General features: G+C 32.7%; 4 protein-coding genes, 1 long non-coding RNA gene and 1 other non-coding gene across 10 annotated transcripts; 4 read left to right on the forward strand and 2 right to left on the reverse strand.

Annotated features, from left to right (window-relative positions):
- Positions 1 to 3,198: 3,198 nt before the first annotated feature.
- On the forward strand, positions 3,199 to 39,674 carry LOC148282990 (nose resistant to fluoxetine protein 6-like). 2 transcript variants are annotated; one of them, XM_088224170.1, is made up of 14 exons: positions 3,199 to 3,485; positions 18,947 to 19,233; positions 22,760 to 22,995; positions 23,909 to 24,102; positions 25,214 to 25,314; positions 27,524 to 27,653; positions 32,259 to 32,414; positions 32,494 to 32,616; positions 33,870 to 34,115; positions 34,266 to 34,361; positions 35,262 to 35,391; positions 36,274 to 36,448; positions 38,068 to 38,210; positions 39,461 to 39,674. In XM_088224170.1, the coding sequence occupies exons 2-14, from the start codon at positions 19,023 to 19,025 to the stop codon at positions 39,635 to 39,637; spliced, it is 2,118 nt and encodes a 705-aa protein (XP_088080296.1). In that variant the 5' UTR covers positions 3,199 to 3,485; positions 18,947 to 19,022; the 3' UTR covers positions 39,638 to 39,674. The 2 variants fall into 2 exon arrangements, with proteins under 2 accessions (XP_088080296.1, XP_088080297.1); XM_088224171.1 differs by having other exon boundaries at positions 27,527 to 27,653.
- Positions 28,259 to 29,968, forward strand: Pa1 (PTIP binding protein Pa1). Its single transcript, XM_088224175.1, has one exon. It carries the CDS (start codon positions 28,395 to 28,397, stop codon positions 28,824 to 28,826), a length of 432 nt encoding a protein of 143 aa, XP_088080301.1. The 5' UTR covers positions 28,259 to 28,394; the 3' UTR covers positions 28,827 to 29,968.
- Positions 39,675 to 41,149: 1,475 nt separating the features above from the next.
- Positions 41,150 to 48,781, reverse strand: LOC148282992 (pseudouridylate synthase TRUB2, mitochondrial). Of its 2 annotated transcripts, none has more exons than XM_088224172.1 (5): positions 48,467 to 48,781; positions 46,707 to 46,898; positions 44,237 to 44,453; positions 42,452 to 42,588; positions 41,150 to 41,418 (listed from the first exon to the last, which is right to left on the reverse strand). In XM_088224172.1, the coding sequence occupies exons 1-5, from the start codon at positions 48,588 to 48,590 to the stop codon at positions 41,171 to 41,173; spliced, it is 918 nt and encodes a 305-aa protein (XP_088080298.1). In that variant the 5' UTR covers positions 48,591 to 48,781; the 3' UTR covers positions 41,150 to 41,170. The 2 variants fall into 2 exon arrangements, with proteins under 2 accessions (XP_088080298.1, XP_088080300.1); XM_088224174.1 differs by having other exon boundaries at positions 41,150 to 41,876; positions 48,467 to 48,735.
- A 1,467-nt stretch (positions 48,782 to 50,248) lies between these two features.
- On the forward strand, positions 50,249 to 205,905 carry LOC148282993 (uncharacterized). 3 transcript variants are annotated; one of them, XM_088224177.1, is made up of 12 exons: positions 50,249 to 50,677; positions 80,577 to 80,757; positions 174,105 to 174,235; positions 174,528 to 174,708; positions 177,010 to 177,236; positions 178,385 to 178,570; positions 180,052 to 180,146; positions 183,290 to 183,408; positions 187,916 to 188,815; positions 201,829 to 201,979; positions 203,289 to 203,400; positions 204,743 to 205,905. In XM_088224177.1, exons 2-12 carry the CDS (start codon positions 80,609 to 80,611, stop codon positions 204,871 to 204,873), a joined length of 2,382 nt encoding a protein of 793 aa, XP_088080303.1. In that variant the 5' UTR covers positions 50,249 to 50,677; positions 80,577 to 80,608; the 3' UTR covers positions 204,874 to 205,905. The 3 variants fall into 3 exon arrangements, with proteins under 3 accessions (XP_088080303.1, XP_088080304.1, XP_088080305.1); XM_088224178.1 differs by having other exon boundaries at positions 187,919 to 188,815; XM_088224179.1 differs by lacking the exon at positions 187,916 to 188,815.
- On the forward strand, positions 172,160 to 172,376 carry LOC148282994 (small nucleolar RNA U3). Its single transcript, XR_015821967.1, has one exon. It is a non-coding gene; the product is annotated as a small nucleolar RNA U3 (small nucleolar RNA).
- Positions 205,906 to 207,994: 2,089 nt separating the features above from the next.
- Positions 207,995 to 220,307, reverse strand: LOC148282995 (uncharacterized). Its single transcript, XR_015821954.1, has 2 exons — positions 220,214 to 220,307; positions 207,995 to 208,138 (listed from the first exon to the last, which is right to left on the reverse strand). It is a non-coding gene; the product is annotated as an uncharacterized LOC148282995 (long non-coding RNA).
- Between the last annotated feature and the right edge of the window lie 31,888 nt (positions 220,308 to 252,195).

Raw genomic sequence — 252,195 nt, forward strand, 5'->3', positions numbered from 1 at the left:
TCTCTATCTTTGGTCACAAATCTCACTTCCTTTACTATTCTACATTCATACATACATACATCTTCTTATGCACGCGCGCCGATTATTCCAACTTTTAACATATCCATCTTCCAGGGGCGAACCGTGTATAGAAGCGATTATGCGTAGCTTACCATTATATTTGACTAACCATAATAATGTTTTATTGTAACTTTATATACAGAAAAACAAATAAATAATTAACATTTATTTTTAATCATTTCCACAGTTTGAAATAAATATAAATTTTAATAAATCGCGAAACTAATACGCGAAATAAATCAAGAAACTAGTCGATTATTCCAGCTTATTTTTTCATACAAATAAGTATACTATATTTTGAATGTATTAACCCCAGTGCGGGTTTTTTCTCCTAGATTGAACTTGCAGGTAATTTGTGTAAAATTATCTGAAGATTTCAAACGGAAAACAGTATTTCAAACAAAGTTTCTTAAGGACTATTTTTCTTTGAGATGGTACTCTTGACATAAGACCATAATTACTTTCATGCGTCATATTGCAGGACATACAGCGCTCCACGCGGCCGTTTTTAGCACTATTAATTACTAGAACAATGCGGCCAATATCACAGAGAACCACAGAAAAATATCAGTTTATAGTATATATTACTTACATTATATTATGTACCTCCTATGTAGGTACAAATATATGATTTTTTTTTTATTGCTTACCTGTAAATAAAATCACCATTCGCCACTGCCATCTTCATTTATTTATTAGATTTAATTTATTTTTTTTAAATACCCATTAAAAATGTACATTTATTTATCATTATTATTCTTAATTTTTTAAATTTTTTTTTTAATTTTTTTAAAATTTATATTTACTAATTATTCTTATTTATTTATTTTAGTTTTTACAGCGTGTAAAAAAACATTTTTTATGTCTATCCAATGTCCGGCCAATGCAAATGCAATGTTTTTGCGTGAATTCAAAATTACAAATTTAAAAATATTTTTTATGCTACTAATAAGTAGCAAAAAATATTTTTTTAACAGGACAGTATTTTTAAGACCTTTTTTACTTTCAAAATGAAAAAAAAAGTTATATTTTTGAACTGTATTCTTCGTTTGCCTGGATACGGACATGAATTCTAACTTTTCTCGCTCTCCTGATAAATAGTTATATTTCCGTCAACAGTGCTGATTATATTTGTTTTTCCCCCATGCAAATGTGTACTAGAAATACATTTATCTACAATGTTCGTTTCATTGTCTTTATTATGTAATAATAACTCATTAAATACAATGTACTCAGTGTATACGTATTTAGTATGTGACTATCGGGGTTGTCACAAACGTTTACATTTTTAATTCATATTTTTAGTAAAAAAAAAATATTCGCGTTCTTATGATTTAGCAAATGTTTCCGACAATATTTTGAGTTCGTCCAAATTTTAGAAGACAAGGACTAAATTCAACTCTCTGGGGAGCTGTAAACATTAACATATTACAACAGAGATAAAGAACAATATTTTGAGTTTGTCCAAATTTTTGTAGACAAGGACTGGATTCAACTCCCTGGGGAGCTGTTTATATTAACATATTACAACAGAGATGAAGAACATTGAAGAGAAGGTAATTTAGATGTCCAAGCATCTACGGGGCTTATGACCTGTCAATGGCTGGTTTAAGTGGCCACTTTACACACTGTGTAACATTCACCATTCTGCCTATATTTTAACATCTATATTCCTTCAATTCTTTCATCTGTTAGTATAGAAATTGAAAAAATAATATTTTCAGGCGTTGCCTAGTATGTAGGTGAAATAATTCAATTAGTTGAATCTCACCTGCATAAATAAAGGTTTCAGCTTTTTAACTTCACAAACATCAACAGATGAAAGAATTGAAGGAATATAGATGTTCAAATATAGGCAGAATGGTGAATGTTAAACAGTGTGTAATGTGGCCACTTAAACCAGCCATTGACAGGTCATAAGCCCTGTAGATGCCTGGACTTCTATATTACCTTCTCTTAAATGTTCTTCATCTCTGTTGTAATATGTTAAGAGTTAAGAAAATTCAGTTTCCCAAATGAGTGGCTGGATGTAAAAAATAATGTTGCTAGATTCTGCCCTATTAACATTTAAGAGTATCTAGGCGTAAGAAAGTTACCACTACAAAAAAATAATTAGTTATTTTATTTTTTCCGTCTGTGTTACTATCTTCCGGAGTGTACGTATCGAAACGTTAAAGGGGCCGGCTTCGTAATCGCTCTGTAAAATAAGACAGACTATCGTTTAGCATACCGTCTCGATAAATGTCAAAAGTTATGTAAAAATCATGTTTAAGCGAACATTTTTTGCTTGAATTGTTTATAATCGCTTTGAAGTGAGTACTTTTTATCGCAGAAACTTTTTTTAAAATAATAAATGAGAACTATTTTTAACGTTAATGACGTAAGGAAAGCGGACTAAATAGTTGCGGTAATTCATTGGTTTGTTTCGATCATATGATGTCGATATGACAAGTGGGTATAAATATACCGAGGTAGATACAGATAGTACAGAAGTTAAGTATACCGTCTCGATATACAGGGTGTTCTTTAAACCCTGTCACATCCGAAACCAAGATGATCAGTATGGGCAAAAAGACATATTAGCAAATTCAAAAAATATTTAAAACGAACAGTTTGATTAAAAATAAAATATTTAAAAAAAGGAATGGTTGCGTACTTCTGCAGAGGAGAAGCGAGGGGTGCGCCGCCGCGCGGTTGACGGTATATCAGACTCCCCCTCCTTCCTCATCTTTTCACCCCTGCGGAAGTAAGCAAACGCTTGTTTTTTTTTTATATTTTATTTTTGTAAATTTTATTCGTTCTAAAATTATTAAGTTTAATGTGCCAATATGTCTTCTTGCTCATACTGATCATCGTGGTTTCGGATGTGACATGGTTTAAAGAACACCCTGTATACAGATGATGAGCGTTCATAATTAAGGCCCTGGGATGTAATACATATATTATGATTGATATATTTTTTTTTTAATATGTAGATATTAATCGATTTTTAATGCGTAGTCCACACAAAAGGAGAGACTTATATTCCATTTCAATTCATATTTATATATTTTTATCTAATCTAATAATTAGTCGACTCTATTCTGAATCGCAGCCCTATCATTAGGTTTGATTGACCCCGAATGCTTTAAAATCATTCAGTTGTGAGTGGTCTTCATTCTAATCGACAGCGTGACGATACAGCACGCGATAAACACGTGTAGTATTCACAAAATTTACGATAAATCACATTAAAATTTACAGAACTATAAGACGTTTGTAACTCGTGAAATTATACTAATAAAAATCAAAAAATCAAATTACTAATACTGTTTGATTAACAAAACAAGTTTACTTACCTACGATTACAAAATATGTTGATGTAGGTAGTCCAGTACGGCAATGTAAACAAGAAATATTCTCAAGTGCGGACAAGTGTAAATATTGTAAGTATTTTTTTACTCATTAAGATTAGTTTTCTGTGTTTATTATTTTCGAAATATGTATTCAAAACTTGATACGCACTCGTACATTAAATGCCTACGTTTGTTTAAAATTATGAAATGTACGAACGGGGACAATTTCTAGTTAAATTTATGTAAAACAAAAATAAATATAAAAATACTTTGTTTTTAACCACTTATTTATTTATTTATTATTTCACGTTTTACATAAAACTTTTTAAAAAATGAATACCTCACTGGGCACAACCCATGTCGAGGCATTTATTTACATGATTTAATATATTATACTTATAGTGTCTAAAAAATATACATATAAAACATTACATATTCACATTTGAATCCACGCAGATATTTACACGAAAAGCAAAAGTAATTATACATAACAAATTTACTGCTTTGGTGGGGTGACAATCTCGAGACAGTTCTCGGGACCCAAATCAAGTAGCCATTTTTTTACAAATAGTTTAAATTGCTTAAGATTTTTATCTGCTTTTATGGCAAATGGTATATTGTTATATATTTTTGGTCCAAGGTATATTTAACTCCTTTGACCATTATTTCAACAATGTTTTGAATATGTCCAAATGTTTGCAGACTGGCTGGAGAGTTAGATGTCTAGACTTCCATATTCCCTTCTCAAAAATGTTTTTCCACTCTGTTGCAACTAATTTACATTATTATTTAACGAATTGGGGATAGATTACATTTTAGAAACGGAAATATGGAAACAGGGACAGGATTCAACTCCCTGGGGAGCTGTTTATATTAACATATTACAACAGAGATGAAGAACATTTAAGAGAAGGTAATATAGAAGTATAGGCATCTACAGGGCTTATGACCTGCCAATGGCTGGTTTAAGTGGCCACTTTACACACTGTGTAACATTCACCATTCTGCCTATATTTGAACATCTATATTCCTTTAATTCTTTCATTTGTTAATGTTTGTGAAGTTAAAGAACTGAAACCTTTATTTATGCGGGTGAGATTCATCTAATTGAATTATTTCACCTACATACTAGGCAACGCCTGAAAATATTATTTTTTCAATTTCTATACTTCTTCATGGACCAGGTAATTTATCAACATGTTGACATCAACTGGTCCATGAAGAATAAATAATGATCAATTTTTTTTTTTGTTGAAAGATCATGTTTTTAACAAGATAATATTTATTTTGGTTTCACTGCATTTTAGTCTAATAAAATATAATGACACAAAATACTTCGCAGTTTTTTATTATAGTATATATACTGAAGTTGGTTGATTTGCCATTACAATTTATTACTAGATATGTAAAATTATTGTTTTTATTTCTAATCATATGTATAAAGTATTTAGTTTGTCTTTAATTTCTTAAGGGCAGTGTATATTATAATGTACCAATTACTTATATATTAATTGCTTCTCTAATCAAAAACCCCACCGCACGCCCCTGGTACAAAGTATTCCCTTGATTCGTAAATATTAGCTAGAACTTTCATTAAATCTCAGCTTACTCAATATTGGATGGGATCCAAAAATAGACGACACGCAAGTTATGTTATATTTATATTCCTCTTCAGTCCTTGGGAGTTCTTAATAACATGTGATGTTTCCTTACGAATACAATGTAAGTAAATACTTTATTTGATTTTATCATAGCCAAACTAAAATAACAAATATTGATAACAAAACCATAAGTTAGAGTTCAAAGAAAATCTCAACCAATTGTACGAATAATCGGCCCACAGCTCAGCGGGTCAACCGAGAATATAACGTTTATTTAAATCAATAATATTTATTTATTTATTTTGTAAGGTAAACAAACAGCAAATTGTACAAGTATCGCACCCCCAGAAGTACACTGTCGTATGTCTAAATTTTGTTGTTTGGCGTTATGAATACAGCTTAACCACATTTGTATTCTCTTAATTAGGATAACACTCACGTAACACAACACTTTAGTCCTTAAAATATAGCTTGATTAGAATGACATTTGTCTCTTTAAACATTTTGGTAACACAATATAATAATGTTTGCATAAAAATATAATTTTAAAAAAATATATCAATAAAATAAAAGGTTAAAAAAATTAAATACAAGTAATCAAGTCTTTTTAACATATTACAACAGAGATAAAGAACATTAAGGAGAAGGTAATATAGAAGTCTAGGCATCTACAGGGCTTATGACCTGTCAATGGCTGGTTTAAGTGGCCACTTTACACACATGTGTAACATTCACCATTCTGCCTTTATTTAAACATCTATATTCCTTCAATTCTTTCATCTGTTGATGTTTTCCGTGATACCGAAATATATAAAAAATAACAAACAAACACTTTTCTTGAAACTGTTTTAAATTGTTTGGTTTCCCCATTTTTTTTTTCACTAAACTTAGAATTTAAGAAAAAGATTTTTAAAACCAATTTTACTTTATTTTTATTTATATCACTATTCTTTATTTCGTCCTGCAGTCTCTTTACTATGCGAGGGAGTATATACGCCCTGGTCCTCTCTCCATTCTCCTTACGCATTTAAAGCTCTTCTTTCCATGTAATTTCCTTTCACTTTTCAGCGCGTTTCATGCTTATGTGATATTGGCGTTTTGTAAAAATCCATGAAGTCCTCTGTTACCAGGCGATAGTATATCATATTCGGTACCGTCAAAACTTTACACATCGGGAAAAGATTTTCGTAGTCATTTTTACAAGTAATCATGTTGGTTTTACTTGCTAACGTTTTAAGGAATCTAATTTGTAATTTTTGTATCCTATTTGTTTACGTTGTAAATGTTAGCCCGTAACAACTCACTCCATGTGATATGATTGACTCAACCAGCGCATGGTATAAACATGGGTTTATATTGACACACGAAAAATCATTCGTATCTGGCGTGTTAATTATTTTTTTTAATACAATGCTTGACACATAAATCAACATGAATATATAAAATCAGCTTTAAAACAAAAAAAAACTAAAATACTCCTAATTATTAACGACGTTCTTACAAGGTTACATCATTTTGCAAAAACGTTAGAGATGGACAAATTGATCAATGTAAATTGATCGAATAAAAAATAATTAATTTTGATGTTGTTCATGAAAAAAGTATAAATGTCTTGTTTTTTGGTGAATAATTGTGTTAAACACACTATAATAGGCTTGTTTTTGCGTTTTTTATATCAATTTTCGGAAACAGAGTTTTATGATTACATGAAATAACTGATAAAATCGATTTTATCTGTGATCAGTAATTTCTTATCACTAATGAAATTAGTTTGACAGCTGTCATTCTAATCAAGCTATATTTTAAGGACTTTACGATGTTTTTGAACGAGATTTACCACAAACTTTAGTATTCTTTGAAATCGATTAATAAAAATATCGAGAAGATTTCTACGGTCAAATGAGTAAATCGTTACCACAAAAAATAATGGACATTAAAATATCAATATATGTACATTAAGTTACGAGCATTAATAAATTTTTAAAAGTTTGTTTTTGCTCTTCTGCAAAATGGCCGATTAACATACCACGGTGTATTTCTAGGGGTGCAATATATTGATATTTCGACCGTGTTCAGGTCGAAGACATTATTCTCAAAAAAGCGATCACATTATCCAAATGTGTTTTAAACCAATTGCATAAGTCTTGTACATATTCTGGAAAAATAAAATCAACTAGTAGGCAACGGTCGGCTATCGCCGACTTTTCGAGAATTAGGCCCTTCGGGCAACTGTAATCAGCCCTCCGGATCTCGTTTTATCGGCACTACGGGCTTCAGTTTTCGGCTCTTCGCGCCTCGGTTAATTAGGATCTCGGTCACTTAGAAGTACCATCCTTTTGGGTTTCACTTTTATGTTTTTCAGATTAATCTAAGGTGATCAATAATAATTTCCAATTCAAAATAATGCTATAAAAACAACACAAAATTCACAGAAATATTTAATATCTACGTAAGAATATTGGCTAGGAAGCTATTAAAATTATAAAGAAAAGAACAATTAATTAAAAAAGATAACTGTCAGCTGTGGCCGACTGTTACATGCCAGTTCATCCGGCCCTTCGGGCCTCGTTTAGTCGGCCTTAATGAATCTGTCCTCTTGGTCTTATTAAATCGGCCCTACGGGCGCCAGTTATATTAATACGACTTCATATTAAATGTCTACCCAAAAAGTTAGTTCGGTTAGTAAGCGATTAAAATTTAATAGTGAAGAATCTGTCATTTAAAATAACAGTTGTCACCAACTGTTGCATGCTTTTGAATTCAGCTCTCCAATGCGTATTTACTCATGGCCTTAACCCTTTATAGGACCGTTATTTTTGATGATCTTCGTCTCACATACCTAATAAAATATTTTATTTTTAAAGATAAAAAAAATTGCATTTGAAAAAGCTGAGAGGAAGACTGATCTACTCGTGGTTTTTTTTTTTTTTAATAGCAGTAAATTTTAATACAAATATAAAGAGAATTATTATTGTTTACGAATATAAAATTTTGACTGACGAAATTGACCTGGATTTAGTGTTGATACAACGATAATAAGGCTTTTATTACTGTGCGCAAATATAGGGGACAGACGCAATAAATGAATTATAGAGTATTAATATTATAGATATAGGTGAGATAATTAGTATTCTGTTCAAATAGTAACATTTAACTGACGAAAACGACCCTGATTTAGCGTCAATACCACGATAATAAGGCTGAAATTCCTGCGCGCGGGTATAAGCGACAGACGCAATCAATCAATTCTAGAGTATTAATATTATAAATTGACGTTTGCAGTTCAAATCATTTACCTGGCGGCCTCCGTGGTGTAGTGGTCAAGACGCTTGACTCACAGACGGAAGGTTCCGGGTTCGATTCCCGGTGAGAACACAAAAATTAAATGTGATTTTTCTCAAGCCTGGGTATTCTGTGATGTAATTCACCGCTGTAATTGGGCCTCCTGGCCTGTTGTGGTGCAAAAATAAAATAAAATAAAAAAATAAAAAATAAATAAATACCTAAAGTGTATATAAGACCTATGCAATGAGGAATTTCAGTGTCTTTTTTATTTTTTTTTATTTGTTAATAGACTGTGAAACTAGGCCATTCACTTTTTTATGTATTGTTTTATCAGCGATTTGATTTTTTTAAATTTGTATTTCTGAAATAACTCCGTGTGACGTCAGAAGTTCTTCTCTGTCAGTTCTTCCTATTGGTTTGTTTACGGTAAGAAAATTACATATCCTTCACAGCTCTCATATCATTGGTTGGTTCATATGAACCACTGACGTTGCATCTTTCAAGTAGTGCGTTTTAGTTAAAATATTTTTTATTATTTTTTTCATAAATTTTAAAGAAACTTTGCCTTACAAATTAATGCTCTAATTTTTACCGCGCGCAAGAAAACCTTTTTTGTATCCAATTTCCCGTAGAGCTGAAGTTCCTCAAAGTAGTGTGTTTTTATTAAAATATTTTTCGCGTCACAATCACAAAAAACTATCGACGTGCTTAAAAACATGCTAAGCATTTGAGCAATCACAATGAACAAAAATGAACGCGTGTGTCGGTTTGTTTTTTGTTTTCCTCGTAAATAAATACAGTTCATTCGTGAAAAATCGGCGTTTACTATAAAAAATAATACAATATATTGCATTTGCAAAAAAATACGGAGTATCTAATACAAAAATGTTAAAATTAAATTACAATTACTATAGCGATTGCTTTTCTTGACATTTCGCTTGCCAACCGCCAGCTAAATTCAATAAATAGCACGACAAATAATAAATACATAAATAAAAATAGCAGTATTTGAATGTTTTCCATATTTACACCGGTGAAATTCAAAGATGTGATTGCGCAGCAGGATTATACGTCGCGAAACGTAAATATTTTGACATTTAATATTAGGTGTTTAATAATAACGAACATTCCATTGTGATCGCGAATACGATAAACAACCATGACGATAAATTATTATCACGTCGCTTATTAGCACGTCGATAGTTATTTATAATTGAGCTACCGGTAATATCTACATGCTTCACTTAGGAGTAAATGTGGAAAAGAAGAAGAAGACTTACGAATTAATTTTATTATTCTTAATGATTTATCTCTCGATAAATCGGAGCAATAATGTTATCAAATCGTTATCTATATTATGTTTCATTTTTATTAATCCCATATTTATTTTTAAGGTAGGTACTGGCAACTTTCAGATAACCACATTCACAAAACACTTGACGAATATTGCCTCATTATTATAATATTATATTATACCATTTTAGATATTTATCAATTCATACGAAGCATACAAACATTATTTAGGACATTCAACTCTCAATACATTGTTAAATTCATACATATGTTTATTTTTGATACAACACATTATTAGCAACATTCGTTTATAACTGGGCCCATTTCAACACACCCTGAACCCTTAGAAATATGGCATTTAACTCATTTTGACCCATTAGTTTCTTTGTAGACGTCGCTCAGTACGCAACTCCTGATTCGAATTTAACTATGCCGTGTTGTGTCCTTTTAAAGCGTAGAAATACTGCTGGATCTTAAAGAAACAGGATCCAATCACATTTCATATGTAATTATCAAATGAATGTGTTTGTCACTAATGCATTACATAAAAATTGAATTATTTTTCCTTCTGTCAGATTGTCGAAGAAACAAAATGGAAATTTCGTTAGTATTGCCAGGGTATAATTTTTTTACCCTACTTTGCTCATTTAATAAAAGAAGTAATAAAAATTTAACCTCGGATTAAACAACGCCGTGGTGGACATTTGGCCGACATTATCTTTAAAACATAAAATATTATTTGACATGATATAAAAATATCCGTTTTACGTAAAATAAAATTTGTTTTATATTTTAAGTTCAAAGTTCATTCATTCAATTACTCTTATTAAATGGCCCTTTACTTATCTACTCTGTTGTGTCAATCAATGTTTCCGAGTGCACAATAAAATGTTAGAAAAATTAACAAATTGTTTTTTTTTACCTTACATTTGTGTTATGGTTATATTCTTCGCGATCTGGCAATATTACTCGGTGACTTCAAGTATGCGCGCGTCGAAAGTGTGTCTAAGTGGGGGAATTATTGGACGCAGTCCGATGCATTCAAATATGATTCTACGCTCCTTCTGGACTATTCTAAATTCTATGTTTGAACTTTATTTCTTACAAAATATTTTTTACATTTTTTTTCATACATTTTCCAGAAACTTTGCATGTTGGTCAGCTCAATGCCCTTCATGTATTGTACACTGATAGCAGAGGGAATTAGAATTTAGTGGACTGTATGGAAAGTGTTACTCACTTTTAAAGATCTTCCAATTGTTTCTTATATGGAGCACTTTACTATTTCTGAAGCACGGATACCGGTTTCGTGTAGATGTCGATGAACTATATAATTTAGCCTGTTTAAACAACACTAACTTCACTTTGTAGGAAATGTGCTGACGCAGTATATGATAAAGATTTATCAGAGATACAACTTTTCACATGTGACTTGCTCACAGGACGGTAGAAGAAAAAGAATTTGAAATAGGAAGAATTCGGGAAGAAACGGGTTATTTACAGTCTTATATGAGTTGCCAGTATAGAAAATGTAAATTCAGTACTTAACAATGGCTCTAAAAAAATCACTTTAAATAGCAACAAAACATAAGCTCTGTTATTTTCTAGAATCGTCCTTTCTTTTCAAAATATACTTTTTTAAATAAATGGCACACTAATATTTAATAAATTCAATAATTGCGTAATACTACATAATTATCCACGCGACAGTACCTACGTAAATGTTGATAATTATCATTGTATACAACATAATAAATTACAAGTTATGGCGACATTTTATCTTTATTCTACTACAAATTAATTTAACCCACATTATAATTAGTGTTAATATAAAATGTCTATATTATATCGTTACTGATTGCACTTGAGGGAGAAACACTCGAGGGAGGAAATGAGGGAAAGAAAAAGATAGCCAGATAATAGAGTAAAAGAAAGAAAGGGAGATAAAGATAATGAGGAAGTCGGAGAAAGAGAGAAAGAGCAAGAAATAGAAAGTGAAAAAGAGAAAGATCGAAACAGAATAAAGAAGAAAAAGGGGAGAGAGGTGAGGTAAGAGATAAGGAAAAAGAGAGAATGAATGTAGCCAGAACAAATAAAAGAAAGGAAACAGAGGGAGAGAAAGAGAGATTTGTAACCCTGCCTTGCCCCGAGATTTCGAACGTAAGACTGGCAATAGCAGCAATAGAAAAAATATCTAACGACAGGGCTAGGTTAAACATTGACCAGTAATTCAGTATCCATACAGCTTGTAAGGATATTCGCGAGACCGTTGGCCAACTAGCCGTTCGCCTTGAACGAGAGATCGGAGAAAGAAAGCGCTTAGGCGAGATACTCAGCACCCTATCTGAAACCAAAATGTTTGGTGAAAATTCAGGAAAATCCTATGCATCGACACTGAAAACAGTGAGAGGAGTAGTCAGAGACATCGCTCCGAAGAATCCAACTGTGTTTGTTTATCCCGATAAAGCGGAAGGAACGACTGCCGAGACTACCAAAAAGACAATTCAAGAGGTCTCAAAAGATTCTTATCCAGACACACTTATGTATGGAAGCGAAACATGGAACTGGCAGAGGAAGGAAGGATGAAAGCCGAGTGAACGCGGTCGAAATGCGATCTTTTAGACTTTAGTAAAGATACCTCAGAAATTTCTTCTGAACCATCTCCAGCATAAAAGAATACTTCAATTCGTGGGGTGCCCAGATCAGAGATCCACTCTCAAGTCTGCTTCGCACCAATGAGTTATAAAGAAGCCTAAGAAGATAAGCTGGCTTTAGCCTTCAGGGGGAGATATTGTTTCCCCATAAAAAAGAGTCTGCAACGAAAGTGTCCCAATATGTTAGTCAAATAAGATGATTATTCAACAGGATGCATCAGTCCATTCTTGTGCTACGCGAGGGAAAAAGATGACAATAGCTGGCAGTGTTTTCTTACATTTTCTATTCAGTTCGGCATAAACTGCCCATTAGTGAGGCCCACAGATGCGCCAATACCTACCTTCTCATCTTTTTCCCTAAGAGAGTCAGTGATTTATTTAAATGAAGATGAAATCACTCAGACAAATGTGTGGGAAATCAATGTATGACAGGGTTAAGAATGATGAAATCAGGCGAGAGTGTAAATCTGAGTCAGGTATAATTATATTTAGGTATATCAATTGATAAGATTGAAAAAAGGTCTCGCAGATGGTTTGGTCATGTAGAACAAATGGATGACGAAAGAATGGCAAAACAAGTATATTTGGCAAAAATGAACGGTTATGTGAGACGAGGACGACCAAGGAAGACGTGGCATGATCAGATGAATCAATATCTTAAGTCAAGTCATGTCAAAAGCAGGCAGAACCGAAGGACATGTATGACAAGATATATAAATGTGGAAGAAACTAGAAATGTTTGCCAGGATAGACGTGTGTGGCGGTCCATTCTCTCTGCCTACCCTTACGGGGAAATTGCGTGATGATAGAAGTAGTAAATATTATATTAGTGTTAAAGGACACGTAGGGGTCTCTGGCCAATAAAACATTTAGTGAAAAAGACTCCCTAATATTTCAAATAAACAAATACGCGATAGTCAAAACAAACTGTACTATATATTATTTTATGCAAAAAATAAACAAAATGTTTGGGTCAAGTGTCAGACAATTATACAATAAATTGAAATAATAAATAATTTTAATATTTGATAACAACATTAAGGACATAATATTATGAATTAAAAATATATTATATGCAAAAATCAGCGATGCCATTAGCTTTATGAATACCGTAAGAAATATTACAATTATGCTTAAATTGTTTAGAACTAGGAAATTTATTTATTTAATATTATTTTTTTATTAATAACTTACATGTAAATATAAGTTATTACATCATTATTTATTTTCGTTTATTCATCGCAACATAAGGCAAAATATTTTTGAGAAGATATTTGGAATTCTATGGAATTCCAGCTATGGCTGGTATTTCAAATGCTCTCGCGGCCATATTATCTCGCGTATTTACATACACGAGAAAAACTGTTTTCTCGTGGCGCGAGAGTTGTTCAGTGCCTCAATCACAAATAACTATCGACGTGCTCAGAAACATGCTAAGCATTTGAGCGATCGCAATGAACAATATTGAACATGCTTAAGCTATCAGTCATAAGTTATGACTTATGAGTCAACGCGTGTGTAATATCTAAGCCAACGCTCGTGTCGGTTTGTTTTCTCGTAAATAAATACAGTTCATTCGCAAAAAATCGGCGTTTACGATATAAAATAATACAATTTATTGCATTTGCAAAACAGTAAGGAGTATCCAATACAAAAAAGTGAAAAATAAATTACAATTACTATGGCGACTGCTTTTTTTGACATTTGCCTTGCCAACCGCCGGGTAAATGCAATAAATAGCATTATAAATAATAAATAAATAAATAAAAATAGCAGTTTTGGAATATTTTCAAGTAAAATTCAAATATGGGATTGCGTATCAGGATTATGCGTCGCGAAACGTAAATATTTTGACATTGAATAATAGGTGTTCACAGATGTTTCGTCGTGATCGTGAATACGATAAACAACCACGGTGAGAAATTCTTATCACGTCGCTTATTAGCACGTCGATAGTTATTTGTAACTGAGCTGCAGAATAGCACCCCAGGCAGTTCCATGGCTATTTTTTTTTTGTAAAACAATTCTGTTCTACACGGATTTTTCCCTAACCGAATAAAAATGTATTTTTTATTTAATGAACAAGCGTAGAGTTGTAAAAACAAAGATGAAAGTCGTCTAAATGTCAAATGTGTGTCAAAACTACGTCCGAAGGTGCACAAGCAACAAGCACAGATGTCGACATCCGTACAATATGAGAGGCTGAGATAAGCATTATCGACAAAATCATGAAAGGAGTTTTGCGTTGGTTTAAATATGTAGAGTGAATAGACAACAAAAGACCGGCTAAAAAGATTTACGATGCTAACGTTGATGGATGCAGAAATCGAGGAAGGCCGAGAAAGACATTGCACAATCAATTTTTAAAAATACAAGATGGACATGGTTGGACAAGATGGTCAAAAGTCGGAATAATCGGCGCGTCTAAAGTCGGAATAATGAGATTTTATGTTTTTTATTTTATTTTATTCAGAAAACATACAGTCATACATAATAAGTATAAAAACCCGAGGATTCTAAAAATTAAAGACTTGTTAGTTTTCTTTAATGATTTAAATGATACAAAAATTAAATGTGGCAAAAACTAAATAAATAAAAAACCCAAGCGAGAAAAAACGTAATTACAAATAACATTTAAATATTCTTACTGTAAAATAATTTTTATCATTTGTTTTTAACATTAATTTGTTAACACCATTTTATTATACGTATGTATACAGGGTGTTCTTTAAACCCTGTCACATCCGAAACCACGATGATCAGTATGGGCAAGAAGACATATTAGCATATTTGAAAAAATATTAAGAGTGAACAAAATAAAAAAAAAATATAAAAAAAACAAATGGTTGCTTACTTCTGCGGGGGAGAAGCAAGGGGGGTTTTAACGGTGTATCAGACTCTCCCTGCCCCCCTCCTCGTTTCTCCCCTGCAGAAGTAAGCAAGCATTTGTTTTTTTAATATTTTATTTTTGTAAATTTTATTTGTTATAAAAATTAATTTTAATGTGCCAATATGGCTGCTTGCTCATACTGATCATCGTGGTTTAGGATGTGACAGGGTTTAAAGAACACCCTGTATGTATATATATTTATATTTTTTTTGTGTTTAAATTCTTTATAAGTTATTTACCATTTGCTTTTTAATTCAATCACTTTTCTTATATCCATTTTTTTTTTCTCTTTTACTATGTAAAGTTTCACTTTTTATTTTGCATGGCAGTATGCTTTTTATTGTCTCTACATGTATACAAAAAGCGTTGTTTATTTTTTAAAGTATCACTTACTATGTTTGTACTTGCCTGTATATTTTTTGTGAACGCCCCTTGGGCGTATTATAAAATTAAATAAAAAAACATTTGGGTTTTCTATGGAGGTTATTATTGGTAACAAATGAAAATACTGAATGCACAATCCGAGCCATCCATGCACACATATATGAACGCATACATATACACATATGCATACGCACATCTACATGCATCTACATAATATTAAACATACACAAACATATACATTACATGCGGCACATATACATAGCATAAACCACTCAAGCTGCACATTCAGCAACTATCCCAAATAATTAACTCCATGAAGAAATTTTCTATACAAATGCAACGTGCAGTTAAAAATATCTACATTAATACTGAATCCATTATAATTTTTACAGCTACGTCTAATAAATTAATTTGACGTTTAATTCTTTCTACAGTTGATGTTGAGATGTATGAATGTAGAGGAAGAGAGATTTGTATTCAAAGATTTGTATGCAAAGAGTGCCATGGCGCTCGATCCTCTCTGCCTACCGTCACGGGGAAACAGCGTCATGCTTTGTTTGTCTGTTTTATTAGAAATGAATGAATAAATAATACTCAATGGGAATTACTCAATGGGAAAAAGGAAAAAAGAGGAAAGAGGAAAGAGGAAAGAGGAAAGAGGAAAGAGGAAAGAGGAAAGAGGAAAGAGGAAAGAGGAAAGAGGAAAGAGGAAAGAGGAAAGAGGAAAGAGGAAAGAGGAAAGAGGAAAGAGGAAAGAGGAAAGAGGAAAGAGGAAAGAGGAAAGAGGAAAGAGGAAAGAGGAAAGAGGAAAGAGGAAAGAGGAAAGAGGAAAGAGGAAAGAGGAAAGAGGAAAGAGGAAAGAGGAAAGAGGAAAGAGGAAAGAGGAAAGAGGAAAGAGGAAAGAGGAAAGAGGAAAGAGGAAAGAGGAAAGAGGAAAGAAGAAAGAGGAAAGGAGGAAAGGTTAAAGAAGAGAACGGAGATGTTTCTTCAGACGTGATTTAAACATAGATACTGTAGTAACCTCTTTGATGGTGGATGGGAGATGATTCCACAGTCGAGCCGCATGGACACTATGAGTTTTAAAATAAAAAGGAATTGTTGATGGGTATTAAGTGAGTGCTTTGAGAATAAGAACGAATAGGTAAACCATGAACTGATAAGCGCTGAATTTTTTTGCGCAGGTATATAGGCGCGTTAGGACTATGAAGTACATTGATCAAAAGTGAGAGGGAGTGATAGTAGATAAAATATACCTTATGCACGTATTCTGAAGTCGTTCAAGTTTATCGAGTTGCTCATTTGATGTGGGCGAGATTCATCCGGCTGAATTATTTCACATTTAAAATTTGTCAATTATTATATTTTAAAGTTCCTTTTCCTTTTCTCTACCTTATCTTCTCGTCATCAATATTCTTTCACTGCAGTGCTCTTCTTTTCTTTTATTGTATCATTTTTTATCGAAATTATTTATTTATTCATATCAAGATACATAGTACAAAAAAAAAACTTATCCCTAACTCTACGAGGCCAAGAGCCCCGTGTTGAGTTAGGCTATAACAAAATAGAAAGTGAAAGCATGCATTAAAGAATACTGCAAATAAAAAATATTTCGTAAACATGAACTTGAATTTATATCTGGACAACACGCTTAATAGTACCATACACGGTTTTTCAGGGCCTGACCGTAAAACTCCAGAGAAACGTTCCTCAAACAGTCCCTCCACAAGCCCCTACCCCTCTCCTACCCAGCCGCTTCCCTTGGCGGGTCTGATGCGTATCGCTTCGTTGGTCAAATACATTTTTATCTCATTTTTTTTGTAGGGGAAGGGTAAGGGTTTGCGGAAGGGATGCTAGTTCGAGAAATTAAAGATTTACTCCATTTTGAGATTATTATTTATTTTTTTTAAATGACTTATTGGAAAAATTTCATAAGGATTTTTTTAAAAGCCTACTGTTAGGAATGTTCCTCTGAAGTTTTGCGGTCTGGCCTTGGAAAACCGTGTATATAAATTTACGCAATGCCTCGCAACTATGGAATATGTTCTACTACTATGTTCATATTTGTGAAAAACTTTAACTGTATTTATTTATTTATTCATATTTTTTGCTCACAAACTATAATTAATAATAAAAATAATGTAACCTCTCTGGGGTTTCCCGTGCCGAGGACACTTAACAATATACTTTTTTTAATTAGATTTGAGAATAAACAAAGAAGACTAACTTAAAACAACGAAGATAATTAACAAGTATTCAGACAGTTTTAAAAACAATGTATTTATGTACATTTATATTAAAATAACAAAAACCTAACAGCAGCAGTTGATTCAATATTGGTATGGGCGAATGAGACAATAATAATAATAATAATAATTATGGATAACTTATATAGCGCCATTTTCGTAATATTAAACCTCAAGGGCGCTTTACAAAGTGATTATATAAAGATATAAATTTAATTTTAACTTTTTAATTTAAGAAAAATAATGTACTTTTTCATATTACTTTTCCACCACATGCTAAGAATTTATTCAAATGATTTATTTAATCCATTTTACTTCTACCTAGCTCCACTATCCATTTTTTATAGGCTTTTTAAACATTTTTTCGTTACTGATTGTTTTAATACATAGTGAAAGTAGGTTATAAATTTTAATTGAATAATACTCAAAACTAATTGTATTCCTTTTTATGCTTATTTATTTACATAATTTCTACTGTTTTCCTAATAAATATATTTTCTTGAGGTCTATCGAAGAACATTATTATTACATTTTTACATTTAATGCACTAACTTTATGGTTATTCATTGTAATAAAATAAATAGCTTTGTCTTCAAAGGTGTCAAAAATTACAATAATCTCCCCAATGAACTAAAAACGATTAAAACTAATATATCAAAAAATAAATTCAAAGTAAATCTAAAGAAATTTTTTGAACCAGTGTAAAAACGGCATTAAATTTTTATTAGTATGAATGTATTATTATTTTCTGTTTTTCTTTATATATCCAATGTTTTTGTTTTTTTTCTCGTATATTCAAAAATATAAAAACTCTAATAAATAAACAACTATAACAGTGTGAGTCACTCTCCAAGCACAAGAGCTAGTCTCTTTTTTTGGAGAGCTACAGTAACAACATTTACTAGATGTATTAAAGTAGATTTGTATCGAATAAAAAAAAACATGTACCATTTATGAAATTTATTAATAAAAATAAAATAAAATTTACTTGCTACAGACATATTAGCTCCATATGTTTAGATTTTATATTTAGTAAACACCGTTAAAATAAAATGCGATAAGATTCATTAGTTCATTGTACTTTGATAAAGAAGCTTGTGTAGCTTTGAAACCGGTCGGTAGAAAAAAAGTGGTTAATAACAAAGTATTTATTTCATAACATTATTAAGATTTATTTATCAATAATTTTCTATTATTACAGGCACTATGCTGTCAAAATGGTGAAGGTTTACGGCGAATCATAAATCTAATAAGTAAAAAATTGAGCCCGCTTTAAAATGAAAGCGTTCTGTAAAAACGTAAAATGCGTAACAGCGGCAGTATTGGTGTTTTTATTACAAATGTGTTTTTGTGATAAACTAGAAACAAATTCTGTTTACTATGGATTAGCAAATATAGCTTCAAGAAAACAAGAACCAAGTTTGTGTGCGAAGGAGTTATCTTCTATAAAGAGAGGAATCGATGACCGCGATAGATGGGCTCTTAAACGTAAGTTTTCTTTATATAATATATATTTTTATTTTTTTACTGATTTAATTTTTAAGATCCTCATGACTTTTTAACTTGTTTTAACTATTTATTTTTTTTTTAAAAATTTATTACATCTTTTACTTTGTTTTTTAATATTTTGTTTTTTTTTTTCTCTTTCTACTCGGTATTTTGCTATGTTTTTTTTTTCATTCTTTAAATATGCTTTTTGCTATACAACATACATTCATTTTTTTATAATGACTTAAAATATTTTTCCTTCTATGTATTCTGTTTTTATTTCGCATTTTACCGAGTTTTAAAATATTTTTATAGACATATTTATATATTTTCATGGTTTTTACTATGTTTTCACTGCATTTATTACTTTGTTTTTATCTTTTTTTTGCTACGTTTTTTTACTACATTTTTACTATGTTTTTACTACATTTTTATTATGTTTTTACTACATTTTTACTATGTTTTTACTACATTTTTACTATGTTTTTACTACATTTTTTTACCATGTTTTTACTCCATTTGTTACTTTGTTTTTCACTTTGTCCTGTATCTTTATAACTGTTTCTATAAATTGATTTCGGTTTTTATATTTTTTTGACTGCCTTAGAACGGGGTAAATAACCCTAGTTAGACAGTCAAAGCAACTTTACATAAATTATAATTTTGTGTAGGTATGTAATATAATGATAATAAATAAATAAATAAATATGTATAATTCTTCTGTACGTGTGATGTCACTGAACTTTTCCTAAACGGCTTAACTGATTTACGTGTGGTTTTCAGTGAAATGTAGATCTTTGCACTGCGCGTGTTCGTAAATATTAAAATTTTCAATCGAATCTATAAAAAAATGTTAGAAGCATAAATCTTTTTTTCATCGACATATCAGGGTTACATTCGACGAGAATGCATATACAAAATAAATGGAAGGATGTTTTTTTTGTTAAAAAAATAAATTGTTTTTTAATGTTTACAAACAACATTCGCTTTTTATAGATCCCAATCCGATTATTTATGTACATTCTTTATAATTTCTTCTCATTCATTTATTTTTACTGGTTTTTTGGTAATACTAAAATCATATTAACTGACATTCAATACATTTCTGAAATCGCATCCATGAATTAAGTGCTCCCCTGTTGGTGAGAAGAGTGGAGTTCGACATTTGCAAAAATAATTCCATATTAGAAAATTAATCATTTTTAGTTTTGGAATTCAATAATAAACAAGAGCCTAGGAACCGCTTATCAATGAAAAGTATTTTTCCAAGGTAATAAATAGCAGGCAAGCCAACTCTCTGGCAGGACAACGTCTGTCGGGCCGCTAGTATAATATATAATGTTCAGTACTTCTCAATAAGTCTTTCATCATTTCCCATTCCACACCCAGTGGTGCATAGGGCACTGCATCGGTACTCCAATTGAGGACCGTTTTCACAAAGCAAAATATCTACAAAAAGTAAATTTCTCAGAAGATTTTTTTATGATAAAAAAATAATTACTTGAATTTTAACAAAAATAAAAATACTGGTTTATAGGAATTCTACATTCTAGCTCATGTACTAGAAATCAAGAAATAAAGCTCTAAAGTATTTTTTACGAAATAGGCATAAATAATTATTACGACTTAAGCAAACTTCATTAAAAAACCCTTTAAATCATTTTTAAAATATGTTTTTTTCATTTGAATTTTATAAATAAAGGCGTTCTCTGAACTTCTGTACACTAAACACAACTCGATTTCGTTAAAAATGGTATGTTGGACGAAAACGAAGTAAAGCGACGTCGTGTTAGAAATATAACATATCAGTTTACCTTGACGTGAAATAATTTTTAACGGATTTTTCGTTAAATTTTATATGCCTACATACTCGTATACCTATGTGAAGGTATGTTATTTTTGAAATACAGGTAAAAGTCGTATTGCGCTGGTTCGATTTACGCCGATTTACAATTCCAACGGGATTACACGGTTCGGCTGACACCAGACGACAGTAGGCGTCGCGATTCTAATAGCAGAGACACTTTTACACTTTGTTTTATTCTATTACCGTGTACGCGAGCAGCCTATTGTGTGTGTGAAATTGTTGCCGAGTTAGCTTTCGTTTAGTTTTTAAGAAAAATAAAAAGTATGATTTTTATTTTTATTTTGATATTATTAAAATAATATTCAAATACTTGTATGATGCTATGATTCTTCAAGAAAGGAAGCAACAATCAAAGCAAATGAAATTGGAGGCTTTTTTTTAAAAAAAATTAAGAATTTAATTTAGCACCGACGAACTGGTGAGTTAGTATTTATTATTAAAAAAAACATTATTTATATCAGCAGATTATTATTTATTTTGTAAAAGAATTTAAACTGTATTTATTTAATACATTTACAATTTATTTTGAATATATAAATAGGATATCTATTAAATAAACATGTTAGATTGTTCTTAGAATTTTGACACGGAACCTAACCTAACCTCACAATATCATCCATTATATTATATTTGTGTTCATTTTACGCCGGTGTCTCTCGGAACGGAACCTCTGCATAAAACAACGTTTACCTGTATTTTTATATTACACAATGAAATGATATTCCAATCGTATTCGACTCGCTGCAACTTCGCACATATAACGTTTTGTTAAAATTTTCTTTACCAATCGATGGGTCTCATATAGAAAAATCGATTTCTGTCAAAAAACACATTTGTTTTTGTTTGTGGCTTCTGAAAACGGTCCTCAATTGCAGTATTTTTGGAACATGTTTGTTATATTTATGGCAAGGGTACGCCGTTGAATTTTATTTAACGTGGAAAATCATCAAAATATCGACATTATTCGTTTTTGTTCATTAACAAAATATTTAAAACACAAGAACTACAAATATCTAACTCAACATTATTTTGGTACGTGTATTTGTACACAAATCTGGATTTCTCCCAAGGGGGAGTAGGTATATATTTTTATTGTGAATGGTTTCTCGTTTAGTAAGATATATACAAAATTCTACCTCATCTCTGTAGGGATATAAATAAAAATATCTAACTCCATGAGATCAGGCTTGCCTTTCTTTTCTGGTAACACTAATTTTCAATATGGTCACGATCCGTGTTATTTTAAAAACATGATTTTGATTGTTAATCGCAGAATAATATACTTATTGTCAGTACGTCAGTAGTCGCGTCGTCACAAGATAGATAGTTTTGTCAACAACTGTGAAACTGCCTGTTATCTGTCATGGCGCCGAAAACATCTACGTAATGCGCATGCTTACGCGTAATTTTTAATTCCAGAAACTGCCCCGTGTAAATCAGCAAATAAAACGGTCCAAGATTTGACATAAGAAAGAACACAACTCGTTGTATTTTATTTTTTTTGATTTTCAAGATTTTAAACCCATTTTCTCCCATCAAAACTCATCCGAGAGAAGCCGAACTATAACAAATTTCAACGGGCCTTTCGTTTAATTCATAATACATTAAACTATCAACAATGACAACAACGTGCATATTTGATTTGTGTTTTTTTTTTAGTAATGGACGCCTCGGGATCTCCCAGCACTGGGCTCTACTGGGGAAATACTTATTGGTTGGGATCCCGAAAACAATGTCTAGCAGCCACTTCTACGAAAAGAGTGCCTGTTAGCCGAACTTTCGGTCCATATACAGACGAAACTCCTGACAGTATACCGCCATTTGACGTACATTACTACGCGGCTTACTTTACTCACAATTCAACACTACAAGTATTTGTACATTGGGATAATGAGGTAAAAACTAAACAATATTTATAGTACGTCCAAATCTTTGATTTAATCAACCATTTGACACGTTATTCTCCTACCGTCCTACCACACACCATTCCATATAATGGCAAAATATCGAATAGCACACAATAAAACGAAACAAATGATAACAGATTTCCCTACCTACTACAAATTAATTCCCATTTTCTTAGAGTTATTTACAGCTTGTTAAAAACGACCCAAAATATTTTAGTATTTGTGGATGTTCGCCTTCTGCCAGCCCCACGTTGTCCCTCAATCTTGCCCATTAGTAGAAGTCGGAGGATTGCATACTTGTCTCCACGTAGGATGTGGTTCAATAATAAAAGGAAACCTATTATTTTAACATTTCCCTATTGGATTAACTATTCCGAGGACCTCTACATTGCTGACCAAATATCTCCACGGTATTTGAAGCATTTTTCTGGGAAACCAGATTCCAAATGCATCCAACCGGTTCTTAGTGTGTGGTATTTTCAGTCTTCAGGTTTCTGAAACCAAACATAGCACTTCACCATTCTCTGCCTAAGTTTTAAACTCAAGATATCCTTGCAGAATATTTTTCTCATTTTGTTAAATGTGACCATTTCGATCCTGCATTTCACCTCCACATCTGAGTCTACGGACTTTGTAACAATTAATAATACTGCCCAGGTATTTAAATTGGCCCACCATCTCCAACAGTTCATTTCCTAGTAATGTTAGAGTAGTCTGCCCTGCCGAATTCTATCCATTTTGTCTTTTGGTGTGCATGTTCCCAATTCCTCTTCTGTATCATTTATCTTTATAAGAAGTTCTTGTAGATCAGCAATGTTGATAGTGTCACCGGGAAAATTTGCATTTATTCAATATTTTACATATTTTAAAACTGTCGACTCAAATCTTATGTTTTTTTCAGATACTAATAACCTTAGGGCTGTGTTTGCCAACTTCTTGCAATGAATTTGAAGTATTCGATATGTTAGATGAGTACTTTGATTCGGGAGTTCTCCGGCATCAACACTTGTACAACATGACACTTAAAATGGGAGCAGTCAAAAAGACAGAAGATGACTTTTCGTGGATGAAAACAAAAATTTTCAAGACTTTTGCGTAAGTATTTTATGATTACTTTGTGGAATCTTCCCCATCACCTTTCTTCTTTTTTGTCCTTCAACCCATCAGCGCTTATGTGTTATCCCCGATCACTGGACGGCGCAATTTTTATCGGGTCATGGTAAATTTAATAAAAAAATATTTGTTTTTAATATGATAATTCCCCTTCGTGCTGCTGCAGATATCTTAATCAATTTTCTGAATACATCCTGTGACCTTGTCCCTTTTCCCCTCTCTATGAAAACCGAATGGAGCTTCTCGTTACTATCCATGGCCCTGTTATAGGCCCCGTCGGATATACAGATCTGGAGCTTACAAAAAGATTTTCGAGGCTTTTAAAAAGTTTTGTAATCATTTCGGCGAATTGATCATGTCCAATCAATTTAATCCCAGTCAGTGAAGAATTCGCTTCCCTCTTTTCTCGATCCAATGAAGTACAGTGCATATTACGTACTTCTGGATTACCTTCTTTCAGCACAACAAACTAAGGCTACCAGATTACAGGAGCTCCTTCGGGCAGCTTTTCTCGTTCGGCAACGAGCAATTTTTCCGTGTATGCGGACACCGTCAAAGAGACTTAAGTTCTCAGATACGTTGTGGACGAGGGTGGAGTCACCATTTTAATAAAATTAATGTAAAAAAAAGAGCATCAATTATTTTTTTACCGACCTCCATAACCCTTTCGTACGCTCGAAGTGATTTTACATTATTTGTCTGTATACAAATCATTCAATTTAATATAATTTTTATATACATAGATTCGATCGGAGGAAATAAACGCATAACTTACGTACCTACATAGGTAATGTAAATAAAAACAATACAGATCAAACATTTATTTATTTAAAATGGAAATGTATAAAAAAAGTGAAAACGAAGAGAGACCAATAGAAAGGTGAATGCATATTATATAATAATATTATGTAGATTTTTTTTTAAATATAAGTTATGTATTCTATAATTTTCTACTTATTACAAAGTACGAATCTACATGCAATATTTTAATAGTGTAATGTTTATTCAAAACGTGCTTTAAAGTATATATATGTTCTTATAATATTCTCATGAGAATCAGACGAGTGTGTAATAAATACAATTTTATCTTTAGCGTCTTTCTCGTGACAGTTTTGGGGTTGACAACCATTGGGACAATTTACGATTTGAACACCAAATCTGATGAAAGCACTCCACAACGTGCGAACGACAATGGTAAGTAATATTTTTAACAAAATACCAGTACATACGTCGCCAAAAAATAGTTCAATCAGCCACTCAACAGAATGGCTATGCTGCACATTAAATGCCGGCATTTAACTGAATGGCTAAGCCGTTCGTTGACTGAATGAAGATAACTCATCGTTCAACGTGTTGGCTGGTTGAAAGTTAGCCCTTTTCCTAACCTAACCTAACTTCACATGGCTAAATAGTTTTTAAAATGAAACAATTATTACTGTTTTATTGTCACCGTGTTTGAAGTCATATGTCTCTCTATTATTGTGACGAGGGAACCCTTTCAATACTCATTCACCATTCATTTGATTGCCTCCTCTTTCACGGTAACAGTTGCTCGATTGTGCAAATGTGCAATACTCGACCCTCTAACGTCAGAGACGCCCGAAAATCGGTCAATAAAGATTGTCCACATGCAAATCACAATTGAAATGTAACTATTTGAATATATATATAACAGGTTTTCAGGTAGACGTTTTATATACGGATTATTCAAAGGCTTTCGATAAAATAAGTCATTCGGTCTTACTTCGCAAGCTTTGGAACATTGGTATACGGGGGAATCTGTATCGTTGGATATGTTCCTACATTAGTAACCGCAGTCAATCGGTCTCACTCAAGGGATTTAATTCATCATTTAAACCAATCCCATCAGGTGTCCCTCAAGGTTCGCATCTTGGACCCTTATTTTTTATTATTTATATCAATGATATAAGTTTATGCATTCAAAACTCAAATTTTTTGCTATACGCTGATGACAATAAAGTATTTAAAATTGTGTCTTCAATAAATGATTGCGAAGTTCTTCAAGCTGACTTAGATAGAATCTGTTGCTATTGCAAGGACAATCAGTTATTATTGAATTCTGATAAATGTCTTGTCATGTCATTTACTCGAAAGAAAAAAAGTATACTATTTGACTACAAACTATCTGGGAAAATTGTCAATCGTTCAATGAAAGCGAGAGATTTGGGTGTACTGATGGATGATAAGCTTTTATTTAGAGATCACATAAATATAATAGTAGATAAGGCGTACAGACTTCTAGGGTTTATCTTACGAATCTCCAAGCCATTCTCATCACCAAATACATTAAAACTTCTTTACTATACTTATGTGCGAAGTCAACTCGAATTCGCTTCATTAGTATGGTCCCCTCAATATAATGTATATATTAATCAAATTGAAAACATTCAAAAGAAATTTATAAGGAGCCTGGAATATCGTTTTGGTAACATTGAAAATGATTACAGCGCATCTTTGATCAATTTTAATATAGAATCACTACAAAAAAGGCGCCTTAGATATGATTTAATTTTTCTTTTCAAAATTCTCAATAACATAGTTGATTCGCCGTATCTTTTACAAAATATTGGCTTCCGTTGTCCTCTTCGCTATACTAGATTAAATTCCCTTTTTTATGTACCAACTTGTAAAAACAATTATACCTCGAATTCATTCATTAGACGCACCTGTAGAAATTATAACGGACTCAGTATTGATGTAGACATTTTTAACTGCACGTTGCATTTGTACAGAAAATTTCTTCATGGGGTCGATTATTTGGGATAGTTGCTGAATGTACATCTTGAGTGGTTTATGCTATGCATATGTGCCGCATGTAATGTATATGTTTGTGTATGTTTTATATGTGCGTTCATGTGTGTGCGTGGATGGCTTGGAGTGTACATTCGGTATTTTTATTTATTTTAATTTATTACCTCCATGGAAAACGCAAATGTCAACAATTATCTTTTTTTCACTTAAAATTCTTATTTATTTTTTATTTTTTGTCACATTTAATGTTTATATCTTTTTAATTTATGAAAACTTAATTGGTCTTTTTATGTTAAAAAATTGTTGTTTTTAATACTGATTTTGTATGACTGTATGTTTTCTAAATAAAATAAAATAAAAAAAATAAAAAAAATAAAAAAAATAAAAAAAAATATGAATATTTTTTTCTCTCCTTCCCCCTTTTGCCTTAATTAATTTTTATTTTATTACTTAGAAATCTACCACGTAATGTTACGTTCATAGAATTAATACCTCTTTTCTCCTATTGAACAGTTTAGGTAGAGTAGTAAGAAATTGCGTGAGAGCAATAAATCCGCCTTTAAATCTATATAATAATTAAATGCATAGAAAGTGTATATCCAATTATTTATTTCATGTCATTTTTTTATAGTAGTTCCCAAGAAACAGAAGAAGTCATTATTTACAAGAGTAATTATATGCTTCAGTATTCCAGCTAATTCCAAAAACCTTTTTGATACGACTCTAAAAGAAGACGGCATGCCCTCAATTTTCGGAATAAGGTAAATAATTTACCAACAATATATTTTATTTTACGAAAATCGTTAAACATATTTCAATTTCCCCCTATTGTAAAAAATAAATATTTATTGGTTTTTTAATTCATGTCTAATATCTGATTATTATTGAAAAAGCAATCATGCTCTTCGGATTTGATTTCGCCATTATTTTTTTAGCATGCAAGAATTACATGGGAAAATGCATTAAACCAGTATATTGAATAAATTATATAAACAACTTGAATATCTGGTTCAACCAACTATTATAAACATACAAAGTTAATTGATAGTATTTTTTCAAATAAGCTCGTAAATACGGTTCCTGTAAACTGCCGTTAAAAAAACTCCTAAAACACTTACATGAATTGCGTAATACTAGCAGAAACTAATTTAATCATTACCTACTGTACTTCTTTTTTCATGGTCTCTTTGGCAAATATACAGCGTAATTATTACCTATTTTGATAGCGAATAGGTAGAAGTACATATATTGGGTACCTACTGATTATTTTTTTAAATGTCAAGGTTCTCAGGCTGCCACAGTAAGCAAATTCGTTTATCTAGTCTGTATTCTGGTAGTGGTAGCACTGATTAGCTATTTTGCTTTATATTTTATCTATGGGCACCGAATGTCATTTATGTGTTTGTGACAGTTCGTGTTAATCTGTCAAAATTAAAATCTCGCTACCGCTCTATTCGTCTGAATTCAATTTTGAAAAACTTTACAAATTCAACGTACTAACGATGACTACAGTTGACATGAATAGTGACGATTGGTCGGTGGCGTGTTCGGACGACGAACTCAGTAAATCGGGAATTCTCGAAGGCGACATTTGGGCGCCGGACCCGGCAGAGTTGGAAAACTTGTACAATTCAATCGAGAAAACCGGGACGCTGCAGTTAGAATGGACGTGTCCGGGCAGAAGGCTTCCTTCTCCAGTGATTCACAGTGATGATAACATCCAAGAAGCGCAGTCTTCTGTCACCACGCCTGAAAAATCCAACTTCGACTTCAAAGACGAGATGGGGTCCGTGAGGTTGCGCGTTCGCAAGGAAGGAGAAGACACGCTCCGAGGGTCGGCGAAAAAGAAGACTTCTTCATTCGACGGAATAGTTTCGAATATTATGAGACACAAGAGAATACAACAAATGGAACGTGATGCCGACACTCAATAATATTATTTTTTATCAACACAAGTGATTATTAACCAGTCAGGACGTTTACATTACAACGCGTGGTTTTTCTCACATGAATTTTGTGGTTTTCGTATTTTAAGAACTTTCTTCTTTCCTTTAGTCAATTCGCAGTGAGATCATAATTAATAATTAAAATTAGGCATGCATCTGATAACGAAATACTCGCGATATTTTTATGTTTCCGATATACCAATATACATTTAGAATTTCGCACTTCAGAAAACCCATCCGAAGCGCAGTGATTTAATTATTAGTTAGTCTGGAGTGCCGATATCCGACATAAACCTTTAATATAATTTGCCAAAAACACAGTAAAAAAGGCAATGAAAGCGGTAGAGTTAAATTTAATTTCATTTGCGGTATATAGAATTGAAATTTTTAAAGAGTACGTTTATATTGACAAAAACAAGTTTTTAAGTGTGAGGGAAACCGCTAGGAAAACTCGCGATCTTTAACCTGTCCGGGAGTGAGTTTCTGCCGACAAAACTGTATCTGGGGAGTGAGTTTTTTTTTTCATGTTTTTTTTTTACTTTTTATAATTTTATATCATTGTCAATGCTATAAGCAACATATTTTCTTGAATAAAAATAATAAATTATACCAGTAAATATGATTTATATCAAAATTATCGATGTTTTATTTCATGGGTTGTCAACCATCGGTTTTACAAGCCCAAATAATATTTCTGAAAATAATCGGACGTACATGTACGCCCATACTCCATTGATGAAAATTTTGTTTGGACGACCATGTACGGCCATACTCCCGGACAGGTTAAAATGGTTTCTGGGTATGTGAAGGAAGTGATTTCAGTCTGTAGCGCTGTGTGAAGCAGGCAGGATTTTTTATTTATCTATTTCACTGTCAATTTTAATTTACTTCTGAAAGTTAAATTTAAAAATTACCGTTTACGCTTTCTTTCTATTTATCTTTGTAGTCAATTTGATTTGCTATAATAAAGCAACTTCGTTTGCATCTTGTTTACAGTTTACAACTTATTTTAAATTTAGTATTGGTAGCGTGCTGATACTTTTATAAATACTATGATACGAATACCAAATAATTGTGTAAAAATGATGTATATAAATTAAAATAAGCCAAATATATGTTTACACCTCAAACAGGGCTATTTTTTCCAAGTCGTCATTAACCCTCCCTCCCCGGTGATGTGTGTGTAGCTAGTACACATTGCGTCTAATAACTATAATATCTTTATAAATATAATAAATATTATGTTTAGATTTTCAGTATTCCTCCATGACACATTTACGTATAGACTGAAATAATTTGTTATTAAATAATAAGTACTTATTTGGCACAAAAAAGCATTATATCGGAAATCGGGGATAAATTACAAATATCATCAAAAGTATACTCACAGTATACCAATAACACCTGACGTTACACGTCCACTACATGTCCAGTCACGTAGTCCAGTACTATATACTTAGTAACTCTCGGGAAGTTGGTGCGGGTGCACGTTTTGCCCAAGTCGTTAGCGATACCCAATGGTTTTTTCATGCTTTCAGCAGTTAGATTTGAAATATTATCATCATTGAATTAAATTATGGTTAATTAAAGCCATTCTCTATAAATATTAAATTTTTCCCTTTTTAAATCTTTTATTTTTTAATGTGTAGTGACTACACAGCACCGTAACTAAAATGTTAACCTATCAACACCCAGCGGCATAATATAGGTTCTTGAAAGTAACATGATCAGACTTACTCTTTGGGTGTCTAGGGACGATGAAAAATATAAATTTGATTTAAACTCGTACAAAATAAATGTACATTAGAGGGCCTATTGCCAAAAGCAATATTTTCCAACCAACCAAAAACAGACTGGTCTATTTCAGTGACAGATTGTGCGAATCGGACCTGGAACTGTAAGCGTGGAAGGAAAATGCAAACCACTATATTAAGTTGTGGACTTATCTTCACTCAATTTTATTTTTCAGGATTTTTATCTAGTAGTTTGAATAGTCAAAAATACTAGTCTAGGATTCTGGTTTTAAAAATCACACAGAGCTTTTTTTTTTAAATCACCTGAATATCATTTAACACAGAATAATCAACACATTCTTTCTTATTTTCTTGCATCATCAATATTCGCTTCATAATAACCATAAAATTTGGATTGAGCAAATTTATTCTAAAAACATAATACAAAAAGTAGACAGTCAAAACATGATAATCAACTATTAGATATTCTGGAGAATAAAAAAAAATAATTCACTGTATACAACAGATATTTTATCCAGTATGCGACCATTTTGATTTTCTATGATAGTAATATTGTTAAATGTAACTAGAATACACACAGCTTACAATAAAATCAATGCCACATGAAAATGTTACATGCAATTTCCCATTGCACTGAACTTCCTTGTTTATGTTTTTTTTTCGTTTTTACTAGCAATGTTTGATTATATTTATTGCCGAATGGCATATCTAGGCTTGCATTCTGAATGCTCTTCCGAGAGTAGAGAATACTACGCTTGCATGTAATTTCCATACAAATTACGCACTAAAAATGCGTTCTTTATACCTGGGAGATCATTCAGAATTCCACCCCTGAATGACTTAGGCGGTGATGTTACATACGCGGTGATGGATTTTCTATTGACAATATTTACATACTAATTAGTATACATAAGTTAACAGACTCAAAAGGAATAAGGTAAACAAGTAATTTTGTAAAGCAATGAAACAAAATTGCAATTAAATACATATTGATATTAAAATCCTTAAAAAGGGAAGGTTTAAAAGCGATTTTTGCAATACTTATATCTTAAAGAAAATAACAATTATCCATTCTTGCATCTGTCATTATTTCTAGCAGGGATGCTGGATTACAACACCCTTGAATCTCGTCGTCAAATTTTTCCTCTGAAACATTTCTATAAGCTGATTTTTGAAAGTATGTATAATCCAAATATACTGATAGAGATCAGTTTGTATGTTCCGAATAATTATACTAGAGCGAGATCTCATGCACGGTTTTACGCACCCAGAAACCCTACGAATGCAAGTCATAATTTACCCACTGATAGGACAATTTGCTTGCTGAATACGGCTTCTGCGGATAATATGGACCTATTATTTTGTACATATTGGCAATTTAGCAGCTATCTGCTTTCTATTCATTAACTTCTGCCTTATATTTACAGTCTGCATTATCCAATGGGTTAAACAACCCGTAAAGTAATGCAGACTACAATTGGCAAATAAATAAAATATTTTTAAAGAGCATAATGAAATGAAAGTTACTATTAATGCTTCAAAAAACTATCATTTTACCTGCTAGATTCAAATTACGTAGAGAGTAATAAGTTAATAGCAGGTAATATGGAAAATAAAAAGCAATGAGAAAGAATTTCGTTTTTTAAAATAATATATTTATTTTCAGAACATTAACAATTTGCTGGATCGTATTGAATCACGGAGTACTGTACGTTGCTGACTTTTTCTACAATAGAACATCAGCTTATTATGTATCAGACCTTATGATTCTACAGGCGTTTAGCAACTCTTCATTTTCTGTTGATACATTCTTTTGCATAAGGTATTAAATATAATTTGTTTGCCGAATTATGATTTTAATATCTAAAGACAAAAATTTAATCTACATTGTTTATTTTCAGTGGATTTTTACTTGCATACGGATTTATGGACCTGGAAAGAAAAAAGAAAAATGCAGGAAAAATAGAAAGTCTAGAGAAAAAAATGACACTTATTGTTTATGGAACCATACACAGATTTTTAAGGTTTCTATTTTATTTTCAACAACCAAATTTTTGCACTGCTATGGAAAAATGAATAATGAATATACATATTGTAATACTAATTAACGGTACACGCCAAAAAACTGGCATTTTACAGGAGAGCCCAAAAGAAAATAAAAAACTTATTTATAGCATTTGGGGTTCTTACAAACAAACAAACCATCGCACTGTTTTTCCGTAAGGGTAAGAAGAGAGGATGGAATGCCACATAGTTATATCTTTGGATACAGATCTCGCTTTCTCTACATTCATACTTCTCATTATTTTGACTTTTGACGTGCCGATTATTTCGACTTTTGGCATGTCCATCTTCAAGTATTTGTTGAATTTGATCATGCCATGTCTTTCTCGCTCTTCATCTATTTCTGCATCCATCAACATTTGCATTGTAAATATTTTTAGCCGTTCTTTCGATGTCCTTTCACTCTGCGTCCAAACCAACGCTGGGCTCCTTTCTTAAATTTGTCGATAATGCTTATCTCAGCGGCTGGACACAACTTTTGTTAAGACCAAAAACATATTTTACATTAAATGAAAACCTATTTCATAAGATATAAAAAGCCTGATAAAAATTATGTAAGGCTGAGTCTCAGCTTCTTCTTTTTATCAGGCTTTTTATATCTTATGAAATAGGTTTTCATTTAATGTAAAATATGTTTTTGGCCTTAACAAAAGTTGTGTCCATTTTATTCCAAACTTAACAATGAGCACCAAAAGTTTAAAAAAAATGGTTATAGTTGCACGTTAATTTAAAGGAAATTCTGTGCTCTACGAGATGTTTGATTCAATTACAAGCCTTCAAAATGGAATGTCAAGTAAACAAAGTGAGGATTTTCAACACCTCCTTCTGTTTGCATTCAGTTGAGGGAATAAAGCTGTCAACCCTCCTCATGATATTTGCGCAGAGTACTGTGAAGATGCCATGAGTTATTTGTTGTAAAATAATGAAGGAGAATACATTGCTGACTACTTTTTTTTGTTTGTCCTTTGGTTCTCTACATTTAGAAAAAACAGCCACAATTTATGTTAACACCGAATACAATCATTTAAAAAAACTAACAAAAATGTCTACTTTTTACTAAAAAAAGTCTTTCCTCGAACAGGCAAAAACAAGCTGACTGTGGAATTCTCGCATTTTTTACTGATTTTTGTCAGCTAATTGTATTCTTTATTCTGCCCACAAATGAAGTTTGTATGTAATAATTAAATGAATAAATGAACTTTCCTATTTTTAGGTTGGTTCCTTCGTACATGACAGCTCTCGGGTTTGCCTACATCGCAACGGCTGCTCGGAACAATCAAACTGCATTTTGGACGGTGGAGAGAAATGATATAAACTGCGAAAAATACTGGTGGAGGAATCTACTGTTTATTAATAACCTCTACCCTAAAGCCGAAATGTGCATGACATGGAGTTGGTATCTAAGCAGTGATATGCAAAACTGCATATTAGGAATGCTGCTGCTGGTGTTGGCAACATCGTAAGTGTATTTCAAGTAAAAATGTATTAAATACCATTGCATTGGTAGGTACTCCAATGGCAGTGTATCTTAGTCAATTTTGTTACATGAAAGGTAATAACTTTACATTAAATAATAATATAAATTAAATAAGAATAAATTATGTTTCAGATATTTAAAGCAGACAATTTATGCTGTAGTGGGAATATTCGTTGCGGCCAATGCATATACGGCATATGCATCATATTCCATTGGTTTTGTGCCATTGTAAGTAAAAACATTTTAAAATTATAAATAGGGTGCCCCAAAAACCATGGTTAATCCTGAACCTGGTGAAAAACGTGGTCATGACCTATCATAATAATAAAACACGGCTTTTGAAAGTAGTATGGTTTTCAAAATAAGAGCTTTTGTTTAATTTTTGAAAACCTCTAAATTATGCCAGTTTCCATTGCCATTTTTTCTCTCAATTTTCTTATCGGCCGTTCAATGGCATTTTTTTTTGGTAAACAGTTTTAATGATCTACATTTTCAAAACAGTAAAAAAAAACATGTGAGGGCATTTGAAATACAAATCAGGGAAAAGGCGCCTCAAAAGATCTATACCCTATAATAAGGAAGTTCAGTGGGTTTTTTTATTGTTTTGTTTGTAAATAGACTATCGAACTAAGCCAAAATTAAAAAAAGGATATTTTTATGTGTTGTATTATCATTGTCATCATTTTTTAAATTGCTCTGCATCACAATTTGTTATCAGTGAGTTGTGTTGCCATTTAAAAGCAGAACAGAATACACTAAACGTTGAAAAAAATGTCTACTCTGATACTGGACGTGACGACTCAAAGTAGTTTATTTTTATTGATTTTCATGTTTTTGAGAAATTCCACCGTACAATTAAATGCACTAATTTTGTAAGAAATCATTTTTCATATCAAATTTGCCGTAACACTGAACTTCCTCATTGGGAATGATTGATTTTATACAATTTCTATGATTCAACACCAAAATACCAAGATAAAAGTTTTAAAATATTACTTTCTCTGTGGACAAGGGGGCGCTTCAAAAAGTCTTTTTTTTTTGACTAATGAAGCCGATTGAATTTTTATCCAAATGCTGGTAATTCAAATAAGTTATTTCTGCTTTTTAATCGGTGAATTTTGTTTGCAGCATTGATAATATCTGGTCATATTACGATGTAGTGTACTCAAGACCGTGGACAAGAATCGGTCCTAACTTTATTGGGTTGGCAGCCGGCTGTATTTTCTCTCACTACAAGAGAAGGCTTCCACTTAGCAAAGTAAGGGGATTTATATGTTGTGTACATTATTAGAGGTTCACAAAATTTAACTGGTTACTTATGAAATTAAGATTAAATTTAACTTTTCCGGAATCTCATTTATTTATTTAATATTTCACCAGAATACGTCATACTATGGTTGAATTAATAATATATTCCTCACTGGGAAAACCATGCCGAAAAATACATTTTACAAGTTAAGTTTAGTTTGATTTATAGTAAACTTCCACTAAGAGTTTTTATTAACAAAATTGGATGTTCTATTCTTATTCTTAGAGGTAGAGGTCAGTGCTGAGCAAGCTCCTGACACCACTGCAACCTGTGAAGATATATCGTGATGAATCCCAGTGAATAGTTCTTGTCCTCCAAGCCCAAGTCTAAAAAGAGCCTGACTTCTGTGTGGAAAGCGAGAGTTTTCATTATGTTAAATCTCCCCCTCCAAGCCAGATCTGCAAAGTATCAGGCTATTAGGTAGGGGGCGAGCTCTTTAACATCCTCAGGTTTTAACAGATGAGGCTCCTTTTATGATGTAAAGCATCACATTCACATAGAATGTGTATAGGTGTTTCCTCATCTGCACTGCAGAACCTACATCTAGAAGTTTCGGAAAGGTTCATTCTAGCAAGGTGTTTGTTCAATCTGCATTTTTGTAAAAGGCAGATTTCATGCATATGTTAATAAAATAAAATAAATTTTTAAGAATATAATGTATTGTATTAAACAGAAAATGCTAAGTTGCTGTCTTCGGTCGACGCTCTAGATTTCTAGTTAAATAATTTGGCGCGTGTGTGTCATCAATCTATTTGTACGATTAGTATTAATCCCGGAAAATAAAATCAACGAAGCATGCTGCTTTTTTTTATGTGGTTGTTTAATTTTCAGGGCAAAATAGCGCTGTGTTGGTTGATAGGACTGGGTTCGGGTTCCGCAATGATGTTTGGATTTGCAGATAAAGATATGAGCTTATTTGCCAGCACTTTGTATATGGGATTCAGCAGGTCCATTTGGGCCCTCAGTGTATCCTGGCTCATGTTGGCTTGTCTTACTGGGAATGGAGGTAAATACACTAAAATAATACCATAATTACTCTTTGCTATTTTTCGATAATCTTAAAAATATTGTATAATTTATTTTCTGTCTTCTATTTATTTTCCTCTTTTGAACAACAGTTCAAAAAACATTTTGATCTCTTAAACATTAATATTTTAATTTATCGTTGCTACCTCTTTATCGGAGCAAGAAGATGATTATATTAAGAGGGAGATTTAGTTTTACAGTTTTTCAAGGTTGAAAGGTATTATTTATCTAACAGTAACTGAAGACCTCGTTCTAAAAACATCAAATGTCCTAAAATATCCAAAATGTTATTATTGGATTTTATTATTCTGTCTATGCGTCAATATTTTCCAAATATTTCAAAAAAAATCATAAGTACCTCAAATTCACTGTTAAAAATGTGATGTTTTTGTGAAAACAGCTATTGTCCACATCAATTTGTGTAAATGAACAAAAAATATCCTTTAATTAGCATTTCTACCACTATGTAGCGCCATTATAACTCATTGTTTGACAGTTCAAAGGATATTATTTTATATAGTCATTAATTAATTAGTGTATTAGTTCATCAATGTATAAACATAGTAGGTTTTTAGCAGTGTTTACTGAATATTTGTACAAATCCAAATATGAAGATTTCAACTACTACCCATATATAAGTTTTTGAAAAACCACTATTTTTATTTAAACTATTCATACTAATTTTAGTTTAGTTTGCACTAAAAACCGCAAAGGTCCAAACATTGTCTAAAAACAGCAAATGTCACACTAACATTTTATTTCATATTTAAATTACATACTATATTTATAAAATTTTCAATTTCTATACAGTGCGTCAATGTTCCCACTTATATCTTGGACCCAAATCCTTCAACAGTCTGCCAAAAACTGTTCGCGACACATCAACATATTCAAAATTCAAAGTGAAAATAAAAATTATGTTAATGGACAGAAATGGAATCCACCTGAAAACTATAGTCAGCCTATAATTTTGATAATCAAAGCTAAGCTACCTACACTTAGTTGATATTTGTAACAATGTGTTTGTATTTTAATTAAATTATTTTCTGTATTTGTATGTAAAAAATCTAAAACAATTAGTTAAAATAAAATTGTTAAATGTATTCCTCGGCACGAGGTTTCCTAGTGAGGAATACATTGTAAATTCAATTTTGTAATATATTTTTGTGAAGTATTAAATAAATAAATTCATAACAACAGAGAATAGACGTTTTATCTTTTTTTCCTTTTTATTTATTTAAAACTTCAAACTTAAAGTAAATCCAATTTCCCATACCACTGAACTTTCTTTTTACATGTAGCCACTCCACTGGCCTGTAAATATTTTCTGGGTCTGTATTACAATGGAAGTCGTGTAAAAATTTTAATATTTACATAAAATTGTTTTTGAAACATGTTTTTTTAATTGCAGGTTACCGACGAAGATACTTCAAATATTCAGATAAATAATCAATAACAATATTATTTTAGTTTTGATAGTAATTTATTTTTAAATAAGTAAAATGTAAAAATGATAATATTAAAAGAATTTCAATTCTTTTATACCCAGACAGGCATATTCATCAGCTTCCTTTATTTATTTAAGCATTTCTTTTGCAGGGTTTGTAAACTCGTTTTTGTCTCTCAAAATGTGGATTCCTTTGGGCAGAGTATCGTACTGCGTATACCTAATCAACCCGATGGTAATCAGAACATTTTCCAGTTACACTGACAGTACTTGGGAAGTCGGTGTAGCTACTGCAGTAAGTAATCGAGAAAATCAAAACCCTATAATTTGGATAAGTAAAAAAATCACTGAATAGATAATCTTGAATTATCTGTGGAAAAAATCAACCAAAATTTGACATATTACATTGAGAAATGATTTAATTTCTCTTCTGAGTAACATTGTGTAAGTTCTACAATCAGCTGCACAATATTGTACCATGTTTATAACAGTAATAAACCAAATAATCATTGGTACATATTGTCATGTTGAAAAGCTAAAACAACCAACAGTGGTCGTTACATGAGGCGGTCAGCGCAGAAGAGACGTAACCCACAAACATGTGGAACTGAGATAGTCGTATTCAAATTTCAGCCATGTACATAGCCCAGCGTTCATATTGGTAATGGTAGCAGTGCCATTTAAATGGATGGGAAAAAGTGGGTACAATCACTTCTGGTTTATAAAACACATGGTTATAGACCCTTTCCGATATTTAAGTCAATTCATACCTATTTCTGGGGTAGGTTACTTTAGCACAAACAGCCTTACGTATACATCAACATCAAGGAGAGATAATCAGAGAAAAAATAATCATAGAGAATGGGACGGGAATATCACAGAATAAAAAATAAATTAAAATCATCATTCTAAATATGTATGACAACGTATCTAATTATTGTAGGCAACTGAAATGAGAGTGGTGATTACCCTTACACTTCTGTTAACTGTACTCCATAATTCTCTCAATGCTTATCGAAGCATACTTTACCTCTTAATTCCCATCCATAATTCTTCCTTCTTTACAAACTCTCCATGGGGCTCGACTGTGGAATCATCTCCCATCCACTATCGAAGCAGTGGCAGTTTTGGTATTAAATTTCTAGTGAGGCTACAATATATTTTATACTCCAATACTGCTAAACTTTAATAATATAAATAAACTAATATTGATTACCTATAGTAGGTAATTAATATTGATTATTAAAGTGATTGTCTCACCCGCAAACCCGCCACTGTACCAACAATGTTTCTACAGCAACCTCATTAAAGTAACTTATGAAGAAACATTTACTATCTCTTCCTTAAACACTCCTCTCTTCCTCTCATTTAATTTCCTCTTTCCTATCGAAAACTACTTACTCCTAGAATAAAATGATTTATGTACACATATTAGCAGCCCCTATGTAGTAATTACTAAGATTCTTACCTCACGCTCAGAGGGTTCTGGGTCCAAAAAGACAAACAAATATGTTTAGTTACCATTAACGTATTGTTTTATTTCAGATTGTCAACGGCCTGGGCTTTGTGATGCTAAGTTTCCTTATTGGTTTCGTCTTCACATTGTTATTTGAATCCCCCTTTTTCCGGCTGATTAAGCTGGTTATGGGAGACGCTGACCTTAAGCCAAAAGCGGACCAAGGACTGAATGTTAACAAAACTGAGATTAAAAAAGAATTGTGATAAACTATGTTGCCAAATTAAAATATTTCTTATTATCTATCTGCATTTTATTTTGATTTGTGAGTAGGAAGGAGTGATTACTACCATCAAGCCATTTCCCCGTAGGCGAAGGCAGAGAGAATGGACCGCCACACACGTCTATCCTGGCATACATTCCTAGCTTCTTCCACATTCGTACATCTTGTCATACGTGCCCTTCGGTTCTGTCTGCTTTTGACATGACCAGACATAAGATTTTGGTGTATCTGATCATGCCACGTCTTCCTTGGTCGTCCTCGTCTCACGTTACCGTTCATTTTCGCCATATATACTTGTTTTACCATTCTTTCGTCGTCCATTTGTTCTACGTGACCAAACCATCTCAGAGACCCTTTCTTAATCCTATCAATTAAACTTGACTCAGATTTACACTCTCGCCTGATTTCATAATTCGTAACCCTGTCATACATTGATTTCCCACACATTCGTCTGAGTGATTTCATCTCCATTTAAATAAATCACTAACTCTCTTAGGGAAAAAGATGAGAAGGTAGGTATTGGCGCATCTGTGAGCCTCACTAATAGGCAGTTTATGCCGAACTGAATAGAAAATGTAAGAAAACACTGCCAGCTATTGGCATCTTTTTCCCTCGGTAGCACAAGAATGGACTGATGCATCCTGTTGAATAATCATCTTATTTGACTAACATATTGGGACACTTTCGTTGCAGACTCTTTTTTATGGGGAAACAATATCTCCCCCTGAAGGCTATAGCCAGCTTATCTTCTTAGGCTTCTTTATAACTCATTGGTGCGAAGTAGACTTGAGAGTGGATCTCTGAGCTGGGCGCCCCACGAATTGAAGTACTCTCTTATGCTGGAGATGGTTCAGAAGAAATTTCTGAGGTATCTTTACTTAAGGGAGTGCGGATACTATCCGTGGTTGTACCCGTCTGACTTCATACTGGGAATGCTTGGCTACAATAGTTTGGAGAAAAGAAGAAATGCATACTTGCTTATGTATTTTTTCCGATTAATCCGTGGTATTACGATCAACATAGGTGTAATGGAGAGTATTTTTCTTTATGATCCTAATGACTACCTTAGACATAGGCAGCTAAAGCTGTTTTATCTTCCTGCTTACAAAACCAACATCTTCCTGCTTACAGCCAGTAAGAAGAGCAACGTCTTTACTCAACCGTATTTCTTCGAATATCGACATTTTTCATATTAGTGAAAAAATGTTCAGAAAGGAGAGCGTCCTTTTTCTATAATTGCTGGGTATTTTTATTTTCCATCTTTGTATATTTAAATTTTAGTATTCATTTTTTCGTGTTATGTATGCATTAAAATATTTTTGTAATGAACGTAAACAAAATAAATATATTGAAATTAAATTATCATTACCAACGTTTTTGGACTGACAGCAATAGCCGATATTCCCTAAATGAGAGACACGATTTTAACAAGCATAACCGCAAACAAGTTAACTTAACATAACATAATTAAATTAATCTAATAATAATACGCATGTCTTTAATATGTATTTATTTATCACACTGCTAATGCGGCACGTGGTTTTAATAATGTTTCATTTTCTTGAATTATGTTTTTACACCTCTGGATTGCGGGGATAATGTTATGGAGGTCCCAATGTTTCTTCAGCAAAGCATGTTCTAGTGTGAATTTTCCTTGTCGGATGCATTGGGCTGTGGTACAGTGCGCCACAGACTTCAGTTGCATTCCAATATCGTGGATTATCGTGTGAAGGTATTTTTCATATTCATTTATTGATTGGATTTCTGAAAGACATTTTAAAAATATGATAAAATAATACCTTGCAGCTTGCCGGAAACGATGTTTTCAGTTAATGTTTTGATGCAAATTTCTGTCATTCTTCTAAATTACTTTTGATGCAAATTTCAATTATATTTTACAAAAATGAAGCTAATTTTATCTAACATTAATACATTCAGATGGTAGCGAGTGTTTAAAGAAAAAGAAAAATTGATATTTTGTCCCATCTGTGTCGTGTTACTAAAAATAATGTGAATTTTCAACGTATCTGTTCATAGAATTAAGAATAGTCCAGAAACCGCATACAAGCATCAAACAGAAGGCGACTAAACTACTCGTAAGTGAGCAGTTTTACGTTTGGACCCATTAGTTTCATTGTAGACGTTGCTCAGTACGCAACTCCTGATTTGAAGTCAATTATGGCGTGTTGTGTCCTTTTAAAGTGTAAAAATACTGCTAGGATCTTAAAGAAACAGGATGGGATCACATTTCGTGTGTAATTAGCAAATAAATGTGTAAGTAGCAAATACATTACTTAAAAATTGAATTATTTTTCCATCTGTCAGATTGTAGAAGAAACAAAATGGAAATTTCGTTAATGTTGCCAGGGTAGTAAATTTTTTTACCCTACTTTGCTCATCTAATGAGAGAACTAATGAAAATTGCGCCTCTGATTAAACAACTCTGTGGTGGACATTTGACCGACATTATTCAAAAAAAATTAAATATTATTTAACATGATATAAAAATATCCATTTTATGTAAAAATGAAATTTGTTTTATATTTTAAGTTCAAAGTTCATTAATTCAATTACTCTTATTAAATGACCCTTTACTTATCTACTCTGTAGTGTCAATCAATATTTCCGCATGCACAATAAAATTTTAGAGAAATTAACAGATTGCTTTTTTTTTACCTTACATTTGTATTATGATTATATTTTTTCCCATCGCGCAACATAACGCGGCGACATCACGAATGCACGCGGCGAAATTTCATAGCTAAAGACAAAATATTCATTAAAGTAATGGTTTTACCTATTACAAAATTAGGAGACTCAAAATGAACGCATTTCATTCCATATATCACGGGGATCTTGTTGTCGGCTGGTCTAATCAGGCCAGAGGAAAGTAACTCATATGCCGCTTGCGATGAAATATCAAGTCCTGATAACCTGCAAACATTTTCCTTTTATATTTTCTGTTCATGTTAACCTTCTTAAATAAATAAATACAGGCATGGGTCATTCCTAGTTGTGTCACTGTAAACTGTGTCTCTGTACTCAATTAATGTATGTTTAATGTTATTAAAAAAGAAAAAATATATGTACAAATTCTTCTTTTGCTGCTCCTACCGGAGGTTGGTAAACATCATTCTGAATTTATCAAGTTTCTGGGCCAGTCTAATCAGCGCTGCTGCATCCGGCACACCGAACCACGGTCTAAGATTTCTGAGCCATGATGCTCTTTTCCGCCCCGTACCCCGCCTGCCCTCTATCTTTCCTTCCGTAATAAGTTGGAAAAGCCAATACTACTCATTGCGAAATATGTGACCAAAGTATGCGGCTTTTCTTCTTTTGACAGTGGTCAGTAACTCCCTCTCTCTTTTCAAAATGCTTAAAATATTTTTTGTCATTTACTCCTACTACTAATACTACCATCATGCCATTTCTCCGTAGGCGTAGGCAGAGAGAATGGACCGCCACACACGTCTATCCTGGCATACATTCCAAGCTTCTTCCACATTCATACATCTTGCCATGCATGCCCTTCGGTTCTGTCTGCTTTTGACATGACCAGTCTTAAGATTTTGATTTATCTGATCCTGCCACGTCTTCCTTCGTCTTCCTCATGTCACGTTACCGTTTATTTTCACCATATATACATGTTTTACCATTCTTTCGTCGCCCATTTGTTCTACGTGACCAAACCATCTCAGAGACCCTTTCTTGATCTTATCAATTATACTTGACTCAGATTTACACTCTCGCCTGATTTCATCATTCGTAAAACTGTCATACATTGATTTCCCTCACATTCGTCTAAGAATCGCATTTCAACCGCGTTCACTCGGCTTTCATCCTTCCTCTGCCAGTTCCATGTTTCACTTCCATAGATAAGTGTTGGGACTAAAACTCTGTTGTGCACTGCCAGCTTAGCTTCAGAGATGAAGAATATTTAAGAGAAGGTAATATAAAAGTCTATGCATCTACAGGGCTTATGACCTGTCAATGGCTGGTTTAAGTGGCCACTTTACACACTGTGTAACATTCACCATTCTGCCTATATTTGAACATCTATATTCCTTCAATTCTTTCATCTGTTGATGTTTCAACTCAACTGTTCAAACTCAAAATATTGTTGATAAATCCACCTGGTCCATGAAGAAGTATAGAAATTGAAAAAATAACATTTTCAGGCGTTGCCTAGTATGTAGGTGAAATAATTCAATTAGATGAATCTCACCCGCATAAATAAAGGTTTCAGCTCTTTAACTTCACAAACATCAACAGATGAAAGAATTGAAGGAATATAGATGTTCAAATATACTAGACTTCTATATTACCTTTTCTTAAATGTTCTTCATCTCTGTTGTAATATGTTAATATAAACAGCTCCCCAGGGAGTCGAATCCAGTCCTTGTCTAAAAAAATTTGGACAAACTCAAAATATTGTTAACATGCAGTGTTGTTTAATTTGTTTTCAAATTCTTAGGTTATTTACCATTATAAGGACACCTACCTCCACTCAAGTTGGGTCAAATAGATTGCTAGTACAACAAAACATCATTAAAAAACAAATATAAGAGAGTCTTGTACTTACTCAAGCATTTTCTTTTGGTGCATTGTCTGCATGTGGGCCACCACTCTGTCTATTTTATCTCTGGTGATATGCCTATGACTTGCCTTTTCTACAATTTTACCATTAGCAAAATATGTGTCTGTCGCCTCTCCAAACTGCCCGTGGACTTTGTAAGCCCGGGTAGGTTTTGCAGTGTTGAGTTTAAATGCTGTTTTGGTGCCCTTGTTAATTCCAACAACTAAAATATGTTTTACATACTACATAAATTGATTTTTTTTACCGTCTTGGTTCCACAAGCGATACACCTCCCGCACGGTATAGTGTAACCATAGAATTAAGAATAGTCTAGAAACCGCATACGCGCATCAAACAGAAGGCGACTAAACTACTCTTAAAGGAGTAGTTTTACATTTTGACCCATTAGTTTCTTTGTAGACGTCGCTCAGTACACAACTCCCGATTTGAATTCAACTATGTCGTGTTGTGTCATTTTAAAGTGTAGAAATACTGCTGGGATCAAAAAGAAACAGGATGGGATTACATTTCATGTGTAAGTAGCAAATGCATTACTTTAAAATTGAATTATTCTGCCATCTGTCAGATTGCCAAAGAAAACAAAATGGACATTTTGTTAGTGTTGCCAGGGTTTTTTAATTTTTTACTACTTTGCTCATCATATATTATTTAACATGACATAAAAATATCCGTGTAACGTAAAATATATTTTTTAAATTTTTTAAGTTCAAAGTTCACTAATTCAAATATTCTTATTAAATGACCCTTTATTTATCTACTTTGTTGTGTCAATCAATGTTTCCTCGTGTGCAATAAAATTCTAGAGAAATTAAGAAATTTCTTTTTTTTTCAATGTAATTATCTTACATTTGTGTTATGATTATATTTTTCGCGATCTGGCAACATTACGCGGCGACTTCGCGCATGCGCGCGGCGAAAGTGGGACAAAGTGGGGGGATTTTTGGACACAGTCCGATGTATTCAAATATGATTCTACGCTCCTTCTGGACTATTCTTAATTCTACGAGTGTAACATAAAGATTTGCAAGTAAATATACAGAATAAGTTTTACCGCCAATTTATCACGCTGACTAAAATGGATTGAGAGACCATTCCACTTTTGATTCCGCACAATATCCTCTAACAAAACTTATCCCTATTGACAGTATTTTTCTCTCGCAAAAGCATTAAAAAATCTGTTGAATTTGCGTGGTATTTAAATGGTTTAACACAAGGTCACTAGATGAAAAATTTTAAAACTTGATAAGTATGTAGCATTTTCAAAATGCGGATTCATAATTAAGACTTATGATTTAATTTCCGTATCATTAAAGTTTAAAAAATTGACATTACCGGTTATGTAACAAAAATGTGGATGCTTTTGGTTTTGCATATTAACACTTTGTATCCCGGAGCCGTGTAAACACGTGATTATATAACCACGCGTTGTGTCCCGGTCCCATGGTTTCACGTGGTTTACCAGCAGTCTAAAAAAGTTCATTTTATTGACATCTAGTGACTTTTATTAGTACTTTTTCGCTGCTGGTAAACCCCGTAATAACACGCGACCGGGACACAACGCGTGGTTATTTTAACCATGTGTTTACACAGCTCTGGGATACAAAGCACAAAAAAGCGTGAGACTTAATAAATTGTTTCAAATTAATATGAGAAGTTTTAATTGATTTAACTCAGCATGTTCATAATTATGACACTTTTAAGAAACCCTTCACAAAGCAAGAAATTTCACAAAAATGGGCCGGGCACAGGGTAAATTCTATGTGTATTCGGCCGGTGCTCAAAGCGTTAAGAAACAGGACAACTAAATTAGCTTATTACAATGCTTAGTTTGTATTAAAAATTCTACAAAATACGATGACCGAGTCAAATTCATGCTCCATTTTTTTGAAATATCAAAATAAATATTCAGGTAACTTGCAAGAACGGCTCTGGACAAATTTTAAAACAAAAATATTTTCATTATTTTCTCAAAAGTAGAAAAAGTCTCCAAAACAAATTTCATAACTCTATGATGTAAGTTTTTCTCGGTTTACAGATAAATTAATTGTTTATTTTCCTCTTCTCATTTTTTAAAAATGAAATTAAACAGATTTTGGAGTTCATATTATTTAACTAAATATTTCAATTTTAAGGCCATTTCCAAAAAATCATAGTGTTAGAGCGGGGTTCAAACCTCGGGCCTTTGATCCGTGAGTCCACAACACTACCGCGGAACCCCACGATCCGGTTCAATTAAGAAATATTGTTACTCTTTTATTTATATTATTTTCCGTGTTATGAATGGAAACTTGATTAGTTTTCTGTATTTCAACATTTTTGTTTTATTGTGTTTATTTATGACTCTTCTTCATCTTATGCCCTATCCCGACATTGACAACCACTTCTAAAAAGGCCTCTCTGTCTTGCGCTGCCCGGAACAACTTCTCCACTGTAGCCAACTATTAAAAAAATTTACCTAGAACTCCACTTGTGTTGTAGTCGAGATATGACGCGAAATTAGCTCTGAAGTCGTCGTCTTGAAATCGAGGGCCAGTGACCAAAGGATGGTCCGTTAGATCTGGGACGAGATTGACTTTCATGGGAGCATTAGTGGGGCCGGTTATCTCGACCATTTTGCGAGGTGGACGATTATCCATTGCATTGAGATCTGAGAAATTTTTATTAATTAAATATTAATTTATCATCATTCCCCTTTTCAATCTTAGTCATATTTCAATCACCTTTTTTATTATTATTATGGATAAACTATTTAGCACCATTTTTGTTATAAAATACCTCAAGGGCGCTTTACAAAGTGATTATATTTTATTTATTAGGGATATCAACAGTAATACATGTAAAAAAAATATAACAAATAAAATATACAGAGAATAAAACCAATGACAGATATCTAGAGAAATACATTAAATACTCGTACAATACATGCTAGTGTGTTTGTGTTAGTGTAAGTGTGTGAGAGGGTGGGTGAGTGGGTGTTATAATGGAATGAGGGTGGACATGTGTGTAAATATTATTGCACAAGTGTCAAAAATTTATGAAATATTAAGAATTAGAGATAAAATAAGATTTTATCATGGAAACTAAGTATAAGACAAAAAAGTTTGTTTCAAAACACAAATTTTAAATGTTAATTTGTGACAATCAAACGAATCAATGGGAGGAAAGCTCAAGATATAAAGATATAATTTTAATTTTGACTTTTTAATTTAAGAAAAACAATGGTCTTCGTCACCACATGCTAAGGAATTTTCATTTAATTTTTTTTTTTTTATTTTATTTTTTTTTTTATTTGCACAACAGGCCAGGAGACCCAATCACAGTTGTGAATTACATCACAGATCATCCAGGATTGAGAAAAATCACATATTTTTTTGCGTTCTCACCGGGAATCGAACCAGGAACCTTCCGTCTGTGAGTCAAGCGTCTTGACCACTACACCACGGAGGCCGCCAAATGATTTAGAGAACAAATGGGTTTTAAGTTTCTTCAGAAACATCACTTCGCTCTTACAGTTTCGGACCTCTGCTGGGAGAGCATTTCATACCGTAGGACCTGCGACCGCAAATGCGCGTTTGCCGAATTTAGTGCGCTGTTTGCGTAGAGGTATAATAACTTTTCCTTTCAACGTAGATGTAGCTGATCTAAGCGTAAGACGTCTGTCAGCTAGTTCATCTGAAATGCAGAGTTCCCTTAGATGTTCTGGAGCAGAGTTGTGCAGTGGCTTATACGTCAACAAGGTTTGTATTCGACCCTCTGTGGAAAACGTAGCCAGTGTAATTCCCGAAGTAGTGAAGTGATATGACTGGCTTAGAGATTCCAAAAATAAGTCTCACTGCGGCATTCAATACAGACTGTAGGCGAGTCATTTTATTCATTGACAGACCTGCGTAGATACCATTACAGTAATCGACTCTAAACACTACAAACGCATTTATTAACATATTTATTACATGAAGGTAAGGATCAGCCCTAAGCTTCGGGTGACAGTCCAGGAGTGAAATATTGCAGTTTAAACAACTTTTAAAATTAGGGGTAACTTTAATACGTGGGTAATCCAACACATGACAGTAAAAAATGTATTGTCTTTGAATTTCCTAGAGTTTTAACCATCCATGTCATATATTAGAGTTGAAATCACTCGATCATGATTATGATTTTTTCCGCACAAAACTGTATTAAGAAAGTAATTAATAAACATATTTTAGTTGAACATACCATGACATAATTTCGATTTGATTGTAGACAAAACTTTACGGACGGATAAACCGACGGGCTTATAAACACAAACCATACCATTTAATGCTTTGAATGCATGTATAGGATTGCGTATTACATCCATTTTAATGTATGATGTAGAAATTTAAAGGTTTATCAATAAAAATAATTTAATATTTCATATATTATTCAAACCAAAACTATTTTTGAGGTTACATGTTATGTTTATAATAATGAAATGTGACATTTGGAGAATTCGGCCACGTTCTGAAAGTTGAAACGGTTGACGGACGCACACATAATTCAAGGAAAAGTATTTTCAGCATTCCTTATTTATTGAATGTTCTACTTTCAACATTTCTAAATGAATTGTATCCATCTACCTAAAAAACTTTGTGTTTATTTAACAAAACCCATTAGTTAAAACTATACCTGCGATTATTATTTATTATTCGATACATTTTTTATTAAATCGAAACCAAAAGATAAAGGTTTTATAAGATCAAATAAATGTAATAGGTACTCATTATTCAAAAATCATTCCTTTTTTTTATTTTAGTCAGTTTGTTAAGTGTAAAATCAAATTTGGAAAGTTTGTATTTTTGTTACATATATTTAAATTTGATTTTGATAATAAATTTGGAATTTCTTGATTCCGTTTGTTTTGGTACTATTTTTTTTATTATATTTAATTACATTTTTATTTAGGATACTCAACAGTTTTAATATGAAAATTTAAAAAATAGTACATGTATCCGGTTAAAGTTTTTCACAAATATAATGAAGAACATGTTACATAGTAAAGAGAAAAAAGTACATATTATAAAAGACAAGAGAAAAAAAGATCAAGAATGTTAAGGGATAAAGTATATTATTATATTTTATTCCTGATAAATTATTATATGGCTAAACATCAGACTAATACCTACTTCCAATGTAAAAATGTATACTTGAAACGCACCCCTTTTTATTAGTCATAGAAAAAATTTTAAGAGGTTGCGTTTCAAAAGTTTTTATGCTCAATTACTATGAAATTCGGCCGCTCGTGCTCCCAAGGAAGACGACAGTAACTCAATTTATTTATTTTTTTTGCTTGAAAATTCAGTGTTTATTTAAAAATATTATTCTCAGATAATATTTAGACATAAAAAATATTTTGCCCTTTCTAATTTTGACTCATTAGTAGATTTTAATGGATGGTTAAATCGTTCAGCAAATTTAATGTTTCATAATTCCATTACTTTATTATACACTCTTGAAAAAATATCATTAAATTCCAAGACACTGTCATTATTTATGAAATATTTTATGTAAATCTGTGAAACAATTGCCAATTTATTACAATTTCGTTTGTTAAGTACATTGTTCATAATAAAAAATGAAATTAATATTTTCTATCTTGTGTCAATGCATGAAAAAGTTATAAAACATGTGTTAAATTGACGTGTATTTTATGCAAATACTTGATTTACTGACAACAATTATGAAAAAGTAACAGAAAATATTAATGTTTAACATTTTAGAAAAAAATAAATTTTGATATTAGCTCTGTTGAAGCTTTATAAACAAAATAAAAATTTGTAATGTACAAAAGTAGGTAAATTTTATTTGCCAAAACTGATTTCGATATTGATTGGAAACAAAAATGATCGCAGTTCAATTCAGTCAATAAAGAAAAATCACGAAAACAATCATAGTCAGTCAAAATACAATATTTTTATTCTATCATTTTGTTTTCTAGTTCGAAATAATGTCATTATGTGATCGTTCTTGTTTTTGAACGCAGTCCATCGTTCAAAACGTCAACGCGCTTGCGTCGATACAGTTGATAGTTGATGCAGTCGGAACAAGTTTCGGTCACGTATTCGATCTCATTAATTTATTTTATCTCATTTATTTATTTTTACGGTATTCGTTATGTCATTTAAATCTAGTGAAAGTGTATTACGTTGTGCTATGTTCCAAAATTCTAAAAGTGATGCCAGCGTAACGGGTTACCGGCAGAATCCCTGGTTTTTGAGCCGATTGTGATCACAAAACGAGTTTATAAGTGGCTAAATTTTGTGTGTTTCAAAGTGTGGTAATTGTGAATTAATTCAATTTTCCGCTGGATGGTTTTGTTATTCTATGCCAGTTGATTAACCTTAGTTTTGTGTGCGTTTCGAGTGTTTGTTTTTAGAGTGAGTTGGATTTACAGGATTCGTGAAAACTGTAAGTTGCTCTTATTTACTAAGTCTGTTTACACAACTTGGCAAAATCACTTCGTGTCGTATTGTTATGCAGCGTTTGCGAAGTATTTTATAATTTATCACGAGTTTTCTGAAGGAGTCGAGTATTTGATAATGTCAGTTTCAAGGTGTTCATTACAATCAGCTGCCAAAAACGGAATAGATATAATTTGTGTTTCATAACAAGCAATAAAGTTTTTCTCGTTTTAAATTATGTATTTCCTCATTAACTTGCATCCACATATTGAATTGTTAGTTTAAAATGAGCTAATAATAGTTACAGTTCATTATTATTTTAATCTGTCACTATTATTTAAAGATGTTCGCCATCGTCCACAATTCAATTGCATTGTTTTCATTCTCTCACGTAGGTACATAAATAGTTTTTTTTATTTGCTTAAAGGCATTCTGATAAGCATTGTATTTATTTCATCATTATCTGAAATGTACGATTCACAATAAATGTACTTAATTAATTAGACCTTGATGTTTAAATGTTTACAATAGTTTTAGGAGCTGTCAGTTCTTACCCATTACATTTTTGATCCCGCGGCACAGGTGCCTTTTACAATACAACATATAATAGTATGAAGGGTTAATTTATATAAAAATATAAATCTTTAATAAAAAAAAATATATAAACCATCTTTTAAACTTTTAACACGATAGATAGGTTTTTGTTAAATGTGTTATATGAGACTCAAAGCCGTTCAAAGAGGTTCCAAAGCAATTCAAAGCTGTTCGTTTTTGTTAGTAAAAAAAAAAACATATTTATGTGGAAAACAGTTAAATTGGTTCAATCTTGATTAAATGCTTATCTTCCTCATCGCTACTCGATACAACTTTACGTAATTTTTTTTCCTGATTGAATAGAAATAAACATTGTAAACATATTACATTTTTCATACAGAAAACTTGAGCATTTGCAGAATATTAAAACATGGACCCAGGGTCCGTATGCTAATGAGAAGTTTATATTAAATTATCTACAAAGTAAAATTAAGTTTTCTGTACGAAAAATAGAATATGTTCACATTTTTTTTCTACGCGTGTTCAATTAAGACAAAATACTTTGAATTTTCATACTTTCGTGCATAAATATCGTTTGTAGTCGCGGCCCAGGGGCCCGATTACAATGGGAAGTTAACATTTATCTTCAATTTGTTATACACAGTAATATAGTTTTCTGTATGAAAAGCAGAATATGCAAACAATTTTTTCTTTTAAACATGTTCAATTATAGGTAACCCACGAAGATACTTTAAATGTCCATGCAAATTTACTCATTTTCGTACAAAAATATCCATTTTTCTTTATAGACAGTCGAAGATAACTCTATTTACTTATACAGGGTGTGCATTAAACCCTGTCACATCCGAAACCACGATGATCAGTATGAGTAAGAAGACATATGGCACATCAAAATATTTTTTTAGAACAAATGAAATTTAAAAAAATAAAATTTAAAAAAAAGCAAATGGTTGCTTACTTCTGCAGCGGAGAAGGGGGTGGGGGGAGTCTGATACTGCGCCGCGCTCCCCTCACTTCTCCCTGCAAAAGGAAGCAACCATTTTTTTTTAAAATATATATTTTAAAAAAAATTCTTTGTTCTAAATATAGTTTTAAATATGCTAATATGTCTTCTTGCCCATACTGATCATCGTGGTTTTGGGATGTGACAGGGTTTAAAGAACACCCTGTATTAAATAAATAGCTAAATTTGTCATTGAAAAACGCCTATGATAAGCAAGTACTTGTTTGCGACATCCTCCATATGCAGAATGCGCATTGGGCTCTGCTGCAATGGTTCTCATCCGTTCAGAATCCACGTCCGGGCCATTTGCGAATGTCAGCTTGATAAGGAAGATTCAAACCATGGTTTTTTTGGATGCCCCATAAATGATTGTTATCCTTATTTCCTATCCCATTCCCTACTCATATTCTAACTCTCCCGTCCCCACCCAATAAACATGCATTTAAAATCCTATATAAATATCTAGCCCTTGAACCTGTAGCAATTGCACAGAAATCTTTAATCCGAGTCATCTTAAAAAAAACATTTCGCTATCCAAGTGACTTGCTCTTCAAAGAATTCAGAGTACTGAATATTATTCAACAGTATATATTGAGAACGGTAGTGGTTACACACATAAAGAGAGACATTTACCCAAGCGTCAACCACAACCATAATACAAGATACTCTAATAGGGATCTGATACTAAGTGAAGGGGTCAACACTGTTCTGGCATCGAGACAACACTATAACGTAGGCAAAAAGGTCCATAACCTTTTGCCAGAATCGTGGAAAGACGGGAGTGTTGTCAAGTTACGGAAGGTGTTGACCTCGCTCTTTCATGACATTGGTCGTAGGGAGTCAGAAAAGTTGATGCATGCCACGGATTGGAGAACCTTACTGGATGTCAAAAATAAAATATCAAAAATAAAGAATAATTTAAAAAATATATATTTATAGATGACAACCATGAAGTTTCGCATAAATAAATTGTCTTTGTTTTTATGAATGTATGTATGTGTATGCGCATGGGTGTATGTGCGTGTGTGTGTATGTACATGTGTATATATGTGTATATTTATATATACATGTGTGTATATATGTGTATGTCTGTATGTATATGAATCAAAATGTGTATCCGAATAAGTTTATATTTTGTTTGTCTGTGCTCTATATTAATTTGTTAAGTATTATAATATATTAAAATGTAATTGCCTAGCTTGGAACGGGGTATGTACCCTTGTTAGCTGGGCAAAGTGAATATGGAATTGTATTTTGATAAAGAGTGTGAATAAATAAATAAATAAATAAATAAAGTTATAAATGGTGTTAAGCTGTAAATATGTTTTATTATTACATGTATACAGGATGTTCTTTAAACCCTGTCACATCCGAAACCGCGATGATCAGTACGACCAAGAAGACATATTGGCACATTAAAATAAATTTTTAGAACGAATAAAATTTACAAAAATAAAATATTTAAAAAAAACAAATGGTTGCTTACTTCTGCAAGGGAAAAGCGGGGAGAGGGAAGGGGTGAGTTTTATAAACCGTCAACCACATGGCCACGCCCCCCTTGCTTCTTCCCTGCAGAAGTAAGCAACCAATTGTTTTTTTAAATATTTTATTTAAAAAAAATTCTGCCTTCGAAATATTGTTTTAAATATGCTAATATGTCTTCTTGCCCATACTGATCATCGTCGTTTCGGATGTGACAGGGTTTAAAGAACACCCTGGGTATTATATTAAATACTAACTTATTAACTTGTATATATTATATTACTAACCCATGTGTAATTACGTAAAATAACAATAAACTCGACACTGGCCAGAACACCCGATTTAAGAGGTGAAAAGGCCATAAAAAACGAGAAGAAGAAGAAGAATAAGCGAGTTTTGAATATCTACCTACTTATTATTATTAATAATATTATGGATAACTTACAGAGCACCATTTTCGTAATATCCTCAAGGGCGCTTTATAAAGTGATTCTATAAATAAATACATTTAATTTTAACTCTTTAAATTCGTAATTTAAGTCAATCATCATCATTTCACTATCCGCACCCGTAGTGGTGCATAGGACACCGCATTGGTATTTCAACTGCAACGTACATTAATCATTTTTGTTTGTAGTGTAAAAGCACATTTAAAATAAAAGTTTCACGTCAACCATGTCGGTAATGGAAACGAGTCCATTCGTGGCGGACAAACGCGCTGACCATTTAACCACTAGGCTGACTTATCTGCGCTCGATTTCCGTTTTTAAGATTTTTATCTGAAGGTAACCATTGGGTCAAAAATGTTCTCCGAGGTTCTGCTTCTATTTTTACACACACTGTGTTCAAACGCAACTGTATTCTTTATCCGTCCGGACATCTCCCATGTGAATCATCTCCCATCCACCATCAAAGATGTCACTACATTTCTGAAGATACATCTCCTTTCTCTTCCTTAATCTCTCCTCTTTTCTTTTTTCCTCTTTTTCCTCTTTTTTCCTTTTTCGCGTGGAGTAATAGTTTTGATTTAAGGTAATTTATAAACAAATGCGCTTATTTATATTTTTAAATATCTTTAGCTTTTTAATCTTTATTTTCTATTGAATATGTTCTGTAACTTGAATTATAAAATAAAACTTTTATTTTATTGGTCAGTTGGAAGAAATTGCCACTTGGCAATAAGCCCGCCAATGTACAAATAACATTATGTACAAAAAGTTTAATAAATAAATAAGACATAGAGTCATAGAATTAGGAATAGTCCAGAAGGAGCGTAGAATCATATTTGAATACATCGGACTGTGTCCAATAATTCCCCCACTTAGACACACTTTCGCCGCGCGCATACTTGAAGTCACCGAGTAATATTGCCAGATCGCGAAGAATATAACCATAACACAAATGTAAGGTAAAAAAAAACATTTTGTTGATTTTTCTAAAATTTTATTGTGCAATCGGAAACATTGATTGACACAACAGAGTAGATAAGTAAAGGGTCATTTAATAAGAGTAATTGAATTAATCAACTTAAAACTTAAAATTAAAAAAAAAAAACATTTTACATAAAACGAATATTTTTATATCATCTTAAATAATATTTTATGTTTTAAAGATAATGTCGGCCAAATGTACACAACGGTGTTGTTTAATCTGAGGTTCAATTTTCATTATTTCTCTTATTATATGAGCAAAGTAGGGTAAACATTTTTACTACCCTGACAACACTAACGAAATTTCCATTTTGTTTCTTCGACAATCTGACAGATGGAAAAATAATTTAATTTTTAAGTAATACATTTGTGACAAACACATTCATTTGATAATTACACATGAAATGTGATTGCATCCTGTTTTTTTAAGATCCTAGCAGTATTTCTACACTTTAAAAGGACACAACACGGCATGGTTAAATTCGAATCAGGAGTTGCGTACTGAGCGACGTCTACAAAGAAACAAATGGGTCAAACGTAAACCTACTCATTTATGAGTAGTTAAGTCGCCTTCTGTTTGATGTGCGTATGCAGTTTCTGGACTATTCTTAATTCTATGCATAGAGTATAATATAATCGAAGTTATTGTGTTATGTTACCTTGCTATAAAATAGCAATATCTAATTATACTTGTATGTCGTTCTAGAAAATGCAATCCCGAACGAAATAATGCATCTTTCTCACCATGAAATTGTCACTTAATAGAAAATTGCAATTTAAACTAGATCATAAACTAAATTGTAAATTGAATTCAGAGTCAATAAAAGAGTAAAGCTTGTATTACATGGGTCAAAATGGTATAAGATCTTGCGCAAGCATTTTATATGCTGTTTTTAACGGGGCAGTTTCAGAAATGAACAAATTTTCTGTAAAATTAAATATTCATATAGATCAGTGATGGCGAACCTTTTTGATAAGTGGGTCAAATTTTGTTCATTGTTTTTTCATACTAGCCCGTAGGTCACTAATCACTAAGTCAGTGGCGAAACTTGAAAATGTGAGTTGGTTACTTTTTTGGTTCTCACTTTTAAAATCCTGCATTTTTGCATGTGAAGAGCAAAAAATAAAGGCCGACTTAAAAAAAATTGGTAAATATGAAAAGCTGCAGTGATACAATAGAAAATCTATTCTATCTAAATATAAAAATATTTTTTTACATATTCGACATTAGATCACTTAATTTTTTTTATTGTTTTTTCATGTATGTTCTCTCTTTTATGGTATAAAAAATAAGTTTATAAAAATTAACGCGTGGGTCATTCAAAAAGCCTGCGTGGGTCAGTGTCTGACCCGCGGGTCATTGGTTGGCCATCATTTATATTTATAGATGATCAAGACGAAATCCGGTCACGGGTGTATGCGTTCATGAATGTGTGCACGGAGATGGCTCGGAGTGTGCGTACGATATTTTTATTTATACCAATAAATAACCTTCATGTAGCTTAATCACAAATAACTATCGACGTGTTATTAAGCGACGTGATAACAATTTCTCACCACAGTTGTTTATCGTATTCGCGATCACAATGCAACATCCGTGAACACCTAATAATTAATGTCAAAATATTTACGTTTCGCGACGTATAATCCTGCTGCGCAATCATATATTTGAATTTCACCGGTGTAAATATGGAAAATTGCAAAACTGCTATTTTTGTTTATTTATTTTTTATCATGCTATTTATTGCATTTAGCCGGTGGTTGGCAAGCCAAATGTCAAGAAAAGCAGTCGTCATAGTAATTGTAATTTAATTTTCACTTTTTTGCATTAGATACTTTCAGACCAGCCCTTTCGAAAGCGATTAGGGCTGGTCTGAAGTTCACGAAAAAGTCAATAAGATATTGTTTTAAATTGAATATAACATCTAGAAATATCTTCTTTTTTTAAAAAAAGATAATACAATCCTATAAAAAAAGGTTTCAACTTAAGTATTTCAATAAAAAAAAAAATTAAAGTGTTACCGAAGGCATAATTTTAAGTAGAAATAAAGGAAAATGTCACAAAAATGTATGTGATTTAAAATGCTTGTATTTTTTTTCAAAAACAAAAAATTAAATTTTGGCCGCGGCCACTTTTATGGTAAACTTATTATCGTCAAATTATTACAACAAATTTTTGTTCAATACTTAGTCTTTATTGAGATCCCAGATACCTAAGTTTAGTCTAAATTTGAAATGGCGTAATCTGCCGGTCTAAAAGTATTTTAGTTGCATAAAACTTTTAAGTATATTTTTCAACAGAAATACCTTTAAAAAATATTGTTTGTATCTTTTTTTTTTTTTTTTTTCATTATTGCGCGATAAAAAAAAAACATTCGTTTTAAAATGGCAAAATCGTATGATTTCCTAATTTTGCTTACGTTTTACCAGACTACAACAGCCTTAAGCATGTTCATTATTGTTCGTTGTGATCGCTCAAATGCTTAGCTTGTTTTAAGCACGTCGATAGTTTTTTGTGATTGAGCTACTGGAAATCACAAATGTTAACGATTATTCTTCTCTCACTCAAGTTTTTTTTTTGTCAAATTTATTTTTTACATCTTTGAGATAATTTATGAAAACTTAATTGGTCTTTTTATGTTAGAAAATCGCCGTTTTTAATACTTAATATGTATGACTGTATGTTTTCTGAATGAAATATTAAATTTTTACTAATATTGATAAGAACCTAAGTATGTGGATCTTATAGAAGTTGCGTGCTTGGTACCATTTGCATGGTGTTCTCCGGCACGCTTTTTTCTAAATACGTCACGCGTGTGATCATTGCTCATTCGATCTCATTAAAATAGTTAAATGCCAAGTGAAATATTTACGTCCGATTTCACTGTCACCGTCACCACTCGTGGTAACTTTCATTGGCTTTGTGGTCGAGTGGGTGCAAACCTGTTTTTGATGCGAGCGCCGTGGGTTCAACTACCGGCTGGGATTTAATCTGCGAGACACAGACATGACGGATTTCTCACCATAACCAAACTAAAGAACTCCACGAGAAACGGCTGTTTTTTTAAATTAATTGTTTATGTGTAATTTTTATTATTATACCGGCCTCGTGGTGTGGTGGTCAGCGCGTTTGCCTGCCATGCAATAGGTATAAGGTTCGATTACCTACGTCGTGGATATAAAATATTTGTTGAAAGGGGTATTTCGCTCGATTGTGGAATAATCTACCCACTAATGTTAGAGACGCCCCTTCATTATTTACATTTAAGTCAAGATTGAAATGTCACTATCTAAATATTTAAATTGTTCCTTTATCCTTCTTCTTTCCTTCCCATCTCCTCTCCTCTCTTCATAGTATAGTGTTATTTTTTTATATATATATTTATTTTTGTTAATCTTTGCTTTTAATTTTTGTATAAAATTGTAAGATTCAATATGTCCATGTATTTATAATTTTCTCAAACTGAACGGTTTGGGTAGGTAGGAAGAAATTGCCTTAAGGCAATATGCCCGCCCTTATATGTATATTTATTGTATGTGTATATAAAGTGTCAAATAATAATAATAATATTTTCACACTATAGTCCTTAAAATGTAACATGATCAGAATGACAGTTGTCAGAAAAAGTGACGACATAACTTTGTAGTAACGTCAAAGGTGTTATTTATATTGACACACGAAAAATCATTTGTATCTGGCGTGTTTTTTTTTTTTTTAATACAATGATTGAAACATAAATCAACATTAATATATAAAAACAGCTTTAAAACTAAAATAAACCTAATTATTAACGACGTTCTTACAAGGTTACATCATTTTGCAAAAACGTTAGAGATGGGACAAATTGATAGCATAAAAAAAAAAATAATTCGATGTTGTTCATGAAAAAAGCATAAATGTCTCATTTTTTGGTGAATAATTGTGTTAAACACACTATAATAGGCTTGTTTTTGCGTTTTTATATCAATTTTCGGAAACAGAGTTTCATGTTTGCATGAAAAAACTGATAAAATCGATTTGATCGGTGATCAGTAATTTCCCATCACTAGTGACGTTAGTTAGACAGCTGTCATTCTAATCAAGCTATATTTTAAGGACTATAGCTTAGTTAATTTCAGTCTTAGGTCTCCTCTATACCACTATTAGTTATATATATAGATTTCGTTTTTTAATGAGTAAATCGCTTGTGGCGCTAAAACCACATTCCACCAAATAAGATGAGAGAAAGGGTTATAATAATTTTCTGGCATGCAAAGTAATATTAGGATATTTTGTTTTAGTTTCTTCACAAATCCGTGCCATTATTCCCACTCCTTCACAGTTACTGTGTTTTTAGATAATTATTGAAATCGTAACGAGTTTCTTTCTATTTTAAATACAATTTGACGTATATTACAATTTTGTACATCTCAGGCATTTTTTTGTATGACCGATGAGTATTCCCCTTTATATGTGGAATGCCGACGTGTCTCATCTCTGAAGCGCGGTGCCCCACCTCTGAGGCGTTATGCCCCACCGGTGGGGCGTACGCCGCCCCGCCTTGGGAAACACTGGTCTAGGTCATCTGCATAGGCTTATATCTGGGTGGTCTTTCCTGTTGTTTCTACTCCTGCGTCTCTTATGGATTTTTCAAGAGCAATATTGAACAACAGGCATGCCAGTGAGTCACCTTGCCTCAGACCAGTGGTTCTTAACCGGTGCTCCGCGAGCTTGTTGCGAGTTTTCCGCGAAATTATGAAAACCATAATTTAATTACAATATTTGAGTTTGTCCAAATGTTTGTAGACAAAATACTGGATTTCACCCCCACGGGAGTCGTTAAGATTAACAAATTACAATAGGGATGGAGAATACCTTAAAGAAGGGAATATGGAAGTCTAGGCATTTACATGGCTTATGACCTGTCAATGGCTGATTTAAGTGGCCACTTTACACACTGTGTAATATTCACCATTTTGCCTGTGTTTGAACATCCATATTTTTTCAATTCTTCCATTTATTGATTTTAGTGAAGTTAACGAGCTGAAACCTTTATTGTTATGAAGAGATTCATTTGACTGAATTATTTCACATACTAGGCAACGCCTGAAAACAATTTTCCAATTTTTAAACTTCTTCTTGGACCAATTGGTGTAATTACAATATTTGATTTTGTCCAAATGTTAGTAGACAAAAGACTGCAATTTTGACCACATAACCGAGTATCGCACGCAACTACACTGGCTCAGTATCAGGCATAGACGAAACATTCACATTCTATCACTTCTTCACAATATTTTAAATAATCCCACTTCGCCTGTTTATCTGAGAGAGCTCATCCAACCTCTTTCACAAAACGGACTATCTCTTCGTTCTAGTAACGAGAGAACCCTTTTAATTCCCTGTCTTGCCTCCTCTTTTACAGTAGTAGCCTCTCGATTGTGGAATAATCTACCCACTAATGTTAGAGACACCCCTTCTTTATTAACATTTAAGTCGAGATTGAAATGTCACTATCTAAATATTTAAATTGTTCCTTTATCCTTCTTCTTTCCTTCCCACCCCCTCTCCTCTCTTCATAGTAAAGTGTTATTTTTTTTTTATACATATATTTATTTTTGTTAATCTTTGCTTTTAATTTTTTGTATAAAATTGTAAGATTCAATATGTCCATGTATTTATAATTTTCTCAAACTGAACGGTTTGGGTAGGTAGGAAGAAATTGCCTTAAGGCAATATGCCCGCCCTTATATGTATATTTATTGTATATGTATATAAAGTGTCAATAAATAAAAATAAAATAGTATAGTGTTATTTTTTTAAATGTATTTTTATTTTGTTAATCTTTATTTTGAATTTTTGCATAAAATCCATGTATTTATAATTTTCTCTAACCGAACGGTTTGGGTAGGTAGGAAGAAATTGCCTTAAGGCAATATATTTATATATATAGTTGGATAATTTATGTAGCGCCATTTTTGTGAAAATCACCTTAAGGGCGCTGTACAATTAATAAATATCCCAGTACGTCTTGCAGCTAAAGAGCGCAAGGACGGTTGGGATTCTAGTTCCTCGTTTTCAATTAAGATCAGTCAAAAATTATAACAGATAGGAGCTAGATTACAGGACGTCTTGCAGCTACTGAGCGCATTGACAGTTAGAAATTTAGCCCCCATTTACACATTTTAAAAATTGACAAATAAATTTAGTGTATTAATGATATTTAAAAAATAAAAAATATGAATAGTAAAAAGGAGTAAGATTACAACACGTCTTGCAGCTACTAAGCGCATATACGATTGGAATTCTAGACCCCATTTACAAAATTTAGGTATTTCAAAGTTGATATATGAAAGCTAGATAACCAATCATCGTGCAGCTACAAAGCGCATGAACGAGTGGAATTCCAGCAAAGTTAAAACAATATCAATAAATTTATAAAGAATAGAGCATAGTAGTAAATTGGTCTAGTGTTCATGCCAAGAAGTAAGCAATAAAAAACCAAATAAATCAATCACTGTTTCAACTCCATGGTTAACAAAGGGAGATAGATTTCCGAAGAGAAGCTTTTGTTGACAATATAATAATAATTATGGATAACTTATATAGCGCCATTTTCGTAATAAAATACCTCAAGGGCGCCCTTATATTCATTGTGTGTTTTGTAATATAAATAATATAGATGTATATAAATACCTTGTTTTTAAAACTGTCGGAATATTTGTTAATTATGTTTGTTTTTTAAGTGAGTCTTCTTTGTTTATTCTCAAATGTAATAAAAAAAACTAAATTGTTAAGTGTCCTCGGCACGGGAAACCCCAGTGAGGTCACATTATTTTTATTATTAATTTATAGTTTGTAAGCGAAAAATATGAATAAATAAAATATAATATACCCGCCCTTATATGTATATATATTGTATATGTATGTAAAGTGTCAAATAAATAAATATGTATGAATGTGAAGTAAAAAATGGCCTTTGCCATCCTGTCCGAGTCACGTTTTCATGTGCCGTTTCTTTGTTCCCGAGCCCGATCCGCATTGGCAGCACTTTTTATGGTTATGTGTTATGGCGGATTGTAAGGCGATGCTTACGAGAGCATATTTCACATTTCATACCCGCGATCGAGTGCCGATGTCCGGAAATAGCTCCCTTCGCTGCCCACCGGAGTCAGTACTTAGAGAATGGAAAATATAGACTCTGTGTAGTTTAATGCGAAACTTTATTTTTAAATGTTTTCTCGAACGTCGAAATAACATTGAATCCGTGGGTAAATACCTGTAGTCCTTAAAATATAGCTTGATTAAAATTACAGCTGTCAAACTAATGTCACTGGTGATGGGAAATTAATGATCACCGATTAAATCGATTTTATCAGTTTTTTCATGCAAACATGAAACTCTGATATATAAACGCAAAAACAAGCCTAGTATAGTGTATTTAAGACAATTATTCACCAACAAATAAGACATTTATACCCTTTTTAATGAACAACATCAAATGAATTATTTTTTTATTTGATCAATTTGTCCTATCTCTAACATTTTTGCAAAATGATGTAACCTTGTAAGAACGTCGTCAATAATTACGTTTATTTTAGTTTTAAAGTTGATTTTATATATTTTTGTTGATTTATATGTCAAGAATTGTAAAAAAAAAAAATTAACGTACCAAATACGAATGATTTTTCGTGTGTCAACTCCTTTGACGTTACTACAAAGTTACGTCGTCACTTTTTCTGACAAATGTCATTCTAATCAAGCTATATTTTAAGGACTATAGTGTTGTGTTACGTGAGTGTTATCCTTATTAAGAGAAAAAAATGTGGTTAAGCTGCAATCATAACTCGTATTTAGAAATACCTAATACCGAGTACCTTGTATTTGGAAATACGAAAGTTAAACATTGTTGTGGTCTCACCGGGAATTGAATTTGAGTTTCCGGGGTTCAAAACGCTTGATTTTTCTTTTTTATTTCAGTATGTTTCGTTTTACTCTAAAGACTATACACAGTTTTAAGGGCCAGACCGCGAAACTTCAGAGGAACATTCCTCATCGTAAGCTTTGAAAAAAATCTTTTTTTTTTTTTTTTGAAAGTCATAAAAAAATGTTATCTCAAAATGTAGAAAATCCTTAATTTCTCGGACAAGCAGTTCCTATACTGAAAAAGTCTGTCGAGGTCTTCTTGCATTTTTGCACAGTCAGTGTGAGATTTAATGCAGGCGTAAATTTTCATGTCGTCAGCAAAAGAGATGAATTTAAAATATTTAAAACATTTGTTTGTGTCATAAGTATATGCATTAAAGAGTAGAGGGCCTAGGTGAGAACCCTGTGGTACACCAGAAGGTATTGTTACAAAGTGTAAATTATAGCCTTCAATAGTTACACTTTGTAACCTTTTTTCTTATCAGCTCGACTATGGACAATATAGCAATCCTTTGGCCGCGAATTTTGTTACTGGGTCAGATATGTTATTAACTATGAGTTTAGATAACATTCCTATCGCGATATGACAAGGCTCTCCACGTAATATTTCATACATATTACTTTTCGCCGCCAAATTAATCTCTTCGTTTTTGCACCTTATCAGACAATGGCTGTTAAGTTTACTATATAAAAAGTACTTAATAGAACGAACAAAGGTAATAACCTTTATATATTTATAATTTTTTAATACATAAAAATTTAAATCAAAAGTGGAATAACACATTTTTACTTTACTTTTTACTTTGTAATACAATGACGCAAACATGTTATCTATAATTTTTATCTAAATTGTAAAATTATCTTTTTTTTAAATATTTTGATAGATATTTGAGTAAAAATACCTTGGGATTTACTTTCAATATGAATCCCCAAATAACAAAAAAAATTGCTGCGGCAATTCTGGCAAAGAAAGCGTCTATCACGTAGTTAACACATTTTTGCAATTTTTTTTAATGTTATCCGCATATTGATCTTGATTCGCAACAATACGTTAAGCATCTTACATTGTTTTTAGTCCAGTTGCATGGTTTTTGGTAAACACATTAAGGTATTACATGGAATTTGTAAGTTAAAACTCATTAAAATATTTTTTTCAAAATAAGGATATCACTTACGAAGTAGACTCGGGAATGATTTGGGGGCCACATGAACTGAAGTCCTCTCTATAGATAGAGAAAATCCAAAATAAGTTTCTGAGATATCTCTACGTGAGAGAGAGCGGGTATCATCCTTGGCTCTGCCCGACCGGGTTTCTCCGGGGTATGCTTGACTACAACAGTTTAGCGACTAGAAGAAATGTGTATTTGACTTCACATTTTTATCGATTGTTGCGCGGTATGGTCAATAATCCTGAGATCATGAGGAGCATTGGTTTGTATGTTATTTTTAATTTTGTATACCATCATAAGATTCAACATGTCCATGTATTTGTAATTTTCTCAAACTGAACGATTTGGGTAGGTAGGAAGAAATTGCGTTAAGGCAATTTGCCCGCCCTTATATGTATATATTATATTGTATATGTATATAAAGTGTTAAATAAATTAAAATGTTCCTGATAATTACCTAAGACAGCGTCAGCATATATTGTTTCATATTCTGATATACAGGATCAACCTGCCGATGGTTATGCCTGTTGGAAGGGCTACATCTATGCTGAACAACATCGCTCTGGATGTTGATCTGTTCCAAGTATCCGAAGGGGTTTTCCGGGGCAGGATTCTCCTACTACTTTGACAAAAGTCTCTTTAATGTATTTTTTTTTCTTGTTTTAATATGTACGCCTTAAATTTTAGTTTGTTATGTACATGTTATTTTTTAAATAAATGAAATAAATTGAACACTTTTGGATCATGGTTCTGACACTGATTTAGGGGCATGATATCTTTTTGCGGAACACCGTCCATGAAAAAAGAAAACTTGTTCTCAAATAAATAAACTCTGGAATATTAAATTTGTTCGCAGGCCCGAGAATTCTAGGCAAGGCGGAGCGAAGGTCATAATTATTAGTTCTATGGTTTTCAGTATAAAAGAGTTATTTCATTTATTGTTGGGATATTTAACCCTCCCGGGCCTAAAGGGGATCTAAGGTTCGCCAGGTAGCATATTTTTTCAAAAAAGTTTTTTCTTATTCATCATACTTATTGATTTCATTTTTCCATAATCCAATATGCTAAGGACAAATCACAATAATGTTAGAAATGTATCAAAATAATACAAATGTTTTTCTGTCGAATTCTTTCAATATTAATTTACGTTTGTCTTCGCTTTCCTGCCATGCGAACAACAAACATTACCGTTTTTTTTAATATTTTATTTATTTATTTATTCAAAATTAAATTCGTTTACATATTCATGAACTTATTTAGGCTTTTTAGGCTGTGTCCGTGTTAAGCCATAATAATTAACAAGAAAAAATACATCGAAAAATTAATCAAATTATAATAACACGTGATACACTAGAATAACAAAAAAGAAAAATATAGCATAAATACTAAAATTCCAGATAAGAAACTTAAAAAAATAATAATATTCTAATATAAATTATACAAAATATACCAAAAAAAATTGACTAAATAAAAAGATTCATCGCTTTGCAGTTTAATAATCTTTAATACATTGGTCAGTTAGCACGTGTACTTTTCAACTTTTTTTTTTCAATTTTGACACATGTTTACATAACAAGATCCATTTATATATACCTTAGCCCGTTAGGTGATATTACGGAACTAGCGTACCTAAAGAGATGATAATAATAATGATAGTATCTTCGAAATTCATAAATCCGAGGGGGGGGATAATGGCCACGGATTTCCCAATATCAGTAGGAATCGCCCCGGATTATTCGAATTGTCAAATAAAAAATTTAATCAATTCGTTATTTCGTTCCGTTTATTTATTCAATTACTAACTCATTATTTGAATGAATTACCGCATTCGTACTTTCATTTGAATTATTTTAGTAATCGAATGCATTCGATTATTTTCATTCGAATGCTTTCGATTATTTTCATTCGAATGCTTTCGATTATTTTCATTCGAATTAAACATCTCTAATACCTACAATGAGTCTGGAAAGGTGCCAGGAAAGATAAACCAATTCACAAGATGGGCAAGACGAGCAATGGGAGTGATGACATGTTGAGTTTTTTTCGTATTTGTTTTTCTCTTAATTTTCCTTTCAACAAAAATAGCGTTCTTCAATCACAGTTTGTGATGAGTTAGTAGATTTGCTACAGATGTCGTCTGAGATCGAATTCTTGTTTATTGAGTCCTATTTCCGTATCTTCATCAAAAGAATCCAAAATATTAATGTTTGAACCCGCTATAGAGCCGCCCACACGGACAAAAACCATTCTAGGATTATCAATCACAAAGTTAGCTATAGTTCACAGCGACACTATGGGCCGTAGACAAACTGCCCGCCATATCAGAATGCCTACGCTCACATAGTGACCGCAGTGTAAAAGATATGTTACCATAGACATTCTTATCTGGCAACTACTTTACTCAGGTCGAAAATACGGTCGTTAACCAAAAATTTGTTACGCTATGCAATCGAACAAAATGGCATCTCTATAGCTGTAGCGAGTTTTTACTCTGGATTAAGTCTGTAGTCTGGTAAAACGAACGCAAAATTAGGAAATCATACGATTTTGCCATTTAAAAATGAATGTTTTTTTTTTTAATCGCGCAATAATAAGAAAACATAAATTAGATACAAACAATATTTTTTAAAGGTATTTCTGTTAAAAAATATACTTAAAAGTTTTATGTAACTAAAATATAATTACTTTTAGACCGGCAGATTACGCCATTTCAAATTTAGACTTAACTTAGGTATCTAGGGGCTCAATAAAGTATTGAACATGAAAGTGGCCGAAACCATTTTTTTTTTTTTTTTAAAGAAATACAAGCATTTTAAATCACATAGATTTTTGTGACATTTTCCTTTATTTCTACTTAAAATTATGCCTTCGGTAATATTTAAAAAAAATTAAAAAATATTGAAATACTTTAGTTGAAACCTTTTTTTATAGAATTGTATTCTCTTTCTTTTTTGGTTGTAATATTCAAATTAAAACAATATCTTCGTTCAAGCGTTCGTTTTACCAGACTACAGCCTTAACGCAAAACATTTGAAATTCTCTCCCTTTGTCACTAGAAACATTTGAAATTTTCTCACTTTGTCACTAGAAACAATAATCTTTTGCATGTCAAATCTTCCGAATCTAAGTACAGCTTAATTCCCCAACGTCAAGAATGTGTAGACTAGTAAACTCTTCCAGTGACTTCTGCAGGGCCTCGATTATGATGGGAAGATAAAATTTATCTTCAATTTTATTTACAAAGTAAAATTAAGTTTTCTGTGTGAAAAATATATTATGTTTACAATTTTTTTTCCAAACAATTACCGACGAAGACGCTTTGAATTTTCATACAAATATACACACTTTCGTACATAAATGACACACGTTTTGTATATCCAAATTATGTTTCCAATAATCATGTGTTCATTGTACTATACGACATTTCTTAGGCATCCAGATGTTTACTAACTGAGATGAATATGTTTTCATCATCGCTATGGCAGCATCATCTGCATGGCAGCATCATCTGCATGGCATGTGATGTTAATGACCTTATCTCCCTTAGTAGATTCACTACTTTTTTTTATTCTTAAAAGCGTTTTTTTTATATATATTTATTCTGTTTGTGTAAAAAAAGGTTTTAAGCGTATATGTTGTTGTGCTATATTTAGTTATAAAGGTGCTTAACCCCTTGTTTCTCTGTTGTTCTCAATGTGTGTTATTTTCTAAATGTTAATATTATTTATGTCCCGAATTGAGTTGTTGTAACTCCTGGGAATGTAATTCAACGTATTATGTTTGTTAAATACGTTGTGTTATATGATTTTGGAAAAAATTAAAAAATAGAATAAAATATCAAAATTAGTTTATACAGTCTCCGATGAAGATAGCCGTTCATAATCGCGGCCCTGTCTGCGTTTCGCATATCTCTTGTTAATGTCAAGAAGAGTGAGGGGATGCCTTGGCTAAACTGAGGTACTGTAAGACTTAAGGGGCATTTTACCATCTCCTTGTAAAACCTGATTAGCTTATATTTCTTGCTTAAAAAAATCGTCGCCAAAGTTAACTAAAGATATTTAATCTGTTTAAATCACATTTAAAAATGGCGTCGCTCGCGTTGTCGTTATGATAGCTCTGCTCTAATTTTTATTGCCTTGAAAACTGTTGATAATCGAAATAATTATGCGAGAATCCAAGATTTTATGTTAAATTATGTTGGTATCCTATCGACAAAATACAATGAAATTCGATTAGAGCTTGTATAAGGTAACGTTATCTCCACACGATTTCGTAACTTAGCCGAGTTGTGTTTCGTGTTTTGGCAGTAAAGTTAATAACGGTCAGTAATCAGCTTATAACATTCATTCCTGATAAAATTTGTTCCTTTCTTACCCGTACTGACATATTTAACTAAAGTAAACGAAACTTATGTTTGAGAAATTATGATTATTAATATATATGATATGAGAAAACTGGAAAAGCTAAAGAGAAAACACTAAAACAGAAAAATAATAACTACGAGGGTTGTGTAAAAAATAAGGTTCTCAATTTTTTCTCAGGTTTAAGGCATTTTTTATTTGAACTGAAAAATACATCATTGGAAAGCTTAATTTCTTAACTATTTTTCAACATAATCACCAGATTTTTCAACGATTTTTTGTTGATGACTTATCCACTTTCGGAATCCAGCTTCAAAGAAGTCCGCCGCCAGTCCGTGGAGGAATTCGGTGTCATAATATTCGGCGCTTAACAACTGTCAAATTGACATATGAGTGTTGCTCTACGTAAAAAAATGACAAAATCAAAATCATTAGCTAATTTGAACTTACATGTTGTTAATCAGGATTTACAAGGAGATAATAAAATAATTTCGTTCTTATTCTCAAGGCACTCTCTTAAGACCCATCCACAATTCCTCTTTCTTCTCTAACTCAAATAGTGTCCATGCGGCTCGACTGTGGAATCATCTCCCATTAACCATCAAAGATGTTACCACATTATCTCTGTTTAAATCACGTCTGAAGAAACATCTCCTTTCTCTTCCTCAATCTGTCCTCCTCTCCTCTTTTTTCCTTTTTCCCATTGAGTAATGGTTTTGATTTGAGGTAATTTATTGCGTTTATTTCTATTTTTATATATCTTTAGCTTTTCAATCTTTTTTCTATTATGTTCTGTAACTTGAATTATAAAAATAAAACTTTTGTTTTATTTAATGGTTGGAAGAAATTGCCATTTGGCAATAAGCCCGCCAATGAACAAATAACATTATGTACAAAAAGTTAAATAAATAAATAAAAATAAAATATCCCCTTATTTTCTAGATGTACCTTTGTTCTAATTTACTGTCCTTATTTCTGTCTTTAGCAAAAAATCTTTTTTGTTAAAATAGCACGTATGTAAACTGTGCAAATCGGCTTAGGCCGTCAGTAAATAAATTATTCCGTATATTTTATTTATTGTAAATTTAAAACTCCGGCGTTGCCGATCCATTTTCGATATGGAACATATTGAACGTCACCAACTTGCGTTCCACGCTTCTCATTTTTAATTGGATTCGGTAGGTATCGATTTTCAGTCCATAAAACCGTTGGAGAGGCAACTACTGCCGTAAACCCATTACACAAATAAACTCAACCGTAGAAAATTGTGTTTACCTATTAAATTTACATACTGTTTATCGATACACGTGTTCACGTGGATTGAGCAAGCAAGAAAATAAATAAATCATCAAATAAAATTAAAAAATTATGTTTTTTTTTTCTTTTATAAGACGATTCTACTCACTTCGATTAAGTATGAAAAAGCGGTAATAGATTTATCGATTTAGTTTTATACGAGTTTACCATTTAAGATTCGGTAGAATGTTTTTTCTTTTAAATTTCGAGTTATCTTCATCGTTTATTATTATTATTACTATTATTGATAAATTATTTAGCGTCATCGGCGTCACTAACAAACTTGATTTTTTTTGTTATCATATTATTTTTTTTATATTACAACAGAGATGGATAATATTTCAGAGAAGGGTACACGGAAATATAAGAGACCAGGTCTCTTATATTTCGCTCACCCTCTCGAGCAATATGTCATTTACAGTAGTGTATTCATCATAATAGGGGTTTTTTTTGACAGAAAGTTTACTTGGGGCTAGTTGACCTAATTATTTAATATGGTTTAAGAATATGGGGACTAAGTATTAAATATTATACGGATAGAGTCTTGAACTTACATGTACAAATTTTAAAAATTATCGTACCTGTAAAAATAAAGAATGAGGCAAAAGACAACCATAAAATATTATTTGATTTTGTTAACGTTTTGCCAATTAACAAACAGTATAAGATAGTGACAGATCATTTCCTCGATTGCAGTTTTAAATCCAAAATAACCCACCAGATCGTGACCCAACAAGTATCGGCACAGCAGCTGACGGTGCCACGATAGAAGAACTACTATAGAGATAGAACAATGGGGAGTGTAGTACCAAAACTGTTTAATTTAATACCTCTGGAAAATCGCGAGGAAAAAACCTAAATTCATTAAAAAAAATAGTCAAAAACTTGTTAAAAACAGCAAGTGAAAATTGAGTGAGCACATAAATATATTTTATTATTCAATTATTATTAAACTATGTACTTACTTATATATATTTTTTTTAATGTAATGAAACCCGCAGACAAGCTTCGGCTTTGCGGGAGCAAAAATACAATTATGTATGTTACTTATTTGTTAAAATGTAATAAAACTTTAAAAGAAAATTTAAAAAAATGATTTGCACTTACTTTCATTAAAAAATAAATTGTTTTGTATGCACTAACTATTTAGTTTATTTAAGTTAAACTAAAGTGTTTGACAAATATAAACAAATGCTAAATAATTAGAATATTTTTGATTTCCATTTCATTACATAAAAAAATAATGGAAGAACAGTAATTTATGTGGGGACATACGCTTGTTTTTTAGATAAAAACACTACTCTGTATATCTATTACATTTCTTTATTTATTTATTTATATTTTGGAAAAAACAACAGTTTTTACATACTATATTGTATACAGAAATAAATTTTACACAGTGATGTTAGCTATTGATTAAGTACATTATCGGCATCAAAATAAAAGCAATTTAACAATTGAGAAATGTTAGGCACTTAGAAGTTGCAAATAAAATAAAATTACATATATGTGTATATACAGTAATAAAAATAAAGTAAAGAGAAATAAGATAAATTTAAATTCAAAGTTAAGAAAAGGAAAAAGTTGTATAAAAATAATGTAAAAGGTACAAAATATAATAATGAACATACGAGTACATACATAATTACTGACATCGTATAACTAAATGGGTATACTGTCTATAAGGAATCTTCTATATTGCATATAGGAGAGATGAAAAATGTCTGCATGACCGGAGAAAACAGTATTTTAAAAATGACATGCTCTAAAGAAAAAGTAGTTTTTCCTTGAGTTAGTCCTAGGTACTGGCAAATTAAATGTAGTATGGAGTCTTGTTCTGTTGGGTACAAGATATTCTAAAGAACTTGTAAGTAATCTTCCCATTGATGTGTTTTTTTTTTATTTGCTACAAAGATATGAAACATATATTTAGAAATGAAAAATAGTACTGGGATAATGATCCGAATATAATCGTATTATGAAAATGGCGTTATGGGTCGAGAGAACACCCAGAGGCTAGATTTATGGGATGTGGTAGGCGAGGAAGGAAATGAAATCAGAAATAGCTGAATGACGGACAGCTGCCTTCCTGTCTAAAACCATAACACTCACTCCTCACTAGCAACTGGCCACACTGAAACTTTTATATTTCCATTCAAACTTTACGCCATTTCCTTTAAACGTTCACTCTAGTAATTCGAAAGTTTATTTTTTTGCATCCATGAAAAACTTTTTTGTTTTACTTTCCGGTATAATATTTTAATCCTTTTTGTTTACAATTTTGTATTTACTATTTTACTTCGGCCAGTTACGAGAACGCGTCACAAATAATGTTACTTATAGAGTAAGGGGTATATTTTTATTAATATTGTATCTTTATATGAATAAATAAATTAAAATCAAAATTTAAATACAAAAAAATATTTAAGAAACGAACAAAAGAAAGAGAATTTGTTTTTTGTTGAGACCTTTTACCAAGGTATAGTTATATCGGTTAAAAACAGTCACAAATTACAATTAACATTTTTTATTTATTCATACAAATACACGTATGTATAAAATTAAAAAAATAATAACGTATCCCTAACTCTATGAGGCCAAGAGCCATGTGTTGAGTTGGGATACAACATAATTGAAAGTGGAACCATGTTCATTATTAAATAATAGCAAATATTAAAATTTATTACATAAACATATATTTCAATAAACATCTGTAGCTCAATCACAAATAACTATCGTTGTGCTAATAAGCGACGTGATAACAATTTCTCACCATGGTTGTTTATCGTATTCGCAATCACAATGCAACATCCGAGAACACCTTATAGTTAATGTCAAAATATTTATGTTTCGCGACGCATAATCCTGCTGCGCAATCACATATTTGAATTTCACCGGTGTAAATATGGAAAATATTCCAAAACTGCTATTTCATGAATTTATTTATTATTTATCATGCTATTTGCTGCATTAAGCCTTTGTAGTAATTTAATTTCCACTTTTTTGTATTAGATGCTCCTTACTACTTTGCAAATTCGCCAGTGAACTGTATTTATTTACGAGAAAAACAAAAAACAAACCGACACGAGCGTTGACTTAGAGATTACACACGCGTTGACTTATGACTGCGATATCTTAAGCATGTTCTTTATTGTTCATTGTGATCGCTTAAACGCTTAGCATGTTTTTAAGCACGTCAATAGTTATTTGTGATTGAGCTACTGGACAGCACGATTAATAGTATATAAATCATATATATACATAGTGTTCTTTAAACCCTGTCACATCCGAAACCACGATAATCAGGTTGGGCAAGAAGACATTAAAAAATATTTAGAACGAACATTTTTTTTTTAAAAGAAAATATTTAAAACAACAAATGGTTGCGTACTTCTGCAGGGGAGAATCGAGGGGGGCACCGTCGCGCGGTTGACGGTATATCAGACTCCCCCCTCCCCCCCTCTTCGTTTCTTCCCTGCAGAAGTAAGCAACCATTTGCTTTTTTAAATATTTTACTTTTGTAAATTTTATTCGTTCTAAAAATTTATTTTAATGTGCCATCATGTCTTCTTGCTCATACTGATCATCGTGGTTTCGGATGTGACAGGGTTTGAAGAACACCCTGTATAAATATATGATACTTATATTTATATGGTTTGTCGGCGAATATCCTTTACATGAAAACATATGATTACACTGTTTGTATAATAAAAATAACGGCTAACTTAACTATAAGGAGCGAGATTTTCTTTTAAATATATATTTTTTTTAATTCTCAAAACCATTTTTTTTATGAATTTGACCTAAACACCCTTGCATAGTTACGAAATCAAGAGCACTTGACTTATGACCCTCACACGGCAGTCTCGGCGCCAATCAAACAACCGAATCTCAGTTCCCAGACATTCAGTCTCATTCGTTTGAACCGCCCACTGTTTCAGCTTTATTTTTACTAAAATTGAAATAATTTGTTTATTGTCTTTGTCCGGGCGGATAGCTCTGTGTGTGAAATAGAACAGAATCCTCGACTCGGTGGCTGTTCTCAAGTTAAAAAAAACCAGAAAGAGAAATCTTGCCGTCAAAAGTACATATATAGGAAATTCACAAATTATAACTCGTCGAGTTTCGGGAACAAATTGTAGTCCTTAAAATATAGCTTGATTAAAATGACAGCTGCCAAACTAATGTCGATAGTGATGGAAATTACTGATCACCGATCATGTCCCGATCAAATCGATTTTGTCCGTTTTTTCATGCAAACATAAAAATCGTTTTTCAAACAACAAAAAAAAATATTCTGAAAATGTTTTCTCGAACATCGAAATAACATTGACTCCGTGTGTAAATACCTATGGTCCTTAAAATATAGCTTGATTAAAATGACAGCTGTCAAACAAATGTCACTAGTGATGGGAAATTAACGATCACCGATCAAATCGATTTTATCAGTTTATTCGTGCAAACATGAAACTCTGTTTCCGAAAATCGATATAAAAACGAATGAGGAAATCAGGCGAGAGTGTAAATCTGAGTCAAGTATAATTGATAAGATTAAGAAAGGGTTTCTGAGATGGTTTGGTCACGTAGAACGAATGGACGACGAAAGAATGGTAAAACAAGTATATATGGCAAAAATGAACGGCAACGTGAGACGAGGACGACCAAGGAAGACGTGGCATGATCAGATAAACCAAAATCTTAAGTCTGGTCATGTCAAAAGCAGACAGAACCGAAGGGCATGTATGACAAAATGTATGAATGTGGAAGAGGCTAGGATTGTATGCCAGGATAGACGTGTGTGGCGGTCCATTCTCTCTGCCTACCCCTACGGGGAAATGGCGTGACGGTAGTAGTAGTAGATATAGAATCGCAAAAACAAGCCCATTATAGTGTGTTTAAGACAATTATTCACCAAAAAATAAGACATTCATACTTTTTTCATGAACAACATTAAATGAATATTTTTTTTATTCGATCAACTTACATTGATCAATTTGTCCCATCTATAACGTTTTTGCAAAATGGTGTAACCTTGTAAGAACGTCGTTAATAATTAGGTTTATTTTAGTTTTTTTTTTTAGTTTTAAACCTGATTTTATATTTTTATGTTGATTTGTATGTCAATCATTGTATTAAAAAATAAATTAGCATGCTAGATACGAATGATTTTTTGTGTCTTAATATAAATCACTCCTTAGACGTTACCACAAAGTTATGTCGTCATTTTTGCTGATAACTGTCATTTTAATCAAGCTATATTGTAAGGACTATAGGAACTAACATTTTACTAGTTGTGAGATATTGCACTTTTAAAGTTAACAGCTCATCCCAAATCAACAATTCAAATAAAACAGCGAGTTGAATATTATAAAACATTATTTTTTGTATTTATAAAATATTACATGTTCTTATTTACTTTCCAAGCAAATATCAGGCGCCACATTCAATTCATTTTTTTTTCAATTCAATTAATTTATTTTAAATATAACATATACATTACAAAAATACATTCAATACGTACATATTATAAAAAAGAAAAAAAATACACGAAAGAGACTCATGTCAAAGTAGTATAAGAATCCTGCTCCGGAAAACCCCTTCGGATACATGGAACAGATCCAGAGCGATGTTGTTCAGCATAGCGGTAGCGCTTCCAACAGGCATAACCATAGGCAGGTTGGTCCTGAATATCAGAATATGAAACAATCTATGCTGACGATGTCTTAGGTAATTATCAGGAACATAAAAACCAATGCTCATCATAATTTCAGAATTATCGATCATACCGCGCAACAATAGATAAAAATGTGTAGTCAAATACACATTCCTTCTAGTCTATAAACTGTTGTAGCCAAGCATATCCTGGAGAAACTCGGTCGGGTAGAGCCAAGGATAATACCCGCACTCTCTCATGTAGAGATATCTCAAAAACTTCTTTTGGATTTTCTCTATCATAAGAGAGTACTTCAGTTCATGTGGCCCCCAAATCATCGAGCCACTCTTGAGTCTACTTCGCACCAAGGAGTTGTAAGGAGTTCTCAGTACGCGGGTATTTTCGACTGACTAGGGCCCAAAACAGCAAAATTCTGAGATTTGAGAATAGGTGTCTCAGAAGAATATTGGATATCCGGTGGTTTGACTTTGTGAGGAATGAAGTAATAAGAGAACGGACCCAGCAAACTCCGGTGACAACTGTCACTAAGCGGAGGCGATACGGTTGTCTTGGCCATGTGCTGCGGATGCCTCCTGAAAGCCTTAACCACGCATGCCTACTTTACAAGGCATCAGGTTCTCGACGTCCTGGACGTCCACTGCTGGCTGTTCGTCGGCAGTTCATGTCAGAACTACGGGACGCGAACCTGACTGGGGAAGACGCACAGCAGCTGGCAGCCGAGATGCTTGGAGGATCTTTGTGGACACCATATGCTCGGACGTGGAATAATGAAATATTTCAAAATAGATTAAAAACCCTTAAAAAAGGGAAATATGAAAGTCTTTGGCTGTTTTATACAGAATTTGATTTTTCTTATGCCAGACATTTCTCCCTCCTTTTCGAGTATTCCTTCTATGTCCTATCTAATCGAGTTGCTAAACCCGACTTCAATCAATGCTGTTATCAAAGTACATCCATGTCACAAACTCAGTCAATAAAGTTAAGAACGATATCGCCCCCCCCCCCCCCCCCCCGCTCCCCCGACAGAACTTTGTACCGAATGTTTTATTTCTAAATTATTTACACGAGGGAGTATAAATATTGTATCAGATTGTCTAGATCAGGGTTTTCCAATATATGTTCCGCGAAATACCAGTGTTCCACGGAGCCTGAATAATAGGTGTTCTACAAAAAAATATAATAATCATATACACGGGTTTTCAGGGCCAGACCGCGAAACTTTAGAAGATCTTTTCTCATGGTAAGCTTTTAAAAAAAATCGTTTTTTTTTTTCCAAAGTCATTTAAAAAAAAAAAATCCGTAGATAAACGTATCGAAAGGTTCTAGACCCGTCGTTATAAACCGATGTACTTACATCAAAACTTAAAGGGGGGGGATCGGTAGTGTATCTTTGTAGTTGGTCGGGAGACTTTTATCTTCAACTATATTGAAGCTATGTCATTTCAGTGCGTAGATATGTGTACCGAGACGTACGCTTCTCCTTGTTTCATATCGATGTACCTACCCAAGACATGAAGGTGGGGGGTCGGTAGTGTATCTTCGTAATAGCCAGAGAGAATTTATATTCGACCATACCGTCATGGTTAAGGTATGACGTCCTTATCTTCGCATCATAATCGAGGCCCAGGTCCCCGATTGCAATGGGAAGTTAAAATTTATCTTCAATTTTATCTACAAACATATTACAACAGAGATGAAGAACATTTAAGAAAAGTTTATATAGAAGTCTAGGCATCTACAGGGCTTATGCCCTGTCAATGGCTGGTTTAAGTGGCCACTTTACACACTGTGTAACATTCACCATTCTGCCTATATTTGAACATCTATATTCCTTCAATTCTTTCATCTGTTGATGTTTGTAAAGTTAAAGAGCTGAAACCTTGTTGATAAATTACCTGGTCCATGAAGAAGTATAGAAATTGAAAAAAAAAAAAGAAGTATAGAAATTGAAAAAATAATATTTCCAGGCGTTGCCTAGTATGTAGGTGAAATAATTCAATTGGATGAATCTCATCCGCATAAATAAAGGTTTCAGCTCTTTAACTTCACAAACATCAACAGATGAAAGAATTGAAGGAATGTAAATGTTCAAATATAGGCAGAATGGTGAATGTTACACAGTGTGTAAAGTGGCCACTTAAACCAGCCATTGACAGGTAATAAGCCCTGTAGATGCCTAGACTTCTATATAACCTTCTCTTAAATGTTCTTCATCTCTGTTGTAATATGTTAATATAAACAGCTGCCCAGGGAGTAAAATCCAGTTCTTGTCTACAAAAATTTGGACAAACTCAAAATATTGTTTATCTACAAAGTGAAATTATGTTTTCTGTATATTTCTGTATATATATATATATTTTTTTTTCTTTTAAACATGTTCAATTATAGGTTACCGATGAAGATACTTCAAATGTTTATGCAAATATACTCATTTTTGTACACAAATATTGTTTTTTTTTTATAGATAGTCGAAGATAACTCTCTTTACTTCCCTTTGTAATCGAAGCGCAGGTGTGATTTGTAAATATCTTTTTATATATTTTTTTTATAAATTACAAATTCTTTACGAATTTGCTGAGAAAAATGTATAATGCAAGATACATTTTGTAAGCAGTTCGTTTGCTCCGACCCGCACCAAGATGGAAGATTATTTTATCGTCGAGATACGGGGCTTCCAACAAATTAAGTTTCGCTCGAAAAATTCCATCACATAAGTTTTTTTTATTTATTGTGATATGTTTTGGCGTTGATCGAATCTACGTTCCTTTTGGAAAGTTTTCAAAGGAAACATACCCAGTCTAAATATCAATACCTAGATTGAGTTTCCTGCTGAGATTTCTTAGTGGAACTGAATTTTACTAATAATAATAAAACTGCTAAAGGTATTCCGTTTTGTTCACTTCTTTTGTATGAAAAATTGATAGTTTTTATAAAATTTCAATCCGTTTTTATTGTAAAACCTTAAATAATGCTTAATTTCATAAAATTATTATTGCATTATACTTAAATTTATTCCCAGAATAGGGAAATATCACGTTTTTTTTAAATCATTAAAATTAATAAGGGTCTAAGGAGTACTGTTGAATAAAAAAAAAAATCTACTTATTAGGAGCATAAAAAATATTTTTCATTTTTAATTCCCACGAAAAAGTCCACTGCATTGGCTACGACCCTAATACCTCACGATTCGTGTAAAATTGTAACTTTGTTTGTGACCTTTAACTTTATTTCAACAGAGAGGGAAAACATTTTTGAGAAAGGAATATGGAAATCTAGGCATTTACAGGGCTTATGACCTGTCATTGGCTGGTTTAAGTGGCCACTTTACACACTGTGTAAAAATCACCATTCTGCCCATGTTTGAACATCCACATTTCCTCAACTCTTCTATCTGTTGACTTTTGTGAAGTAAAAGAGCTGAAACCTCTATCAGCCAATGACTGGTCATAAGCCCTGTAAATGCCTAGATTTCCATATTCCCTTCTCAAAATTGTTTTCCCTCTCTGTTGAAATAAATTTAAATATGAATAACTCCCTAGGGAGAAAATCCAGCCAGTCTGCAAGCATTTGGACGTGCTCGAATATTGTTGTTTGTGACCGTTAAAATTTAAATAGAGAAATTGTCATAAATCTTGTCGTCACAATTATCAAGGTTAACATATTGACGCGTTTTTGGAGGGACATATTTTTTAACAATATATTTTTTAATGTTATGTATGAAATCACTTTATATTAAGTAAAACTTCATAAAATAATACTTTTCCTTTTTCATTTCAATAGTAATTAAATTCATAAAATTACTATTACACTATTCCCAGTATTATAATATCATAATTACCAAACCCTCGTTTTCATTTCCATAATACAACAATAATTAGTGGTACTTTTGGGCCAGACCGCGAAACTTCCGAGGAACATTCTTCATGGTAATGTTTTTTTAAAAATCCTAATTTTTTTTTTCATAAACTCTTTTTTTTTACGAAAAAAAAAACATAATTATGATTTGAAAATGGAGACAATCTTTAGGGCCTAATTTATTAGATTTCCCTATACTAAGTATATACCAAGGAATAATTATATCCGCTGTAACTAATTATACCCGGTATAAGAAAAAAGTTACTTATAAAAATATTTTCGACCTAATAACTATACTACTAAGCTTATTCTATCGTTCAATTTTTGATCATACCATATTTCTACGTACATTTATGAACAAACTGTGTATGCGCATGTGCAGTAACTAATACTAATACATTATTAGTTTTAGTATTAACAAAACAAAACGAACTAAACAAATGGCAAGCGTAACTAACGAAATCCAAGTCAATCAAAAACGATAATTATATTTATTTATTAATGTTTTATTTAATTTTTGTGGTTAAGATTTGAAGTTTCTTTTAAAAGAACAAACTGTAAATAAATTATATTTTCTGGGCGTCATGGACTTATAAAAGAAAATATTCAATGCAAATAATTGAAGAAAGACAGTTCATAGATATTACATCATACACAAATTGACATTAGCCGAATGAAAAAATATTACATAACGAAATGAAATATACCATTGATAAATATTTTATGTATAAATACTACAAAATATAACAAAGACCATTTTCAAAAATTTTACGTTTATTTTAAATTTGTCTCCCATATAATTTTTCAAGTAGTCATGTAAATAATAGTAGTGTTGAAGTTGTCTGTGTTTTAGATACGATGCATTTTATGTTCTGATGCGGCGCCCTATGCTCTACCAAAGGTGATATTCCAAACGCTCTCTTGCGTTTTACATACAAAAGACGCGAGATAAAAGTATTTTCTACGGCCGCGAGAGCGGCTCAGAATAGCACCGCAGGGTACGTATTCTGATGGGAAGTTAAAATGTATCTTCGATTTTATCAAAAAGTAAAATTAAGTTTTCTGTATAAAAAATATAATGTGTTTTTTTTATTTTTTTTTCTAAACATGTTCAGAAAAAAAAATGTTGCAGCAGTTTTATACACCATTTGACGTTCAATTTTGTTTGTCCCAAGGTTAGCCAAGGGGTCCCGATGCGCGCGCCGACATGGCCTTCATGATGATGAAGAAGAAGCGGTACAAGTTCAGCGTGGAGTGCTGCGTGGAAGAACTGACTGAGGTGCCGTTCGTTGCCGCCGTGCTGTTCGCCAAGGTTCGCCTGCTCGAGGGAGGCAACTTTCAGGAGCACAGCTCGAGGTAGGATTTGCCGTTACATAAATAAGTTATATCCACATCTACCTATTAAGGGGAGGCAGTAGACCAGCGACCCCGCGTAAATTAGGTATTTTGTATCAACAATACCTCAAGCGACGCGACGTCCGTCCGGCTCCAATGTTTATCTAAAAAATACTATTTTTGCGTTCGACAGAAAATATATTTTCACTCGGTACACTCCATACAAATTTATATGAAAATCACGCACGGCTTAATCGTAATCGTAAAGTAAATAATGTTTGAGCAAATGACGGAACAAATGCACATATTTTTTTGTTATTTTATAATGTTTTTCTTCTTTAGTATCAAAGAACAATTTTGAAGTAAACATCCTTTTTTCTTCTTCTTTTTTTTCTTTTATCAGGAAACATACAGAACGGTAACATATTTTTTCTATTTTACGCAGTTAGACTTAACTCTAATGGACCAGTGAAGTTTCCATATTGCATTATAATTATATCTAAGGTTATCAATGAACTATTTTTTTAAGTACAAAAAGAGAAGGAAAAAAAAACATAAATGGAAGTAGTTTGAACATTAAAATCAAAGTAAAGAAGTTATTTAAAAGTTTGTAGTTAGTATTTACAAATGGAAATAAAATTAAAAATGAAGAATTTTTTCTGTAAAAGTAATTAAAAGGTAAGAATTTTAAAAAAAGAATGAAAAACATGCTCAGATGAAAAAAAACATTTTTTTAAAAAAGACCCTTGTAAGACTTTTCATTGTGCCTACGGTTAAGGCATTTTGTTTACGTTTTTGCCAATATTTATGTAAATATATGATTATCTGTGTTCACGTATTACATATACGAGTAGATAATGTAATAGCTTGTTTTAGTAAACTTTACTTCTTTTTCCTACCGCTCATAATTTTTGTAAATATTGTAATACTTTTTGTGTCCAGGCGAATGAAGAAAACAGTTCTGTGTGTGAAATACCCAGCAGCGCCGCGATTATGAACGCTATCTCCATCGGTACATATCGAGACTGTATAAATTAACATCGATATTTATGTACGAAAACGTGTATATTTGTAAGAAAATTTTTAGTATTTTCGTCGGTAACATGCAATTAAAAATGTTTAGAAAAAAAAATTGTAAACATGTTATATTTTTCATTCAGAAAACTTTATTTTACTTTGTAGATAAAATTGAAGATAAATTGTAACTTCCTATCGGAATACAGGCCCTGAACTTCGGACGAGTGTTTTCAACTCGATTGCTGCTCTCAAGTAAAAGTCCTGAATAAGGCCATAAGTCCGCCTCGTTGTGTTGTGATTGACGAGTTCTTCTTAAGGTCCTGGGTTTATCATTGTGTTTTTAACTCTTAGAATACGTGTGTAACTAAACAATTTTGGTAAAATCACTAAAATGTTTTTCCCAACGCTGGCTGATGCAGCAAACTTCCGTCATCATCACCAAAGTACTTTCGAAACGACCCAAATTTTTACCGGACACGGAGTTATGACAAGTTATCTACATAGGTTTAAATTAAGGGTGATGACTATTGTCCATGCGATGATATTTCTTCACAGAGTATCGCACATCTGTTATTTCAGTGCCCATTTTTCAGTTTACAACGCCATAATCTTGAAGCAGAATGCAGGAAAGATGGAATATCCTTAACAGATATCCACACAGTAGTTAAAAGTAGTTATCACGCGCCATTGTTCTTGGACTTTGCAACAATGGTGATTGGACTCATAAAGGTAATAAACCAAAATCAGTGATCGAACATCCCATTTCCAAGACAAACAAAAACGATATTTTCTTTACTTAATTATTTCAACACCTGATCGTTCATTCTGCCCTTGACATACCGAGACTGTGCGTTGAAACTGCCTCAAGACATTTTTGGTCAAGTGCAAATACATACTTGGGAAAACGTGAAATAATAATGAATCTTTTTAAAAGCATTATACAGAGTGTTCATTAAACCCTGTCACATCCGAAACCACGATGATCAGTATGAGAAAGAAGACATATTGGCACATTAAAATAATTTTTTGGAACGAATAAATTTAAAAAAATAAAATATCAAAAAAAGCAAATGGTTGCTTACTTCAGCAGGGAAAAAACTAGGGGGGGGAGTTTGATACGCCGACAACCGCGCGGCCGCGCTCCCCTCACTTTTCCCCTGAATCGGGTTGTGGTCCCGTGGCTAGTGTCTCGGACTCACGGATCACAGGTCTGTGGTTCGAATCCCACTCTACCCCAACTTGATTCCCATTTTCTAATAGTGAGTTATTTACAACCCGTTGAAAATGGCCCTCAAAATTAAATATTTGCGTAAATCATACGAACGAAAATATTTTTTTTTTTCGTTAAAAAAAAAAGTAAGCAACCATTTGTTTTTTAAAATATTTTATTTTTAAAAATTATCTTTGTTCTAAATATTTTTTTTAAATACGCTAATATGTCTTCTTGTCCACACTGATCAACGTGGTTTCGGATGTGACAGGGTTTAAATAACATCCTGTATGTGGCGTAAATATAGGGGAAGCGGGGGCTGAACCGGGTAATTAAAGTAATCGTCATCATTAACATTTCCAGGTACCAGGGCTGCTATTCTGAACAACTCTCGTGGCATGAGAAAACAGTTTTTCTCGTGTATTTTGTAAGTAAATACACGAGATAATACGGCCACAAGAGCGCTTGGAATGCAGCCCTTAAATACCTTAACTAAAATGCTATAAATACCACCTTTAAGAAAATTAAGTTAGTATTTACAAAACTGTTTCATAATATTTCGAGATTTCTCCGAAATTCATACATTTTTTCATAAAATGCTGTTGCGAGAGGATGCTATATGACATCGCACCCGTCTCGTTGCTTTACTTTGACTCTACTTTTTTTTTATAACACCGATCAAAAGTCACGCAATCGGCTAGCGGGGTGGTTGCGTGGAGAGTTGGGGGATGGGGGGGATGCATGTAAAATCTAACGCGCGAAATCCGGATTTTTGTGGTTTTTATATATGAAAAAAAATTGTCTCACTAAGATAAATATGTGATTCTGATTATATTTTTTTTTCTATATGAAACACATAATTAGTCTTGTTTAAGGTTTAAGGATTGACGTATCATTTTGTATGTACGAGTATATTAGAAATGATATTTTTTTATTTATTTACGATTTTTAAAAACCCGTTAGGGTTACATTAGAAATTTTATATTGTCTAGTCATTTTATGTCTCGTCTAGTCTAGTTAGTTCAGTCATCATGTGCTTTTTCAGATTGATTTTAAATTTGTCTCCAGTAAAAGTTTTCAAGTAGTAAGGTAAGTCGTTGTAGTGTTTTAAGTCCATTATGTAGTATTTTTGACTGTCCTGTGTTTGTCTTTGCTTTTTCAATATGATAGTGTTGTTGTTGTCTGGTGTTATATTTGTGTTTGTCAGCATTTTTTACTAATATTATGTCGTCGTCTTGTCTGTTTTCCAGTGTTATTTTGTGCACAATTGTTAAGGTCTCAATTTTAGTCAAGTAGTTTATGTCAAACTGGTGTGTTTTTTTGTACAGTTCAGTCGTACAGGTCAGGTAGGGTAGGTTGTATTATTATTTTTTTTATTTTTTTTATTATTCTTTATGTATTGTTTATTACTATGACTGTGATGGTTTTAGAAATAAAATTTAAAAAATTGCTAATACCACACGGTAACATGTATGTATAGGCATTGGTGATAAAATCGTGACGCCTTAAAAAAGACTAGTGATCGACCGAAGTTTCCTTTTCGGCCAGTAAAACGATTTACGGTCGCGGTTTCGGTTTAGATGTGCCGGAGTACGTTCGGCTGTATTCGGGTGCATCTATGGCTCGTGACTCTAAGACTCTTAAGATTTTACGTATAATACTAATATTATATTTTTATAATTACATATAGATAAAAAATTAAATTTCTCATAGCGCACATTGAAAAACTGTTACATATAAGTTGTATGTATAACAAAACAATTAACCAAAAAGCGCTAAAAATAAACAAATTTACTCATTAAATTTGTGCCTTTTATTTCATCGTGTATTTTATTTAACACTTGAGGGTATTGGAAGCAAAGATAGCAACCTCCAAAAAAATATTTTTTTTTTGGTTATGTCATTCTGTAGTTTGTCAACTTTATTTTTAAAAAAATGATGAGTTGAGTTGCAAATGTAGTTTAAAATCATACTTCTGGTGGTTTAAAAATAGTGCTTGGAAGCAAACATAGCAATATCCATCAGCCATTTTATTCGACCAAAGACGACAGGCTTGAGATTTAAATTTTGAAAATGGCCGTGCCATACAAATATTAAGAAAGTTTTTTGAATTCGTGTTTCTATTAACGCTAATTTATAAGTATCTTAAAGTTTAAGTTCAGTGAAAATAACATTTCTAACATGAAGACTCTCTTTGGCATTAATGTAGCAATTTTTGTTATTTTTCTCGAAAACACCAGAACGGGAGTTTGCTTCCAGTGCCCTAACTTATTTTAATTAACTCGTAAGGTTGAACCATAAAATCGCCCAATTTTGGGCATTAACAGTGACTTTCAACCTATTTAAAAAGTTTTTGCTATGGTTTCGACCGAAACTTGAACAGAAGCCGAAATTCGATTTCGTTTTCGGTTGAAAATCTTGTTTTGGTCGGTCACTAAAAATAACAATTTTAGTTTTTTAACGCCTTTGGCCTTGTCAAATAACGCTTTTTTTAAAACGCATAAATTCCTTTTTCTCTCAAAAAAGATAAATCGTTTTTCCAGACAAGGCTGCGCATTATAATATCACGCCAAATAAATCAATACACAGGGCAGTTCTACCCTCCCACACATAATTACACCTATTGCACCCTTCCATATTTGAAAATTGACTACCTACCAACTCAGCAAACACGTAACTCCGTACACGGAAAGGGGTTGCGGGCCTTTGGTTTGTCGGCACGAAATGAAGAATCATTTCCTATGTATTGGTAATATGAAATAATTGGCTGGGGTGGATCCTTTAAATCAATCATTAAAGAGGATATGCGCCGAATTTATTTTTGTTTTACTGTCACTCTCTCAGATGTCTCCCCGAACACTAGGCAACTGCACGTTGGACTGATTATGCTCAACTAAAAACGAAATCGAGGTCTTGTATATCCGTGTTCCGTACCCTAACTGAACAGATTTAGTTTAATTATTTTTTTAAGAAAGAGTATCAGATATAAATTTTCTGTGTCGAAACGTTTTGTTCTTTTTAAAAATAGTTATCACGTTTGAAGGATACCGTACGTCCGAAGACAGCAAATATAACTAGGCGCTTTTAAAGATAATTATTTAGATATAATTATAGATAAAGTTATCAACAAAACTTCTTGGTTTAGCTTTACTTTTAGTTAATTTTGACCAAAGAGCGCTTTCGCCTAAGAAGGCATCTTCAGGATTGGCTATTAAAGATTTTTGGATGTACGTATTTTTGTTTTGCAAATTTTTAATTCTGCAAATTTCCACCTAAAAAGAAGGCGTTCCTCTATTATTTATTTATTTTCATTTCATTTATTTTATTCAGATATTTAGAACATTACAGAAAAAAGACCCAATTCATTTTAAATACAATAATAGATCACAAATTACAGTAGATAGTTATGTTATTAAAATAATATAACAAAATGTAAAAAGAAAAATTAAAAGTTAGAAAGTGCTTTCCTAAGGGAAGGCCCACTGTCGTGAAATATGTCGACATCCGAGGCGATGCGATTAAGTAGCAAGATTGCTCTACCAACCGGCATAACCGTTGGCAGGTTGGTTCAGCATCGCGGTAGGTAAAACAATCGATGCTGTCTTTGTCGAAGATAGTTATCAGGTACAAACAGACCTACATCCATCAGAATTTCTGAGTTATGTTGTATGCGACCACCGATCACCTGGAAAAAGTGAACACCCAAATGAACGTCCCTCCTCCTCCATTATTACTGATAGCCTAGCATCCCCAGTAAAAAGTCAGTTGGGAAGAGCCAAGAATTATATCCACACTCTTTTAGGTACAGATAGCGCAGAAATTTTTTCTGCACTCTCTCCATCATCAAAGAGTATCGAGCCTCATGTGGCGACCAAATAATGGAACTAAACTCCAAACGACTTCTTACCAAGGAATTATACAATGTCCTCATAATCTGAGTGTTAGAAAAGATCTTGGCATTTCTTAGAACAAATCCAAGCATTTTAAGGGAGTCATTACATCGATTAACCATATGAAGATTAAAAGATAACTGAGCATCAAACAACACCCCGAGATCTCTGGACGTTGAAGCCCTTTCAAGCCTCACTCCGTCCATGAGATAACGATAGTATATTGTTTTGGAAGCTCTTGTGTATGCCATTACAAAACATTTGGAAACATTGAAGAATAATTTGTTTTGTTTGCTCCATTGAATTATATTTTGAATGTCACACTGAAGTTTAATACAATCTGAAGAAGTCAGTATTTCACAAAAAAAATTTAACGGGTGGCGTATCATTACTCTAAGCACATACAATGGATACAGAAGAATTTTTTTTTTTTTAGTTCAGTACAAATGTATTATGTATATTTTCCAATTTTTGTTGCATCTATCTATGTAGGTAAACCCGTACCAATATAGATGCAAGTTGTTTGTGTATGGTTTGGTATCAGTAGGGTATCGCACCCCCAGGCAACACGGCAATAAGCGACAGCGAGGCGATCCACGATCACTCACTCAAATATGTTTATATTCGTCCGAATGACAGCGGACACAGGCTTTTAAATGAAAAGTTCACGGCTGTATTTAAAAAAAGTCTAATCTACATCAATATTCATCAAAATCCCTCAATTGTTACTGAATTTCTATCATGCCTCAACAGTGGTTATATTTACCGAATCCTTACTGTCTGCGTATAAATTTAAATGAGTAAATAAATAAAATCAATCATCTGAATGCTAAATCCTCATTCCCAGAAACGGCTCTCAAGATGGCCGTAAAAATAGTAACGACTCCATTCCGGCGCCGACGTCACGGATTTGAGCCTTGGGCACATGACGCAATAGGTCGAGAGTCCCGTATTCCCGGCTACGTCATCGGCCCAGTCCTATGGATAAAAATCGATGTCATTTAGGTGAAAAGGTTCAAGTCACTATTAGCCTATTGTGCAGGGGAGCCATTTAAAGTTTTTCACTGATTGGAAAACCATTCAACAAGGAGGCAAAATACAATTTATTACATGCTAGAAAATTCGGCCCTACAAGTCTCAATCAACCGCCTCTTTGGGCCTCGCCTCAAAAAAAAATAATTTATTCTTCAACATATGCTAATGATCGGACTGCAGTTCGAGCAGAGATTGTATATTTTTGTTTATTTATTTATTATATGTACGGCCTAAGCCAATTACAACATTTATATAAAGAAACGTATTTATTTATTTTATTTTTCAAAACCATATAAAAATAAAAATTATCTCCTAATAAATTAAGTCCTACTGAACCGCGTAAAATGTAGTTCGTCAGCAGGTGTTTATAGTAAAGTTCTAATATAAATCTTATCTCTTAAATTTTATAACATATAAAAAGTCTTATTACTATGGAAAAAAAAGAAAAATGTGTATTCCCATGTGCATCGAAAATATGTTACACGTAGAAAAGTAAAAAAAAAAACAAAATAAAAAAGAAAAACACATTAAAAAATTCAACATAAAAAACCACGTTCTAAATGCCAGATTTTCAGCATACGTTTTTCTCTTGAGCCTGATAAGTGTTTTCTTTTGTTTTATTTATGCACAAGAAACCGAACAAAAAGAACATTTAACTATATAGGGAGGGTCCGATGTCTTGCAGGGTACCCGCTGGCACAGCGCGGGTTTAAATTGTGTAACTCGGTTATAAGCTTAGACTATACCCTGTCTGCGTAAACTATAAGTGCGAAAGCACTACAATCAATGATATGAATCATAACACGTTTAAACATGTGAGTCAAGGTCCTGTAAAAAAAAAATATATAGCAAAGACAAACAAGGGAAATAAAATAATGGTTTACAGTATGTTCATGAACACGATCAACATATGAGATTTCGAGCTAACCCATGCCAATCCATCTTCATCCCACACTGTGTTATTGGCGAAGACATCTACGGAAAGCCGGGAGATCTATCCCAGAGAATTCCTGGTTGTGTGACGAATTGACTAATCTACGCATTCGGGACATTGGGGCATAAAAGCAAAAATTGCTCTTAGAAGATTTTATAAATAGCAGGTTTTGACTTCTGGTGACACGGTGGGGAACATGAAAAGAAATTGATAGCAACAGAGATGGGACATCACTTATAGCATTAAGTATTTTGAAAATGCATATAAGGTACATCACCGTTCTACGTTTCTCCAATGAAGACAGATTTTTTTATTCGTTATTTTTGAAACCCCGTTAGGGTTACTTAGCATAATCGGCATAAATGAGGAATTATTTTTTTCGTACATTTTCAAGAAACTTTGCCTTACAAAGTAATGCTCTAACATTTACCGCGCGCAAGAAATCATCTTTTGTATCCAATATTCCGAAGGGCTGAAGTTCCTCATTGCCTTTAACATATAAATTGAGCAGCTTTTATATATACATATATATATATATATATAACATATATGTATATGTAATAAAATAATAGTAGTCAATTAAATCCACATAAATAACTAATAATACTTATAGATGTACATAAATAAGCAAAAAATATTTCAATGTATAAATATAATTCTTAGATTTATATTGAGAGTAAAAAAATGTAATCAAACTCGATTTATAACTAAGTCCAGAACCAAATATATCAATCCTATTATCATACTGATTACCATATTTGTGGGGCCTGGGGATAGGCGAGTGCGTGTGATGGTTGGTTCTAGAACTTGCAGAATAAAAAAGAGCTGAATGGGCAATTATCATGTTTTTTGTTTATTATCTAATAAATTAATCTAAAAAATCACAAGCCGATCGGTACTATTCTAAAAAGGGAGATATATAAAGGATTAAATTCTAGTAATTTGAATGGTGCCAAAAACAAACAATTCATGACGTCATCAAGTATGACGTCTTCGGATGCTTTGTGACGTCATCGTTTTTTTTTTCATTAATGTCTATGGATTTTATAGAGTATTGTAGATAGCTTCCTTTTTCCATGTGTCGATTTTTTACATTTACGACGTTCTGTCACTTATCAAACGCTACGAGTTGTGATTTATAATTTTCATGATAAATTGAAAATTTAATTTATCTTTATTAAAATAAATTAAAATTTAATTTATCTTTATTAAAATAAATTAAAATTTAGATGAGGTTTAAACAAATAAAAGATATTCGAGATGTTAGATGTAATCCGTTTTCACTTTCATCTGTCAGTGCCTGGAGTGTGGAGTGGGTAAGGGGGGGGCTTGATATAATATGCATAGACAAGTCTCCTTATATTTCTATATGTGGCTTGTGGCATTATCAACATTAAAATGAATGCATTACTCGTGAACTTCTGTGATTAAATTTATTACCAACTTTCGAAACGATCGTTTTCGAAAGACCTTATTTTCAAAACGAAAATAATGAATTAAAATTTTATTTATAAGGGTTTATATAAACACTAGGAGAATCTTTAAAATATCTTTTATTTGTAGAGTAGGTTAAATCCGATATTCCTCCCCAGTGATAATACCCTATTATAGGTTATGTCTTGTCTAGTTAGTGCGTGCGTCATCACGTGCTTCTTAATGTTGGTTTCAAATTTGTATCCAGTACAATTTTTCAAGTAGTCCGGTAAGTCATTGCATTGTTTAAGTCCAGTCTACAGTATTTTTGCTGTCCTGTACATCATGAGGATATGGTGTACTGATCGATGCGTTTGCCTGCCATTAACCGGTTAAGTGCCATAAGCTCAAAGCTCCGTGCTCGGAAGGCCGGCCATACTAAAATACCGCGTCAAGACGTGTGCCTTTGTACGCGATTTACGCGTCGAGGTCAAGTATTCCGAACGATTTTAAATTACGTATATTCGGAGACATCTGTTAGAAACTTAATGAAATACTAGGAAACGAGGAATTAATAATTAATTATAGACACGACAGTGGTTCAAATGAAAGCTACGTTTGATGTTTAACTCGCGTCAATAATGCAGATTGACACTGAATTTTGGGAATCCCCTTTAGTATTGCGTATTATGTTTTTGCCAAACTTTGTTTGTTGTTATATCTGATGCTTTTATTTTATTAGTTCGCCTTGGTTTTATTGTAGAAGATTTTAAACCAAAGGTAGTTGATACAATTTCAGTAAAGCGATTTTCGCAGTACCGTAAAACGGGGTTAAATTGCATCACATTTTAATAACTTTTCAGCTAAAATGATTTTTTTCATCGAGGAGATGAGTAGTGTTTTTGACAATAAATGTCATGGTTATATAATATATTTCCTTTACTTTTTTGTGGTTATAAGTATATTTTGTAGTTTCATATACAAGCTATAATTTTTTGAAAAATGATGCAAAGTAAGCCCTAGGGCGGGGTGACATTGCATCACTTTTTGTTTCCTTCAGTACCTTAATAGATTCCACATGGACATGGAAAGTAACCCCAAAAAACAGTTTCAGGCATCTTCCGAATCTAGCATTATTTTCAAAAAAACATTTTAAAATACAAATTTCAGGTGTTCTGATTAATAACTTTATTTAAATTTACCTACACGCATATCACAAAGAAAATAAAATAAAAATCACCCTTAAAATATTTAGATGCTTTCACATAATTAACATATATAATAGGCGTCTCACGCTTAGATCAGCTACGTCTATGGCGAGAGGAAAAGTTATTATACCTCTACGCAAACAGCGCACTAAATTTGGTGAACGCGCATTTGCGGTCGCAGGCCCTATGGCATGGAATGCTCTCCCAGCAGAGGTGCGAGGCTGTGAAAGTGAAGTGATGTTTCGGAAAAAACTTAAAACCCACTTGTTCTCTAAATCATTTGAATAAATCCGTAGCACGTGACAACAAAATATTTTAATTAAATTACAAATTTAAAAGCTTAAATTAAATTAACTTAACAATATAATCACCATGTAAAGCGCCCTTGAGGTATTTTATTACGAAAATAGCGCTATATAAGTTATCCATAATAATAATAAAAAAATACATAATGATCAAACTAAAATACACAAAAAAAAACACTCAATAAAAAACACTTAGCTCTGGGATCGTAAAAAATCCACGCTTTGATACCCTCTGAGGAGGATTTATGCCTCCAATAATATCAACCCATTCATAAAATAGTTCATCTTTGATATTTGGCCACTTCCATGCTTTCAATGACTTGGTCATTGCGCTGATTGTTGCTCCATCGTCATTAAAGCCCTCAATCACGCCAGGGTAAAGCTCATTTTCATACATAAATACTACAAATGAGCCGATTTGCCGATTAATTGGCTTGAAGTTATTCTTTTGGGATAACTGTTCATTGTTTTCCTTATCAGATTCTTCCTCGATCAGGATTAGAGCACGATATGTTTCGCAATCATCATCTGAAGAGTCTTGTAAAATCATTTCACCTGCTATTTCTTCATCACTTGTGCCAGTTTCTTTGCCTTGCATTCGCTGACGAATAAAGACTGTTGTGGTTTCCGGTGCATGAAATAATTCTTCATGGGCAATACTTTTTCCTGCTGCAACATTAATTTTCTTTCGCCTGATGGTTTTGTTCGCACCTACAGATTCTTCTCTAGTTGCTTTAAGAACATTTAAAAATGCTGAATTAACAGCATTTTCACAGACGTTCCTTTGAGAGATACGATCAAGGAGTGGCTGAACTCTTCAGTACTCGTGAATACTGGTTTTTCCCCGGCTTGTTTGTATGTTTTGTTTTCAATTTATTAGCAATGGTTCTGTAAGGAATTGCATACTTGACATAAGCGTTTCTCCATGATAGATCTCCATTTTTTATTGAATTTAAGCATGCCTGAAGCTGTTCCGGTGAGTAATCTGCATATTGCCTACTTCCAACTTTTCTTTTATATACTCTGCCCATAACTAAAAACATTTTTTTAAATAAATAACTCAAATATGTAAAGTTTACCTTGAAAAAATAAGAAATGGGGTAACTTTGCATCTGATGCAATCTAACCCCCAATTCGTTGAAAATGAGATGACTTCAAAAAATAAATCAGTAAAAATATTTTTTGGTAAATTTAGTAAGAAATACTGGTATTATCAAATACATGACCAAATTCAACATACGAAACCACTTTACATACCTTAGAATGATATACACTGTTGAAGATGTGATAAGAATTACCTATAGAAATTATTCATAAAAACTGCACAACCTACCCAAACCGCTGATCACTCAGTACTAAAGTACAATATTGAATGGAAAATAACCTTAGGTAAGAGTGAAAAGTGACATCCATTTAATATTTGAAGAAACAATGAGTTATAGTTAGTAGCAATGACAACAGGTGTCTCTAAAAACTTTTTCTTTTTTGATGCAATGTTACCCTTGATGGTGCAATTTAACCCCGTTTTACGGTAGTACAAATTTAAGTAGAAAAATTTAATTAAAATTAACAATATTAATGTATGTATGTATGTATGTATTATCATGACGTGTGGATTTTTGCGATCTATAAAATCGGCCTAGTAAATATAGACTAAACAACTTTATAATATTTTTATATACCTATACGCTTTTGCCGAAAGGTGTTGATCTGGATCTGTAATCAAAATTTCTGTTTGTTTATAATCTTCGCGGCGAAGTGTTTAGTCTCAGTTTCTTCGGTGCGTCATTTGGAAGACTTTTTACTCCACATACCTAGTTTATTTTCTGTGTTTTTTGTATCGTGGCGTAAGGACGTAAATAATAATATGTTGACGCTCGTTATGTTTGTGAAATATAGGATAATATAGGATTACAATTGTTTAAAAACAGCTTATGGAAAATCTTTGAATAAAACTCCCGTTGATCTCATTATTTATTTATTTCTTTTATTAATATAAACGGCAAATCTGCCTTTTACAAACATTAATAATATTAACATATTTGGCTTATTTTCATTCATTTTATTCATGTTTAAAAAAATATATTAACATATTTTTTTTTAAACATGAATTTCCTTATACCCAAGGTTTATAAAAAAAAATTAACTAAAAATTATACAAGATTTATATTTTTTTAAATAACCCAAAAATTATACAGCATATTCAGTAGAAAGTTTAAATAATTAAACATTCCACAGCAAAAATAAGTCATTATAATAAGTACTTACCCTTAAATTTGTTGCAACAGAGAGGTAAAACATTTTTGAGAAGGGAATATGCTGCAACAAATGTTGCAACAAATTTAAATATGAACATCTCCCTGGGGAGAAAATCAAGCCAGTCTGCAAGCATTTGGACATACCCAAATCGTTGTTGACTTAACTACCTGGTAAAATATATCTTCCAGCTTTTCGTAGATCTCTTCGCGACTAAACTGTGTGGGATGAAGTTGGATTGGCATGGTTTAGCTCAAAGTTTTTGGTCTTTCGTTTTTTTTAATATACAATTATTGTATTCAATTATTATTTTGCCCTTGTTTGTCTTTGCTAAATAGTTTTATGTTCTTTTTGTTCAGTTTCTTGCATTTATGTTTCTTCATGTAACTGTTGTAATTGGCTTGGGCCGTATATATATAATAAATAGATAAATAAATAAATAAATGAAGAAGTATACGAAATTGGAAAATTGTTTTCAGGCGTTGCCTAGTAGGTAAATTGGTTCAGCCGGATGTATCTCACCCATATGATAAAGGATTCAGCTCTTTTACTTCACAAAAGTCAACAGATGGAAGAGTTGAGGAAATGTTGATGTTCAAACATAGGCAGTTTCAAACAGGCAAAAAAGGGATATATTACTCTCAAAAAGCCCTTCAATTTGTTCTCCTTTTTGATTATTTTTCTAATACAATTTTGTAAAAGTTTATTTGTACAGTTAATAAATAAATGATTACTGTATACTAATATTCTTATTAGAATTTAGGTACTGAATTCGCTTCTTTTGAACCCTTTATTTCGGCTAGAATTTTATTTTGTGTATCATATTTTTTTACCAGTTTATTTTTCCATTTTCTGTTGTATTCGGCTCGAAGGACGTCACGTTGGGTCGTGACGTCACGCAGAAGCGTTCCTTTATGCTCGGATGGATGGCGTGAGCGTCTAATATTCCTCGCAGCTTGTACCACCGACTGACTACCAACTGTAAGTAGGTTGATTAGATGCATTTGGTTCTAGCCAACCCACAAATCCTTCATGACTCACAAAATTCTAGTATTATTTGCCATTTTTTTTAATTAAAAAAATTGAATAACGGTTACAGTTTGGTCGATCGAAATGGCTCAGTTCATAAGTGACTTTGTCGCCCCGTGTGTGAATTATTTCTTCAAAGTCTCGTCTAAAAGAATCGCGGATTAATTAACACCGAATCGGGTATTTTCACAACAATAATATTTATTATTATGGATAACTTATATAGCGCCATTTTCGTAATATAATACCTCAAGGGCGCTTTACAAAGTGATTATATAAAGATATAAATTTAATTTTGACTTTTTAATTTAAGAAAAATAATGTACTTCTTCATATACTTTTCCACCACATGCTAAGAATTTATTCAAATGATTTAGAGAACAAGTGGGTTTTAAGTTTCTTCCGAAACATCACTTCACTCTCACAGTTTCGGATTTCTGCTGGGAGAGCATTCCATGCCGCAGGGCCTGCGACCGCAAATGCACGTTCGCCGAATTTAGAGCGCTGTTTGCGTAGAGGTATAATAACTTTTCCTTTCGACGTAGATGTAGCTGATCTAAGCGTAAGACGTCTGTCAGCTAGTTCATCTGGAATGCAGAGTTCCCTTAGATATTCTGGAGCAGAGTTGTGCAGTGACTTATACATAAGCCAAAAGAGTTTGTATTCCACCCCCCGTGGAAAACGTAGCCAGTGCAATTCCCGAAGTAGTGGAGTGATATGACTCAATTTAGAGATTCCAAAAATAAGTCTAGCTGCGGCTGCGTTTGCATTTTTGTTCTGCGTTCAAGTAACCCCTGAAGGTTCAAGTAGCCCCGATCTACGGTAAGCATTTACAGGGCTTACGTACTGTCATTGGCTGGTTTAAGATGTTGCGTTGCTGACGAGCGATATAGAGCTATAATAGAAGCTCAGCGGATTATTCCTTTAAAAATAAAAATGTAACATATTGTTTACATCGAATTTAACACTGGTATTTTTTGTTCGTCGTCATACTACGAGTTTTTGCGTATGACTGAAATATAAATTTAGATATTACTTAATCCCAGCTTTTCTTAAGAATTTCCATTAATAACAATTTATATTATGACATTTTTACGTCTCGTAATGTGACGTTTTCGGGGATGGCGATCGTTGCCAAGAAAATGAAATACTCAATGCGTCAGACATTTGTTTTAGTCGTGAAGTTGTAAAGGTCATTGCAGCATTTTTATATCAGCAATTTTTTTATTAATGTATATTTTTATTTTACAAATTTTACATCGGTACAACAGTGGCAAAATAGGCAAATTAAATGAATAAAATGCTGCGAGACATAACATAGATTTATATATACAGGTGTTCTTTAAACCCTGTCACATCCGAAACCACGATGATCAGTATGGGCAAGAAGACATATTAGCATATTTAAAAAAATAAAATTTTAAAAAATAAAATATTAAACAAAACAAATGGTTGCTTACTTCTGCAGAGAAGAAGCGAGGGGAGCGCGGATGCGCATTTTTGGCGTATCAGACTTCCTCCCCCCCCCTTCCTTGTTTCTCCTTTGCAGAAGTCAGAAACCATTTGCTTTTTCTGATATTATATTTTTTTTAATTTTATTCGTTCTAAAAATTTATTTTCACGTTCCAATATGTCTTCTTGCTCATACTGATCATCGTGGTTTCGGATGTCACAGGGTTTAATGAACACGCTGTATATACAGGTGTCTGCAGGGGAGAAACGAGGAGGGGGGAGAGGGGAGTCTGATACACCGTCAACCGCACGGCCGCGCCCCCCTCGCATCTCCCCTGCAGAAGTAAGCAACCATTTGCTTTTTCAAATATTTTATTTTTTTAAATTTTCTTCGTTCTAAATATTTTTTTAATGTGCTAATATGTCTTCTTGCCCTTACTTATATTGTGGTTTCGGATGTGACAGGGTTTAAAGAACACCCTGTATAGTACTGTTAAGGTCATTCTAATCGAAAATATGAAAATCATTATTCATAGATGGCGCTTTTATATTTTTTATCGAAAAATTCCATTTTTACGTTTCTTTTCAATGGAAATTTTACAATACTTGGTTTGCGGAAACTTTACAGTATATTGATAGTAACAAATACCATAAATAATTTAAGTCCTTTTCGCAAAATGGTGTACAAAACAAAAAAAAACTTATTTTACAGTTGTGTTCCAAATAATCCTTATTAGTAATAATTATTTGTTCATTATACAATACATCATTGAACCGTTTAATAAAAAATCGCCTATTTGGGAATATTATGAGATTTGTAGAGATGATAATAAACTGGCTGTGTGTTTGCTGTGTAACAATACGACCTCGCGAGGTTTTATTTATGAGGAAAAGCGCAATCATTTGCTACTCACAAATGCTGAAACAAATGTTTTCATTCATCACAACTTACCACTGATAGATTCCAGGGGCGAACCGTGTATAGAAGCGATTATGCGCAGCTTACTATTATATTTGACTGACAATAATAATGTTTTACTGTAACTTTATTTACAGTAAACAATTTGGAAAAAAAAATTGTTGGTGTTATCGAGTGCAGTAAGGTCGGTTCTGTGTTCTGATAAAAACATCCAGGCGGCTTTCATACAAACTACTGTAATAATCAGCTTCTGAAAATAGTGTTAGTCAGAAAAACAAAATTTCTTAATTTACAGAAAAACCCCACAGCATCAGAAAAATCTTACGGTATAGATTATAGATGCTGATGGGAAGATCAACGCCTCCAGAAATCTAGTTCTCTTAAATAAATGAAAGTTGACAAATACGTAGATATTTTCATTTTATAAATTCATTAATTAAAAAATAACTTCAATCAAAAAATAACTTCAATTAAAAAACACGTTTTAATACAGAATGTTACCTAATACATGCAAAGTTAAAATTAGGTATCATTTAATACTACGTCTGGCTGTTATCTCCAAAATGTATATTTTAGATTGTGTGGTCAGCCAGACTTTGAAAATCACAAAAATTCCTTAAACAAACAATTAAATTAATTTAAAAGTTATTGCGTCGTATTACTTAAGTGATTCTTTACAATTTAGTACCCTATATATGACATGTTAAATTCATAATGACACAGCATGGCCGCGATTATGAACGGGTATTTTCATCGGTATATACTGAGACGGTATTAACGAATATCGATATATATGTACGAAAGTGTGCATATTTTTATGAAAATTCAAAGTTTCTTCGTCGGTTACCGGTAATCGAACATGTTCAGAAACAAAAATTGTAAACAAATTCTATTTTTCATATAGAAATCTTCATTTTACTTTATAGATAAAATTGAAGATAATTTTTATCTTACCATCATAATCGAGGCCCATAAAGGTATCACAGTTTTACTAGGGCTGGCGGTTTTCTGCAAAATGCACTTCTTAGGTTGTGTGGTCAGCCAGACTTTGAACATCATTAAAACTAGTCAAATATGTCATTAAATTCTTTGCTGTACTATAAAAAAATAATGTATGCATTTTTTATCATTTGTCAAAGTAAAGCAATTTCCACTCTTACTTTCCTTCAATCATCCTTTACCACTCCTTATCAATTTCCTTTCCACTATCTCCTTGTTTTGTCCATATTTATCTTATTTTAAAATATAGTATATTTATTATTTTTATAGTTTAAACTTTAAGCCGTCGTCGCTTTATTACAGTATTATTTAGTGAATACATATAATTGGATGGCAGGCCCTACTATGTATACATTTTATATAGTTTTAAAAAAAAATATTAATTTAACCTGTACATCTGTTTGTATTCGAAATAAATAAAATAAAATAAAGAACATTCCGACTGTAGTGCAGATTTAATTATTCCCTCTTTTCACAAAAGTGCTATTATCTTAGTTTTACTTTTCTGTAGCTGGCTGCTTTCTGCATAACTACGTTCAATTTATCCTCGGACTTTTTTGTTTATCTGCGCTTTTTAACTACACGCTTGTCTTTTTTTTCTGGAAACACATTTTTTTTAGTAAGGTTCACTATCCGTGTTATTTATAAAACCCGATGTCGATCGTTTATCGCTAAATTGATACTTATCAGGAGCCGCCTCGTCACAAGATATCTCGTTTTGTCAACTGTGAAACTGTCCGCTATGTATCATGGAGCCGAAAGTGAAATAGTTACGTAAAAATGACAATAAAAATTAATTCACTGTGGTGCAGTGACAATGAAACGATATATTTTTATCTAAATTAATGTAAAGACTGTTGGTATTTTCAAGTCAATTATGAGAAGCTCCCAGCAATCGTATTTTATTATTAGAAAAAAACGACATACTTTTCATTACGAACATGTTTTTTTTCCGGCATTAGATGTTTTCAATTGATTGTTTTATGCTGTTTCCTTTTTGCAATCACTTGTAAAAATATACTATTTGCTAATGCTATTCTGTCATGGTTCGTGATCATTATAAAACGTATTTATTTTATTATAATTCAATATTAGAAATATGGCGTGTACTTAACTAATTCTGCCGGAAGAATGATTGTATTATGATAATAATTATAATATTCTTACATTGTCATTTGAATAAACGTGCCATATTCCTCTTTCTACAGCAGGGACCCGATTACTATGGGAAATTAACAGATTTTTATAAAGAAAAGTCGATATTTGTGTATGAAAACGAGTAAATTTGCATGAACATTTAAAGTGTCTTCATCGGTAACCTATAATTTAACATGTTTCAAAGAAAAAAATGTATGAATATTCTGCTTTTCATACATAAAACTTAATTTTACTTTGTAGGTAAGATTAAAGATAAATGTTAACTTCCCATTGTAATCGGGGCCCCGGTGAACATTATGACTCCAATTTATAATTTTGCTTTCTTTTTACAATGTTTTACGCCGTAAACTTGAAGAAGATATTATGACTTTTGGTTTGCTATTTCTTTTGGAAAAAAATCTAAAGATTGTTGTCCGACAAATTGCACAGAAATCTTTAATCCGAGTAATCAAAAAAAAAAAACATTTCGTTATCCAAGTGACTTGCTCTTCAAAGAATTCAGAGTACTGAATATTATTTAACAGTATATATTGAGAACGGTAGTGGTTACACACATAAATTTACCCAAGACATTTACCCAAGCGTAAACCACAACCATAATACAAGATATTCTAATAGGGATCTGATACCAAGTGAAGGGGTCAACACTGTTCTGGCATCGAGACAACACTAGTACGTATGCAAAAAGGTTTATAACCTTTTGCCAGTATCGTGGAAAGACGGGAGCGTTGTCAAGTTGCGGAAGGTATTGACCTCGCTCTTTCATGACATTGGTCCTAAGGAGTAAGAAAAGTTCATGCATGCCACGGATTGAAGATTTTTACTGGATGTCGAAGATAAAAAATGAAACTATAGAATAATTTAAAATATATATATACAGATGGCAACCATGAAGTTTCTCATTATAAATAAATTGTCTGTGTTTTCATGATTTAGTTAAGAAAAATGGTGTATAAAAAATACTTTTCACATAGTCGATTATTTACAATGCGCTGCCCTGGTTCTTGTATGTTCAATAGACCATTTAAAAAAAAAATGAATTACGAATGCCAATATGTTCATTATTTTATTACGCGTCTATGTAGTTAAGGCTATAGTCGGGAAAAACGAACGCAAAATTGGGAAATCATACGATTTTTCCATTTTAAAACGAATGTTTTTTTTAATCGGGCAATAATAAAAAAACAAAAAACTTAAATTAGAAATAAAAAATATGTTTTACAGGTATTTCTGTTAAAAAATATACTTAAAAAATGTATGTAACTAAAATATAATTACTTAAAACGGCAGATTACGCCATTTCAAATTTAGACTAAACTAAGGTCAAAAAAATCCAAGCATTTTAAATCATACACATTTTTGTGACATTTACATTTTTTTTCGAAAACAAAAAATTTTAATTTGGCCGCGGCCACTTTTATGTTAAATGTATTTATCTTCAAATCATTACAACAAATTTTTGTTCAATACTTAGTCTTTATTGAGATCCTAGATACCTAAGTTTAGTCTAAATTTGAAATGGCGTAATCTGCCGGTCTAAAAATAATTATATTTTAGTTACAAAAAACTTTTAAGCAAATTTTTTACAGAAATACCTTTAAAACATATTGTTTTTATCTAATTTATGTGTTTTTGTTTTTTTTATCATTGCCCGATTAAAATAAAAAATTCATTTTAAAGTAGCAAAATCGTATGATTTTCTAATTTTGCGTTCGTTTTTCTCGACTACGGCCTTAAAGAATTGTTACTTTTTCCGTTAGAAAATAGTATTTTCAGCATTTTTTGAGTGCCAATCTCCACTCGCTGATTTTACTTATTTGACTTTAAAAACAAATAAAATGTCTCTTGTACAAATTGCAAAATGGTCTATTGAACATACAAGAACTAAGGCAGCGAATGGTTCTAATCGGACCCATCTCCGGTAGGGATAAGTTAATGACTTACGGTGTTTCTAAAAATTGCGATGAATTTATTTACCAGGTAAATGCAAGTTGTCCCTCGTGTCAATTTAAACATTTTTTTAAATTATTTTTATTAATTGCGTCCCGAGGTCTTGCTGCGTATTTGTAATTCGACTACGGAATGCGGGTGTCAGGCATCGAGCACTGTAGCAACATAAGTATGCGCCAGCTCGTGGAATCCGCAACAAGTCCACTAGCTTGCGTCTGTCTGTGTGCTGAGGTCACGCTCAAATAAGAGTTGACTCACCATTTTGGAGTTTATTTTTTGCATTGTACTAACTCGCCTAGTGTGCGTATTTGTGTTGAATTGTAGCGATACTGGCTCATCTAGTTATCTCATCTGGCTCACGTCACCTAGCCGCCGAATAGCTTTGCTTTTCACTGACGCAAGTATGACGCTTTCATAATAAGAAAAAAGTGTCTCTGGGCGTCCTATGTTTTTCTGAAGCCCAATCACAAATAACTATTGACGTGCTTAAAAACATGCTGAGCATTTGAGCGATCAGAATGAACAACAATGAATATCCAACAATGTTTGAGTATGTCCAAATGCTTGCATACTAGCTGGATTTCCTCCCTAGGGAATTATTCATATTTAAATTTATTTAAACAGAGAGGGAAAACATTTTTGAGAAGGGAATATGGAAATCTAGGCATTTACAGGGCTTATGACCCACGTGGTGAAGGTTTCAGCTCTTTTATTTATTTTATTTTATTTGCGAAATCAACAGTTCTGCATACATATTTATAGTAAATAAATATATATAGTGTATAAACTCAGAACTAATAACAGATTTCCACAAAGTATACAACAGTTAGTAAAGAAAATATTATACTTATAAAAATGCTATTTTCATGTACTCGTAAATATTTTTCAGTAATCAAAGAATACTACTTGAATTTTACTTCATCAAAGTCAACAGATGGAAGAGTTGAGAAAATGTGGATGTTCAAACATGGGCAGAACAGTGAATGTTATACAGAGTGTAAAGTGGCCACTTAAACCAGCCAATGACAGGTCATAAGCCCTGTAAATGCCTAGATTTCCATATTCGCTTCTCAAAAATATTTTCCCTCTCCGTTGAAATAAATTTAAACAATGAATATGCTTAAGTTATCGCAGTTATGTCAACGCGTGCGTAATCTCTAAGTCAACGCTCGTGTCGATTTGTTTTTTATTTTCCTCGTAAATAAATACAGTTCACTGGCGAATAATCTGCGTTCGCTATAAAAAATCATACAATATATTGCATTTGCAAAATAGTAGTAGTATCTAATACAAAAAGTTAACATTAAATAACAATTACTATGACTGCTTTTCTTGACATTTGGCTTGCCAACCGCCGGCTCAATGCAATTAATAGCATTGTAAATAATAAAAAAAAAAAAAAAAAGCAGTTTTGGAATATTTTCGACTTACTTTCACTCGATTTCCTTATTCATTATTTTCACCTGAGAGCAGCCATCTAGCCAAAGACACTCGTCCAAGGGTTTGGGCCCGTATTCTAATGGGAAGTCAAAATTGCACGTAGTTATGCAGAAAGCAGGCAGCCATAGAAAAGTGAAACTGAGATAACAGCACCTTTGTGAAAATAATGAACACTCAAATCATCACAACAGTTGGAGTGTTTTTGACTTTGACAAATGATAAACAATGAATACGTACGCTTTTTTGAATAACAAATAAGAATCTAATGATGCATTTGACCAGTTTTAATGTTTTTCAAAAACCGTAAGATTTTTCCAGTGCTGTGGGTGTTTTCTGCAAATCGAGAAATTCGATTTTCTTGATCGAAACTATTTTCAGAAAGCGATTATTGTAACGATTATATTTCATCCTGCCCCGTTTAAGCAGCGCGTTATTAAGCACGGGTCTAAATAATATTTTTTTGTAAGTTAAAATTCAAGCATGGCAATACCACGTCAGACCGTGCATTTCGAAAAGCAAAAGCCGCCCGTGACAAGCGAAATAAACGTGTAGCTTAACAAAATCTAAGATGTAGTTTTCTTATAATGTGGGAGCATAGCCTTACGGCATGTAAGTACTATGTATTTGAATTTGTAATCGTATTGTCGTTTCAATTTGCCAGAACACGGAATCTTATGATGTATTTTTGTCCATAATTTTTGGCTTCCTAAATACCCCATTTTATTTTTTTATATATTTAAAATATATGGTATATTACTATCTTTATTATAGATTATCATTACATCCGTCTAAATCTTGACAATTCACGTCAATTTTTACATATAAAATCTGAATTATTTAACGCGATGCCGAATCGATGACAATAAGATCGGTCGAAGTTTTATTTAGAGGAATGACGCGGACAGCTGGCTTACGCCGACAACGCCGGCAATCTTGGCCGGATCTACCTTTAAAAACTGGAACCTTTCACATAATACTCCGGCTATTTGAAACAGAAAAAAACTTTGAATGTCTACAAAGAAGATTTTAAAGAATTTAACGTGGATGATTGGTGTCAAGAATCAAATATTGATAAATTTTTATTTTTTTAAAATTTAATTTTAATTTGGTATTCTAGATTTTATATTTAATTTGGTCTTCTAGATTTTATATTAAGCTAGGTAAACGCACAAAGCTTTTTAATTTTTGCTTGTAAGAATAAAATTGTAATTTCGAGAAAATGCCTTTGTTATTTTGCAATTACCTGGTCTACCTTTTAATTAGCAATACACAGTGATTATTGAGGCTCCGAGATTGTTTAAATTTTGAATCCTTTTTTTTTTCTTGATTCTTCACACATCTTGTGGGAAGGTCGGACATAATTATTGTCCGCATTTTGGAGAGATTCTCATCTTTACTGGTTGAGCAACACTGGTAAATAGCGTATATTTTGTGATGGATGTGATCTGCATTTATTTGTTCGGCTCACTTTTTGCATTGTCTCACAACGATGCACAGAGCGTAGCTGTCCAATAAATAAAGGCATAAAGGCCAATAAAGGCACATTTTTTTTGTATGAAAGCGGTCTGGTGGTTTTCAGCAGAACATAGCATTAACCTTACTGCACCCGATAACACCAATATCTCTTTTTTTTTTTAAATTGTGGACCGGCGCTGCTTTCTGCATAACTACGTTCAATTTATCTTCAATTTTATCTGCAAAGTAAAATTAAGTTTTTTGTACGAAAAATATAATATTTTTACTTTTTTTTTCTGAACTTGTTCAATTACAGGTTACCGACGAAGATACTTTAAATTTTCATACAAACATACACATTTTCGTACATGAATATCGATGTTACTTTATACCGTCTCGATATGTACCGGTGAAGATAGCGCTTAAAATCGCGGCCCCGAAGACGGAAAAAATATGAATATTGTTACAGAAAAATAGCACTACATAAATTATCCAAAGTTATAATTATAACAATGAAACATCTTTGTAAACCATGTGTTTTATCTGAAATTGATTAATTATACTGTAAGCCAAATATATTATACTTGATTTTCCTTTGAAATAAGTAATAATATTACTCGATCATGTATTCTGAGAATTTACTCCTTCTTTTGTATAAACATAAATTCCTAAGGTCTTATTTCTAAGAATAATAAATTAATAATTTATCAAAATGTAATTGAATCATGCAGTATTAATTACATCATCTCTTCAACTTTATAATTGAATATTTGCTCATCAATCAGAGCTCATTAATAAAATTAAATTACTTTGAAGCGTTGAATTTTATTAATTTGTTATTCACTGGCGCTTAAAAAAATAGTAATATTTTTTTTACATTTTAAGAACTGATTTTGTGGTTATTCATTATAATAAAATAAATAAAAACAATTTTTTTTTAACCGCTTATTTTTTTCATTTTTCTTCCGTTCGGTTTCAAAGCTATGCAAGCTTATTTATCAAGCAGCTTTTCTTTACCTTTATCAAACAACTTAAATATTTTAATAAAAGGAGACATAAGGCGCTTAAATAAATAAAAAATCTGAATTCGCAAACCGTCTGATAGAAAGTAATTATTAATGTCAATAAATACACTGGATTAAAAGTTCTCCATGTTGAAAATAAAATAAAAAAATTAAATTTTAAAAAAGCGATTCATAATAAGAAAAAAATAATTAATAACTCCATTTTCCATCCCTGTTGTAATTTGTTAATCTCAACGACTCCCGAGGGGGTGAAATCCAGTATTTTGTCTACAAACATTTGGACAAACTCAAATATTGTAATAAAACCAACTGGACCAAGAAGAAGTTTAAAAAATTGGAAAATTGTTTTCAGGTGTCGCCTAGTATGTGAAATAATTCAGTCAAATGAATCTCTTCACAACAATAAAGGTTTCAGCTCTTTAACTTCACTAAAATCAACAAATTGAAGGATTGAAGAAATATGGATGTTCAAACATAGGCAAAATGGTGAATGTTACACAGTGTGCTAAGTGGCCACTTAAACCAGCCATTGACTGGTTAAAAGCCCTGTAAATGCCTAGACTTCCATATTCCCTTCTTTAAGATATTCTCCATCCCTTTTGTGATTTGTTATAACCAAATAAACTTTATTTTATTCAGCCCACTCCTGTATAGTTTTAAAGATCGTATCCATCTCACACGAAGACAACACTTGATTTTATTAGCTCCATATGTGATATTACGTAAACATTAATAAAATAAAATAGGATAGAATTCATTAGTCGAGTATACCTTGATAAAGAAGCTTGTATAGCTTTGAAACCGGTCGTCGTTTTTATTTATTTTATTAGTAATATTTTATTAATTTATCCTGCAGAATAAGATGATATTCACATGTAATTATCGCTTTTATAAACATGTTCTCTAATAGGGTACAAAATCGTATAACATGGGTTATTAAATTACATTATTTTTATTTTTAATACAAATAAGAAGTACAGAGTATTTAATAAATTCACTTGAATTTGATTAGTAATTAAAACTATGAATTTCATATCGCTACAATGAGGAAGTTTAGTGGTTTTTAAATATTTTTATTATTTGACTATTCCACCAAAGTCAAAGTATATATTTATTTTTTTTATAAATTTTTTTTTACGTATTATCAGCGCTATGATTTTTTAATTTTTGTGTTTTTTTTATTACTCCGCGTGAGATGTTTCAAGTTATCTTCCGCTTGTTGAAATAAATAAAAATAAGACACAAAATGCTTAACGCTCTCAAAGTGGAACGAAAGGTCGGTTGATGCCTGTCAATAGTCCGGCTTCTCCTGAATGAGTTTTCTGTGGTTTCCTCTTCTTAAAGCAAATGCGGAAAAGTTCCTTAGCACAGCCGATTATCCCACCAGATCCTCACACCTATAGTCAGAGAAATTAGAAGGAACATACCTGTTGCAGTTAATATAAGCCTTGTATGTAATAAGCAAGGCAAAAAATAAGCAACTCTTATATCTTCCGCTTCTTCTTAATCAGTTTTGACGATTGGTCCGGTCCATTGACTTACCGTAAACCGGAAATCTTTCACAACTCTCTTATCATTGGTTGATTCGTACGAACGAGTGGCATCGTTTAAAGTAGTTCGTTTTTATTATAATATTTTTTATTATTGTTTTCATACGTTTACAAGAAACTGCCGTACAATTTAATGGTTTTCGTGTGGTCCCAGCTCCCAACAATCCCAAACAATTTATCAAAAAAAAAACAAAATCATAAACACACGCTTATGGTAAATATCTATAACGTGTAAAAAAAGACTGCTCTAGTGCTATAATCTAGGACGAAAATACGGGAGTACGTTTGTATGAAGAAAAGTCAGACCGCGTTTCCTCTTAATGGTTTTGACAATATGCTAATTGGATGCCCAAAAGACCCTGTCTGTTGCTAATTTCGACCCGAAGTAATATGTTATTGTATCTATGTGTATAATATTAAGGTGTCTATTAATTGGTGTTCCGCAGACCATTTGTAAGTTATTTAAAGCCCTAGGCAAATCATTTTTAATAATTAATTTGAAACGCATTAACAGTTTAGTTCAACAACATTATTTTTGGTACTTGTATTTTGTACATACACAAATCTGGATTTCTCCCAAGGGGGAGTAGGTATATATTTTTTATTAATATCCCTACAGAGATGAGGTAGAATTTTTTCAAATTCAGGATTATGGATATTCGAGCGTTTACAGGGCTTATGACCTGTCATTGGCTGAGTTAAGTGGCCACTTTACGTATTACAACATTCCCCATTCCGCTTATTAGCGAATATCGACACAGGTAACATTTTTATTAATACTAATACTTAACTTCAATATCAATACATAGATGGCGCTCCAACACGCTTGTGAATGGTTTCTCATTTAATAACATATATACAAAAATCAAAAAAATGTTACCTGTGTCGATATTCGCTAATAAGCGGAATGGGGAATGTTGTAATACGTAAAGTGGCCACTTAACCCAGCCAATGACAGGTCATAAGCCCTGTAAACGCTCGAATATCCATAATCCTGAATTTGAAAAAATTCTACCTCATCTCTGTAGGGATATTAATAAAAAAAAAAAGTTTAGTTCAATGTCACATAGTTATATATTTATTTCAATATAAATAATGTTAATATAATGTTAAAATAAACTTAACCGGGTTTCGGTCCCGTGGTAGTATTGTAGACCCAGGGGCTAAAGGTCCGAGGTTCAGATCCCACTCTACCACAACTCGATTTCCATTTTTCCAGCCCAAGTTATTTACGACTTTTAGTAAATGGTCTGAAAATTTTATTGTTTGAGTAAACAATGATACTGTTATTTTCTACCATAATCGTAACCTGAAAGAACTCGAAAATATAATGGAGACAGATTTCAATAGTCTAGCAGACTGGATGAGATTAAATAAATTGAGTTTGAATGTTAAAAAAACATGTTACATGATTTTTGGGAACAAACATGACTTAAATATAAATATTTCTCTGGGAACTGGCTATATTGAAAAGACCAATGTAACTAAATACTCGGGACTATTTATTGACTCCAAACTTTCATGGAGCTACCGATTTGAGCATGTAAAATCAAAAATAGCACCCGTAACTGGCGTATTGTATAGACTTCGAGGGTTTCTTCCTCATTCCGTTTTGTTTGCCGTCTACTACGCTTTGATTCATTCCCACTTATCTTATTTATCATGCATATGGGGTTTTGCCAGCAAAAATCAGATCTTGGAAATACAAGTTCTTCAGAACAGAGCTCTAAGAAATATTCTTGGACTTAAACGGGATTCCCATGTCAAGGATATCTACCGACAAACAAAGATACTTCCTTTCAAGGTAATGCCACTGCATGACATGACCAATACTATTTTAAATATCATCAACTTTTCTGCTCATTCAAATTTAAAACACACATTTGGTCATAATATTCATAATTACAATACGCGTTATTCAAGGAATCTTCATGTGTCTAAGTTTCGCTCAACAAAGTTTGGCAGTAGGTCCTTGGAAAATATTGGCCATTCCGAATATAATAAACTGCCTGATGAGCTAAGACACGAAAAACTTAATCAAAAATCCAGAAGTGTCGCAATTAAAAAATACTTCTTAAATCTTTTTGATATTGATAATTATTAATGTAGTTTACATAAGGTGGTGTTTTATGTTTCTTATACAATAATGTTTTCTTTTTATTTACGGTCCCAAATGAGTTTTTTTAATAACTCCTGGGAGTATAATATATAATTTTTGTTTTATATGTTTTATTAATAATAAAAATATAAAAAAATAAATAAGAACTCAAGTATTTCTCTTCAAAAATTTTATTTTTTTATTTTATTAAGTGCATTTCAGTTCTATAGTAAAAATCTCGTGTTGATCAGAAATGTTTTACATAAGAAAGAAAAATTCAATATGATAATAAATTTGTTAAAAAAAACGTGAAGGGACCCATTATTATATCCCTAGGTAGAGAATAGGAAAATATTACTTTTTTATGTTTTAACAATAATAAGGGTCTATGAAATACTGTCCAAACATATTTTTTCTACTTATTTGTAGGTAACATAAAAAATATTTTTGAATTCCGGCGAAAATGGTCCATTGCATTGGCCACGCCCCTAATACGTCACGATTCATGTTAATTTTCAACTTTGTGCCTAACCGTTCAAATTTATATAGATCATCGTCATTCCTATCAATGCCAAACATGTCACGTTTTTCTAATGACATATTTTTTTATAATTTATTTTTTATTGCAATGTATGAAAACATTTCTCCACAATATCCATATTGATTTCGAAAATTAAATTAATTTTTCTAAATTCATTTCTTATATTTTTATCGGTATTCGTAGTATTTGATATTTCCCTATTAAAGGTTCTGAGAATAGAAACTGGTAATAAGTATTGTCCTTAGTGATTTTTAAAATTTATAAGCGAATAATTTAATTCAGATAAACAAATATAAGTATACAATATTACTACTAAATACAATTTTTAAATAAATTCAAAACATATATATTCATTAAAGTTTCCCATTACGTAAAAGAAAAAATATTTTTTTTGTTCGTAATGGGGAGTGACGTCTTACAATAATTTGAAATTTTTTTTTAAAATTTTTTTTTAGGGTAACATTTAAATTGCCCAATAAATGTATTTTTAATCAGTGCTATACAAAAAATAATTTAAAAAAAATTTTTTTTCTCTTTCTCAAATATGTTGTATTCCTGACTGCACTTTTTATTTTCTTTATTCATTTCATTAAAGGTAAATGTTCCTCTGTAAGTATAATGATGTTGTGCTGTAGCTGTTTTTAATTTTGGAATTAAGATGTTACCCGTTGTTCTAGGTCGCGTACTTACGTTTTGTGACGTAGAAACACTACTATTTATTTTGTCTTTACGGATTTGAGGCAAACAATTCTTTTTATACAACGATTTTATAATCTAAGACCCTACATTTTTTAATTACACCATCGATTGTAATAGAAAATGAAAAACTTAATGAAGTCACTTAAATTAAATATTTAGGTGTAATGTTGGATTCAAAACTTACATTTCACCAAAACGCTAAGATGGTAATAAATAAGATTGCAAAAAAAATATCAATTTTGGGAAGGATCAGAAGATTTATTGATAAGGACTCCTGCAAAACTATTTACAAAGCAATTATTGAACCACACGTTAACTACTGTAGTAGCATTTTATTTTTATCAAACAAAGAAAACATAGATAAACTAACTGTATTACAAAATAAAGCCTTTAGAATCATTTTGAAAAAAAACAGATATACGAGGGTAAAGTCGATGGTAAATGAAATGAAATTATTAACATATAAACAAAGAATATTTTACAATACAATGATATTTGTTCATAAAATTATAAACTCTAATAAAAAAACAGAATTTTGGAAAAAAATTGATCGGAACCAGCATGAACACAATCACAATACTAGAGAAAAGAACAAAATTAGACTTCCATTTAGAAAAAAGGCAAAGTCACAAAATTCAATTTTATTTAAAGCAATTAAAAAGTATTACGAAATGGAAAAAAATATTTATGAAGAAAAAAACATATCAAAATTTAAAATAATGGTCAAGACATATGTGATAAACAATTTATAAATTAAATATATTTGCAATGTTATTATTAGAACACACATAACAATATGTATGATATGTGTGCCCTATTTTAAGATTTAAATAAAAAAAAATAATAAAAAAAATTGAACAGTGGGATCAGTAGACGGTTTTTTAAAAATAACTTATAATTAATTTTTGTATTTTTTCGACCGGTAAAATATTTGTTTTAAAAGCACCACCCTATCCGATTATTCCGTACTGTAATATGGATTGGGCTAATCCAAAGTAAATTGATTTGAATTTTTCGATAGTCAATAAATCTAATCTATTCAATCTAATAAATACCAATATAAGTTTTCTTATTCTATTTACCATATTATTTATTTGCTCCTTTCATTTTATATTTTCATCAATTATAACAAATATATTTTATGCTATCGTTATCAGTGATTTGAAGGCAATTAACATTATGAAACTGATATCCTTCATTGCATTTTTAAGAGTGGATACAAATATTTATCGGAGCTATAACGTGTTCTTTCAATGTAAAAGTGATTTCTAACTCGTCTGTAACGCCTTGACATTGACCATGGATAAACATATATCACGTAGTTTTAATTGATAGTTTATATCATTTTAACCTTTCCCTTAAGCTAGGGTTTCCTAGGACAGCGGTGCCCGTATCTTAACGGCCGCAGTGAACGGTGATGCGGTGGATAGCCGTCGTAACGTCGACTAGAGAGTGGTTTTCTAGGGAAACGGTGTTAAATGGTGTTGATAACACCGTTTTCTTAGGTAACCACTCTCTAGTCACCGTTACGACGGTTATCCACCGCATCACCGTTCACTACGGCCGTTAAAATACGGGCACCGCTGTCCTAGGTAACCCTAGCTTTACACCCGCGCGTTACGGTGCTGTGTAGTCACTACACATTAAAAAAATAAGATATTTAAAAAGGGAAAAATAGAATATTTATAAGGAATTGCTTTAATTAACCATAATCTAATTCAAAGATGATAATATTTCAAATCTAACTGCTGAAAACATGAAAAAACCATTGGGTATCGCTAACGACTCGGGCGAAACGTGCACCCGCGCCAACTTCCCGAGAGCTACTGAGTAGATATACAGAGTGTTAATTAAACCCTGTCACATCTGAAATCACGATGATCAGTATGAGCAAGAAGACATATTGGCACATTAAAATATTTTTTTAGAACGAATACAATTTTAAAAAATAAAACATCAAAAAAAGCAAATAGTTGCTTACTTCTGCAGGGGTGAAACGAGGAGGGGTAAAGGGGGAGTCTGACACTGTGCCGCGCTCCCCTCACTTCTCCCCTGCAGAAGTAAACGACCATTTGTTTTTTTAATATTTTATTTTTTTTAAAATCTTTGCTCTAAATATTTTCAAAAATATGCTATTATGTCTTCTTGCCTATACTGATCATCAGGGTGACAGGGTTTAAAGAACACCCTGTATAGTACTGGACTACGTGACTGACTGAGAGTATACTTTTGATGATATTTGTAATTTATCCCCGATTTCCGATAAAATGATTTTTTATGCCTAATAAGTACTTATTATTTAATAAAAAAATATTTCAGTCGATACGTAAATGTGTAATGGAGGAATACTGAAAATCTAAACCCAATATTTTTTATTTTTTATATAAGAAATATTTGCGTTCTTTTTTATTTATTTATTTTATTTATGCTTCATTAAGTTAGTTCATAACATTTTAAGAACTAATATAAACTTTTAATAATATTACAATTATTTATCGAAATTTCTCGATTACATATTTTTTCAAATTAATTTTAAATATTTCGATTGTATCTATTTCTTCAGGTAACTCATTGTACAGCTTCAATCCCATGTACAATGAGTTTTGAGATTCTGTTTTTTCCTCATTGGTAATCTTATCTTTTTTTTACCCCTTGTTTCATATGTATGACATTGTTGGTTAAATTTTATTATTGTTTTTATTTTATTCATCCCCTTAATTATTCTATGCATAAAAATTGCCACATTATATTTAATTTGTTGCTTTACTGTGAGCAAGCCAATTTCTTTGTGCATTCTTTCTACATTAGAACATATATATTTTTTTAGTATAATCCTCATTACCTTATTTTGAAGACTTTATATATTTTGAATTTCTCCTTCATTACATAAAAAAAGAATGGAAGAACAGTAATTTATGTGTGGACATATTATTGTTTTATATATAAGAATACTGCTTTTTAAATCTATTACATTTCGTACATATTGAGTATGTTTTTTAAAATTTAAATATCTATCCAAGTAGACCCCGAGATACTTTATTTCCTCCACATAATTTATATTCATATTATCAATATTAATTTTGTAATCCTGGGGTATTATTTTTTTCCCAATATTCATATATTTTGTTTTTGATATATTCAATTTCAATTTATTTACTTTTAACCATTTTGATATATTTCCTTAATCGTAATTAATTTTATTTATCATTGTGTCATAATTATCTCCTGATATGTAAACTAGTGCATCATCTGCAAAGAGTTGGATTTTACAATATTTTAGAGATGATTTACCCAAATATTTAATTTTGACGGCCATTTTCAACGAGTTGTAAATAACTCACTATTAGAAAATGGGAATCAAGTTGGGGTAGAGTAGGATTCGAACCACGGACCTTGGGTCCGTGATTCCGAGACACTAGCCAGAGGACCAGTTAAATATACAATAGTTATTAGACACAATGTGTACTAGCTACACATCACCGGGGAGGGAGGGTTTACAGTTCTATCAATGCTTAACTTAATGGTGCATTAAAATCTTCGTGAATCATAAAAATGTATTTGTTTACTCAACTGGCAGTAGGATTCGTCACTCGTGTTAACACCACAAGTCGTAAAATAAAAATCAGTTGCCATTCCCAACAGAGTTGCTCGATTTCGCAAACACATTTGTACAGTAATTGCATTATTGTTTATATTGTGTATGTCATATCTCGATATTTTTAGAATATAATACCACATGCTAGATTTTTCAAGATCAAATATAAAAGAAAGTCAACGTCGCATTTTTCGCACAACCGTCGTTGTTCTACGATCCCGACGATATATTTTTGTTTTTTTAGTACACATTTTTGACCAGTCTGTAATTTTGAAATATTGCTTTTAGCAATAAGTCCGCCGAAGAACTGTATTTGAACTTGAAGATTTAAATTTATTAAAAAAAAAAAAAAGAAAATACCTTATAATCTTTTACAGAATATTTTCTTTTCTCTTTCTTATGTTACCTACACAAAAATATTTTAACTGTCTATTTATTATAGAAGCAAAAATTCATAAACATTTCTTGTATACCCACGAACAGGCCATGCCTTTGTGGGATTTTTTGTTTACTATTTTTACTGTTAAAATGCTATGTAATTATCTTTTATTTTTTAATACTCTGTTTTACCTCTTATGTAATTTATTATAAAAATAAAAGGCGAGTGATACTTTAATCCACAAATTTGGAATATCCAGTGATCGGTTTCATCGATTTCGCGAGATCTTCGAGACTGGTATCTTTATTAAGGAGTTCAATGTATTCATACAAAATAGAGGTAAGAATAGAGAATTCAAAATTATATGAAAGTAAATTAAATAAAGTTATTTTTATCGTAAGGATCATTATCAAATTTTTTTCGGGTTAACTATTGCGTTGATATAATGCTATTTTAATGAGTTTAAGTATTTTATTTTATTTTTAGTGTCCCATCCTTCGCGAGTGTGATTTTTGTCAATTATGATTTCTGAAAAACAAAGGGTAAAAAGTCATTAGTAAAAATATATTACAATGGGTATAGTAATGGAGAATGCACGTGTGTTATCTGTTCATTAAGTTAAGTAAAAAAAAAAAAAATGCCTCTTAGCCAAAGGTGCTCTATTTTTTGTATTTAGTCATTTGTGCTAGAGGTATATGTCGTTATTATCTGTGTCCTTTGTTTATTAGTGCCCTAAAAGTAAATTTAACATGACTTGACACGTATTTGTCTGATCGTGAAGACTTTGGCTTCGATGTAAATGGCACAGGGTTCAGCCGGATAATCTCACCCACATGATAAAGGTTTCAGCTCTTTTACTTCACAAAAGTCAACAGATGGAAGAGTTGAGTAAATGTGGATGTTTGAACATAAATGACGAATGTTACACAGTGTGTAAAGTGGCCACTTAAAGCAGCCAAAAACAGGTCATAAGCCCTGTAAATGCCTAGACTTCCATATTGCCTTCATTTAAAAAATGTATGAATAAGAAAGTTTTATTACGACATTAATAATTAGTTTCCAGCAGTGCATTTAAGAACGTTTTAAAATGGATAATTGTCGTATTAAAAATGTCTATATCACAAGTAAATTTGTTGGCCAAGGAATGTAAACGCGGAATCGGAGAACGTCGTGCATAGACGCATCGTGCGTATATGTTAATAAAATAAAATAAATAAATACTGGCCCTGTTACTATGCAGTTGTTAGTAACTAAATACTACAGATAATTAGATTCCGTCCACGTCCACGCCGACTGCACACCCCACTGCATATTAAATTATCTATTTTCCACAAAACGTGTGTTTGAATTCACTTTTGATCATGTGGAATCGCTTGGATCGCGTCAGGGTCGTCTTATATGGACGTGACCAATTGAAAAGGACTGTTATGTCGATATCTGCCCGAAAGACGTGACTGCTTTCATGGCGACAAACTGTTGTCAAATATGAGAAGTGTATTTTTTTATTTAGACATGTGTATTTATTTTATTTTATTTTATTAGGGAAATCAACAGTTCTACATACATATTTTTAGTAAACAAACAGATATAGTGTATAAACTCAGAACTAATAACAGATTTCCACATAGTATACAAAGTTAGTAAAGAAAATATATATTACATATCAAATAAATACATACAATTTATACATATAAAAATGTTATTTTCAAGTACTCAATAATCAAAGATTTTTTAAATATTTATTTATGTAAATTTGTTGCAACAGAGGGGTAAAACATTTTTGATAAGGGAATATAGAAGTCTGGGCATTTACAGGACTTATGACCTGTCATTCGCAGTTCAGTGTTTTTTTTTTAAATATTTTTTATTTTAATGTATCGTGGTTGGTTGGAAGAAATTGCCATTTGGCAATAAGCCCGCCAATGTACAAATAACATTATGTACAAAGTTAAATAAATATCAGCCCTATGATTTTTTTAAAGTTACGCATTTCTGAAATAACTCCGCGTGTGACGTCAGAAGTTCTTCTCCGTCAGTTTTCCCGATTGGTTCGTTTACGGTTACAAAACCTTCCTTCACAGTTCTCTTTTCATTGGTTGGTTCATATGAACCAGTGACGTCGTTCAAAGTAGTGCGTTTTTATAAAAATATTTTTTCATACATTTTTAAGAAACTTTGCCTTACAATTAAATGCTTTAATTTTTACCGCGTGCAAGAAAACATTTTTTGTATCCAATTTCCCGTAGGGCTGAATTTCCTCATTCAGCCCTGTTCATGCCTATATTTTTCTTTTGAAAAATGTTTTTCCCCTCTGTTGCAACAAATGTACATCTAAATAGAGATGAGAGAGGTAGTCTAGTCTGTCTACAAACATTTTGACATACTCAAAACATTGTTTATTAAACTGACTGGCATAAGAACTGTCAAAATGTCAAAAGTCTACAAAGTAAAATTGAATTTTATGTATAAAAAGCAGCAGATGCGTACAATTTTTTCTTCTAAACATGTTCAATTATAGTTTCCCGACGAAGATACTTTAAATTTTCACGCAAATACACTCATTTTCGTACACAAATATCGGTTTTTATTATTATTTTTTTTTTTTTATTTTGTCTTTAAATAGTACAAAAATAATAAATGAATGTCCTAATATTAACTTATATCTAATTATTATTAAAACATATACTAATTATTAACATTTTTCAAACGATATACGTACACTTAAAAAGAAAACTTCCATAAAGCTAACACGAAAATTTATCTGCTAAACACATGTTTTTTTAATTGACATTTAAATGAAATAATATTTTCTTGCTCTCTTATTTCCAATGGTATTTCCTTATAATATAACTGTACAGCTCGGTGCATCAATGAGTTATGTGTACTTGTTTTCCTACGAAATGGTAGTCTTACTTCATGTTTATTTCTTGTTTTATATTCGTGTCCACATTGATTAGAAAAAACCTTTTGAGTCAACTCTTTTGAGGTATAACCATTAATCATTTTATGAACAAAAAACATTACATTAAAATATATTAGTTGACGTACTGTCATAAATTTTGCTTGTTTCAGCATCAACTTTATTCTGGTGTATTTTTTTTTTTCAAAATTACTCTCATCTGCAGAACAGTAAGTTTATTTTTTTCCCCTTCAGTTGCCAAAAACAAAATACTACTACAATAATTTATATGAGGCCCAATTATGGAGTTATAAATCATCCTGCACGAATCTGCAGTTATGTATCTTCTGATTCTTCCCATAAGAGAAACCTTCCTTCTTTATAGACATTCGAAGATAACTCTGTTAACTTCCCATTGTAATCGAGGCCCATGACTGCATAATAAGATACAAATGGCGTAGTCTAACAAATGAGTCCTATTATCGACATTTAAATATGACTTTGTGTCAGTAATCGTAGGTAGAATTATTATGCCTAATTAAAATCATAATTAAATTGTATTATACACGCCATTACGTGTTATTATCAACATATTGTCGACCATTGCACCTTTGAACATTCATTATTGTATCCATGTTATAATTGTTAGTAAGTACTAGGATCATTTGAACGTAGTTATGCAGAAAGCAGCCGGCTATAGAAAAGTGAAACTGAGATAATAGCACTTGGTAAATTGAATATTTGTAAATTAATATAATAGCAGAATGATCAAATCTGCACAACAGTTGGAAAGTGTTTTACTTTGACAAATGATAAATAATGCATTATTAATATTTAAAGCATTAACTTTGTGGTCAAACATTTTACTATAGTCCTTAAAATGGAAGATGATTAGAATGACAGTGGTCAGAAAAACTGACGACATAACTTTGTAGTAACGTCCAAGAAGTGATTTATATTGCCACACGAAAAATCATTCGTATTTGGTAAGTTAATTTTTTTTTATACAATTCTTGACATATAAATCAACATAATATATAAAATCATCTTTAAAACTAAAATGAACCTAATTATTAACGACGTTCTTACAAGGTTATATTATTTTGCAAAAATGTTAGAGATGGGACAAGTTGAACAATCTAAATTAATCGAATAAAAAAGAAATTCGTTTGATAATGTTCACGAAAAAAGTATAAATGTCTTATTTTTGGTGAATAATTGTATTCAACGCATTATAATAGGCTTGTTTTTGCGTTTTTTTTTAAATCAATTTTCGGAAACAGAGTTTCATGTTTGCATGAAAAAACTGATAAATTCGATTTGATCGGTACATGATCAGTGATCAGCTATTTCCCATCACTATTGATTTGACTTTGACAGCTGTCATTCTAATCATCTTACATTTTAAGGACTATAATTGTTATTTACTATTTGTATACAACCACTTACCGACTTTTCTATGTCTACCGGTTTCGAGACGTACTCGTCTCTTCGTCAGGACACCAATTAAACCAACATTCAAAACCCTTTACCATAGTTGTTGCACAAAAATATAAAACCAACACGACATGCATTTTAATAAGGACATGCACTGATTAGGACAAACATGCATCGATTAAATTATGAAAATATTCTATGTTGTTTAAGAAATAGCTAAAAAAAGTGGAGGAGAGGGAGGGTGTGAGCTTAATAGGTTTAGGGTGACCATTACAGTGGAACACCGTATAACGGACTATTTTGAAAGGTTGTTTGATTATTGATCAAAGGAACATTATTTTTTTAAAGCTTTCCTAATGTGAAATATTTCCATATTATTGACTCTTAACCCTTTATTATTTGTACGTAAGATTTTAACACCTTTTTTTATTTTTTTTTAATTTTTTTTATTTAAATCTTAAAATAGGGCACACATATCATACATATTGTTATGTGTGTTCTAATAATAACATTGCAAATATATTTAATTTATAAATTGTTTATCACATATGTCTTGACCATTATTTTAAATTTTGATATGTTTTTTTCTTCATAAATATTTTTTTCCATTTCGTAATACTTTTTAATTGCTTTAAATAAAATTGAATTTTGTGACTTTGCCTTTTTCCTAAATGGAAGTCTAATTTTGTTCTTTTCTCTAGTATTGTGATTGTGTTCATGCTGGTTCCGATCAATTTTTTTCCAAAATTCTGTTTTTTTATTAGAGTTTATAATTTTATGAACAAATATCATTGTATTGTAAAATATTCTTTGTTTATATGTTAATAATTTCATTTCATTTACCATTGACTTTACCATCGTGTATCTGTTTTTTTTTCAAAATGATTCTAAAGGCTTTATTTTGTAATACATTTAGTTTATCTATGTTTTCTTTGTTTGATAAAAATAAAATGCTACTACAGTAGTTAACGTGTGGTTCAGTAATTGCTTTGTAAATAGTTTTGTAAGAGTCCTTATCAATAAATCTTCTGATCCTTCCCAAAATTGATATTTTTTTTGCAATCTTATTTATTACCATCTTAGCGTTTTGGTGAAATGTAAGTTTTGAATCCAACATTACACCTAAATATTTAATTTCAGTGACTTCATTAAGTTTTTCATTTTCTATTACAATTGATGGTGTAATTTCTATTCTTTTGTTTATATTTAAGTCATGATTTAAATTGATTAGGTGATTTACGAATTCGGAGAAATTTTTATTGTGATGACACGAAGAGACAAGTACGTCTCGAAACCGGTAGACATAGGAAAGTCGGTAAGTGGTTTCGTATAGAAATATTAAATAACATTTAGATAAATAATGCATTTATTCGTTTTTTTATTTGAAAAAAATATGTATTTGACCAGTTTTAATGATTTTTACAGACTGGTTGACCACAAACCTAAGATGAGCATTTTGCTGAAAACAAGCAGATATTGAATGATACCTCATTTAAAGATTGAATGTATGAGGCGTATTAAATCATATTTTTTTATTACAGGTTATTTTAAATTAATGAATTTATAAAATTATTTTGATCAAATTATAAATAAAGTTATCAATGAAACTTGTTGCTTTAGTTTTACTTTTTTATTATTTTGACCAACGAGCGCTTTCGCGTAAGTAGGCATCTTCAAGACTGGTGAAGTGTTTACAACGTTTACAGCTTTTATACTATTTCTAACATATTTTGGAGATAAGAAGATCAAATAAGTATTTTAACAGGGGACAGAAAACATAAATACTTACAACCGGTTTGCTAAACAGTTCATTTTTGGGAGTTTTTGGACCGAAATTGGGATTAAGCATTTATTATTCAAAAGGTGGGGAAAAAACACACGGCGAAATGCAACAGATTGGGAAATAATTAATTAATTAATTATGGATAACTTATATAGCGCCATTTTCGTAATAAAATACCTCAAGGGCGCTTTACATGGTGATTCTATTGTTAAGGTAATTTAATTGAAGCTTTTAAATTTGTAATTTAATTAAAATAATTTATTTTGTTGTCACGTGCTACGGATTTAAATTTGTAATTTAATTAAAATAATTTATTTTGTTGTCACGTGCTACGGATTTATTCAAATGATTTAGAAAACAAGTGGGTTTTAAGTTTTTTCCGAAACATCACTTCACTTTCACAGCCTCGCACCTCTGCTGGGAGAGCATTCCATGCCATAAGGCCTGCGACCGCAAATGCGCGTTCTCCAAATTTAGTGCGCTGTTTGCGTAGAGGTATAATAACTTTTCCTCTCGCCGTAGACGTAGCTGATCTAAGCGTGAGACGCCTGTCAGCTAGTTCATCTGGAATGCATAGTTCCCTTAGATATTCCGGAGCCGAGTTGTGCAGTGACTTATACATAAGCCAACAGAGTTTGTATTCGACCCTCTGTGGAAAACGTAGCCAGTGTAGTTTCCGAAGTAGTGGAGTGATATGACTGAACTTAGAGATTCCGAAAATAAGTCTCGCTGCGGCACACACAATACACATTTTTGCAGGTTTAGTTAGCAGAATACTTTGATTTTTTGACAGGGCAGTTAACATACCTAAAGATTTATAAAATATTTTATGAAATTAAAATATCTATAAATGTATTTACTTTAATTTATTTAAGAGAACTAGATTTTTGAAGGCATTAATCTTTCCATCAAAATCTATACCGCAAAATTTTCCTAGTGCCGTGGATGTTTTCTGCTAATTTAGTCGTATTGTTTTTGTGATCAACATTCATTTCAGAAGGTGATTATTACAGTTTTTCGTATGAAAGCGGCCTGGCTGTTTTTAGCAGATCTTTGACCTTGACCTTGTGGCACCCGATAACACCAATATTTCTTTTTTTTAAACTGTGGACTGGCTGCTGTCTGCATACCTACGTTCATGTATTCTTCTGAGGACTTAAATCCGTGTAAATGTGTGCGTGCGATTTATTATTATTTTTATTTAATCGATGATGATCTTTCGGATTTATTCGGCGGAGCTAAGGGACGCGGGATTGACGTGGAAGAAGTCGAGAGTGCTGGCTGGCGATGGGTTTCCTGAAGACGTCTGGTGACGTCCACATTCTTCACTAAGGAACGAATGTGGAGAAAGAAAGAAATCTATAACAAATAACAGCACCATAAATTTTTTTATATATTTTTTTTATTTATTATTTTTTTTTTTGTTTTTTTTTTTACAATATACATAAGCGGTAAAACAGAGTACTAAAAAAATACATAGCAATGAAATACACACTAACATTAAGAATAGTAAACAACAAAACCCCACAAAGGCAAGGCCTGTTCTTGGGTATTTACTCATTTATTTAATGCACAAAATACACAATTTTATCATAGAGCACAATTATATTTTTTTATGTCCCGACTTATAAAAAAATCCCGTGTTGAGTCGGGGCTCTTCTATTGTATATATAAATCAAAAACATTTATTAACATATCAAACAATATACAAAATAATCAAAACAAAATAATAATAGAAAAATATAAATAATAAAAATTTATACATGTCAGAAATGGTAAACAAGGAATGTTTATAATTTTTTTGTTCCTATAATCAATAGACAGGAAAATTTATATAATATAAGAAAGAGAAAATAAAAATATTCTGTAAAATATTACTAGGTACTTTTTTACTTTTTAGTTCTTAATTTAAAAAAAAGAAAAAAAGTGGAAAACGTAAAAATATTCCTTATTATTAAAAGATAACAAAATATATCATGGAAAAAAAAAAGAAACTAATATTATATTTTCATCGTTTATTTTTTCTAAACTTTTCATTTAATTTTTTTGATCAAATTCTTTTTATTATAATTGTTATTGTATTTTTTTCTTTTATTGGTTAGACTGTAAAAAAATCCAGCGGCAATAAGTCCGCCATTAAGACAGGTTTTCCTTTCTTTTATAATTTTGTATTTATAAGAATGGTATTTTGTGGTTAGTAAATATTATTTTTTATTATTATTATTTTATTTACATCTCCGCCTTCACAATTTTGTATAGAATGTTTCTGCATATTTTTTTCCCAGCAACACCTGTACTTATTTTTTAAGAAATTTACTAAATATCTACACTCTACTATGAAGAGAGGAGTTACGGCAATGAAATGGTTAAAAATATATATTGCCACGACTTAAAAACATGCAATACTTGGATATAATATTATCATAGTACGTTAGGTACTTGTATGAGTAATCTGTTAATTGGGTTAACATATGTTTATTTAGTACTTCGACACAAAACGTCACTACATGTAAATAAACATAAGGTCTCATGGATGACGATTAATCAAATCAGGAATTAACATAGTATCTTAAACATGAAATGCGTGCAACTGAGGGCGGAAATATTATATCGATATGTTATATCGAAGGAATTGGAAAGATCAGTGGTTTTTTATATGTTAATAGATTATCAAACTTAGGGAAAAAATATAATATTTTCATGTATCGTATTTTTTTTTTTAAATTTTATTTTTATTTATTTGGATAACCAACAGCTATAATGATATCATATTTATATAACAAAACAAATAACAAATAAGCCAATTACAGGTTTTCACAAGTAGCATCACAGTAAGTTAAAAAAGATTCTCGAACATAAAATAAATAGTAATTAAATGTAAATTTAAAAGAAAAGAAAAAAATACTACGAGTTATTTTGAAAGCAAACGCCGCACGTTATTAAGATTATTTTCAAATAAATCTATGTTAAATGATTTATTTAGTACATTAAAATTATTAAAAGTATTGTCAGCGCTAGTTTAATGTTTAGTTATTTTGAAATTACTCGCCCATTGACGTCACAGGTTTTAGTCGGTGAGTTCTGCTGATTGGTGATGTGGCTTCCCTGAAACCGGAAATCTATTACAACACTATCGTTGGTTGATTCGGAAGAACTTGTGACGTAATTCAAAGTAGTTTTAAAAAAATATATATGTTTCTTTCATTAATTTTCGAGATAACTCACTGTACAATTTATTTATTTTATTTTATAAATTTATTGCAAAAAAATAATATACATACTTAATAACAGGGAATCTATATGAAACTAATTAATGTAAAATGAAAACGGAGTGTTCTCTGTTTATGATAGTCTCCATCTAACATGGCACAGCCTGTTCTAAGATGGAGATTTTCTCTCTTCAGAGCATAAGTAGTCCTATACTAATAAAACAATAACATAAAAAAGAAAAATTAAAACTACTTAATTATAAATCCCTAGCTAATCAAATGTAAGAAATTAAAAATCATTATTATACAAATATAAAGTATATATATGTGCCAAGAATACATGTTACTTAAACATAAATAATATAGTATAATATATAATAAAACAAATATAAAGCAATGAAATACATAAACATATAAATAATATGTGTACCAATTATATAAAGTACTACGTTTTTTGATTTACATATATTTTTTTTTTAAATCTCTCGCTACACTATTTATATTTATTTATTCATATTTTTTGCTTACAAACTGTAATAAATAATAAAAACAATGTGACCTCACTGGGGTTTCCCGTGCCGAGGACACTTAACAATATACTTTTTAAAAATTAAATTTGAGAATAAACAAAGAAGACTTACTTAAAAAACGAAGATAATTAACAAATATTCAGACAGTTTTAAAAACGAGGTATTTATGTACATCTATATTATTTATATTACAAAACACACAATGAAAATAACAAAAACCTGACATAAGCTATACACTTGTGGAGCAGTTGATTCAATATTGGTATGGGCGAATGAGACAATCTATTTGACTTCTACCTAGCTCCACTATCCATTTTTTTATAGCCTTTTTAAACATTGTCTCGTTACTAATTGTTTTAATAGATATTGGAAGTAGGTTATAGATTTTAATTGAATAATACTCAAAATCCATTTGTCCGAAAGTGCAGTTATTTTCATTTTAAAATGTATTTTACATTTAGTGTCTTTTGTATTTGGCAATAAATAATTAAATATTTTTGGAGCAATTACATTGTGTTCCTTTTAAACACTTATTTTTCCCGCGTGTAAAAAAAAAGTCCAATTTCCCGTAGCACTGAACTTCCTTTTTGTAACGTCTTGTAATGTATTTATTTAGATAGTAGTCCAATAAAATAATTTAAAGACTTCTTCTTCTTCTTTTATACATCCGCTCCTAAGTGGAGCATGTGGACATCACCATTTGCATTTTTTTTTTCTGTTTTATATACATGTTTTCTTTAACCTGACAAATATAAGTTACTTTCTTATACCTCGTACTATCTTTCGACGACCAATTTATTCTGCCGTGTAATCCCTAAACCGCCGTAACTCAAAAAATCCACTTTCAACGCAGTATTAAAACTTGTTATAGGCTTCTTTTAGTAAATATTACAGTATTTCCTAAGGTTCATTGAGTTGTAGTTGGTTTTTGGGGAAAACTAATAGCAGATGCTCGTTTTGAGTATGAGCTATTTGAATCCTCCCTTTTTAAAAGACCCTTCTGAAGACCCCCCTTTTTTAAACATGTTTAATTTATCAAATTATAACGTAAAACATTTTTTTAAAAACATATTGAGTTTATTTTTACATATTAAAATATTCAACGTAATCAAGCTATTTTTGTTTTAAACCGCATTTTAATTATAGTCCTTAAAATGTAACATGATGAGAATGACAGTTGTCAGAAAAAGTGACGACATAACTTTGTAGTAACGTCAAAGGAGTTATTTATGTTGACACACGAAAAATCATTTGTATCTGGCGTGTTAATTATTTTTTTTAACACAATGCTTGCAACATAAATCTACATTAATATATAAAATCAGCTTTAAAACTAAAAGAAAACTAAAATAAACCTAATTATTAACGACGTTCTTACAAGGTTAAATCATTTTGCAAAAACGTTAGAGACGAGACAAATTGATCAATGTAAATTGATCGAATAAAAAAATAATTCGTTTAATGTTGTTCATGAAAAAAGTATAAATGTCTCATTTTTTGTTAAACACACTATAATAGGCTTGTTTTTGCGTTTTTTATATAAATTTTCGGAAACAGAGTTTCATGATTGCATGAAATAACTGATAAAATCGATTTGATCAGTGATCAGTAATTTCCCATCACTAATGAAATTAGTTTGACAGCTGTCATTCTAATCAAGCTTTATTTTAAGGACTACAGTATTTTAATTATTTGCGGCAGTCTCCGCGATATAGTGGTTATGACGCTTGACTCACAAACGGAAGATTCCGGGTTCGATTCCCGGTGAGAACACAAAAAATAATGTGATTTTTCTTAAGCCTGGGTGTTCTATGATTCACCACTATAATTGGGCCTCCTGGCCTGTGTGGTGCAAAAAAAAGTTATTACGCCTCTACGAAAACAGCGCACCGAATTCGGTGAGCGCGCATTTGCGGTCGTAGGCCCTATGGCGTGGAATATTCTCCCAGCAGAAGTGCGAAATTGTGAGATTGAAGTTTCTAAAAAAACTTTAAACCCCCTTGTTCTCTAAATCATTTGAAAAAATCCGTAGCGTGTGATAACAAAATGAACTGTTTCATCTAAATTACAAATTTCGAGTTTATTTAACAATGTTTTGACTGTGTCCAAATGTTGGTAGACAGGCTGGATTTCCTCCTTAGCGAGTTTTTTATAAATCCAAATTTGTTGTAACAGAGAGGAAAAGCATCTTTGAGAAAGAAATATGGAAGTCTAGGCATTTAGAGGGCTTAAGATCTGTCATTGGCTGGTTAAAGTGGCTACTTTACACGCTGTGTAACATTCACTCGCCTACATGATAAAGGTCTCAGCTCTTTAACTTCACAGAAGTCAACACATGGAAGAATGTTGAATTTCACACAGTGTGTAAAGTGGCCACATAAACCAGCCAACGGCAGATCATAAGCCCTGTAAATGCCTAAAATTCCATAATATTCCCTTCTCAACGATATTTTCCCTATTTTTTGCAAATAATTTAGATGAAATTGATTTATTTACAAGATTATCCATAGAATCACATTGTAAAGCGCCCTGGAGGTATTATATTACGGCGCTATATAATTTATTCATAATAATAATTTACAGGCTAAAAACCTGATGTTAGGTAGCGAAAAATTAGTTGGATACACTTATAACAAATTAATGCCGATTACGTATCAATAATAACTTAAAAACGACTAAATGTGAGTTGTGGCGGTTTAGGCTCTGCACGTGGTATACGGCTTTGCACACTCGCCGTACACGTAAATCGCGGCTTTAGAATCCTCTTCGTCTAGTGTGTACCTACGTCACTAGTACGTAACGTAATCTACCCCAATATAATTGTATTAATGAGAGGCACGGGACAAAGTGGCCGACGCTGTCCAATTTTAATTGCACCAATCGGAGCGGCTAATTGGATTACCGCGAATGGCACCGAAATCCAATAAAGCTCACCCCGTCTGTCTGGGGAAGTTTCCTGTCTGGCCATTTTGACAAATTCGGGTCAGCCTGATATTAAGAGGTTCACTCGCAGTGGACAATTTAAAATTATTCGTTTCGTTTCAAACTGTTTTTCATGTAGACAGACAGATTTGGTTGATTGGAAGATATTCCTGAAAACAATAAGCTCACCGGTATATTTATTTATATCATATATACATTTTTCGTTAAAAAGTTTGCCCAGCTAACAAGGGTACAAACAAGGGGCGAATCGTCCAAATAAGCGATTATGCACAGCTTACCATTACATTTGACTTTCAATAATATCGTTTTATAGTAACCATGTTTATGGGAAAAAAATAAAATAATCGTTATCTTTATATATAACTCCTCTGTACGGTGTGATGTCACTGAACTCCTCCTAAACGGCTTAAGCGATTTACGTGCGGTTTTCAGAGAAATATAGATCTTCGCGCTGTGCGTGTTCGTAGATATTAAAATCATTAGTCTAATTTTTAAAAAAGAAGTAAGAAGCATAAATGTTTTATTCGTCGATCTACCAGGGTTGCATTCGAGGAGAATGCATTTACAAAAAAATGGAAAGATGTTTTTTTTTGTGTTTAAAAAAAGTTTGTTTTTGAATGTTTACAAACATAATTTGTTTTTTTTGGATCTTAATCAGATTTTTTCCTTAAATTCCTAATAGTTTCTACACATTTATTTCTTTTTACTGCATTTTTAGTAATATTAAAATAATATCAAATTCATTACATAATTAAAAGTCATATTCCTACATAAGTACACCCCTCTGTTGGTGAGAAGAGCGGAATTTGACGTTTGCAAAAAGAATGTTATATTTGAAAAAATATTTATTTTATCTTTTGGAATTTAACCATTAACAGGTACTTAGGTACCTATTTATATTCAATATTTGAATATTAATATTTTTTAGTTTTTGAATTTAATCACAAACAAGTACCTAGGTACCTACTTATCAATGAAAAGTATTTTTCAAGCTAATAGCAGGCAAGCCAGCGTTTGGGTAGGGCATCGTCTGTCGGGTCCGCTAGTTTATTATAATCACCACCACGTTTTATATCCTCCTGCAAAAAATATCTATGAAGTGCGGCTAGCGCCTAGCTCGTTCTCATTGAACGCTGAAACTAGCCGATTACCTCGGCCAAGTACTCCGTACAAAAAAGTATACTATATTTTACATCTTTAACCCAGTCAGGTTTTTAAGTAGGGAAACGAGCTTGCAAATTACAAACATTATTTGAAGATTCTCTATTTGGAAACTAGTATTTCGAACATATTTTCCGAAGGACTATTTTTCTTTGATATGATACCGTTGACACATTATCGATGGCTCAGTTCCATACAGAGATAACTAGAAATAGCTTGTTTTGAGTAATGGCCGACCAAAGTTTTGACAGACCTAAATTTATTTGTAACAAATAATTATTTACGTCACCTTAAGTGTAGTATATATGAATATATTTATTTAAAATGTGTACACAATTGTTACTAGTTTTAGAATTAAAGGTATTATACAAATTTTTACGACATTTTAATTAGTTGTGGAGCTGAGAGATTGTTAAGTTCATTTTTTTCCATATGAAAACATTAGTCTTTTATGAGAAAATCAACAATTTTTAAGAGTTACACCTTTGTGGAACTGATAAAGGATGTTTTTTTTAAATATAATATTAAAAGTAGTGTGTTTATAAATTTATAAATTTTGTGTTTTTATTTAATATTTTTTAGTGTTATATATTCTCAATTTTTTAAAATTGTTAAATTTTTCATTTACTTTATTTTGCATTTTTTGTTTCTTTTTTATGTTATTTTGTAAACTTGCCAAACACAAGAGCCAGACTCTTTTTTGGCAAGTTCAACCTTATGTATTCCATTTTTTTACTGAATGTATTGTTTAATTATGCTAATAAAGGTTGTTATTAAAAAAATTAATTAAGAAGAGTATAATTCAAAACATATTTTTTTAGTTATCCCTCTATGGAACTGAGCCATCGTTATGTATCATATAGGACATGTGACGTTCGCAGTGGCCGTTTTTAACATTATTCATTTAAAAAAGAATCAGCCAGTGTTCAGTGTTGATATTTAAATCATAGTGCGCATGGACAATAAGAAATCTAGCCCCTATTTACATTTCAATTTTTTTATTTGACAATGGAGTTAAGAGTTTTAGTGATATTTTAGAAAATGAAATAAAAAACAAATTTATAAAAATAGAAGTTAAATAACAACAAGTCTTGCAGCTATTGAGCGCATGGACGGTTGGAATTTAAATGGTAACTGGCAACTTAAAATTATCAATAAATTTACAAAAACAAACATTGAGCATAATAGTAAATTTGTAAAGTGTTCGTGCCAAAAAGTAAACAATAAAAAACTAAACAGATAAAGCACTTCAACACTATGGATAGCGTAACAGATAAAAATATCCGAAGGGTGCTTTCGTAGATGTTCTGTAGTCACTAGTCACTGTCGCAGTATCGCACAAGTGCAAACACATGTTTTTGCTAAATTCCTAGAAGATGGCCCGGTCCACGTGTAGTTGCCGGAGGGGGGAAAGAAGCCTATTGTTCCAACGACTTTGTATCCATTTTAGTCTGTATTTTTTCGTTTTATAATGAGTATGAAATTCCCGCTCAATTTTTGACATTATTATTAGACAAACGTGTGTATGAGAGTGGTTTAAGGATTGACGTATCATTTTGTATGTACGAGTATATTAGAAATGATATTTTTTTTATTTATTTACAATTTTAAAAAACCCGTTAGGGTTACATTAGAAATTGTAAGGTAAGTCGTTGTAGTGTTTAAGTCCATTTTGTAGTATTTTTGACTGTCCTGTGTTTGTCTTTGCTTTTTCAATATGATAGTGTTGTTGTTGTCTGGTGTTATATTTGCATATGTCAGCATTTTTGACTAATATTATGTCGTCGTCTTGTATGTTTCCCAGTGTTATTTTGTGCACAATTTTTAAGGTCTCAATTTTAGTCAAGTAGTTTATGTCAAACTGGTGTGTTTTTTGTACAGTTCAGTCGTAGAGGTCAGGTAGGGTAGGTTGTATGTTAGTTTAAGAATTTTATTTTGTTGTCTTTGTATTCTTGTTATGTCTGTCTTGTTACCAGTTTCCAAGAAGGCGATCATGTAACTCAATTTACTTTTGACATAGGCTTCGTACATCATAATTTTTTCCTTTCTTGGTATAAAATCTTTAATTTTGTATAAGAGGCTATGTAGTGATGCCATTACATGCATTACATTATGCCATACCTACGACCCGCTGTACTGCTGTAATCTGTATCTAACTTCGTGGTCATTTTTCTCCGTATGGGCGACTCTATTATGTCTGCTATAATTTTGCTGTGCCGCGTGGATTGGAAGTTACGTATGAGACTACTAATTTCAACGCTGTCAGCACCGTCGAATTTAATTGATGTACCGTTACGTAGACGTTTTAATGGCTACAGGACGATTGAACGTGAAGCTGGATTTATGATTAGAGGAAGTGGCGGTCACGTGGACGACCCGGAAGAGGAAGCAGTTGAATGAACAATCGAGTCCCGGAGCGATAATTCCTCACTTCCTGCCGGCTCCGTGACAATATCTATGGACAGCAGAAGCTCAACGAACAGCTGCATAGCTGTACAGACGTTGTCACGTGATTCTATGTCCTTTGATGACGCGCATAATCGAACATAGAAATAACGCCATAATCCTTCATGATTTATTTATTTATTAATGAAATCATACAATCTTTATATAAAACAAAGTTCAAAAGAACAATAAAAAAAAGTAAGACCAATTACAGATTTCACACTAATTTATTATGAATGCTGGAGGAGAGGGGAAGAATAATTGAATTCCACATAATGTGCAGGAATAAGTTTCTATAGTCGCTATCCCAGATTTAAACCGAGATTGACTCTGCGAGGTTTAAGGGTAATACTTTTTGCTATACCATCATTATTCTACTACTATTCTCAAGCCTAACTTTATACCCGATTTATAAGTAAGGCCCCTTGAAAACCAATGCTTCACTCCCCCCTGCCAGGAATCGACCCCGGGACCTCAAGCATCGTAGGCGAACTCTGCAACCGCTTCATTACGTGGCGGACTTATCTTTACTCGTTTTTCTTTGGCAGGATTTTTATCTGAGGGTAGCCAGACAAAACGCTCGTCCAGGGACCCGTTCCACAATACATTTTATTGTGAAACGCGGTTTGCCAAAAATATATTGGAAGTCCTAGGCTGAGAGGGGAGGATGACTCGGAGAAAAAAGCGGCACAGTTTCTGCAAGCTACAAATTGGAAAACGTCTGCTGTGGACAGGCGGAGTTGAAAGGTTGAAAGAGGCCAAGGCTGAATTTGAGGTCTAGCACCCAGGGTTACCAGGGGCTAAAATAGGATAGCCTATTTATTTAATAGCTTTAATTAATCTACATTAACCCTCCCTTCCCGGTGATGTGTAGCTAGTACTTAATATCACTAGGTATAAATATAAATACTGGGTGAAAATTCGGTATTCCTCCGTTATACATTTACATTTCCGAAATCGGAGATAAATCACCAACACAACCAATGTGTCGTAAGTCTCTCACGATTGTCTCACACACTCTTTACGTCTCACGATCGATGCTACTGATATATTCGCTAGCGAGAGAGTCAATTATACGCGTCACGCACGCCGATAACCGAGAGCCAGTACGCTACACTGCCAGACGCCAGTAGCTCTCCGAGCTTCGTCAAGGGTCATCCTTGCGCTCGCGCTTAGAGCGTCAATTTATTTATTTATAAAAATATAAATGTTTTTAGCAATTTGATTTTAAATATCTCAACTTTGTATGTGTTACAACTACACTGCCCCGGAAGGCTAGGATGGTTTTAAGCACAGAAAGGGAAGGGGTAACACACATATATACAACCACTCGCAACAGCTTTCATTGAATATGTTTTTCCATAAATTTTGGGTGTAAAACTGTTTTGAGTTTATTAATATTGCTATTTTTTTTTATTTCTCACTATTATCCAATGAGATGTCATAAGTGAAAAAACTATTCCACGTTTGCGTTGTATGGAATACTACAAAAAAAATAGTGGCAATCTTTAGTAATTCGATAAATCAAGGGGTGTCCCGCATGCAATGAAGAAATTGAATCATTGCTTTTCAGCTTGTTTTTCGTAAGAGGAATTTTTCATTCATAGAATTAAGAATAGTCCAGAAGGAGCGTAGAAAATATATTTGAATACATCGGACTGTGTCCAATAATTCCCCCACTATGCCTCACTTTCGCCGCGCGCATTCGTGATGCCGCCGCGTAATTTTGCACGATGGGAAAAATATAATTATAACAAAAATGTAAGGTAAAAAAAAGCAATCTGTTAATTTCTCTAAAATTTTATTGTGCACGCGGAAATATTGATTGACACAACAGAGTAGATAAGTAAAGGGTCATTCAATAAAAGTAACTGAATTAATGAACTTTAAACTTAAAATATAAAACAACTTTCATTTTACATAAAACGGTTATTTTTATATCATGTTAAATAATATTTTATGTTTAAAAATAATGTCGGTCAAATATCCACGATAGAGTTGTTTAATCGAGATCCAATTTTCATTAGTTCTCTCATTAGATGAGTAAAGTAGGGTAAAAAAAATTACTACCCTGGCAACACTAACGAAAGTTCATTTTGTTTCTTCGACAATCTTACAGATGGAAAAATAATTCAATTTTTATATAATGTATTTGTCACATACACATTCGTTTGCTAATTACACATGAAATGTGATTGCATCCTGTTTCAAGATCCTAGCAGTATTTCTACACTTTAAAACGACAACACGGCATAGTCGAATTCAAATCAGGGGTTGCGTACCGAGCGACGTCTACAAAGAAAATAATGGGTCAAAACGTATATCTACTCATTTATGAGTAGTTTATTCGCATTCTGTTTGATGTGCGTATGCGGTTTCTGGACTATTTTTAATTAATTCTATGTTTGCATTGTATTGAGAAAAGTTTTCAGTAGGCATGCCAAAAATCCGGTTTCGAATGAAATCCAGGCGAAGTCGGGTCTAAGCTCCGAAAATCCGGTCAAGGTCGGATTTAGCAGGTCAGATGGTAGTCACCCCAGTAGCTCCATCGAAGAAGAAAAAAGAAACGTATGATTTAAAAATATTAACATATTATTCGTATTTTGATGCAGTTGAATTGATTTGTTGAAATAATTCACAGATGAATGAATTATTTTATCAACCGTGACGAATGAACCTGCATGCTCAGTGGACTTGAAACATTCTTGGTGATAAATGAACACACAAATTGAGACAGACGAATACAGGTATTGAAGAATAACAAATTACAAATTACATAATATACTTAGTCTTGAGGATCGTCGTTTGTTATTAGATATGGGTATTTTACATGACATTCTTAATGGACGTCTTGATAGTCCTGTTCTGGTTTCTGAGTTGGCCCTTAACGTACCTGGCTACCGCACCCGTCACACGAATCTATCTCTTTTCCATGTACCCACAGTTCGCACCAACTATGCTCAGAACTCTCCTCTGATTCGCTTGACGCGTAATTATAATTTATTTTTCAATAACATAGACATATTTAAATGCAGTAAACTCACTTTTAAAACCAAAATTAAAAAACTATTATTTGAAAAAAATTATGTTTCGTTATAAAAAAAAAAAATAATTTTAAATTGTTTCTATTCACTCATATCAAATACACACTTACCCTGTCCTTAAACCTACCCTCACACCCATATACAATCACACACATATTCACATACCTACCAAAACCACACTCCACTTTTTTACACACGCATCCTCACACACAAAAAAAAACTCGCACACATGCACTTCTATAAATTATATTTAACTGAACTGGATTTTTATAATTGTATTTATGTGGAAAACTGATTTGGCTTTATTTTATGTTTTTTTTTATTATGTTGTGTATATTTCTTTGTATTGCTGTTGTTTTTCTTAATAAACAAAATAAACAACAGGGATGGAGAATACCTTTAATAAGGGAATATTGAAGTCTAGGCATTTACCGGGCTTATGACCTGTCATTGGCTGGTTTAAGTGGCCACTTTACACACTGTGTAACATTCACCATTTTGCCTACGTTTGAACATCCATATTTCTTCAATTCTTCCATCTGTTGATTTGAGTGAAGTTAAAGAGCTTAAACCTTTATTGTTGTGGAGAGATTCATCTGACTGAATTATTTCACATACTAGGCAACGCCTGAAAACAATTTTCCGATTTTTGATTTTTTTCTTGGACCAGTTGGTTTCATTACAATATTTGAGTTTGTCCGAATGTTCGTAGACAAAAGAAAGACTGGATTCACCCCCTCGGGAGTCATTAAGATTAACAAATTACAACAGGGATGGCTTGCAATTCTAATTTTTTTGGCGGCAGTAGAAAACGCCTTCATAGCGCGTATTTACGTACTAAATACGCGCTATACAAACGTTTTATACGGTCGCGACAACTAGGAAGTAAATGGAAGCATAATTTGGAAGTTCAGTGTTTTTTTATATTTTTTAATAGACTTTTAAACTAAGATATTATTTTTTAGTTTTTCTATATAGTATTATCATCTCTATGATTTTTTAAAGTTTTGTATTTCTGAAATAACTGACGTCAGATGTTCTCTTCCGCTCATTTCTGTCGATTGGTCCGTTTACGTTAAGGTAAGAGACCATTGCAGGACATTGCTGCAAGACATTGCATAGATTTATATACGGTACTATTAAGAGTGTTGTCCAGAAGTTTTTTGAAATATATATATATGTAATTTATTTTTTTTAGCATTCTTTAATATGCATGCTTTCACTTTCTATTTTGTTGTATCCCAACTCAGCACGGGGCTATTGGCCTGTTTAAGTTAGGGATACGTTATTATTTTTTGTAAGATGTGCCTTCATATAAATAAATAAAAAAATAAATAAAAATAATAAATAAATAAACGGGATATCTTTCACAGCTCTTTTTCTATTGGTTGGTTCATATTAGTAAGTACTCACGATATAAAATTGCTACTAAGAAATGGATAGTGGAGGTGGGTTGCGCACGGATCGATGAGTAGATCAAGCCAAATAGGTAAAAAATTGTGTACTGCTTATGAAATTTGGTCTACAGGTCTAAATAAATTGTTAATGTTTTTATGATTATTTTAGTCTACATTGCTTATTATGTTAATGATAATTAGATTAAATACGTTTTTATTTTATTATTATGTTAACTTTGTTAAATAACTAATATAAGGCATGTTATACTTATTGTAAAATGTTTCCCTCGGCACGGTACACCCCAACGAGGGAACATTATTATAAATAAAAAAGAATACAAACATTGTAAAAGTATAAGTAAATAAATAAATTAAATAAATATGAACCTGTGACGTCGTTCAAAGTAGTTCGTTTTTATGAAAATATTATTAATTTTTTTTTCGTACATTTTCAAGAAACTTTGCCGTACAAATTTAATGCTCTAATTTTTGCAAGAAAACATTTTTTATATTCAATTTCCCGTAGTGCTGAAGTTCTTCATTCACATGGAATTAACATCAGAAGCCTTAATATAAAGCTGTTTAGCAGTGCGTAGTGTACACGGCCACCCGCCGCCTACTGTACGTAGGTACATACTCTGCATGAGACCTTGCCCACACAAGGCCAAGTAGCCAGGATTTACTCTACGCTAATCCTTGTGATTTACCTGTGATGACGTATACACGCAGATCGTATTTTATATTTATTTATTTAGTTCGACGGCTTACGCCTTTGACAAAGTATAAAATAATATTGAAAAACAATTATAATGAAACAAAACACCTGTACGCAGTATAGAAAATATAGATACATGAAATAAAATCAGCAGAAAATTAGGAAATAATAAAGAAAAATTAAATAAGAAATTATAACATAGGTATGCAGCAAACTAACAATAAACGAATGGTTTAAATATAAAAAAGTATTGAAGTAACAGAGACGATGTATCATAGCATAAACAGTAAAACAAGTATAACACTTAGTATTTTTTAGTTGGATAATTTATATAGCGCCATTTTTGTGAAAATCACCTCAAGGGCGCTGTACAATTAATAAATATCCCAGTACGTCTTGTAGCTACAGAGCGCATGGACGCATGGGCGCATGGGATTCTAGTTCCTCGTTTTCAATTAAGATCAATAAAAAATTATAACAGATAGGAGCTAGATTACAGGACGTCTTGCAGCTACAGAGCGCATAGACAGTTAGAAATTTAGCCCCCATTTACACATTTTAAAAATTGACAAATAAGTTTATTGTATTAATGATATTTGAAAAAAAAAAATAATATGAGTAATAAAAAGGAGTAAAATTACAACACGTCTTGCAGCTACTAAGCGTATAGACGATTGGAATACTAGACCCCATTTACAAAATTTAGGTATTTTAAAGTTGATATATGAAAGCTAGATAACCAATCATCGTGCAGCTACAAAGCGCATGTACGAGTGGAATTCTAGCAACAAATTTACATTATCTTCATAGAAATATAATTCCAAAAATACACTTAAGAAAAATACATCTTAAAATTAAGCTATAACATGAATTGGAAACAATGCCCATAAAGACTTGAGCGTCTGAGCGTGGGCCTTTCCCCTTTTTTAATTATTAAAAAGTGAATAGCATACTTATATGGTATGACATGACCATGAAATGAAAACAATTTTTTTTTTTTAAAAAAACCAAATTAACATATGCTAATATTACGAAAACATGATTTATTTGCAGTATGCAGTATTTTTTTTTTGGAATGTGTATCTGTTCCTTCCATGCTTATCCAAGACCTCAAACCTACTTTAAACTGTACCAGTGATTTAATGTTTTGTAGTTCCTTAGTTAGAAGATTGAAAAATCTTGGACCAACATGTAAGGAGTGCCTCTGTGCGAACTTAGTTATGCATCCTGGAACTGACAGTACATTATCGGATATATTACTAATACGATTTAAATTATTACTAAACAATTCCCTATTTAAGTAAACATATTTCAGGCACTGAAATAAATATAATTTTCTAAAACTAAGGAGTCCTCTCTCTACGTATAATTTATTACTAGGAAATAGTCTATGTTTTTTGTAAATTATTTGAATTATATTTTTCTGTGCAATTTTTACTGAGTATGGGCGTCCAAGACTTTAATGGTGGCCGTAGAACGGGTGTTAGATTATTTACTCGTTCGTATTTTGGGCAGTAAAAATTAAATAAATATACTTCTAGCGATTGCCTCTTTTCTCTAGTTGCGCGATACAATCACACGAACATTTAAACACACGAATATTATACAGTAAATACGATTACGCAACCTACACAGAACAGAAATGACGCAAAACAATATTCTTCTAAGGTCAATGCACCGAATTCGGATGTCGAATTTCGATGCTTCCGTAACGTGAGTGCATTTTAATAAATTCACGTTGAATTATTTTTTTATTTATTTATTCATATTTTTTGCTTACAAACTATAATTAATAATAAAAATAATGTGACCTCACTGGGGTTTCCCGTGCCGAGGACACTTAACAATATACTTTTTTTTAAATTACATTTGAGAATAAACAAAGAAGACTAACTTAAAAAAACGAAGATAATTAACAAATATTTAGACAGTTTTAAAAACTAGGTATTTATGTACATCTATATTACTTATATTACAAAACACACAATGAAAATAACAAAAACCCAACAGTTGAGCAGTTGATTCAATTTTGGTATGGGCCAATGAGACAATCCATTTTACTTCTACCTAGCTCCACTATCCATTTATTATAGCCTTTTTAAACACTTTCTCGTTACTAATTGTTTTAATAGATAGTCGAAGAAGGTTATAGATTTTAATTGAATAATACTCAAAATCCCTTTGTCCGAAAGTGGTTTTAGTTTGTATTTGTTTAAGTTGATATGTGTTGAGGATCTAGTGATTATATTATTTGTATGTGATGTATTGTGGAGGTTATGTCTTTCATTAGAGTAAGAGTAGTTTTGAATCTATAAGTGAGTATTGTTTTAGCGTATAATTGTTTTGGTGTCATAAGTTGTGATTTATGGAATATTTCTTCAGTAGATCTCTGAAACGGGACTCTGAGTATTATGTATTCATCATTTCCCTATCCACACCGTGTGTCAGGCGCCTAAAATGCCTGAATTTTCAGAAGAATACCCGTCTAGTTTAAGTGAAACTTTATTCAAGAAATTAATACAGTACGTATAATTAATAATAATTATAATAAATCTTTATAAATCGTATTTTTAGTTTGTCCAAATGTTTGTAGACAAGGACTGTATTCAACCCGGTGGGGAGCTGTGAATATATCGGTAGTCAGGTGGCAGAAGGGACCATGTGTAATTTTTAAAAATGTTCAGGAGAGCTGAAATACGTCTCAATTTCAAGACTTTAATCCTAAACAAACAAACTAAAATATTTTAGTGTTGCTTTTCAATAATAAATTACCATTCTAAATGACGCTGATTTTTTAATTTTTTTGGTGCGTGTATTTACTGAAATATTAATCAAAATTTTTGAAAAATAAAACAGACAAAAATACAGATGGTCCCTTCTGCTATCTGACTACCGATATATTACAACACAGATGAATTAATTCAATGTGATGAATCTCTCCCGCATAAATAAAGGTTTCAGCTCTTTAACTTCACTAACATCAACAGATGAATGAATTTAAGGAAAATAGATGTTCAAATATGGGCAGAATGGTGAATGTTACACGGTGTGTAAAGTGGCCACTTAAACCAGCCAATGACAGGTTATAAGCCCTGTAGATGCCTAGACTACTATATTACCTTCTCTAAAATGTTCTTCATCTCTGTTGTAATGATTATTAACCGAAATATACAATGCCGTACATACTTTAATAATAACAAAAGTATACACAGTTAAATGGCGGACTTATTGCCATTTTTGCAGTCTTACCAAAACTAAATAAAAAAATAGAATAAAAAATAAATTAAAATAAAAAAACAAATAAACAAAAGATTGCAATTTTTTCATTTACTTGGAGATTCAGATATCGAGATTATTTTCGACGGATCTTTTTTTCTAATGTGTAATAGGAAAAATCTTTACTGATTTTTAGCGATCGATCGAAACGAGATTTTTAGCCGAAAAATAAACTTATTTGAATAAGTTAAAAGTCACTTCAAAACGCCCATAATTGAGCGTTTTTATTGTTCAACCTTACGAGTTTATTAAAATAAGTGTTAAATAAAACACATAATAAAATAAAAGGCTTAAATGTAATGATTCGTTATTATGCCATACATATAACTTATATTATAATATGTAACAGTTCTTCAATTTACGCAATGGAACTTTAACTTATTAACCTTAAAAGAATTACAGAAATATACATATGAAAGATCTTAGCACTGCTAACAAATCACAATATAAATCTAGTTTTTTACTATTTATTATTTTAGTAAGACAATGGCAATACAATACCTAATTATTTGAATGGACAACAATCCAATATCTCTAATCGTGTTAATTTTCCACCCAGAATAGCCAAACGTAATCCGACGACTCTCGACTTATGCAAAGTTCGCATGTTCCCACCATTTAAATAATTTTAAAGAGAAAGCCCTCAAGATATTGGGATTATACAGAATATGTAAACCTTTTAAATGTGTATCATCCATAATTTGTTTACGCAATTCATGTTTTCGTATTCATTTAGAAGAGGAACTGCAATCCTTGGTTACAAAGGTTTACGAAGTGTGCAAGGGGAGTGATTTGCCAATGAATGTGCAAAAGTCGAACGTCATGGTCTTTGAAAGAAATGTAACTATGACTGAATGTAAGATTGTAGTAAATGGAGATAGTTTGAAACAGGTCGAAGAATTTGTATATCTGGATACTAGAGATGGAAATATGGACAAGGATATTGAAAGGAGGGTTAGTGCCGGTAACAGAGTTAATGGTGCCTTAAAGTCTGTCGTAGCAAAAAAGTGTCTATCGCAAGAGGCTAAATTAGCAGTTCATAATGGAGTTCTGGTACCAACCCTAATGTATGGAAGCGAAGCATGGAGTTGGAAAAAAAGGGACGAAAGTAGACTGAATGCTGTTGAAATGCGATCCCTCAGGCGAATGTGCGGAAAAACAATGTATGATAGGTGCCCTAATGTCGAAATTAGAGCAGAATGCAAGGCTGAGTTAAGCATTATCGACAAAATTAAGAAAGGTCTTTTGCGATGGTTCGGTCATGTGGAGCGAATGAATGATGAAAGAACGGCTAAAAAGATTTATGATGCGAATGTGTCTGGTTGTAGAAGTCGAGGAAGGCCGAGAAAGACATGGCATGATCAAGTACAACAAATTCTTGAAAGTGGTCATGTGAAAAGTCGGAATAATCGACGTGCGTGCATGAGAAGATGTATGAATGTGAAGGAAGCAAAGGAAGTGTGCCAGGACAGAGTGGTGTGGCATTCTATCCTCTCTGCCTACCCCTCTGGGGAAATGGCGTGATGGTTAGTTAGTTAGTTAGTTAGTATTCATTTAGAATTTGAATGTGTTCTTTGTTTGGTCACCTGTCACCGCATTACATAACTCACATTTATTTAGTTGAATCTGTGCAGAAATAAATTCATTTTCTAACATTTAAATGCAACCTGGACAGAACCTTTCAGTCGTGTGATCATTTTGTTCCAGATAAGATGGAAGTTAGGAGACAGATTATACAGATAATATCTATAGCGCCATTTTCGTGAAAATCACCCCAAAAGCGCTGTACTATAAACATCCCAACACGTCTTGCAGCCACAGAGCGTAGAGTCGGTTGGGATTCAGTTCCCCATTTCCAATTATTAACAATTTTAGTTACATGGATTGATGGAATGTATGTATTGTTTATTGTTTGTGGACCATAGTAAACTAAATAAATACAATCCAGGGCTGGTATTCTGAATGGAATTAAGCGCGAAGATATCGCTCTGTTACGCGCGCTTTTGCGTTCAGAATATCACCCCAGGGTACGTATTCTGATTGGAAGTTAAAATTTATCTTCAGTTTTATCTACAAGGCAAAATTAAGTTTTTTTTATGAAAAATAGAATATGTTTACAATTTTTTTTTTCTAAACGTTTTCAATTACCGGTTACCGACGAAGATGCTACAAATTTTCATACAATTCGTACATAAATATCTATATTAGTTTATACCGTCACAGTATTTACCGATAAAGAAAGCCGTTCAAAATCGCGGCCAGGGACCCCCCGATTACAATAGGAAGTTAACATTTATTTTTAATTTTATATACAAAGTAAAGTTAAGTTCTGTATGAAAAGCAGAACATGCATACATTTTTTTATTCTGAACATGGTTACCGACGAAGATACTTTTAAATGTTCATGCAAATATACTCATTTTCGTACACAAATATAGTTTTTTTTATAGACAGTCAATGATAACTATGTTAACTTCCCATTGTAATCGGGACCCAGGAGCAAAAGTCTTTGATGTCGACTTGTCAGAAACCGAAACCGGGACTCAAGCATGGTAGGCGAACGCGCTAACCTACGAGGCGGACTTATTTTGTTTCTTCATAAATCGTGTAATAAATTTGTTATTAAATAGTAATACTTGTCGAGACTCAATTTAGGACAGAAATGGTAAACATATTTAAGACATAAAATAAATAAAACAACTTTGTTTTTAACCACTAATTTTTATTTTTCACCGATCGGTTTCAAAGCAGACAAGCTTCTTTGTCAAGGTTTACGTTGTCAAGGTTTACGTTGACAAAGAAGCTTGTTTGCTTTGAAACCGGTCGGTGAAAAATAAAAATTAGTTGTTAAAAACAAAGTTGTTTTATTTATTTTATTATAATGAATAACCACAAAGTTAGTGTTTCAAATATAAACTTTATATTTAAGACAGTTCAGTCCATTCAAATCTTTAACAAACTTTGTTTGTATTTTCTTAACGAAAAGTTTTCGTATAAATCATTCAAATGTGCGTCTTACACAAGCAAAAAATGTTTGTTTACTTGTTTCACGGACAGGCATTAACACATTAACAAAGGGTTATTAAACATTTGATCACACTGTGCTTAATTAAGACGACAAATTGTTATTTTAACATTTTTGTAAATCAAATAAAAATTATCAAATAAAGATCAAAATAAGTTGTTTAATAAATTATTATTTTTCATCTGACACTGATGTATATTGGTGGAACTTCATTTTAATTATAAATTCTTGATTAGATATTAATAGAATCGAGAATGTTCAAAAAAAATTCCTGAAAAAACTAGAATACAAATTTCATTTGCATTTTCCAAATTATTTAGCTTCATTAAAATTTTATAACCTTGTTTCATTAGCACACAGAAGACATATGTTTGATCAGATCCTGCTTTATAAAATTGTTAATAATAAATTCGATTCCCCAGAACTCATTAATCTACTTGCTTACCGTGTCCCCTCCAGGCCAACTAGACTCTCTGATATTTTCTATATTCGTAAATTTAAAACTAATCATCGGAAACATTCTACAATCCCTCGTATATGTGAAACATTTAACAAAAAATTTAATAGTCTTGATATATTTTACACTCTATACAATATGTACAGAAGAGAATTAATAGGCTTGATTCATGCTCTTCATTCATAATTCGTTTAATCATTAAATCAAATGCAATTTTCCACTCTCACTTTCCTTCAATCATCCTTTACCACTCCTTATCAATTTCCTTCTTTTCCTTTCCACTATCTCCTTGTTTTGTCCATATTTATCTTATTTTAATATATGGTATATTTATTATTTATATAGTTTAAACTTCAAGCCGTCGTCGCTTTATTACAGTATTATTTAGTGAATACATATAATTGGATGGCAGGCCCTACTATGTATACATTTTATATATTTTTTTTTTAAATATTCATTTAACCTGTACATCTGTTTGTATTCGAAATAAATAAAATAAAATAAAAATAATTAGTAAATTATTTTTTTTTAGTTTTGAGCGCTTTTAATTTAGAATTTCTCACGAATGACCACTGTTATAAAACGAGTTTTTTTTTACTCCCACCAGTCTGATGATGTCGGTCACTAGTGATTCTAAATTAAAGTAGACAAAACTATTTAAAATTTTTGCTCTTTAACATCTTCAGGTTTAACCCGTGGTCCCACAAAGATGTGACTTCATTAGTGACGTTACTTGCGGAGTTATTTCAAAAATACAAAACTTTGAAAAATCATAGCGCAGATAATACGATACATGAATTTAAAAAAAATAATTGTTTAATTAATGGAGATATGTGTATGTGATTATGTACTTGTGGGGGGTATAGTGAATGGTGATAGCGGGGTGGTCCGCTGGTATTCGGGTAAATACAAATATATTTAAGCGAGTGGTCGTGGATCGCCTTGCTGTCGCTTCTTGCTGAGCTGCCTTCGGGTGCGATACCCTACCGTTACCACACCATAATGATACAACTTGCATCTATCTTGGTGCGGGTTTACCTACATAGATAGATGCAACAAAAATAAAAATATTGGACATGTACAGAGAACATTGTAGTCTTATGGATTATATATAAATATTTTTTTATGTAAGTACGCATTGTATTAATATTATTTTTAATATGTAAATGTGATTTTTTCTTAATGCCCAATAATTTTTTTTATTATTATTATTATAATAGTCTTCAAAATATAGCTTGATTAAACTGCCAAACTAATGTCACTAGTGATGGGAAATTATTGATCACTGACCGTGTACCGATCAAATCGATTTTATCAGTTTTTTCGTGCAAACATGAGACTCTGGTTCAGAAAATCGATAAAAAAACGCAAAAACAAGCCTATTATAGTGAGTTTAAGACAATTATTTACAACAATGTTTGAGTATGTCCAAATGCTTGCAGACTGGCTGGATTTCCTCCCTAGGGAGTTATTCATATTTAAATTTATTTCAACAGAGAGGGAAAACATTTTTGAGAAGGAAAAATTAAAAATTGGAAAATTGTTTTCAGGCGTTAACTAGTAGGTGATTTGGTTCAGCCGGATGAATCTCACCCACGTGATAAAGGTTTCAGCTATTTTACTTCACAAAAGTCAACAGATGGAAGAGTTGAGGAAATGTGGATGTTCAAACATGGGCAGAATGGTGAATGTTACACAGTGTGTAAAATGGCCACTTAAACCAGCCAATGACAGGTCATAAACCCTGTAAATGCCTAGACTTTCATATTACCCTCTCAAAAATGTTTTCCCTCTCTGTTGAAATAATTTTAAACAATTATTTACTTAAAAATAAGACATCAAATACTTTTTTTCATCAACAACAACAAATAAATTATTTTTTATTCGATCGATTTACATTGATCAATTTATCTCATCTTTAACATTTTTGCAAAATGACGTAGCCCTGTAAGAATGTCGTTTACAATTAGGTTTATTTTAGTTTTTTTCGTTTTAAAGCTGATTTTATATAACTATGTTGATTTATATGTCAAGCATTAAAAATATAAATTAACATGCCAGATACGAATGATTTTAGGTGTGTCAATATAAATCACTCCTTAGACGTTACTAAAAAGTTATATCCTCACTTTTGCTGACAACTGTCATTCTAATTAAGCTATATTTTAAGGACTATAATTGTCTATTAACAAAAAAAAAAAAAACACTGAACTTCCTCATTGGCTCTGAACTATTTGGCCATTTTGCCGGAATAAAAATTAGTATATTTCTAAACGGGTTTCTGATGCTTGTTTCGGATGCAGAAATAGAGGAAGACCGAGAAAGACATGGCATGACCAAATCCAACAAATACTTAAAGATGGACATGTCAAAAGTCGGAATAATCGGCGCGCGTGCATGAGAAGATGTATGAATGTAGAGGAAGCGAGATCTGTATGCAAAGATAGAGTGTTGTGGCGTTCTATCCTCTCTGCCTACCCTTACGGGGAAACGGCGTGATGGTTTGTTGTTGTTGTTGTTGGTTTCTGATTTTTATACATTTTTTAGATAATATGATGATTATCAAGTTCACTGTGATAATTTTTTTCTCAAATTTTTTTGTTTTTTTAGATTTTTTTTTTTTTTTAAATCTTAAAGTAGGGCACACATATCATACATATTGTTATGTGTGTTCTAATAATAACATTGAAAATATATTTAATTTATAAATTGTTTATCACATATGTCTTGACCATTATTTTAAATTTTGATATGTTTTTTTCTTCATAAATATTTTTTTCCATTTCGTAATACTTTTTAATTGCTTTAAATAAAATTGAATTTGGTGACTTTGCCTTTTTCCTAAATGGAAGTCTAATTTTGTTCTTTTCTCTAGTATTGTGATCGTGTTCATGCTGGTTCCGATCAATTTTTTTCCAAAATTCTGTTTTTTTATTAGAGTTTATAATTTTATGAACAAATATCATTGTATTGTAAAATATTCTTTGTTTATATGTTAATAATTTCATACACAAAATCATTAAAATACTTTTGTGTCATTTCAATTGCTCGAGTTTCACTACATTTCGCTCGGCGGGGAAGGGTTACATGTCTTTCAGATCAAAGCGACCGGTTTCAGGGATCTAGGTCGCATGAAAAATTCGTGCATATATTTTTATCTCCGTGGACGAGCGCGTGCGGTCGCATACTCATAACACGTCGCACCATATATTATACTTGTAATTCGTACAATGTAATAACGAGTATTACACATATCAATTAACATCCATATGGCCTAACGAGACTTGTAACACATGGCCCGTTTTATTACGCCGTCGAAGTATCTACATATATCGCAATAAAACGAAATGTATTCATATTGGGAGAAAAAAATATACCTCAATGACACAATATTAATATTGATGATCAAGCTATCTGAAAATAAAATAAAATACCTCAAAGTATACGTAATTTTGTTTTATTTCTGGGAAAAATATTTTTACTGTAAATATTTCATTTCTATAGTGTGTTTTTAGCAAATTTTAATATTTATATCGGGAACTCGACGGCATTCAAATTTAGCTAAGAACATACTAATTTGACAATGAAGTTTAGAGTTTAAGTGATATTTTAAAGAAACGAAATTAAAAAAACTAATTTATAAAAATAGAAGTTAGATTTCAACTAGTCTTGCAGCTACTGAGCGCATGGACGTTAAAAATAACCCAAGTCAGTGCTTCAAATATAATTTTAACTTTAACCGATTTATATATTTTTTTAAAATAATGTTATTGACCTGAACTGGTTTCTCAATCAACAATAAATAAATAATTATTGAAAAATCAATATGTATGTATAAATTATTGACTAATAAGTACCGTTAAGCTTTATATGCAATAATGAAGAAAAATGTATTTATTTGATATTATTCTTTCTTTCCAGGTAAGGATCGTTTGTTCGATTGCAAATTGATTAAAACACTACGGGTAAGTCAGTTACTATCTTTAAACATTAATAATAATGATGATAATAATAATCAAGTATCGAAGGGTACTAGACCCGTCGGTAAAAACCGATGTACTTATATGAAAACTTAATGATGGGGTGGATCGGTAGTGTATCTTTGCAATCGGTCCAGAGAATTTATCTACAACTACAACGTGATACTGAAGCTATGCCACTTAAGTGCGTAGCTATGTGTACCATAACGTACGCTTCCCCTTGTTACATATCTATGTACCTACCCTAAACTTTAAGGTGGGGGGTCGCTAGTGTATCCTCGCTATCGCTCGGGAGAATTTATCTTCAGCTATACCGACATGGAGAAGGTTTGCCGTCCTTAGCTTTTTATTGTGTTTATGTATTTATTTAGCACTTACGTGATTTAGATGATCTTTGTCCTTTTATTATTATTATTATGGATAACTTATAAAGCGCCATTTTCGTAATAAAATACCTCAAGGGCGCTTTACATAGTGATTCTTTTGTTAAATTAATTTAATTGAAGCTTTTAAATTTGTAATTTAATTAAAACAATTTATTTTTTTGTCACATGCTACGGATTTATTCAAATGATTTAGAGAACCAGTGGGTTTTAAGTTTTTTCCGAAACATCACTTCACTTTCACAGCCTCGCACCTCTGCTGGGAGAGCATTCTATGCCATAGGGCCTGCGACCGCAAATGCGCGTTCACTAAATTTAGTGCGCTGTTTGCGTAGAGGTATAATAACTTTTTCGCCGTAGACGTAGCTGATCTAAGCATGAGACGCTTGTCAGCTAGTTCATCTGGAATGCATAGTTCCCTTAGATATTCCGGAGCAGAGTTGTGCAGTGACTTATACATAAGCCAACAGAGTTTGTATTCGACCCTTTGTGGAAAACGTAGCCAGTGTAGTTCCCGAAGTAGTGGAGTGATATGACTGAACTTAGAGATTCCGAAAATAAGTCTCGCTGCGGCATTCAATACAGATTGTAGGCGAGTCATTTTGTTCATTGGTAGACCTGCATAGATACCATTACAATAATCGACTCTTGACACTACAAACGCATTTATTAATTGACGGGCGGCATCAACCGGCAAATTTTTGCGTATGCATTTAATTTGTCTCAGCTGGTAGAAGCATGAACGTATCGTTCTACTAATTTGAGCGTCAAGAGATAGGTCAGAATTGAGTAAAACTCCCAGTAGTTATTCGGTGGGTAAAGCGGTACTCCCTACATTGGGTAGAGCCGTATCCTGGATCAAATTCTGACGTCTGGCTGAAGCCACCCACAGTTGTTCAAATAACTGTAGTTTATAATAACTAAGCCATTCCTCTGATATTTTTTAAATTGTTTATATAGGTTTATATTCCTTTAATTATTTAAATGTTTTTTATAATATTAAAATTTTTAATCGGTTAACTATATTATAAAATTCCCTCTCTTCCACTCCTTCACTCTATTTCTTCATCCCTTAACCTTCTTACGTGCTCTATTTTTTCTGTTGTCTTATATACATATACATATACATTTACATATATATATTTGAATAATTTACATTGCGCCATTTTTGTGAAAATCACCTCAAGGGCGCTGTACAATTAGTAAATATCCCAGCATGTCTTGCAGCTACAGAGCGCCTGGACGGTTGGGATTCTAGTTCCTCGTCTCCAATAATGATACATAGAAGCTAGATTATAGCTAGACAGTAAGAAATCTAGCCCCTATTTACATTTTTTTTAAATATACAATTGACAATGAAATTTAGAATTTAAGCGATATTTGAAAAACGAAATAAAAAACAAATTTATAAAAATAGAAGTTAGATTAAAACAAGTCTTGCAGCTACTGAGCTCATGGACGGTTGGGATTCTAGACCCCATTTACTTTATTTAGATATTTGATAGTTGATAACATTTACCTATTAAAGCTAGATTACTAATCGTCTTGCAGCTACAAATTGCATGGACGAATGTAATTCTAGCAACTTATGTTGTATTATTTTTTCTCTTTACCGCGTAACATGTTCTCTCATTATACATGTGTTCTTTCAAACCCTGTCACATCCGAAACCACGATGATCAGTATGGGTAAGAAGACATATTAGCATATTTAAAAAAAAAATAGAACAAAGAAAAAAAAAAAAACAAATGGTTGCTTACTTCTGCAGGGGAGAAGTAAGGGAAGCGCGGCGCAGTATCAGACCACCCCCTTCCCCTCGTTTCACCCCTGCAGAAGTAAACAACCATTTGCTTTATTTGATATTTTATTTTTTCAATTTTATTCGTTTTAAAAAAATATTTTAATGTGCCAATATGTCTTCTTGCTCATACTGATCGTCGTGGTTTCGGATGTGACAGGGTTGAATGAACACCCTGTATAACAACTGTTGTTTTTCCTAAATAAATTAAAATAAAATTAAATTGCGTCATAATGTTTTAAAATATCAACGTCGTTCTTAACGAATGATATCATCAAAATTATCGCCTTATCTGTTTTCTGGTAATACATAATACCCATTATATAACTTCATTGTTTACAAGGTTTACTAAGCAAAGATTTACTTTACCGGAATAGAAAATAGTTCGCCACGTTAGCACTATAGCACTTGTGTTAATAATTTTCCTTCGGTACCCACGACTAACCTATCTCCTGTAAAGTTTCCCAGATTCTCTGCGGAATTCGTAAACTTTTACTACCTAATTCATAAATATTTAAATAGCACTTTCCAACCCCGCAACTACGTGATAACTCAACTATTTCGTTTAAATTTATTCACCAACGATTTTAACGAAGTTTCTGCATTTAAATTACTGAGAAATCATCATCATTCCAAGTCCGCTTTCACAAAGATCCTCCAGGCACGCTGCCAGCTCCCGTGCATCATCCCAAGTCAGGTTCGCGTCCCGCAGTTCTGACATGAACTGCCGCAGTGGACGTCCAGGACATGTGCCAGCCAGGATTTGTAGACGGTACCACGTGTTTTATTTACCAATAAGTAAAACATCGTATGTTAGAAATGCTTTTTTTCGTAGGACTTTTTCAATGTACAATACAAAATTTAAAGACAGACCACACAAACATCACTCTGTCAGATTTAAAATTTACACTAAAAATGTATTATGTAACTTGGTAGACATAATAATTAATATGTACATCTCCCTTCCCCTCCTTATCCTCTCTTCAAGCATCCTTGTCCTAATCCCGCCCAATTTACAATAACTTACTGTTTTTTTTTTTTTAAACTTTGATTATTTAAAAATATTTACGAGTACATAAAAATAACATTTTTATATGGATAAAAAATCTTTTCCATGTACCCACAGTTTGCACCAACTATGCACAGAACTCTCCTCTGATTCGCTTGACGCGTAATTATAATTTATTTTTCAATAACATAGACATATTTAATTGCAGTAAACTCACTTTTAAAACCAAAATTAAAAAACTATTATTTGAAAAAAATTATGTTTCGTTATAAAAAAATATATATATATATATTTTTACATTATAATTTTAAATTGTTTCTATTCACTCATATCAAAAACACACTTACCCTGTCCTTAAACCTACCCTCACACCCATATACAATCACACACATATTCACATACCTACCAAAACCACACTCCACTTTTTTACACACGCATCCTCACACACAAAAAAAAACTCGCACACATGCACTTCTATAAATTATATTTAACTGAACTGGATTTTTATAATTGTATTTATGTAGAAAACTGATTTGGCCTTATTTTATGTTTTTTTTATAATGTTGTGTATATTTTTTTGTATTGCTGTTGTTTTTCTTAATAAACAAAATAAAATAAAAAAATAAACTTATATGTATTTATTTCATATGTAATATATTTTCTTTACTAACTTTGTACTTGGTGAAAATCTGTTATTAGTTCTGAGTTTATACACTATATCTTTTTGTTTACTATAAATATATATGTAGAACTGTTGGTTTCCTAAATAAAATAAAATAAAGTAGGTGTGCGTTAGGGTGGGCCGATATTTTATTTTTTCCGAATTTTGAAATGAAAGGGGTCTAAAAAGTTGGCTTTTGGATTACTCGGAATGCAAAAAGTATTTTTAAAAATTTCGATACTACTTTTGGCCCTCAACTAGAGCTTAAAGTTTTCGAAAAGGTCGATTTTTTGCTCTAAACCGGCTGTCATTTCATATTTAAGTAAGAAAATCACTCCAATTAAATTTTATGATGTGCATTAAACCTTATTAAATAAGCATCTAAGGGCGTGAGTTACATTTTGTTTTTGTAATAAATGGGTAGCATTGATTTAATGAGCCATTGTTTTCGTCAATATTAGCCAGGCGCTCAACGGAATCAGTTCCGCGGAGTGTAAACTTTTTGCATTTAGGTAGTTTTAAAACATGTTCGAATTTGTAATGTGATTAAATTATATCTTTACTAACCAAAAAATAATTTTATCAATATAGATAATTAATAAAATGTTCAAACAGTGATAAACTTCAAACCTCGGTTGAGGGCCAGAAGTGGTGTGGAATATTTTTTAAAATAATATTTACGCTCAATGTTATCCAAAATGCAACTTTTGGACCCCTTTCACTTTGATGTCTAAAAAAATAAAAAACTTCCTACATCATTGGCCCACTCTAGTGTGCGTGATTAAGGCTGTCAGGAGGCATCCGCAGTACGTGGCCAAGACAACCATATCGCCTCCGCTTGATGACAGTTGTCACCGGAGTTTGCTGCGTCCGTTCTCTTATTACTTCATTAAATCTCTTATACTATTCTCGAAACTCAGAATTTCACTGATTTGGGCCCTAGTGAGATGCCACGATTCGCATCCGTAGAGGAGAATAGGTGTTATGCTGGCGTTATATATAACGCCTATAGGCGGCATTTTGGTAAATATCCGATCTCTAGATAGTCTTCATACTGTTAAATGAGAAAGAATAGGATTCATTATTTACGTTTGCAGTGTTTATGTTTTAACGGGCAATTTTATGAAATTGCGGTATTTTAAATAATTCTTCTCCACAGTGTAAAGTGGTCACTAATAATAATAACAACAGACCAGACAATGACAGGCCATAAGCCCTGTAAATGCCTAGAATTTAATTTTTCTTTTTGGACGTGTTTTAGTTTGTTAATTTTTTTAAAATAAACATTTGGGTTCTTGTGATTTTCTCAATTATTTCAATTTTGGGGTCATTTTCAACGAGATGTAAAAAACTCTCTTGTAGAAAATGGGAATCAATTTTATGGTAGAGTGGGGATCGAACCTCGGACCTCTGATCCGAGGGGCCACAACACTAGCCACAACACTAGCCACAGGACCGCAACTCGATCCATTTGACGACGTTTTAATTTTTTTAAAACATTTTTTTTGCGCCACAACAGGCCAGGAGGCCTAATTACAGTGGTGAATTACATCACCAAGCACCCAGGCTTGAGAAAAATCACATTTTAATTTTTGTGTTCTCACCGGGAATCGAACCCGGAACCTTCCGTGCGTGAATCAAGCGTCTTGACCACTACACCACGGAGGCCGCCAATTATGTGTTATGTTTGTCGTTTTTCGTGACCAAGTAGCAAGTAGCAAATGCTACTTGATCCTCATTCAAGGTAGAAATGAGCCTTACGTGGAATGATATCAAAACGACTGATAAGAATATTATTTATAGAAAACTCTTTGATATTTTACTAATCGGCCAGTCGATCTTGCGTTCTTTGTTATTTCATAACAAAACTAAATAAACTCAGAAATAGAAATAACAAAATTTGTTTATGAATCAATTTGTACCCCAACTCAACACGGGGCTCTTGGCCTCATGGAATTAGAGATACGTTATAATTTTTTTTTAGTAATATGTATCTTTATATGAATAAATAAAATAAATTAATAAATTAAAATCAATGCTAGAATTTAATGGTAAAAGGGAATGAAGAGAGAGAAAAGGAGAAGAGATTTATTTAATTTTATTATTTTTGTGTCTATATCTATTTTTTTATTTCCTCTTTCTCATTCAAAACAAATAACAAAACAAAATTATTTCAAAATTGGAAATAGCAAAATGTGTTTATAAATTCATTAAAATCAGTAGGTACTTGAATTTAAACGGATTAGGGAATAAAAAGAGAAGAAAAGGGAAGAGTTAAATTTAATTTCATCATCATCAAACGCCTCCTCGAATACTGTGTAAAAAAAGAACTGCGCGTCGCGTCGCACAGAGAAGTATTACCCAGCGAAAAGCAGGTGTAAGTCAGAGCCTAAATTATGATATCGACATCATATAATTAAAACGAACCAATGAATGACCGCAAAAATTAGTCCGCTACATTAATATTTGACATAGTTCTCATTTATATTTTGAAAAGGCTTCCGACAATGTTTGTCACCTTTAATGCGTAGATAAACGTATCGAGGGGTTCTAGACCCTTTCGAGACAAACCGATGTACTTACATCAAAACTTGATGGTGGAGGGATCGGTAGCATGTCTTAGAAATCGGTCGGGAGAATTTTATATTCAACTACGATGTCATACTGTAGCTATGTCATTTTAGAGCGTAGTTTTGTGTGCCGTGACTTACGCTTCTCATTGTTTCATATCGATCTACCTACCCAAAACTTGAAAGTGGGGGGTCGGTGGTATAGCTTTGTAATCGCTAGAGAGAATTTATCTTCAACTATACCGTCAAGGTGAAGGTATGAAGTATAATTGATAAGATTAAGAAAGGGTCTCTGAGATGGTTTGGTCACGTAGACGAATGGACGACGAAAGAATGGTAAAACAAGTATATATAATGTCAAATAAAAATGCAAATAGGGGCTAGATTTCTTATTGTCCATGCGCTCTGTAGCTGCAAGACGTTCTGTTATCTAGCTCATATAAATCATAATTGTAATTTATCATAATTGGTGACGAGGAACTAGAATCCCAACCGTCCATGCGCTCTGTAGCTGCAAGACGTGTTGGGATATTTATTTATTGTACAGCGCCCTTGAGGTTATTTTCACAAAAATGGCGCTGTATAAATTATTTATTTATTTATTAACGGACATTGTCCATGTATACAATTTATAAGGTTTAAATATTACAATAAAAGAATAGTTTAAAACATTTTTAAAAAAAGAAAAAAGCATTGACAAACATAAGGGACATCGAGACAAGATCTGGACTATTTATTTAGTGCTCGTTTAAATCGTTGTAAACTTAAACCAAAAAAGTCCAGATCTTGTCTTGAGTTAACAATACGACAAAGGCGGGTCATTGGAGAATTTAGGCCATAGTTTGTTATATGCTGATCGATGAACAAGTACTTCATTGTTTCTCAATCTACGAGTCGGAATATTGAATTTTACTTGTCCCAGTAATGATGGAACATCGATTATACCATTTAGTATGCCGAACATATATATGGAGTCAATATTAGTTCTACGTTTTTGTAGACTAGAAATATTTAACATTGACTTTATTACAGCATAAGAATAATTATCTCTCTCTAGTCCGAGCATCCACGCTATTTTTCGAAGCAAGCGATGTTGGACTGATTCAATGTGATTTATGCGATTGACATAGAATGGAGACCAGACCACGGAGGCATATTCTAGAAGAGGGCGAACAGTTGAGCAATAAAGAGTTTTGATTGTACGGACATGAGTAAAATCAGAGGATATTCTGTTAATGAAGCCAAGTAATTTCAGTGATTTATTTACTGTATTATCTATATGCTTGTTGTATGTCAGTTTATAGTCCAAAACAACTCCTTTATATAATGTGGCGGGTCGACAACGACGGCACGAGCCGAACATTGCCGAACGCCGACGTAGAGCGTACGAACGGGCCAAACCGGCTTCGAGAAAACTACCGGATTCCGACCTCACCGCACGCGTCTTCGAGGCACAAAATTACCGCCAATTTAGATTTACCAACTTCATTTTATTTTGCCTAATATAGTTATTAGAATCCTTCTTTCAATGTGTTAGCTTCAGTAGTTTAGTTTCGTGAATAAATCTTTGTGTAAAACGTAAGTACCCTGTTTTACTTGCTCTCATTCTGTGCACCCACATAACTTTGTACATCACAAAATTAGGCCACCAACTAGGTGCCTACATAAAGGTGGTAACAACACGACTAAAAGTGGTATACCCCGACGTTTGAACACGAAAACACAACATTAAACAATCAATCACGGTGACCCCATTCAAATTCCATAAAAATTGCGCAAAATTTCAGACAGAAATATCTTCGCTTGACAAAATTGTACAACAATTACTTTTTTTCGGTCGGTACATGAAAAATTTAAAATTTCATTTTTAATTTGATTGCACTTTTAATTTATTTGTAATTAATCAAGGTTAATCTATTTCAAGGTTAACTTATTGTAAGGTTAATTAATTTAGTATAATAGAATTATATTATAATAATTATAATATATAATAGAATTAGATTTTTCAAAGACCGAGCGAATCGAGTGAATTTTTCTGTCGGTAACAATCTTCAATGTAAATGTAACTAATGTAAATGTAATTAATGTAACTAGTGAATTGATTAAACTGTGATTAATTTCTTAACAATATTACTCGGCCGGGATTAATTCAAACAGGTGATTCATAATTTAACTAAAATTATTATAAACAAACATAATATAATACGTTCGAGCGACTCGCTCACCAAAAATCGCACGCCGAGTAATACATTCCTACAACACATATAAATTTTATTTTTTTTATTTTTCTTGAGTCGAACACACAAACAATTCACACGAACATTTACATAGGGTGCCAGATTGAGTAGAGGTACTTACAGGGTACCGGAACATAATTATTTTTGACAAATATTATATGGCGAGACAAGCGTGACGTAGGCATCCGAAAGTTTTCTCCTTGTGAACGCACTGCGGGAGTAAGTTTTTTTTTTACCAGCGAAATCTATCGGAAATATTTTTCAGCTGGCGCAGTCGTGCACAATACTTGCAATTTGTAAAATTTTATTTTTGTAAACAACTTGAAACTATCAAACAAACAGATATTCGGGCGGCTAAGCCGACGAATGTTTAACTTAGTACGTGGACATTAGTATCCATACTTTTTTTCTATATACATTATATCGTGTGACTGTACTATATATGTTTATATTTTTAACCTAGGCTATGCATGTTATTATGTGTTACAGATTTGAAGTTTTACCATAAACATTTTTAAACTTGATATATTGTACAACGGACAATCAAAAGGAATATTAATATTGAGGGGACCACTCAGGCTTGGAGAATACAAATACCTAATAGTTGGAAAATGTGTTCCGCCGTATGGTAAAATAATTATTTAAATTTTCTGTTTTTAATTTTCTTTTCTATAACTTGCACAGTACATACATAACAAATAGTGACTCTGACATTTAAAAAATAAATATTTTTGTTTGAAATTTAAATTTAAATTTAAATTTAAATCTAATAATTTAAACTTAACTTTTTAATACAACTACACTCATTATTGAATACTTTTATTTCAATATGTTAACTTATACTGTAATCATTATTACATACATTTTTCTGAATTTTTTTTTTAAAAACGAATATTTTTAAACTGTAAACAATGGCTAACAAGGACAACACTGACTTGACAAATATCAACACAGCAAACAACATGTTCCACACGGATAGGATTAGCGTTAAACTACCACAGCTATGGGTGAACAACATCGAACTTTGGTTTAAACAGATAGAAGCACAATTCGAGTTGGCAAACATAGTTTCAGAAGACGCACGTTATAGTCACTTAGTGTCAAAACTTGAACAAGCGCACATAGAACAAGTTTCAGATATTTTACTCATGGAACCGAACCGAGCAAAATATACGAGGCTGAAGGAAGCTATAATCCAACGCATGGGCTGTCCACAGGACAGAAGGAGAGAAAAACTGTTTTCTTCCTTACAGCTTGGGGATCGAAACCCATCCAGCCTACTTAGAGAGATGCGGACGCTAGCAATAGGTTTACAAATAGACGAAACGACGTTGCAATACTTGTGGATACAACAACTGCCCAAGACGATCCAAGCGCATTTAGCCATAAGCGAAGATGACTGGGATAGGCAAGCGACGATAGCAGATCGCCTAATACAGGTGTACACACAGGATAATGTAGCGGTAGTAGGTACCAACAATAAAAATAACATTTGTAGTTTAGAACAGTCCGTACAAGCTCTAACCCATAAGGTAGAGAGTTTATTTCACACAATCAACAAACAGCATAGTCACAACAACAATAACAATAGATTCAAACACACAACAAGTAACAGCAGTAACAATTTCAATAACAACAAATACAACAACAATTTCAACAAAACAAGCTATAGGGCCAACGGAAATAACAAGAAAACTATTCTTTGTTACTTCCACACAAAATTTGGCGATCAAGCTAAGAAATGCGTCACACCATGTGAATTTAAACCGCATCTAGCTTCAAAAAACTAGATGGTCGAATCATAGCGGAGGCGGCTGATTCAACCAACACAACACGTCTCTTTGTTAAAGATCGTGATACCGGTGTGTCATACCTCGTTGACTCCGGATCGGAAATATCATTAATTCCTAGATCTTTACACAAACGCCATGGAGAAAAGTCTAAGCTAATTCTCTATGCAGCGAACGGGACTACGATCCAGAATTTCGGAGTTACCACGGTAACACTGAATCTGGGATGTAAACAAATGTTTACATGGAAGTTTATAATAGCGGATACGACACGCCCTATTATAGGAGCAGATTTTCTCCACAACTTCCACCTGTTAGTAGATGTTAGGAACAAACGGTTAGTAGACAATACAAACGGCAAGATAGTCAGAGCATTTGACATCTCCACAAACAACAACATAACATGTTCCATATCATTAACAGACAAAACCAACATTTACCACTCACTCATATTGAAGTATCCACAACTAGTAGATATCAATAAACCATACGCAGGGCTGGATAAACACAACACAATCCACCATATAGATACCCGTGGCAAACCCGTTATGTGTAAGACTCGTCGGCTGTCCCCAGAACTACTGAGGCAGGCGAAGCAAGAGTTCGATCACATGGTGGCTCAAGGTATTTGTAGACCCTCCAAGAGTGAGTGGGCCTCTCCATTGCATATGGTGAAGAAGAGCGATGGTACTTATCGCCCTTGTGGCGATTACCGTAGCTTAAACACACAGACGGTACCTGATCGTTATTCCTTGCCACATATCCACGATATATGCAATGACTTATTTAACTGTAAAATTTTTTCCAAAATTGACTTACAACGAGCATATCACCAAATTCCAATTAATGAAACTGACATTAAAAAGACAGCTATAACCACACCATTCGGGTTATTTGAATTTGTAAGAATGCCATTCGGACTATCATGCGCTGCACAAACATTCCAACGTCACATCAACGAAGTCACAAGAGGTCTAGAAGGAGTACACGCATATATCGACGATATATTGATCGCTTCACCAGACGAAGAAACACATGTGGAACACTTAAAAGCTTTGTTCCAGCGACTTCAAGATCATGGAATAGTGGTAAACCCATCTAAATGCGAGTTTGCCAAGAAAACACTGTTATTTCTTGGTTATGAAATTTCGGCTGAAGGCATCGGACCCTCGCCAACAAAAGTGGAAGCCATCACGAACCTCAACAAGCCAGAAACCATTAAGCAGTTGAGAAGATTCTTGGCCATGGGAAACTTCTACCGAAGATTCATACCACGAGCAGCACACAAATTGATACGACTACACGATTACCTCAAGGGAGCAAAAAAGAATGACAACAGAAAAGTAGAGTGGAACGAAGTCACTACACACGATTTCGAAGAGGTCAAGAACTCGCTGATCAACGCCACTAAGCTTAGCTACCCAGAGGAAAGCAGCAAGATGTCAGTGTGGACAGACGCCTCAGATTACGCAATCGGAGGCGTGCTACAACAAACCACAGACGGCATCAACTACAAACCGATAAGTTTCTTCTCAAAAAAGTTGAACAAGGCTCAGTGTTCATATAGTACGTACGACAGGGAACTACTAGCCATTTTTGAGACTGTAAGGTACTTTCAACATTATCTGGAGGGCAGAGAATTCTGTATATACACGGACCATAAACCACTACAATTCGTGTTTAGAAGGAAAAGTCACGACAAAGAAAGCCCCAGACAACTCAGATATCTAGACTACATCTCACAGTTCAGCACGGACATCAAATACATAAAAGGAGAAGACAACGTCGTCGCCGATACCTTATCAAGAATCGACATGATCGAACAAGAGGCAAACATATCGTTCGAAAAGATCCATAAAGAACAAAGGCAGGACAACGAACTACTCGCACTCTTGGACGACAAGAACACTGCTCTGAACCTGATCAAAACCAACATGCAGGGACAAGAAATCGTCTTCGATCTCAACAAAGGCAACATGCGACCGTACATCCCAAAAACGCTACAGAGATCTTTCTTCAACCAAGTGCATAACCTCAACCATGCAGGAGCCGACGCCACGACCAAGACCATCAGTCAAAGAGGCGTCTGGAAAAATATGAAAGCAGACTGCGCAGCTTGGACGAAGGCCTGCATACCCTGTCAGAAGAGCAAAGTCAACAAACACACGAGGACACCGATCATCAAGATCGACATGCCGAGACAGAAATTCTGCGTGGTCCATGTCGACCTCATCGGACCTTTTCCACCATCAGAGGGACTGAGGTACTGCCTCACATGTATCGACCGATACACTCGATGGGCGGAAGTAATCCCTATCGCAGATATCCAGACCCACACAATCATCAGAGCCATCTGGGACAACTGGATTGCGAGATACGGCGTACCGGAGAAAATTATAACTGATCAGGGTAGGCAATTCATGTCTACGGACTTTAACTTGTTTTGTTCCAGATCAGGCATAGCACACTCCAACACGACGCCTTACCATCCACAAAGTAATGGCATGATCGAGCGATTTCATAGAACGCTGAAGACGGCCATTAAAGCTCACCACCCTGTTCCGTGGACAAAATCGATCAGCACCATACTACTCGGACTGAGGGCCACACTGCGCACGAATGCAGAGCACTCAGTAGCAGAGATGCTGTATGGGTGCAAACTAAAGTTACCAGCAGACATCCTGGAGCAGACGAACGACTACATTGACCCGGACTCCTACACTAGGCAACTGGTAAATTTCATGCAAAACGTCAAACCAAGGCCAGTCGAGCACCACAATAAAGGTAACGTTTTCATCCACCCGGAACTAAAGAGAGCCACACACTTGTTTCTGAGGGACGACAGAGTGTACAAACCCCTGATGCCGAACTACAAGGGGCCCTACAAGGTCATCACCAGGGCGGAAAAGACGGTAACACTGGACGTGGATGGCGAACATAAAAAGGTTTCGCTGGACAGGTGCAAGCCGGCGTTCCAGACAGCGGAAGAACGAGCCAGTCCAGCAGAAACGGAAACACCAACAGAACAACCGGCATACACAACGCGTAGCGGCAGGAGGGTGATACAGCGTCAGTTTTGAAAAACAGATTTCAAAACTTGGAAGGGGGCTGTGTGGCGGGTCGACAACGACGGCACGAGCCGAACATTGCCGAACGCCGACGTAGAGCGTACGAACGGGCCAAACCGGCTTCGAGAAAACTACCGGATTCCGACCTCACCGCACGCGTCTTCGAGGCACAAAATTACCGCCAATTTAGATTTACCAACTTCATTTTATTTTGCCTAATATAGTTATTAGAATCCTTCTTTCAATGTGTTAGCTTCAGTAGTTTAGTTTCGTGAATAAATCTTTGTGTAAAACGTAAGTACCCTGTTTTACTTGCTCTCATTCTGTGCACCCACATAACTTTGTACATCACAAAATTAGGCCACCAACTAGGTGCCTACATAAAGGTGGTAACAACACGACTAAAATAACTTATCTTCCATGAGGATGGAAACTCACCAGATGACAGAGAGAGATTAAACGTGAATGAAATTGGTTTAGAGAGCGTGTAGCTACAATATTTTAATAATAAATCTGGAATACCATCAGGCCCAGTGGTATTTTTATTAGTTAATTTGTTCATAGAACGGAAAACATCATTATTAGAAATTGTGCAACTGTTTAAATCTATAGTATTTGAATATTGTAATGGGATAGCGCAGCATGAGGAATTATTATTTGCAAAAACGGATGAAAAATGAGTTGCAAAAAGATTTGCAATGTCGGCACCATTAGTTGCTTGTCCGTCATTGAGGAACATAATTGACGGTATATGGTGATCGCTACGCGAAATTATCCAAACATTATTTATCTTCCCATCATAATCGAGGCCCAGGTTTATTGAAATCGTTAGTCACGAAGAATAGATATTTGATCACGTAGTCAGCTAACACCATGTCAATTTTAATGCCACCGTTTTTTTTTTATTGTGTTTGCCTCCGCGATAACTGAATGGCCTAAAAACTTTGCTATTGAAAAACACATAACATCGTAATATTCAAGCATCTATTTATCAGGTCGTAAGTCGTAACACGTCTGTCTGAAAGTGAAAGTAATTCTTAGTATTTTTGTCACACATGGCATAAATATTTACCTTAAAAATGAAACCACGTACCAGGCTGATATTTCGATACATTAAAATAGATATCGTTGTGTTTTACCTGTATAGACTTGATCAGATGATACCAACACTTTTTTGCACCTTTTCGTGTGTTTTTCACAAACAGTATGATCTTATTTAACCCTTTATAGGACAGTGGCAAATATTTATGTCATTTTCTTTTCAATATTTATCAAAAATGAATTTCGTGTACGTATTTAAATACTTATGTAGACGGTGATCAATATACTACTACCACTTCTAACATCACGCCACTACCCCGTAGGGGTAGGTAGAGAAAATGGATCGCCACACAAGTCTATCCTGCCATATATTGGCCATTACGAATATAATAAACTGCCTGATAATTAAGACACGAAAAACTGAATAAAAAAACCGGAAGTGTCACAATTAAAAAATATTTCCTAAATCTTTTTGATATTGATAATTATTAATGTAGTTTATATAAGATGGTGTTTTATGTTTCTTGTACAATAATGTTTTCTTTTTATTTCGGGTGTATTAATTTGTATGATATTATGTATTGTCAAAAAAATGTTTTTTCTTATGTACGGTCCCAAATGAGTTTCTAATAACTCCTGGGAGTATAATATGTAATTTTTGTATTATATGTTTTATCAATAATAATAATAATATATTCTTAGCTTCTTTCACATTCATACATCTTGTCATACATGCCCTTAGGTTCTGTCTGCTTTTGACATGACCAGACTTAAGATTTTGGTTTACCTGATTATGCCACGTCTTCCATGGTCGTCCTCGTCTCACGTTACCGTTCATTTTCGTCATATACACTTGTTTTACCATTCTTTCGTCGGTCATTCGTTCTACGTGACCAAACCATCTCAGAGACCCTTTCTTAATCTTATCAATTATACTTGACTCAGATTTACACTCTCGCATTATTTCATAATTCGTAACCCTGTCATATATTGATTTCCCACACATTTGTCTAAGAGATCGCATTTCAACCGCGTTCACTCGGCTTTCACCCTTCCTCTGCCAGTTCCATGTTTCACTTCCATACATAAGTGTTGGGACTAAAACTCCGTTGTGCACTACCAGTTTAGCTTCGATTGACATATTTTTATTAGCAATTACTGTGCTTAGTGCGCCGTTCACTTTGTTGCTCGCATTCACTCTCCTTTCAACATCTTTTTCTACTCTTATCTTTCTCTTTTCGACACTTTTATCATAGTTAAAACTTGTCGCGTGCGTTACAACGAAAACATATAAACTCGGCATGCATATTTGCCACTGGACATTTGCGCGTACGAATTTGCAGTGCGTTGACGTGTTTAAACAGTAAAAAATTGTAAAGTTTGTTTTTGTCATAACCATATACGTGCATAAAATATAATTGAAGATGAATATCAACAAAGAAAATGACCTTTGAATTAGTGACTGTCGGTGGCAAAAACTTCAGGGGATCCAAAAGAAGACTTACCTGACGGCCTCCGCGGAGCAACGAAACCGTAGGTTGTGGGTTCAATCCTCGCATCGGACAAAGAAACAGAGAGTTTTCCTTCTTCGTTTTTGTGGTGAATTGTGTCAAAATATACAAAAGTGTGTGTACGTTTTAAAACTACATAAACATTACTTGTATAAAAAGTCCATTTTACTATCTTTTGATCTAAAATAAACAATAAAGTTCACTTTCCACTGAAGTCATTGTAGTTATACTCATAATGTCACACTCCTTATAAATTATTTGTTTAAAGTTACTATGTTACTAGTCGCTATCGATTGCTAAAAATCAGTATCACCGACGACTGATAACGTAACGTCATAACTCATAACTAATCCGAACTCCAAATTAAGCCCTTCGATGCTCTAAGTAGCAGGATATTATTTGTTCTTCGTTTAAGATATCAACAATAACAAAATCCAAGATGTGAAGAATTCATATCTTTGAATTTGTTGCAACAGAGAGTGAAAACATTTTTGAGAAGGTAATATAGAAGTCTAGGGCTTATGACTTGTCATTTGCTGGTTTAAGTGGCCACTTCACACACTGTGTAAAATTCACCGTTCTGCAAATGTTTGAACATCCACATTTCCTCAACTCTTTCATCTGTTGATCTTTGTGAAGTAAAAGAGCTAAAACCTTAATCGCGTGGGTGAGATTCATCCGGCTGAACCAATTCACCTACTAGGCAACGCCTGAAAATGTGCATAGACTTCCATATTCCCTTCTTAAAAATGTTTTCCCTCTCTGTTGCAACAAATGTAAATATAAATAACTCCCTGGGGAGGAAATCCAGCCAGTCTGCAAGCATTTGGACATACTCAAAACATTGTTGAATCCATATCTTCCCTTCTCTTCTAACATATCAATCAACCAATATTAATCTAGTAAAATGAGATGAGTGACGTCTTGTGATTTGCTTAGAAACGTATCGTAAGAATACAAAAAACATTCGGAACACTTCGGTATCTTTCGAGGTTCGCCGATCGGGTCAGGATCAGGAGTCAGGAGGATCATTGCTTCGTATTAGATCATTACTTCGTATACGTATCACTGCTGTGTTTTATCTCACAATTTGAGCTGTTTTAAGTTACTCTCTAATATCAGAACTAAACAGAATTTCTCTGAGAACAAATTAATTTATCCTTTCGGATGATATTCGTTATTTCTTAAACTTTTGGGAATGCGTTGCGCTCTTTGCTCCATAGCGAGAACCGTCCCTGCTTTAAATAAACTGGCATACATATTTGCCACTGTCCTATAAAGGGTTAACTCCGTATTATATTGACGCGGATTTTATAAAAAACAGGCATTTTATAAACGTTCATGCTTTTTGTCGATTTATTCTGATCTTTTTTGTGTGCGTCTTTTTTACAAATTTGTTTTATCTAGCATGTCGGCTGTCATATATCAAAACCGGGTAAATATTTTAAAGAATAATGTTGAGAAAGGCCAAACACAATATTGAAGCAATGTCTACATATATGTATATTCAAAAACCTCTTGTAAATTTGCGAATCGCTTATGTAGATATCTGGATTTACAAGCTGAACCATTTTAATGAGGAACTTCAGCCCTACGGGAAATTGGAAAAAAACGTTTTCTTGCGCGCGGTAAAAATTAGAGCATTACGTTTCTTAAAAATGTACGAAAAAAATAATAAAAACGAATTTCTTTGAACGACGTCTCTGGTTCATATGAATCAACCAATGACAGAACTCTCCACTTATACGTTTTGCTCGTGAATATAATTTGAAATTTCCCCTTATTGATCCATTTGATTGTGAAAAATAACATTTAAAATGCGCGTCTTAAAACATACTTTTTTGTCTTATACTTAGTTTCAATAATAAAGTCTTATTTTATCTTATTTTATTTTATTTTATCTCTAATTCTTAATATTTTATATATATTTATATTTTCGACACTTGACACTTGTGCAATATTTACACACATGTCCACCCTCATTCCAATATAACACCCACTCACCCACCCTCTCACTCACTTACACTCACACAAACACACTAGTATGTATTGTACGTGTATTTAATGTATTTCTGTGGATATCTGTCATTGGTTTTATTCTCTGTATATTTTTGTTACATGTATTACTGTTGATATCCCCAATAAATAAAAATAAAAAAAATAAAGATAAGAGAGCTCTGAAAGATATCCGGTTTGCTTACCGTAAACGGAACCACTCGACAGAACTGGCAGAGACTAAACGGAAGAGAACTTCTGGCGTCACACGCGGAGTTATTTCAGAAATGCAAAAATTTTAAAAATCATAGCGCTGACAATACGATATATAAAATCTGAAGAAAAAAAAATTGGCTTAGTTTAATATTCTTTCGACAAATATTATTTTTTTAAATCCACTGAACTTCCTAATTATGATTGAAATTAATTTTATATATTTTAAAGAAGCATATTTTAAACAATTTTTTTTTTAAATAAAAAAAATAAAATATTTGCGTTCTTATGATTTACCCAAATATTTTATTTGGAGGGCCATTTTCAACGAGTTGTAAATAACTCACTATTAGAAAATGGAAATCAAGTTGGGGTAGAGTAGGATTCGAACCACGGAACTTTGGTCCGTGAGTCCGAGACACTAGCCACAGGACCATACACGCCTTAGAAATCAATATATAAAGGACTTATCACTTTTTTCTTATCACTTCTTATCATCATTTCCCTATCCACACCCAGTGGTGCATAGGGCACACCATAGGTACGTTGATTTGAACGCATCTAGACCAATTTTAACATATTACAACAGAGATGAAGAACATTTAAGAGAAGGTCATTTATTTATTTATTAATAATATAGAAGTCTAAGCATCTACAGGGCTTATGACCTGTCAATGTCTGGTTTAAGTGGCCACTTAACACACTGGTAACATTCACCATTCTGCCCATATTTGAACATTAATATTCCTTCAATTCTTTCATCTGTTGATGTTTGTGCAGTTAACTGTTGTAATAGTTACTCTGTTGTAATATGTTAATATAAACAGCTCCCCGGGGAGTTGAATCCAGTCCTTGTCTACAAAAATTTGGACAAACTCAAAATATTGTTGATAAATCCACCTGGTCCATGAAGAAGTATAGAAATTGAAAAAATAACATTTTCAGGCGTTGCCTAGTATGTAGGTGAAATAATTCAATTAGATGAATCTCACCCGCATAAATAAAGGTTTCAGCTCTTTAACTTCATAAACATTAACAGATGAAAGAATTGAAGGAATATAGATGTTCAAATATGGGCAGAATGGTGAATGTTACACAGTGTGTAAAGTGGCAACTTAAACCAGCCATTGACAGGTCATAAGCCACCTGTAGATTCCTAGACTCCCATAGTCCCTTCTCAAAAATGCTCTTCATCTCCGTTGTTAATAATTATTTATTATCAATCGATCAATCCATTATCAATAATATTTTCATATAAGAAAGGGTAACTAAGTATGTTTGTACTAGAACTTTCTACATTTCATGAAACACTATAAAAGTATATCAATCTGAAATCAGTAGATTACGAAATAAAAATAAAAACAATACATATGACCAAAATTATCAATCCACCTGGTCCATGAAGAAGTATAGAAATTGAAAAAATAACATTTTCAGGCGTTGCCTAGTATGTAGGTGAAATAATTCAATTAGATGAATCTCACCCGCATAAATAAAGGTTTCAGCTCTTTAACTTCACAAACATCAACAGATGAAAGAATTGAAGGAATATAGATGTTCAAATATGGGCAGAATGGTGAATGTTACCAGTGTGTAAAGTGGCCACTTAAACCAGCCATTGACAGGTCATAAGCCCTGTAGATGCCTAGACTTCCATATTACCTTCTCTCAAATGTTCTTCATCTCTGTTGTAATATGTTAATATAAACAGCTCCCAAGGAGTTGAATCCAGTCCTTGTCTACAAAGATTTGGACAAACTCAAAATTTAGACCAATTTTTTTACGTAGAAAGTAAGATGATCCATCTTACACTTCAGGTGCTAGTCCTGGAAAATGAAATATTGCCGTCTGGAAATACCTTTAAACGAAATTTCATGTCCAGTTTTCGATTCGATAGGTCAGGAATAATTATTACAACAAGAATTCACATGAATTATTGATAAAAGCAATGAGAAACCCATAGAATTTTAATATATCAGTAGGCGCGTGGAGCCCAGTTTGTATACATCGCACTGTGTCAAAAAAAATCCCAACTTTCCCCCTGTACGACATCCGCCTGCGCGCATGCGTGAAGTAGCCGCGTAATGCTGCTAGATCGCGAACAAAATATTATCATATCACAAATATAAGTTAATTTTGTGTTATGTTATACCACAAAAATATTTTACTGACCGGAATATAAATAAAAAAAAAAACAGGTACTTTTATTAGGCAAACGTAAAAAAATATTTAAATAAATCGTTTAGCAATTAAGTAAATTAATACAGTTTAATATCAGGCGTATTAAAAGAAAACCGGGTAAAAAATTTGACTACCCTGGCAATACTAACAGAATGTCCGTCTTGTTTTATTTTGCAATCTGACAAATGGTAAATTAATCGAATTCTGAAATATTATTATTTGTGAATTCGCTGCTTACACATGAAATGTGATCCCACCCTGTTCACATTTAATCCCAGCAGTTTTTTGACTCTCAAAAACGACACAACGCGTCAGAATTGAATTTAAATCGGCAGTTGCGTACTAAGCGACGTCTACAGAGTAGCTAATGGCCAAAACGTAAAACTTCGACGTCTAAGGCTTCAGTTTCTGGACTACAATTCTACGGAGAAAATAATATCAAAAGGAATTACATAACCCAGTAAGTAAATGTTAGATACTAGGTATTATTTTTTTGCTAAGACATTTAAAGTTGTTCAAGGAATGGAATGTTCTTTGCTAGATTTTGGAGTATTAAATTTGCCTTTATTCGAACTGATTTCATACAAAATTTCTACTGCAATGGATCCATTATAACGTAGTAACTTTGGAAAATCAAAAACTTTTTTTAAATTTGGCTCTTACTAGGTTTTGAAATTTGACAGCCGTTGTATTGTTGACACGTTACGCTTTAGGTACAAAATGTGTTATTTCTACGCTTGTGGATGTTTCAGCTTTGTTGTCATGTTATTAAACTTTTTGCTCGTTCGCCTGCTTGTCGACACGTTACGCTCTAGACATAAAATGTGTTATTTCTTTGCTTGTGGATGTTTCAGCTTTGTTGTCATGTTATTAAACTTTTTGCTCGTTCGCCTGTTTGTCGACACGTTACGCTCTAGACATAAAAGGTGTTATTTCTACGCTTGTCGACGTTTCAGCTTTGTTGTCATGTTATTAAACCTTTTGCTCGTTCGCAATCTGAATCGAAGCGACGTTGAAAAAGTGGCATCATCAGTAAGTAGCCAATTTTCCATTCATACATGAGATGTCGCACTTTTTGCTGATATAGCGGGCTTTACTCGTCTCTGATTTCCCTCGAGTGGATAGCGACTGAGGTCGTCTGTAAAGTGTGTAATTCCTCAGTTCGTTGACGTTTCGGTGTTGCCGTCATGTTTCGACGCTTTTTTCTCGTTTGTGGTGTTTTGCTTGTAGTGTTGTTCGTCGTGCGGCGGCGGCCTTGCGCGACCTCGTCCCGCTTACCGCGCGAGTGTGAAAGCCAAGGTTCGCGTCCTATCTGTGTCATTGTCTCACGGGATACACACGAAATTTTATCAGCTATTTATATTGTCTTAAGTGGAGTATTTCTGCGTGGGGATTCCGAGGAAATAAATCCATTTCAAAGAACTTTGGGTTGCGGAGAATTCCCTCTGAAACTAAATAAGAAATTGTTTAAAAATATGAAAAAGAGAGGGAAAACTTTTTTGAGAAGCGAATATGGAAGTCTAGGCATTAGTCATCGGCTGGTTTTAGTGGCCACTTTACACACTGTGTAACATTTACCATTCTGTCTATGTTTAAACATCCAGTATTCTTATATTATTATAGAACCCACATGTAAATGACTAAATTCAGTGTATTCCCATACTATTTTTATGTGATGAAATGGAAATCATAAACATTCAAATTCTACAGAAAAATGCAGTAAGTCGATGAGGATAATATGTATTATTATTATGGATAACTTATATAGCGCCATTTTCGTAATATAATACCTCAACTTTTTCATTTGTAATTTAAGAAAAACAATTTTCTGGTCAATTTTCAAAACAATTGACAGGTCATAATTATTATGTTATTATCTTATATATACTTATTATAAACTCATTTTTATTATTTGTTTTTAACAATAATTTGTTAATACCATTTTTTTTATACGTATAAGTAGATATATATAAATATATATATATATATATATTTTGTTTAAATTCTTTACAAGTTATTTACAATTTGCTTTTTAATTCAATTACTTTTCTTATATCTTTTCTTTTAGACTTCCATTTAGGAAAAAGGCAAAGTCACAAAATTCAATTTTATTTCAAGCAATTTAAAAGTATTACGAAATGGAAAAAAAATATTTATGAAGAAAAAAACAAATCAAAATTTAAAATAATGGTCAAGACATATGTGATAAAAAAATTATACATTAAATATATTTGCAATGTTATTATTAGAACACACATAACAATATGTATGATATGTGTAAAATAAATCAAAATAAAATATCCATATATTTTTTTTCTTTTTTACTATGTAAAGTTTCACTGTTTGCATGGCAGTATGCTTTTTATTGTTTCTACATGAATACAAAAAAGCGTTGTTTTTCTTTTAAATTATTACCTACTATGTTTGTACTTACCTGTATATTTTTTGTAAAAGCCCCTTGGGCGTATTGTAAAATTAAATAAATAAGCCCTGTAAATGCCTAGACTTCCATATTCCCTTATTTAAGGTATTCTTCATCCCTGTTGTAATTTGTTAATCTTCAATTCTTAATTACTGATTAAAATCTTAATTACTCCCGAGGGGGTTAATCTGTCTTTTGTTTTAAACAAACGTTTAGACAAACTCAAATATTGTAATAAAACCAGCTGGTCCAAGAAGTTTAAAAATAGGAATAGGATTAAGGTTTAAGAATAGGATTGTTTTTAGGCGTTGCCTAGTATGTGAAATAATTCAGTCAGAGTAATCTCTTCACAACAATAAAGGTTTCAGCTCTTTTACTTCACTAAAATTTACATTGTTATCACATGCTACGTATTTATTAAAATGATTTAGAGAACAAGTGGGTTTTAATTTTTTTCCGAAACATCACTTCACTCTCACAGTTTTGCACCTTTGCTGGGAGAGCATTCTATGCCGTAGGGCCTGCGACCGCAAATGCGCATTCGCCGAATTTAGTGCGCTGTTTGCGTAGAGATATAATAACTTTTCCTCTCGACGTTGATGTAGCTGGCCTAAGCGTAAGACGTCTATCAGCTAGTTCATATTTCTTATACACAAGCCGACAGAGTTTGTATTCCACCCTCTGTGGAAAGCGTAGCCAGTGTAATTCCCGAAGTAGTGGAGTGATATGACTGAACTTAGGGATTCCGAAAATAAGTCTCGCTGCGGCATTCAATACATGTATTGAAATATAGAAAGAATGCATGAAGATTTCAACTTTTATAAATGATATATTAACTCATAAGCCTATTTAGCTTATTTTTTTAATATTTTAATGTATGAAGCATGTAATTTTTGAAAAATAATTCGGTTTTCTCATAGTAAAGCAACACATTAAATATAATAAAATTTAACCAATAATTTATTTATTTATTTAAATACGGCATTTCTGTCATTTACATATTTGTGGTATAAATAGTGCTTAAAAATAAAAAATAAAAAAAATCGAGTATGAAATATTAATATACTCGTACTGTACACATTACAAATAACTTAAAATACATATGTATTTTAAAGAAATTATACAATAACAAAATACATTAATCAATCAAATTACAACTATTCTAACCCAATCTCCTGAAGATGATTGGCTCTTTTTGATAAAAATATGTTGGTCACTTTATTTTTTAAGTTAGGCAGAGATGAACTAAATATATCAAAATATGATGCATATTCATTCCCGGTATTCTGTAATCTAACAATATGTAAATTATATTGAGCTACCGTTCGAGAATTTTGACAATAAAATATTGTAGATGTTCTGCTTAACCTAGGTGGTCAGTGGTCATATATAATAATGTCATATATACGAAAGCAAACATTGAAAAAATTAGAAATTAGTAGCAAAACCTCGCAAAAGAATAATAATTCACCAAAAAAACCGTTTAGCTCCTATCGCGTTCCAAATCTTGATTTGGTTTCTAGTTTAACAACAAACGTTTAACGAACGGTTTCGGTTTGCGCTTGCAATTCTCAACACGAGTACCTACGGCTTGTTGTGTTGCTGCAATCTGTAGCTAACTTCGTAGTTAATAATCATATAATTATTGTTCTCCGTATGAGCGACTCTAGCCAGTGGCGTGTTATTACTCTAAGAAAAAAACAGTCTCAAATCTCATTATACAAGGGTTTAAAACTGAAAAATAAGTTACCTAACGAAATAGAAAGCCTGGAAATATTTTAAAACAATTGAGAATTTTCAATGAAATAAATTATTCTTGATAAATTTAATAAAATGTAATATTATCAAATTAGAGGTATTAGTTATTCAGATATTATGCACTAACTTAATAAATCATCAGTACTTATATAAGTAAATATTAGTACATAAACAATTACCGACTTTCGATGTCTACCGGTTTCGAGACGTACCGTCTCTTCGTCTAGACACTTACTACACTAACATTAAAATAGTGAAATACGCTTGATTTATTTTATTGTTGTAATATGCGTGTCCTTAAATGAGTTTTTTCAAAAACATTTTGGGAATACTTATATGAAATAATGTATGATAGATTTTCTAAACAAACAAATAAAAAATATGTACAATATTTTGAGTACATCTATATTTTTGTAAACAAACACTGGATTGTCCTCGAAGTATGATCTCTCTTCCATTTTGAAAAAAATATACCTACATATTTAGGAAGTCGTTAAAAGTATGTTTAAATAATTATAGGCATATTTTTTACACTTTTACAATAAGCGAGTCTTAACTTCTTATAAAGATTATCATTTCTATTATGTAAGCTTGTGTTTTATTTATCGTAAAAATAATCGTGTACTTATGTAATTAGTTATCTGGGCTTAAATAGACACAACACATTATAATTTATTCACTATCTACAAAGTTAATTTAAAGGGTTTTGAATAACACTTAAAAAATGACAAGAAAAAACAAAGGCTTTACACATTTTTAATCATATTTTATTTTATACTGGCTGAAATTTCGGAAGACAGTATGATGCGACGCGGTTAAAATGTGTGTTTTGGTTTTCTGCCGCTAGATGACGATAGCGGCGTTCGCAGCGCGCTGGCGTTATGCGTTCTACGTTTCCATATGTAGTGCGGGAAATCAGGTATTTGTTAGGACTGTACTTCACAGGATCATTTCTGTAGTGCTTCCTCCCTCGTCATATTAACTCTTCACCAGAGTGACAAACCGCGATGAGGAGATGTGGCGCGGTCCCCTGAGCGTGAGGCAGGCCTTGTTTCGGCTCATATGTGCTGGAACCTGGCCATCGATGATCGTTCGCCGGACGGCTTTTGTCGGACGGTTAGGGGGGCTGTCGCTTTCTGAGCGGTCCCATTATTAAAAATTATATTTATTATACCTTCATACTTAAGTATGGGAATTTTCTACTCATAATAATTAATTTTCAGTGTAAGATTAGAACTTCCAAGAGAAGGTAATATGGGAGTCTAGGTTTACAGGGCTTATGACCTGTCAATGGCTAGTATAAGTGGCCAACTTTACACACTGTAACATTCACCTTTCTGCCCATATTTGAACGTCTATATTTCTTCAATTATTTCATCTGTTGATGTTTGTGAAACAATCTAACACATGAAACGAGAAAAAAAAACTAGGTTCCTATAAAGCAATTTACATGTGTAGCTCACAACCCATCAACCAGAGATTTCGACTCTAATTGGTCGATGACACGACCCCTCCTTGTTAGTTCCTCTACTCTTATCATTCGCTATTGATAAATAATTTTGATCACATGTATTGTGTTTATTTTTATTTCGTAATCTACTGATTTTAGATTGATATACTTTTATAGTGTTTCATGAAATGTAGAAAGTTCTAGTACAAACATACTTAATTACCCTTTCCCATACCCTTCTCAAAAATGTTATAAATATTCATATAAATTCAGTATTTGAATATGAAGAATTTTTAGTTTTAGAATTTAATCACAAACAAGTACCTACTTATTCATGAAAAGTCTTTTTCCTTTTATCCGGACAGTTTTTGCACGCTTTCACCACACAATTGGGCATTTTTTCAGTTTCAAATTAAATATCAAGATCTCGTCAAAACTCGGCTGGCGGTTAGAGAATGACTAAATTTGCGCTGGGCATAGGTTGAGTGTCATAATTTTACAGGGCTTAGGGTAAAACACAGTCTGACTTTTCTTCATCAACACGTATTCCTGTATTTTCTCCCCGGTTTATGGCACTAGAGCAGTGATTTTTGCATTAATTTGATTCGAGCACGATGAGGACTCGTAGGCCCGGTTGTTTGATCGTAATAAAAGTGGAAGTTTTACTATAGTTTAATTTATTAACGAATTTGGTTTTAATATCTATGCGTTATTTACCTGCGTTTTTAATTGAGTAAAATGTAACCACAAATATTTTTTTCGATTCCAAATCTCAAAAACGGAATATTATATTTTGTTAATTTTTACCCATTGTTACACTGTAGAATGTGACTTTGCAAATGTCTTAAAAGCGAACAAATTAAACCACGCGGCAACATGGCAACATGGCATATTTAAACGCAATAAATTAACATCGATAAACAGAATCTTATAATAATAGTAAAGTTTGACGATTTCATATAATAAAAACCTATGAACAATAACAATATTTTGATATCTTATTTGAAAACAAGAATGACAAGAAAAATTAAAAGACAACAAACATACGGTAATCCAGCAAGCTCTGAAATATTATAATGTAGGCAAAGAATTAAGAATAGTCCAGAAACCGCATACGCGCAGCAAACAGAAGGCGACTAAACTACTATTAAACGAATAGTTTTACGTTTTGACCTATTAGTTTCTTTGTAGACGTCGCTCAGTACGCAACTTCCGATTTGAATTCAACTTTTAAAATATAATTTTAGTTAGAATTAGAAAAATTGGGCATTGAAGGTTAAGAAATGCACTATCATATTTTCTTTTTTTTTGTACTTATACTTATGGCTCTAAAATCATAGTTAATTAAACGATAGTTTTTTTTTTATGCACACTTCAGATTATATTCTTTATCCGTGAATTAAATGCATTATTTTTGTTGCAGAGAGGAAGTGAAGAACCATACGGTGAGATGGAATGCAACATTCCAGTTTGTGTGCAAGATGTCGGCCAACGCCTCTACTGGAGTCCTGGACCCAACCGTTCTCAGGATATCAGTCAGGAAAGAATGCAAAGGTAAGGAATTAAAAATCACAATAATCTCTTCTATGAACTAAAAACGAATAAAACTAATATATCAGTAAATAAATTCAAAGTAAATTAACAAATTAACACTGCTACACTGAAAAATTATGAAAATGGCTATTGCCCTAAGATCCTCAAATGTTGATATCCAACATGAGCCTTCCAAAATGAATCTCACAGGAGTATGAAATTTCATTACAAAACTTATTTTATAATATAAATCTAACGATAAGTTGAGTTTTGCCTTTCTGTTTTTTTTGTTTACCTCATTCAAAATCTTCAGGTGGGCGGTCATACCAGAAGCTGGGCTTCGTGGACAAGAACTTGGCGGAGTTGGCCGGTGCGGGAGAGGCAGCCCAGAGGTGCCTGCTGGAAGGGTACGACGCTCGGAGACGCCAGGACAATAGCACTCTCAAGCTCCGGATACGCATGAACATGCTGTCTGGAGATCCCCTCTTCAAAGTGTAAGAGCTTTTAACACTACGCCTATCTCTCACTGAACCCATCCAACACTTATACTAATCACGCTTAGCCCATACCTGTGATCGGCAAACAAATTAGTCAAAAGAGACAAAAATCAGCAGTACACCAATTAAGATTTCTTTCTAGAGGCATATTTCTTTCCACTTTGAAATGTTTCCTATTGAAAGCCAACCTACCTTATTATTTATTTATTTCATTATCGTAAACGCCCAGAGGGCTTTTACAAGCATGATACATAGACAAAATATAAAAAATAAGAAATAAAATGTAGCGTTTGGTACATTTATTTATTTTTAAGATTTACATACATACATACATATTTATATATATTGAAGAAAAGAGAAACAAGAAGAAACAGTTTACATAATATATTATATAGACTAATTTTTTAATATTTTTTTTACATTTGCAATTCACAATTTTCATTAATTGTGTAGGATAAAGATTGCTGAGGGTTTGGTTGGAGTTCCTACCCCAGTTAGAGATTGACAGAGAAGACACGAGGTTGCTGTTTAATGCGTATTTATTGCATGGCGAATAAATTATGTCGGACGAGTGTTACGTCGATGATGGGTTGAACAGACTGCACTTGAACTACATGCTGGAACTGTGTGATGTCGTCGAGCTGGTCTGACGTGAACTGAACTGACTGATGTTGGCTGCGTCCTGTGGTCTCTTTATAGACCATATTCCTTTGTAGTTCATTTCTTCACGGTAGGGACGATGTGAATGTACGGCAGGGCGACGATCCCGTCTTTATGTGCAATATTGCTAGAGTTGTAATATAAATTGTATTGGGTTCGATAGAAAATGATGACATTGCATTGTCGGTCATTAGTCTACTTCAGGTGAACTAATTTAACACGTATGTGTCATCGACTATGAACTATGGACCCTACAATTGCATTTAAATACATATTCGTACATATAACTAGTAAGAAAACATATTTTTTTAAAACATACTGTATGTATATCTGTACCTCAGAGGCAGACGGATGCAAATCCAAACGTCAAATGTTCAATTAGAGCCTAAAGAATCTACTTTCTCTAAGTGATTTCTAATCATTTATAGCATTCATTTGTATTTTCAGTATCTTAATACATTGGTTTTTTCATTGTAAGACTTACATTTCTTCAAAATCAATGGACATGATCATGGATACGAAAATCGAAATGTCATTTCATCAAATTCTGGATTTGCATCCGTCTGCCTCTGAGGTACAGCTATAAAGATGACATGATAAGCATGAATTGTAAAATATTTAAATAAATCAATATACCCAGTAAGAATTTAAATTTTTTTAAGATACACTAATAAAAAATAAAAATAATAAGGTATTGCTATAAATACACAGTTGTAAACATAAATATACAAGGTAGAAAAGAAAATTCTAAACAAATTATTCACATGTTTTAAAATGCTTAAAAGTATCATCTGTAAAAAAGAACTAAGCAAAAGTTATGCATATAAGAAATAAATATGTATATATAGATTTAAGTATCTACTTATAAGAAATAATGGACAATAGCAAAATAAATTTTGACTTGAAACACATAACACTTTAGAATATATCATACAACCTTGCTGCCAGAAATTTGTTACATAAGGCAAACTTATATCAGTTTAAAGAATTATTTTTATTTATTTTTGCACCACAACAGGCCAGGAGACCCTATTACAGTGATAAATTACATCACAGAACACCCAGGCTTGAGGAAAATCACATTTTAATTTTTGTGTTCTCACCGGAATGGAACCCGGAACCTTCCGTGCGTGAGTCAAGCATCTTGACCACTACGCCGTGGAGGCCGCCGAAGATTATGCAGAAGATCTGCGTGTTCGCTCTCCGTTTCAACTAAAAATTCTTTATATAGTGTATTTTTATAAGTCGGAAATAACGTCAAAAATATAATACATGTTAAGAGTGAAATTTTACGATTCTAATGATATACATGTAACTCTAAATGTATTCAAAAAAGTTTTCTTTTATATTTGTCAGGTTTAATAACACATACAAAACGGCTCGCAGTAGGCATCACGTCATTTTGACGTCACGCGTTAAGTCTGGCAACTGCGCAAGATTTTGTCAATTTTAGTTAGGCATAGTCAGACCCATGTGCAGTTGTCTTTTTCGCACAGTATCGGGGATAAATTTGCGAGAGAGTGACAAAAAAAATGTTCAAACATTAGACTGTTTATCTTCGCTTCACTTATTAAATGGTCAAGATATATATTTTTTTTTTCAATATAATTATTTTTTCATTTGTGATGTCTCCTTCAGGCCGTCGCCCTTGCTGAAGCACGAGCAGCTGTCGGAGCACCTGTCCTCCGCCGTAGCCCTAGCCGAGCCCCCGCCGCCACCGCCCCCGCCGGTGCCGCCCGCCGCGCCGCCGCCGCCGCCCGCTGACCCGGGGCCCCCCAAGGAGGACGACTGCGGCTCCTCCATAGCCTCCGGCAGTTCGGGATTCGGGTCTCTGCCCAAGAAGAGGCCCGCGCTCTTCGGCAGCGGTGAGAAGACATAAAAAAAAATGTCATTATTAATAATTTTAAAAAAATCATCATCATCACCCCTTTCCACACCAAGTGGTGCATAGGGCACTATATTGGTAAGCCAAATATAGCGTAGGTCGATCATCTGTTACATTATAGTAAAGTGATCAGTCCTCTGCTTCAGTTTAATTTCATATAACTAATTTTTTCAAGCTGATAAGAGGTTATATAGAGAACTCAGCCTATTTTGGAAAGTATCCATTTTGATGTTCCTGATGAACATCTCCGACAGCGTCAGCACAGACCATTTTACCTGCCAGCTTCCAGAACCTCTGGTTACGCCGATTGGAAGAGCAGTCAGGCAGCTGAACATTATCATGGAGATCGGCATCTTTTACATCAGTGAAACTATGTTTAAGATGCAAATACTCTGCTATTTTTCTTTTTTTTTCTTTCTTTTTAATACAAGATCAAGGCAAGATCTGGACTTTTTTGGTTTGAGTTTACAGCCATTTAAACGAGCACTAAATAAATAGTCAGATTAAATTTATTAGAGCACTATAAAAATCGATGTTCCATCATTACTGGGACCAGTAAAATTACATATTCCGACTCGTAGGTTGAGCATAGAACAAACTATGGCCTTAATTCTCCAATGACCCGTCTTTGTCATATTCGTAACTCAAGACAAGATCTAGACTTTTTTAATTTAAGTTTACAGCGATTTAAACGAGCACTAAATAAATAGTCTAGATCTTGTCTCGATGTCCCCTTATGTTTGTCAATGCTTCTTTTCTTTTTTAAAAAAATGTTTTTAACTATTCTTTTATTGTAATATTTAAACCCTACAAATTGTATAAATGGACAATATCTGTTAATAAATAAATACACGGCACGCAGTGACTTTTACCTTACAAAGATACATATTTAATAGAACATAAACATTTCAATAAAATGTGAAAAATAAAAAAATCAAATTGAAAAGTACCAGGTTACATAAATACTATAACACAGCAGTTTCGTATTAAGAATTTACTTAAATATTGAAAAAAAAAGTACTTAAAACATTTTTATTTTTTTTAATAAAGTTATTTTGGTCCTATGAAATTGAATTTTAATGATGGTGGTTTGTTTGATTATTTGACAATATTTTCCTCGCATTCCAGAACTCTTGAACCACCAGACGCAGACGAGCATCATCAGCACGGAGCTGCAGCTCCCCCAGTGCCAGGAGTTGGGGGGCAGCGAGCAGCCACCGGCCGGCCCCCGCGGGGCGGAGGACCCTGACCCGGGGGGCGCTGGGGGCACCCTGCAGAGACAGCGAAGCGGTTCCGACATGCTGGATGGCTGCGGTAAATGAGGCTTTTCATTATTTCCTTTCATAATGCCATATGTTTGCCATAATAGCACAAACTTTACCCACCATTTTCCCCTCCCCTAGTGAGCATCCACAGAACAGCTAATAATTATGCTGAGCTGTTGGGCTTGCTCCGCACCACTCCTGCTCCTGAATTAGCTATCCATTCCATCGAATGGCCATCCCCTCAATTCTACTCTTTTTAATTTCTATTCATCTCTTCTTTATTTTCTTTTTATATATTTTTTATAATTGTTCACATATTAGTGAAATAATTTAGATTCTGTTTTATGTCAACAACAACAACAAACCATCACGCCGTTTCTCCATAAGAGTAGGCAGAGAAGATAGAACGCCACATCAATCTTCGCATACAGATTTCACTTCCTCTATATTCATACATCTTCTCATGCACGCACATCGATTATTTCGACTTTTAACATGTCCATCTTCAAGTTTTTGTTGGGTTTGGTAATGCAATGTCTTTCTCGGTCTTCCTCTATTTCTTCATCCATCAACATTCGCATCGTAAATATTTTTAGCCGTTCTTTTGCTGTCCATTCGCTCTACATATCCGAACCAACGCAGAGCTCCTTTCTTGATTTTTCCTTTCTGTTTTATGTCAATTACTATAATACTTTATGCAAATATTGTAAGAGCCCTCTGGGCGTTTATAAATAAATAAATAAGTATTAAATCTTAAATCATTTGTAATACTTGACCTATAGTCCTTAAAATATAGCTTGATTAGAATGACAGTTGTCAGCAAAAGTGAGGACATAACTTTGTAGTAACGTCTAAGGAGTGATTTATATTGATGCACGAAAAATCATTAGTATCTGGCATGTTAATTTATTTTTTAATACAATGCTTGACATATAAATCAACATAATTATATAAAATCACCTTTAAAAATAAAAAAAACTTGAGATGTTAGAGATGAGACAAATTAATCAACATAAATCGATCGAATAAAAAATAATTCATTTGTTGTTATTCGTGAAAAAAGGTATTTTATGTCTTATTTTTTAGTAAATAATTGTCTTAAACACTATAATAGTAATAGGCTTGTTTTTGCGTTTTTAAATAAATTTTCGGAAACTGAGTCTCGTGTTTGCAAAAAACTGAAAAAATCAATTTGATCGGTACATGATCAGTGATCAATAATTTCCTATCACTAGTGACATTAGTTTGACAGCTGCCATTTTAATCAAGCTGTATTTTAAGGACTATAGGTGTGTTCAGTCTTTACGTCCTATTTTTGCATGGCCAGCCCCATGAGCACGGAAATGAAGAGCGCTTTAACGCGATTAAAGAAACCGACAAGATGACACCGTAATATGTTTTTTTTAAAAGTGATCCAAATGTATGAATAAAGACACAATTAAAAATGCATACAGCTGCCAAATTGTAGCCTTAAAAAAGGATACCCTGGCCTCATTTCTTTTCCTAATATTTCTGTCTTTTACATTTCAGTAATAGCGCATTCAGCCGTGACCGGACACTGCCCCGCGTGCCTGCGCGGACATTCTAGGAATAGTTCCAATACATCGGGAGAAATGTCTTCTAAGGTATGAAATCATCATTTACCCATCTGCATCATCTACATCTCATAAGATGAGTTCTATGCTTCTGGGTGCCAGTCTAGGGACAGTAAAATATTGCAGTATAAAACCACCTAAATCAATATTTTGCGTTGACCCTGCCAGGAATCGAACCCGGAATCTCGAGCATGGTAGCGAACGCCCCGTACACTACGAAATGAGGCTGCCTTGTCTTCATTTAATTTTATCATTTTTACCTGAGAGTAGCCGTCATTTTGTGAGGTGGCTTAAATTTACTTAAAATCAGTGTCAATCTAATGGAAAATGACATAATGTTTTGAGTATGTCCAAATGCTTGCAGACTGGCTGGATTTTCTTCCTAAGGAGTTGTTCGTATTTAAATTTGTTGCAACAGAGAGGGAAAACATTTTTGAGAAGGGAATATGGGAGTCTTATAAGCCCTGTAAATGCCTAGACTTCCATATCCCTTCTCAAAAATGTTTTCCCCCGAAAATGACAAATGCGCTTGCAAAATGATCTCGCTTCCTCTACATTCATACATCTTCTCATGTCCAAACCAACGCAGCACCCCTTTCTTGATTCTGTCGATAATGCGTATCTCAGCTTTACACAGTTCACGGATCTCGACATTTGTGCACCTATCATACATCGTTTTACCACACATTCGCATGAGGGATCGCATTTCGACAGCATTTAACCTACTTTCATCATCATTTTTTCAATTCCATACTTCGCTCCCATACATTGGAGTTGGCACTAGAACTGCTAGTTTAGCCTCCTGCGATAAACATTTGTTTGCCAAAGTAGATTTCAGTACACTGTTCACCCTATTTCAACAAACTTCCCAGATACACAAATTCTTCTACCTGATTCAGAATATCTCAGTTCACACTGATCTCACATTTAGTTATATTTTCATCACTTTCAAAAACCATCACTTTGGATTTATCAACATTCATAAGCAAATCGCTTTTCTTGCATACATCGTAGACTTTTGTTACCAAGAATTGCAGGTCTTCATTGCTGCTAGCAAGAAGCACGGCATCATCTTAAGCGTACTTAATAGAATGAATTCTTTGCTATATTGATTATAGTTAGATATTTATCTATACCTATGTACTATCATGCCTACTAAAAATGAAGACATGATTTTTGTCAGCATCCCTGTGAATATAATACTACTGATAATATTCACCGCATGCGCCCGCTGGACACCTGTATAAGGCTATATCTCAAGACCCGAGCGGGGGAAGGGTGGGGAGTCATGAGTAGAGACCGGAAAACAGTGGTGTTATTATTTGTGAAAAGCGGTGTTATTTTTTAAAACCAATTTGAGTACACGGGTTGATAATAAAAGTCAAAGGCGTTGTTTTTTTTGCATTAAAAATATTTATTTTACAATAATACAACATTAATAACACTGAATATAAACTACATATAAAAAACCGACCGGTAATATATTTTTTTAAAAACTAAATACAAAATAAATTAGAAAATATTAGATAAAACGCGGAATGTAACACGCTGAATCTATCACTACACTCTTCACATTTTTAAACTCAATATTGTAGTCTTTCAGGGCATCTATTTATAGCCCTGATACAATCTGTAGGGTTGGCTGACTCTAAAAATTTTACCCCTGCCACAAACAGTTTTACCTCTTCATGACTTGTATTAATTCTAAATTATATGGCGAACACACAACAGCCTGAAGAATCAGTAGTTTCGTTGCAAAACAAATCAATTTTTTGTTTTGTAAAACTTCTTTCGCTTTGCAAACTCTGTCGGCAGCTACAATTCCGAGATATTTCTCCCTTAATTATGGTTGGATAATTTATATAGCGCCATTTAGTGAAAATCTCCTCAAGGGCGCTGAAATGTTTTTGTGCACAGCAAATCTCCAGCACCTGAAAAAAAACAATTGTAAACTGAGAAACGAAAACTGTATTTTCGACATTTTTTTAAGTCTACTTTCAAATGTTTTCATTCGGCGTTAATCTTGAAATTATAATAGTGTTTGTAAAAGTTGTGGCTTTGGAAATTGTTTTGATCAGTTAAGTTTACGAAACAAATTCACTGCGTACTATAAAAATTACAGGTAAAATGTTGAATGTCGTATTTTTATCACTTTATAAATATGCGTTAAAAATAGTTAGGTTATCAAAATCGGTCAAATAACATTAAAAATAAATGTTTTGCTGAGAATAAAGTAAATAATTAATAAATCAAATACCTTGCATATATTTGTCAATCCAGGCACTGACATGCGGATCCTCGAGTTTTTCCGATATTGATAAAGGTTTCAGTCTTGTCTTTAGCCATTCCGTAACAACGTCCTGTCTTCTGGTTACATCTTTTATTTATAAGATTGCTTTGAAATGCAAGCTGAATTCTTCTCTTAATTTTTCTATGTTTTACACCATGCATATGTTTTTCACAAGAATCCTTTCATTCTCAAGATATCGTCATATTCAGCAGAATCGGCACATAACAACACAGATGTGACAGTTTCAAGCCGAGATTCCATAGAATGACGCAGAGAAACAAGTGTGAAGTTAGCAACTTAAAATATTCTTCGAAATATTTTATGGCTGTTCAAAGCCCTGTGTTATTTTTTAAAAAAACACTTTCTTCTTCTTCTTAGTTTTTTTGGCTTTTGTGTTGTTCTAGCCAGTGTCAAGTTTAAGATATCTTATTTAAATATTTACACATGTGTTTAGTACTATACATACAAGTTAGTGTGTTAGTATTTAATATTACATACACTTTACATAATATATAACTTATTTACAACTTAATTCCATTTATATTTACATAAAATTTTAAATATCTGTTTATTTGGGTGACCGAATTTCACGTTATTTTCAAAAAACACCGAATTTCGCCTTATTTTCAAAAAACACCAAATTTTGCGTTATTCACGTAAAAATGCCGAATTTCGCGTTATTTTTCGTTTTATCGCGATCACGAAATTTTCCGGTCTCTAGTCATGGGTAATGATTTAATACCACATTTTGTGTTTATGACTAATTGTTATTTAATATTCCTGTCAATTTGTTAGAAACATGTGACAGTCGGTATTTATTTTAATATCATTTAAAAAGTATTTTTATGTAGTTTTATTGAGCTGTCAATATTTTCCCTTCTAGGCCAGCGGCTACGGTAGTTCTCTAAGTCAACAGAGTCAACACTCGCGGCAAAGTTCCGAGGGTGGAGACTCGTCAGAAGGGGCCCGCCACGCTCAGGTCACCTCCTCAACACACATCAGGTTTGTTGAACCTTTCTTCTCGTGCGCATAATTTATTGTTGACTATGATTGCTGCGTATGTTGACCTGAGTTTTTTTTTAAACTATGGTACTAAATTACATTATGGTAAATTTCAAAGTATAATATTAACCCTAATGAGTTTTCATTCAAATATACGCAAATTCTAAGATTTATTTACCTTTATATAAAAGTTTGCTTTTGGTTTAACAGCTTGTTTCTTTTGGAAATTATTCTTGTCGTCCTTTCAAATTATATTTTAGGCAAGTTTTAATTATATCTCACTAAAATCAAACTTATTTAATTTGAAAAACATAAATTATTATAACCTATTTTCATTCAAATGAATGTCTAAGATATCCATTATTGTGGATAAAGTTTTATGTGAATATACCAATAATTCACAACTCTAGATAAAACTTGCGCTATGAATATATCGGTAACCAATAACTCTAATAAAATTTCTTATGAATATACCAATAATCCATAAATCTGGATAAAGTTTATTCTGAATATATCAAATAGTCCATAACTCTGGATAAAATTTGTTGTGAATATATCGCCGCTGTTTACGTAAAAGTCACTAACCCAAGAACATAATTTTGAGAAATTGCAATATGAAAGTTTGGAGACCAAGGAAAAATCAGATTTTTATGTTTTGGAGGTTTCGTGTATGCTACATAATTCATTCATGTGTTTTTTATAAATTCCATTGGTAATTTTTTCCTTCTGATACATTAAAAAATATCTCGAAGGTTTTCAATGAAGCAAAGTGACTAAAATTTGGCTAAGTGTCTTTTGCTCGTTTATAATCTGGACAATGCAAGTTATTAGAGTGAATAAAAGGAAGAAAATATAATTAATAATTTTTATAATGTTGTCGTTAAAAAAATATTTTAAACATGATTTTTTTAATGTTTTAATTTTTAATAACATACTAAAAAAAAAACAAATAATTGGATTTACGCAACTTTTTTCTAACTATGTTACCTCGGTGACGTTTGCCTCTTAAAGAACATAATTTTATGCTTAGAATGGCATATTTATTTATTTAACGACTTATTCAGTCCATCTAACAACGGTACGTACATTTCTTAATAATATGTACAAGTATAATTGAAATAAAATACAAAAAAAAAATTAAAGCTAGGACAAAAAGTTCAAAAATAATTACTACCTCAAGACAAGATCTGGTCTATCTTAGCAATTGTTTAAATCTAGAAAGACTTGCACAAAAAAATCCAGATCTTATCTCGAGTTTTGTCTGTCTTCATTTTTAAGTTTGTGACTTGCCTGAACGGCGACGATATGAACCAATAATCCACAAGTCTGGATATCATTTGTAATGAATGTGTCAATAATCTAATAATTCTGGATCTATGAATATATCGTAACATAATTTTGGATGAAGTTAGTAAATAGCCTCTGAGGGAGTTATGGCCGTACTGTGTAGGTCTCAAATAATTTATGCATGAGAAGTATGGACGTACATTGTACGATGTCGCTTCTCAAAAATCTTCCATTGAATTGATTCATATTATAAAGATTGGTGTTAATATTTACAAGAAAAATGTAGATTTCTTTCATTTTAAGGAAACTTTTTTCTCTCAAAAACTCACTCTCTCGAAGATTAATAATATAATAATAGTATTTATTAAATGATCATGTTTTTCGCTCCAACTTATATGGATTGGTGTGAAAATTGTTGTTTTCATTTGTCACACATAATATCAGCTTTAAGCTTATCTCACACTGTTTGAATGTTTTATCTAACATTTTTTTATGTTCTAATAGTGTGACGTGGCACTAATATTTTATGTCATATAACAATAATTGTTCATAAATTTTCCTATGTATGTACACATCGCTAGCTCAAAGCAACAACTACGCTCATTTTTTTATTTTTATATTTATCATATTATCAGCGCTATGATTTTTTCAAGTTTTGAATTTTTTAAATTACTTTGCGCTTGACGTCTCAAGTTCTTTTCTCCTTCTTCTCGATGAAATCTGCTGATTGGTCAGTTGATTTACCGTGAAACGGAAATCTATCAAAACTCTTATCATCGGTTGATTCGGAAGAGCCAGTGACATCATGCAAAGTATTTAGTTTTTATCGAAATAATTTTGTATTATTATTTTCATACATTTTCAAGAATCTTCGCCCTACAATAAAATGCTCTAATTTTTACCGTGCGTAAGAATACATTTTTGGTATCCAATTTCCCGTAGGGCTGAACTTCCTCATTATCCTGTAATTGGTGTATTTAAAATCATAAATTTTCCTTATTACTCCTTTAGACTTTTTTTTCAAAGTGAATAATCCATTATTGCATGGGGTTTAGGATTCCCTTAGATCTTTATCATCATCATCCATACTGGGATAGTAAACTAGACTTGGGGCCACTGTGTGGTCTAGTAAATGTTGTATTTAGCAAAACCACATTTTGGATGAAGAAAGTACATGACAAAGCATAATTAGTTTAATACAATATCTTCAATATTATTCATAGTTCGGGATTGTCTTCTAACATTTCTTGGTGGAACGCATTTTAGTTTCTTAAACCTTGTGTGGCATGTCACACGAGTCTACATAGAATACGAGTCATGTTTTGCTATAACAGGCCTAAATAATGTAATTGTTTGTAAATCATATCGACACATCCTACGTACAACTGTGTAACTGAAAAAAGTAAATTTTACAGGAGAGCGATCTAAAGATTTTTTAAAAATCAACTCGTGATATTTCGCTGTTCTTATGTAGCAAAGCTGTGAAATTTGGCATTACGCTTTAAATTGAGTTATTTAATAAGATAAAAAATAAATGTCCTTTCTGAGATCACTAGTTTTTGTTTTGTCACACATGCACACTTATACTTTGCTACATAACCTGTCATCAATACTGTAAGTTGCTGGTACAGGGCTTATTCAATGGGATTCATTGAAATGTTTCACGAGTATCTGCCTAGTTACATAGTTTTACTCTGTACTTCCTTTGATATCTTCCCCTAAAATGTCCACTTACACAGCTTTTACCAAAAAATCCTAATTAATATTAGATCATTTTCATTATTTTAAAAAGTATACCTGTGTTTTGAAATTTTTTCAATTTCTCTCGCTGTCCGAGGTAGAACTGAGCGACGGGCAGATCTCCGTCGCCCGCGCCGCGCCGCATTACCCCCGCGTAATAGTTTGTAGCTCATCATCAGTGGCGCTACAGCCCGTTGTGGGCCCTGGCCCCCTCCAGAATTTGTCTCCATTCGTGCCTGCCCCCGCGGCTCTTCTCCAGTTCGTCAGGCCAATCGCTCTTATGTCACTTTCCACAGTATCCAGTCATCTTAATTTTGGTCTGCCTTCCGGAGTGGTACAAATAATATTTTTTGGAGTGCAGTTATCATTCGTTCTGTGCACATGGCCCAACCATTGTGGTCTTCTTATTTTGATGAATTGTGCAATATTGGGTTCGCCATACAGTGCCTCCAATTCATGATTAATCCGTCTCCTCCACACTCCGTTTTGGTTGACAGCACCAAATATCTTCCTAAACGTTTTTCTTTCGAATACTAATACCATATTTTCATCTCTTTTAGTAATAACCCAGTATTCAGCACCATATGTAATGACCGGTCTGAGGAGAGTTTTGTAAATAATGGTCTTGGTTTTTCTAGTGAGCAATTTGGATCCATAGTTTGTAGCTGGCACATACCTAATTATTTCTCGGATTTTGTTTTAGGTATATGCAGTTAAACATTTATACATTTTTAAAAAAACATGTTCCAATGATTTTATTTTTAATATTTGACATTAAAGTTTCAAAGGTGTAGATTTCAAAAATGCAACAGTCATATAACCGTGGATGAGGCAGTTACACAGTTGTACGTAGGATGGGTCGATATGTTATATTTTTGTTTTTAAATGCCTGTGTTTCAAAATATCTCGTCTTTTGCTTAATGTATCATAATGTTACAGCACCGTTTGCAAAGTGATTTTTTGCTAAATTTTTCACGAGTTTATATCATCATTTTCATGATAAATAAAATTCTGATTTACATCTGGAGCATTTATGTTTAAGTGGAAACAAATGTTAACCATTTGGTGGACAGTTAAATATTTATTTACCGTCGAAATAGTAGATTCTTCAAAAAACATTAATACCCACTTGCTGTTACCGAGCCTTTTTTTAACTCGACAAAATATAATGCAAAAAAATGCTCAAAAACAGCTGCAGATTTATTTTTTTGCTCAATGCTCATTTATGATTCTTTATTATGTATGTTTTAATGAGAATTTTAATATTTTATTTTCAAGTTCATATTTCGGCAATTTCTTTTCTGATCAATGCCAATGTATAGAAAATCTTCTATTGTTTTATAAAAATATAATCATCATTAGGTATTACGTAATTCCTAATTGATCCCGTATTCTGCACTTGAAATCTCCCTACTCGCTTTTTTTTTTTATTTCAATTGGCATGTTTTTTTTTTTACCCATTTATGTTTTATTATGTTAGCAGAAGACTGGGTCCAAAACTATTCATCGACAGAAACAGAAAAATGGCCCAAACATTGGCTTCTCCAGTCCCCAATTCGGATACTTCTTCCGAGATTTACCATACTCCGAATGGGACCTTTAACAGATCCGTCCAGCCAGACTTGATACCGAAACACCACAAGTACCCTCTCTCCCCTCTCAGTGACGATTCTGAATACCTGACACCCAATGCGATCAACATGTCGCCTATATCCCCAATTAGCACGAAGGCCGACCACTGCTTCGCTGTGCCTTCCTACTTCGACAGGAAGAAACAGAATGTCATGTCCCTGGCGAGGTCCGCCGTGAATGTATTACCCCTGTCAAACTTTCAAATATTCAAACAGAAGTCTCTTAACACTATCCCCGATTTCATGGAGAAGCAGATAGCGATGGAGCAGCAGAAGGAGGAAGAGAGCGGCTTGTTCCACAACTTTCCCTTCCTAACTCCTTTGGCAAATAGAAAAAATTCACTCTACGAAAAGCACAGGCTGTCGAGTTGCAACGAAGACGAATTCTACATAGCCCCTGAGGTAGATATTGAGTTCAGACACCTGATAAAAAGCGAGAGTGCTCTGGAAGACAGACACGGAAAGAATTTTGCGCGGCATACTTACCACGTAGCCGACAGAGACCTAGGAAAGTTGCGACAATTCGGCCATTCAACTCCAAAGTCGGACACCAAGAAGTTGGATCCCGACGAGGTGTTCGTCGACCCGCCGAACAACCGGAAGCCTCTGTACCAAAAGAATGCACTGCAGACTTTGAAATCTGGTGTCGCCCTCGCCAAACAAGGGGGCGATAGCGGGCCTAATCCTTTGAGACATAGCCACACTATCGGGAATGTTACTGATAAGAAAATGGTGGCCACACTTCAAAGGTTTGTGAATATTTCTATCCGTGGGTCATTTTACCCTGCATCGGTGATGGTTTGCACCTGTACTAATGTCCGCCCGACTGTAATTTGCTTGGTGCCCACTGCTTGATGAGTCGGTATACATAATCCATAACCCATCCCGATATTTCCTGTGAAACACCAAAGTCCATTTCTTTCATTTTAGGTAACAAGGTGGCGGGTGATGTCCAGGATTAAATTGTTTTAAAATGTGTTAAATTGATTTGTGAACATTTTTGGTTCAAAAATTTTCTTTGAAAATTTATATCTGCAAACTAACAGCATGGCCGTAAGCTACTAATACAACATCTCAAATATTGACACGAAGGTATGTATGTGTGTGAGATTGAAAATCGCAAGTTCAAAATTGGATACTCAACCCAGTGTTTGTCCGATTGCATGATACATGATATTTTTTAAGTATACAAAGATAGTATATTTTATTGTCTTTATTTATACTCGTATATACTTTTATTTGCATTTTATATATATTATATATATATATATATATATTTTATATTTGCATTTTTATGATTTATCCAATTATATCAATTATGTGGGCCATTTTTAATGGGTTACATTAAACAAATTTGATTGAACAAACATGATATTTATTAGAATTTTTGTACACAAATACAATTATTACCTAATATTGTTCATTTATTCCAACCAGCCAATAAAATAAAAGGTTTCATTTGTTTAATTTTAGTTTCGAAACATATGCGAGAAAATATATTAATTAAAAAATACAACTAGCAATATTATGTCCATAAATGAATGAATTAGAGAAGAAATTAATATCCGTTAACTATTTGGTATCCGTCCGGATACCCGGCCGATATCAAATAGTAGCTTAATATCTGATCAGATACCAGCATGAGCTCTATATCTGGCCGGATACCGGATAATAGCTCAATATCCGGCCGGATACCGGATAATATCTCAATATCCGGCCGGATACCGGATAATATCGCAATATACGGCCGGATACCGGATAATAGCTCATTATACGGCCGGATACCGGAGAGTATTATTCTTAATGGCGGGTGTCAGTGCTATACAAGCTCCCGACGTCACTGCGACCTGTGAAGATGTATTATGACGGGTCTCAGATACTGGAAACGGATGGTAGCTGATATCTGGAACCTTCCGTTTGTGAGTCAAGTATCTTAGCCAAAACGCCACAAAGGCCACTGAGTTCTCGTTATTTACGTAAATATTTCAATTTACAAACCATTTCCTAAAAGTCGTAAATAACTTGTGCTGGAAAAATGGAAATCGAGCGGTGTTAAGAGTGGGATTTGAACCTCGGACCTTTGCTCCGTTTGTCCACAATACTACCATGGAACCACAACCAAACTATTGAATATGTCCTGGAGTCTGTTGCTGTTAAACCATCCATTCATGTTTCAATTTTCAATATTTCCAATTTTATTTATTCATATATATGTACATTACAAAATGGAATATCTTAATTCATACATATAGAAATAATTAAAATAATAAGGGAAAATTAGGTATATTAAAAATAACATAAGTATACATAATATGCAGAGAATAATATGTTAAAAAAGTAAAAGAATCTTGTAACGAAAAACTCCCTCAGAGACCTGAAAAATGTCTATGTCCCAAGTAATATTGTTCAACATAGAGATAGATAGATAGTTTCAAAAGAATATATTTAAAAAAATGGTTTCGGTAGCAATATAAGTCAAATAATGCAACGTTGTATATCAAGTATGCTAAATAAATTAAAGGGGTAATTCACTCAAATGGTAGTAATACCTGATTATATTTTTATATGTATAAAATCAATGCTCATATCTAGCTATGTAAAAACAGTCAACCATGCGCGTTTTATTTCAATTTCATACCTTTAATTTGAGTGTGCGAAATCTGAAACCAGCACTAACTTTCCTAATTTCTTGAGTAGATACTGTAGTTCTTTTTGCTCATTATCTCTGAATATGTAATTTGGAGATGTCTGACTACGATGAACTGGACGATCGATATATAAATATTTTAGTAGAACATGTTATACACTACAGGAGGAAATAAAAACGATAATACATAATAATAATATAATAGTGAGGTGTTCATATAGAAAATAAAAAATATTTAAAAATCTTAAAATAAATAAATAATAAAATAATACTGTCAACCCTCCTATAACGAATAGAATTCCCGCTATAAGAAACCCTAAATAAATGCTTTACAGATTATTTATTATTATTGCATTCATTTTAAGCGAGCAGCTTAAAGCGTAAATCTATTTTCACAAACAAATCTAGTCCATTTTTGAACCCATTGAGACTACACATTGTGGCAGCTTATTCCAACCATCGACAACCCTATTGCTTAGGAAATGCTTCCGTGGATTTAGGATTGAATCTCGTTTTCTCCAGCCTGAGACTGTGGGCTCGAAGAATTTTTACTGTGTTATATTGAAGCCACTGCCGCGTTATATGAAACTCGGAATTAATACAAATCAAATTATTCGTACCGCGTTATATAGAAAGTACGTCAAGTGAATTTCAGAAATAATGGAATTGTCCATAAACATAGTAAAATCGATTTCTAGTAAAAAAAAAACACATTTTGTTTTTTTGTAGGTATTTTATTTTGTGAGAAGGGTCCTCAATTAGCATCGTCTTTTTTGGGTGATCCCGTGTCGGTTGGATTTATTCCGACAGGAGCCATCTTCAGGTCAAACTGTTTTACCCTGCAGATGGCTTGAAGAGATCTACACGGGATCACCCAAAAAGGCGATACTAATTGATAACAGTGACCGCAAAAATCTACGCACATATTTTTGCTGTTTTTGTTAATAACTGATGTTTGTCTCGACATCTGGGGACAGGGAGGCGTGGTGTCGACAGTGCGGCTCGGGAGTGGCCCAGCAGGACAGCGACAGCCTGCCGCCAACGCTCAAACATCGCCGGCCGAGTGCCACAGCCGTGTCAGTCTAATTCCTGGTTCCCCAGCCCCGCGTTCAACGGAGCAAAACTTGTACCCGGAACGACACTTAATTATTCTTTTTTTTTATATCAAAAACATTTTTCTCCTTGTGGTATGATATTTTACCCTTGTATTTATACATTTATATAAACTAGAAATGGGCGTTCCGGTTATTTGATAAGAGTAGCAGCATCGGTTACTTTTGGTCATGGTTACAAGTAAGGCAAAAGTAAATAGCAAGGGATGAAAAGCTGGCGTCCCGGAGGCGTAGCATCAAATTTTTAAGATCCCACTACCCCCACCACGTATTGTAATATTTTTCTTTGCATTTTACAATAGGTATACATTAGTTAAAAATACAAAATAACTATTACATAAGCACAAAAAAAAGTCCCACAAAGGCATGGCCCATGTGTGGGTATTTATTTTATTTCAAATTTAAATAAACACTACTATTGGAAGAATACGATAGATATGAATTGGTGTCATCAATTGATATCGTTTAATATAATCCCCACTTTTCACACATTAGTTTTTTATTAACAGTTTCATTTATTTCTGTGATACAGTTTCAGTTGATTTTGAAGTACATATAACTGTTTCAAAATAACTGTGTAATTTTTTTTACCATCTCTATAGTCCTTAAAATGTAACATGATTAGAAAGAATGACAGCTGTCAGAAAAATTGACGACATAACTTTCTAGTAACATCAAAGGAGTTATTTATATTGACATACGAAAAATCGTTTGTATCTGGCATGTTAATTAATTTTTTTAATACAATTCTTGAAACATAAATCAACATTAATATATAAAATCAGCTTTAAAACTAAAATAAACCTAATTATTAACGACGTTCTTACAAGGTTAAATCATTTTACAAAAACGTTAAGCTAGGGTTTCCTAGGACAGCGGTACCCGTATCTTAACGGCCGTAGTGAACGGTGATGCAGTGGACAGCCGTCGTAACGGTGACTAGACATTGGTTTCCTAGGAAAACGATGTTAAACGGTGTTGATAACACCGTTTTCCTAGGAAACCACTCTCTAGTCATCGTTACGATGGCTGTCCACCGCATCACCGTTCAGTACGGCCGTTAAGATACGGACACCGCTGTCCTAGGAAACCCTAGCTTTAGAGATGAGACAAATTGATGTGAAAAGAGTGTAAAACTGTTCACGAAAAATGTATAAATGTCTCATTTTTTGATAAACACACTATAATAGGCTCGTTTTTGCGTTTTTTATATCAATTTTCGGAAAGAGAGTTTCACGATTGCATGAAATAACTGATAAAATCGATTTGATCAGTGATCAGTAATTTCCCATTACTAATGACATTAGTTTGACAGCTGTCATTCTAAGCAAGCTATATTTTAAGGACTATAGTATAAACCACTTTAATTGTTATATGTCAACCTGTTTTAAAATTACTACCTCAGGACTTATACGTATAAGCATTATTATTGAGCGTATGGCAGGAAACAATTAAGGGAAGGTGAAAATAAGATGAAAACAAATTAAAATTTAGGGGTCCAGTCAATCCAATTGCAATCCTCGACAATATGCTTGATCGATCGTTTATCTTTCGGCACCAGTCACAAACCGGTGAGGGTACCTTCCCCTTCGTATAAGCATAATGAAACCCAAATTTAGTACAATGTAATATAAGTCTTTGAAGAAGCGAGCTTCTGAAATTGAGGGCGAGTGGTCTCATATCTGTTGCTAAATCTCGTCCAAGTCCTCAACCCTCCCTCCCCGGCGCGCGGTGATGCGTAGCTAGTACACATTGCGTCTAATAACTATAATATCTTTATAAATATAATAAATATTGGGTTTAGATTTTCAGTATTTCTCCATTACACATTTACGCATCGACTGAAATAATTTGTTATTAAATAATAAGCACTTACAATATTTGAGTTTGTCCAAATGTTCGTAGACAAAAGACTGGATTTCACCCCCTCGGAAGTCATTAAGATTAACAAATTACAACAGGGTTGGAGAACAGCTTAAATAAGGGAATATGTAAATCTAGGCATTTACAGGGCTTATGACCTGTCATTGGCTGGTTTAAGTGGCCACTTTACACAATGTGTAACATTCACCATTTTGCCTATGTTTTAGCATCCATATTTCTTCAATTCTTCCATCTGCAAGCACTTATTAGGCACAAAAAAGCATTTTATCGGAAATCGGGGGTAAATCACAAATATACTTACAGTATACTAATAACACCTGGCGTTACATGTCCACTACATATCCAGTACTAGCTACTTAGTAGCTCTCGGCAAGTTGACACGGGTGCACGTTTCGCCCGAGTCGTTAGCGATACGCAATGGTTTTTTCATGTTTTCATCAGTTAGATTTGAAATATTATCATCTTTGAATTGAATTATGGTTAATTAAAGCCATTCCTTATAAATATTTCATTTTTCCCTTTTTAAATCTCTTATTTTATTAATGTGTAGTGACTACACAGCTCCGTAACTCGAAAGTGTTTTTAGGACAGTAAGGGAAAGGTTAAAGTAACGGGCTATTTGGTCTCCTCCAAGCCAAAGGCCTTAATGTGGTGGGCTATTAGGTAGGGAGCGAGTGCTCTCACATCCCAAGGTTTAACCGATGGTCCACCAAGGATGTGGCTTCTTTTGGTATATATAGCACCACATTCACATAACATGTATAAAGGTTGCAGAACCCACATCTAGAAGTTTCAGAGAGATTCATTCTAGCATTCAATCTGCAGTGCCCTGTTTGATAAACCCTCACTTGGCTTGGGCTTAGTTTTATTGTGTCAAAAGCAAACCATGGCGAGTCCCCCTTTTGTAGTTTCTTCACATATTTTTACTATTTCATCATCATTCCCTTTCCGCATCTAATGGTCCACAGGGCACTGGATTGATACACCAACCGCAGCGTACCTTCATCATTTCTGTTACATGAAGGTAAGGTGATCAGCCTTAGGCTTCAGGTGCCAGTCCAGGGACTATGAAATATTCTAGAGCAAAAACACCCTTTTCAAATAAATATTTCGTGCCAACCATGTCGGGAATCGAACCCGAGACCTCTTGCGTGGTAGGCAAACGCGCTGACCACTCCTGAAAAATGTATTGAAATCCTTTTAGCTCTATTGCGTAGAACAAAAGCGTTCCAAATTTTTGGTTTTTAGTTTAACAACAAACGTGTGATGGACGGTTTCGGTTTTCGCTTGCGATTCTCGACCCGAGTACCTACGGCCCTTTGTATTGCTGTAATATGTAGCTAACTTCGTAGTTAATAATCATAGAACGGTTTTTCTCCATACAAACGGCGACTCTAACCAGTGACGTGCTATTACTCTAAGATTGAAACATTGTATAAAAACTATTTCAATTTTAAAATCTGTTTAAAATTTGTCACTTATCAACAGGATTTGATAATTTTCTAGACAATTCTAGAATAAAGTACCCACATGTTTCATTGTCAAATTACAAGTTTTGCTCACATTGTACGCGGGTTATTAAATGTTGTATTGTAAATCTGTTTTTTTACTATAGCTTGCTTCTAGATCCGACCGTTGTTACAAGTTGAATCTTGTTACAATAGAAACATATTTATTTGACGATGTTGATTATGTTTTGTGTTTTAATGAGTTGCTACGTATTATATTTTTAAGAATGATATTTGAAGGGTACACGGCAAAATCGAGCTCATCAACAATGAAATAATTTTACAGGAGAGCAAAAAGAAGAATAAAATACCTTTTTGTGGGACACTGGAATAAAATTGGTTTTCAATTAATGTAAAATATCTCTATGGTAAATACAAACTATAAACTCCTTTCTTAAACTGACAAAAACAAGCCCATAGCAACAAGCATCGCTTTTTGTCTTTTTTGCCAGTCGATTGCCAGTTGATTTCCTAAAATTTATAAGACAGGCAGCCACGTCTTCTTTTCTATAACGTCTACAGCTTTGCTTCCGCCATTTTCCTGTAGATGGCTTTAGCGGTAAGTAGTGGTCGAAATAAATAGATCATACACATCATGCAATAAACTTGGGCATCTGTCAACATAACCTCATGGAAACACTTGCGTCTGCATCATAAAGTTATTCTCGATTGAAAATGACAGTTTACGAGACAAAGTCTCGTCATTTGTGGGAGGTTTTAATTTCTTGCTTTAATATAATGAAATCTGCAACTGTGGCTCATCAAATGCTCTTGTGGGGACCAGAGAGTGAGAGAGGAGGCTGTGTTGTCTATGGCCGCAGTGCCCAATGGACCTATATAAGGACACGTAACACGTCACTCGCCCATCTCTGTCTTCACCAGTATTCAAATTCTTTTTAAAGTATTATTTGTTTAATCTCTGTATTTTCGTGTGTAATAAACCAAAAATTGTAAGCAACTTAAATTATTTTATTTATTTATTCCTTGAGGTTAAATCCATTCAATCATATGTTTTACATGAACTAACAAATAGCTACTATCCAGTAGAGTATAATAATATACCTCTTCACTCTCAAATACTCATGGTCAGGCCGCTATCAGTGAAAGAACGTGTCGTGAGTGGATTCAACGCTTCAAGAGCGGTAATTTTCACATAGAAGAACGCCATAGCAGTGAACGAGGGGAGATTTTCAAAGATGCTGAATTGGAGGCATTTCTTGATGAAGACTCGTGTTAAAGTCAAGAAGAGTCGGCTCGATCATTGGGAGTGACTCAACGAGCGATTTCAAAATGCCTCAAAACCATGGGAATGATTCAGAAGCAAGGAAATTGAGTGTCATACGCGTTGAAACCTAGAGATGTTGAACGGCGTTTGTTCGCTTGTAAACAGTTGCTTGAAAGACAAAGATGTAAGGGATTTCTGCATCGCATTGTGACAAGGGACGAAAAATGGGTCCATTACGATAACCCCAAGCGCAGAAAATCATGGGGATGTCCCGGCCATGCTTCCACGTCGAGGGCCAAACTGTGACCAAACCAAACAAAAAATGGCCAAAGCAAAGTTGTAAACCTATGTATTAAATTCACTCGGAGATGAAAAAGGCTCAAAAATTTTTTAAATGCAATGTACTCGTTTTAGTAGTGTACCCTTCATTTTCGTATGATGCGTGAATGCCATAAGGTTGATTACTCGCTTTGTGTATATTTTTGTAGCAAATTTATTTAGTTTATGGTGTGTTAAAAGAATACTTATTCTTTGAGCCGAAAGAAATGTTTTATTTTTATTGTTAATTGTTAAATTAAAATATTCTCTAGGTATTTAAAGTTTTGTAAGTATTCAGTACAAATTATAATATTTTATTTATTTAAAATCCCCGCCGTAGCATGTTAATCTATTCCACTTTGTTTTTTTTTTTTTTTATCGTATCAAAAACATTTTTCACTTTGCGGTATGACATTTTACACTTATCTATTTATAAATTTGTATAAACCACCTTAAATTTAGAGTTATACGTCGGCCGGTTTCGAGGTAACTTCCTCATCATCAGGACTTCGCCATGCAAACGGTGTAAAATAAAGTTTTTCATAAATCAATAAAACAAAATGCCAGTTTAGCAAAGTCACCGACAAAGAAGGTAATAAAGTTAAAGTGGTTTATTCAAATTTATAAATAAATATGTTAAATTGCTTTGAATAAAAACGAGTACCAACTTTCAATAATTAATTTTGATCTTGAAAATATATTTTAGAGACAAACCTGAGATCGCTGACCTGTCTAAAAATATATGAGATTTCAAAACATTGAGATCTTTTGCTTTTATGCATTTAGTCACTTCAAACAAACAGTACATTAATTTTTTATTTTTCAATAATTATAGTTCAGGGTAGTGTTTTTAAAACTTTTTTATCAAGAAATATTAGCATTTTTACAATTTACCCAATTATTTAGATTTTGGGACTGTTTTTTGAAAGTCATAAATAACCATGCTCTTAAAATTAATATTAAAAAAAAACACAATTGTACGTAAATTCATCATAGAACCAATTATATACCTTACTTCTATGTGTGCCAGAATAATTTTGATAAAACATTTAGGCAATTTGTGTATATTTGGATTTTTAAAAATTTATTCCTTAATGTTCCTTGTCCTCTTTAATGTAATCACCATCGTTCCTTCCAATTCTCCAAACATTTCTGGAGTTCACTTTTTTGTATGGCCTTCAGTTCCCTCAGGGATTCAGTCTTTGTCTCTATCTATGGTCACAAAATGTCGTCCTTAGTGCTCTTCATTTTCCAACTGGAAAAAGTCGTTAGGTACACATTGATATGGTCTGGTTTATTGACAAAATATCGCAAACAAACCGCGAGGCATTAGTGGGGATCTGCCATTTTCACTCTGAAATAATGGCGAAAATTCCCCGATCGTGCCAAAACACGTCTTACTAGTTTGTCTGTCAAAAACCAACTACGCGTCCAAAATTTTAATCTACAATTATGTATTTAAATTCAAATGTTCCATTCAAACCTCTAATTTTATTTATTGAAGAGAAGAGAAACTACAGACAGAAGAAAAAAACTGTTAACAATTCACATACGGGTAAATATAGATTTTTCTTTAAATTTGCAATTCGCAATTTGTCGCCTAACTAGACAATAGTCTGTTGTAAGGCTAACAAAATGTGAATTTACTGGTTTGCAATGGGACGTAGTAATAATAAAGGTATGCAAAATAAACATTACATAAAGCATCAAGGAGAAATTAGAAATATACTTTATGTTAAATTCGCTGCATAGCCTGAGTATTTATTTTTTTGTAGTCCTGTGCAGCAACCCACTTTTATATAATAAATTACAAGAATTTCCATTCATTTTTGGCTTGTTTTTTAATTATGTGTTGCTTTTTTATATCAGGCCCAATGGCCGTCAATACGTATAATAAATAGACGCATTTTTCTTTTACTAACTGCATGTTATATTTAGCTAATATTGCGTTGCCATCAATAATTTAAAATAAGGAGATAGCAAATCTCAATACACATGCAAACATTCGTGTTAGAAAGAAATACTTACGCATTTCCTTAGTTCATATTTCTGTGTAACCTCGTTACTATGGTAAGACGCTGTTTGTCAGTGGTATTATTTATCCACTTAAAAATTGAGAAAACGTATTGTAGGATGGAGGTCTACGTAGAGGTAGAGCTCTTACTCCAGATGGAGGTGAACAGAAGAAACGGGGCTGATGTTCTTATGTGTATTTGTTACATGGTTAATAAGATTCAGAACTGTGTTATGAATCACTGACTGACTGACTTTACCACGCCCCATGGTTTTTTTATTGGCCGTATTCATTTGTACTTCATGTCTCCATGGCGGGAATGGAGTTAATGTACTCTGGGACATTGCACCGGATATGTCATCCGATTTCGTAGTTGAGTTAACGTCATAAGTGCAATACTGTTGGTCTTGCAGAATATAATGTACCGTATCCAATAGAAAATGCTGAGTTGCTTCTTGGGTCGTTCAGGTAAAATCATTTGGCGCCTGTGTGCGTCATCGATCTGTGGACGTTGTCCCCCACATATCTACTTATTTAATGAATCAGATTGTATTTACAAATGAAACTATATATCTGTTCTGTTTTTCACAATTCACTGCAATCAAAGCATTTTTCATTCCACGCGATGGCATTTTTCTTTATTGCGTCATGACTGATAATCCATATTAGAGTATAATTAACGGCAATTGTGGCAATTACCTATGAATCGTAATGCCATTGACTATGCCCTTTTAACATGTCTATTCAATTTGACATTATTGTATCAAGGGCGTTTTTTCATGTGTCAATAGTGTTAAAGAATCTTCTAATGTGAGAAATGAACAATTAATTAAAATTTAATTTTAGTTTGTATCAACTTAAACTTATAATAGCTGTTGGGAATTTGCTTTCTTAAGTGTTACTATCAATTTATTATCTTTTTCTATCTATTAAACAGTTTTGTCTTGTTATATGAGGTATATCCAGAATGTTAGTTCCGTTCGACAGTTCAAAGAAAACAAGTGCATATTCAGAAAAATCTTTAGACCTTCGATTATTTTTCTACATAACTACCACCATTTTGTGTGACACTATCATAACACAAGCACAAGCTTTCTATTCCCTCTTCATAAAAGGGGAAGCCCACTCTGTTCGTTGCCATGCACATTATCACGACCTTCTTACCTAATCACATCACATGTTCTCCGGTCACCTCACAGATCTGTTGATGAATGCGGACTGGTTTATTGTTCTTTACATTAAGGAAACGAATTGCAGATCTTATCCTACAAGCGGCGGAATATAAAATTGTATTCGGCATTTCAAACAAGCACCACGAAGCATACGAAACAGTCAGCGAACTGATAATGGCGTCAACTCCTTCTAATAGGTCAGGGTATGATGGCAAGATGGCAGGAAATACGAACGGAACTTTCTTTCTGAATTTACCTCGTATCTTATTTTATTAATATTATGCGTTTTGAGTTTGCAAATACTGGTTTTCACCTCTGTAGTGTAGTGATTGGCGCTTGGCTACCACGCATGAGGTTCCGGGGTTTGATTTCTAGCTTGAAACATTTTTAAACTTTAATTCAATATCTGTTTTGTTTAGCTACTATTTTTATAAAATGTCAGCAGGTAAGAAAGTTATTTAAAAAATAAACATGCATCATTATACCAGCTACTGGGTGCAGATTAAAGAAGGAAATTTGTATAAATATGGCCATTTTTGTAAGTTCACAGTGCAATTTTAATAATCGTAAATCAAGATCGTATTTTCAAAATTACAATATAAAACAATTGATAGCTTCTTGTCTCAGTATCTAAGCGAGTATGGTCAGATCGTGTATGCATAAAGAAAGTATAGAAGTGTATGGTGTTGCTTGTCAAAAATCTTCTATTGAATTTATTCATAAAAAGGATATGGTAATGCCATCTATGGAGGATTGGTGTAAATATTTTGAAGAAAAATGTAGATTTCTTTGAGTTTTAACAATTTTAACATTTTTATCTGTAAAAACTTACTCTTTTAGCGGTTAAAATGAGAGAGATTGCAATATACCAACTTTAAAAGACATATGGCTTCAATGTTCCCGCTTTAAGACAAAATGTTAATAAGTAATGTAATGTTAAATGTTAATGTTAAAGTTTTTTAAGGTATAGTCTCCTTACGAAGAGCACAAGGACTGAGTTCAAAGCTTAAAAATATAGTTCTATTCAATATGTTTTATATGCATTGCAAAATATATATTTCAATGCATACATTATCAAAAATTTTCATTACAATTTGAATGTGAAAAATTGTAAAATTAATATACCCGGTAATTAAAGTAAAAGGAAGCTATCCTCTCTGAACTTTGTTTCAGTAACATGGAAGTTGTCGTTATCCGAAGAGATACGGTTGAGTAAAGACATTGCTCTTCCTACCGGCATTACCATTGGCAGGCTGGTTCTGCAAGCAGAAAAATAAAACAGCTTAAGCCGCCAAACATAATATTTCACGCTACATCTTATTTTACAATCTACAAACAAAAATGTTAAGTCATTTTAGGAAATATTTATAAATATTTTACCCTCAAAAAAAGATGCTATTGTTTAGTTTCAAAAGATTTAAAGCCACATTATAAGCTAACTGCAGTTGAGATATTTAAAACATCTGAAAATTTGAGTGGTATTGCTTTTTTTTCTTCTCCATTACAATAAAAAAAGAAAAGTTTATCTACAATTACAATAGTACAATTCTGTCCTGCCCCAGCTACGCGAATACTCTCAACTGCGCAAGATTTTACTGTAGTTCAAATGTGCAACACTAACACTGCAAAAATTGATAAACGACTATGTGAGCAATGGTGGGGTAAGCTGTTGTTTTGCAGAGATAACCTGCCTGCCTATCTCTAGAACAATGTCTTGGCTCATGCCATATCCTACAAATTTCTGGGACAATAGGTCCAAAGCTGGGTCAAGACAATATTGTGTGAATTGACATTAAGATTATTATGTACACAGATAATTAAAACGGGTCACATAATACTCTTCTTTTTGATGTTTCTTTACGTTTTGATGCTCTTTCTTCAGGAATCCATCCGGAGGTTGTCTCGTGATGACGGAAACCGGTTCCTTGGACCGGGCGAAGGCCGCTCTGGAGAGAAGGAAACACAAGACCAGTGTCGGTGCTATGAGTAACTTGGGAGCGCTGGCTTCGGTGGGACCAGAGACTGATCCGCAGGTAAAGAGTTATAATAATTGTTATTTGCTGGCAAAAATGCAATTACGATCATCAACGTAGAGGGGGTTACAAAAAAAATGCCATTGTCCATGATCACTGTTTTTGGGAAGACCTACAAAACCGTTAGCAAAAAGACAATTTCTTTGAAATTCAATTGAACTCAAAATGATTTGTATTTTCGATTCTTGTTATACCACACAAGTTGCACTTTGAACATAAAAGTAATAGTATTTTCCGTACTGGTTTTTGATTTAACACATCGATCCATAAAAAAATACCCAGGGACCAGGCGCATTCTGTCCATACATACTGTGGATGCGGCGCATGCCTTGAAAATTGGAAATCAGTTTATGTACATTGAAATTAACATTTTTTTTTTTTAATGTACAAAAAATATTCTCCTTATACTAAGGGGGACACTCACCTTATACTGGGGTTCAACACATTATTGTTCGAATTCTTCCCGTGGGCAGACTCGCTTTGAATCATCAACCATCAGGTTTGAACTGGGTTCTTGTCACTTCAATTCAAAGATTCAAAGCTTTCTATTGCGATCATTTGAAAATATTATCAGCGAATGGTCGGCGATGTGGAAATCAAAAAAGGTATTCTCACCCACGGTGGAGTTGCTACATTTTGATCAGAGTTCAGAAGATAAATTTACATTTTAATATAGCAGCCTTCATTGTAAATGTGACGCAACCATCGACAAAGAACTTTTTAGTGAAAACAATTCCGACAATTTAAACCATGTTTTCAGCGTACATAATATTAATAGAGTAAAAATTTTAATACGTGACAGGTTGACAATTTAATCACTTAGTTTTAAAGACCATAACCAAACCGGACATAATTTTAATTTTAGTTCAGAAAATGTCAAGATTCTAATTGCCCGAAAACGAAGAACCTAAAAAATATCATCATTTCCTTTCTGCATCTAATGCCCCATAGGGCACTGCATTGGTACGCCGATCACAGTGTATCTTGATCATTTTTGTTACACGAAAATAAGATCTAAAAAAGTACTTAAACTAACGAAACAGTTGATGAAAGCATATTCCCCTATTATTCTAACATCCTATTCATCGTAACATAAAATGGACGTTTATAAAATAGGTTGTTTCTAGTCAGTCTTACCTTCTTCTATTCTTTAAATGCTATCTCCTCTGCGGGGAAGTTGGCTTAACAATCATGCGATACTCTTTGCGCACCACTACCTCAAATTTCGGAGCCAGGAAACCCTTTGACGACCTTAGGAAGCCTATGATCGTTTTCACCTTTCGGATTTGTAATGATTTATTTTTTTCAGGGCGGACACACGGTATCCGGAAGAGTAGAAAACACCCGAGTGAATCCGGGTTCTCTAATAGACGAACTCATCAAAGCAACTAACCTGGAACAGGTTGAAGATAGTGCAGAAAGTAAGTTGGGAAATGCCTAATAGCCAGATACTTTAAGGACTTGGGCTTGGAGAAGGAGATTTAGCAGTAGATGTGTAAGCACCCACCCCCTCAGTAACCTGGCTCTTCAAAGACCGGGGTTTGGAGGGCCGGAATTAATGTACAGGGATCCTTCACAATATATTGACATAGGTCGCAGGAAGTTGTTTGGCACCGACGCCCATTCAAAAGAATAAGATGTGAAATGTGACATTCTCGGGAATATCTGATTACAAATTATCCTCATGAAGCTTTTCTCTGTAGGATGATTGAGACGGGTTGTGGTCCCGTGAGTATTTGGAACTTACTTTCAAAAAAGTTACATGATACTTGATGTTTTTACTTCTAACGGAGCAACGTGCTTGTGTTTAGAGGTACTTCAATAGATGATCTTTTTCAGGCTTGAATTTCTCTCATCATTTTTTCTTTAAAAGCCTTAATAAACGGTTAAAAAATAATTGTTTCTAAATTTATTGCAACAGAGAGGGAAAACATTTTTCAGAAGGGAATATGAAAGTCTACGTGGCTGCTTTAAGTGGCCACTTTAAATACCTAGACTTCCATATGCCTTTCTTACAAAGGTATTCCCTCTCTGTATATCTTAACTCCCTAGGTAGTGTAATCTAGCCTGTACAAATATTATTTGTTTAACCCTAGCTTTCTAACCTTATTTTTGAGTAACGGTGTAACTAACCCTTCATCTGTACATTTAGTTTTATTTTTGTGTTAAAATAATTTTGAAATTAACCTACACGGTACAGCTACTGCGCGTAGAAACAGTGTGTTCACCACAAATAGCTCTTTTGCACCGCTTTTAGAAGTATTTCGTCATGCGACGTTTTTTGTCAGGTCAAAGCTGCAAATTTTTCGTTTACTCGGTATTTCTGGACTAGTGCCTTCTTGACAATCTTCAATTATATAAATTGTACATGTAAATACATGATAAAAATAAAAATGAAAAATGATAAAAAGTTACACAACTACTAACCCTTCGTCTGTCAGATGACGACTACGTAATATATCCCAATCCAATTAGCGCGCATCCGCAATAAATGTGTGCGGGTGACTAATTTCACTATTTAGGAAGGTACTAGAAGTGAGAGGGGGAACTTACCGAAACAACAAAAGTTCGGGTTTCCCGTAGTCTACTATACGAATGGTTACTAATCTAGAGTTAAAAAAGATGTCCATTATTTAGAATTTATATTTACTGCTTTTAATGCTCCTATCACCATCATCTGTGCACTTCAGTATGGAGAGTAAATTTGTCTGTCACCCACATCCATATATACACATTGTACAATTGTATCTTTTCTTTTTCCAGCTTCCGGTCTGCAGTTGTTTATCGCCAAAGATGGCACCGCCGCAATCGGCAGTCGTCAGATTAAATCCCAAATGTCCCAGGGGCTTCCCGCCTTCAAGCAAGTTGTAATGGAGGCCGTGGACGACAGGTAGCCTAGCTGGCAGCCCTAGACCACTTATTACAAATTACTACTACTGTTACATAATATTATTACAATGCTGAGGGGGGCGGGGGCGGAGGTGAGGCGCAGCCCTGGACTGTATTATCTGTAATTGAGCATTGAGTTGAGTGAATGAATGTATTGCCCTGGATGTTTTGAACATTGTCAATCGGGTGACATCTGTTGAAATTTATCGAAAGCTTTTTAAAATATTTAGTTAGAAAAAAAATCAATAGATGGCAGAGTTTCAATAGGACTTGCTTTTTGTATTAAATTTACGATTCAACGTTTCATTCAACGTAACCACGCATTGCTCTGGGGAACTGTGATTGTGCGAGATAAAAACACGTCTGACCAAATATTTAACATAGAACAAGTTTTATTCCAGATTATTCTGTGCCTCATTTTTTTATTATTATTTCCCTTTCCGCACTTCAGCCTATTTACGCTGATGTGTACAGAGAGCTTGGGAGCTTTATAGATTTACAACTCGTCGTTATATCTAATTCACGGACCCAGGATTTTAAGTAGCACTCGCTTCTCAAAGATGTCCAGTATCTCACCAGACTTTGCTGTCAGTGTCCACGCCTCACACCCATACGATGCCATCGTTCTGATGATAGTTTTGTATAGGATGATTTTTGTCTTTCTATGGACACTTGGTCACTGAGAGAACAATGCTTTGTTACCTGTTGTTATTTCTCTTTTTATTTCTATACTGCTATCACTGTCTTTATTGATAGTGGAGCCCAGGTATACAAAGTCTTCTCCAACTTCAAAATTGTATTTTCATCCAACATAACATAAATTTGACAAGTACGATTCATATTTCTGGCTTGCTTCATTCCTTTTTTGCTTAGGATTGTAAACGGTGCCAAATGCAGACAAGCTAATGATACAACCAGCGAATAGTTAATATTTAGTCTCAGTGCAATTAGAAATACTCTAGTCATTGTAGACACTTACTGCGAGAGAGTTCTCTATAGCACGAGATATTTTTTCACTGTCTACACGAAAACAAAAAGAATGTTCAACACATGTACACATCAATGTTCCCAAAGCAGTTTTTTTTAACTAAAAGTTGAAGATATTTAACAAAACTATATTCCTAAGATTTGTATGTAACGTCCATTTATACATAGTACATGTTTAATTGTAGATACTTCAAATTAAAATTGCAACAAATCATGGGTCGAAATATATAAAAAAGTGACGGGTAAGCTATGACACAAAGACATTTCGGCTGACACGCATCGTTTACAGACGATCTTCGCCAAAGAACGAGCGATGTGCTTTCGTCGTTTACTAGACTTGCTTCGTTTCTCTTTCATTTACTAAGCTGAAAAAATAATCAATATTCCTAGATGTGTCACAGCACCCGAATCAATAAAAAGAATCATTTTCTTTCTTATTTCAATGAGAGTTTCATTTATTGTTCAACAGATGTCACCAATTTATTTTTGTATTATATGCTTTTGTGTGATTCTTAAATTAGGTAGTTTAATTTCAAATTGATTGAAGAATACATTCTAATTATGTATTGCGTTTTATTTTGGCAGTGTCGATGACTCACTTTGTAAGTTTTTTTTTATAGTTGTATTCATATGTTGGTGCAAATTGTGTATTAAATACGAACTCAGTTTCTTTCCTATAGCTTTTTGATGTTTTTTAAATCAGTGATAAGACTTGAACCATGTTCTGTAATCTTCCAAAGTATTTTCTATAACCTTCCATATTGCTATAACCTTCCATAGCGCACGTTGATGCTCACAAAGAGGAAGTTTAGTGTCTCTTATTTTATTTTTTATTCTATTTAATTCTATATGCTGAAAGTTTATTTTTGTGTGTTACTTTGAAGGCGCGGCATTTTTTTGAAATTTCGTTTAGTGTCCCGGCTGAAACTTGATTTTGTGATGTCATTGGTTCTCTTCGTGAGGATATGTTCGATGCAATATATGGATATGTTGGCGATGTTTCAAAACAAATATCTGTAAAAATTAATCGGCTATAGACAGACAGAAACTGACAGTAACATTAGGTTTAACTGTCAATATGCATCGCTAGCTTCATTAATGAAATTTGATTGACAAATAACACAAAATTATAATAGACATGTTACGATCGAGATTTTTTGTGAAAATTCTTGTTAGAAGTTCATTGTAATTTATTGTAGAAATAAAAGACGAATGATACTATATCCACAAATTTGGAATATCCAGTGACCAGTTTCATCGCATTTGTGACATCTTCGAGACTGTTACCTTTGTTATAAAATTAAATATTTTTTTACAATAAAGATTAATTATGTTAATTAACTTTTTAAAACAGTAAAAAAAAAATTTTTGCTACTTATTTAATAAAAGCATAAAAAAATATTTTTTCATTTATAATTTTAAATTCCGACAAATGGTCCATTGCATTGGCCACGCCCCTAATACATTACGATTCGTGTAAATTTCGAACTTTTCTTGTGACCGTTTAAATTGAAATCACGAATCTTGAGGTCACAATTAACAAGGCCAAATATGTCGCATTTTTGTAGTGACATATTTTTTAATAATTTATTTTTTAAGTTACGTAAGAAAACATTTCTCCCCAATATCCGTATTGATTTTGAACATACAATATTTTTTTTTAAATCCATTTCGTATATTTTTATCGGTATTTGTAGTATGTGATATTTCCCTATTGTAGTTTGATTGAATTATTTTTGACTTAAAAACCTTTTTACAAAGTTTTACTGGGTAAATACAGGAGTTTACATACTCTTTTTATATAAATACATTTAATTTCATATTAAAGATACCTGTCTCAGAGATGTTGCAAAAGCGATGAAAAATCACTCATCTTTTATTTCTATATTGAAAATGTTACAGATAATTATTGTGATTGGAAAATATATTAGTGTAAAACAGACAACTGTTGATGAGAACAAATTATGCGCCTTTAAAATATGTAAATGTTTTTAAATGAAAAATTTCAGAGAAGTTTTGCCACATAATTGAATCTTTATAAAATCTTATATTTACAACATTACTTCCACATTGTGAAGAAATGGGCGCTGCTCTGTTGAGCAAAACATTTTCACTACAAAAAGTAATAACTAATTACATACCTATAATCGTCAGTGAAAACACAATTTGGGCCCCAATGTAGAAATTTAAACAATGACATACATTTAATTATCTCCTTTAGCCATTTATAATATGTACACATTGCCAGATCGTCTTTATCATGTTCCATATGCTTTTATCGAACTGAAATTTGTAACGAGACGAAAAATTCCATTATATTTGTATGAATTATATACAAAACAATGTTTCAAAACCAGACATCGACGGTAAAAAGGCCAAGTGACTGATGTGCCATGAAATGATTTTTTCAAGAGGGTTGTTTTTTTTTTTCAACCTCTTTGTGATTATGGCTGTACCGTGTACGTCTCAAATAATTCATGCATAAGACATGACAATGCCATCTATGGATGATTAGTGTAAATATTTCCAATGTACGTTTCCTTAATTTTTAACGAAACTGCAGCAACTGCTTTTTCTCTATAAAATGCTCCCTCGGGGTTAATGAAAAATGAGCAAAACTATTTTATTTTAAATCAGTTCCAAAACAAAGTATTGTAGGTAAGACAAGTGTTATGTAAAATTATTGAGGTTATGTACGATAAACACCTAAAACAATTTCTAATGTTGATCCAAACAACGTTTAGTAAAAATAAACTCAATTTCGTGATATAAATCAGTTGATTTTATGTATGAATGTCGTACATGAGGGCTTTTGATGTATGTGTCGCCGCCAAATTGTTAAATCAACCACTCAATTGGACGGCGTGATTAAATGCCGGCATTCAACTGAATAGCTAGGCCGTAAGTTTAATAAATTAAAATAGCGCCACGTTCGACGCGTCGGCTGGTCGAAAGCTAGCCCTTTGGAAATGGCTGAACCAAAAGCTGCCAGGCTAAATTGGATTTATTCAAGTAAAAAAACATTTTTTTATTATTATTGTTTAATAATCCAACCTCACCTAACTTCACGTAACAAAATAAATTAAAAAAATAAAACAATTATTATTTTTATATTATAGTCTAAGAGGCTAAGCGACGTTCAGCCCTTTCATTAAACGTCCATTGGCCGTTAAATTAAATGTCAGCATTTAATGAATAGTCTAACCGTTCAATTGAGTGGCTGATTTATTTATTTGGCGGCGACATATACACCAAAATTCACATCCGATATTCATGGGTGTTGGCTCATACAACGCAGCTTAAAACTCTGAGAGGATTGGTACATGTATCTCAACTTCAGCTATAGTGTGGTGTCAGTCACTTAGCAATTTTACCATCGATTTGAAAATTAATTAAGTCATAATAATTTTCAGTGTAATAAAAAACTTGCAAAATGCTTATGAATCTGAATGTCATGTTTCAACCTCTTTAATAATCTTTGTGCATTTACATTTAAAATCTACACAACAAATATTAGTTTCTGTTTCATAAATTGCCTCTAAAGATGTTTAGTGTTATCAAATTTGTATAATTAATGTTTTTAAAATTTATGGCTTCCCGTTGAAAAATTTTCAACATAATTAGCCGTCCATTTGAGCTTATTCTGATTTAAAATCACCCCGCCCGATGCCATTTAAATTTATTAAAATGCTACTTAAATAATATTTAAAAATTATTCTTTCGTGGTTAGAATTTTATATGGAAGCGTTCATTCCTTGAAAGTTTATTTGCTCGGTTTAAATAAATGTCTTTTGAAATATTTGAACATCTCGATAAAGCATTTTAAACAAAAAAATAGTTTTTCTGTCCGTCTTAAAGAAGACATTTTATTAATATTTAAATAATATTACTGGCCATCAGTAACATTTCCATAGTAGCTTATTTTCTTTGGACTCGTCCAGCTATGAATTAAGGTGTGAATTAAAATTTTAAGTTCAAATATGTATCTCGGAATAGCATTTTTTGAGTTGTAATAGTCTTGTTGGGTGTGCGATATATTACATCATACATTCTATTTTTATTAATGTGTAAATATGAATTTCTTGTGAATTTAATTTTTAAACTGTAATAGTGACAATATATTTCATGACTTTAATGAGCCATCAGCGTTTATAATTTTTTTTTAATGTTTCTATTATGTACCTTAAATAAAAAACCACAGATTTCCATTATGTCACTTTTATCACTGATAATTTAAAAAAAATAACAATCACAATTATCGTTTCGATGTTTCAAAAATAGATTATAGAATATTTATTATCTTATGTACTTTCAATTTGAATTTATAATTTGGATTTTACCATACACTGTATTGATTCAGATATGAAATGTGTTAGGGCGGTTTAAAAAAAGTTTGTATACGATACCAGAACTCCATTGAAAAAGAAATGTAACAAAATTCAAATATAAATAAGCAATAAATAACGTTGAAAAAAAAAAACATTCCTTTACAAAACTACAATTCACTTGCCAATGAATTCATGATCAGCTTAACCTTTCCCTTACTGTCCTAAAAACACCCGCGCGTTACGGTGCTGTGTAGTCACTACACATAAAAAAAAAAAAGAGATTTATAAAGGGAAAATGGAATATTTATAGGGAATTGCTTTAACTAACCATAATTTAATTCAAAGATGATAATATTTCAAATCTAACTCTTGAAAACATGAAAAAATCATTGGGTATCGCTAACGACTCGGGCAAACGTGCACCCGCGCCAACTTCCCGAGAGCTACTGAATAGCTAGTACTGGAGTAGTCCAGGAGGTGACAGTCACGTAGGTGACTGGACATGTAGTGGACGTGTAACGCCAGGTGTTATTGGTATACTGTGCGTATACTTTTGATGATATTTGTAATTTACCCCCGATTTCCGATAAAATGCTTTTTTGTGCCTAATAAGTACTTATTATTTAATAACAAATTATTTCAGTCGATACGTAAATGTGTAATGGAGGAATACTGAAAATCTAAACCCAATATTGATTATATTTATAAAGATATTATAGTTATTAGACGCAATTTGTACTAGCTACACATCACCGCGCACCGGGGAGGGAGGGTTAAACTAATGCCAAATGAATTTTTTTAACTTGAAATTTTCAGTCTGTTTTGGAATCTGTTTTCTGACGCAGTCACTGCCCAAATTTCTGTAACTGGCACAACATTAGCAATCGTTAATTTCAAATGCCGGCTTAATATTACGTCTGGCGTTGCCAAGTATAGAATAACGATCTCCCTACAGTTAAATATTTATAAATTTACCACAGTATAGTGGTAACAAAGTAAGAACTTCCACTTTCATTGAAATGATGGGACAGAATATTTTATGGTTTTTCCATTTATTTATTAAACATATTGCAACTTATTGGATATTATTGGAAAATAGACGTATATCTTACGCGTTGAAACTTTATTGTTTTCCAACAACTTAAAAATCGCATTACTAGAACAATTATTTGCCTGTATTTTACATTTTTACTTTTGGAAGTACTATTATTAGACAAAATATCAACAATAAAATTAAACATCATTAATTTTACGCCAATTCAGATGAAGAAATATATAAACGTCGATAATTATTAAATAATAAAGTCATTGGACAGCAATAAAACCGCATGTACAAACTTTTTTGAAACCGCCTATTAACTTGTAAACCCGCAAAAATACTCTTCTTCCAAAATTATTTATGTAACTTTCTTCCTTATCCATTGCGCTACAATAATTGATGGCAATTTGTTGTTTTCTTAGTTAGAAATTTAATAATTTATTATTTCTTGTGCTCGAATCTTTTACAATACAATTTCTTGTGAAAAATTTAATGCTGAAATGTTGTTTTTGCAAAACAATGGAAAATCCTTTAAATGATTTTCTCTCATTATACATTTTTCACATTGTGTTATTGATTCATTGTACAATTTATTCTCGACACATTCGTGGCTATGCCTGCTACAGCAGTCAAAATTGTATCACTCATTTAGGAAATGACAGTTATATTTGTTAGTCCAAAAGACATCGACGAGACTTATATGGTAGGAGGAGATAATATCTCTAATAGATCCCTATAAAAACCAGTCAGCATCAAAAGTGTCCCAGTATGTTAGTCAAATAAAATTTACTTCAAACGATCAACTACTACGGTCCACTTCAAAGCGAAATATTTTTAAAAATGAGAATGTCAGGTTGTGTCCATATTAGTGGTCCCTATGAAAAAAAAAATGTCCGCGAATGTGTGAATCATATTTGAAATATATGTAATTAAATCAACATATATTGTAAGATTACACATCGACGAACATACGAATAACACATGTTTCGTGATCTTTGTTTATTTATTATCAGTTTGAGACCCAATGTTGATTTAAGTTTAAAATATTAAAAAAATAATCAAAAATTTTAAAATAAATCCTTTTATTATACGTATATCCATAGGAATTCATTTAAGTCTGAAAGGATTTAAAAAATCCTTCTAAATTCAGCACCTCAAACATCACACCCCCCTGTCAAGGGTGCCATAAGTAAAGAAAACTGTTTTGATTGAAGTATTATGACATTTAATAGAATTTGGAATATAGTGCACTGTGCCAAACTGCCATAACTAAAAAGTTTTATCCATAATCTTTAATAATTTGTTAAGACTGCCGTGGTACGAAATGTGGCAGTCATAACATATAAATTAAGTGTCAAAATTGACAATTAAAGATATTTTTTGATTGTATGTATAATTCTGTGAATTGAGTAAATTGTTTTACATTGATATGTGGTCAAAAATTGCAAATGTCGAAAACTCCAACGCTGTTTTTCTTAATTTGATGCATTTAGACTGTGGCACTCAAGATGGGTTGGTGGTATGAGCACATAATATTTCTTTAAAATAAAATACTTGCGTGCTTTAATATTTAAAACTCATTTGCTTCCAAAAATATACATAAATTTTCTCAAAGATAATTGTGAGAGATTCGAGCTAGTGTGTGCATCATTTTTAGTGGAGTGTGTGCGTGAGCGAGATTATTTTGTAAATAAAGTGATAAAATTCACACCAAACATTTAGTATGTGGTTGTTATATTATGTATGTATAATTAATATAAGTATTATTTGTGTAAACTTGTTTACGACTAAGTAGTCCATTATAATATTGTAATTATTTATTACAAAGTGACAATAATCACACGGAGGCTTGCAATGTTTGCCTGAAGCGTTTAGGTTTCATCTATGTAGGAATATTTATAAACTTTTAGTTTATTTTCTGTTTTGTTTTTCCTATTTCTGTTATTTTTTGAGATGTCGCTTTATTATTTAAATTGGTGAAAACTGCACATGTTTCGTCTAATACTCTTGCTTGAAATCAATCTGCTAATATGTGTATTCAAATGTAAAATGAACTTTCTGAATAAAAATGGTGGATAGGTTTCCTTGTATAAAAATCAACGAGGAAGTTCAGTGCTACGAAAATTTGGATATAAAAAATGTTTTTTACACGCGGTAAAAATAAGGGCATTTAATTTAGTACTTTAAACTACAGCTTGCCCGCCACATACCGCACACCGCATCTGAGGACATTAGTCTCCTTGGCGGTGCCCGCATACACGGAAAAGTTGCTCGTTGCCGAACGAGAAAAGCTGTCCGAAGGAGCTCTCTGTAATCTGGTAGCCTTAGCATCTTTGTGCTGAAAGAAAGTAATCCAGAAGTACATTATATGCACTTATTGGATTGAGAAAAGAGGGAAGTGAATAAGTACTTTGAAATACATCACAAGTTCTTCCTAATCAATCAAGGGTAGTTTTGTGATAGATTTCCGGTTTACGGGAAGCCAACTCACTAATCGGCACAACTCACCAACGAGAACTTGCGAGGTCACATGCGGAGTCATTACATTTAAAATTGTAGCACTGAAAAAAAAGCATGCGTAAAAGTTTTTTTTTTCCATTAACATATATAAAAAAACACCGTAGAACTGCCTCATTTACAATTTTAAAAAAATTAATGATTGTTGTGTTTATATCTTAAGTTTATTTTTAAAAAGTACTCTATTTTTGGAAATTTAAAAAAAAAAAATATTCATTCCTCAATATCAATACCGTCCCTCTCAAAGTAATCACCATCTGATATAATGCACTTTTTCCCAATCCTCAAAACATGGTACCAACTTTAGTATGGTCTTCAGTTCTGTCATTCTGTCCTTATCTCCTCTATAGTCGCGAAACATGGTCCTTTCATGGTCCTCTTCATCTTTGGAAACAAGAAAAAGTCACAGGGGGCTGAGTCCGGAGACTGGGGCCAATGCCCATTAATATGTGGTCTGGTTTTTTTGTCAAAAAGTCGCCAACTGGTATAATTTTGAAAAGTTGCCAATCACACCAAGACTCAAATTTGGATTTATAAAATCATTTTTTAGAAAGTTCATCGCATAACACCGCATAATTTTTTTAAATGTATGTATTGTGGTAAATTGTTTTTAAATGTTCATTCCATGACCGAAATTTCTTAAACAAGGTATTAGATGGAATATATGCAGCTATGTGCCAAATGTTACAAAGATATTCATTTTATTATATTGTTTGATACAATAGTTTAAAAAATACTTTCTTTGAGATTTTGTATATAGAACATGTACATTTTTCTGTAGTAAAAATAATTACAAGTAAGAATTGTGTTTTATTTTTAAAATGTATGTCTTATTCTATTGTTTATGCAAGTTCAATACCGCGGAAGCACCATTTGTCAAAATGTTTAGAAGGGACAAAAAATCTTGCGATTTATATTAGAAAATCAATTTTTTCTACGCATACGAAGTTGATTGTGGCGTATTTGCTGAATTGCTTTTACGCAAATCGAGTATGTCTCATCAGCTTTAGGGATACATTTGGTATCACACGCCTCTTTAGTGGGAATGATTAATTTGTGGTATTGAATTCAATCGAGCAAGCACTCTATTGGTCAATTTCGAAACTTAAATGCACCAATTAATGCGGCTTGTCCCATTCAACTGAAAGCACCAAAAAAACATAAATTTTTTTTTTGCTCATATGCAGTATTGAACTTACATAGATGATAATCATCATACCCCTGTTTACACACCAGGGGATGGATAGTGCACTATATTGTTCCACCAAACGCAGCGAATTTTAGCTGTAGATGCAGGGAGCTCCTACACCAGTTCTCTAATGACAGGAGAAAACAATGCTATGCTTCGATGTGTATTTTTAACTTTTTTATTTATTTATTTAACTTTTTGTACACAATTTTAATTGTACATTGGCGGGTTTATTGCCAAATGGCAATTTCTTCCAACCAACCAATTAAATAAAAGTTTTATTTTTATAATTTATGTTAAAACATTTTTAAGAGAAAATAAAATAAAAAAAGCTAGAGATATATAAAAATAGAAATAAATGTATTTGTATATAAATTACCTTAAATCACCAATGGGAAAAATGAAAAAAGAAGAAAGAGGAAAGAAGGAGAGATTAAGGAAGAGAAAGGAGATGTTTCTTCAGACTTAATTTAAACAGAGATAATGTAGTAACATCCATTCATGGTGGATGGGAGATGATTCCACAGTCGAGCCGCATGGACACTATATGAGTAAGAGAAGAAAGAGGAATTGCAGATGGGTATTAGGAGAGTGCCTTCAGAATTAGAACGAAGATTATTGCATATTGAAAAATAAACAATTTGGTTATGTAGCGTTAAAGTAACGGGCGATAACTAAATTAAACTGATCGAATCTATAACATTTCTTAGCCGAACTTACTGAACTACCGGTACCTGAGGGTGCTGCTGCTTTAATAAGTAGTCCATAGTGTTCTTTTTACTTCAAACCAAGGTCATCTTCTATTTCCCCTACACTCTGCAATCGACATCCATCAGTATTTTGGATGTTTTGATTATTTTGTTATTTACAAGCAGGAATGAGGAACTTCAGCCCTTCGGGAAATTGGATACAAAAAATGTTTTCTGACGTGGGGTAAAAATTAGAGCATTAAATTGTACTGCAAAGTTTTTTGCAAATGTACAGAAAAAATAATAAAAAATATTTTGATAAAAACGCACTACTTTAAATGACGTCACTGGTTCATGTGAATCAACCTATGATCTGAGAGCTATGGAAGATTTCCGGTCTGCTTGTCGCTTCTGGACCAATGCGAAGAACTGAATGAGAATAAGCGGAAATGAACCTCTGACGTTACACGCGGAGTTATTTCAGAAAGACAAAACTTTGAAAAATCGTAGCGCCGATAATACGATGTATAAAAATTTAAAAAAAAAATTGACTTAGTTTAACAGTCTATTAACAAATAAAATTTATAAAAAAAAACACTGAACTTCCTCATTAACAGGACGTACAAAAACAGTAGCATGATTCACCTTCTGCACTGTCCTTAAGATGATAGTAGGTCAGACGCAGTGGTCGTTGGTTTCCAAGTAAGTCCCACAGTTACATGAAGGTAAGATGATCAGATTTTTACGCTTCGGGTACAACGAAATATTTCAATATCGATATATGACAACCCCGTCAAATAATTAAATCAGTCACGCAACAGAACGGCCGGGGTTTTCACTAAATGCCAACATTCAGCGGAATGGCTAGGCCGTTTGTTAATTAAATGAGAGAACTCATCATTCAACGTGTTGGCTGGTTGAAAGCTAGCCCTTTGGAAACGGCCGAACCAAAAGCCACCAGGGGTGGTATTCTGGATCTCCTCTACCCTCTAGAGAGTGATTAATTTGAAGATTTTATTTTTTTTAATGCGACGACACTGCTTCATATAATAGCCACACTGATGATTAAAGATTAAACGTCCAATGGTGTATAAAACTTCTTCAAAAATTGAAATAAAACTAATACGGTTTGGTCAATTCAACCTAATTAAATGTTTTGGGTGATGCTTAAGGTCGCATTAATGTTCTAAATGAAAATCATGTTTGATTTCACGTGTTCATAATTATTACTGTGGCCATATATGAAGCAAAAATAAGCCCCATGGAAAAAATAAATATCCCCAAATTAACTACTCTCTAAGGCAGTGGTCGGCAAGCCGCGTGCAGCTCTTTAGCCACTCGAATGCGGCTCGGCGCAAGTTACACATTTTGTTCAAATTGTTTAGTCTACAGGTTCTATAGAAGAACTCCTAGGACTATTGTCTTTTGAATTATTGAGGATATTGCAAATACTGAAATCGAATGCATGGAGAAGCATCATATTAAACTTGATGAAATTATTTCAATTTCAACATATGGAGCTAAGACCGAAGTGAGAACGGTTTTTTTTTCTATTTTCGTAGCAAAAGTTAATCGCAAGATGCTTTTTGACCATTGCGTCATTCATCAAGAGGTGAAAAATTTCAAATGTCATACATTTGGTGATCACAATTGTCGTTAAATCTCCTTTATATCGCTCATTTAGAGGATATTAACTCAATAACAGAGAGTAAATATGGACATCTTTACTGCATAATAAGGTTCGTTGGCTTTGAAGAGGAAACAGTTTAAGGAAAAGAAATTTGGCTCTCAAAAGAAATCTTTATCGTCGTAATGCAGATCTTCGGCTTTTTTTATTAATGAGTTTGCCGACCACTGCTCTAGGGGATAGAGAATATTCTTATTTGCAGGTTAGGTTAGGTTAGGTTTGATTTAAGTTTAACAATAAAAAAAAGTTTTTCACTTAACTTAATTAGTTAGGTTGGGGATTAATTATTAAGTTTAATTCAATTAATTAAGGATTAACCGCTTATGGGAGCTCGGGTTAAGTTCACTGGAAGAGTGGAGGCAGCGTGGTGACTTGATTGAAACATTCAAAATCTTAACTGAGCAATATAATGTACCCAAGTTGAAATCAATGTTCACCATGAAACTAAACACTACTTCCTTCTCATCCAACCCCAGGAAGAACTTCCTGACAAACTGAGTTGTGGAGAAATGGAATGGCCTTCCCGAGAAAGTGATTGATTAGTGCTAGTTCAGTGAATGTTAACTAGATGCACACAGCAATGTATAATGTTTAATAACCATGTACACTTGGAATGCATCACGCATCAGCTTAATAGCTGCTAGTGTATTATTAATAATTATAATAATTAAGTTAAATAAAAACAGATACAATTACACACAAGTATCATACAAAATTACTAATTTCTGAAGTTCTTATTGTCTTCTGTAAAGTGTTTATTTATTGACTCTCATTGTATTCAAATTAAGGCGACGATATATGAGATACGAAATGAAGGAAAGACATGATGAAGGTGCTAGTTCTGTTTCCCACATAGAACCGTATTCTTAGTCTGTCCGGACACAGAATAATAATACAAAATTGTACAACTCTACGAGGCCTGCTAAAGTATTTGTTGACCTACTAGTGACATTGTTTCTCTGTGATCGGAATACATCACGACAGAATGTGTAGTTGCTATGAATCGGTTTAGCAATTCTATTATTTTGACAATTGATTCATAAATTATTCAACAGATGTGACCACTGAATCAAACGTAATAAACATAAGGTCAACTTTCACTTTCAATCTTGATTATTGGAATTGTTTTTTTATTGCTAAAATATTAAACCGGGTTGTGGTCTCCTAGTCGGTCAGCGCGTTTGCCTGCCATGCAAGAGGTCTCGGGTTCAATTTCCGACATGGTTGATATGAAATGTTTATTTAAAAGGGTGTTTTTACACTAAAAATATTTCACAATCATAATCCTCGGACTGGTACCGGAAGCGTGAGACTGATCATTCTTACCTTCATGTGACAAAGTTGATCTGCATAAGTTGCGATTGGTGTACCAATGCAGTACCCTATGCACCATTAGGTGCGGAAAGGGAATGATGATGATGATGGTCTCGTAGTATTGTTGCAGACTCACAGATAAAAGTTCCGAGTAGGTGCGTAGATCTTTATGGTCACTGTTGTAATGTGAGTACTGTGAACACATAGTTTACTCTAGCTGCAGTTGCTTGTAGTATATTTTTTGCCGACGCATACAGTTTCAAGAAGCAAAATAAATTATATTTGGGAAAAGCATTAACTGTATCTATGTAATTTTTTTATAGTATATATTTTTATATCACAACTGTTGTTTTTCCTAAATAATAAAAAAAAAAAATTAATCTATGAAACAGCAACTGTTACAGCTTCTCTTAAATAACTATAGTTCCTAAAATGTAAGATGATTAGAATGACAGTTGTCAGAAAAACTGACGACATAACTTTGTAGTAACGTTTAAGGAGTGATTTATATTGACACACGAAAAATTATTCGTATTTGGTAAGTTAATTTATTTTTTTAATACAATTCTTGACATATAAATCAACATAAATATATAAAATCAGCTTTAAAAATAAAATAAACCTAATTATTAATGGAGTTCTTACAAGGTTACATCATTTTGCAAAAACATTAGAGATGTTACAAATTGATCAATGTAAATTGATCAAATAAAAAAATAATTCGTTTGATAATGTTCACGAAAAAAGTATAAATGTCTTATTTTTGGTAAATAATTGTATTCAACACACTATAATAGGCTTGTTTTTGCGTTTTTTTTTAATCAATTTTCGGAAATAGAGTTTCATGATTGCATGAAATAACTGATAAAATCGATTTGATTAGTGATCAGTAATTTCCCATCACTAATGAAATTAGTTTGACAGCTGTCATTCTAATCAAGCTATATTTTAAGCACTATAATATGCCAATCTCTAGTCCATATGAATAGAAGGAATAAGAAAAGAGTCTGCGAATGTGTTTAACTTATTTTGGGAAAGATAAACCTTCATCATTATCACTTCCCTTGCCACACCCAGTGGTGCATAGGGCACTGCATTTATAAACCAAATGTAGTGTAGTTTAAACATCTGTTACATGAAGGTGTAAGGTGATCAGTACACAAACAATGAAGTACTGCAGTTTGGTGGGAAAGCAAATTCCCACGCGGATGTGGGGCGCGAAATAGCGAGGGGCGAAGCCCTAGGGCTAGAGCGGAGTGGACTGTAATTAAATTTGATGAAAATAAGTGAGTATCTTCGATATGCGGTTTTATTTTATTTTCCATACATATTACATAGAATACATACATAGGATTACATCGAATTTTAAATTCAAAAATACACTTTAAAAAAATACATCTTAAAATTAAGCCATAATATAAATTGGAAAAAAGCCCACAAAGACTTCAGCATCTGAGCGTGGGCCATTCCTTTTTTAATAAGTAATAAGTTTATAAGCATATAAATATAGTATGACATGACCATGAAAAGAAAAGAAAAGAAAAGAAAAAGAAAAATCAATCTGTTCATCAATGATATAAAAAATGTTTTTTTACTTCATCGATTTGGCCGTTGCCAATGACACTAAAATTCTCAAACAGATTGACAGCCCTTCCGATTGTTCACTATTACAATTTGACTTATTGTCTTTTAGCACCTGGTGCTCATCCAATAATCTACATCTCAACTTAAGTAAGTGCAAGGTTATGAGATTTTTTCGTCTGGAAAATCAAATCATATACGACTACTCACTGAAAGATGAAATATTATCATCTGTGTCTAGTATATGAGATTTGGGTATTATACTTGACACTAAACTTTCTTTTACAATTCATATTGAACATGTTATATATATATAAATCCTTATACATAAATCCTTAAAACTTCTTGGGTTTATTAACAGAAGCACAGCTGACTTCAAAAATATCAATACCCTTAAAACTCTCTTATGTTCCCTAGTTCGCCCGCACCTAGAGTATTCCTCTGTTATCTGGTCTCCATATTATGATGTTCACATCAAGAATATTGAATCAGTTCAACATCGATTTTTGAGAAAGATAGGCTGGAGGTTGGGCTTATCCAGAGACCTATATAAGCATAATGAGTTAGAAACTACCATGAATATATCTTCTCTTCAAGACCGTCGAAATAAGTCCGACCTTATAGTCCTATTTAAAATTCTCAACTCACTCTTTGATGCGCCTGAACAGTAGTTCAGGCGCATCAAAGAGTGAGTATTTAATTTTATTGAGCTCAGTAGAGCTCAATAAAATTAAATATCCCAACTAGAAACCTCAGACAAAACTTACTCTTTCATACCGATAACCATAGAACTAACTATGGTTTTCATTCCCCTATGCTTAGAATTCTTAGGTCTGCCAACATACCAGTCTTGATTTCTTTGATAACAAGTTGTCTTCTTTCAAACGATCACTGAATCAAATTAAATTTTAAACACCTCTCTCCCGCTTCCACTCCCACAAAGTCTACAATAAACCATTGAGTCTTTCTAATTTTATTATGATAATTTTCTATATATAAATGTGTCCATAAAAATGCCCATTGGGCGTTTATATAAATAAATAAAAAATAAAATAAATAAATAAAAGAAAAAGAAAATTAACATATGCTGATATTACGAAAACAGTGCATTTTATTTTTTATTTTAATTTTTAAAAAGGTGTCTAAATAAATCATCTTTTTTCTAAATTAAGGAAAGTATAATCATTATCTCTTGAATCATTCAAAATAGGCACATCAATCTTATCTATTCCATAATACTTATGATTATTTGATTACGTACATAGCTGTCACTGACTCAGGCAAAGTTTACATTAAGTAAACAGAACATTCACTCGGGTAAGTGTACATAACTACATAGACACAGAGTCAACAAAATTATTGCGTGTTCAAAAAATACTATCATATAAATATAGTATTTTCTACGTGTCAGCTTAAAACATAATCTGCGTCGGGAAATTCTACTAAAAAGAACGGTTACCACATTACAACCGAGACAGAGAACCTTTTCATCAAGAGGAAGTTCAGTGCTATGGGAAAATGGATATAAAAAGGTTTTCTTACATGCGGTTAAAAAAAAAATGTGTGGAAAAATTAAAAATGGTTTTAATAAAAATAAACTTCTTTTAAACGTCACAGGTTCAGGTGAATAATAAACAATCAATCATGCTGAAAATATGCAGTACCATGGAATAAACTCTCTTCAAAATCGAAGAATAATGTTAGACCAGTTATTTTTATACAAATTAATAAATAATGAAATTGATTCTCCTAACCTACTTGTAAGACTTCCTCGGATCGTCATCGGCTGAGTGACACTGTATAACATTCACCATTTATATTGTACTTGTTGGTAGTAAAAAATGTATTCTAAAGTGGATGTTCCCACACTCCGCATTTTAAAAATAAATGGCACAGAAATTTCTTTCATGACTTCCGTCGAAAACTTAGGTATTATCATACATAAGCATTTAGGGTGGCACAATCAGGTTAACGAAGTTAGTTGTAAACTTAAAGCAGTTTGCACTCACTTAAAAGACTGCAGAATTTCTTGCCAATCAATGTTAAGCAAACATTAGTCCAGAGCTTTCTTCTCCCACTCCTTGATTATGCAGATGTCTGTTACCCAGATGCTAATTCTGAACTGCTTGATAAGTTGGAACGATTGCAGAATGTTTGTATACGTTATATCTTTGATCTTCGCAAATTTGACCACATAACCGAATACCGCACACAACTACACTGGCTCAGTATCAGGTAAAAAGAAACATTCACATTCTATCACTTCTTCACAATATTTCAAATAATCTCACATCGGCCGTTTATCTGAGAGAGCACTTTCAACCTCTATCACAACATGGACTATCTCTTCGTTCTAGTAACGAGAGAACTCTTAATACCCTTTCATCGCTCTAATTTTCTTATCTCCTCTTTCACAGTAGTAGCTCCTTAAGTGGAATAATCTTCCCACTAATGTTAGAGACGCCCCTTCTTTATTTACATTTAAATCAAGATTGAAATGTCACTATCTAAATGTTTGTCTTATTCTTTTCTCCTTTTTCTTTCCCTCCCATCCCCTCTCTACTCCTCTCTTTATAGTATAGTGTAATTTTTTTGTTATTTTTTTTTGCATAAAATTATAAGATTCTGCATAATTACCTAGAATATGTCCATGTGGTGAAAAATCAGGCGAGAGTGTAAATCTTAGTCTAGTATAATCGATAAGATTAAGAAAGGGTCTCTGAGATGGTTTGGTCACGTAGAACAAATGGAAGACGAAAGAATAGTATAACAAGTATATATATATACGGCGGCCTCCGTGGTGTAGTGGTCAAGATGCTTGACTCACACACGAAAGGTTCCGGGTTCGATTCCCGGTGAGAACACAAAAATTAAAATGTAATTTTTCTCAAGCCTGGGTGTTCTGTGATGTAATTCACCACTGTAATTGAGCCTCCTGGCCTGTCGTGGTGCAAAAAAATAAAATAAAAATAAAATAAAAATAAAATAAAAATAAAATAAAAATAAAATAAAAATAAAATAAAATAAAAATAAAATAATAAATAAAATAAAATATGGCAAAAATGAACGGTAACGTGAGACGAGGACAACCAAAGAAGACGTGGCATGATCAGATAAACCAAAATCTTAAGTCTGGTCATGTCTAGGAAAGAAGCTAGGAATGTATGCCAGGATAGACGTGTGTGGCGGTCCATTCTCTCTGCCTACACCTACTGGGAAATGGCGTGATAGTAGTAGTACTAGTAGATATGTCCATGTATTTGTAATTTTCTCAAACTGAACAGTAGGAAAAAATTTCCTTAAGGCCCGCCCTTATATGCATATAAACTGTATATAAAGTGTTGAATAAATAAATATATAAAAAATATGTATTTATAACCTTATCATCATTTCCTTTTCCGCACCCAATAATTCGTAAAGTACTGCGTACGTTCTCCAATCACAACGTTTATAAATAATTTCTTTTATTCAAAGACAAGGTGATCAGTCTTACGCCTTAGGTCCCAGTTTAGGAACTTTGAAATATTGTAGTAAAAAAATACTTTTTAAATCAATTATTACATAAAATTAGAATCAAACCAGAGATCTCACTTACGGAACACAAACACTAACGACTAGACCACTAGTCGGATAATTACCAATGAGAAATTATTATTAAATATAATAATAATTATTGTGTTGATTTGACAGTCATGTAACGTATTAGGTTACATGCTAATTTTACGTTTCAAGGTATTCTCTTGTGATTCTTGCTATTCAGAACATCGTATATTATGCATAATCAAATAAATACGTAACTCTCCCACTAGTCGCCATTTGAGTAAATATCATCAAATCCCTATCCGTGAAGGCAACATAATCAGTCTCACGCTTCGGGTACCTGTCCCGCGACAGCAAAATATTAGCAGCGTAAAACCACCTTTAAAACCAGTATTTTACGTCCACTCTCGCAGGAATCGAACCCAGGACCTCAAAAATGATAGGCAAAGGCGTCAACAGGCGGATTTATGTCCACTCGATTTCACAATTATAAATGCGGTACTTAAAAAATCACTAGGGTGTTTTTAAAAGTATATCATAATAAATGTCACTCTTTAGTTTCGCGGTCCGGCCCAGAAACACGTGTATATTTATCTAGGCTTTTCTGAACAAGTTCCTGGATAATCGCATTGAAAGCTTTTTTATTCTTTCAACGCATTATTTCTCCCACAATTTCCTTTTATTTTAATTATTTCTAAAGCTTTAAGAGAGTAATTTTTATTCTAGGCATAACATAAAATTTAAAATCAACATTTTGCACATATATTTAAAAACATTGTTTACAAAAACTGTTATCTAGGCTCTTCTGAACAAGTTCCTGGATAATCGCATTGAAAGCTTTTTTATTCTTTCAACGCATTATTTCTCCCACAATTTTCTTTTATTTGAATTATTTTTAAAGCTTTAAGAGATTAATTTTTAAATAAATACGCAAATGACGTAGATATATTTAATATAACACTTTTAAGTTTGAAAAGGCAGTGTATCAATTTACTATCTTCAAATTGTAATACCTAAATAATATTATGTAGATTGCTATTGTTTACTGTTTATTGACTTATATCTATATTCTTAATAAGTATCTTTCTAACTTCTTCTAATTTTAAGATTATTTTAATATAACTTATACGAAAAAATGTACTCCTGTTCTTATATGTATGTATTATTATGTATCCCCATATAGTTTCTACTAATATGTAATGATTTTTATTTTTTTAAATTTTTATTTTTAGCTCCTTTATTTGCGTAAAATGCATTTCTGTCTTCATATTAAAAAATGCACTTCTGTTCTTTCCACTTTTATACTAATATGTAAAGATGATATTTTTGATATTTTTCTTTTTCTTCTAAAAATCATTTATACATTTTTTTTCTACTTTGTAAAATACACGTCTGTCTTTATTTGTATATATGTATGTAAAAACATGTAAAAGCCTAAAAGGCGTTTAAATAAATATTTTTTTTTTTAAATAACATAAAATTTGAAGTCAACATTTTGCACATATATTTAAAAACATTATTTATAAGACTGTTGACTTAATGCATTCGGTCAGTTTAGCTTAGATATATTTAAAATATTTTTTAATATAGGTGCAAAATGTTGATTTCAAATTTTACGCTATGCTTAAGCTAGGGTTTCCTAGGACAGCGGTGCCCGCATCTTAACGGCCGTAGTGAACGGTGATATAGTGGTCAAGACGCTTGACTCACGCACGGAAGGTTCCGGGTTCGATTCCCGGTGAGAACACAAAAATTAAAAATGTGATTTTTTTCAAGCCTGGGTGCTCTGTGATGTAATTCACCACTGTAATTAGGCCTCCTGGCCTGTTGTGGTGCAAAAAAAAATGTTTAAAAAAAAATGTAAAATGTGATTCGGTGGACAGCCGTCGTCACGTCGTGCGTCGACTAGAGAGTGGTTTCCTAGAGAAACGGAGTTAAATGGTGTTATCAACACCGTTTTCCTAGGAAACCACACTCTAGTCACTGTTACGACGGCTGTCCACCGCATCACCGTTCACTACGGCCGTTAAGATGCGGGCACCGCTGTCCTAGGAAACCATAGCTTTTTTTTTTTTTTTTTTTTTTTTTTATACGCCTCCACTCGTTTGAACCCTAGCTTTAGAATAAAGATTAATCTTTTTAAGCTTTAAAAATAATTAAAATAATAGAAAATTGTGGAAGAAATAGTGCGTTGAAAGAATATAAAAGCGTTTAATGCGATTATCCCAAAACTTGTTTTAATGACGTAATGCATTCTGTCAGTAAAGCCTCGTTATATAACTTTTGAGTATATTTTTTTATCAGAAATAACAGAGAAATTTATTGTTGTTATCAAATGTTTTTTTTTTAATGGTGCGATTTTGAAAGAACGTCGTATTAAATAGTCAAATTTGTAAGATTTCCTTACTATTTTTTAACAGACGGTGAATTAATACAAGAAAGACAAAATTAGGGGAAAGTGCGGCATGACGGGGTAGGGAGGCAAGATGGGGTCCCACGATAAAAGTCAAAATCGGCCGAATAGCTCCGAGCGCATCACGCCATTTCATTCTCTCTTCGGGGTGCTATTTAATATTCTCTGCCCCCTAGAGAGTAATTAGTTTTTGCACGTGTTTACACTTTGCTTCATATCTGGCCACACTGATTAAATGTCAAATAAATATGAACACGTGAAATCAAACGTGATGATTTTTCACTAAGAATGTTATTTTGACCTTTAGCTTTATACCCAAAACACTTAATTAGGTTGAATTGACCAAAGCGTATTAGTTTTTTTTTTCCGATTTTTAAAAACTTTAATACATCATTTGATGTTTGATAATAAGTGTGGCCTATTATATGAAGCGGTGTCGTCGCATTCAAAAAATGAAAAACTCCAAATTAACCACTCTCTAGGGGGTAGATACGATTCAGAATACCACCCCTGGAGCTTATATCAGTGTCGCGATAACAATGGAAATGAGTGCACATTCCTAAGCGCAGCGATACTTTACATTTTTTTGCAAATTTCATCTTATTTCACCTAATTTTGCTGCTTGTGACATTGAAGGAAGAATACCGTGATTGAGACTGGCTGATGGTCGCTATACAAGCTCTAACTATTGGATTTCAAGGTAAGATCATCAATTACTAATAGAGGAATTGTATTTTACAGTCAATAAAAGTTTTGAACAAACATAGCGATAGGAACAAGATGGGCCATGCCATGCCTCATCGCTTGGGCAATATGTAATAGTAATGTTGGTACCCGTTTTTGTTATCTTTACCTCGCAGAATATGGTCGTAACTACGTTAGTAAGATCTAGAATAGGAGCTGGTCAGAAAAATACACGAAAAAAGCTATCAAGGACATTTTAGATAAAAAGAAAGTATAGAAACAAGATGCAAGATAATATTCGTTTCCTCAAACTACTTTGGAGCGAAACGTTAAATTGGCTAGATATAATAATAACAGCATTGACAAGATAAAGATTTCATGGGGTCCAAAACGTACAGTTTTCGATAAAAATGAAGAGACTTAGCTGATGTAATATATAAAAGACATGGAAAAACGTATTTTAGGAATTACCGCAAAGAAACTATGAAAGTTGGAGCATTAACTCGCTGTTAAAAATAACAAAATGCACTATTTCAACGAGAAAAAACGTGCAGCTAGAAAATACTGATTGTTAGTTGGGGTTGCTTAAACCTCATCTTGACTTTTCAACACACAAACCAGAAAGCACTACGCCAAAAACCAAGCCAGCTGCCAGCAACAGTGACAGTCGCCGCCCCTACTATAATGTTAACTATCATGCCAACTACCGAGCGAGAGCTAGAGATAACGAGTCTTCTAATGATTAAGTCTTCATCCTATCCAGTCTGAGACAGTTACTATCTATACCAAAAAGCACACAGACAGAGAAAAGGAAATTTAGACAAAGGGGAAATACTGCCTTTCTCGCTTCATCCCCGTATAACAAAGAATTAAAAGGTGCAGTTAAGAAGAATACTCTCAAGGACAAGCGTTTAAATAAAAATAATAAATTAACGTAAAGCAAGCAGCCATCAAAATGATCGACACTTGATTCTTATTCTGATAGTGGATAAGATGATACAGAGTGTCTTGTGGTGCGTTATACCTTGAGTACAATGAAGGCTGGATAGCATGTCAAATTTTTCAGAGCTGGGTACTATATACATGCCATGGAGTAGACGACAAAGACCAAGCCTCCAAACTTGTTTGTCTACGTTGCGAACCGCAGTAAGCGGTCACCGCATTATGACTTTTCTTAGTTTATTAATTTCAGTCATTTTTATTGTTTCTTTTTACTTTTATGTGGTATTTTTGTAAGATAAATGACCGAAATTTATGTCGATACATATTATTTAAAGAATTTATAGAAATAAATGGGTTTCATTGACGTCTAACCTTAAAGGCCCCATCTTGCCTCTTTCCTCTTTCCTCTATCAAAGTTTTTACTGGCCGCTATTAGTTAGGAGCTGGTGTGAAAAATACATGTACACATTGCGTTTGTGTAGTATATGTGAATAAGCGCATGATATGACATCACACGGCATACGCATTATAAAAATAATCTGTCTCTCTCGCGCTCAGACGCGCCTATGAACGTGACAGATACAACTATTGCTTTGTTTGTCGCTAATGATATGCTAATAAAATATGCACAGGGTGCTCCCGCGTTCGTCCGAATTTCGCTGCAATTTTTAAGAGTAAAAATATAATAATATACATTCAATGAATGAGTATTAAGCTGTGGATTAAAAACACTAGTTTATAAATATACTTTCTCATTTAATCTAATCGCCGACGCATGGGTCGATTATCTAGTGCTGATGCGTTCGTAAAACTTACGCAAACGCATTTTTAATGTACAGAATATTTTTACAAAAAACCCTAATACTAAATTTTAGTCGAAAGTGCATTATTTAAAAAAAAAATCTTTTGAATTAGAGGGTTGTGTAAACGAAAAAAATCATCAGTAAAGAAAATTATAAATATATTTATTTATTTTTAAACAAGCATATTTTTATCAATTATTTTGTGTTCATTATAATAATAATTAATACAGAGTAAATAAAATGAGTGGTGCAAGGCATATTGGAGGTAATATAAATATAAGCACATTTACTGATAAACAATAACTCCTATTAATTATACACCTAAAACAGTCTACCATAAATATATAACTTGTGGGATACATTTTAATTACACGTACTCGTATTAATTTTTATTATAATATGATGAACACAAAATATTAAATGAAAAAGGTTCTCGTAAATAATTTGGTATAATTATTACATTTTCTAAACCCACTGTTTTTTTTTTTCATATATTTTTTATATGTTTTCATCATCACTATGGCTGCATCATCTGCATGGCACGTGATGTTAATGACCTTTTCTTCCTTAGTAGATTCACTACTTTTTTATTCTTAAAAGCGTTTTTTTGTAATTTATTCTGTTTGTGTAAGAAAAGGTTTTTGGCGTATATATTGTTGTGCTATATTTAGTTACAAATATGCTAAACTTGCTTTGTTTCTTTGTTGTTCTCAATATGTGTTTTTTTTTTATGTTAATATTATTTATGTCCCGAATTGAGTGTTTGTAACTCCTGAGAATGTAATTCAACGTATTATACTTGTAAAATACTTTGTGTTATATGATTTATAAATAAAATAAATATACACAACCCCCTAATCCAGCAGGGATTTTTATAAAAGATAGCACATTTGGTTAAAATTTAATATGACATTTTTTAAACCACCATCCTGTAGATTTTAAATGCGTTTGTGTGAGTTTTGTGAACGCGCTGATATGTAACGAAAAAAATGTGAGTCTTGCTTATTTACCCCTTATGATATTACGTAAATCAAAATAAATACATTGTTAACTTTTGTGTACATTTTAAAGTACATAATATAAATACAAATGCACATGAGATAATTCAGATTAGTCAAAATACCGCCATTATGCAACATCTCTACTCAATTAAAAGATTGATAAAATCAGAACTGTCACTATTCATAACAATATGGACTTTGGTAGACAATAACCAATAATAACCACAATAACCCTTTATGGGACGCCTTGAACAAACTGGTAAATAAATATACCACCAGAATTGAGGTATTTATTTTCCAATATTTCATATCTTTATATATATAATTCCTCTGTACGCGTGATGTCACTGAACTTCTTCTAAACGGCTTAACCGATTTACGTGTGGTTTTCAGAGAAATATAGATCTTTGCGCTGTACGCGTTCGTAGATATTGAAATCTTCAATCTAATATGTAAAAAATAAGTAAAGAGCATAAATGTTTAATTCGTCGATCTACCAGGGTTGCATTCGAGGAGAATGCATTTACAAAAAAATGGAAAGATGTTGTTTTTTTGTGTACAAAAAAAGTTTGTTTTTTTAATGTTTACAATCAGCATTTGTTTTTTGTGGATCATACATAGATTCTTTCCTTATAATTTTTTCCCATTAATGTCTTTTTACTGGATTTTTGGTAATACGAAAATAAAATTAAATTCAATACATTAAAAAAAATCAAATTCCTACATAAGTACACCCCGCTGTTGGTAAGAAGACCGGAGTTCAAAGTTTGCAAAAAGAATGCCATATTTGAAAAAATATTTATTTTACGTTTTGGAATTCAACCATAATCAAGTATCTAGGTACCTATTTAAATTCAATATTTGAATTAATGATAGAATCAAGAAAGGGGCATTGCGCTGGTTTGGAAATGTAGAGCAAATGGACGGTGAAAGAACGGCTAAAAGGATCTACTATGTGAATGTTGATGGATGCAGAAAACGAGGAAGACCGAAAAAGTCATAGCACGATCAAGTCCATCAAATACTTGAAGAAGGACATGTCAAGAGGCGTGCGAGCATAAGAAAATGTATGAATGCAGAGGAAGCGAGGTCTGTATGCAAAGACAAAGTGAATAATATCCTAATAGGCTGGCCCATACGGAAAAAAACATTCTATGATTAATGATAACGAAGTTAGCTACACATTGCAGCAATACAAAGGACCGTGGGAACCCAAGTGGGTTGAAAATTTTTGTGAATGCGACAGCTTTAGATAATCGGCGAGAAGATCGTCCATTCTTCAATTATAAATACATTTTGGCTGATAAAAGACACAATCTTGGAACAGAAAATTTAGGAAAATGCGTTATTGTTAATAATAATAAAATCAAAGATTGTTTTAATTTTTCCCGATGAAAAATAAAAACATTCATTTTGAATATTTTCACATTTTACTTGCACATTTCAAGCATTTTTCGTGCATATTTTAGCCTTTTTACGTTTCATACATTTATTTAACTTTTTGTGTAAAATATATAATCAATGGCGGGCTTATTGCCAATTGGCAAATTCGTGTTACAAAACATATTCAATAAAAAATAAAATAAAAAGCTAAAGATACACAAACATCGAAATAACTGTATTTGTATATAAATTAACATTAATCAATACTTTTACTCAATAAGGAAAAGGAATAAAGAGAAAAGAGGAGAGATTAAGGAAGAGAAAAGAGATGTTTCTTCGGACGTGATTAGAACAGAGATACTACAGTAACATTGATAGTGGATGGGAGATGATTCCACATTCGAGCCGCATGGACACTATGAGTTAGAGAAGAAAGAGGAATTTTGGATAGGTTTTAAGAGGGTGGTTTGAGAATTTATTTATTTATTTATTTATTAACGGACATTGTCCATGTATACAATTTATAATGTTTAAATATTACAATAAAAGAGTAGTTTAAAACATTTAAAGAAAAAAGAAAGAAGCATTGACAAACATAAGGGACATCGAGACAAGATCTGGACTATTTATTTAGTGCTCGTTTAAATCGTTGTAAACTTAAACCAAAAAAGTCCAGATCCTGTCTTGAGTTAACAATACGACAAAGGCGGGTCATTGGAGAATTTAGGCCATAGTTTGTTCTATGCTGATCGATGAACAGTACTTTATTGTTTCTCAATCTACGAGTCGGAATATTGAATTTTACTTGTCCCAGTAATGATGGAACATCGATTATACCATTTAGTATGCCGAACATATATATGGAGTCAATATTAGTTCTACGTTTTTGTAGACTAGAAATATTTAACATCGACTCTATTTCAGCATAAGAATAATTATCTCTCTGTAGTCCAAGCATCCACGCTATTTTTCGAAGCAAGCGATGTTGGACTGATTCAATGTGATTTATGCGATTGACATAGAATGGAGACCAGACCACTGAGGCATATTCAAGAAGAGGGCGAACTAAGAGGTAAACTATGAACTGATAAGCGTTGACGGAGGTCTATAGGTGCGCTAGGACTATGAAGTACATTGAACAGAAGTGAGAGGGAATAGGCCCTTTTCACCGAGCCACGCCAATCTACCCGGCCCGGTAATTTTACCCGGTAAACTTACTGGGCTGGGTGGATTTGCGTGGCATGTGTGAAAAGGGCCATAGCCTCTCCCCTGTCTAATTTTGAGCCATTTCATTTCAATCAGAAATGTGGTTATATCTCCTAAGACCAAAAATGAACCTAATGCAAGTAGTAGTCTGAAGTCGTTAATGTTTATTGAGTTACTCACAGTTATATACTCCGATCTTTAGTAGTAACGTACACAGATAATCTTCTATTCAGCTTTTATTTTATTATCTTAAAAACTAACATATTTTATTAGGTTAGCAAGACATAAATTAAAACAAAATATGTGGCATATAAAGAGTTAAAAGATAAAAATGCACTAAGTGACTGCTACGAGATATTGCATAAATTTATTTTATTTTAAATCTTAAAATAGTACAGACGTACGTAATGCTACGTATTTTTAAATAATGATAACGATTCATATTTAATTACTTTTTTAACCTTAAATTATTACACACATACTCATGTTTTTACGTGTGTTCTAATAGCATTACATACGTCGGTGATAACCGCAATGCCGCGTATCGTTCAAATCTGCATTGCAGAACCTACTTCTAGAAGTTTTGGAAATGTTCATTCTAGCGAGGTGTTCATTCTAGCGATCTGCAGAGCCCCGGGTTCCAGTGATAACCCTCACTTGATTAAAGCTGAGCTTTATTAGGTCGAAAGCGGACCTTTTTTTATTATTTTATTTATTATTTATTTATTTAGTTCTATGTAACATAGTCTAATATATATTTACAACACAATATTTACATCTATACTTATTCTAACATTATTTATCACTATTATACACTTAATATCCTAATTTATAATATTAACTGTTTCATATGTACATTTTCATTAATTATATTCACTATTTACACTATATACTACCTAATATTTTTCACATGTATACTTTTTTACATTTAATTTTAAATATATTTACATTAATTTCATTTTTTATGCTTTCTGGCATTTCTCCAAATAGTTTTATTCCCTTGTACATAAGGCAGTTCTGGGACATAGCTTTTGATTTCTTTTCCAGTCTTATATTTTTAGATCCGCTTGTTGTATAGTTATGAAAGAACTCATTATTTTTTAGTTTATTTTGAAAATATCTCGGAACTATTCCTTTAATAATTTTGTTTATTTCATTGGCAACATTGAATTTGATTCTTTGATCAATTGTCATGATACGTATCTAGAAGTTGAATCATTGTTTTAACATTTGCGAGTGCCCTTTTATCAGTTTTTTGGCATGGTTCTGACCAGGTATTTTTTGCCAGAGCATTGCGCTCTGCTTCCTGGCCCATGACCTAAGCTAGTTACGAGGGGCACATTTGAGCAATCTACAGTAGGATTCGGGGCCTATAGGGGCTTCTTTTTTACTTTTTAACCTACTATTTGAGAAACTAGCGGACCTGACAGACGTTGTCCTGCCCGAACGTTGGCTCGCCTGCTATCATCTCTGAAAAATATTTTTCACCTACCTAGATGTCAGTACCTACTTGTTTGTGATTAAATTCCAAAACTAAAAATTGTTGATATTCAAAAAAATATTGAATTTAAGTAGGTACTTGTTTGTGGTTGAATTCCAAAATATAATTTATTTTTTTCAAATATGGCGTTCTTTTTACAAACGTCAAACTCCGGTCGTCTCACCAACAAAGTGGTGTACTTATGTAGGAATACGATTTTTTAAAATGTATTGAATTTAATATTATTTTAGTGCTATCAAAAATCCAATAAAAAGAAATAAATGCGTAGAAATTATAAGGAATTTAAGGAAAGAATCTGATTGAGATCCACAAAAAAAAATGCTGTTTGTAAACGTTCAAAAACATTTTTTTTTATACACAAAAAACAACATCTTTCCATTTTTTGCAAATGCATTCTCCTCAAATGCAACCCTGGTAGATCGACGAATAAAAAAATTTATGCTCCTAACTTTTTTTTTACATATTCGATTGAAGATTTCAATATCTACGAACACGCACAGCGCAAAGATCTATATTTCTTTGAAAACCACGCGTAAATCGGTTAAGCCGTTTAGGAGGAGTACGGTGACACTACACGTACAGAGGAATTATATATATATAAAGATAAATGAATAAAATAAAAAAAGTTTGTTTGAAAATACGGCATTACAATGATTCTGATAATATCTACCTACTAAATTATTTATCTTAAGAATGAAAGAATTTGAGATTTTATCTGATTATATTTTTATCAGCCAGCTTCTTAATCAACATATTTCTTTGTGAATTATATTTTATAGTCATTGTATTTTGTAATCTTATCAATAAACTATATTTTTATGTGTTCTTTCGTTATTTATGTTATTTATATCTCATTGTCGATTGCACTAAAGTTAACGACGCTCTTTACAAGTGCATCAATTGCGATTCTGAAGATGGCAGGCCGTTTAGTATTTTTAAATGCAGTAATTTTCTTTGTTTTTTCATTAATTAATACTTTTAAAAAATAATAATACCGGTTACCATTAAGTTGCGCTATTTGATTCCTTTTATTTTTGGCACCATGGTGTCAGTGCGCTTGCGTACCATGCAAGAGGTCTCAGGTTCGATTCCCGATCAAGTTGAAATATATATTTTTTAAACTTCTCATAAGAATACGTACCCTGGTCATCGATTAAGATGGGAAGATAAAATTTATCTAAAATATAATTTCAACATATTCAATTACCGGTTACCAACGAAGATACTTTGAATTTTTATATAAATATACACGCTTTTGTACATAAATATAGATATTAGTATATACCGTCTCAGTATATACCGATGAAGATAGTAGTTTATGATCGCGGCCCAGGGCCCCGATTACAATAGGAAGTTATCTTCGACTGTCTATAAAGAAAAAACGATATTCGTGTACTTAAATGAGTATATTTGTATGAACATTTATAGTATATTTGTCGGTTACCTAGTTGAACATGTTTAGATGAAAAAATTGTATGCATATTCTGCTTTTTACACAGAAAACTTAATTTTACTTTGTAGATAAAATTGAAAAAAATGTTAATTTTGATCGGATCCCATTGTAATCGGGCCCCTTGGCTTGAAAGGCGAGAACTGTTCACGGAGACCCGTCACAATAAATCTTCACAGGTCGCAGTGACGTCAGGAGCTTGCATAGCACCGACCCCCACCACTGAGATTAAGAATAATAAGAATCTAATAAAAAAGTACACTGTAAAATTTACTGTCCTCGGCACGCCAGTAAGGACATTAAAAAAAACCATTAAAAATGAATAATTAAAACACATAGGGTCAAAGCACCAGTAAATGACCAACCCCCAGTAAATGACCATTGGTTAATAAAACACAATATAATAAGAATTGCTACATGTATCCAGTCAAAAAACTTTTAACACTAGAAACCATGACAAAAGCAGTAGGCGGACACATATTTTGGTAAGAAACAAATCTGTCAGTTTTGAACTGTGAGTTATCAAAAGGTAATAGTGCGTCTTCCCGTTATTGTTCTGAGATTGATAGTGTTTTTATAAGGAAAGGTGTGGTAAGTGTTTTATTTGATGCTATTTCTTATGCAATTATTTGAACATATCCATATTCCAATGTGTTAGGGTGTTTTATAATGTTAAGATGTAACTAAATCTGAGTAGTATTTTTACTGGGGTAGTAGTATTTATTCACTGGTGATTCTGCTATTTTTTAGAGTAATATTAATTATAATTATAATACTCGTATTTCAATAAAAAAGTAAAAATACTTATTGTTTTCTTTTATTTTGTTCGCTTAAAAAATGAAATTTATACCTTTAATGTGGATTTCACTACAAGCTGAACCTTAAACGGCCATTTATTGGTGCTTTGACCCTACTCGTATACACACTTTTAAAAAATGGCATATTTTCTAAATATATATAATTTAAAAATAAAAATACTTAATTTGTAACCAATTATTTTTTATCTAATAACCGACCGATTTCGGGGCGTCATCCCATGTATTGATCCGAAACCAACCGTTAATTGACAATAAGTGTTTAAAAACAGCGTTTTATTTTTACTAATATGAAAAGCCGCAAGTTAGTGGTTCAAAGTCAAATTATAAAATATAATATTGTGTAAAAAAAAAACACTGCTTTAGTGCCATAATCCAGGGAGAAAATCCGGGAAAATGTTTGAAGAAAAGTCCGACGGCGTTTATTCTTAAGTGCATGAAAAGTGCAATAAGGTAGTTTCGAGTTACCGGAAATTGGATATGAAAAAAATATTTTTTTCACGCGGTAAAAATTAGAGCGCTCAATTGAGGGTACTTGCAAACCCGGCAAAATCTAAAATCTAAAAAAAAGTGAGATATTAATTGAAACCTATTCAGAATACTATTTTTTACAATAATCATAAACATTGTCAGTTAAAAATACGGCTTTGTTTGTAAGAACTTGACTTTTCAATTATCGGGTTTGTTGCAAATATGGCAACCTTTACTTGAGTTTTGTAAAGTTGGAATGTATAAAATTGAATTTATTATTTCACTACTGTTTCTTGACATAATCATGCTTATGTCATCACTGCTAACGTATCAAATATTTACTGATTATAATAAAAAAATGAAGTTTGAAAAAAAAGTTGAAGTTAAGTATTGTATCGGTTTTTTGTGATGCGCTCAAAATAAAGAAAGATGGGTTTTGCCGGGTTTGTAAATAGTACCCTCAATTGAACGGCAAAGTTTCTTGAAAAAGTATGAAAAAAAAAATGTTTTTTTATTTAATGCGTCATAATTAGATTGAAAAACAAACAAACAAAAGCAATTTGATAAATGAGATAATGATTTAATTTTTGTTAGATCAGATCAGGTCACCAAACACATGTTTTTATTTATTCACGAAATGACATAAACGTAAATAAGTCACAAAGATTTTCGTTAATTTAAATAATATAATGACATTGACTTAAGTAAGTCACTAGGATTATCGGTAAGTCGGAACGAAACAATCACAAAGCTAATTTGATAGTTACTATATGTTTGTCTGCGTTGCGTCCTTCACACAGCAATGTAAACACAACACTTTCCGTACTGACACGGCACCTAAATTCTAAAATGAGTAATAAAGTGATTGGTGTAACGGTTTTGTCCTATTCCCAACCGAATATTGCGTTTTTTTTCATACAGAAAGATTGATAATGATCATTGAAGTCGTTTTATTTATTTGTATATATGTGCATTTTAAGGACATATTAATACCTAAAAAATTATTATAAAAGAAAGTAGAAAGACACAATGGTATATAGTAGACTTGGTGGGAGTGGAAGCGGAAGAGAGGTGTTTATAGTTGACTTTGATTCAGTGATCGTATGAAAGAAGACGACTTGTTATCAAGGAAATCAAGACTGGTATGTTTGTTGGCAGACCTAAGAAGTCTGGGCATAGGGGAATGAAAACCATAGTTAGTTCTATACTATAGTTATCGGTATAAAAGAGTAAGTTTTGTCTGGGGTTTATAGTTGAGATATTTAATTTTATTGAGCTCAGTAGTTCAGGTGCATCAAAGAGTGAGTTGAGAATTTTAAATATTTATTTATATATTTTTATTTGACACTTTATAAACATATACAATAAATATACATATAAGAGCGGGCATATTGCCTTAAGGCAATTTCTTCCTACCTACCCAAACCGTTCAGTTTGACAAAATTATAAATACATGGACATATTGAATCTTACAATTTTATACAACACTATACTATGAAGAGTGGAGAGGGGATGGGAAGGAAAGAAGAATGATAAAGGAACAATTTAAATATTTAGATAGTGACATTTTAATCTTGACTTAAATGTGAATAAAGAAGGGGCGTCTCTAACATAAGTGGGTAGATTATTTCACAATCGAGCGGCTACTACTGTAAAAGAGGAGGCAAAAAAATTAGAGCGATGACTGGGTATTAAAAGGGTTCTCTCGTTACTAGAACGAAGAACCCTTTTAATACCCAGTCCGTGTAGTAGTGTAAATAGGTAAATAGGACTAAGAGGTCCGATTTATTTCGACGGTCTTGAAAAGAAGATAGATTTAAGATAGTTTCTAACTCATTATACGTATATTGGTCTCTGGATGAGCCCAACCTCCGGCCTATCTTTCATAAAAATCGACGTTGAACTGATTCAATATTTTTAATGTGAACATCATAATATGGAGACCAGATAACAGAGGAATACTCTAGAACAGAAGAGAGTTTTAAGGATATTGATATTTAGCACTGAAATCTACTTTAGCAAACAAATGTTTATCGCAGGAGGCTAAACTAGCAGTTTACAATGGAGTTCTAGTACCAACTCTAATGTATGAGAGCGAAGTATGGAATTGGAAAAATGATGATAAAAGAAGGTTAAATGCTGTCGAAATACGATCCCTCAGGCGAATTTGTGGTAAAACAATGCATGATAGGTGCACAGATGTCGAGATCCGTGAACTGTGTAAGGCCGAGAAACGCATTATCGACAGAATCAAGAAAGGGGTGCTGCGTTAGATTCGACATGTAGAGCGAACGGACAATGAATAAACGGCTAAAAGGATCCACGATGCGAATGTTGATGGATGCAGAAAACGAGAAAGGCCGAGAAAGACGTGGCACGATCAAGTCCATCAAATACTTGAAGAGGGACATGTCAAAAGTAGGAATAATCGGCGTGCATGCATGAGAAGATGTATGAATGTAGAGGAAGCGAGGTCTGTATGCAAAGATAGAGTGATATGGCGTTCTAACCTCTCTGCCTACCCCTACGGGGAAACAGCGTGATGGTTTGTTTGATATTTTTTAAGTCAGTTGTGCTTCTGTTAATAAATCCAAGGAGTTTTAAGGATTTATTGATTTATGATCTTAACTCGTTTAAAGTTTTTTTTTTTGTTAAGTCGTTTTTGTCCTAAAGGTGCGATAATTTCCCTATCTGCACCCAGGGGTGTATGGAAATTGGTTTCTCAACAAAAACACATTATATATAATGCAACATTTTTCGTTATGGGAACGCAGTGTAGTAACAAGTATGATAGCTATAAATTTACATGAAAATGACGTAGATTACGAAGTATTTATTCCGAGTTACGGTTCCATTGAAGTAGTAATAAAATTCTAAGACATTAAGTCGTTAACTCGAGTAAACAACTTGTAAGTCGTTATGGTAATGGGCGCTTGGGACCTACTATTGAAGGAAAATTGATCAGAAAATACTTCCGAGAAATTATATTTGTTTCAGACCATAAACTTGGATGATGAGCGGAGTCGGTAATAACTTAATTACTCTGACATGTCGGTAAGTAGAAGTGACCGACTGAAATAAGATTTTAAGCCGATACCAAAATTCGTCTTCTGTTCTAGTTTCGGCCGAAATCGAAACATTTAAAGAAGTCAAAAGTAATATTAATATTTAAAGCATTAACTTTGTGGTCAAACATTTTACTAGATGTTATTAAATATTTGTATGTAGGGTCAAAGCACCAGTAAATGACCATTGGTTAATAAAACACAATATAATAAGAATTGCTACATGCGTTCAGTCAAAAAACTTTTGACACTAGAAACTATGATAAAAGCAGTAAGAAACAAAGTTAAAATTCTTTCATCTGTTGATGTTTGTGAAGTTAAAGAGCTGAAACCTTGACTTAATTGAAGGAATATAGATGTTCAAATATGGGCATATATTACCTTCCCTTAAATGTTTTTCATCTCTGTTCTAATATGTTAATAAAATATTATTGACTGCCTACTCATAGAGTTATTTTCGTTCATATTTATATTTAAATTCTTTTATTACTTTCTTACTTTCTTATTTCATTTACAAATGTAAAATGTTAGATCTTAATTTTAATATGTACTTTTAATTTTCTTACTAATTTTTTTTTTTTTTTCTGTAGATATGAATTGAAATTCTAGATTTACTTTACCTTGTTTAATTTATTTTTTTATCTTGTTTTGATTACATTTATGAGCACACACTATTTATATATGTGTCTATTATTTTTTTTTTCTTATATTTAAAATATATTTAAGTGAATTACTATTCTTTAATTTTAATTGTATTATTTTACTCTATTTTCTTACTTAAAAAAAAAAAAAAAAAATCTTTAAACTATTTTTATGTTTATTATTTTATACGTATACAGTATTATGTCTGTACTCTTCTTATTTGATTATTAATTAAAACTAATGTCTGAGCACCCGATGACAAACTATTATTGAATAGTTTATCGGGACAAAATATATCTCAATACTTTGTTTTCTTTATAATGTATTATAATGTAATAATATGTATATTTTATTGAATAAAGACTCTAAAAAAAAAAAAGTTAACCGACACGCGGTCTGCACCGAACTGCGGCCGGGTAGAAAAAGTGGTTAAAACCAATGTTGTTTAATATTTATTTTACATTTCTAAAACATTAAATGTATTTTTTGTGGCTTTATTATCCTGGTATTAGCAAATCGTAATTACAACCGAAGAAAAAATGTTCGAAATACAACGAAATATTTTATATTTTTAAGTGTTCGTTCTACGTGTCGTTTACGTGTACATTATTATTTGAAAGCCAGTCTGACAGGTGTTATGTAAAACTTTTACAGCTATCTAGGATCTTTCAAAAACAGATTTTAATGTAATCTCAACGAATATCCGTAAAAAATAAGCTGATTTCGTGATGTAAATACGTTAATTTTAAGAACGTCGCGTCGTGCAAAAGAGTTTTTGATGTAAACGTCAAAATTTACGTCCGATATCAATTGGAGATACGTATGTATTTTTATTACTCGTATATATTATATTTGTATGTAAGAATTTTGATTTTAATGACTCCCGATAGGGTGAAATCCATTATTTTGTCTGCAAACATTTGGACAAACTCAACTATTGTAATAAAACCAACTGGTCCTAGAAGATGTTTAAAAATTGTTTTCAGGCGTTGCCTAGTATGTGAAATAATTCGGTCAGATGAATCTCTTCACAATAACTTACTATTCTTAAAAAAATAAAAATAAATTCTTTGATTATTGAAAAATATTTACGAGTACATGAAATTAACATTTTTATTTGTAACAACTTATTTGTATTTATTTAATATGTAATATATTTTCTTTACTAACTTTGTATACTTTGTGGAAATCTGTTTCTAACTTTGTATACTGGTGACGATGTCCAGTCTGACGATGTCGGTCACAACGAAACCCAGTTACTGGTAATTTTTTTTTATTAATATACAAATAAAAGAGGAATAAAACTATAAAATATTTTTATTTTTATAATTAAAATGCAGTTCCACCAAGAAATGTCAGTTGAAAAACTCAATATATAAAATAAATAAATAAAATTCTTATTGAATTTATCATAAAAAATTAATTAAGTGATTCTTTACAATTAAGTACCCTAATATAAACATAAAATAATATTTTAATTTGTTGCAACAGAGAGGAAAAACATTTTGAGAAGGGAATATGGGAGTCTAGGCATTTACAAGCATTTGGACATACTCAAACATTGTTGAATTGACTACCTGGTACAATAAGTATAAAAATTGGAAAATTGTTTTCAGGCGTTGCCTAGTAGGTGATTTGGTTCAGCCGGATGAATCTCACCCACGTGATAAAGGTTTCAGCTGTTTAACTTCTCTAAAATCAACAAATGGAAGAATTGAAGAAATATGGATGTTCAAACATAGGCAAAACTGTGAATGTTGCACAGTGTGTAAAGTGGCCACTCAAACCAGCCAATAACAGGTCGTAGGCCCTGTAAATGCCTAGACTTCATATTCTCTTTTTTAAGGTGTTCTCCATCCCTGTTGGAATTTGTTGAAGAACAAAGTTGTTTATTTATGTTTTGAGTAGTCATAGAAGTGTGCTGTTAATATCCTTGATGCAGGCATGTACATGTACAAGGAACATTTTCGCATATAAATCACAAAATGAACAAAAATTCAGTTATATTCTTTATGTCCGCCCATCAACGATTTGTAACCCGCTTCCACTGTTCATTAAAACAATAAGTAACGAGAAAATGTTCAAAAAGGCTATAAAAAATGGATAGTGGAGGTGGGTAGAAGTAAAATGGATTGTCTCATTCGCAGAAACCAATATCGAATCACACCACAAACGCATAGTTTATGTCATGTTTTTGTTCTATTATTGTGCGTTTTATTGTATAAATAATACATGTATACAGAAATTAAATACATACATAAATGCGTAGTGTTTAACCCTCCCTCCCCGGTGATGCGTACCTAGTACACATTGCGTCTAATAACTATAATATCTTTATGATAAATATCTGGTTTAGATTTTCAGGATTCCTCCATTACATATTTACGTATCTACTGAAATAATTTGTTATTAAATAATAAGTACTTATTAGGCGCGAAAAAAAGCATTTTATCGGAAATCGGGAATAAATTACAAATATATCAAAAGCATACTCTTAGTCAGTCATGTAGTCCAGTACTATATAGCTACTTAGTAGCTCTCGATAAGTTGGCGCGGATGCACGTTTCGCCCGAGGCGTTAGCGATACCCTATGGTTTTTTCATGTTTTCAGTTAGGTTTGAAATATTATCATCTTTGAATTAAATTATGGTTAATTAAAGCCATTTTCCCTATAAATATTCCATTTTTCCTTTTTTAAATCCCTTATGTTTTATGTGTAGTGACTACACAGCACCGTAACGCGCGGGTATTTTTAGGACAGTAAGGAAAAGGCTAAAACAGTCTTACCATTTCTAACTTCTCCCTTTATATTAAGTCTTCTTTGTATATTCTCACGTGTAAACAAAATGAAAAAAGTATATTGTTAAGTGTCCTCGCCACGGGTAACCCCAGTGAGGACACATTATTTCCATTGTTCATAATGTGAAAAAAAATCATAAATAAATAAAGCCACGCCAATGGTTAAGTCTTCAATCATCCAAGATAACTGTGCTATGAAATAATTCAGTTTCTGTTCATTAATTTATTTTATTTCCTTTATTTATTTAATATTGCATTTGTATGAGACCTAATATTTACAATTATTTTCACAACTTTCTAATTAATAAATCTACGTTACAATGAACAATATCTTGTTTTAAAATCAATACGCTATCTTTTATTTTGCATACTTTCAGATATCTCATCATATAATTTTAACAGTTTATAAATTAAGCTCTTTTGTTTTTTTCTTAAGTGGAATCCTTATCTTATTTTTGTACTCAATACAAGCGATGAATGAGCAGTGAATTACAGCACAGAACACACAGGCTTGAAAAAAAAATAGATTCAAATTGTTGTTTATTCACCGAAAATCGAACCCAGAACCATCCATGTGTGAAACAAGCGTCTTAACCACTACACCGCGGAGGCCATCAATTCACTTATTAAATATATGTGTTTAAGATTATAAAACACTTTATAATAATATTTATTTTTTATTTTAATAGTATAATAATATATTTATTTTTATATTTTTATTTTAATAGTATATATAAATTTTTACATATTTTTTACATAGTATAAATACATTTTTACAATTTAAAAAAAAAATCACTTATTATATTTTTACTAAATCTAAAATTCCACCAAGCCACTTTTTGTAGCTTGTTGGTGAAGATTATATTTATACTAACTTAATAATATTATTTACATTTATAAAAACAATGAATAACAGATAAAAATTAACAGCCGGAAAGATCAGAATAAACATGTTTATACAAATAATAATATATAAATTTATTTTTCAAATACAAGAAAATATATGAAAAATTAAAATATTTACACCTAAGCTACACTTAATATATAAACTCTTGATCAAGACCCTATTCTCTTATTTTGCTCTTGTTACAATGTGTGTTCAATTTAAGTTCTTTTGGTAATAAATTAAAAGTTCTAGGTACTAAATATTTGAGAGTTCTATTTCCATACTTATTACATACTTTTGGTACTACCAAGCCATCATTAGACGTGAAGCGTGTATTATAGTGATGTTTGAGAGGAAACTTGAATGTGTTACTATTAAATTGTTCCAATAAAATACTCAATAGTATTCTTTTTATTTCCATCCAATTTAAATATTTTCTCATTTATTCAACTTTATCACATTAAGCTCTTTAAAATTAGGACAACGATTAAAAAAAATATTGTTAAATTTCATAAAATTTCTTACGTTTAATGTCGATTCGCGTAATTTGATTTACTTTATGGCTCATTATCACTCACAAGGTATCAAATTAATTGTTGGATTTCGACGAATTTCTTCATTTTTATGTCTGATTATGTTACATAATTTATTTTACGATTCACTTTTGTGAACTTGATGGCAATTTCAAAATTTAGCTGTGACATAAGTTTGATGTTTACTCAGTTTGAAATATGCTAATTCAACGAATTTCGCACACGTCTTTACATCGCGAAATATCCAAGCCAGATTTTACGATTTAGTGTTGAAATATTGATCCAACATACATTTGAAAAAAAAATGAAGTAGCTTATTTTTTGCCATGTTATTATGTACCGCAAAAGGTATTTTATTTCTAACTTAACTATTGTGTGAAGATTTGGCGAGATAGTCGGCTGTCGCCTTGTGCTTAAGAGGGAGTCGTCCGGTCGTGAGAAAATAAATTTCGTCAAAATGGTTCCAGACTACTAACGCATACATTTGCAATTATTGAACACATACATATTTACGTCACACCTATCGTCACACATATCGCACACTGAGTAGAAGACTGTTGTAACTCAAAATTACTGATTTTACAGGGGAGCGAGAATTCAGTTTCACTATACATAAAGTTATACTTTTAAGAAAAAGTGATAGGTTTTATAGTTTCTTTTTTAATGATGTATTTGCAGTAATCAATTCGACTACTCATAGAAAAGTCAACTGAATACAACATAACACTACATTTAGCTTTTATCGAAAAGCGTTTGACTCCGTTGAACAATGGGCTGTTATTGAAGCACTCCAAAATGCTCGAGTTGATTCTAGATACATTAGATTAATAAAATTCATTTATAACAACGCTACTATGGATGTGAAGAGGACACAAAAACGGATAAAATCAAAATAGAGAAAGGTATCAGGCAAGGGGACACAATATCGCTGAAGCTCTTTACGCTAGCTTTAGAGGATGTATTTAAAACCCCAAATTAGGAAATTAAGGGTGTAAAGATGGATGGCATGTACTTGAGTCACCTCAGATTAACAGATGCCATAGTAGTCATAAGTAAAGACATGGATGAACTAGGTAAAATGATTAGGGAACTACATGAGACTTCAAAAAGGATTGGTTTGGAAATGAATATTCATAAAACAAAGATTATGAGTCCAACAGGACGAGACATTTTCATTAACAATAATAAAATCGAAGTGGTGGATGAATATATATATCTAGGACACAAAGTCAAACTTGGTAAAGATAACCAGATAGTGGAGTTACCAAGAAGAATAGGGCTAAGTTGGGCTGCTTTCGGCAAACTTAAATATATTTTTGAAAATAAAGAAGTCCTTATATGCTTGAAAAGACAAGTATATGAATCGTGCATATTGCCGGTGACAACATACGGTCTAGATATTATGTCTGTAAAACAAAAAAGTAGCCAGAAATTAAAATGCACGCAACGATCCATGGAAAGACAGGTGCTCGGTGTATGTCTAAGAGACATAGATAAAAATGAAGAAATTATGCGCCGAACCGGAGTCGTGGATATCATGGATCGTGCAGCGAAATTGAAATGGCAGTAGGCAGGACACTTGGCGAGACAAAATGATGGCAGGTGGACACCCAGAATAATAAAGTGGAGACAATGGGCAAACAAAAGAAGTGTTGGAAGGCCACAGAAAATATGGGTCGACGACATTGCCTCTATTTCCGGTAAAACGTGGATGATGAAAGCGGGTGATAGGAAGGAATGGAGACGTTTGGAAGAGGCCGCTATCCAGCAGAGGGTATAACAAGGCTTAAGAAGAAGAAGAAGATTTGTAGTAGGTACATCAGGATTAAATAAAAGTGTAATTATTTTAGATAAAATATAGAATATATATGAATTAATAATAAAAAATATATGTATAAGAAAAGTGAAGTATTTAGTATAACTTCTCAGATATCTGTGGCAGAACTACGATTGTTTTAGTCAAATATGCAGAAAGAAATTCACGCTTTGACTGTGTCCATAACTCAAAATCGATAAACTTTGAGTTACGACAGTCTTCTACTTAGTGTGCGATATATAACATGGAAAGTAAATTATTTCAAAATCGGAATTACATTGGTTTATCCTACCAATTTACAATCGTATACACAATAAATTCAATTTTTATGCTCGCTCTTCATCGACTTATCACATTTAACCTTTAGACTGCTAAACAACGATATATCGTTGTTCTTAATCCGGGTCATAAAATTCTAGCAAGATTTTTGCTGACGTCATGATCCCCAAAAAGGTAAATGAATTCGGGAACTACTTGTTGCACTTGTTCGTCAATGGTATAAACAATTTTCAAAAATAATAAAAATATTGGATGTTAAGACATAAGTTAAATAGTGAGTATAACAGTGGGTAGAGGGGTCATTTTGAACAGCCAATGACAGGTCATGAGCCCTGTAAATGCCTAGACTTCCATACTCCCTCGGCAAAAACGTTTTCCCTCTCTGTTGAAACAAATTCCAAGACAAAGCTTACTCCATTTTTGGTTAGCATGTATGGAAGTGGTATATTTGATAATATTGGGCACTTTTCCCCGCAATTGACAATAAAACTATGATAATTATGTCGTTTTTATAGTTACTCAATTGGGCGTGAAGAGATATATGAAATAGTAGATTTTTCTTGAAAGTGTTATTAATGTTCGAAAAACAACGTATTCGATAAAATATATAAATAATAGCATTTATCATTAAATTCTTAAAAAACTGATTAGCATTCAAAGGGTTAAATACAATTTGTTTACAATTACTATTAGTATTATTTTTAACTTGTACATTTTACTACAAAAAAATTTACGTATTTTTCAAAATAAAATCATGTATGGATTCAGTTGAAGATTCACATGTTTTAAATTTTTAACAGATTGGAGAAAAAAAAATTTACTATAGTAATCTTGAAACAAATAGAGATTTTGAAGTAACAACGCATTTTCTTCACACAAACGAAACCCGTATTTTCTCACTGGAATATGGCACTAGAGGCTAGAGCGTTGATTTTTTCACACACTATAAATATTTACCATTGACGTGTCTCCATCGTTTTTTGATAAATGTTTTATTATGGAAGCTAAAACCAACCAAAAACCCTTGAAAGCGCCCAGTTTTGTCCGTCGTCTTCAGACGTACAGTCTGCAAATATTATAACTATTTTTAAAAAACGCAAGACGCACCGACACAGAAATTAAGTTCTACTACTCTTTCTAAAAAAAAAACAAAATCGGCTTAGTTTTGAGGAGCGGAAAAAGGGAAAGCAAAACGTCGAATTCTGTCGATTTTAACTAACATATGTACTAGGCGTAATAAGTCCTACAAGCAGTACTTTTCTCTCATAAACAATTGTCCTCGACCGCATATCCTCTTGATGAAGAAAATACATAAATCAATAGAAAACTCATTCAGGAAAAGCCGGACCATTGACTAGGTACTAGGCCTTACTAAACCCCACTAAAACGTGTGTCACCTTTTTAATTAGTATGTAGGACCTTTTCCCGTGTTATCTATGCTGTAATTAAGACACGGGAATGATGCCTACATACTTAACTTTTATGTGAAATGTATACCGAGGGTGTTATTTGACTTTAAAGTGATAATGTAAAAATAAAATAAAAAATGTCCAGCCAATGAGACGGCGCGCCACGAGTTTATCCGGGGCAGCCCGACCCCTTCTCGCTCTGTCATGCGGCTTATGTATGCTGTTCCGTACCCCGTTCGACCGCGACACGGTACAAATTAATTGATAAAACCTGTATGTTTTTGTAAATAAAGTTACGTATAAACCAAGACCAAGCGTGTTTTATTGGAATTACGCCCTTTCCGCCTTCGAAGTCTATCTCATCCGAGATAGCCGGACAACAGCAACTACAGAGCCACTCCTATCAGTTCAACTATACATACGGCGAGGTGTCGTATAGAACGGGCAAAAGCAAAAAAAAAAAAAATTTATAATGGTTAAATATTTTTTAACGATTATTGAAGGCATAATTTAACTTAGAATTGAATAAAAATGCTTTTATTTTTTTACAATATTTGAGTTTCGTAGATTTCGTTTCCAAATGTTCGTAGACAAAAGACTGGATTTCACCCCCTCGAGAGTCATTAAGATTAACAAATTACAACACCAACCAACTGGTCCAAGAAGAAGTTTAAAAATTGAAAAATTGTTTTCAGGCGTTGCCTAGTATGTGAAATAATTCAGTCAGATGAATCTCTTCACAACTAGAAAGGTTTCAGCTCTTTAACTTCACTAAAATCAACAAATGGAAGAATTGAAGAAATTTGGATGTTCAAACATAGGCAAAATGGTGAATGTTACACAGTGTGTAAAGTGGCCACTTAAACCAGCCAATGACAGGTCATAAGCCTTGTAAATGCCTAGAATTCCATTTTCCCTTATTTAAGGTATTTTCCATCCCTGTTGTAATTTGTTAAGCTTTTATTTCTTTTTAAAATACATAAATGTGTACGTATTATAAAGATTTATGTTTGCCATTTTGTTGAATAGACCGTAGGTAAATAAATAAATACTATTTTTTGACGGAGTCAAAATAATAAATCGATTATGTATTGATAATACATTTATCTCTAAGATTAATTATAAATTGTACACTATCTTTGGACTCATGGATTCAGAATACTTATAAATACTTTATCATTCACTTTGATTTTTGGATTGCTTGGTAACTGTCAATTAAAATACATTATATTTTAAGAAGAATGACATTCATAAATCAATGACGATTAATGTCTATAAAAAAATACTCAAATTTACATTTTGGATTTTGAAGTAATGAGATATGTACAGGATATTCAAAATGATGGAGTTCATTTTCGTACATATTGTCTCAATTAGACGTTGCACGTGGATGATGTTGAAAAACAAACACACTATTTGTCAATGAGATGCTTTATATCACAAAAGAAGCCTCATTTTCGGGCACCGCTGGTAAAACTTAAGGGTGTGAGAGCATTCTTCCCCTGCATAAAACCCGATACTTTAGGAGCCGGCTTGGACACGTGCTTCGGATGTCTCATGAGAGCCTAAACCCAAGTCTCTACTTCACACCTGCGGGCTCTCAATCACAGATATTTATCGGAGTGGTAAAAACCGACGAGATAAAAGATTCTAACCGCGATTGTTTATCGTTTTAGCGACTTCAATGAAGCATACTCGTAGATTAAAATGTATCGATCGGGATTTTATACATATTTTTGAATTGCCACAATCCAACCTGATGCGTGGCAACACCTTGACTTGACTTGACTTTGACATGAGTCTCTTTCATGTATATTTTTATTTTTTATAATATGTACGTATTGAATATATGTTTGTAATGTAAATGTTATATTTAAATAAATGAATGGAATCGAAACACCTAATATTACATGCATATAATAAATAATAGTCCAGAAGAGTAGTCTAGTTCTTTGTAGACGTCGCTCAGTACGGAATTTCCGATTTGAATTTAACTATGCCGTGTTGTGTCGTTTTAAAGTGTAGAAATACTGCTGGGATCTTAAAGAAACAGAATGGGATCACATTTCATGTGTAAGTAGCAAATGCATTACCTAAAAATTAATTATTTTTCCATCTGTCAGATTGTCAAAGAAAACAAAATGGACCTTTTGTTTGTGTTGCCAAAATGATCAAATATTTTACTCTACTTTGCTCTTTATCTGACATTATTTTAGTCTATTTTACCATATCTGATATGTTTTTAATTTCTCTTTTCTTTTCTAAAAAAAATAAATGTAGTTTCTTGTGTTTAACTCAATTTTATTTCTTCAACTCAATCTTTATTCTTATCTTTCATTAAACTTAATCTTTATGACTACTTAAATTGATTTTACACACTTATTTTATATAATTTATGAAAGATGGTGGAGTTCTATAATTAAGAAAATATACAAATAACGTTAGTAATGCTTACTTAAAAAATGTATGTATTTTATGTATTCTTGTTAAACATCCAAATAAATAAAAAATCACAAAATTAAAAAAATTATCTTTAACATATCAAATATTATTTACATAAAAATATCCGTCTGATGTAAAATAAAATTTGTTTCATTTTTTAAGTTCAAAGTTCATTAATTATATTACTCCTATTAAATGACCCTTTACTTATCTACTCTGTTGTGTCAATCAATATTTCCGCGTGTACAATAAAATTGTAGATAAATTAACAAATGACTTTTTTTTTAAATATAATTATCTTACGTTTGTGTTATGATTATATTTTCGCGATCTGGCAACATTACGGGGAGACTTCACGCATGCGCGCGGCGAAAGTGGGGCAAAGCGGGAGGTTTTTAGACTGATGGCGATGTATTCAAATATGATTCGACGCTCTTTCTGGACTATTCTTAATTCTATGATTATATGTCATTTTTCAAAATATTTACGTTTCAACGTATAAATCGTATTTGAATATTACTAGGCACAGGTGTAATATCGTATTAATTAAAGATGAAAAATACTCCCAAAACTTTAAGTCAAGTCAAATAAATTTGTTTTATGAAGTTGTAGTTATTTATGCATAATTATTTATCTTGCGCTCTGTGGCCACGTGACCGTGTTAAATTCATCATGTTCTATCGTGATCGGTCTAGTTGTTCAAGGATTTTTCAACCTCTTCGATAAACATCTGTGATTGAGCAACTGGAAGGCCGTCGATGACGATCTTTCGGCTTTATTCGGTAGAACTAAGGGACGCGGGAGGAGGCGAGAGTTCTGGCTTTATATATATTAAAACTATCTTGTGCTATTTATATTAATAAAAGGCAATGTTCGCATGTATATCCTCGATAGACTAAATAACTACTGGACCGATTAACAGGCAGTTTTTTGGAAAATCATGAGCTTTGGCATGGGCATGTTTGTAGCTCTTAAAATCTTAGATCTAATCAATTGAAAAAGAGCTAGGAGCGTAAATGTTTTATTCGTCGTTACCAGGGCTGCATTCGACGAGAAGGCATTATCTTAAACATTTGAAGAATGTAATTTTTTGTATTTAAAAAACAATTGATTTTGAATGTAAACAAACAACATTCCTTTTTCATGGATCCCAATCAGATTCATTTTCCTTATAATGTTTTTATTCATTTCTTTTTATTGGATTTTCGGGAATGCTAGAATAATATTAACTGACATTTAATACATTTTTAAAAATCGTATTACTATATTAAGTTCACCCCTGTTGGAAAAAAAATCAGAGTTTGACATTTCCAAAAATAATTATATATTTGAATATTAATTATTTTATGTTTTGGAATTCAATCATAAACAAGTACCTAGGACTTACCAACAAAAAGATACACCATTATTTTGCGTGTATCCAAACGGTTTTTACACGCTTTCATAACGCAATCAGGCATTTTGGTTTCGAATTGAATGTCAAGCTCACGTCAAAACCCGGCTGGTGTTTAAATAACGACTAAATACGCATTTTATGGATCACGCCTAAAATTGAAATCCGGCTGCGACTCCCTGGAAATGAATATGACGTACGTGCCCATGCAATAAATTTACAAATTAAAATATTTCCCTTATTCACGCCAGAAAGAAGTTATTCGATACTATTTTTGTTCGCTGTCCTACTGGGGGCTATCTGTCGTTATAAATGGTCAGTTGACTGACCTGTGACCCCCTAAATAAATTATATCACCCTGCCGTCCCTGCTATTGTTGCCGTATTCATTTATTGACCGCAGAGGTAATTAATACATGACATGTGATCACCTGGTTGTATTTCGCTGTTGATGTTTGATTCTAATGACAAAATTAAATGGTGGAAGAAATGGTCTTAGATGACCCAATGTCTAGAATGTGTAG

The sequence above is a fragment of the Micrasema longulum genome, unplaced genomic scaffold (genome assembly GCF_059751315.1).
Source record: "Micrasema longulum isolate JH-2025_06_02 unplaced genomic scaffold, ASM5975131v1 h1tg000271l, whole genome shotgun sequence".
Classification (NCBI taxonomy): Eukaryota; Metazoa; Arthropoda; class Insecta; order Trichoptera; family Brachycentridae; genus Micrasema; species Micrasema longulum.

Bases quoted from the DNA above. Each gene is read 5' to 3' on its own strand.
- Pa1 (XM_088224175.1), top strand. From the start codon at position 28,395: ATGACTACAGTTGACATGAATAGTGACGATTGGTCGGTGGCGTGTTCG.
- LOC148282992 (XM_088224172.1), bottom strand. From the start codon at position 48,590: ATGGATGTAATACGCAATCCTATACATGCATTCAAAGCATTAAATGGT. The intron at 46,899-48,466 runs GTATGTTCAACT...AAAATTTCTCAG, and splicing joins CAAATCGAAATTATGTCATG to ATCTCAATGCAATGGATAAT. The intron at 44,454-46,706 runs GTAAATTTTTTT...AACATATTTTAG, and splicing joins CAACACAAGTGGAGTTCTAG to TTGTTGGAATTAACAAGGGC.
- LOC148282990 (XM_088224170.1), top strand. From the start codon at position 19,023: ATGAAAGCGTTCTGTAAAAACGTAAAATGCGTAACAGCGGCAGTATTG. The intron at 19,234-22,759 runs GTAAGTTTTCTT...TTTTTTTTTTAG, and splicing joins CGATAGATGGGCTCTTAAAC to TAATGGACGCCTCGGGATCT. The intron at 32,415-32,493 runs GTATTAAATATA...GTTTATTTTCAG, and splicing joins GATACATTCTTTTGCATAAG to TGGATTTTTACTTGCATACG.
- LOC148282993 (XM_088224177.1), top strand. From the start codon at position 80,609: ATGGCCTTCATGATGATGAAGAAGAAGCGGTACAAGTTCAGCGTGGAG. The intron at 174,236-174,527 runs GTAAGGAATTAA...CAAAATCTTCAG, and splicing joins AGTCAGGAAAGAATGCAAAG to GTGGGCGGTCATACCAGAAG. The intron at 174,709-177,009 runs GTAAGAGCTTTT...TGTCTCCTTCAG, and splicing joins GGAGATCCCCTCTTCAAAGT to GCCGTCGCCCTTGCTGAAGC.